At 40.7% G+C, this 288,358-nt stretch overlaps 2 protein-coding genes and 1 long non-coding RNA gene across 4 annotated transcripts; all 3 read left to right on the top strand.

Annotated features, from left to right (window-relative positions):
• Positions 1-72,059: 72,059 nt before the first annotated feature.
• Positions 72,060-194,093, top strand: RFX3 (regulatory factor X3). 2 transcript variants are annotated; one of them, XM_064176607.1, is made up of 17 exons: positions 72,060-72,524; positions 131,283-131,407; positions 143,711-143,808; positions 156,814-157,072; positions 163,841-163,915; positions 168,647-168,828; positions 169,369-169,488; positions 175,064-175,185; positions 176,423-176,535; positions 177,347-177,462; positions 178,163-178,317; positions 183,580-183,677; positions 183,961-184,110; positions 188,454-188,662; positions 189,814-189,967; positions 192,779-192,821; positions 193,746-194,093. In XM_064176607.1, the coding sequence occupies exons 2-17, from the start codon at positions 131,291-131,293 to the stop codon at positions 193,982-193,984; spliced, it is 2,250 nt and encodes a 749-aa protein (XP_064032677.1). In that variant the 5' UTR covers positions 72,060-72,524; positions 131,283-131,290; the 3' UTR covers positions 193,985-194,093. The 2 variants fall into 2 exon arrangements, with proteins under 2 accessions (XP_064032677.1, XP_064032678.1); XM_064176608.1 differs by lacking the exon at positions 163,841-163,915.
• Positions 194,094-223,987: 29,894 nt separating this feature from the next.
• On the top strand, positions 223,988-237,699 carry LOC135173200 (uncharacterized). Its single transcript, XR_010301272.1, has 3 exons — positions 223,988-224,073; positions 231,748-231,842; positions 237,145-237,699. It is a non-coding gene; the product is annotated as an uncharacterized LOC135173200 (long non-coding RNA).
• A 16,308-nt stretch (positions 237,700-254,007) lies between these two features.
• Positions 254,008-285,571, top strand: PUM3 (pumilio RNA binding family member 3). Its single transcript, XM_064140414.1, has 18 exons — positions 254,008-254,091; positions 254,522-254,628; positions 256,425-256,607; positions 258,369-258,504; positions 259,647-259,722; positions 260,489-260,582; positions 260,787-260,853; positions 261,390-261,564; positions 263,439-263,542; positions 264,019-264,097; positions 265,655-265,753; positions 266,644-266,697; positions 268,901-268,981; positions 272,366-272,508; positions 273,277-273,499; positions 273,925-274,012; positions 276,216-276,306; positions 285,319-285,571. Exons 2-18 carry the CDS (start codon positions 254,532-254,534, stop codon positions 285,446-285,448), a joined length of 1,920 nt encoding a protein of 639 aa, XP_063996484.1. The 5' UTR covers positions 254,008-254,091; positions 254,522-254,531; the 3' UTR covers positions 285,449-285,571.
• Positions 285,572-288,358: the final 2,787 nt, after the last annotated feature.

Genomic DNA, 288,358 nt, shown 5'->3' with positions numbered 1-288,358 from the left:
TCCTATTCTTCTCTGTATTCCAGCCTGTGACTAAGGGTATAGATGAAAAGATTACCTATGCCCCTGCTCCCTCAACTGCTTTCCCCAGTGTCTTAAAGTCCCTTTTGATAGCTTTTAGCCCTCTGTTATTAATCTCATCATTCCCTGCCTGTATAACTAATAAGGGATAGTAATCAGAGGGCTGCACTACAGTAGGCAGCCTCCTGGTAACATCCCTGACCCGGATTCCAGGGAGGCAGCAGAGCTCCCTGTGGAAGGGGTCTGGCCGGCATATGGGGCCCTCTCTTCCCTGCAGAAGGGAATCACCAATAACAATTACCCTCCTCTTTTTCTTCTGGGTACTTGTTCTGATGCGAGGGGGCAACTGATTTGTCTCGGTTGCCCTCCCAGACGGTGATGCTTCTGCCTGCTCCAGGATCACCTCATCCTCAACCTCTAGTGCCCTATATCTGTTATGTAAGGGCAGCTGGGGATGTGAAGATGGCTGGAAGGGTTTTCCCTTGCCCCTTCTGGCAGGCACCTGTATCCATTCTTCTTGGTTGCTCTGTTCGTCTCCCTCTGGCAAGGGGGACTGCAGAGCATGGTGCTCTCTTTTACATTCCCTTTCAGCCTTCAGTCGTTCCACCTCTCCCTTGAGTTCAGCCACCAGGTTAAGCAGACAATCAATCTGCTCACACCTAATGCAGCCATTGCCTGTGTCGAGTGCCAGGCTCCAGCACTCCTCACATCCAGACGTCTGGATGCCTGCACTCCTACAGGTGGGCTCTGTTTGGGTGCCCACAGTTTTACAAGTATTATACAGCTTGGACCTAGTTCGAACCATGTCTGCTATCCTGAAGGTCCGGTGCGAGTTGTTAGGTGTGGTGGGTTTTTTGTTTGTTTGTTTGTTTGGGGTTTTGTTTTGTTTTGTTTTGTTTTGTTTTGTTTTGTTTTTCCCCAGCGGCGCGCGCTGCGCTGCGCTCAGCAGAGACAGCAGTGAGCTCCTCGTTTGAATGTGCCGCTCGCCAGGCACCGCCCTCTGACTCACCTCCCTGCGAGCACTTAGCGCCTGCTTGCCGCTCCCTGCCTCCCTCTGGGCTCCTCAGAGCGAGAGAGCCTCAAGAAAAGAGGAGAAAAAAGTCTGCGAGAAAGCGCGTTTCAGCTGAGCAAAGAGGAATTTCGTATTCACTGGTTCTTATTCCTCTCTGATTTTTGTCTCACAGTTTTTGAAAGAGAACTGATACAGAGTATGCAGTGGCAGTTATGAACACCTTGCAGTACACTGTCAGGCTCGCTCTACATGGGAAGTAGGGAACATCTCACCCGAGTCAGGAAGGATGTCTGCCATACCTTCAGGCTTGTGCAGGACTGGGGGATAATAAAGAAGTCTATGAAAGAGTGACATAGAAATGTTAACTTTAATTCTATCAGTCTACAACTACCTGAAAGGACATTGTAGCCAGGTGGGGGTTGGGCTCTTCTCCCAGGCAACCAGCAATAGAACAAGGGGACACAGTCTCAAGTTGTGCCGGGGGAGGTCTAGGCTGGATGTTAGGAGGAAGTTCTTGCCAGAGAGAGTGATTTCCCATTGGAATGGGCTGCCCAGGGAGGTGGTGGAGGCACCGTCCCTGGGGGTCTTCAAGAAAAGCCTGGATGAGGCACTTAGTGCCATGGTCTAGTTGATTGGATAGGGCTGGGTGCTAGGTTGGCCTGGATGATCTTGCAGGTCTCTTCCAACCTGGCTGATTCTATGATTCTAATTCAGGTCCCATTTGCAGTGAAGTGAACAAGGAATGATTCTGCTAGAACCTATATAGAGATAGAATGTCATGAACATGAATACCAGATGAGACCTAATAAGTGCCACAGTGAAAGCTCAGGTTTGGGTGGAAAGAAGAGAAAAAGTGAGTAATTTATTGCTTCTCAAGGCTGCTGTCTGCTGGATTATATGTGGATCTGTGAAATGTTGGAATTAATCATACAGCCTTACCTCATCCTGAAGGAATTTAACAAAGGCAGCATTCTTGAATGCTGAGTTTCAACTAATTATCAGAAGTGAGTGAGAGAAAAAGGGGACAAAGAGCACCTGACATGATGCCTTGTTAATAATTCACCCAGACGTCTATGATAACAAAAGCTTTCTGTGCAACAGCATTTTGTGAACTCCTGAAACAGGCTTTTTATTTCTTATTCTTAGCAAAGAAGATAAAGCATTTGATGAAAACATGGCAGCTAATAATTCCGTTAGAACTGTGTCACCTGTTTGCACATAATTTAACCTGTGTAAGTCTGTAAAGTCTTGATGCTGCAGAGTTGCATTTTACATAAGGATCAGGAGGTTCTTTGCTTTGCTGAGTGTCCTTACAACCTTCAGTAATTAATTCTAGAAGTTGTACCTGGGAATTCCAAACATGCAGCTTCGCACAGTGGTAAAACATAATGGGGTACAAGAGCAGTCCAGAAATAACAGGGTGAAAAATGATGCCAGACCTCACATTTCCAAGAGGTCACATTCTTAATGGATGCATAGTATAAATGTGATGGCCCCTAAAAACGTATGTTTCAAGCTATGCCATAGCTGGAAAAAAATTTGGAAAGCAGAATCAAGCTATGGTCCAGTCCTAACTCAGATCAAAGGTGACTGTTGTTTGAAAGTCTGCAGTAAGTGAGAATATATTGGAAAGGTACGTTGCTCAGATTATCTTCTGGACTCAGTGTCTTTATCAAGGTCAACACCACCAAGCAGCTCCAAAAATTAGATCTTTTTTTTGAGAGCTATGCATGTTGCTACAAGATTAGAAGCTGAGTGAACCCCAAGGATTTGGTGAGTACTAATTACTCTTCAGTGGAATAACCTGTTGAAACAGTAAGATCTGTCTGAAATGCAGGAGTTGAGTGGAACAACATTGAGGCTTTATCACCTCCATCTGGCTGCAGCAAGAGGAGAGCACTGCAAAATCTAACACCAGGTTCTACCTAAGCTTTGAATTTGCCAAGGAGGAATTCATGCCCCATACTTACCTTGGGGTCAGGGATCACTAGAATATTCTTGGGAATGTCTGAAAAAGTCTCTTTGTGCTTTTTTTGATCTCCAGGGATACTTGGTGCCATGGTCTAGCCTTGAGCTCTGTGGTAAAGGGTTGGACTTGATGATCTGTGAGGTCTCTTCCAGCCCTGATGATGATACTGTGATACTCATAATTTTGTGAAACAACTTAGAAAGCTTTCAGGACTACAAGGAGAAAAGCCTCCCCTGATGTGATATTGGCCACTGAGTTACTTCAAAACCTTGCAGAAAACAAAAAAGTGAAATCAGCAACCAGTATGTTTCCAGCTGCAGATCAGCCAAAAGCATTTGTGTGTTCCACCATTCAAGGGTTTTATTACTTCTCATTAAAAAACAAACAAACAAACAAACAAACAAACAAAACCAACAAGTACAAATCACTGAACTGGGGGAGCAAGGCCCCTATCTGTTTCAGAGCAACAGCCCTTGTAATGCAAATGACAATTGCACCTAGAGATCTAGAAGAACAAATTCTTTCAAAAGTTTGACCTTATGCCAGACCAAATAACCTTACTGAGTTATAGAATTCCAAGAGACCATACCATCACTCATGAAACTGTTGGTAGCCTCCTCTAACTGGTATGAGATCTTTCCAAACTTGCTGACCCTTTCAGTCCTGAGTCCTCCTTGACAATGGTAATTTTGTTTGCTGGCTTCCTCTACGTTTGGTAGTCCAGGTTTTGAGGTAAGTTGCTCTAATTTTGAAGTGATGTCTCTGTTTTGTAGCATCATAGAGATGATCTAGAAATCATCTAGAGGTTATGGAGATCATCTAGTCCAGTCTCTCTGCCAACACAAGTATATCTAGCATAAGTTGCACAGGGATGCATCCAGGTGAGTTTTGAAATTCTCCAGAGAAGGAGGCTCCACAAGCTCTCTGAGCAGCCTGTTCCAGTGCTCCGTCACCCTCAAAGCAGTTTCTCCTTAAGTTCAAGTGAAGCCTGCAATGGCTGTAATGCTTGCCTCTTGTCCTATCACTGGCCACCACTGAGAAGAGCCTAGCCTCAACCTCAAGATGTCCACCTATACCTTTATTGAATTTATAAGATGCCCTCTTAGTCTTCTATTCTCCAGGCTAAAAACTGCCAGGTCTCTCAGTCTTTCCTAATAATAGAGATGGTCTAGTTCCTTAACCATCCTCATAGTCCTTCACTGGACTCACTCCAGTAGTTCCCTATCCCGGCAGTGGGCACAACACTCCAGGTGTAGTCTCACCAGGGCAGAGTAGAGGAGGGAGGAGAACCTTCCACAACCAGTTGGCCACACTCCCTTCTTAATGCACCCCAAAATACCATTTGCCTTCTTGGCCATGAGGTCCCATTGCTGGCTCATGGTGAACTTTTTCACCAGCACTCCCAGTCCTTCTATGAAAAGATGCATTCTAGCAGGTCAGCTTCTAGCCTATACCCGTGCACAGGGTTATTCCTTCCCAGGTCCACGACTCTACACTTACCGTTTTTGAACTTCATAAAGTTATTTCTCCCCAGCTCTCCCTTCTCTCCAGGTCTCACTGAGTGGCAGCACAGCCTTCTGGTGTGTCAGCCACTCCTCCCAGTTTTGTATTGTCAGCAAACCCACTATGAGGGCACTCTGTCCCTTATCTAGGTGCTGATAAATATGCTGGACAACTGGATCCAGGACTGATTCCTGGGAACACCACTCACCATATTTTTTTTCTTAAAAAATATCCTTACATAGAGATGTCTTCTTACCTTTTTTTTTTTTTTTTAAATTGTTTTATTCTTATTGTTATATCAATGGAAAACATCTCTGAAGTAAGCACCAGAAGAGAACTCAAATACTTCCTGGCTAATCATTATTCCCATTTCTGTGATTGTCTAATGCAAGGTCTAAGTAATTCCTGTGGAAGATCTAAGACAAACTACTTCCACAGGGCATCTTTTATCTGTGTCTACTATCTATTAACTGTAAGCTAAAAGGATTTGAAAATGCAGATGTCAAACTTGATGAATTCTCATTGTGCCAAACTCTCTGCAAGAGAAGTTTAGAAAGAATCGTAGATGCTGGTGGATAGTCACAGACAGCATCTTGGAAGAGAATTTAAGACAATATTTTTCAAGGGCTGTTTAGATTTAATTTCAGGCATATCCTTGTACAGTTTGACTATAAAGCTGTGCAAAATGGCTGCATGTGTTTGTAGAATGTCTGTAATTGGAAGAGAACACAAAGATGAAAGTTTCCAGTGTGACAAGTGATGGGATTTTTTTTCCCCTTGAAATTTCTGGTTGTTTTGAGTCATGGAGTAAAACTGGGTCCAGATTTCAGAATTTTTTCACTATACACTCTGACTCTTCTCCAAAACTTCAAGGATCTCCTGGATTTTATTTTATCCTATTATGTCAAAACAGTAATACCATTATTTTTCATTCTCTGTTGTTATTTCTGGAGTATTCAAATATCAACTGAGCACACTTAATTTTTTTTTTTTTTTCTAAACTAGAAAGTATATAATTCCAGTAGTAATGAAAGATTTTTACTTTGCACTGGCAAGTACCTCACAAAACTTCTGACATACTCTACTCCCATTGGTTTGTAAGCATAACTCATGCTAACTAAGCCCCAAGACTAGATCCTACCCTAAACTTGGTCTATTTTAACTGCAATGACCTTTTCCTAATCATAGCTGCTTTCTCCTCTATTTCCTACCTGTGCTAGTTTGAGCCTAGCTGGAATATTTTAGTGAGAAGAATTAGATTATAGGCTGTGAGAAGGAAACAGTGGTGATGTCTACTTCACTCATAGGCTTGTTGAGATGTATAAGAACGAGAACACAAACATAGATAACACAGTTGCTCTTTGTCTCCGTCTGCATGCACTTTTCTCCCTAATCCGTCTGTCTGCTTCCTAACTCCCCTGGCCGATTCTCCAAACTCACCTTGAACATAAGGCAAAGTCTGGGATAAGGTAGAGGGGTGGAAAGGAGGTGGAAGGGTGGAGGGAGCCTTTGCTGGGGACTCTGGTTTCTGGGAGGGCTGTTGTGTTTCTGTATTACTTTTTAACTTGTATGTTTCTGTCTATAGCTGTATATATTGTAAATATTGCTTCATTCTTTAATTTCCAGCTGCTGAGTCTAGTCTGGGTGATTTTCTGGGTGACACCGAGGCAGGACAGCTTCTTCTCACTTGCTCCCTGTGATAGGACAAGGAGCAATAGGTATAAATTGCAGCAAAAGAGGTTCTGCCTCAGCACAAGGGAAACTTCTTTACTTTAAGGGTCCCAGAGCACTGGAACAGGCTCCTCAGAGAGATTGTGGTGTCTCCTTCTCTGGAGACTTTCAAGGCCTATATGGATGTGTTCTTCTGTGTTATGTGTTAGATAGTGTTGCTCTGGCAGCGGGGTTGGACTCGATGATCTCCTCGGATCCCTTCCAACCCCTAACATCCTGCGATCCTGTAATGTAATTTTAAGTATAATAGGCACAGTTTTTCAAATGTGGTACTTCCTGCTAATGTGTTCTTCCAGCTGCTGTAAAGCACTTCAGATGGTGGCCCTGGAGAACTCTTTTAGATCAGAGTTCAGGGTACTTGCCGCCACTGAAATTCTGTGTTTGGTCCATTTGTCAACCCCAGGATACCAAGTTACCAGTAGGAGGCAGATACCACATCTCGAGGTCTGCCCTGGAAAATCTCCCACATGGAAAACCTGTGGCAGATAGGTGTTTTGCCAAAATCCATGAGTCAAGCCATATTCAAGCTGTGCCAGTATTCAGAATTATTAATTACTATCCTGAATCATAAAAAACCTACGGCGTTATTAAAATATAGAATAAAACCTTTATTGGATTTGCTAAGTGTCCTGGGCTTCAAGTCATTCTCAAAAGAATGCAATGTAGAAGCATGCAGCCAGAAACAGGCAGCAGTGACAGAAAACTGCTTCTTTTGAATGGAGGAGCAAACAGCACTGCTAGCACACCCTGATAAAGGTGACCTGTGTTTTCTGTGCAAATCCTTTGTGGTATGATGCTCTGTCCCCTTCCATGAAATAAAGATGGATGACAGTTTTCAGGGAAGCAGGCAGCTTTCCCTACATGTCTGGCTCCTAGTTGTAAGATGGTGACTAAAAAGTTTCCATCTTTAATCTCATTCTCCAGAAGCTCAAGTTTATCATCCTTTCCCCTCATTACATCAGAGGGGGAAATCCTTTACATTCTTTTTCTTTAGTTTTCTCTTCTCTTTGTTCACTGAATGGAGCATCTCTTGGAGACACATTTGTGCATCAGAGACCAATGAATCATTCTCAGGGTGTGGAAGAGGCCACTGAAAGTATTGTCTGTGAAACTAAAATCTTGCTTAGCATGTTTTTTAACGGATAAACTCACACCATCTATCACAACTGGGAAGTCTGAAAGCAATGAACAGATGTTTCAAGTAATAGTAAAAGCCCAGTGTGAAAAAAAAAACCACCCTCTAACATCCTGTGATCTTTCTGTAAAAGAATTTAAACATCCAGAATAAAAGAGTGCTTTGTTCCGAGTCACAAGGAAGTAAAAATAGAAATACAAACTTTAAACCTGGCAAAGCTGAAGGTGAAGATCAAGATCAGGAGCAATGTTAGGGGAAGTGTTGAGAGCATCTAACAATAACTGGAAGCCCACTCATTTTTAAAATGCCAGTAAAACTCATTAAAGCAGAATAAAGGACGATGAAGAGCAGGTGAGATTTTTTTTGATCCAGAACATCTTCATCCTAGCAGTATTAACAACAGAGAGCATTGAATAGCAACAATCTGTCACCATAGACGTCTGGTTTGAAGATAACATTTGAGAGCTTTTATCAAATTTCTGGAACAACTTGAAATTTTATTCCATGGTAAGAAAACCAATTAACAGTATCATGTACTGCAAGTACTTTGGAAGGAGGCACAGTGAGCTCCAGTGTAGTGCTCAGTGTCAGACTTCCACTCTCACTTCTCTACTTTTGTCATTGGAACTATTCTGAAAATGTTGCTTAGGCAATTAGCACAAACAGTGCTTGGCATAGTAACAGCAAATTAGGAAAGACATTCTGAGTATCCTGATTAATAGTTGGGGTTTTTTTTTTGTTTTGTTTTCATTTGGTTTTTAATGTAGAACCTGCCAGCTAGTTAAGTAAATAACAAAGGGTGCTGCAGTGCTGTAAACTACAGAATTCATGGGGAAAAAAAAAAAAAGAAGCAAATCTAATGGAAATGTCAGAAGATTCTAACTGAAGCACTATTTAAAGGCAAATAAATGCAACTGCTATACCTCATCAGTTAAGTCAGTCAAACATTTTGGAGGCAACAACAAGCACAAGCTGGAAGTGAACCAGCTGTACTGTCTTAAATTACAGCTTAATGAATAAACTACTGATCTTCAGTTCTAAATGCATTTCAACATGAATCACTCAAGAAGGAGAGGGGTGCCTAAATGCTTTTGAGAGCAAATGTATCTGAAAATTATTTTAAAACACATTATGAAAACCCAAGATTTGTCAGAGTATTAACAACACCTTATATTAAAAGTTATTTGGAAGGGAAGGGAAGGATATATGATGCATGTGAAAATGTGCTGTTGCATGTTTGCCAGCTGTACTGGTTTAAGGCTAATTGGAATATTTTAATGAGATAAACTAGATTTTTGGCTGTGAAAAGATGTGCTAGTTTGAAGCTTGCTAGAATGTTTTGGTGAGAAGAGCTAGAGTACAGGCTGTGGAAGGAAAACAATGGTGATGTCTACTTCCCCCATAGGCTTGCTGAGATGTAGAAGAACAAGAATCAAACCATAGATAACTCACTACTGCTGGGGAGCTCCGAGCTGCATCTCTCTCTCTAGCCTCTCTGACTAATCCACTTTGCTTCCTAACCCCCTGGCTGAACCTCCACTCTTCCTTGGGACTGGGGTAAGGTTGAGGGGGAGGAGGGGAGAGAAGGTGGAAGGGCAGTTGGGAGCCCCTCCTGAGGACTCAGATTTCTGGGAGGGCTGTTGTGATTCTGTATACCTTGTATATTTCTGCATATAACTGTATATACTGTAAATATCTGATTGTATATTGTGCTAAACTGTAAATAATAAGCTTCATTCAATTTCCAGAGCTGGCTGAGTCTAGTCTGGGTGATTTCCAAAGCAGAGGGGGGGGGCAGGGAACACCCAAACCACTACAGAAGAAAATAGTAGTGATGTCTATATCACCAATTGGATTGCTGAGATATATAAAGCCAAAACAATGACACAGTTTCTCATTCTGTGGCTTGTTGCTTAACTGTCTCTGCCTGAATCTGTGTAACCTGATCTTATCATTCCCCTTCTAACTCATTGTCAGCTTTGCCTTCTCACCCTCTGCTTTCTCTGAAAAGATTAACCAAGTAAGCTTTCTGAGATAAAGGAGGGGTGGGAGGAAGAAGGGAAGTTAGTTGGGAGTCCTCCTGGTTGGTCTCACTATGTGGGAGGGGTTTGGAATTTCAGTATTAGTTCTAACTCGTATATAATTGAAAATATCTGTATATATTTTATACATATGCTTGTAAATATGTGTTGTGCTGCAAAAATACAGCTTCATCTTAACTTCCAACTGTCTGAGCTGGTCTGGTGGTTTGTAGTGTGAGGAGGTAAACTCATGAACCACCACATCAAGTATTAGCAGAGAGCGGAAAGAGTTCCTGTACTGCATAGCACTTAATGAGGGAAATTAAATAGCACTTCAAGTAAAGGATATGTTAAAGATAGATGGCAGAATCCAGATTTGCAGCACTAAAAATCTTCTTAGCCTTCCTCTATCTTTGTAAAACTGTAGAAGAAACTTTCAAAATGAAGCTATGGGTTCTTAATGTGTACAACAAACAGAATGGACAAGTACTTCAGAAAAACTTGTAATTTTTTTTTTATACAGATAACATATGGAAAAAAAAAATCACAAAACCTAGAATGTTTTTCAATAAGAACCAGCAAAGACTGTGAACAGAATGTGGCATTATGACTCCTCACTGCATTGTACTATCATACTTTCTACTGCTATAGATTGCTTCTGACAAGTAATTTTGTTTTGTCGTCTTGTAAACTTTGAAAGGTTTGGTTCTGATATATTTGTCTTCTCCTTATATAAGCTCATCTACATGTATCTCTTTTACAGAGGTAACAGTATATGAGTTAATTACTTTTTAAAAGTAAATGTACTCTTTTGCTTAAACTGGCTTCCTGTCGTGGAGGGTCTGTAGGCCCGAAAAGAGGCTTATTTATGCCTTGCCTTGCCTGGATATGTTTTTCTGCCAGGACCTCTGGTTGTAAATAGGTTGTGTAAGCCCACACACACCCAGCTTGTGTCTCTCTGGGGCAAATCCATATTTTGGAAAGTCCAGGCAAGAGCTTCTGCCTATTATGGTAAGGTTTGGCTGACTGCCAACCTGATTGGTCATTCTAGTGGCCAAAGGAGCCATTAATTTCAGCCCACAGTCAATAAATAGGGGTGCACAGGTAAACAACATGCTCTGGCCCCTGCACAGCTCAGCTCAGATCTGACTCACCTGCACGGCTCAGACACAGCTCTGACCCTCACTTGCAGTGCTCAGCTGCTCAGACCCCCACGCTCGGACGCCATTGCATAGCTCCGATGCTCAGAGGCTCAGACCCTCATGCTTTGACTCATTAGCAGCTCACCTGCCTGCATACCTCTTTTGCAGAGCTCATTTAAGCCTGTGCATATATATATAATGAGCCTATAGCCTCCTAAGCCAGCTGTGCACATCTACATGCCATTGTGCTATCAGGACCAGATCCTGCACTGCCTTTACCTACGGATCTCAGACTCCCAGCAGCCACGCACACTTTGCATGCCTGCTGCCTACCACTGCCTGGTAACAGCCACTGCCGCTGAGATAACCAGGAAGCAGACTCTGGATTGTCTGCACACACGGCCTGAAGCCATGAACAACCCTGCCAGAGACGGCACGATATCTCCTGCTCCTCAAATCTTGCCAGCTGATAATTCTTGGACACAGCATCCAGAAGAAGCCAGCAACACCAAGGCAGAGATCACATTCCTCTCCAGGAGAACAAAGGTTAGAGAAAACCTATTTCCCCAGAAACTGGGAAGATTTATCCTCTCCCCTGAAGCCAGAAAAATTCCAGCCTCAGAGTCCACGGGCAGAGATCCCTGAAGTCTGGACACTAGGCACAGGCTGTGACACAGCCCTGGAGGGTGATTAATAATTAATAAGAGTCGTGAGTAAAAGCTTCAATACCTCTGTAATATAAGTGACCTCTGCCTTAGAGCAGAAAGAGTTTCAGCCCACTCTGCTGGGTAAATAACATAAAGATCCCAAACGGCATTAAGCCGTGGGGAAAACTCTCTCTGTTTATAGTTTGAATGTTTGCTAGTTAAATAACAAATTCCTGTACATATTTTATCCTAAATTGTTTTCATAACCGTGTACTGAACATTAATATTAATATACAGTGTTCGGGGGTGGTGAGAGTTCAGAATATTGGATTTAATAAATCTATAATTTTGTATAAAATTATCTTGCCCCAATTAATTTCTCCTCTCCACCAAATAGATGTAGGTACTGAGAAACCCCCTCTGCAACACTTTCACATATTAAAAAACCAAACCAACAAACCCACCTCCCCCCCAAAAATTCAACCCCCCAAATAAAACAACAAAAAACTAAACCAAAAAAGCCAAACAAACAAAAACCCCAGCAAACCAAAACACCCCAAATTTCAAATATTTTTCTACTCTGTTTGCATAGAATCACAGCAATTAATTTAGAGACTGGTTTTAGCCTGATGCCTTGCAACTTAGAGTTACGCTGTTTCCCACAGTCAAAAAAATGTAATGTGTGTGAAAGACAAAGATGAGCAATTTTAAGCCAGGAGTTTTGGTCACTCATTGCACTTCTGATCCTGAGAAATATTTTTCACAACTTGTAAATGTGAAAGAATTCAGTTTAGCTTTTTTAGGTGTAATGGAAGAGGCCAGAGACAGCACCACCACAGTTTGACAGATGTATCTGCTAAGTGATGGAATACAGCTTTGGTTTTCTGAAGACTGACACTACAGTAAACCCAGTGAATCTGGCTCTGCAGCCTGGCATGTGTGTATGCCTGCCCCTTGTCCATAGAATTCTTCAAGTATAAAGTGAGACACGCTAACATCTGAGCTAAGTGCAGATACCAAATAGAATCATAGAATCAGCCAGGTTGGAAGAGACCTCCAAGATCATCCAGTCCAACCTACCACTCAGTCCTATCCAATCAGCTGAGTTAACTAGCACTAACTGTCACATCCAGGCTCTTCTTGAACACCTCCAGAGATGGCAACTCCACTACCCCCCCTGGGCAGCCCATTCCAATGCCAATCACTCTCTCTGTCGAGAACTTCCTCCTAACATCCAGCCTATACCTACCCTGGCACAACTTGAGACAGTGTCCCCTTGTTCTGTTGTTAGTTGCCTGGCAGAAGAGACCAACGTCCACCTGGCTACAGCCTCCCTTCAGGTAGCTGTAGACAGCAATGAGGTCCCCCCTGAGCCTCCTCTTCTCCAGGCTAAACACCCCCAGCTCCCTCAGCCTCCCCTCATAGGGTTTGTGTTCCAGGCTCCTCACCAGCTTTTTCACCCTTCTCTGGACATTTTCCAGTTTCTCAACATCTTTCTTGAATTGAGTGGCCCAGAACTGGGCACAGGTCAAATAACTCATAGCCTTTTCTTTATTCCAAACTTGCAACTCAAAAGCTGGAAAAGAAAAAAAAAAAAAGTGAATTTTCATAGCTGAGCAGAACAAGGCCTGCTTATAAAAGATCAGACTGGAAGAGTCTTCAGATATCTAGTTGATGCCATTAGCCTTCAAGAGCAAAACTGCTTCAGAAGTGTATAAGGAGCATTGACACTGCTCAAGCTTTTTCTCTACTGTTGCCAAGTAACTATTCTGAAATCTGTGTAATAAAACCAGGTAAGACACTGCTGCCAAAACAGTTTTGGGTTGTTTTTTTTTTCCCTGAGAGCAGTTTTGAAGCATTCCAAGAGTTTTCCTTCAAGGTTAGTGTGAAAGACACTTAAGCACACAAAGGTGTCATTGTCTATCAGCAGATTCTAAAATGGTTACACCTACTCTAGAACAGTAAAGGCATTAGAAGTACATCAGTGTTTTCCTGCTTAGGAGTAGGAGACTGTATTGCTACCTTTTGTATCTATCTGAAGCATAAGAGGGGAAATCTGAGCAGATAGAGCTAATGGTGGGAGATTCTTAAGGTACTATATACATTTAGTGTATGTAATGACAGGTGATCAGTCAGAAAGACTGTGTTTTCTGAATCCTTTTATGCTTTTGTCTCTGATGACATTCTTACTTCAAGCTAAGAGAAATTAATTTAGATGCAGGCAAGCTCTATTTTTTTAATTTAAATTATCTTTCAGTATCCTTCCAACAAAGTAGATTATCTCTTAGAAACGGTATTGTAATCAATCTCTTTTGACTGATTAAAATTAGAGGCATATCAGTATCCATGCTGGTATTTCACTCTTACTCTTGGTCTAGCGTATTAAACAGATACTTTCCTTCTGAGAACTACTTAGAACACATCCATGCTCCAGTGACCCACTAACATGATACAGCATGAACCCAGTTGTCCATAGAAGTCAGAAATCTCCAAAGGAGAGAAAAATTCCCCTTAAAGAGTAATTTTTAGTGTGAGTGAATCTCTTTTAAGATACATGATAATGCTAGCATGAAACAGAAATCATGATTTACCACACATGGAACAGGATGCTTTTGGAAGTGGGGAAACTCTGAAAGTGGCTGATGTAGAGGAAAGTAATTTGTAGGGAATTTAGAGATCCTGTGAAAAGAGACTAATCCATGTGACACAACATTGTTATTTAGTCTGATAAAAGGGAGATGATCACTAAATACACCTATGATTGGAAGCAGTGACAAATTTTAGAGCAGCCAGTAGGTTACCTTAGACTTTTAAGCCATGACACAGCAGTGACAGGACATTTATTACTGTGCTGGTTTGAGGCTAATTGGAATATTGAGAGAAATTAGATCACTGGCTGTGAAAAGAAAGTAATAGTGATCTCTATACCACTCACAGGTTCTGCTGAGAGATATAAAATCAAGAAACAATAAGCAAAACCAGTTAGTTTCTGCCTGCTGCTCTCACTTCATGGACCTTTCTGCCTGAGCCTGTGTAACCTGATCTAATCTTTTCCCTTCTAACCTCTTGCTGCCCTTTTGTATCTCACCCTGCACCTAAGGGGGATTCTGAGATAAGGGAAGGGGCAGAAAGAAGGTGTGAAGTTGGTTGAAAGCCCTCCTGAACAAATCTGCTGTTCTGGAGGGGTTTTGTATTTCTGTATTATCTTTAACTTGTGTATAATTGTACATATCTGTGTATATATAAAATATATATGCTTGTAAATTGTGCCATGCTACACATATTGCTTCATTCCTTAACTTCCAGCAAGCTGAGTTAGTCTGGTATATATAAGGGGTGGGGGGCAGGAAGCTTCCACAACTACCCTCTGAACAATAGCCAGTCAGGATCTCATTCAACATGGTTATCTACTTGACATGATAATTTGCATCCTTTAGTTAAACTACCTGACTATCTCAGCACTTCTTCTGTGCAATTTTCTGTGCAATAGAGCCTTGGAGTAGGGAACTGCCATTATTCACAAACAGAAACAAGGAAGAAAAAGCACCTCAGACTCTCTGGCTGAAGCTTGCTAGTTTTTGTCTTGCCACCCAGCACTTATCTATCGTTGACTGAGTTATTTGGCTTGGATTAGAAAGGAAAACCTGAAGTGCCTGGCAAACTGAGAAGACCATTTTCAATTTGTGCCCAAAAGACTGAAGCTGATGGAGAGCATGCTTGACCTGATTATTTCAGAATCAGTAAGTTTGGTCCAGGAAAACATGCACTTCTTACAGTGTTTTAGTGATCCAGGTCTATAGACAGCACGAGTTATACTCATGTTACACTACATTGTTTGTTCTCATCTCTGAGGATTTTCCCCAGGGCTGGAAAAACAGCTACTAGAAGTGCTTCATTAGGAAAATTCCTAACTGCTTTCTCCATTGTTGCAACCTTTCTAGGATGCTATAATGGAGTCAGATCTGAAAATTCAGCTTTCTTTTCTGTCTAAAAGGTCTAGAATTTAGAAGAAAAACAGATTCGTACCTACTGCAACTTTTGCCTCTTTATTTTGTGTTTGCTTTTACAAATACCTGCAAGGAGCGAGTGAGTGGTATTGCTCCTGCACTTGCTAATGATTTAAATATCACACAAGGGAATGTAAACACACTAAGAGAAAAATAATAGTGTGTGAAAAAAAAAATCCCTCTCTGATTGAGCTGCCTGTCAAAACTCAAAACAAAACAACAAAACAAACCCACCAAAGCAAAACCCACACAGTGATTTTAAACATTCGGAATAAGTCTCCAAAGTGCATTGTACACTTGTCACAGACAGAGAAGTGGGAGCTGTAAAAGGGTACGTGAACTTTTCCAAATGCCAAATCCTGATGAAAGCTGTGAAATGTCATCATTCAGTTCATCTCAATAGACAAAGAAAATCCAGACCTTTGATGACCCCTGGTGAATAAACTAAGCACTGCATTGAAATGATAACTAAAGATGAACCTGAAAGAACAGCCCAGTCAATAATAATAATAATAATGCTAGCAGTAGAAAGTTATTCGTGTAAAAAGCAGGGGGGAAAACGGCGGGGGGGGGGGGGGGGGGGGGGGGGGGGCAAAGCTCTTTTATGGCATGCCAAAGCAAACAGCTCCTCTGCAGCTGTGCTAGCACCAGACCCGAGAAATGTACAAAACATTAGGATATCTTAAGCCAATCTAAACCTAATGAACTACGTTCCTGAACCCCGATTTTAAACCATGAGTCAACTCATCAGATAAAAATTATTTAACTGTACAAATACCCTATTTCTTTTATGACCCACAGAAGGGGGAGTTTAAATGAAATAGCAGTCACAGGGAGCTTTGTAGATCCACACTTCCTGCACTGTCAGACATTGCTTAGGGCACTGAGAAAGCTCTCACCGTCCCTCTCCATTCCAGCTCTTTCTGCATGCACTCTGTGCTAAGCCTGTGCTAAATTCTCCCTTTTGCAGTAGTGTCTTGGTGATAGGAAGTCCTTCCTTAGACTCTGTGGCTGTGAGCAAGGCTGTGCATTCCTCTGCAGATTAGTTAAGTGAAATGTAGTGCTACAGAATTATTTACCTCAGACTTTTCACTTACATAAACTAGTTCCTACAATGGCTAAAACAACACTATAGAAATTCCTCTTTGACGGGAAAGCATCATGCAGGCTGTTGTTTCACAAAACTGATCTGCTCACAAAAGCTGCACTAAACCAAGGCACACCCATTTGGAATCTTTTATGCTAGGCATGAAAAATTCAAATTAGTCTAGTGTTTTGTTTTGTTTTGTTTGTTTGTTTGTTTGTTTTTTAAAGAAAGGAACTGAAATGTGAGAATTAGTCACACGCAGCTGTAATTTTATAATGAAAATGTACGTAAGACAGAAAGTTTTTAAACTAGGCCTACTCATAAAAAGGTGTCTGTCTTGTATCTACAGAAAACAGTTTATTTTATGTAAGCAACGTTTTTTTTTCATTTCTGCCAAGGCCCAAACACAAGTATTTGATGTACAGGGGTGACCTTATTGCTATCTAGAACTACCTGAGGGGTGGTTGTGGCCAGGAGGAGGTTGCTCTCTTCTCTCAGGTGGCCAGCACCAGAACGAGAGGACACAGCCTCAGGCTGTGCCAGGGGAGATTTAGGCTGGAGGTGAGGAGAAAGTTCTTCACTGAGAGAGGCATTGGACACTGGAATGGGCTGCCTGGGGAGGTGGTGGAGTCGCCGTCCCTGGGGCAGTTCAAGGCAAGGTTGGACGTGGCACTTGGTGCCATGGTCTAGGCTTGAGCTCTGTGGTAAAGGGTTGGACTTGATGATCTGTGAGGTCTCTTCCAACCCTGATGATACTGTGATACTGTGATACAATACAGACCAGACATAAACATCTCTCAAGCATTCATAGTCTTTTGGCAACGAAACCTATCACATCTGCAGACAGCTTGTGATTAACTGCTAACTTAAAAGCTGACGTAGCACTTCTATTAACCAGTTGTACAATTTATCAACAACATTCTTAGAATCGTAGAATCACAGAATTGTTACAGTTGGAAAAGGCTTCTAAGATCATTGTTTCCAATTGTTGCTCTAATACTACCAGGGCTGTTAAAGCATGAAGTGCTGTGCTGTGCCCACACATTTTTTTAACACCTCTACCAACAGTGACTCCTTCACCTCCCTGAGTAACATAATCCAATGCCTGACCACTCTTTCTGTAAAGATTTGATTAATTTTTTTTAAATTTTTTTAAATTTTTTTTTGGCTAATACACAATCTAAACCTCCCTTGGCACAGCTTGACTCCATTTCCCCTTGTTCTGTCACTTGACAGTACGGAGAAGAGACTGATCTGCATCTCCCTACAATCTCCTTTCAGATAGTAAAGAGACTGATGGATTTCTTCATGTGTTAATAGTGCATTTGCAGGCAATTCTGACTTTTATACACAGTTTTAAGTTCTCCCTCTCTCTCTTCTCCATCACCTCAGAATCCAGTCTAACAAAGACAGAGAAACTAATCTCTGACTAGGACTCTGAGGCATTTTAAAGAAATTTAAAGTCCACACCATGGGATTAATCACTTTGTTTAGTGAGGCAGAAAAATTGAAGAATCACTTGCAGGTCCAGCAGATGCTACAAAAAGCTTGAAAGATGCTCATGTTTCCCATGCAGCAGGTCCTTTCAAGAGAAGATATATGCAGGTGGAGCTGGGAAAGAGAGCTTGAAAAGGTATGGCAAAAGCATAATCCCTTCTAGCTCTGCTGAACTGTGGAAAGGAGTGTCAGGGATCCACAGTTTTTGAGGAAGCTGGGCTTGCACTGAATCTCTCTTCCAGGTGAGCACCAATCCAAGTAGAGCAGCTCTAGGTATACAAGAAATTCTTGTTTCTGACAAAGTTTCATTGAAATATGATTTTTTTGGGGCTCTACCTTATTGACAAAAGTATTTCAGATCCAGAAAACCATTACTCTAAAAATTAACACTGAAAGACAGTGTCAAGCTTAAACCAAAGCTTTCTCCATTAGGCTAAACTGTTTAATCTGCATTAACCATTGAATGCCTTTCACCTGTGAGGGGAACTCAAAGACAACTGTGATGTTAGATATACATTGTTTGTCATTGCCTTGGGTTGTCACTTGGCAATTTAGGTTACAATTACACATGAGCCAACCGCATGAGTGAAAACACTACAAGAAATCCCTGTCAATGTTCTGAGGAACAGACCGGTAACATAATTTGAGTGATAAAAAAACCTCTCTCATATTTAAGGATTTTTTTTTCCAACTTGAGTGCATCACATTATGTGACTTAAAGCAATGGTCTACTAGTAGTGGTACTAACATAACTAAAGGGTGATATTAAGGGCCTTGAGAAAGTACATTCTCAGTTAAAACACTAGAAATGCAGGAGGGGCTGGTGAGGGAAGTGAAGATGAAGGGTTGCCTGGGCTACAATGGCCACAAAATGGTAGAGTTTAACATCCTCAAAGCACCAAGGAGGGTGCATAGCAATCTCACTACTCTGGACTTCAGAAGAGCAGCCTTCAGCCTCTTCAGGGAGGGTGGCATGGGAAAAAACCTCTGAAAGGTAAGAGAGGCCCAAGAAAGCTGGTTGTACAAGGTTAACCCTCCTGGGGCAGTGGTTTTGAACCTGACCCCAGATGGTCTTGACCCCTCACCAGAGGTGGGTCTGAACACTACCAGGTGTGGTGGTTAGCTCACTCCCCCTTCCTGTCTACCATCCATAAAAGCAGGGGGACTTCCTGTTTGTCTCTCTCTCTCCTCTGCCTTCCTGCTCACCAGCAATCACCATTCCTGTTTCCTCCTGCTCTTTGTTTTGCCACATGGCCATTACCCACGAGGCAGACAAAACCTCATTGCTGGTTGTATATTTACATGTTTTTTATCTTGTTTTCCCTTCCCCGTACCTTTGTAACTTCCCTATCTCATATACTTTTAATTTATTGTTAAACTTTTCTTCTTTTAAGTTCCAAATCGCAGTGAGATTATTTATTTGGGTGTGCTTAACTTTCCTCTCTCTACATCTAATTCATTTTTCTTTTTTTTTTGTCATTGGTTCTATCAACTATATTGGAGTCTCTGGGAAATCTAAATTAGAACCGAGACACTGGTCAATGTTCAAGGATCACCTGCTCCAGGCCCAGGAGCAAGGCATCCCAAAAAAGAGGAAGGCAGGTAAGAACACCAGGAGGCCTGCACAGATGAATAGAGAGCTCCTGGACACACTTAGATGCAAGAAGAAAGCCTATAGAGAGTGGAAGCAAGGACAGGGAACCTGGGATGAATACAGAGAAATTGTTTGTGCAACCAGGGCTCAGGTTAGGAAAGCAAAAGCACAGCTGGGATTGAATCTGGGTGGAGAGATTAAGGAACAAGAACTTCTTCAGGTTATTAGTGAGAAAATGAGGACTAGGGAGAATGTGGGACTCTTCCTGAAGGGAAATAGAGAGATGGTGACAAAGGATATAGATACAGCTGAGGTGCTCAAAGACTTCTTTGCCTCAGTGTTGAATGGCAAGTGCTCCAACCACAATGTCCAAGTCCCAGAGGGCAAAAGTAAGGACTGGAAGAAGGAAGATCTGTGCACTGTAATTGAAGATCATGTTCATGAGCACCTAAGGAATCTGAACATGCACATGTCTACAGGGCCTGACGAGATCCACCCAGGGGTCTTGAGGGAACTGGTGGATGAAGTTGCTAAACCACTGTCCATCACAGTTGAAAGGTCCTGGCAGACTGGTGAAGTTCCTGCTGACTGGAATACAAGTGCACTACTGTGAATGTTATCCACATAATTAATTTACATGGACAGACATTCAATCACCTGAGGATGACTGCAAAACCAGTGAAGATACAGATCTTTTCAGGTTTCCTAAGCTAATATGAAAAAGAACAATTTTTAAAAACAAGGGTTCCAGATGCATACATAAGAACAGGCAGGAAGATTCCAATCAGATCTCACTGGTGGCCTCGCAAAAAATATGTCACCACATTTTAATTAGATGAGCATTGCCATGAAATGCCACAAAACAAGGTCCTAAAGACTGGGTAATCACCTGCAATAAAAAGTTCTGTATTTTTTAGATCTATATATATCCACCTGTTGCAGGCCATGCTGCCTGGTATCACTGCTTGCTGCGGGCCATGGTAAACAAGCCAATAGAGCAATATGGTGTGGGCCAGCCATGAGGGTCTTCAGAATGACTCAATGTACATTATGCAGAAGCCCATTTATTAATGTATCAGCCTGAATTTATACACTCAGCCAGTAGAGCACAGGCCTACACATTAGCATAATCAGTCAGGGACAACCCACCACATCTGCATAAGTAACACCTTGTATTCTCGTTAGCAAAGGTCCATTATCTACCCCTTCTGAGATAAGGTGTCCAGCTGCATGTGACAACCAAGGTCTGTTATTGCAAGGATCTGCCTGTTGTCATTTCTCCTCACACCATTCCCATGACTCTCCTGCACCTGCACCCCATGATTCTTCTGCATTCTGCATTCCCACACCCACCCATTCCTTTCATGCACCATATAGTGACTTGGTATTTATACGCACTGCTTGATATTTATAGATATGAGCTATTTGCATTACTTCCATATGCCTTGTGTAGATCAGTTTTAGTTGTTTGGTTTTTTTTGCAGCCCATTGTGAAAAAAGAAACATACAACAGTGTACCCTTGGTTTCTCTTATAGTCTGCTCTACCTGGTGAAGAAAAGTAAAATGAAATGTTCCAAGCATATAGACAATTCCTTTTGCTGACACTTGAGGTGGACCTGAAGTGGAAAACTCAATTTTTGTGAGTAGAAATCCATTTATGTTACCAATTGCCGCCCTTTGGGGTGGCAGAATAACAAAGATGTGTAGGTGCATGAAGTGCTTTTGTTTGATCTCAGACACTGAAAGGGACACTGCCAGGCTAAAACTTATATTTCTGAAAAACCTGTGCATTTAATATTACTATATTACTGTATCCAACAGTTCAAAGCTAGCTAGAATGTTTTGGTGAGAAGGCACAGATTACAGGCTGTGGAAGGAAAACAATGGTGAGGTCTACTTCACTCATAGGCTTGCTGAGATGTATAATAAGAATCAAAACATAGATAAGGCACTCCACTTCTCCTGCTGGGGAGCTCCGAGCTGCATCTCTCTAACCTCACCCTCCATTTTTCTTTCCTAATCCACTGTGCTTCCTAATCCCCTGGCTGAACCTCCATTCTTCCTTGGGACTGAGGTAAGGTTGAGGGGGGTAGGGGGAAGGTGAAGGGGCAGTTGGGAGCCCCTCCTGGGGACTCAGGTTTCTGGGAGGGGAGTTGTGTTTCTGTATTACCTTTTACCTTGTATATTTCTGTATATACTGCAAATATCTGCTTGTATATTGTGTTAAGTTGTAAATAATAAGCTTCATTCAATTTCCAGATTCAGATGAGTCTAGTCCGGGTGATTTCCAAAGTGTGGGGGGTGGGTAACACCCAAACCATCACAAAACCTTTTTTTTTTTTTTTTTTTTCCTTATTCAATATGAGCAACAAATGCAGACCAGGCATACTCTTTTTCTCTTTTATTGGTATTCATTTTACTATGATCTCTCACAGGTCATAATATAACATTGCGGCATCTGAAATCCTCTGCAAGGTTATCTTTACTTTCAATCAATACACTCTCCTGTTACAAACAGTTATTCAAACCATCCTGGTTTGAGGCTAGTTGGGATATTTTAATGAGAGAATTTAGATCATTGGTTATAAAAATAAAATAATGATGAAGTCTATATTGTGCACTGGTTTGCTGAGAGGGATAAAAAGGCAAAATGTTAACAATTTGTCCCACTCTGGTCTGCAATGCTGCTTCTATTTGCTTCCTCTTCACTCCGCTCTAGTCTCTCCACTAACAAATAACAAGGTAAGCTTTGCTGGTTGTTTCTGTTTGCCTGTCTGAGAAAGTAGAGGAAGAAAGAGGGGTTATCTCTGAGCCTTTTTGGGGCAGTTTTCTTTGTCTGTGAGGGAGTTTGGATTTCTGTACTATTTCTTATTTGCATATAATTGCAAATACTTGTAAATATATTGTGTATATATGCTTGTAAATTTTGCTTTGCTTTAAACATAGCCTCATCCTACTTCCAAGCCATCTAAGCTAGTTTGGTAAATTTTAATAGCATGTGTGTCTAAGTTCCTAACCTACCACACAAGCATTTTAAAACTTTAAATACAAATTATAATTAATCCCCAGATGTTGATGAAGTTTTGTTGCAAGTATGACTGACTACTCTTTCATTAAATAAATGTTTCCTAATATCCAACATAAACTTTCCCTGGTGTGATTTCAAGCCATTTCTCAGGGAGAAGAGATCAACCCCCATCTCATTACAACTCCCATTCAGGTAGATGTAGAGACCAATAAGGTCTCCCCTCTAGACATTATCTAAATGCTTTCCAGAAATCAACTTCAAAATTTGAAAGGATTTTTTCCCCTAAATCAAGTTGCAGAGCACAGTTTCAGATAGATGTTGATTATTTAAGCAGATATCTGGGTTCACATTTTTGCCTGCATAAATCTTTCAGTGAGTATAATAATACTCTAAAAGGTTTGCATTGTCCCTGTCAATTACTATAATTAAGATTTGTTTTCATGTATTTTAAACCTCAAAATACATGTTAGACTGTAAACCCTATTTTGGGATTCACTATAGGCTACGGACCCTTACCCTTCCCATTCCCCTTCCCCACCTCTCCCTGTTCCGCTTCCCCACCTCTCTCTGTTCCCTTTCCCCACCTATTCCCCCTTCCCTTCCCTTCCCTTCCCTTCCCTTCCCTTCCCTTCCCTTCCCTTCCCTTCCCTTCCCTTCCCTTCCCTTCCCTTCCCTTCCCTTCCCTTCCCTTCCCTTCCCTTCCCTTCCCTTCCCTTCCCTTCCCTTCCCTTCCCTTCCCTTCCCTTCCCTTCCCTTCCCTTCCCTTCCCTTCCCTTCCCTTCCCTTCCCTTCCCTTCCCTTCCCTTCCCTTCCCTTCCCTTCCCTTCCCTTCCCTTCCCTTCCCTTCCCTTCCCTTCCCTTCCCTTCCTTCTGTCACATCTTTCTTTTCATAATTTTAAGCATTTTGATTTAAATTATCCTCATTGTTAACTGTCATCAAGCTACTGTTGTGCTGTGTGCTACTTGGAGTTCTATCAGCTTTACCATTAAATTTATATTGCAGAAGATGTGCTTTAATTTCAAGTGAGCAAAGACACAAATTACCTGACTCAATGCAAAGGCCCACGGGAAATGTTACACAGGCTGCCTTTAGCACAGCTTAGGTACTAAGCTAAAAATGCCTTGTCTCAAGTAGGATTTACACTTGGATGGTGAACTTGTGGTGTTTCTTTTTAACAAAATACACCCTTTTTCTCAGTGGAGACAGTCTTGTTCATCAAGCTGGCAGTACCGATCTTGAATATATGTTGCATATATACTTTTATAAATACAAAGTAAATATAAAGTGTATCAGTTGATAATTTACTGTTATGAGTGTTGACAGGCTTGTTGAGTAAGGGAAATTCATTAATGTGAGATGATATTGTTCAAAATTAATATTGTTTATTGATTTTGCTATTCAGAACTCTCGCCACCCCCAACCACTAATTCTAATAATATTTGGGTTCTTACATGGTCATGGAAATATTCTATGGATAGTATCTACATCTAATATAACCAGCAAAATACATAAACATTAATTGAACTGGAAGAGACAATTCCTGCAGTCAATGCTGCTTGCGGCCAATATGCTGTTTGCCCAGCAGATCGGCTCAAGCTCTTTCTGCTCTGTGGCAGAAGGCAACAGAGAATTACAAAGAGGCATTTAAGCATTTACTCACAGATTATTATTATTACCCTCACAGGGGCTAGCCACAGTCCAGACAGTGCCCAAGTGCTTTCAGGGGATTCTATCTTGTTGGATGTTGAGGCTTGAATCTTCCTGGCTTCTTGGGACAGGACACAGACAATCTCTGACTTTGTTCTCCTGGCTTCCTCTGGGCAATCTGTATATCTGTCCAGGGATTCCAGGCAGGACCTTCAGGTGCAGAAGGCAGATGTTGTGCAGTCTCAGCACGATGTCATGCTGGCCACACAGGCTGATCATGTGCAGGCATCCAGGGTCTGCTCCTGGTAACTCGCAGCAGTGGAGTTCACCAGGCAGGCAGCAAGGCAGTGTGCAATAGCAGCAGGGCTGAGCACAGCAGAGAGAGCAGGCAAAGAGCAAGGAAGCAAAGCAGGGAAGCAAAAGCAGGTTGTTCACCTGTGTATCTCCTTTTATCAATGTGTGCCAAGATTAATTGCCCTTGGACACAGAATAGCCAATCAGGATGGCAGTTAGCCAAACCATACCATGTCAGGCAAAGCCACAGGCTCTCTATTCCCTAATTTGGGAACAGTACAGGCCTTGCACTGGGCAGGCACAAGCTAAGCGTGTGTACCTTACAGCACAGGACCCTGGGCAGGCCAGACTCAGTGGCTTCAGGTCCTTTTGTGTCCATTTTCCACACTTGCCTCTCTGGTGGAGCAGAAGAACAAGCCTAGGCGAGGCAGGACATGTATAAGCCTATTTTGGACCTATCAGGTCCATAACAAGGCTGTACTCTGAAAGCTTAAGTATTTCTGTCTGCATTCTTAAACAGCTTTGCTAAGCACAGCTCTTACTGTGTGCGTCAGCCCTGACTTGGAGGTGGTGATCTTCACTGCAGGACACCTTCACTGTTATCTGCCTGGACTGCCACAGGATGCAGAACAAAACTGGGTTTTGCTTAGTGATAAGATTAGATTTAAAACAAATGTAACCCAATCTGCAAGTGTCAGGTTTAGGAGGAGCAGGTGGAATAACACATGTGTTGTGGCTGAGGTTGCAGCTCTGCCTGCTTTTTCTTAAACAGTACAGCTCAGCGAGTTTCTGTCATTCTGTAACGAAAGCCTCCAGATCACTTGGCTGGCATGAGTGCTGTGGGGCACACGGAGTAGCTGTCACAGGCCTGCAGGTTTCAGAAGGTGTAGGGGCCCTTGGCACAACTGAAGACTCCCCTCCAGTTCCTCCACCTTCCCTGACTGCCTCCTGTAGATATTCTGCTAGCTCAAGTCATGCTGTCTGTCTATGGGTGAGTGCACAGAGTAGAGAGTCCTGAACTTGTTGGGTGGCTTGCTGGGGAGAGTTCAGGACAGCAGGCACATGTGGAGGGCAGTCCATGGGGCTAGTTGGTCACTTGGAAGCCTGCACAAAGTCCCTTCAGGAGGTCCTTGCCTCTCTTCTCTCACTATTTTCTAGGGCTTTCTTTTCTACTCTGTTCGTGGTGCCAGAACAGCTCAGACACTTTGCACATTTCTTGGCAGGACATAGTATCAGGCTCCAAGGAAGCTTTGCTGGACAGTGGCTTTGCCATGATGACCAGCACAATCCAGCTGCAGCGGGAGGCTGTGGCAGATGGCCTGTGCCCCATCTGCCTGGATGACATTTGGACAACACAGCCTATGTTGATACCTGATTCCACTCCTGATTCAGCAGCATATTGCAGTGGGCTGACAAGGCATCTGTGTGCCCATTCTGCAGGCAGCCTTCTGACTGTATTCTGCACACAGAAGGCTAGACAATGACTTCCAGGAGCCCACAGCTGGCTTCTCTGCCTGCCTGCAGAATTTTTAGCACTAATAATAAATGAGAATTAAAGGCTTGATTCCACAAATTAAAATTGTATCTGTGACAGACTCTGCTTACATGACTAGTCATCTTCAGAATGCCAGCGCTGACTACGGCCAGGCAGAGAGTGTGCAACAAATCCCCATAGCAGCACTACTATCTGTACCCAAAGCACCAACAAGAAGCCTGCCATTTAGAGAAAGACACCTGTGGGGAGGTACAGAGCAGAATGAGGGCATGCAACTGTGGTGGTTTGGATGTGGTGGTTTGGATGTAGTGGTTTGGATGTACCCCGTCCCCCCACACTTTAGTAATACCTGAACTAGACTCAGACGGTTCTGGGAATATAAATGAAGCTATTTATTTACAGCTAGCACAATATACAAGCAGCTATTTACAGTATATACAGTTATATACAGAAATATACAAGGCAAAAAGTAATACAGAAACACAACTCCCCTCCCAGAAACCTGAGTCCCCAGGAGGGGCTCTCGACCACCCTGCACCTTCCCCCTACCCCTTGCAACCTTACCCCAGTCCTAAGGAAGAACAGAGGTTCGGCCAAGAGGTTAAGATGCAAAGGTGAGTGGCAGGAGAGGTTAGGGAGATGCAGCTCAGTCAGAGCCCAGCCCGAAAGTGAAGGCACAATGGTGAAAGTGTTATCTAATGTTTACATTCTTCTTCAGCAAGACTCTGAGGGAAGGAGACATCACAGCCTATCATCTAGTTTTTATCACCAAAACATTCTACCCTGCTTCAAACTAGCACAGCAACTCTAAGGACCTCTGACACCTCCAAGCAACAGGCTTCAGGAGAGCACCTGGCCATCTCATCAGTTCTGCACTTCAACATGCTGGCATTGCAAGCTGAGGTTATTGGTTTCATGAACCTTGAATAAAGATCCACAAGTTTTTGGACTGTGTTTCTTTCAAAATCAAAGCACAATGCAAGCAATGATTTCTGCATGGTCTCAACAGTGGAGGAATGTAAAACAGGAGAATATCTTGGAACATGTGTGAATTTCTTTCATGTAAATGCTTCAACAGAACACTTTTCATTCATACTCTCCCAGCCTCTACTTTCCAAGCAGCAGAGCAAGCCCCCTGGCCATCAGTAGGACCACTTGTCCTGTAAAAAAAAACAGGTGCCATGGACAGAGTCCATTGGCTCCTATCATCTTCTATTCTCCTTTTCCAGAGAACAGAAGCCTCAGGACATTTCAGCACCATAAATATTATATGCAGGGAGTCAAAAGCAGGGAACTGGACTCTCCTCAACAATGCACAATGACAAAACAGGAGGCAATAGCCTCACAGAGAATTGCACAGAATTCCATTTAAGCATAAGACAAAACATTTTTTACTATGTGGGTGGTCTTGGACTGTGAAATTGTTGAATAACATGAGTAAATGTCTATATATTTAATCATCACCTCTAGCCCTCAACATCATGAAGAAAATGGCAACCAGAAGATAATCTTCTTTCCTCTGCCGTCTCGGTGGATACATGACTGTCAACACTCAACCTGCCAAAATAAGCCAGGAACCAAGTATTTGCCCCCTTATAATTCTAACAACAACTTTGACAAAGTTATCACTGATTACAGAGTACCTAATACAAAATATGAATGAAGAATACACAAAAACACAGAATGAAGCCAAGTTAAATTTCTCAGATGGTGCACTGGCTCTAAGCCATCACTACTGAACCCAGGTAATTAACCCTATGCGAGACTCAGCATCGGTTCACATCTTCAGTCCTTGGATAAATCCAGAAATTCACCCTCACAGAACTGCCTTCCAAAGTCAGTTTAACACTGCAGGAAAACTATCTATACTACTAATCATGGAAAAGTAACAGAACTACCATTCTGTGCTAAAGACAGGTTGAAAAATACTTTTGTCTTAGATTCAGGAACCCATGCACTGATTTAAGTAAGTACTATTTTCAAGTTTAAAACAGCCAGTGACCTTCTCTGCGTGAAGACTCGAAACTAAATTCCTTCAAGTGAATTTCAAAAAGCTTGGTAAGTCCAAAAATGCCTAAAGTTTGTTTGAAGAGACATTTTTCAAAAATGGAAACCTGCCCCATGTCGTTACAAGATCAGGAGAAAGCGTGAAAGATTAAGTGGCAGGTGAGATAATAGACAAGATAATTACGGAGCATTAAAAGCCTCGGATTTATTTTTAAGACATTCAAGTTCTATGTAGTAAAGGCCTTTCCTAACTTCTGTGAATCTAAAAAAGAATCTTCCTCACATACTGAACAATAGTTTGAGTAATGATGTTAAAGATTCATCCTTCCCTCTTCTAAACCAGTCCACACAGTAACTTGCCGCAGAGAGTTTCTGCAGCACAAATAGAAGAGAAGAATACCGAAGGGACAACAGCACAGCAAAATCTCAACATGCCACAAAAAGAGATTTGTTGTGCCTCATGCACTCAGTGTGGGAAGTGGCAAGGGAGTGGTGAATTTTCTCAAGGAGCTAAGATGCAAAAGGAAGTTAGGCACGCTTATTCTTGCAAGCTGCTCACAAGCTACCATTTTGTTGCTGCAGCACAGAAAAGGCAATACTAACTCAGGGTGACAGACGAGGATATGAAAACCAGGTGGACTGTTATCTGAAACAGAGCTGCACCGGTCTGAGAGGCATAGGGAGAAAAACAAAGATAAACCTTGTCGATGGTCTCGGAGGCAAGCAAAATGTGTGCCTTAGCAAAGAAACACAGAACTGGTTTCTGTGTTGGTCTGGTTTTGAGTCTGCAGATCTGTGCTATAACTCCCCTGGTATTGTTCCACCTTTCTGAGGCAATGAATAAATAAAAACTTGCTGCCTATTGTGAAATAACAAACAACAAAGGCTACTACTATGGGCAGGTTAGAGGAAGGAGCTGAATGCTGGAATGTGAAGATATAAAACATGGGGGCTAAGATTGGAAGGGGCCACAAAAATGAAAATCAGTATTTTATGGTTGATGAAAGAGAAACAGATTTCCAGAATGTAGAAGGGCACAGGTAGGTGATTAAAACTTCAAGTTTGTGTAAGCATGTTTGCATTCACACGCTGAAGAGACTGCTAAGTGGAAACACCATTTGCTTTTCTGAGACAAATCAGCGTTGGCATAATCACAGCTGAAAACGAGGATAGTGTTGAGCCCCAAAATACATTTCTAACCTGTGTGGACGTATAAGGAAACCTTTTTGTCTCAGATATTATTCGAGAAGTATAAGCAAGAGTTAGCTGTAACAAGAATTTGGGGATCTAGGCGAAGACTGCAATGTGGTGTCACACTATAGACCCAAACAGCAAGCGGTATGATCATTTGTTCAACGGTAATTAAAATAGGTATAAAGAACATCTTCTCTTCTGAAAGGCTGCAAAAACAGGAAAAAGACATCAATTAGAATTACCATAGCAACTACAAAAAATTTTGTATAGAAAGCAAAACAAAAACAAACAAACAAAAAGCCCACAATAGAAAATCAAATGAGAATTTAAACAATTACAGCACACACTTGATAGTGTGGTTCTCTGTTGCCTCTTTCAAATATTATTTCAGTTTAAACAAATTATTTTCATGCTGTTGGTAGTTTAAAGATTCTTAAGAAACTGAAGCCTGTCAATGTAGGAGTATAAAATAAACCCACAAAATTTTAGGTCTTTTGTGAGGATGAGCAGAGGAGAGAACAGTACAAAATAGATTTTTACAAACCTATGTAGAAATAATTTCCACAAACTTAGTCATCAGTTTTGCTGTAAACAACAGACTACTGCCCTCATTTTCATTACAGTCCCCAGCAATGGGTCCTCACTTCCAGAGCAGTATCAGCTGGGGCTCAGAGGACCTTCAGTAATTTACACTATTTCACACTGATTTAGGAATAACAGAACATAAGCCAAGAGCAAAACTGAAGATCTTAAATTTGTTACTAAGACAGTAGCATTGCATGTAGAGAAAGAGAAAAAGAAAAAAAAAAATGGAAGAGAAACAACAGGAAGAAGCTGAGTAAGAAAGAAATATGAAGGGCTTCATTATATCTGATTTTCCTAACAGTCATGTGTCTCAGAAAGCATTTGCTAATATTCATATCCTTTATTCACTTAACAGAAAATGTTTAGAGATACTCAGATTTTCTGTTTCAATCAAAAACCAGTGACATGGTAAAGACCTGAAATCTCCATCATTTTCCAGCAGTCCTGGCTCACCAGGATACTGTGATACTGTGATACCAGAGAGGTCCCAGGAGACTGGAAAATGGCCAACGTGATCCCCATCCACAGGAAGGGTCAGACGGAGGAACCTGGGAACTACAGACCTGTCAGCCTGACCTCAGTGCCAGGGAAACTGATGGAGCAGGTTATCTTGGGGGCAATAACTGCACACCTGAGGGATGGCAAAGGGCTCAGGTCCAGCCAGCATGGGTTTAGGAAGGGCACATCCTGCCTCTCCAACCTGATCTCCTTCTATGATCAGGTGACCCGCTTGGTGGATGTGGGGAGGCCTGTGGATGTGGTCTATCTGGACTTCAGCAAGGCCTTTGACACTGTCCCCCACAGCAAACTGCTGGCTAAGCTGTCAGCCCACAGCTTGGATGGCAACACTCTGTGCTGGGTTAGGAACTGGCTGGAGGGCCGGACCCAGAGAGTGGTGGTGAATGGTGCCACATCCAGCTGGCAGCCAGTCACTAGTGGTGTCCCTCAGGGATCAGTGCTGGGCCCCATCCTCTTTAACATCTTCATAGATGATCTGGATGAGGGCATGGAGTCAGTCATCAGCAAGTTTGCAGATGACACTAAGCTGGGGGCAGGTGTGGCTGGGTTGGAAGGCAGAAGGGCTCTGCAGCGGGACCTTGACCGCCTGCACAGATGGGCAGAGTCCAATGGGATGGCATTCAATAGCTCCAAGTGCAGGGTGCTGCACTTTGGCCACAACAACCCCATGCAGAGATACAGGCTGGGATTGGAGTGGCTGGAGAGCAGCCAGACAGAGAGGGATCTGGGGATACTGATTGATACCCGCCTGAACATGAGCCAGCAGTGTGCCCAGGTGGCCAAGAGAGCCAGTGGCATCCTGGCCTGCATCAGGAATGGTGTGGTCAGCAGGAGCAGGGACATCATTCTGCCCCTGGACTCTGCACTGGTTAGACCACACCTTGAGTCCTGTGTTCAGTTCTGGGCCCCCAGTTTAGGAGGGACATTGAGATGCTTGAGCGTGTCCAGAGAAGGGCAACGAGGCTGGTGAGAGGCCTTGAGCACAGCCCTACGAGGAGAGGCTGAGGGAGCTGGGATTGGTTAGCCTGGAGAAGAGGAGGCTCAGGGGTGACCTTATTGCTGTCTACAACTACCTGAGGGGTGGTTGTGGCCAGGAGGAGGTTGCTCTCTTCTCTCAGGTGGCCAGCGCCAGAACAAGAGGACACAGTCTCAGGCTGTGCCAGGACAGATTTAGGCTGGAGGTGAGGAGAAAGTTCTTCACTGAGAGAGTCATTGGACACTGGAATGGGCTGCCCGGGGAGGTGGTGGAGTCGCCGTTCCTGGGGCTGTTCAAGGCAAGATTGGACGTGGCACTTGGTGCCATGGTCTAGCCTTGAGCTCTGTGGTAAAGGGTTGGACTTGATGATCTGTGAGGTCTCTTCCAACCTTGATGATACTGTGGTACTGTGATATTTTCTAGGAAAAACAGCAATGAAACATACCCAAAAAAATGTATTTTGTTAAGTGATGCTATTAGCAGACTTTACACAGATTACTCTTCTGGGAGAGGGTAAATTTTGGGTTGCATCTAGCTCCATGTTTTTATATAATTTTGCATTATGTGCCTGTCCATCATCAAGTTCTGTCTTCCTTTCTAGCATCTCCTGTTTCTTAACTTGGATCCATTCTGAAATCAATCCTGCACAACAGCCTTGCTCCTGTGAAACTGGTTTGTTTTCTTTTTTAAACAGGGAAAAAAGCCAATGCTGCCCTATCCCCCCTGAAGAAGTCTTTAACTCAAATCAATCGCATATATTTGTTGCACAGTGACAAAACTTTGTTACAGATGAGTTTCCAGATGGTTTTGTTCAATCACCTGACAAACAGCAGACAAAATTGTTTTGCCTTGGGGAGCTGCCATATGTATCTCAGCATGTTTAATCTCTGTTCTAGAAAAGAAGCCTAATCACATCTGCATAACAAATTGTAACAGGGAAGTACTAAGCATTAATTTTGTATTGTTGTAACACTTCTGACCTTGGACGATAATGATTTCCTCTTGTGTTGAGCACTCAGTAAGCTGTATTCCAGCCTGATAAACTAATGCACACAAAGCTACTTAGCAAACAAACACCAGCCTTGGTGAATGGGAGCCCTGCCTCTCTGAGGCAAAGTAGCAGGAGGTCTCTTTCAAACTTCCCTTTCAACAGCAGCATACTTGGACCATTTGCACACTAATTTGTTGTACTGGTTTGAGCTAGAACAGAACAGATTCTGTTCAGTCATTTTACTTTTCAGCTAAGCCTCTTCTAAGAAACTGCAGTTAATGGCCTGTTCTCACAGATAGCATGCTTCTAGAAATGATAATGCTTGATGCTTACAATTACTACTCAGGACTGGTATGCAGAAAGGCTCTTCTTATAATTACTCCTTTGGAAACCACGGCTGCTGGAGGTATTGCATTCAATATTGGGTTTCTATAAACACATATACATTTTAAAGATATATATTCTTTTTAGTAAAGCTGGTTTAGTTTTATTTTCCAAACCATAAATCTCCTTCTTACTCCCTTTCTCTTTCCCTTTGGGAAAGAAAAAGGTTATGAGTAAGAGTCTATCACATTTAATGGCTGGCCCAGCCCTAACCCTCGACACCTGACAAGGGTTGTGAAATCTCTATAGATAAAGAGGTGGAAGTGCTGGTACATTTGCTGCTTCAGGTTTAAAACTGGTACTTCTTCAACTACCACCAAAATGCTAAATTTAACCAAAACAAGTAGTGGCAGCGGCCTGCATCGTGAAAAAATATATACATAGGTAGTCATCCTGAAGTGCTACCCTGGAAGGGCTGGGTTCCTCTGACCCCATTACCAGAGGACAGAGCCAGAAAAAACTCCCCAGATCCTGTCTGCTCATCCAGCATCTGCCTCACTTTTCCAGCGTTACACTTCTTCTCCTCTCTCCTTCTCCCAAGACAGAAGCAGTGAAGGCATTTTCACTCCATCCTTGGGATGGCAAGACTCAGTTGTGCCGGAGGTGGTGCTAGTCTTGTGTTAGCTCTGTCAGCTGGCATTCCCTCTGCTCAACAGGTCAAGTCACCAGCAGCTTTTCCAGTGAAAATCACAGAATCAGCCAGGGTTGGAAGGGATCACAAGGATTGCCTAGTTCCAATCCCCCTGCCATGGGCAGGGACATCTCACACTAGATCAGGCTGTCTACAGCCTCATCCAGCCTGGCCTTAAACACCTCTAGGGATGGGGCTTCAACTACCTCCCTGGACAACCCATTCCAGGTTCTCACCACTCTCATGCTGAAGAACCTCTTCCTAACATTCAGGCTGATTCTACCTATTTCTAGATTTGTTCCGTTCTCCTTAGTCCTATCACTACCTGACATCCTAACAAGTCCCTCCCCAGCTTTCTTGTAGCCCCTCTAAGATACTGAAAGGTCACAGTAAGGTCTCCTAGAAGCCTTTTGCTGTCCAGACTGAACAGCCTCAACTCCCTCAGTCTCTCCTCATAGGAGAGGTGCTCCATCTCTCTGATCATCCTTGTGGCCCTTCTCTGGACACATTTCAGCACATCCACATCCCTCTTGTAATAGAGGCTCCAGAACTGGACACAGTACTCCAGATGGCATCTCACCAGTGCAGAGTAGAGGGGTAGGATCACTTCCCTCAATCTGCTGGCCACCCTTCTCTTGATGCAACCCAGGATCTAGTTTGCTTTCTGGCTGCAAGAGCAGACTGACAGCTCATATTGAGCTTCTCATCCACCAGCACCAACTCCCTCTCCTCAGTGCTACTCTCCAGCCAGTCACTGCTCAGCCTACACTGGTGTATGGAGTTGCCTTGGCCCAGATGCAGGACCTTGTATTTGGTCTTGTTGAACTTCATGACGTTGGCTTGGGCCCACCTCTCCAGCCTGTCAAGGTCCCTCTGGATGGGTACCTTCCCTCCAGCATGTCAACTGCACCACACAGCCTGGTGCTGTTGGCAAACCTGCTAAGGGTGCACTCAATGCCACTGCCCATGTTGCTGACAAAGATGTTAATCAAGACTAGTTCCAGGACTGATCCCTGAGAGACTCCACTTGTCACTGACCTCCTCTGGTACATGGAGCCATCAACAGCCACTCTGGAAAAGCCCCTTCTTCTCTCCAGTAGTTTTGTATTCAGCAGAGTCCCTGCTAGATTGCTGGTTGTCTGTAACCTGGTCTCTTAAACTTTTATTTCTGTTTGGTGAGTTACTTAACCTGTCTCCTTGGACTCAGTCACTGTTGCTCGGAATCTGCAAAGCCTTTACTAGCTCTCTGAATCACAGAATATACCCAGTTGGAAGAAATCTCAAAGATCATTCAGTCCAATCCTTGAGATCATCCAGTCCATCCCTCTCATTATTTTATTTCTCCTTCTTACTCCTCGTGTCTGACTGGCAGAACCATTTTTTCTGTCACTCTGAAAATCCTCTAACTTTCAGTTACTGCAAAGTTCAGATATCCACTGGACATGAGGACACTCTCTTGTTTATGCCTTTGCAGTTCTTCATCTTAGCAAGCAAGGCTCTAATTCTGCAAACTGTCATCAGTATGTTGCTACTAATTGCCTTTTAGCTGGACAGACACCTACTGGATATTTTATGAGGCTGCCCAGTGTAGACTTTATCACTAATGATGGATAAATTAACTTTCATCTTTGTAGGTGTGAATAAGACTCTGAAAAAAAAATAAATAAAAGGACTGAATTAATGACACAGAATGAAAAGGGAATGAAAATCAGCAAGGCAAGCTTACTTTGACCTACAGTTCAACTTTTTCAAAGTGAATGATTTAAGCCAAATTACTCAAAATTCTATGAAATCTGGAAGAACAAGCGTTACCATATATATTTTTTTTCCTTCAAGGACAAGGTATGTGTATTTGATATCACTATCACTATCCCTCTTCCCTACTGCCCCCCAGCAAAAGTGGAATACAGATTTTGTAATAGCATTTCCTATCCACTCAGACAGTGGAAATCAGGTCAACCCCACTCATAGCTACATTAGCATTCTGATCAAGCTCAGTTGACTCTCATTCCCACCCAAACATTTTATTACAGCAATCAGTCTAGGCTCTCCGTGGCACAATAGGTTTTCTCATCCTGTCCACATTTGGCCTCTTGTTAAATGGTGTGCTTTCAGTTCTTCTGACCTGCACTACAGCAGCCATTGTGAGGTTGTGGACCAAGTTTTGATCAGAAGTTAAGTCCACATTCAAATACTGATTCCAACCAAGCAGAATGTTATTTGCCCCTATGCCATTGAGCATGTATTATGTATAGAATCACAGAATCAAGAATCAACCAGGTTGGAAGAGACCTCCAAGATCATCCAGTCCAACCTACCACTCAGTCCTATCCAATCAACTAGACCATGGCACTAAGTGTCCCATCCAGTCTATTCTTGAACACCTCCAGGGATGGTGACTCCACCACCTCCCTGGGCAGCTCATTCCAAAGGCAAATCACTCTCCCTGTGAAGAATTTCCTCCTAACATCCAGCCTAGACCTCCCCTGGCACAACTTGAGACTGTGTCCTCTTGTTCTGTTGCTGGTTGCCTGACAGAGGAGACCACAGTATCACAGTATCACAGTATCACCAAGGTTGGAAGAGACCTCATAGATCATCAAGTCCAACCTGTCACCACAGAGCTCAAGGCTAGACCATGGCACCAAGTGCCATGTCCAATCCTGCCTTGAACAGCCCCAGGGACGGCGACTCCACCACCTCCCCGGGCAGCCCATTCCAGTGTCCAATGACTCTCTCTTAGTGAAGAGACCAACCCCCACCTGGCTACAGCCTCCCTTCAGGTAGTTGTATCATCAAAAACCACAAACCAAACCAAACCAAAACAACAAAACAAAACAAACAAACAAACAAAAAAAATCGTAAAGCAAAACAAAAAACTCTAATGCCATAATGTTGAATTGGAAGCAAATGTGACAAATTTTGCAGTTTCTGGGGAAATCCTTTGAAATACACAATATGCTCTAGGTTACAAAAAATAAATATTTGAGCACCTGCAACACAGAAAAAACAAATATTACTTGATCAAAAGTGAATAAATAGACAAGCTGTTTCAGGACAGAGCATGGTTAAAATCCAATCAACAGTTAATTTAAAATTTACTAAATTACTGTACTGCTTTTGGTGAATTTTCTGCTATCAGAAACCCATGTTTTAAGAAATTGTGACTATACAGCCTAGGACAGAAAATACACTTTAATGCGGACCTCTAGCTTTAAAGCTGATGAATACCTTCTCAGTGTTGCTGGGAACATCGTCTCCAGCGGGGAATGAGACTACGTGCCACTTCTGAGTCATTTCTCCACCCTTCAAAAAGCAGACAGAAACGTCAGTAGGTGGAGCTGCCTTCCCCGCAGCCCAGAGATGCCTCTCTGCAAAACGAAGTTGCGTTTGCAGGTATTCTGTCAGAGCTTCCCAATCCGTGGCAGATGGTCATCAGACAAAACATGAACATGCAAGAACGCGGCTTTTACATCATGTTACCAAAGTGCACAAGGCAAGAGAAGACAGAACGCAGAACTGGCAGCGTTTGTCAGCACAAGCTGTTTGTTTCTTTTTTTTCTTCCCCCCCCCCCAGTTGTGAGGAATGATATCATTTTAAAGTGACATGCTTAGCTCCAGAGCATCTTATATGCAATAGCAAAGCACCCTATTATTCATGCTTGGGCTGAAGGTGGTGCTAACGTAAATATGTCTATTTTCATCATCTTCAGTGCTAAGATACATGAAGTACATTCTTGCAGGTGACAATCAGGCTGACAGGTTTTTCTTTCATTATTGTTCTGGTGAAATAAATATGCAGATCATCTATTTATTACAAAGAGTTCTTCAACTTCATGTCTCAGCTTGAAACTGTACAGCACATAGAAGAGGGCTGTGATCAATCTACTGCTTTTATTTTAAAAGGGAGACTCATGAATCTGATTAACTGAAAGAATGCCTTTGTATGAACATTCCTGATAATCGCTCAAATAAAGTGAAAAATAACTGTGGCCAAGAATTTATGTCTCTCTGACTGCCATCTTCAAGTTTGACTCTGGCTGGTTGACTACAGTTAACTTCTTTCACATGGCAGACGATGTACCAAAAGTTTAATTTAAAACCGAGTAATTTTGGCTATGAATGAAGAGCTGATCCTGCCCTGGGAGTCATGTATATCACAGTAAAGTCAGCTTTTCTGAGTGTTTGCAAGGCACATAGAACATATGTCATCTTCTGATTTTATACATCTCCATATGGCCTTCATCCTCATTCCGATTTCTACTTTTTTTTCTTCAATAGGCATAAAAAAACGCAGAGAGACCACATAGATGTCCGACTGATGCACTGTACAAAGTAAGTGGTCAAAATCTTTGAAGATTTTTTTATTGTTCCATGGAAAGGGCAAAATTAAAATAAGTGTGGTTACACCAAGCAAAAACATTCATAGAATGCTACTTGATTTCGCTGTGCTGGTTCCACGTGAAGTTCTTTTGATCTCAAGTGTTCTGATACCTTTCAATCCATCATTTCTAAAGTAACCAAGAAAGACACTTTCCATGAGGGCCTGGCATACCCATTCATGCGACAACAGGTAGTGCTTGAAGGCATCTCTTAACCAGTAAAGCTTCAGTGGACTGTGGAAGTGCTAGGTTGAAGATCCACTTCATTCATCCACTTGGTTTGGGAAACACGGTAAGCCACCTTCCACTTGTTTTACTGCAATGAACATTAATGTGTAGCCCTGCATAAAGGACAGGAAATAAGATGTGCCTGTGCCAGTCACTGCAGTAAAAAAAAATAAAAAGCACAACAGGCAGCGTGAAGCCATAAGCCCAGATATGCACTGCATGGTTATAATGCTTTCAGGTAATACAATCTCCTTCATCCCATCCCCAAACTATAGCCTTGTTAAGATCAGAAGATGGGAACAACAATGAAAAACATACAGCTTTGTTATTTTTCCCCTACAGCTAGCCTCGGTGAAAGGACAACTGATGCTCCTGAGCTACATGAGTTCCATGTGCATTGTCATAGTTACTGATGACTGTTTTCAGATTGTCTTTGCTGTCTCTTAATAGTACAAGTTTTGGCTTCTCTTATGATTTCCTCAGAGCTGGGATACCTGCTTTTTTTTGGCAAAGCATCTCTAGTCAGCACTGATTTCACTAAACATCAAGAAGATCAGTAGTTATATGGCCAATTGTTCCTAACAACCCAGAACATTAAAAAAACATTGTTTTGGTAGATACATCAAGGGTTGCACATTTTTTGAGAAGTAAATCCTGTTCCACATTTACCCTCAGTCCAACTAAGAGTTACTAGAAAATATCAAGAGGCCAAGGTTAAGTTTGCTTTTTGAGACTACTGGCTTAGCACCTTCAGTTTATTTAGCTGGTTATTTAGTTTACATGGACAGCCCATAAGCAATACTTATTTTCAGTTCCAGGTGGTGTTTGGCTGTTGGTTAAATGTATCCCTGTGAACATCCTGCAGTGAAGTCCTTGCAGCTATTAACCCAAACATTGGCAGCAATTTAGGAGAAAAACACATAGAATAGTTTTTTTGCATCTCTTTCCATTTCTTCTTCTTCCAGGAAGAAGCTGGTCCTGGCACACTCAGCTCACCAGCTGAAGTCAGGATTTTTGGGTAACATGGCCCAATCACCTTTCTGTGATACGTTATCACCACTGTGATAACATAAAGACAGAGGCCATACCTAAACTTATGTCAAATGCCATCTCCATTACTCCAGACCAATCTCAAGAGAATAAAGTTTGCAGGTTGGGATCAGCACAGCGAGGGGGAAATTTCAGTTAAAGAAATTTCAACTTAATAATTCCAAAAGCATTTGTTACAAGTACCAGTATACTTCATTCCCATTCAAGTTGGTGTCACGGAGGGGTATTCTGCCACCTACGCCAATTGTGGCAGAGGGGAGAAATTCATTGGTGCGAGATGATATTCTATAAAAGTATACAATTTATTAACTTCAACGTTCTGAACTCTCACCACCCCCAACCACTGAATTTTAGTATTATTTTGGATCTACACTGTTATGACAGACACTCTAGGAATAATATCAAATAGTAACTTGTTAATAACTACTAAACATTCCAACTATAAACAGAGAGGAATTTCCCCACAGCAAATACCGCTTGGGGTCAATATGCTGTTTGCCCAGTAGATGGGCCCAAGCTCTTCCTGCTCTATGGCAGGAGGCAGTAGAAATTAGAGAGGCATTAAAGTATTTACTCACAAATTCTTATTAATTATCAATCACCCTCTGGGGCAACGTCACAGCCTGTACAAGTGTCAAATCCTCAGGGGAGTCTGCCTGTGGACAGTGAGGCTGGAATCATCCCGGCTTCAGGGGAAAGGATGCAGATACGCAGACAATCTCTGACCTTATTCTCCTGGCTTCTTCTGGTCACTCTGTCCAGGGATTCTCAGGCAAGACCTCAGGTGCAGAAGGAGTACGATGCTGTGCAGTCTCAGCATGGTGTCACGCTGGCCTCACAGGCCAATCACTTGTAGACAAGTGGAGTCTGCTCCTGGTAACTCAGCAGCAGTGGCACACACCAGGCAATAACAAGGCAGTGAGGGTGCAATAGGGTGCACGGCTGCACGGGAGACTGAGCTCCATAGATATAGGCAGGGTTAAGCATAATAATGAGAGCAAGCGAGCAAGCACCTTGTTCACCTGTGTATCTCCATTTATCAAGTGTGGGACAACATTAATGGCCCACTGGCCACCAAAATGACCAATCAGCTTGGCAGTTAGCCATGCCTTACCATAATAGGGAAAAGCCACAAGCCTGGACCTCCCACATATGGGAATAGCATGGGCCTAGCAGCCAGTGGGCCATAAGCGAGGTGCATGGGTTTATACAACCACTTACACAACCACCTTACACAACATAAAGCCTGGGCAGACCAGACTTTATGGCACCATAAAGTGCCATAGGGGTCTATTGTGCCCCTTTGTGTTTACCTCTGGTTTGGGCAGAAAAACATGTCCAGGTAGGCAAGGCACCTGTAAGCCTAATTTTGGGCCTATGGGCCCTCCAGAACAGTTTGTTATTTTTGTTTTAAGAAATGGAAAAAGCAGATGAGGAAATCTGTGGAGATTCTTACCCACTGTTGTTCGACAGCCAAAACCAAATTGTTAAGAGTGCTGCCATTGATAAACTTTAAATGTGCAAGTGAAATATTTTGCTTTTCTAGTAATAGCTATTTGAAACAAGGGTGTAATTCCTAAACGTCAGGACTGATTTGCCTTTCTTTAGTGAGAGTTTTAGGCATGACTGGAATTTAAGATCAAAATCAGCATGGCAGAAAACTCTGGAGGAAATTTATGTTGAGATCACACACTTTTGAGCAGCAAGGAAGGGTAGAAAGTAATAGTCCCATGAGGCTCCCATTTCAGTTGACTAGGTTAACTGTATTAATATACTCGTAGTGAAAAATCCTTTAGCTAGAAGTCCTAGGAAGCACTGTGTATTCCAACCTTACCTTTTAACCCCCCAATTAATTGCTTAACTTGTGTCAGCAGTGTACTTTGTTCTGATATCCTTTTACCTAAATTTTAGTGTCTCATGTGAAAGAAAGATAAAAAATGTGCATTTCCTCCACTCAGTGTGAGCATGACTTGTGAAAGGTTTGAATTATTTCAGTTAGTATGTGTAATATAGTAGCTTCCCTGAAGGCCATTTTGTGTGGTTAAGAATAGTTTGCATTAACAACAAAGCTGCTAGTTAATTTCTCAAATGGTAATTTGGTGCATATACATTCTCCAAAATACAACAGAAACTCCTTGAAGTCCTGTTATCTATAAATATATTCTAAGACAGCTTCTTCATTTACTGCACAGTACCTTTGGCAACATAATCATTAGGTAAGTGTAAAATGTTTCAACACCCTCATCACTGCTCTTCAAAGAGGTGAGACAAAAGTGTAATAAACAGAAATGACAGATTTTACCTAAATAGCTTGATTTGAAGTGGAGACAGATTCAACTATTCCTTATTCTATAGACTATACTTTAGAAATTATACCTGTCTCAGTATACTAAATGAGCAAAAGACAATCACTTCACCTTTAGGTTCTTTGCAACAAACCTCACAAGTCCTACAAGTAAACCTAACCCACATGAGTGTGGTTGTGGATGGGGCACTTGGTGCCATGGTCTAGATGACTGGATAGGACTGGGTGGTGGGTTGGACTGGATGATCTTGGAGGTCTCTTCCAACCTGGTTGATTCTATGAGGAATTTTGCATGTTGTAACACTATCTTTTTCTTTTTCCCCCCAATGTGCCTGTGTCTAATGTGTGTTCCTGTAACAGGTAAATCTTTCCCATATTTAGTCTTGTTTGGAGTTGGTTGCAAGAAGTAGCAATAACAGCTCTAATGATGTGATGTGCTGTGAATACTTTTGATAAATACTATACATTTAGAGTAGAATTGAAGATGACGAAAAATACTTCAAGGATAATTCTAGAATCATTTACAAATGTTCAGCAATGAAAGGAGTTGTACTATGCATACTTAATGACTGAGACTAAAATACAATCTAGTGTAGCTTTTTTAAAATTGGAGGGATGCATGCTGGTCTGTTACAAATAAACAAGCAGCCCCAAAAGACGGCGAAGTTGCTATCAGGTCAAACAAGAAGGTCAGTAAAGGTGAAAGGAGATATTCCGCCACTTAAACCAGTGAAGTTTCTAGTGACCAGAAAAGGGGCAAGCACCCATATGATACAATGAGAGGTAATGGTTTTAAGTGAAAAAAGGGCAGATTTAGATTAGATATATGGAAAAAATTCTGTACTGTGAGGGTACACTGGAAGACGTTACCCAGGCAAGGTGTGGCTGTCCCATCTCTGGAAATGTGAAGGACCATTCTGGATTCGGCTTTGAGCAGCCTGATCTTGTGGAAGGTATCTGCCCATGTCAGGTTGGTTGGAACTACATGGCCTTTAAGGTCTCTTTAAGACCAAAGCATTCTATGAGTCTACAACTCCACAAATATGGAAGGAAAAGTATTGATTTATTTTTTTATCAGTTCTAACTAAATATTTGTTTCACTTTCATAGAAAAATGAAGAAGACTCAACCATACAATTGAAAATATCTGCAAGCTTAGTTCTGCAGCTGTGATTTGATTTGATTTATTTATTTGACTTGAAATATTCTTAATCAATTCCCAGAAGCCAGTGGCATTTAAACTAGTTAGGAGTGAGCTGCTGTTGCTCCAAAGCAACTTGTTGGGCCTCCAGTCAGGCTTAGCTGATGAACCATTGCCTTATACACTACAGGTGGTAATGGATGATATAAATCAAGTGCTAAGGTAACCAGTTAAATCTTAGTGAGCCCTCAAGGGCTTCCTTCAATGTAAATTTATACATTATCTTACTATGTAGGAAACTCTTAGTAATTTTTTCTTGTCTTGAAACAAACAAGCAAGTAAATAGGCCCCAAACATCACAATAAGAACAATAATAATATCCCTAGGCTTAAAACAAAAGATTTGCTTGCCTTAAGCCACACTTAAATGTGCTAAATTAAATTAGGCTGAGCTGATCTTAAGATATTTACTACAGGTTTTTGTGTTTAATGTAATGAATACTGTTGTTACCACCACAAGCTGTAGTCTGATCTTTAAAAGCTACATCATTCTAGGGAGGAGGTGGTTTGGGAAGAATATTTGCAAAGGTAAACTAAATCTGCACAAGCATAGCCTCCTGAAAAATCTTTAATACTTCAAATCCAGTCTATTTTGGGGGTGCTGGCTAGTAAATTTTCACTTGGACAGGGTGGCAAAATTATTTTTTTCAAATCATCACCCACAAATGTCATTATAAGGACAATATAAAAGATCTGGAAAAAAAATTTTTTTTTCTTATTATTTTTTTCTTTAATTTCACTTTTTCTCTGCAGATTATGACATGCAGTTACTGCTGTGAAGGTAGAAATATTACTACTAAATGGAAGTTTTTCTACAGCAGACAACTTCTGCCTGGTTAACCTATGGAAAAAAAAAAAACAACCAAACAACCAAAACCAAACGTGATGATACCACCATCACGCTGCTAATTTTTTTCCCCCCCTACTTTAGTATTCCACAAGTAAAATTACATAAAATTGTTCTAGCAGCATCAGGACTACTGAAGTTCAGTTTCATGCATAGTTTTCCTGGAAGTCTCTTAAACACTCTGTCACTAGTTATTTTCATCCCATGAGGCTGGCATATATAGATATATATATCTATATACAGACACACAGACGCTTTTTCCCCCTCTCTTCAGCTCCTACAAACACTGCTATTAGGGGCAAACAGAGGGCTGGTGAGCTGTACAAACACTGACTCGCCAGGCAGCTAGTGCTCCATGGCTGCTGGCCTTACCAAATGGGAAGGGTCAGAACAGAGTTTCTCAGAGTTTCTCCCAGGAGGGGACACACTAAATTCCCACTCCATCATTTGATGATGCTGATCCTGAATACTCTGGCAGTATTATTTTTGTCCAGCCATTTAAAAGGTGTTTATTAGATTTCACCTCTGGTTCTGGCAATTTTTTGTCTGAAGTTGACACACTGGCAAAACTGCAACTATGATAACTCAAAATGCTGTGTCACACCCTTCCTGGATTTTTTGCAGTATCTGGTGTTCAGCACTATTTCCTTAATGCCTGTATAGTATGGATTCTTGCTAGTTACTTACATCTAACTATATGAAGTGCATAGTTTCCTTCATAACCTCCACAGAGAAGTTATGATACAGTTTCTTTCAGGAAGAAGGGCAAAAAAGACTTTTCAATGCTTTTGAGACAGCAGAAGCAGGGCTGCCAAAACCCATCTGTGTCCTTAAGGGCTGTTTACTCTTACTAAAGCCTCACATTCTATGGAAACTTGGTGCGGAAGGTTTGATGGTTTTATGCTTTAGTATGCTTTGGACTGACCAAAGAACCCCACTCTTCCCATGTTTGAAAATCCATACTCAGAGCTCTGAATGACTTTGAGACAATATTTGAGCACGCTGGGGAGGCTCTCTGAAAGTGCTGAGCCAGATTCCTTGTTCTCCTATCACTATTCCAACAGCTACTGATTACAAAAGTACATGTATGCCAGGTTGCAGGTATCATCTGTGGAAATTTACTCACACAAACATGTGTTACAGAAAAACAAGTTCCAGGCTACTTGCAGCATTCTGTATTCAGAATTTACTGCATTTTTTTTTCTTTTTTCAGTCACTGCCAGGTAGACTTACTGGGGCAGTGGAGGAGGATAAGAGAATGGTGCCTCCTCTAACACAGCAGTCTGCAATGCTAGCAACGTGCTACCATTCACAAGGCAGCTGCCCAACCCTGTAGTATCACACAGGTACTTTCCTCTCATGCATTTAATTGTTCCTGACAGTTCTTAAAAGCTGCTTAGCCTCTGCCTTCCTACCACTGTAGTCACTCATGCTTTAGTTGCCGTTGTCAGAATGTTTCCTAAGAAGGTATAAACACGTGCCAATAAGGATAGAAAGCAAGGGGCACTGGAGAAAGTTAATGGCCTGCCTCTGCAATAGCTGAAATGCACTCTGAGCTGGCCCCAAGCCGTTTACTTCCTCTTGCTGCATAAAAATAAGTGAACACTAAAACCTCAGGCTCTCCCTTTAATCCTTTTCTCTTTTGGAATCTCTCCTCTCAAGAAAGGATAGCAACTTCTACAGTGCTTACATACACCTGTGAAGGCTGCACAGTCTGTTTGTCCTCCTCTGTCATTTAGTTCATCCTCCATCTCTTCTACTGCTTATGAAATCCACAGGTTTCAAGCTGCATCTGTTTCTCATCTGTACACACAGGACTCTCAGGTAATGAAAAACATGCCATATTATGTAGTCACTTTTCAGATAGGGTTGCACTTTAATTATTAGTATAAACTGTAATTTCATTTGATTCACAGTAAAACAAGAATACTTTGAATTAACTGTGCTGACAAGTAAGCCAGTAACTTCATAAATTTCCAAATAATGAGGCCTAGAGACTTAATCAAAAGGGTCAACACCACAGAAATTACTTTTTACCTTTTGATTGAATATAATTGAACTTAGATAAGGAAAATACAATTTATATTGATGGAAGAATCCAACAGAATACCACTGATTTTGCATCATATGTCACAATAAATAAAATTAAATTAAAAAAAGAGAAATGTGGGGAAAAAAAATTCAGCTGAAACTGGCTCAAGAGGAACAACTTTGAGAATTCCAAACAGGTATCTCCCCTGTACCCTCCTGAAAAAGAGGAAAAACTGGGAAAAAAAAAAGTTACTACAAACAAAGGCTTCTTTTGGTAAAAACCTGTAAAAGAAAACATTCTAGTATTGAAAACATGATACCTTACAAGAAAGAACATGTGACTGGATAGGGCTGAGTGCTAGGTTGGACTGGATGATCTTGGAGGTCTCTTCCAACCTGGCTGATTCTATGATTCTATGGTTCTATGAATTAATGTGTTTTTCTACAGCATTTACATTCTAGAGCCCTGTTATTGAGTATTTTCCTAAACTTCTGAGGAAGTACATAAAAAGGTAAGCTAAATTTTTCTGAAAGCATACTTTCAGCCATTTGGGTTTGTACATACCATTGCATGTGAGCGTGCTAGAAGTCAAAGAGAGACTAGTTGTCTATGAATACAGATGACAACAGAACTATGTCTAATGCTTATTCTTCCCTATGTTGAGTTGGGCTCACTTAGGCCACGCGGGAGCGGGAAAGACACGAACTCATACCAATATGGTACATTAAGTGGTCAATCTGTTTACTGAAGCTAAGCGTGGTGCTTATATCGTGGAGTTTGGTACAGGGGTGTGTACTTCTGATAAGCTTACACAGCAGAAATGGGCTGTCCACACACATATAGGCAGACCTGACCAACTACCCCCCTTAGTCCCCCTTTGTGCAGCTAGCCACAACATTTTGCTTGTTCCCAGGGCTGACCAGCCTGCCCTCCTCGCACAACTCAGCTACAGATAGCAGCTTCTCTGCTAGCCTCCTCCCAAGGCCACTTTTCTGCAACTCTACTTCCTTATCAGAATGACCTAACATTACTCCGCCCGTTCTTTTCACTTCAGTTCTGCCCAAAGCCCGACATCCCTACGAAACAAAAAAATAACCAAACAACCAAACAAACAAAACACAACCAAAAAACAGATTGAAATAATTTGAAATTTTGCTTTACATTCCAGAAATGCCAAAAACAAACTTTGAGGTACCTCAGTAGCTCATCTACTATGCCAAAATCTTTACATACAGAGGATGGAGCTGGGCATAGAGAGACACCCCTACACTCCATCATTACAACCCTCATGAAGTCTTTGCTGGTCCCATCAACAGCAGCATGTAATGTTGTCATCCTGCAGCTATAGGTAACACACAGCAAAATAGTACCACATACCACAAGAGGAAAAATGTAGCAACACAGAATCTATAGAACACTTGTTACATGTAACAAATTTTGATACTTTATTTTCTTCTTTTACTGTCCTTGAAGTTACATCTGCTACAAAACTGTCTGCCAAGATACTCACCATTAAAAAAGAAGCATTAGACTTGCTGATTCTGAGGCAATTTGTTTTTATCATCTACTTTTAGGCTTTGCTTTTGGTCATACTATCTCTTTCCTCTTCCAGGAGTCTTCATTCTGATTTGCAGAAACCAGTATCTTCATCCTGTTTTTTATTCTGTTTCCAAGGATTTTGCTCTCAAATATCCAGTGAGCAACAGTAAGCAGAGAAAATGAGTCGAGTGCCTTATGGTTCTGAACTTTACCAGGATGAAAGGCTTAAGTGTACGCCACAGTAAACTGTGTGTGGGCAGAGAGCTGCATAGGTTTCAGCCTTCAGGAGTGGCAGTGAATACGTCTTAACGGCAACTAAATCTTCCTATGAGCTGCACAGGCAGCTGCAAAATACGTAAGCCAGGACCCTGGCTTCTGTTTTGGTAGATACCACATACTCGCTTTTGTAACATTTACATCCCTGTGTAGATCTAACCAGAAATGGCTCTTCTTCCTTCATGACTCCATTTCCATTGCCTGGACAAGAGTTGCCCATGTTTTCTTCCAAACTCCTTCCCTTATACATGTGAATGTATACAGTTTTAAAACTCGCAGGCTTTCGCACTGCTCCGTTCTTTCTGGTCCCTTTACAGCCACTGAACGTACCTTGCCTGTTGTACTCAGTGCATTGGCATAGAAGTAGTAACAGTGCCTGATTCTTGATATCACGAAGCTCAGAAAAGAATCTTGCCATGAAATTTCTCCTTTCAAGAAAAGCCTTATAAACTTGTGTAAAAATTACCCAGCTATAAGTGAAACAAAATAATCCTTCTCCAGGTACAGAATATGAAGATCCACATTTCTTTATCTCCTATTGGCTCAGTGTGTGATCTGGAAAATTCTTTAAACTTCCTTGTGCTTCTGTTCTCGTCTTCGAAAACCGTGATTTTTATTCCTTTGGATGATAACACTGTATTTGAATAGACATTGAATTTGGCAGGGAGCAACCTGCACAATCTAGATCTTACTGTTCCCCCTACATCTTGCCAAAAATAAAACATGCTACAGTTACTTGAAATAACTTCTAATTTGTGTGTATATTCACTTAATCATGGTCATCTAAAAATATGTTAATCCAAAACTGCACATGAAATTCTGTAGAAATTATGCCTAAATTCAGAAATTATACCCTTAAAAGTGATGAAATGTAAAAATGCTTTGTTATCACATATATTGTACTTAATGTCTTGTGAAATATGGTCTAAGTACTGAAGGTTTCTGTGATTCACAAAGATTAAGAAAATATCTCAGCCATCATGAGACTGTCAGTTACTTAATGCTCAAAAGCATTAACATGAAAAACATGAAATGTCTGAAACAGAAATGGGTGATGAGAGAAAATGTTGGGCTAGATCACACAGATGAAGTTCTGTAACAAGAAGATGCAGGGTCTGTAGGAAGGACAGGCTGAGAAGGTGAGAAGAAGACATAATTTTTTATGTGAGAGAGCAGTGAGGATGCACAGATCTCTGCCTTGGGATGGATGATGATATGGTTGGGTGCTGATGGGTAGGATCTGATGTTGAGATTTTTGTATTTATTAAGAGTTAGGAAAGTTGACTCAGATGAGGGATGCACAGTGAAAAAAAAGAAAGCTTTCTACAGGTACAATGGCATGAAAAGCAAGCATAGGGAAAATCTGGGCCCACTGCTGAACGGGCTAAAGATCTATGAGCAAGGCATGTGGGAAAGGCCAAAGTATACACTACCTTCCTCACCTCTATCCTTAAGAGGTAAAACAATCCCAGGTCACTAAGATCAGTGGGAAGTACCAGGGAAATGAATACTTGTCCTTGATGGGTCAGGTTAGAGAACATTTAAATAGACTGGATAATTGCACAGCCACAGGACTTGACAAGTTACTGAGGGAGCTGGCCCATGCCATTCTGAGGCCACTCCCAGGTATCTTTGAAGGGTCACAGCAATGAGGAGAAATTTTTAAAGATCATGACAAAGCAAGTGTCATCCCTAACTCCAAGATGGTCCCAGCGGAGGATAATCATCTTCACCTCAGTCCCAAAGCAGGTGACTGATTTGCCCACAGGATACCACTTACAGATATTTTGGGGAAAAGGAGGTGACTGGTAGTCAGCAAGGATTTATAAAGTGCAAACCATGTGTGGCCAACCTGATAACCTTCTACAGCAAAATGACTTGCATAGTGGGAGAGCAAAGCAATGGTTGCTGTTTATCTCAGCCATATCACCCCCAGGCCTGTTGATAAAGGGGACTGATCCATGTGCAGAACCTTGCATTTGGCCCCATGATGTTGACATGGAGCCATTTCTCAAGTTTGTCCAGGTCTCTCTGGGTAGTATCCTGCCTTCCACATGTGTCAGCTGCACAACTCAGCTAAGTGTCATCTGCAAACTCCTTGAGGGTGCACTCAATCTCATTGTCCATGTCTCTGATGAAGCTATTAAAAAGCACTGACTCCAGTATGGACCCTCAAAGGGCACCACTTGTCTACAGTCTCAGTCTAGACATTGAGCCATTGAACACTACCCTATGGATGTGACCATCCAATCAATTAATTATCCACCAAAGAGTCCTTCCTTCAAATCCATACCTCAAATTCTCAGAGAAGGATGTAGTGGGGAACTATGTCAAAAGCTTTAAAGAAGTCTTCATAGACGACATTCATAGCTCTTTGTTCTGGGGTACTCCAAAATCCTTTCTTCTCTTCCCCACTCACCCCCTCCCTGGGTTTGAATGTAGAAGAAGGTGCAAAAACTGCTTTCCCCCTGCCACCCTGTGGCTTGAGAGGGGAACAGCAGGAGGTACCTTTCCACACATGGGCTGACCCATGTGGAAGCCCATACTGGAACTGGGCTGGTGGTTGGCTGGGTTTTCACATCCAGTATAAAATGGTAAATGGACACTTTGTCTAGAAAAGTTTAATTAGAGCAAGGGAGAACAGGAAGAGGTTCCCACCTTGAGAGTTCCCTGCCCTGAAAGAGCTCCTGACAGAGTGCCCGACAGGACAGGTTCCTGCCATGACTGGACCATCTCCACTTTTGGATGGCTCCTACCTTTTTGTACAGCTTTTGGGTTTACCCCATCCCTGCTTTTTAATGGTTCTCCCTACTTGAGCACCCTTCTGTGCAAATTTGCATGCTTCGCAAGCCCTGGGGTCCTTTGAGAGAGCTGCTGGTGGCATCCAGACCATATCAGCAGCTGACTTCCCAGCTGTGCAGTTTGGGCTCTCCCCTGCCGCTGCGAAGGCAGCATTATTCCACAATCATTCTACTTGTGAAAGAAGTGCTTGAGACATTTCTGAGTTTGGTAGCTTTGCCATTTGCCTTGGAACTCTGTTGTGTGGACATACACTATTGGATATTGCCTGCAGTGTCAGAGGGCTGCGCCTGCAGAGGAATCCAGTGAAGGATCACTGTCGAACACCTATCTCACCTCCGTAAGATCTGTTGTTCCCTTAATCTTTTGCTCAGCCTGATTGATAGTGGGGTAAAGCTGTGTTTATAGCTTAGCCTTTTCCATTTCCTGACTTCCTAAATATCTGAATTTATCTATCCTTTTTAAAAGAAATTCCCAATCAAACTGAATGTGTAAATAAACCAAACTAATTTTGCATACAGTTTAGGGGCAGGGTTCCAGGAAAATAATTCTATTTTTATAATTCCTGACTCAGACATATTAATTCCCTGCCTCCATGACACTCTTCCTTTGTCCACTGATGTAGTCACACCATTACAGAAAACCACTGGTAGGTCAGGCAAGACTTGATGACTATTGCAAATTACCTCCCAGTCTTCCACATGCCTTAGCATAGCTTCTAGTAGGATCTGTTCCATGACTGTTCCAGGCATGAAAGTGAGACTGACAGGTGAGTAGTTCCCAGCATCCTCCACTTATAAAAATGGGTTCAATAGTTCTCCTTTCCCATCACCAAAGACTTCACCTGACTGCCAGGACTTTTCAAATATCCAGGAGAGTGGCTTGGCAATTATTTCAGCTAACTCCATCAGGACTCTGGGAGGCATCTTCTCAGGTCCCATCGCTTCCTCAGGTCGTCACAAACCTCATTTTGTCTCACAGTGGGAGGGACTCTGCGCCCCTAAATCCCTGTCTTGTGGTCCATTGATCAGAAGGTGTAAGGAGAGAGGTTGCTAGTGAAGACTTGAGGCAAAACCTGACCCTTTCTCCTTGTCTGTTGTTAACATCTTGCCAGTCTTGCTCATCACAGAGAGGTTTTTATCCTTTCTTTTCCCATTGGTATAGCTATAGAACCCCTTATTATCGTCTTTTGTATCTCTCACCAAGTTCAGCTCCAGACATGCTTTGGCCTTCCTAACCCTTTCCCTGTGCAACTAGGCAGCATCCCTACACCCTTTGCAGAATACCTGTCCCTGCTTCCACTGCCTTTGCATTTCCTTCTTGCCCTTTAGTTTGACCTATAGGTCCCCACTCAGCCGATGCTCCTTTGCAGGAGCTGGCAGCTTCCACGCTTGCTCTGATTATCAAGCTCTTGGAAGTATTACCTCTAGTTATCCTGCCTTCTCCCACTTTAAAAAGGCACCAGCAGATCAAGTTCCCCAGTCAACCTCCTGGGACCGATCTTTTAGGCTGCCATAGTCCACTTTTCTTAACTGCAGTTGTCAGGACAGACATGTTTACCTCCATTTCAGGGAGCTCAGCCAGCACTGTCACTCCATCTCCACAAACAAATCCAGGCCTGGCTTTCTGGGGTGCATCTCAGAGTCACTAAGAAGCAGCAAGTTCTCCTGCAGCAACTGATGTACCCAGAGCAACTGTCAGGTCAAGTAGTGTGTTGAAAATTGAGTTTTTGCATGGTTTAGACAAAAAACAGTTGTGTATTTTTGCTCTGAGTGCTATGTAAGATCAGCCTCCAGGAGAGGTGTCATAGGACAGTGAAAACGAGTTAAGGACTGTCACTGAGTTTCAGTTAGGTAGATGTAACTTAGCCTGAATGGAAGGGGCCATGCACTTTTGAGTCTTTTTACATGCTTGTCATGCAGCCTCCTAGGATGTTACAAAAAAAGAAAAAAAAAATCCAAAAATAGCAACAGATTTTTAAGCTTTAGTATGTAACAGGTTTTGAGTTTGACAGATTTGATTGTGCAAATTAGGAAAGAAATGAAAATACACATAAGACACTTGAAGAAATGTTCTCTTTAGGCTCACTGCAACAGGGAGGGGGAAGTGCAATCCAAAAACTGTACATATTTATAACAAAAGAAAGCCACAAAGCCCTTGATTTACACCATATCTCCCACACCAAATTCATATTTTCATAGCATTTTATGTGATTGGTTAACTGACTCACTATGCAAACACCTATACCACAGACAATGGACACTGTTTGCAAACTTCAGGCCTCCCAAAAGACCCACATGGTACTGGTTTTCCCCAGTCCAGCCTAGTGATTAAGTATATCCCTACCTGACTTCCACAAAGAAGCCAAATCTATGTAAACAAATAGATGACCTAGTCTATAATTGTATGTTGATTTTAAATGAAGATCTACTAGGCATATGTTCTTGAGGGTGGATAGTTCTATTAGAGAAGCTATTAGATTTGTAAAATTTATCTGCCAAATTACCCACTCCTGGTGCAGCTGACACAGTTCTCGCAAAGAGTGCTGTGTGTTGCATTCTCAAACACATTCATTTACTACTTCAACTGCCAGAAGGGTTTTTTTTTCCTACAAAGGGCAATGCTCAGCTGGTCCTGAAAGCAGTAAGGATGTCTGGCCAGAGACTAACTAAGGCAAGGACTTGCACTAACTCCAGAGGACATCAGAGTGGAGAAAGTGACAATTAATTACTTTATCCTTTGTCCCTGTCTGGAGTGGACTGATTTAATCAGATCAGTGGGATAATGAGATTGACCCACAGATTGTTCTGCCATTGTCTCTAAGCATGAGAGAAATTTTAAAGTCTCATGTGTGGCCAGACAGCTGAACACCTTCTCTAGTGTCTGTACAAAAGCCAGTGCTTAGACTTAGGTGACTGGCATTGCCACACCCACAAAGGCCATCAATTTGGCACCATTCCCTGATATTATAAAGCTGGAGTAAAATGACTTTTGTTAAAATATCTTTCTTAACTCTGATTAAACAACTATAAAGTCTGAATTCTGCAATCAAAGATATTTACTCCAGAATTAGGGCTGGAGAATTTTAGTTATTTTCCTAAAGAAAAGGGGATGCTTAGTAGCTGGTGTGATCTCAATTTCTGTATGGTAACCAAGCAATCTGTATTTTTTATTTAAGATACTATGTGGCTTAACATATGATTACTCTTTTTTTTTTTTTTAATATGCTTGTTATGTCAGATAATGAAGATTGATGAATTTCTTTTACACTGGATTTTTTTTACTCATTATAAAGGTAAAGATGACATAGGATTTTAAAAATCATTGCTGATATTTATGTGATGACACATTACAAACTCAGTGAAACCAAACTGTAAGAGACTTCAGATACTAGTTTACATGTCAAGCTTCTCTATTAACTACGGATATGCCCACTACAGCATTTTAGTTCAATCAACAGTGGATTATCAAGGCAAATGCCTTATCACCTCCATTATCATGCTTTGATGCTCTTCATGTATCTCTTTGATGCTCTTTGTGCCCTGGTCAGGCCACAGCTTGAGTACTGTGCTAAATTCTGGGCACCACAGTATAGGAAAATCACTGAGGTACTGGAGTGCGTCCAGAGAAATGCAACGAGGCTGGTGAGGTGTTTGGAAGCCATGTCATATGAGTTGCCATCCCTGGAGGTGTTCAAGAACTGTGCTGATGTGGCACTTCAGGATATGGTTTAGTGATCATGCTAGCTGGGTTGTGGTCAAACTCAATGATCCTAAAGGTCTTTTCCAGCCTCTGTGATTCTATGATTCTATGCTGCAATATTGGTGTACACAAACTTCACGTGTCTTTTCAAGGTAACCTTCCAATGCAATTGAAGTGCAAGATACATTCTACAAGTGTACAAAATACATTTTGGTTGATCATATGGATGAAGGAACCTTAATACAGTGAATGTGCTGCAACCCTTTAAGTTATCTGGTGTAAGGCAAGCACAGAGGTAACAGCAGCAAGCTGTCAGTACGGAGAGCTTATGACACATCCTGGAGTGCATTTTATGCACACAAAAGACAAGATGTCACCAATTTTACATGTGCTGTTTACAATCAGCCTTCACTGTCAGTACCTGCCATCTTATTCCTTCCTCATCCCTGCAAATAATGGTACTGTCCATGTCTTCTGTCCTGAAACTGACAACAGGATGCCACATGGGAAACTAGAGGGAATCCAGGAAAAGTACACTTCTTGTAGAACTTGTGTGGACAGCGAGCTTGCAGTACCAGGATACAAAACTGATGGTCTGCCAGTGATTGTCTCTTCAAGCATTGATGAGAGGACCAGTAGCTAGGGTAAAATGTAATTTAAGAAGATGAAGTAATTTCTGTGCAGAAAATATACAAACTTATTTTCATCAGAACCCAGGAATTCCAGAGGAGCAGAACAGTACTGTCCACTTAAAAGGGGGCTTATGAAACCACAAGGTGGGCATACTACTGAAGCTTCTGACCATCAAAGCAATGTAGCCATGCCTTTCCACTTCCAAGGTCAAACATAGTCATAGAGGAGATTTCTCTATTCCTCCTCCATTAGGGGGAGGTGAGAAATTAATTTGAGGCAGTATTAATTTTTTATAAAATTATTTATTAAAATTAATATTTACAAATCTGTACCACCCCCAACCACTATGAAATTTAGGTTCGTTTGCAAAGTTATGAACACAGCTTGGGATATATTTACAGGGGTTGATTATTAAATGGAAATATCAAATTATCAACAACTATAGACAGAGAGAAAGATTCCCTTAGGCTTAATGCCTCTTAACAACTATACTGTTTGCCCTGCAGGGGCTGAAACTGTGTTTGCTCTTAAGACAGAGGTAACTTATATTACAAATGAATTAAAGCTTGCTTAGATGTGTTGCTCTTAGGTATTAATAATTAATCACCCTCCCGGGATTGTGTCACAGCGTGTGCCCAGTATTTGGGTCTTGGTGAAGGCTGGAGTCTGTCCCAGCTTGCAAGAGAATGATCAGTGTTCCCAGTCTCTGGGGTAAACAGGATTTCTCTAACCTTCTCTCCTGGGGTGAAGTGGTCTCTGCCTTGGTGCTGCAGCTTCTGGATGCTGTGCCTGTCCAGGGATGATCAGCTGGCAGGATTTCCAGATGTAGGAGAAGGATTTGCCTGTGTAGCTTCTAACACGGTCTCACAGCTAGCAGGCTGTGTTTGTAGGTTTGCAGACTATCTGGAAAGGGGTCTGCTGGGCCTAGAATTTTCCAGGCTTACAATACAGCTGATAAGCAGTATATGCCAGGCAAGCAGGGTCTATGCCGTGCTTCAGGGAGGCTTGAGCTCCGTAGAGAAATGCAGGATAGCAAGCCAGTATGTACAGCTGCTCTAGGCTCAGGCAGGGGGCTCTCGGCTCCCCATATATGTATAGTGTGCAGGCGTGCATGCGCTCTGCTTCTCAAAGGGTTCACAAACAGCTTAACTGCGCCTTGAGATCAATGCAAGAGGTCTGAGCCTCAGTAATGTTTGCAAGTGAGGCCTGATCCTGTGTCTAGGCCATGCAAGCAGGTCAGGGTAGCAGGGTGCTGCTATGTGGATCAGAGAGCTGAGTCTGAATGCTCTGAACTTCTGAACAGTCTGAACACGTGGTGCTGCTATGCACCCCTCTTTATAGACTCTGAGACGAGATTCGTGGCTTGTGTGGACATCTAAAGTGACCAATCAGGCTGGCAGTAAGCCAAACCTTACCTTAATAGGCAGTAGCTGTTTGCCTGGACCCTCCCAATAGGGGATTACCTGGGCGGACCCCAGGGGCACACGGACTGGGTGTATGTCTTACACAACCTGTTTACTGCCATAGGTCCCTGGCAGAAAAACATGTCCAGGCATGTAGAGGCATAGAGAGGCCTCAGTTTTGGGGCTGCTGCCCCTCTACCACAAACATGCAGCATGCACTGCTTTCTGAGTCAGTAAAGCGAACAGCCTTACCAGACTAGAACACCTCTCCTATGGGAAAAGGCTGAGGGACTTGGGATTGTTCAGTCTGGAGGAATAAAATCTTTAGGAACACCTTACTACAGCCTTTCAATACTTCATAGGGGTTTTTAAGAGAGATGCAGACAGACATTTCAGAAGGGCCTGCTGTGACAGGACAAAGGGTAATGATTTTGAACCAAAAGATTCAGTCTAGCTGTAAGGAAGAAGTTTTTTACAATGAGAAAGGTGAAACACTGGGACAGGTTGTACAGAGAGGTGGTAGATGGTCCATCTCCAGAATCATTCAAGGCCATGCTGAATGATGCTCCAAGAGATCTGATCTAAATGAAGCTGTCCCTGCTCATCACAGGGGAGCTCGACTACATGTCCTTCCAAACCATGTTCTATCACACTTCAGAATGCTGAAGAAGAAAAGCTGTCACAAAAAAAAGCACACAGTGTTTACGTAAACAACAAGGTGTTAGCCAGTATCACTTAACACTATAAAACCTCAACATATCAGCAGGCACTCAGAGAATGTGCATCACACATAGCTACAGGTACGCAGATCACCACACAAGTGGTGATTTTACATCATGAAGGAGACCACTGAATGGCTTTTTATGGCAGTAAAACACCATAAGTTAAATTTGTAACTGATTTTACATATATCTAGCAAATAGCTAAGTAATAAATAGCCAATTTGCTTACACAGAATTTTACAGTAGTCTGCACATATGTAACAACATCCAAGCAAACCACAACAAATAGCCAGACAGCATAGTCTCCAGATACGCACTGAGTTGTCTACACATCTCCTTTCCTTCCTCCTCTTCATCATGAGCACTAACAAGAATGAAAAATATAGGAACCAGTGGGGCTAAATTTCACTGAAAGCAAAAGGGCATGTTTCTTCACATAAGAGTTGCCAGACAGATAGATCTTCTTGACAAAATATGCTGCAAATGCAAACTTCATGCATGAGTTCAAAAAGAGACTGGAAAAAAGTCTGGAAAAGTATTCCCTGAAGGTTGTAAAAAAGCTAAATTGGGTGAGGTTCAGAAAACCCCTAAGTGAAAACATTCATACCGTTGCAATGTTAAAAAGTGAAATGCCCAAATAAATTTCTGTGCTAGTTTGAGGCTGGTTGAAATAGTTTAGTGAGAGAAACCAGACTATAGGCTATGAAAAGGAAACAACGGTGATGTCTACTTCGCTCACAGGCCTGCTGACGTGTTGTGGTGGAGGGGCTGCAGCCCGAAAATAGAGGTCTCCCTATGCCTCTACATGCCTGGACATGCTTTTCTGCCAGGACCCATGGTAGTAAACAGGCTGTGTAACACACACACACACAGAGTCCGTGTAACCCTGGAGTCCGCCCAGGTGATCCCCGTATTTGGGAGGGTCCAGACAAACAGCTCCTGCCTATTAAGGTAAGGTTTGGCTTACTGACAACCTGATTGCTCACTTTGGATGGCCAAAAGGGCCACGAATCTCAGCCCACAGTCTATAAAGAGGGGTGCAAAGGTGCACCACGTGTTCAGAGAGTTCAGACTTAGCTGTTCAGACTCAACTCTCTGACCCTGCCTGCAGCGCAGCTCAGCTCTCTGATCCACATTGCAGCTCTGACCTGCACCCAGAGTGCTCAGTCACTCACACCCACATGCTCAGAAGCCAAAGCACTGCTCCGATGCTCACTGAGGCTCAGCCCTCTTACTTTGATCTCAAGGCACAGTTAACCTGTCTGCGTACCTTTAGAAGCAGAGCACATTCAAGCCTGCACCTGATACATATATGGGGAGCCAAAAGCCTCCTAAGCCTAGAGCCAGCCGTGCATACTGGCCTGCTACTTTGCATTTATCTACGGAGCACAGGCTCCCTGCTTTAGCCCGGAGAACCAGGACAGCAGAGCTTTGAATGGTCTGCAAACCCACAAACACAGCCTGCTAGCTGTGAAAGGACCGTGCCAGTAGCTGCACAGACAGCATTCTTCTTCTGTTCCTGGAATCCTGCCAGTTGACCATCCCTGGACATGCAGCACCCAGAAAACCAGCAGCGTTGAGGCAGAGACCACCTCACACCAGGAGAACAAAAGGTTAGAGAAAACCAGTTCACCCCAGAGACTGGGAGATTCATCTAGTTTCCCCCCTTGCAAGCCGGGAAGATTCCAGCCTCACAGAGACCCGGACACAGGGCACAGGCTGTGATACAACCCCGGGAGGGTGACTAATAATTAAGGGCAACACATCTAAGTAAAGCTTTAATTCCTTTGTAATATAAGTACCTCTGCCTTAGAGCAGATACAGCTTTCAGCCCCTGCTGGGCAAACAGCATAGTTCTTAAACAGGCATTAAGCCTGAGGGAAATCTCTCTCTGTCTATAGTTGATAATTTGACAGTTAATAATCAAATCCCTGTACATATATCATATCCTAATTGTTTTCATAGCCTTGCACGAAAGAACTACACAGTGGTTGGGGGTGGCAAGAGTTTGTAAACATTAATTTTAATAAATGTATTTTTATAAAAAATTAATACCGCCTCAAATTGATTTCTCACCTCCCCCTAATAAGGGAGGTATAGAGAAACCCCCTCCACAACACGTGTGAAAACAAGAACATAGATAATGCAGTGTGGCTCTCTGTTGCAGCTGGTGCCTATACTTTCCCCTTTCCTGCTTTCTGTGTAACTAATCCTTCTGCTTTCTAATCTCCTTGGCCGACCCTCCAAAATCACCTTGCACTTAAGGCAAAGTCTGGGATAAGGTAGAGGGATGGAAAGGAGGTGGAAGGGTGTTTGGGAGCCCCTCCTGGGGACTCTGGTTACTGGGAGGGCTGTTGTGTTTCTGTATCACTTTTAACTTGTATATTTCTATATATAGCTGTATATACTGTAAATACCTGCCTGTATATTCTGCTAAACTGTAAATATACCTTAATTTCCTTAACTTCCAGTTCAGCTGAGTCTAGTCTGGGTGATTTCATAAGAGCAGGAGGGTGGGTAATATCCAAACTGTCACATCTTTATTTTTGGTGCTTCCAAGTGGGGCTAATTATTTGATTGATTGCTAATTAAGTCTGGAAGTTAAGATGAACCTTATCTGATTAATCAGCAGTATTTTTTTGTCCATTATTTTTATGGTATATACGTTGTTACATTGTTGTAAAGCTCAGTTCCCTTTTGTTCGATTTGCTGTGGAAAAATGTACAGGGTTAACCCTCCAGGGGGAGTAACTTTGAACTTGACTCTAGGTGGTCTTGACCCCTCCCCAGGGGTAGGTCTGAACACCACCATGTGATGGTTTGCCCACTCCCCCTTCCCATCTAAAGATCCATAAAAGCAGGGGGACTTCCTGTTTTTCTTGCTCTGTGCTCCCTGCCTTCCTGATTACCAGCATCACCATCCTGTTCCTGGTTCTGTGTTTCACCACATGGCCATCACAATCAGGTTGTATTTATACATTTTGTATTTGCTTTCCCTTCCCTAGCCTTTTGTAACTTCCCTGCCTCAGATACTTTTAAAAGTTACTGTTAAACCTTTTTTTTTAACTTCCAGATCAAGTGAGATTGACTTATTTGGGTGTGCTTACCTTTTCTCTCTTTACACCTAATCCCTTTCTTTTGGGAAAGAAGGGGAAAAAAGGGAAGGGCACTCTATAAAAATTGTTATTGGTCCTATGAAATTTATTTGAGTCCCTGGAAATTTAAATTAGAACTGGGACAAAGAAGATTAAGGAAAATTTTTTTAAAGAGTATCTTCTAGGTCAAGTAGGCTTTAATATTACTGAAACTGATACCAACTTTGTTTTTAATAAGTCAGGAAATAATACAATTGCTCAAATTTATTCAACATCTCTGATGAGGCTAATTCTGCCTAAATCTGACCTTAGAGATCCCTGTGGCAAATTTTACACATGTAATACAGTGGTATATATATCATGTACGAATATAGCCCTAACAATTCTGGGTTTGGCACTAATGGTAGCATTGTTCATGAGAAATTTGAATGTGTCTCTGTCATGGGGAGTAGCAAAGGCTCTCTAAGCTTTTGCTATATTGTGTAGTTTCTAGTGCCTCACATTTAAGCCAGAAGCATCGAAAAACCAAAACAATCTTTCAGTCCCATGGGAAGATTTCTCCCTAGGGTAAGTGAGAGGTAAACACTGGCCATGTTTCCTTTTCACTTGGCCTTGCTTTCCAGACAACAGGGTATTGTTTTGGTTAAGCAGAAACAACTTTCTTAGGCCTGCCCAGCACCTGCAGGTGGGCTGGCCTGAGGAGTGGTCTTTATATTGTTTTAGGTAATGTTATCCAATTGTGTAAGTTGATTACTGTTTTTTACCAATGTACGTTAACAACGTAAAAGTGGTCTGAATTGTGGGCTAGTCTTGTTTTGGAACATTATAAAAATGGTGGACAGGCCAGGATGGGGGCTCTTGCCTTTTGCCCTTGCCCTTGCGCTTTTCCTGCTTTTTGCCTTTTGATCTGGATCTCACCCTCGCTCCTGTCCTTCCCCGGACTCAACAACAATAAACTGCTCGCCGATCTAGCCTCGCCTCGGGCGGACGCCGAGTCGCAGAGGCTAAAGCCTGCATGCCTGGACCCTGATCGGGAGAAAGGGACTCCCTACCAAGCTACAGACTGTGAGTAGCTGACGAACTATTAACTCAAACCAGAGACTCAAAAGAACTCTCTTTAAACATCATAGACTCTTTAATTTGCCATTTTCGGAAATGTTACTTTGACCTCAATCAAAAAGAATTCACAGTGGTGGTGTAGTTTCGGGAAGAGGGAATTCGCATTCTTTGCAATAAATCACTGATAAAATAGTCAACGCCTCGCGTATTTCCCCCATAAACTCTGCCGCGAAACTGCGTTCCACGACAGTCTCCTTTAAGGAAAAAGAGACAAGTTTCACCACCAACAGAGTTAGAGATAAGGACTGCAGAAAATGAAAACAATGGTCAAGGGGAGAGTGAGAGGGGGCCTGTGATGGTTTGGGTGTTCCCTGCCCCCCCACACTTTAGAAATTACCCAGACTAGACTCAGCCGGCTCTGGGAATACAAATGAAGCTATTTATTTACAGCTAGCACAATATATAAGCAGGTATTTACATTATATACAGTTACAGACAGAAATATACAAGGTAAAAGATAATACAGAAGCACAACTCCCCCCCCAGAAACCTAGGTCCCCAGGAGGGGCTCTCAACCACCCCTACACCTTCCCCCTGCCCCTCTCAACCTTACCCCAGTCCCATGGAAATATAGAGGTTCGGCCAAGAGGTTAACAAGCAAAGGTTAGTCCAAATGGAAAGCGAGGTTAGGGAGTAAGATGTTACTCAGCCAGCAGCCCAAGGCAGAGTGAGTGAAAATGGTGAGAGTGTTATCTAATGTTTTTATTTCTCCTTCCCAGACTCCCTTGCAAGACTCTGAGGGATGTAGACATCACCATTGTTTTCCTTTCACAGCCTGGAATCTAGTTCTTCTCACCAAAACATTCTACTCTGCTTCAAACTAGCACAGGCCCGCCGTGTCCACCACTGCACCTCCACTTGCAGGCTCTGGGACAACTGCCAAAGTCTCGGTTGTTGACAATAACCTGGCATGCAGCCAAAGAAGAGGTCCAGCTCTTCAAGTCTCTGCTGTCTCTTCACCTACTTCAAATCCTCAGGCAGAATCCTCTGACCCTAAACCACATTCAAACTCACAAGTTAGACCATCAGTAATCAAGACCCGCTAGAAAAGACTCCCAAGGCCTTTTTGGCTTAAACCTTCCTTGCTGAGGCTAAGATGAAACATTTGACAGGGAGTGATTCAAGAGAGGACTTGGGAGAGGGGACTCCTGGTACACAAGAGGAAGAAGAGAAACACAGCCTTAGAGACTTAGCCAATATACTCAAATCGCAATAGAGTGATGAGAGGAGCTTTGTGAGATTGGCTGCCAAGAAGGAGGGTGGCTCTGAGAAGTTTAAGAGTGCTCTTAGGAAAGTTCTGTTTCTAGGGCAGGGACAACCGGGACAACCAGAGGAAGAGAAGTATGATATCCAGGATTCCAGTGATTTCCTCAAAGAGGTAAGGGAAGTTAGAAAGGAATATGCAAGTGAATCAGGAGAGCCAATCCTAAGCTGGCTGGTGAGATGCATTACTATCGGTGCAAATGCCGTACAGGTAGGAGACAAGTCTGCAAAGCAGCTAGGGCCACTCACAAAGGACAGTGCAATGGACAAATACTTAACAAGTTCTCTTGGTATGGTTAGCTTGTGGACACACCTCCTGTTGGCTCTGGCTATACCTTCCCGAGATGATTTGTCATGGGCAGCTAAGAAGTGGAACACCATTGAGCAGGGAATAAAGCTTCTGAAGGAGTTCAGTTCTTTTGAAAAGAGTCAGGGAACTGCAGAGTGGCAGAAACAGAGGCAACAATGCCAGAAAAGCAGCTGTCACTTCTTCAGCTCCCCAGAGGAACTGCAATTATTCCAACAATTGCAATTTCTCTCAGCCTAACATCATCAATCATTGTGCACACTCCACACACCATGTTCAGAATTAGGGGTGCCCTACCTTCATCAAGGAGGACGAGAGGGATAGTGGAGAAAACTGAATCTATTGGAATGTATTCATTAGGTGTCCTGGCAGTTTAAAAGTTGGGAAATACAGGGGTTTAGTTGACATAAGTGCTCAAGAGTACTTTATTGATGTCAAATTGCAACGGTTCAGAGTCCATAGCTATTTCAGGAATCACTGGTGGATCTCAAGAGTTAACTAAGTTACAGACTGAAATAAGTTTAACTGTAAAGACTAGAAGAAATATACTACTGTAACTGGTCCTGATACATCTTGAATCTGGGAATTGACTTTTTAAGACAAGGTCACAGATGGCCTTTTGGAATAGCATCTGTAGAAACTGAGGATGGTAGATTGAAAATCTGTATTAGACCTGAACTTTCAGATGAATCTGCAGTTATGAGACATCAAAAGGCTCTTGCAGTGTATCAACGACATCTTTTTGATGCAGGTAGTGGAGGAACCAACAAGGAGAGATGCACTGCTGGGCCTTGTATTAACTAATAAAGAGGGACTGGTTGAGGACACTAAGGTTGGGCACAGCCTTGGGGACAGTGATCATGACATGGTTGAGTTTAGTGTTCTACAGGGTAGAATCAGACCAACAAGTAGCATTACAACCCTGGACAGAGCTAACTTTGTGCTCTTCAGGGATGTGCTTGCAGAAATTCCATGGACTAAAGCTCCAGAGGGTAGAGTAACCTAAAAATGTTGGTTAATTTTTAAAGACCACTTCCTCCAAGCTGAAGCTTGGTGTGTTCCCCCAAGTAAAAAAATCAGGTAGACGTGCTAGGAGACTTGCATGGTTGAATAAGGTGCTCCTGAAGGACATTTCAGGGAAAAAAGAAACTTACAATTCATGGAAGAAAGGATTAGTTACTTAGGAGAACTATAGTCAGGGCTTGTAGGAAGGCAACAAGGAAGGCCAAAGCCCTTTTGGAACTGAAGCTGGCAAAGTATGTAAAAAAAACCAAGAAAGGCTTCTTCAAATACCTCAGCAGAAAAAGGAAGAACAGGGCAGGTGTGGGTCCACTGCTGAATGAGGAGGCAGCCCTGGTAACTGAGGATGCAGAGAAGGCAGAGCTGCTGAATGCCTTCTTTGCTTCAGTCTTTACACTTAACGCTGAACTCCCCTATGTACTCCAGACCCTGGATGAAGGAGAGGAAGCCTGGAGGAGGGAATGCTCCCCACTGGTCAGTGCAGACTGGGTTAGGGATCAGTTACACAAATTAAAACATTCACAAGACCACGGACCCTGATGAGATGCACCCAAGGGTGCTGAGAGAACTGCCTGATGTTATTGCTCTGCCACTCTTCATGATCTTTGCCAAATGGTGGCAGACAGGAGAGGTGCCTGAGGACTGGAGGAGAGCCTATGTCACTTCAGTCTTCAGAAAGGGCAAGAAAGAGGTTCCAGGAAACTATAGAGCACTCAGCCTCACCTCCATCCCTGGAAAAATGATGGAGTGGCTCCTACTGGAGGGCATCTCAAGGCACTTGGAAGAGAAGAAGGTGATCAGGAGTAGTCCACATGGATTTACCAAGGGGAAGTCGTGATTAACCTGATACCATTTTATGATACCATAACTGAATGGGTAGATTCAGGGAAACCAGTGGATGTAGTCTACCTTAACAAGGCCTTTGACACTGTCTCCCATGATATTTTAGTGATCAAGCTGAGGAATTGTGGGATGGAAGAGCAGGCAGTGAGGTGGGTTAGGAACTGCTTACAAGACAGAATTCAGAGGCTGGTGATCAATGCTACTAAGTCCAGCTGGAAAGGTGTGACTAGTCATGACCCCAGAGATCAGTGCTGGGGCCAGTCCTGTTCAGCATCTTCATCAATGACATTGACGAGGGCACAGAGTGTCTGCTCAGCAAGTTTGCTGATGACACCAAGCTGGAAGGCTTGGCTGAGACAGCTGAAGGCTGTGCAGCCATCCAGAGAGACCTGGACAGACTGGAGAGCTGGGCACAGAGGAACCAGATGAAGTTCAATGAGGACAAGTGCAGAGTCCTGCATCTGGGGAGGAATAACAAACTCCACCACTGCAGGCTGGGAGGTGATCTGCTGGAAAGCAGTCCTGTGGAGAGGGACCTGGAAGTCCTGGTGGGTAACAAGTTAACCATGGCACAGCAATGTGCCCTTGTGGCCAAGAAGGCCAATGGGATTCTGCTATGTATTAAGAAGAGTGTGTCCAGCAGATGAAGGGAAGTTCTCCTTCCCCTCTACTCTCCTCATAGGGTTTGCTGATGCCTAGAACTAACTGAAGGGAGGCTGTAGCCAGGTGGGGGTTGGTCTCCTCTCTCAGGTAACCAGCAATAGAACAAGGGGACAGAGTCTCAAGTTGTGCTGGGGGAGGTATAGGCTGGATATTAGGAGGAAGTTGTTCCCAGAGAGAGTGATTTCCCATTGGAATGGGCTGCCCAGGGAGGTGGTGGAGTCGCCATCCCTGGAGGTGTTCAAGAAAAGCCTGGATGAGGCACTTAGAGCCATGGTCTAGTTGACTGGACAGGGCTGGGTGATAGGCTGGGCTGGGTGATCTTGGAGGTCTCTTCCAACCTGGGTGATTCTATGACTCTATGACACTCTGCCCTGGTGAGACCTCATTTTGAATACTGTGTTCAGTTTTGGGCTCCCCAGTTTAAGAAGGACAGGGATCTGCTGGAGAGGGTCCAGAGGAAGGCTACAAGGATGATTCGGGGACTGTAGGGCATAGCTTATGAGGAGAGGCTGAGAGACTTGGGACTTTTTAGTCTGGAAAACAGGAGACTGAGAGGGGATTTGATAAGTAAGTATCTGAAGGCTGGCCAGGGACACACAAACTCACACAAGCTCTTCTCACTTGCTCCCTGTGATAGTACAAGGAGCAATGGGTGTAAGTTGAAGCAAAAGAGGTTCCGCCTCAACACAAGGGGGAACTTCTTTACTCTAAGGGTCACAGAGCACTGGAACAGGCTTCTTAGAGAGGTTGTGGGGTCTCCTTCTGTGGAGACTTTCAAGGCCTGTCTGGATGTGTTCCTCTGTGATCTGTGTTAGATAGTATTGTCCTGCTCTGGCAGGGGGGTTGGACTCAATGATCTCCTTGGGTCCCTTCCAACCCCTAACATCCTGCGAACTTGTGATCCTGTGATGACATAAAGGATCTGAAACTGTCAACTGTTACTCCAACTGTGCATCACAGGCAGTACAGAATGAACCGTTACTCTCTGTTGCCTATTCATCAGCTGATTTGTAAACTGAAAAGTCAGGCTGTCATCAAGAAAGCTCATGCACCTTTCAACAGTGCAATCTGACCTATGCACAAGACTAATGGAGACTGGAGTCTCACAATAGACTTCTGTGCTCTCAAAGAGGTGACTCCACCCATGAGCGCAGCTGTACCAGACATGCTAGAATTCCAGAATGAGCTGGAATCAAAGGAGGCCAAATGCTATGCTGCCATAGACTGGAGAGAATTCCAGTTAAGGTGCACCATGTAGACACCCACATGACTAAGAGCAGAGCTACTTAGGAACACCAACTCAACCAGAAGGCAGATCAAACTGCTAAAATTTCTCAAGTTGATACAAACTTTGACCTTGATTGGAAACACTGAGGTGAACTGTTCTTAGCTCAGTGAGCCCATGATTTCATCTGGACATCAAGCAGAGATGCAATGTACTGACAGGCACGCAATAGGTCAATTGACTTAACCATGGATGCTATCACCCAAGTCACACATGACTGTGACACTTCTGATACTATTAAACAGGCGAAGTGAATCAAGCCCTTATGGTATGGTGAGAGATGGTCAAAGTACAAGTATGGTGAAGCCTGGCAGATTGACTACATCACTTTACCTCATTCTCCTTCTGGCAAGCAGTATGTGCTAAAGATGGTAGAGGCAAGCACTGGATGGCTGGAAACCTATCCTGTTCCACATGCTACTGCACGTAACACCATTCTTGGCTTGGAAAGACAAATCATGCGGAGTCATAGAACTCCAGAGAGAACTGAATCAGGCAATGACACTCATTTCAAGAACAAGTATTGAGTGGATCTACCAAGGCGCTACAATGGTTTGCTGAAAACCACCCTAAAAGCCATGGGGGGTGGAACTTTGAAATACTGGGAGAAACATTTAGCACAAGCAACCTGGTTGGTAAATAGTAGGGGTTCAGTAAACAGAGCAGGACCTTGCACAGTCAGATTTAGTACAAACAGTGGATGGCGATAAAGTTCCTGTTGTACGGGAAAAGAACCTGTTAGGGAAAACTGTTTGGGTATTTTCTCCTTTGGGTGAAGGGAAACCTGTCCGAGGGATGGTGTCTGCTGAAGGTCTTGGTCATACTTACTGGGTAATGCAGGAGAATGGTGAAATCCAGTGCATTCTGCAAAGAAATCTAACTTTAGCTGGGAGAGTTTAAATTCAGAGTGCATAATACAAGTTGTTAGGAGTTTTCTGTTCCAGGTATTACCTGGTGTCCAGTAAGACAGAATCTATGACAGAACCTGCAGTACAGGAGCACAAACACAACGTCACCTGAGTCCCTGTTCTTGTCTCATCTGTGAGGAGACAAACTCTTTTCTGAGCTTCTGAATCACCTACATACAAGATAGTTGGAATGAAGTGTGAACTGAACTTGTAATATTCATTATTTATTATTGTAAATATTGTTTTAGATTAGATAGATATATTCAACAAAACTCTAAGTGAAATAGACAGGGGTGTGCTAGTTTGAGGCTAGCTGAAATAGTTCAGTGAAATAAATCAGATTATAGGCTGTGAAAAAGAAAACTTCACTCACAGGCCTGCTGACATGTATAAAAATAAGAACATAAACATAGATAATGCTGTGTGGCTGTGGTGGAGAGTCCCAAAGGGCACAAAATGGGCTTGAGCATGTCCTGTCTTGTCCAGACATATTTACCTGCCTGTCTGCATTGCAGCCAGAGGTGGGAAAACAGGACAAAAGAAACCCAGACAACCTAGTCTGGTTTAATCTGATTGTCTGAGAGGGGTTTCATAAGGCCCATGCTCCTGTCGCATGCAAGGCGTATGCGCCCCCCATTTTTGGAATACAACAGCCTGAGGGATCTTCCATTTTTGGGTCTACTTGGGTGATTGCCAGAAGTGATTGAGTGATTGTGTGGCCAATGAGACCATTAGACTTGGCCATTGTCCTATACAAGGGGGTGAACAGGTGAATAAGGGGCTTGCCCACCACCTCAGTCACCTCAGGTACCTCAGCCAGCAACTGATTCTACTTTGCAGCCCAAGTGGAATTCGCCATAGGACTTCTGTTGAATATTTTCCTGCACATGTTTTGGGCCACAGACATTAGCACTAGTGAGTATTCCTAATTCTTCATTCAAGTTGCTAAAGGAATTTAATTAACCTCACAAGCAGTGAATGAAGCTGCCAGACTCTCTATTAAAGACATTTCTAAAACCTTTCAAAATTCCAATGTACAGAGACATTCTGTGAAATAGTTCTGCTAACTGCATCCAAGAACTTGTGTGGAGAGTTGTAAATAAGTTTGGGGGAATTATTTTGTGTATATTAATAAATCATTTAATAACTTCTGAATCGGCCTCATTGCATTTAACCCCAAACTCAGATTTCAACTAGCCCCTTCCTAACAGTGGCTCTCTGTTGCAGCTGGTGCCTGTACTTTTCTCCCTATCCTGCTTTTTGTGTAACCTTCTAATCCACCTGGCCGATCCTCCAAACTCACCTTGCACATAAGGCAAAGTCTGGGATAAGGTAGAGGGATGGAAAGGAGGTGGAAGGGTGTTTGGGAGCCCCTCCTGGGGACTCAGGTTTCTGGGAGGGCTGTTGTGTTTCTGTATCACTTTTAACTTGTATATTTCTGTATATAGCTCTATATATTGTAAACACATGCCTGTATGTTGTGCTAAGCTGTAAATATACCTTCATTTCCTTAACTTCCAGCTCAGATGAGTCTAGTCTGGGTGATTTCATAAGAGTAGGGGGGACAGGTAACACCCACACTTCTCCAGGCATTAACTTAACACTAACTGAACCACTAAGAACACTAAATTAGATTTATCCATGATCTGAATAATTGTGATTGCTCTTATATAGTTTACTGTGATATTCTGTATAGCATTTATAACAGTTTTGCAAATTATATAGTTAAGTGTATTCTGCACAACATGGCTGACAGGAATAACTTATGGTATGTTTCAGATATGCTACAAATGATGGAATATATCAGAAAATCATTTTGGAAACTCAAACAACCTATATATTAGACTTAGAAGAAATGAGCTATGTTGTATGAGATTACTAGACAGGTTAATTATGACCTGATAAGAAATATTCAAATTCTAAAAGATTCTACATGTTGGAAGAGTCCTGAGGGATGGCAATGGAGATCAAAACTTGAAAGCCTTACAAATCTAGTATCACAAAAAAGTAGTTAGTGGAAACAGCCTTTTTTCCATTATCACAGTATCATCAGGGTTGGAAGAGACCTCACAGATCATCAAGTCCAACCCTTTACCACAGAGCTCAAGGCTAGACCATGGCACCAAGTGCCACGTCCAATCCCGCCTTGAACAGCTCCAGGGATGGCGACTCCACCACCTCCCCAGGCAGCCCATTCCAGTGTTCAATGACTCCCTCAAAAGAACTTTCTCCTCACCTTGAGCCTAAATCTCCCCTGGTGCAGCCTGAGGCTGTGTCCTCTCGTTCTGGTGCTGGCCACCTGAGAGAAGAGAGCAACCTCCTCCTGGCCACAACCACCTCTCAGGTAGTTGTAGACAGCAATAAGGTCACCCCTGAGCCTCCTCTTCTCCAGGCTAAACAATCCCAGCTCCCTTAGCATTTCCTCGTAGGGCTGTGCTCAAGGCCTCTCACCAGCCTCATTGCCCTTCTCTGGACATGCTCAAGCATCAGAATGTCCCTCCTAAACTGGGGGGCCCAGAACTGAACACAGGACTCAAGGTGTGGTCTAACCAGTGCAGAGCACAGGGGCAGAATGACCTCCCTGCTCCTGCTGACCACACCATTCCTGATGCAGGCCAGAATGCCACTGGCTCTCTTAGCCACCTGGGCACACTGCTGGCTCATGTTCAGGCAGGTATCAATCAGCACCCCCAGATGCCTTTCTGTTTGGCTGCTCTCCAGCCACTCCGACCCCAGCCTGTATCTCTGCATGGGATTGTTGTGGCCAAAGTGCAGCACCCTGCACTTGGAGCTATTGAATGCTATCCCATTGGACTCTGTCCATCTGTCCAGGCAGTCAAGGTCCCGCCGCAGAGTGAGAAATTGCAGTAAAAGCTTCTGAATATGAAGCCAATTATTTTTCAGAGGCATTAAAGTTTTCATTCTGGGAACGAAAAGCAATAGTTTTCAAAGCACATGAACAACTGCTGTACAATCCTTGTTTTGGTCACTGGTAAAAACTTTGTTCTATTTATTCTGTATCCACATACAAAGGCATAAATTTATTTTGACATACACAGTACCTTCCACATCCAAATACATAATACAAGGCTTTTAACAATACAACCATTTTTAATCAATAGTATTTTCATGTTTCAATTTGGCATGTCATTTAACACTGTCATCAGTTACAGTAGTTTTATAAAGTGATTTTATATTTTTATTATCTTGCAATGAGTAACTGTTGACACATTCAGAAAGCGATCTTTGCTTTAAAGGTTAAAACTTGTTCTTTGATAAACATCATAATCTGAGATACAAATTTGTGAAAATAATCACATAAAATTGGAATCAAAATCAGGGTTGGAAGGGACCACAAGGACCATCTAGTTCCAATCCCTGTGCCATGGGCAGGGACACCTTACCCTACAGCAGGCTGGTCAAAGCCTCATACAGCCTGGCCTTAAACACTTCCAGGGATGGGGCCTCAACCACCTCCCTGGGCAACCCGTTCCAGGCTCTCACCACTCTCATGGTGAAGAACTTCCTCATGTCCAGTTTGAATCTACCCATCTCCATTTCATGTTTTGAGAATACAAATCAACAGTCCAGTGCTTTTATCTTTTGACTTTGTCATTTACCACAGCTTATTCCATTCATCCTAGCAGGCAAACAAACATGACACTTGGCAAGAAATAAAAACAGTAAGATCAACATGGATATGATTAATGTTGCTAAAGCTTTATCACAGAAGTGAGTCACATCGCACTGGCAACAATTTTCTGGTGAAACCACTCAATGTCCAACACCCATTTTTATTCTTTACATTGTTCACATGAGTTAAACCTCAATGAAAACTCAAATCCTCAACTCTTTTCAATTTACTACCAATTAAATAAAACTACCTGTATTTGCTGGATAGATAGATGCTTATCAAAGTATCTTTTACCTTCAAATTAACTGAGTACTTAAATGTATTCCTATGTGTTTTTATTAAAATAGATTGCTTAACCACTGTGTCTTTTAGATTGGATGTGAGGAAAAAAAATTTTGCTGAAGGAGTGGTCAGGGAGGTGCTTGGAGTCACTGTTCTTGGAAGTGTTCAAGAAACATGTTGACATGGCACTTTTTGATGGCCATGGTGGTGTTGCATTGACAGTTGGACTGTACAATCTTTCCTAGCTGATAACAGTTTTATCATTGTTATTATTTTCATGTTTCTGATTGAGAAAAATTACTGTTACATGTAAGCTATAAAAACACAGAGACATCACTGAGATTGAAGACCCCAGCAGAGTACTTACTAATTTAGCATCTCAGGAAATACTTTCTGTAAATGGCTGTTAGACCTACGCAGGTTATAATGGAAGCTCAGAAAAACAAAATTCTACCTAACATTTTGAATATCTTCTGTGAGAAGACCGATTTTGACCTGTTCTTGTAGGCATAGGCGTAGAGTATGACACAAACGCCTGCTGCTTATACCAACAGGTCTAACAGATAAATCAAGACTGTTACATTGGTACAGAACGTGTGGGGATGTAAATCTGTACATGTGAAAAGGTCATGAGGAAAAGGTGTCACTTGTAGAGATTACGAGTGGGCATTAGTGACTACAACCACTGCAGAAGTACTCTGCAGGTGTGTGGAGTCCTGCAGACAAAAGTTGCATAGTTGATAGACTAGAATCAACCAGGTTGGAAAAGACCTCAGCATCATTCAGTCCAGTTGCGGTCATTAGTTGCGTGGACATGACACATAGCCAGAAAATCGCCTCTACGCCACCTGTCCCAGAAGCAACAGGGACACAAACTACCAGGAGAACAGCAACTTAGTTTTCACACCTATTTATCAGCACCAAACCCAACGCCTCGGCGGCCCCACCGCCTGCACAGGGCTCTAAACAAGGCCGAGGGCGGACCGGCCACCGGGCGTCCCAGAGCCTTAGCTCACCCAGAGCGGCAGAGGGCCTGTGCGCCTGAGGAGTCCGGGCCAGGCTGGGTGTTCGCGGGGCGATAAGGCTGAGGGCCCAGCCGCCAACGCTCCTGCCGCCTTAAAATGGCGGCAGCTGGTCAGCACCCCCACTGCCAGAGGCTCTTCGCTGCCATCTTTCGAGGGAAGGAGGCATGAGATGCTTGTGACAGGCGGCGGTGGGAGGAGGAAGGCGGCGGCTGCAGGACCTGACTCCTGCCTGTCCCGTCCGGCAGCAGCCACCTCGCTCGCCAGCCAGCGCTACACACCCCCCAGCGGAGGGCTGCGCGCCGCGACCGAGCCCCCTCCTCCCCGTCCGCCGGAAATGGCGTCAGGCGGCCGCAGGCTCAGCCCAGGGAGCACGGGCTCGGCCACGCCCCTCGCCGCGGGCCTCGCGCCGCCAGTCCCCGGGAGCTCCGCCGGGAGTCCCCGCACGCGCGCAGCTGCCAGCGCCGCCGGCCCCTGCGCGGAGTGAGGGCCGAGGCGGTGCCCGGGATAGTCCAGGGAGCCGCCCCGGCGCTGTCCGTTAAGGCAGGCCCCGCCTTTTCCGGGCTTCTCCGGCGGGGCCGCCGCCTCCTCCTCCCTCGTTCGCTCTCCCTTTTGTGAGTTATAGCAACCGTTGCCTTGTGAATCAAGCGCCATAGTCACCGTAGTCCTGGAGACTGTTACCCATCAACAACAACCGCTCCTCTCCTGCTCCTCCTCCTGCTGCTGCTGCTCACCCCCTTCATCATCGTCACCCACAACAACAACAACAACAACAACAACAACAACAACAACAACAGCCGCCTCCAGCAACAACGACAGCGGGAACAGCACCACAGCCCGCCTCAGCCCAGGTGAATATGCTTGCCGGCCGCACGCCGGCCCTTCCTCCGCTATCTCCAGCCGCTGCGTCCCTCGTCCTCACAGCATCCGGCCCGGAGCTATTGCTTCGCGGCTGATTGCGGTACAGCGAGGGGAACGTGGGTCGTCCTCCCTTCTCCCCCGCTTTCTTCCGCCGCCTCCCCCTCTCCCTCCCTCTTCTCCATCATTCTCCCTCCGCTCCGCGGCCCCGCTGCGCCTAGGTGTAGTTTGCAGTTTGGTGGGGAGCGCGTTCTTGAGAGGGGCTGTTGGGATGGGGGTGACCGTTGGGCGGGGAGCTGAGCTGGCCGCGATGCGAAGTGAGGAGGAAGAGAGGCTTGGCTGTGATGGGGACGGAGGCAGGCTTCTCGGACCTCCAGGACAATTGCTAGAATGCGGTGGGTATGCATCTTACTTGATCAGGAGGGAATGGGAAAGTCGGGGAACGAGGTTTTGGTCGCAATCTAAGGTTGCTTACTTTAAACCCGAAAAAACCGTCGGAGTGGGAGGAAAGACGAAGCCAGAGGTGGATACTGTAACACACCAAGAGCAGGGGGTGCTTTTCTCTTTTGGCTTACTGGGGCCTTGTTCTGGTTTGATGCAACTGCTCAGTGTTGCATATCTTTGTGAACTTGCTGTATCTTTTAACGATACTCTTGTGCTAACGATCATTATAGATAATGTTTCTGTGCTTTACATGGCCGAATAATTTATTCTATTGTTTGTAATTAATGTTGCTGCTTATTTTAGTGCAAGCTGTGTTTTCTTTGTATTCTGAAGTGTTTTTTTCTTTATTCTTTACCCCCATCCATACACACGCAGGCTGTTTTTATTTCTTTCACTCATTCTGCAGATTATTAAGTGATGCTTTCTTACTGCCAGTGTAGGATGGAACAGTGCATGTGTAAATCTAGTTTATGCAGAGTGAGTTACAATCACATGGAAAGAATCCATTTCAATTTTCTTAAGCTCTTCACAATGAAGATATTAACCACAAGTTTGTATGCTAAGCAAAAAAAAAGAAAACAAGAAATAGCATTTAAAAAATTCTTTGCGATTTTATTACCATTGCTATAATTCAAGAATATGTTTGGGGAAGAGGGAATATTCATCTTTTTACCTCTGAAGGAGCTTTAGTGTGAACTGTGTTATTAATCAGGATGTTTTGCTTTTAAAAAAAATCAAGAATGCTTGTTTTCTTCATCCTTTCTGTGATTGCTTATTAAGATCTAAAGACCTATGTTGTCACTGACATAAAATTATACTTCATATACTTTATAAATTCTTTCAGATTAAGTGAATTTTTGGCATCTTGTTATGGCAATGAAATTCTCTTTTAACATCTCCATATCCAGTTGCAGTCTTCCCTCAGAGTTGTCAAATCATGTGTCATTTTGCAAGCTTTTTAATTTTGTGGTGATGACTTTTTTTATTTCCATACTGCTTTATTTAGCAAATTTGATTTTAAAAAATGGTCTTAATTTAAAATTTGAACCATGCATTTTAATTGTATATACACTTTCCCTGTTTTTCTGTCTGTAAAGCTCTGTATAAAATGCAGAGTTTCTCATTACAGTTTAAACAATGATGTAGTTGTTTGTGTTATATTGGAACTACCAATAACTGTGATGGGCGCAATTTTTCCAAGCAGCTATCAACTCCAAAATGTGCTAAGAAGTTAGTGCATTGTTAATACTAATATTTGTTGAAGTAAAACATATTGGACCCATCTTTTACTTTCTTTTATTTTTTTAAAATGTGTATTTCATAGGCCAATAAGAACTTTAAAAATGCATTATTTTTGAGTAATGACCAAAAGTAATTTATTTTATTTTGTTTTATTCAAGGTGAAACCACCAACTGCTAATCTTACAGGTCCTGCTGTCAAATAAGTCCTAAAGACATTAAGAATTTTCAGTGTTAGTTATAATACTGTATTGCTTATATGGCACATTTAAATCATAATTAGTTTTATCGAGTAGTTTGTGCAATTTATTGGTTGTGAACTCTTTCCTGGCATCTGCTGTTGTTGAAAACAGAAGATGTCAGTTCTGCTCTGTGCACTATACCTTTTTTGAGTGGCTGTGTTACATCAGGGCAGAGTACTGCTCAGGTTGAAATCCTTCTTGAGTGCTGAAATCTCCCTTTGCTGAACATGCATCCAGATCCCTGGCAGTACAGGAAAATGGCTATGACAAAAACTTTCTTTTTTAACTCTGTGAGGACATGTACACATGTTTCTTAAAAATCATATTAAAAGTACATGACTTTGTCTAAAAACAAACACCTTTTTAATATTGTTTAGTAGCCACTTTTCTACTAAGCAGTGACCGTAATTCAGAAAATTATAATGAAACTAATCATCTCTTTTAATATTCTGGACTTCACTGAAAAAAAGTACTGGCTCTATTCTGTCTGAAATACTTAACAATCAAAGATGAGATCGGCATTATGCGTGCTGATTCCCTGATGCCTATCAAAATAGTTGGTGTTTGTGGTGCTAACCAATGTTTGAAAATGAGATGGCTTGTGATTTTTTTTTTATGCATTGTGTTTTCGTTACTTAGGTTGTGTAACAATCTAATTATGTTTCGGTGTATCCTAATGAGCCTATCTGGATCGTATGCTCTGTTGTGTTGTCAGTTAGCTAACCAACATTGTGCTACTGTGCAGGAACCCTTTTGGTAATACAGTGTAAGTAAATGAAAGTGGAATCAAAGGTACAGTGCTGCTAAAGAAAGAGTTTAAAGTCAGGGTGCTTTATTTGATAATTAGGTTTGGCTTTATTAACACTATCCCATTTATTGTTCCTGCCTGCTACATTAGTTTGCTAAACACAACCTACAGTAAAAAACATTGCCGCTTCTTTTAATTTAATAAACTTTACATTGAGAGGGAAAGCTGTTACTGTTTTCCTCTCTTCTTACTTGAAACCTAAGCAGGTATTGGAAATGCAATATTATTTTGTCATTGCAGCTCCTTCTGGTGTTCTAGATAATGTTTCTGTTTTTCATGCTTTATTTTGTCCTTTTATGAAAGGTTTCCTCTCCTCTTCTCTGTATTAGTTGTATTTTTACCTGCAGTATTCAAAAGCTGACCAGCTGCAGGTATTGTCATGAGAAATATTTTGAAAATGAATAGGCTTTCAAAAATGTTTGAAATTGATTGTTAAAGTCTTTCCTAAAAATTGTTTTTGAGTTGAAGTGAGGTGTGTAAGCTTCACAGACAGAAAAAAAAAAGCTCTAAGTACTGTAGTGTCCTTGTAGTTGGAGTTTAATTTCAAAATCAAGTTCTCTCAAGTGAATATATTGGAATACTGAAAGCAGTATATTTTTAAATTATGAATGAAACTGTTTTTTTAAATAAAGAATGAGGGCTGAAAAATGAATGGTGCTTTTAAATGAATAGACTAATATTTAAGATGGTGTTTCTTTGTTAGCCACAATTTTATTATTTACATATTTCTGGTAAAGTTGGTTGTCAGTTAGTACAATATTTCTCTTTTATCACAGATGGTACGTATACCCATATTTTGGAAACTTAAGGACGAGTACAAATACTCTTTTGGCTAAACCCAATTTATTAGAGACAGATGGCTGGTTTAAACAGGTGTCACTTGCATTTCTTGTGTGTTGTGTTGAGACTTTCAGAGGTTTAGAAAAGAGCTGCCTAAAGCAGGTGGCGATCTCTGCTTTTGTGACTAGTAAAACGTACTTTTGTAGGTAATTATTTTCCCAATGACTTACATGTGTTTTAATAGTTAATATGTCATATCAATATTTGAAATGTTCCATATAGTAAAATCATTTTATTTTTAAAGCTATTTTCTTACTGGACTTTTAAAGGAGATGTGACTATTTGAGCATGACATTTAGCAGTTTTAACTGTCTGAATAGTTGTAGTGTAGTCATTTTCATTCTTGCAAAACTGAAAGCAGATATATTGCTTGATGTAATATTTTGTTTCACTCAGTTATCTTTTTCTATTGAAGAATTTTCACTTACAAATACTTTTTAATAATAACAGCCTACTATTAAGAATGCAGGTTTGGTTTCCTTTTTTTTTTCCCGGCACCCTTCCATGTGAACACACTTGCAGCATTCTTTCTTTTTTGCTTTATTCTTTAATAGTTATAATTTTGTTAGCTGTAAAAGATTTTAATAAGAAAGAATGAAATTGAAATGTGATTTCTAAAAATTCTTAGGCTTTTTTCCCCCATTTCTAAAGAGTCTTGAATTATTGTTATTTTTCTGAAAGAGTGACTGGTCTTTATTCTTTCTAGTAGATGCACCAGAGGGTGCTATGCTATTGAAATACAAAAAGGAAAGAAAATCCTAAAAATTTGGAAAAAAAACGTGGTTTTCTGTGCTTTGCAATGTAAAAAGATTACTATTTTTGTCAATATTATGCTAAAAATTGTGAAAGAACTTCATTGTTCCACATCCAAGTATGTCTTTATGTGTGTACACACACACACATGCACACACACATTTTAAAATACAATGTGATTTATTCCAAGAGAGTGAATATTTATATATAAGTTATGCCTCTGTAGCATATAGCTGAAACAGTTACTATTGAACTGATTTATGGCTCATCTGAAAAGCTGGATGAACTCATCTGAGAGATGCATGCATTTTGGAGTCACATTTATTGTATGCTGTATGTTTAATTTATAAGTCTATATTCACATTTTATGTAACTTGATCATTTATAGCTGAAATATTTTCTTCAAAAATGCATTGCTGTATATAGATTTTATTTCTTTCTTACTGAGACTCTTCCAGTGTGAAAGTCAGATTGAAGCTTACCTGTTGACTTCTGAATAGCAACAGGGACAGGAGCTTTAATAATTAGGCTAGCTATCTTTCTCCATCAATCTTTCGTTCTGAGAAACGAATAAAATCAAGAGCAACACCCCTCCTGAAAACTCCCAACTCCCCAAATAAACAAAAAGTCACTAGAAAAATAGTATCCTCTGTGTATTTATGACCACCAGTGAATTTCATTTAAATACTTCCTATATGAATATACGATCCTGAGAGATTAGAATTTCATTTTTGTAACTTCTGTAGTTTAGTAATCAGAGAAACACAGAGTGGTAGGAATTGGAAGGGACCTCCGAAGATCATCTAGTCAACGTCACCTGCTAAAGCATCTATTTGTTGTTTTGCCATACACTGCTGGATTAATAAAGGCAATGCTTTGTACTATGGGTGGATGATAATGGTGTCTAATTCAGTGTGAATTCCATTTGGAAATATGTGAAAAGATGCAGGCCAGAACTAGGTAAGCATACCTTAAACAGCTTGGTTTTGCAGACTGCTTTTATCTGCTTTCCCATTTCCACCCTGGTTAAATTATTTGTCTTTGGTGCCCTAACTTCAGATTTAGTAGCTCCAAATCAAAAGCTGGTGAATGGAGTGTATTGCAAGTTTTATTTAATAAAGGATTTTCCTGGTTTAGATTATAAATCTTAATGAGGCTTGGAAGTTTGAATTCTAGCTATTTAGACTTCCTCTGTAAATGGATAACTTACTCCTAACCGGTCTTTTAATGTAACATCTGTAACAGTGGTATGGAAATATGAAAGATCATGTATTAGTGACCAAATTTGAGTATATCTGTGACATTCATGTATTTTATTTGTTCATTAACAAGCACCAAAAATTGGTAGCTATTTTTATAACAGCAGTTTCTTCTCCCTGTGAACCTAGTACACCCAGCTCAACTTATTAGACTTTCTGTGAGTAAACAGTTTCTTTAGTATTTTCATTTTCTTTTTATTGAAGTCTCATTTCAAATAAGTTTATAAGGTTTTCAAGGCAAGAATCAGATCTTCATGTTTTGTTCAGGCTTTGGATGCTGCTGCTATAGCCAAGGACTCGAAGACCTCTTTACTCTTTATCTGCCAAGTAAATGGCTTCTCTCTTCAGTTTTATTACCTCACAATAGAATAATCTGTGTTTTTCCTTACACACTACCTCCTAAACACTTAAAATCAGTATCCTTAAATCAGGCAACATTTATAAGTGAAACAGTAACAAGTAAATTAGTTACAAGGTGCAGTATGACAGTTTTCAGGTACTGCTGATTTCAGTTTATTCTATAGTTAAGATGTTTCTTGTCTGATTGGTTTTTTTTTTCACCCTGTTGTTAGCTATTCTTCTCTTACAAAGAACTGTAATAGGACTCTGCACCAGAGTGACTTAAAGTTATAGATAGCTATTTATTATGCTTCTTTGGAGATAAGACTCAAAAAATACATGTTTAGCTTCAATGAGCTAGTTCATATCTACTGAAATTTCTGTTGATGTATTGTATATTCTTTCTGGGATATTTTGGCCTGCTTTTCTCTTCCCCTCCCAAAAAAATGTACATAAATCCAGAGAGAAGGAAGTCTTACTTACATAGGTCTCTTAATTCGACAGTGTTATTGGATGATTTCTAGGCTATCTGATGTGTTTGCTTGCTGGTGGATTGGATTACCAGGATTGTGAATTCAAGTTAATGTCTTTCAGTGTAACCTGTTGTGCGTTATGTACAAAGAATTTACAAATATTGCCATTGTTTTGCATACCTTTATTTAAACAAAATGGGATTCTAGCATCTGAGGTTTTTCTTACCTCTTATTTAGTGAAGGAAGATTATATCCTACTCAATATTCTTGTTGATGTGTGTTGTAGTTCTTCCATTAGGAAAGATGTGGGGCTATACACAAAGAACCGTTATTTTGTATTTCTGGTTAAGTTTGTACATGCTGTGCTTGTTATTGGGATACAGTTTTAGCTGCCTCGGTTCTCTTGGAGTCAGTAAAGAAAAAAATGCCGTAAAATACTCAACTTAATAAAAAAAAACTATTCTTGCTTTTCAGTTTGTTGGGGTTTTTTGAAAAGTGTTGCTTTACAATAATATTTTAAAGCTAAACTTACAATTTTGGATTAAAAAATTGTACACATTCTACAACTAACTTGTAGAAAGTTAATTTTTAACTAAATATCTTTGCTTTACAGATATTATGCCCATTTATAAGAGTAATACGTGGTTTATGAAAGCTATTTAGATAACTTTTGCAGAAAGATGTGGCTTCATTCAAGGTTTCATTAGCCTTGACTACTGAGGAGCAGTTGAACTACCTGCATAATAACTGACATATCAAATTAACTGTTAGCCATGAGGTGAAACTGACATGCTAGTTTGAGCATGTGGCAGCTTAGATCATGTCAACATGCAGGTTTAGTATTTCGTTCACTCCCATTTTATTTGGCCCAGTCTGCGTCAAACTACTATGGATGACTTACAGTTTGCAAAAGAGGTGTTCCATATCTCTTTACAGTAATTTACTGCTTTCTATCAAATAACAAATTAGATAATGGAAATGCAGAAACATAGAATCCACTATATTTTTAACACTGCAGAATAGTAATGACAGTTAGTAGTATTTTAGTAGTTAGTAATATTGTACTATATAATGTATACCTAATATTTAGTTAGTAATTGTCTTAGTAGCAACAATTCCCTGTAACTTCTAGGAAGATTGTTCTTTGACTTGTTTGGAAGGCATGAAAGCTATTCCGTAAGTTGCATCATCCTTATGATTGTTTTAGAGAGTAAAACATGCTTAGGTTTAAAAGAGATGCATGTAGAGCAGAAATATGGCTCCATTCCCCCATTTTGTGGAAATGGTTTTGTGCTCAGGTTATGAGTTTTGAAGTGAGGCAATTGTGAGTGTGCTAAGTTGAAAGCAAAACTCTCCATGGTATTGCCACTTTCCAAATGCTTTCTGACTGAGCTGCTGTGTTTCCCCAACTCTCTGAAACTCCTTTGTATCATAAGGAGCATAATTGTATCATAAGGAGCATAATCGTGACAGCATTTCAAGGAACAATAGTGAGCAGATAAATTTATAGAGGTTTTGGTGCACTAGATCTGTAGTTATGTACAGTTGGGAGAGGCTTAGGAATTTCTAAATGTCAGGTTGGCTCTTAGAGTTCAGATTTTATGACTGAAGTACACTTCACTAGAAAACTTATGTCAAACCAAGGGAAGGCCTATTCACAATAAACTGAGAAAGTTTGCTCTATAAAGCAGGTATCATGCAAGTAGTGATTCTGGTTTATGAAACAGAGGTTCTCCTAGTATTTTGAAATGTGTTTTTATGCTTATTCAGTTGCACCTGTTCAGTGTGGCTTTTCTAATGCCTTTGCTTCAAGTCATTCAGATGGTCAGTAGTCAAACAGCACAACCTTATGAACTTACGCAATCTGGGATATGCAGATTTCAGTTGGCATCTTATTTCAATAGTTGTTTGGGGAGGCAAGTCTTACTAAGATTTAAATTCAGATAGTGAAATGGCCTGCCATGACCCTGAAATGAGCCGCTGAGTCATGGGTATTGAGGACAAATGGTATCTTCACTGCTTGTCCTTACTTTCATATGTATTTCCTCTAATTGAATTCTGAAGAAATTGATTTTTCTTTAGTTACAAGAGAGTTAGATGCAGTGCAGTGACCAACTTTTGTGGCCTAACAAAGACAGATTTCTTTATGTGGCCTCAAGTCACATGGATACACAGTATATCATGAATGTGTTTTAGAAGACTTAGGCAAAGAGGAATTTTAGGATTGCTTGGCATGTTGAAGACTGCTTTTTAAGTGTCTTCACTGCTTTGTTTCAGGATGACATACTAGGTTATACTAGTTTGGAAAACTTGATGTTATAATACATCTCAGCCGGTCTTAATGGCTTGTACCCTCAGCATGGTAGTAAGTTTGGCACACTTAAAAGTTCTTGTGTCATCATAGTTGTGTTATTGGTTACATGTCACAGTCCAAGGATGATAACTCTTTAGACACTGTTGAGTTTCTTGAACGGTCAGCATCCACAGACTGACCATTAGCAACATACTGAAACAAGATTAGGCTGGACTCAGCAGTTATTTTTTCCTGTACTGAGAATAACTGATGTTTTTAATAAAGCATAAGATTTTCTTCTTCCATTTTATAATACAGGAAAAGTTGTAATGTCCAAGACACAAAAACACATGTATCTTGCAGATAGGAAATTTGAAGTTATTTTTTGGGTAAGTTTGCCATAAAGCCAAAGGAACAGAAGATGCTTAGAGTACTCAGCCCTGTTTGATGTTATATTTGTCTTTTAGTTTGTGTGTTTTTATCTTTTTGCTTGTTTGGTTTTGTGGTTGCGGTTTTTTTTGTTTGTTGTTTGTTTTGTTTCCAAAGAGTGAAGGAAATATAGCAGATGATTTTGTAGGCATAGGGATCTTCTGTCAGGGCATCACTTTGTAATCTAGTATGAACAAAAGGATTAAAAAAAAGAAGAATGAAAGAGATGTTGGTTGAATACCTGTGAAAGCTAAAGCCCAGATGCTGATTTCTGTGGCTTTTTATTTGTGTGTATTTATTAGTGTCTTAATTTACAGTTCTCAATTCTTTTGTTGCAGCAGTAGAAGAATAAAGAAAAGGAAGAAATTGAACTAACTTTTAAATTTTATTGGAAACTTTAAAATTTTAAAACAAATTATGTTTTCCTTGCTTTGTTGAGACCAATTCAGTGATATTGTTACTTGACTTGCTACCTGATGATTTGTAAGTGTTATTTAAAAAATACAACAGCTGGGAATCTGAAGAATTTTTTTATGATTACAAGGCTATCTAAAATATTTTCCTACAAAAATAGTTTCATTTGGTAAAAACTGAATTTTACTCAAAAAGGATTTTGGGACTTTTGGAAGCAAAGATTATGATGTCTGTAAAGAGATGTTTGCTGTATCATATTGTTTGAAATACAAAATTTATTACAATAATGGATATAAAGAGAAATAGTGTAAGGAAGTGTTCATAACGGTAACTGGTATTGGTGAAATTGAGTCAGAAGCAATGCTTCTGTTGATTGAAGTAGTTCCCTTTGGTTGGTTGCGGTTTTAGTTTGTTTTGGCTGTGATTTTATCATTGTGGGGCATTCAGATGAGGAAGCACAAGAGTACCCCATACTTTAGTTCAGTGCTCCTTGAGGGATAAGCAGTCATAATGAGCAAGACAGTCTGGGAGAGTTATAAGCAAATACATTACTCAGAACCTGCATTTTTATTGTATTTTAAAATTGTTAAACATTTGTCTCTCAAATTCTAGAATTTCAGTGGAAGAGGGACGTAAGATTTCTATGAAACGTTTACAGTGCATTTTTCCTGAGAAAAATCCTGTTTCAAGTTGAACTGAATAACTGAATGTACAGTGAAACTTGGTCTAACATCATTGTATATTCAGTACTTTATGCAAGTACCTCTGTCTGCTGTGCTTGTCTTCAGGAACATTCGTTTCATATAAAGTTACATGTCTGACTTTTCACAAGTCAAGGTTAAAATGAATGCCAGAAAAATTGAAGTGATGTAATTCTTGCTGAGCAAAACTAAGAGGTTCAATAGGAAAAGCATATCTCAGAAATAATGTAAATAGTATTCAGTGTTGGTGTTTTATATGTCTTAGTGTAGGTTTTTATGTTCCCATATTTTGAAGGATATCTATAATGTTATTTTACTTGGCAGTTATGAGAAAATGTGCAGTGACAAAAGTTAAATACTCATGTCTTTAAGACTTTAGGATCAGAATCTATTTCTGCTGTTCATGACACATACCTTTAATAAATACTGTCACTGAATGTTCTTTATATTTGATTTTTCTGATTCTTAGTATGTGTGGTAGGATGCAGCCTAATATAACAAATCTTACTAAATAATTATAGAAGTCAGTTAACATTACCTTTCATTAAACAATATTTTGAAAATAATGCTATTTATCTTACCTGAACGTCAAGCTTTTGTTGGGTTATATGAATTTTTTTACTAGAAATATTCTGTGACCTGAGAAGCCAAAAACCAAACAAACAGGCTTTGAATCCACTTGTGCAATTTTCTATATTCCATGCATACTATAAGCACAGTTGCTGTAAATACAAAGATTCATTAGCTGTTCGCTGTTGTACAATACTAGCTTAATTTTTTTTATAATTAATGGAGTTCATAAATTATTTCTTTTTCATTTCTATGTGCTACTGTGTTGTTCAGTGTACATTATTTCATTTGGGTTTTACACTATAATTCCTTTTTTTTTCTGTCTCAGTTGTTTTGAGGGGAGAAAAGATGTGGTAGATAATTCTAGCTAAAAAAAGCCATCTTTTTTCCTGCAGTTTCATGTTTTCACGTGCATTCTAGCATCAGTCTTAGCTAAGAGCATTAAAAAACTCTTTCTCTGGGAGCAGCGCAGTGATAAGTAAGGCATGATTAATCTTTGTTTATGAATATAGGATGCCTGTAATCTAAACACACATGTTCAAATGATTGAAATCACACATTGAAGAAAATCAGTGAATTGATATGTGTCCAGGAAATATAAATCGAGTCTTGTTCATAATCACTATCTTTTTAAGGTGCTGAGTAGTTAGGTTGGAAAACCAGAACAGAACACAGTATTTAGAACTGAGTGTCTTTTGCTACAGGGTGGATGAAAAGCAATATGGGATTTTTTTTGTGTGTTTGGCTTGTGGAGTTTTTTTATTCATTTGTATGTGTATTTGTGTGTATTTTTACATTTAAACTATTTCATGTCATAAGATACCAAAACTAAGCTTTACTTTTGAAACACTTATGCTAATGACAGTGTCTTGTGGATAAATGCATGATTGGGAAAGTTAATATCGGGAAAAGATGCAAGCAGTGCAAGCAACAACCTTAAATGTTGTTGTACAGTGTGACACTGAATTTCAGGCATATTTGGTAGGTAAAATAATGTTCTTACAATGAGAGTTCCAACTGATACATTTCTTGTGTATTTCTTGTAGAATTGCTGGTCCTAACTTGAACATGTATTTTTTAAAAAACTCAAAGCCACCAAACCAGCAAAAAGCCTTCATGATTAGCACAGCGATGCATTAGTGACATCATACAGCTATATTCAGATGGAAAAGGACATGGATACTTCTATCATGAGCTACCCTCTGACTTCAGTTTGTTTTGTTTTGTTTTGTTTTAATTTGTTTATTTTCCTTCCTTTCACCTATATTCTTTTACCAAAACAGAATGAGATTATTTTCCTTTTGAGCTAACTTTAATACAGAATTAGGAAAATGATAACTTGCTTTTACGATTACTGTACTTTAAGTATATGGATACAAAGAACAATGGTAGATTTTTTAAGAGATTCAGATGATGAAGCAGGGGAAGGGATATCATTAGGGCACAAAGCAGTATTTTAAAATATGGCAGATTTTTCTAAATGTGTACCCAGTTGTGTAATGTCTCTGTGAATACTTGGTTGAAGTTTTTCTTTGTATGCATACTTAAAGATCAATTAATAATTTCCCTTTATTTTTTTTCGTAGGCAGGAAGTTAAAGTATATACTACTCTTTAAATCTTCTTATTTTTGTTCTTCCTTTGTGGCTTATTGCTTAGTCCTTTTTTATTTTTCTGCCTTATGTTATTTTTCTGCCTTGATGAAAGTGACATCTGTTTATGTGTATTTTATAATTGCAACTATATTTTCAATGCTTTTTGTCCTTTACTTTTAGTTACTAAGCTCTACAGTTGAATATTCATTGTTTTATCCTGTTCCTTGTTTGATGCCTGGCTTGTATGTGGTTTAATATTTAACAATTTAACTAAGGAAGCAGGGTGTGACAAGGCTGCTAAGCATCACACATTGCTGACATATATCCGGCTGTGTTGTAGATAGTCTGCAGCTACTGATCTGCTTCCAGGGACTGGATGTTTCTTTGACAGCAGCTACTTTGCTCATTTGCTTCTCCCTAGCTTTCTTTCAGGATGCTGTAGCCTGCTTTGTAACAATGTACACAAAATTGACACCTAAAACATATTATGAGGAGGAACACTGATTTAGCCAATTTGTGTTACAGGGAGGATGTGTTGAAAAGTTCAAAATCTGTTTATTTTACCAGAACCCTTAGAATAGGTAAATCTCCAGACCCTGGGTAAAAAAAAAAAAAAATGTTAAGGAGTGGGCATTTAAAGCATATTTTAGAATGAGTTTTTGAGTTGCCTGAGGTAGGTTTAAACTGGGCCCCCCAGTTTAGGAGGGACATTGAGATGCTTGAGCGTGTCCAGAGAAGGGCAACGAGGCCGGTGAGAGGCCTTGGGCACAGCCCTACGAGGAGAGGCTGAGGGAGCTGGGATTGTTTAGCCTGGAGAAGAGGAGGCTCAGGGGGGACCTTATTGCTGTCTACAACTACCTGAGGGGTGGTTGTAGCCAGGAGGAGGTTGCTCTCTTCTCTCAGGTGGCCAGCACCAGAACGAGAGGACACAGCCTCAAGCTACGCCAGGGGAAATTTAGGCTGGAGGTGAGGAGAAAGTTCTTCACTGAGAGAGTCATTGGACACTGGAATGGGCTGCCCGGGGAGGTGGTGGAGTCGCCGTCCCTGGAGCTGTTCAAGGCAAGGTTGGACGTGGCACTTGGTGCCATGGTCTAGCCTTGAGCTCTGTGGTAAAGGGTTGGACTTGATGATCTATGAGGTTTCTTCCGACCTTACTGATAATGTGATAGAGTTTTGGGTTTTAGGTAGCTTTGAACTTATAAACTTAAAGCCTACTAAGATCCCATTGATACATGCCATCTTTGTGCAGTGACAAAGACCAGCGCCCACACATGGTAGGGCTGACTGAGGAACTGCTGCTGCTTGCTTAAGTTTGACAGAACCTGTTCTGTTAAATATATGTACGTTCCTCTAAGGCAGTTAGAGACTAACTTTTTGAAAAAAAACCTGTGTGATCTGCAGGTGTCATCTTTTTGCAGTCATAAGTTTCTACAATTCTTTACACATGTAGATGTTTGGCAAAAAAAGCCAATGGCATCCTGGCTTGTACAAGAAATGCTGTGCCTTACCAGGGATAGGGAGGTGATTGTCCCCTTGTACTCAGCTCTGGTGAGGCCACACCTTGAGCATTGTTTTTAGTTCTGGGCATCTCATTAGAAAAAGGATGTGGAGGTGCTGGAACGAATGCAGAGGGCAATGAAGCTGGTGAAGGGCAGGAAAATAAAGAGCCATAAAATTTTTTTTTAAAATATACTGCCATAATTTTAATTTCTTGCCAGAGTATATTAATTTGATAATGTTATTATGTTGATAATTTAGACTATTAATTTCATTTCTGTAATGACAAATTCAAGTTTTCATCAAAACTAAAACAAATTTAGCATTCTTTGTAACTGATCACTTATAGAATATATAAACTTTTTGTAAGACCATTCTTTAATGTTTGGAGATGTGAAAAGAATGCCATCTCTTTTCATGTAACTGTTTATAAAACAATGTTTAAAAACAATTGTCATTTAGCTTTTGCCAAATTTTGTAATAGCAGTTGCTGATTTGGTTGTGACAATTAATGAGGCAGAAATTACAAAATATGTAGATAATTGTGTATTTCCAGAAAGCCACACACACAACTATATACAAATTAGTTAAATTCAGGTTCTAATTTGGTGGGGGAAATCTTCACAAGGATGCTTATGGACAATTAATTCATTTAGGAGAATCAGGAAGTTGGAAAAGTTTAGTCATAAAATGGCTTTGCCTCACTTACAAATAAAAGGCAGTCTGGAGCCCTAGGGAAAGCCTGTTCTACTCACTGCAGTGGAGTAGAAATTTCAAGATAGTCCCTGGCTCCTTTGGGGCAGTATCAGAGCTGCTTGGCCATTGAGAGGCTTCTAGATCTTCCCAAGGTGCTGGGAAAGAGGCAGACGATCTCTGACCTGATCCTGGTTCCTCTTGGCACAGATATTTGCAGAGGTACAGGCAGGATCTCTTGCAGATGTGCAGAGGGCACCATGTCAGTGGCAATTCTTGCCATGTTGTGAGGCATTTAAATACCTTCTGCTGGGAAACTTGAGGCACTTCAGTTTCCAGGTAGTTCAAGCCCAAAACATCAGGGCTAAGCTGATCTGAAGGACAAGACAGAGCACAACACATTGTCCAAAGGAAGCAAGGCAGAAGCAGCACAATTGCTTGCAACTTAGCTCAACTTACTTGCCTGAGTGTAATGGCTCTTTTGGCCACAGAGATTCACCATCAAAATGACATTTGCAAAACTGACCATATTAGGTGAAAGCAGGGCTTGCTCAGCCTTATTTGGGCAAGACATCAGCAAGTACCTAAACACCTGTGGGTACCTGTTTATCACTTTGGGAGGGAACATAACAGTGCATGACTTTTGTTTTCCTCCCACCCTTGCTTCCCCCATCAGCAGAAGATTGGGGCAAGCCAGGACATCTAATAGGCCTATTAGCCTTCCAGGACAGTGTTTACAAAGTGAAAAGGATGTGCTTTCACTGTGGTCACTGTTCCTGTAGAACTTGATTTTATGTCCTCTTAAGTCTGGTATTGCTGAAAATGACATTTTTAGCCCTCATTAGTCCTAGAAAAGTGGTACCTATTGTAAATGCAAAGTAATGTGATTGACTGTGCTAGTGATAAATGAAGATACAAGGAATGTATTGCATTTTGGTAAGAATTATAAACAATTTACTGAAAGGTACCTAACTTTGTTTATTTTAAAGTGAAATACAGTCTTATTATTGTAAATTGTGTACACTTCTGACTTTTCTGTGTGGTTATTGAATTCTTTATGCTAGGAATAATGTGCTTGTAATGTGTCTTCCTTTTTTTCTCCTTCTTTGCAGCACACCAATTTTCAATTACTGTGAGGACATGTGAACACTGTCTTTAGAAGTGTTTTTGCTTCTTTTTTAAACCAGGAAAGGTGGGATTTTCCTAAAGCTGCAAACTATTTATGTGCATGAATTCCCACTATCTTCCCTGCTTTTCAGTACTCCAGATTCACTCTGAAATGTGTCAAGAACTAGCTGTAGGGCCTGGACCAGAGAATGGTGGTGAATCATGCCACTTTCAGTTGGCAGCGAGTCACTAGTGGTGTGCCTCAGAGGTCAGTGCTGGGCCCAGTCCTGTTCAGTATCTTTATTGATGATATGGATGAGGGGATTGAGTCCAGCATGCAGGTGACACCAAGCTAGGAGCAGGTGTTGATCTGTTGGAGGGTAGGAGAGCCCTGCAGAGGGACCTAGACAGGCTGGATGGGTGGGCAGAGGCCAGTGGAATGAAATCTAACAAGACTAAGTACAGGGTTCTGCACTTTGGCCATGACAACTCTAAGCAGTGCTACAGGCTGGGGACAGAGTGGCTGGAGAGCAGCCAGGAAGAAAGGAATCTGGGGATGCTGATAGATAGGCTGAACATCAGCCAGCAGTGTGCCCACGTGGCCTATATCAGGAACAGTGTGGCCGGTAGGACAAGAGAGATTATTCTTCCCCTGTACTCAGCACTGGTCAGACCACACCTCGAGTACTGTGTCCAGTTCTGGGCCCCTCAGTTCGAGAGAGATGTTGAGGTGCTGGAATGTCCAGAGAAGAGTGACAAAGCTGGTGAGGGGCCTGGAACACAAACCCTATGAGGAGAAGCTGAGGGAGCTGGGGTTGTTTGGCCTGGAGGAGAGGAGGCTCAGGGGTGACCTCATTGCTGTCTACAACTACCTGAAGGGAGGCTGTAGCCAGGTGGGGGTTGTGTTCTTCTCCCAGGCAACCAGCAATAGAACAAGGGAACACAGTCTCAAGTTGTGTCGGGGGAAGTACAGGCTGGATGTTATGAGGAAGTTGTTGCCAGAGAGAGTGATTGGCATTGGAATGGGCTGCCTAGGGAGGTGGTGGAGTTGCTGTCCCTGGAGGTGTTCAAGCAAAGCCTGGATGAGGCACTTAGTGCCATGGTCTAGTTGATTGGACAGTGCTGGGTGCTAGGTTGGACTGGATGATCTTGCAGGTCTCTTCCAACCTGGTTGATTCTATGATTTCTATTGTGTTTCAACTAATGGCTTTTCTTCTATGTACTTTGCACATCTGTTCTCCTGATGGCTCTCTTACAAGCTTGGCCTTTAATAATTACTTATCCTGCTTTAGTTCTTTGTTTCCACTCCTCATTTTTTGCTGCTTTGGTATTAGCTGTGTGAGTGTTGGGATACTGGAACAATTTCTCAGTCATTAACTCTAGGGATAAACAGCTTAATAAATTTGTAGGAGAGCAGTTTGGGAAAAACTAGCTTGAACTTATGGTTTGTTTACTGGTACGAGAGTGCGATGTTGGTAGTCTGTTATGTGAATAACAGTTATGTGAATAAATTGTGCCTTGTTAAATAGTATTTCCAGAGAAAGGCAGTACTTTAGCTTAGTCACATCTAGATGCCTGATACTGCCAGAACCTGGTAATGAATTTCATCACTCTGTCACATTGAAATTACTGATGGAATTTGTGCATTTGCTAAAACTTGATATCAAAGTAGGTGGGTGGAAAATGTTCAAAAATGAAGTTGTTAGTAACAATGTATATGCCACTTAGTTTGGATATCTGGATGTATGTGAATCAACCTTACTGTCTGCAAGCTTCATTTGCTTCAGTGGTGTTGAAGGAAATGTCATACTTAGGAAAGGTCATTTGTGACCTTTCAGCTTTGGATATCTGCTCTCTGTCAAAGTTCTTCCCATCTGCATTAAATTGTTGAGCAACAGAGAAGCATTTAACTACCACTAACAAAATATTGAGTGTAAAACTTAGTTCAAATAATTATTATCTAGATTTTACTTTAAAAAACAGTAGGTAATTTTACAGAGTAACATGCTTAGATTGTCCTCCCTGTGCCTCTGTTGATGTGTTACAAGCTGCCTGTCATCTTTGAGGTCACTACCACTATGGTAAAAACATTAGAGTGATCTTTGGTTATAAAATTATAAAAAGTAAAAGAACAATGGTGATCATATGTCTTGGTTCTAATTTAAATTTCCTGAGACTCAGATAAACTTGATAGAACCAATAACAATTTTGTAAAGTGCCCTTCCCTCTTCCCCTTCTTCCGCAAAAGAAAGGGATTAGATAGAGAGAGAGAGAAGTAAGCACACCCAAATATGTGAATCTCACTCGATTTGCAAATTAAAAAGAAAAGTTTAACAGTAACTTAAAAAGGTATCTGAGGTAGGGAAGTTACAAAGATTAGGGAAGGGAAAATAGCAAATACAAAATGGTATAAATACAACCCAATTGTGATGGCTTTGTCCGCCTCCTGGGTGATGGCCACATGGTGAAACAAAGAGAACCCCGTAACAGATGGTAATGGTGGTTTGCAGGGAGTGGAGTGATGCAGAGAGAGAGAGATGACACAGGAACTCCCCTTGCTTTTATGGGACAGGAAGGGGGAGTGGGCTAACCATCACCTGGTGGTGTTCAGATCCACCCCTGGGGAGTGGTCAAGACCACCTAGGGTCAGGTTCAGGGTTACTCCCCCTGGAGTGTTAACCCTTATACATAATACACAATAAGTCTTTGGGTATATTATTTTGGCTGTAGAAGTTGATGGAATGTGTTTGTGTTATTTGGTTGTGCACTCTGCTATAGTAGTGACTGTCAACCTTACTTGTCCAAATTTCCCATGTGTAGGAGATAATGCAATCTCTTTGTGGTTTGGGTCTTATCCTTAGATGACAATTTTTACTTTATGCAATCTTACTTGCAGCAGAGTTGTAGTTAAAAGAGTTTATTCGTGAATGCGTTCTGGGCTCCCCAGTTCAAGAGACAATTGATCTTCGTGTTTCCAATAACTTTTGAGGTAGTGTTTTCTTTCTTAGATTTATATTCTTAAGGAAGCAGATTTTTTACTTTTTTTTTGCCTCCCCCCATGATTTGGCTGTTCATCTTATTCTAAAAATGGACAGAAGTTTTTGAAAAACAGATACCACAAATAATTTGTGTAGGTGGGCGAAAAACACATACTACCACTGAAGAAAAATCAGTTACATCTCACTTTATGTTCCCAGGATCTTGTTGAGTCAGTCAGCAAACACAACCTGTGCTAGCGTGTTGTAGTATGGACCCATTTAAGGGACAGACTGGAGAAAATGTGGCATAATTCTGGTGCTGCAGAACAACGACTTCTTTGACACAGTCTGAAACAACCTCAGATTATTAGAAAATGTAGAGGATAGCCATTCTCCAGCAGACTTGCAAAGCTGTTGTGGAAAGAAATTAACCTACTGACATGTACATGGATTTATAATTTAACTTGTATAATCGCTAAAGGTGACAAAAGATACCCAATGGTAGAAGTCAGTTTGACTGTAAAGTCCAAAAAACACTTTATGGGTCTGTTGGTCATCTGTTGATGTAGAGGATATGTATTGTTTTATTCTGGCATTTTAAAGTTGAGTTTAGGGCTTTTTTTTTTAGAAAGTCTTGCTTTATGATCTAGAGTATGAAACAGTGCATTGTACTCGGGGAGCATGTTGTGTGACTTCATTATGCTAGCTGTTGAAAGTTGAAATAAAGAATTTAAAAGTTTATAGACTTCAACTTTCCTAACTTAAATGATCACTTAGAGGAAATATTGCTGCCTATTTTGTTGTGACATACAATAGACATAAGATATATTGCTTTTGTGTAGTTTTTCTGTTTCCATGTTTGTCTATATTGTTCGAATCTGTCTTTGCAGCTTCATTTTAGGGATGCCTGGAGTTGGGGGTTGTCCAAAGAGAGCGTTAATCTATTTAAATAAACTGGTTAGAGCCATAGGAGGAGGCCTGCGGTGTTTTCAATGCTTCTCAGCCTGAAAGCTCTGCATAACCCTTTTAGGTTGCATAGCAACAGGCTCCTAGCAACAATAATAGATTGAATTTCCAATAGTGACCATGCCGGATGTAGTAATAAAGCAAAAGTACAAACAGTTGTCATGGTTTTCTTTTCATAAGAAACTAGTCTGTTTTTGGGGAGATTCTGTTTCTCTAAATGGTGGACTTCTTTGCAAAATGAAGGTTCTGATACTCAAACCCTGACAAAGCTGCTTAGAATGAGTAGCTTTGAAGTCACACAGTTTGAAACATATGAAAAAAAAAAAGAAACACTGTGAGTTACCAAGAAAAGAGGGTATTTAATAACCACTTCAATTGGCTTGTGAATCTCAACTTCTTTTATAAGTTGATCTGTACTTGAGCTTCATAGAAGTCCCTATATACGTAGAAACTTATTATGAAATAAATATCGTCAGTCACGGTTGAATTAATGAAGTAAAAAAGAAACTTCCTGGAAGGAGGTTATTCTGTAACAGCCTAATATTTGGATTCACAACGTCTATCTTTGGAGCATGTGGTACAAGCTACTGTGGGAAAGTGGTTGCTAGCCATAGTCAGGCTTTTCTGAAGTTAGTATTTGCTCTGCTATCTTCTTTTGATTCAGCTATCAGATCTGTGCAGCCTTGTTGATTTTTTGGAGACAGATGTTGATATAAAAATACATAGGTCTTGTTTTGTAACATGCGGAATTAAATAGGTTCTTTAAAATTATTAGAGTTCTGACATGTTATTTAGAAAAGTTTGGGGATGTTTTGTGAAGATATTGTAAAAGGTAGTGAATAAATCTAACTGCCAAACAAATTTATGTCATATCAGTCTCTCAGTATTTCATGTTTTGAAGACTTGTTATGTGTGAAAGGCAGAAATGTATGGGCAAGCATGAAGGTGACAGACAGAAGCTGTTTCACAAAAGAATAATAGACATAATTCTAGATGATTATATTTGAGTTTAAATGTTTTGACCTGGTTAACTGAGTTGAAAATTGAAGCACTGGTTGTTGAGTAAATATGCAGATCTATACTAGACAAACACCCACCTTCTATTCCAATGCGTGCTTTTGGGAATGATGGTTGAAGTGTCACTACAGTAAAGGTCAGTTACTTTAACAGAAAGCCTGATTTTCTACAAAAAATGATAGTTGTTCTTAGAGTATAAGACTTAGATCTTTAGTTGCTGCTGAAAGGGAAACTATAAGGGGCTGCATAGCACAGAAGAAGCATTAAAAAATACAGATGACCAGGTATCAGACACTGGAGTTGGGACATTTCACTGCATTACACAGTTTTAGTACATTTAGATTTTGATCAGTAGTGGGATTTTATGTTTTTTTAATTTCTATTTTTCTTTAATCACAGGAATTTTTAAAAAAGACAATTCTGATTTTTTTTTTCAAATGGACCTCTTAGGTCCAGCTGTGTAGGTAGTATACACTAACTTAACTGCTTATCTCAGAATATTTTTCCTTCACATCATTTAACACTGGAATCATCACTACAAAGGATATTAATATGGAGACAGAGAGGTATTTGGGGTATATTCAATGAAACAGGGTTTTACATGATTGCTTTTGAAAGTCACATTGAAGTATGGCAGATATAAATCCAAATCTAAGGGGGAAATAAAGGTGCTTTGGTTCATCTGTACAAACTGCTCAGGTGGGGCAAAATTCTAGGTGTGTGAGGTTTTTTTAGTTTAGATGGCAGTTGACGGCTCATCTGAACATCATTCTGAATTATTTTAATGTTTGTAATTTAGAATGTCAACTGAAACTCTGGAATTCTAAACTCAGTATGTTTTAGTAGTGTGGTCTAATCTGAGCATGATATCTACTCATAGATGTTTGAGAATCATTTGTGGCTTGCTAATTTTGTGCATTACAGAGGTATTTATGCAGTAAAGTACCTGCTTTTGCCACATCTGGAGAGCTAGGGTAGTTTAAAAGATTCATGAAAACTAGAAGTATGTAGTTTAGAAAGATTGAAATCTGGCAATTAAATTTTATGTGCTATATAGAAAACAGAAGTTTAAAGAACAAGCTGCTTTACAGTGTTCGCGTTCATAGATGATAGCCTTTTGAAAGTGTTTTGTATTTAATAGTTGTTTTATATAGTACAGTTGCAATATTTTTTGGAGGAGCCTGAAGCACTTTAAACTTCCATAATAAGAAATAAAGTCCGGTATTTATTATGAGAAATAAGTATCCCTAAATCATGTAAGTTGCTTTCAGAATTTCTGTAAGGATATAACTTACTTTCCAGAACTGTAATCATCTTTGTTTAATTCCCTGTACTCCCTCTATAAATGGCTTCATTTCTGTATATTGTATTGGTGCCTATCTTTATTTCTAGACCAATTAATTATTGGACTTGATGATCTTAAAGGTCTTGTTCAACCAGAATGATTTTATGACTCTATGATGTTGCTTAAAATAGTTGCTTCCTAATATTTTTCATATTGGACAAATCTGAATAATTGAATTTACAGGATAATGTTTCAATTGCATGCATACCTAGAATATTGGGCTGCTTGTTCATGATCTAAAAAACCCACACAAAACCCTTTCCATTCAGAACAAGAAAATCAGAGGTTAGATAATGCACTGTGACAAATATAATAGTACTGATTCTTTCATTGCTTCCCTGGTTTTCAGTGGAGTTCAAGTGAAAATCACATCTAAAAGGATATTTTGCATTTTTTAGGACTACCATTTTTATAAAACAAAACTGAGAGATCAGAAAAATATTTCTGTACAGAGTGTTGTAGCCCGTTATAATGGAAAATGTGGGGGACAGGGGAATGAAAAGGAAGGTATGCAACAGAGAAAATAAAAGAGGCTTATTCTTAATTTTATTTATTTATTAATATATTCTTATTTAAGTTTAGGAAATGCATTTAACAGTTTGAAAATGTAGAAAAATATTCTGGAAGGAACTAAACTGCTGAAGTTTGAAGTGGAACAGAGAACAAAAATATTTATTTTGTTTGCCTGTGCATCAGTCCCTCCCACTGAATTTCCACACTATTTAATGTGTTGTGACATTGCATTATGTGTTTAATCCTTATTTTTTTAATTATTGATGTTGATATGTATATCTGTTTCCAGAATTTTCAATTTCTTGTACTCATGCTTTGTTTTCATATTGATTTAATGTAAGAACAGTTGCAATGAAGTTGAAACAACTATTTATCCTGATTTAATAAATGGTGGAAAGCATAGCTTGAAATAGTAGTCCAGACAGCAATCACAAAATTGCAGAATGGTAGAGTTTAGAAGTGACCTCTGGAGATCATCTAGTCAAACACTCATACCAGAGCAGGTTCATCAAGATCAGATTGCACAGGACAATGTCTAGGCAGGTTTTGAATGCATCCAGAGATGAAGAATTCCCCACCTCTCTGGGCAGACTGTTTCAGTGCTCTGCCACCCTCAATGTGAAGAAGTTGCTCCTCGTGTTTGCATGGAACTTCCTAGTTCAAGTTTGTGCCTATTTCCTCTTCTGCATCTTTGAAAAATGACTGGTCCTTTCCTTCTGAAACCCATGCTTTAAATATTTGTATTCATTGATAAGTCCTTCCCTCAGTCTTCTCTGGACTAAAAAATCCCAAGTCCCTCAGCCTTTCAGAGATTATGGAATACCAGGTTGGAAGAGACCTCAGAGATCATTTAGTCCAATTAGTTTAGATGAGACAGACCAGTACCTTGTCAAGCTGGACCTTGAAACTGTCTAATGTAGGGGAATCCCCCACCTCCCTTGGGAGTTTATTCCAATGTTTAACAGTTCAAAAGAGTTTGTTTTCTGGCCTCAAATCCAAATCGGCAGCTTCTACCTATTAGCCCTTGTCTTCACCATGTGACCTATGTAAAGAGGGAGTCTCTCTCCTCCTGATAGCTACCCTTTATGTACTTGTACATGATTATGAGATCTCCCTTAAGCTTTCTCTTCTCAAGGCTGAACAAACCCAGTTCTCTCAGCCTTCCTTCATGTGAGAGGTCTTCCAGTCGTCTGATCATTCTTGTGGCCTTTCTCTGGACCCTTTCCAGCCTGTCCACATCCTTCTTGTATATCAAGGCCAAAAATGTACACAGAGCTTTCTTCCTAAGATGTTCTTGTCCAGTATTCACCTTTGTAGTTCTTTGCTGTACCCTCTCAAGCAGTTCCTTGCCCTTCTTGATCTGAGGAGGTCAAAACTGGACACTACTTCAGATGAGACCTCACCAGAGCAGATTAGACCTCCTGCAGCCTGCTTACCACACTCTTCTTGATGCACTTCAGCATGCTGTTGGCTTTCTTGGCCAAAAGGGCACATTGCTGACTCATGGTCATCCTATTGCCCAGCAGGATTCCCAGGTCTTATTCCACAGAGCTGCTTTCTAGTAGATCAACCCCTAAACTACTGAAATTGCTCATCTGCTTTGTCTTTTTGATTTTCTTAGTGATGTCTTAGTTCCTTCAATACACTCGCCATGATTGAAATAATAAATACAAAAAATAATGTTTGTTTCTGTAGTGCTAGTGAAATGCTGTGTGAAATCACAGGATATGTACAAATACAGGCTAGATTTATGGGTAAAGAAAAAGTTTCAATTTGTGAATATTTTCAGTGAAGAACCTATATTGACATTAAATATACATACTTGTGTGAATAGCAATAAGATTTTATTAATTTTCTGTTACCCAACTGCTGTTTATATGCTACTAGAGCTTATATGATACTTCTCTTGAATAAATTTACTGATATACAATATTCACTGTGGGATCGTATACTGTATCTATGGCACAATTATCTGCAAGAAGAGTGAAGAACATCCGTGAGCTGTTTTTCTGCTTAATTAAGTACCTAAGACCCAACTTAATGGACCTACATCACATAAACATAGCATTTAATCAGATAAAAGTGCAGAATTCTGTTTGTGCATGGAAGCTATATTTGTGTGTCAGCATCTCTCTTCTTGATATATCCTTGAAGATTCTGAATTGACTTGCATGGAAAAGGTAAGTGTAGGAAGCTACAATACAGTACTATTGTGACTCTGCCCTGTGTTTGTCTAGACAAGGGTGTGCAAAAGCAGTCTTTTGCTGATAAGCTTTTGAAAAGGTGGATGAAATTTTCATGTTGGTATATCTGTGTCTGTTAGTTCAGAAACAGTAGGTAATGTTTCACAAAATGACAAAAGCAAAATGAGTTCCCTTGTGAACCTGTGACAAGTACAGAAAGGGTGCAGAGTTTTCAGAATGTAATTGTGCAAATTTTGGATGTTTGTGCAACTATTTTTGCAACATTTAAAAAATTTGAAAAATTATTTGTGGAATTTAGTTTTGCTTTTTAAACTTCAAAGGAGGAAACTTCTTTCTGTTGTATGGTTATATCTCTTTTGTCTTCACAAAATATGAGCATTATGTGAGCACTTAGTTTTCCCTACTGTGGGTGAAGCCAGGTGATTGATAGGTTCCAGGGTGACACTTTCTGATTAGAAAATAACTTGCAGTTAAATTCAAGAATGTGCAACACTGTTTGTGTGCCTGCTTTCCAATTGTCTGTAAAACAATCAACTTAGTGTTTCTAGCAGAAAATGTGTATTTCCACATATTTCATACACTAGTGGAGCCAAAAGGTTCTGTTTGATTATATTATTCATTTTAAAAGTATATGAAAAAATCAAGTATAATCTGTGGGCTAATTTTTACCGTCGTGTATTCGTAGTACTGACCTTTGAAGAGGATCTGGCAGTTTTGTATGTCACTTGAATTATCTGAAAGAGAAATAGTAATTACAGCAGTGGCCTGACCATGTGCCCAAGTAGAAATAAAAGTATAGCTGTAAGTGAAGATCTAGATGTACTCAAAAGTTGCAGGCTTTCCTTTGACTTTCATTTAACTTGAAGAACCTATAACGTTTGATTGTGAGTGATATTTTTTTCAAATATGTACACTCTTTTAGGAAGTGGTATTAGGTGTGTATATTGTACTAGAAGTAAAAACCTGTTAGTTCTTGACCAAGTTTCTTGTGGCCACCAAAAATTATGTTCAATGCCTGGTTGAGTATACTAACGTTACTTCCTGGTGTGTATTGCAGTTACAGGAAGAAATTATGTTTTCTGTCAGATGAATAGTCTTTGTTTGTTAATGTGAAGTGTAAGTGTAAAGTAGACAAGAGCAGCTGCATTAAAGGAGTAATTGCCATCTTAATTGAACTCTTTCCTCCAGTTTTCAGGCTGAGGGGGAATATCTGTGCTTATGTGCACATGTGCTCGTGTTTGTTCCTCCCTGATCTCTGCTCATTCATTATTCCAGTACTTTTGGCAGTGTTCTCCAAAGAGGTAGTGTATGATTTACTGCTCATAATAGATTTTTGTTGTTGGATTTTATTCTGTTAAATTTTGGTGTTTTGAAAGATATCTCTCTGGGGTGTCTGGAAAGTAATTCTTGAGCATGTGCATGTTTTACTTCTACTTCAAAGGTTTTCAGTACTGGAAAATTGTGAGGTGCCTGAGCTCTATGGATTTTCTTTGATATTTTCCTGTATTTCTAGCAATTGAGAACTGGATTTCTTGAGGCTTTAGAGAAGGATGTATCAAAGACACTTGGAAGCAAAATGGCAAAAGAATGTTGTATTAATTAGGATGATATCTAAGTAAGATTACTAAATATTTCATAGATCTTCACTTTCATAGTTTCTTGTGCTAGTAACATTTTTAGGTTGATTTTAATTTTTTTAAATAGATTTTTTTTTTTTTTACTATTAAGAAAATACCATGATAATACAACATTAAATGCAACTTTCAAGGAAAAATAATATTTGATATTACCTATTTTATATTCATTTATCAATGAGAAAGTTGTCATTAAGGAGTTCTCTTTCGAGAACTTTTACAGCATGTTAGAACAAAAAGTCCTATGTTTGGAACTTGCAGAGTTTGTAGATATTTGTTGAAGCACAAAAATTTCCATTTATGATTATTGAAGACACTACCCTATAAAACAAACTTAATTTTAATTCTGTCTTAGTCGCTCATGAAATGTAACTATAAAGCCAAAATCACAATCAGTAGTGCAAGGTTATTTATACCTTAGGAGAAGATACCGTTCAATTCTTACATGGGTATGAGAACAGCAGAGTTAGTGTGTTATAATCATCTGCATGGTTGAAACAAAAAGATCAACCCTGCAACCATTAGGTAGGTAAGACTGCAATTAAACGAAATATCAGTAGCTGTGCCTATTTTTCCTTTTCCATAGCAGAAACAGTCTTTTGAACTTGATGACACAACAAATGTGATATTAAAATCAGTGTAGTTCTGTTGAATGATAAGTTAACCATGCTAGCTCTCCTACAGAGTGGCAAATGTAGTAGATGTGGTCTACCTAGACTTCAGCAAAGCCTGGACAGGCTGAGTCAATGGGCTGGGGCCAGTGGTGTGAGATTCAGCAGGACCAAGTGCAGGGTCCTACACTTTGGCCACAACAATCCCGTGCAGTGCTACAGACTGGGTGAATGGCTGGAGAGCAGCCTGGCTTAGAAGGTCCTGGGAGTGCTGGTTGGCAGTCAGCTGAACATGAACCAGCAGTGTGCCTAGATGGCACTGAAGGCCAATGGTACCTTGGCCTGTATCAGGCATAGTGTGGCCAGCAGGACTGCCCCTGTACTCAGCACTGGTGAGGCCTCACTTCAAGTACTGTGCGCAGCTCTGAGCCACTCACTTCAAGAGTGATACTGAGATGTGGGAGTTGGTCCAGAGGAGAGTGATGAGACTGGTGAGAGGGCCAGAGGGGAAGTTGTATGAGGAGAAGGTGGAGAGAACTGGGGTTGTTGAGCCTGGAGAAGACTTAGAGGGGACCTTATCACTTTCTACAAGTACCTAAAAGAAGGTTGTAGTCAGGTGGGGGATCAGGCTCTTCTCTCAGCTAACTAGTGATAGGACAAGTGAGCATGGTCTGAAACTGTGCCAGGGGAGGCTTAGGTTGGATATTACGAAGCACTTCCTCGGGAAAGGGTAATTAGACACTGGAATGGACTGCCCAGGGAGATGATGGACTCATTGTCTCTCTAGATGTTTAAGGGAAGATTCAGTGTGACAGTGACATGCTGTAATCAATGTGGTGGTGTTAAGTCAGGGGCTGGACTTGATGTCACAGGTCTTTTCCAGCCTCAATTATTCTGTGATTCTGTGATATAGAAAGTATCTGCTTCCTAGGAAACAATACTGTTTCAAAATAATGTTATTTTATAACTTCAGTAATGCAGTGGGAAAAGTAGCAGTGCAGTTTCAGGTATGTGTGAGACCTCTTAAACAGCTGTACCACGTGTTTAGGGCTTGCAGGTTTTTTCCAACTTAACTCCAATAATATTTCATCTTTCTTTGTTTTTGCTTATTTTAATACCTGGAATGAAACCACTGTAATGTTGAAAAAATACCTTTCTCCAGGTAGTGATGCACTAAATGTTTACTGTCTGTCTCCCACATCTTACCTTTAGTCACTTCTGGTGGGGCACTACAGTTCTTTCCTGCATTTGTCCCTTTCATTCTGTTTTTCTTCTTGAATATGTGAGATGAGTGTGAGTTGTTCAGTTTTGAGCTAAATAAGCAAAATTTAATTGAAACCATAGATGTATGACTAAATTGATTGTGATGCCACAATTCTACATACCCTGCAATGAGTTTAATCTCAAGGTTGTAGCAGGTCATTGTAAGAGCTAAGTAGCTGCTTTATACATTTCCTTCAGGGACTACTTAAATATTGACATGTGTAGAAATGAAAAGAGAGAATTAAATGTCCAGACAGTAATTTAACATGAGTTCTGTAAGTGCAGCTCAGGGCAGGTCTGGTGGAAAAGGCCAAAAGTACCAAGTGCAAGTTTCACCTTGGTCTTTGCTGGTAAGACCTGCCTTCAGGAGATGCAGGTACATGAGACCGATGGGAAAGCCTGGAACAAGGAAGGCTTGCTCTCTGTGGAGGAGTATTGAGTTATGACCATTTAAATAAAGAAGACATACAGATGTCCAGTGGACCTGGTAGAAAACACACAGGAGTGCTGAATCAGCTGACCGGTATCACTGTGAGATCAACAGATCTGAAAGGTCATGGTGACAGGTGGACGGTCCTGAGGACTCAGTGAAAGCAAGTATCTCCGGACTCCAAGAGGATGATCTAGGGAAATAGAGACACAGCATCCTCCCCTCAATCACAGAAAATGTAATGGAGCAGTTTCCAAACTGTATAAAGTAAAAGGTCAGCAGGAAGTAATCATATTTGACCAACCTGATAGCCTTGTACAATGTGATTACTGACTTGGGTGATTAGGGCAAAGCAGAGGATTTTGTCTGATTTGTCTTTAGCAGGGTTGTTGACACTGTCCCACAACATAATCACAAAGAAGCTGATGAAATGTCAATTGGATAAGTAGCCACTGAGGAGAAATGGAACTGGCTGAACTGCCAGGCTTGCAAACTTGTGGTCAGTGGCACAAAGTCCAGCTTTAAAGCCAGTCACCAGTAGTGTGCCACAGTGATTGATTCTGCATCCCACTACATTTCTTTGATGATGACTATGTCATAACTGTCTTGCTGCACAATAGCTTCATGGTCCTTCCTTTTGTTGTCCATGCTGCCTGCATTGATGTAGATGCATTTGAGCTGGGCTATTGATTTTAACCACAAAACTGATATGCCACCCTTAGGCTCATCGCTAATGAGCCTCTTTTTGCCCCTTCCCCTATCAAACCTAGTTTGAAACCTTATTGATGAGCCCAGCCAACTCATGAGCAAGACTGATTGAATCTTGTATGCCTGCAATTCTAGAACCCTTGGAGACCTCTCAGAAATGTAACAGATGTGTGGATCTGCTGCTTAACTTCTATGCTTTTGTCCATAAACACTGCTGTTTAGGCAGTTCTAGAATAGATAGTGTCCTTGAATTTCCAGTGATATGTACAATCATCTGAACAAACCCCCCACTTACTTTGCAGGATTTTGTCCTTGTGATGCATTGTTTATGTCATTATTGTCTCATCAGTCTCCATTAAAGTCTCGAAGTAGTTGCATTTCAGTTAGCAAAAACATTGAGGGTGCAGTTGGTTCATTATCTGAAACGCAAGAGATTGCACAGGAGAGCATTTACAGAAGTCAAAAGTCAAAATTTACCTATCAGTTGCATGTAAATTGACACTAACTTTTGGAGATTGGTTCTTTTTTTGAATTGTAACGTAGTTCTTCTACCACTTCTGCTGACCTACAGACAGTCCTGGGTCATTGGCAAAAACATAGAGTGACAAAGCATTGATAAGTGGTTATTTTTGGTAGTCTTTTTTGCTTGGTATACACACTTCAGGTGTGTTTGTGGTAGCTTTGGTATTTGTTGTGTTGTTGCACCTAGCTCAGTATATTTTTCTCTCTTACTAAAAGGTAAAATGAGTATTTCTAGTTAATTTAATTGCCCTCTGACCAATACTTGAATAGGTCAAGGTCAATGAAAATCTATGCTTCTTGAAAGTTATTTTTAATATACTGATTTTGTTGAAGCCCAAACTTCCCCGGTGTCTGGATAGCTGAACAGCACAGTATATCCGATTACTTTACATTGGGAAGCCATGAGGCATTTGAAAAACAATATAGTATAGCCTAAAGACAGGTTGTGGGTGAAGACAAACACACAGTCATAATAAAATTATTAGTTCATCTGGGAGACTATTGAACTGGGTGCTAGCATTTCAAAATCTGTGTCAGACTTCGAATGTAATCTCTTTGATTAATTTATTCACATTGCAAAATTACCCTCATAATGTTGAAAACCAGAAGATATTTGTATAAACTAATATGATGGTTTTGAAGCGCACTCTTGTGAATCAAAGAGTCCTACATTAAGTGTGTGATTTAAGTATGTAATGTCAAAGAGCTGCAGTTGGTATAAACACCATTTTCTCTACTTCTTCATTTTGGTCAGTTCACAAACGTGCAATGTGAGGATAGGGATATGTGTTTTAACTGCATTTTTGATCCATGCCTTATTTTTTTGGTGCATATTCTCATTAAAAATAACTGTATCTGTTTCCATGTGTTTGAATCTAAGTAACTTTTTTTCCTGATTACTAGATATCTACATACTGTTCACTTCTGCCTTAAGAGCATACTTTTTTTTTTTTTTTTGGTACCATAATGTCTGTAGAGAGATACTGGTTATACTGTTTCATTTTCTTCCATACTATTATAGCATTGGATAATTGAACTATTTAGTTATCAGAGTTTCAGAAAAGAGACATTTATTCTGTCTGCAACATGATATGATTTATTTAGAATGCTTTTAAAGCTCTTTCGCTATTTGGTCCTGATTTCTGAAAGCTGCCTTATAATAGTTCGGACTCTGTTTGACTTCATAATTTAGTGAGTTAAACAATCAATTACAACCTGTTGAGATAAATCTGGTTAAATGTCAAAGTTAGAACAGAGCAGTGATAATCTAGATAAAAGCAAGTTGCATGCGACACTTCCTTACTTTTCATTTCTGCTGTTCTGATGAAAAAAGATCACTAACCTTGTCAACATACTTGAGACTTTGTCACTATGTATCTTATAAACTGATCTAGTGTTCCTCTTGATAATTTTATTTTAAATTGGAAATTTAGGTTTCACAGGTTATATAATTACTATCAGTGTCTTGTATCCATCAGAGACTATCTGAATTGAAATGACAATATATTTGGGAATGGATTTATCAGTCATAAGCACTAACCAGAGTGTATTTTGAAAGAAGAGTGTCAGGACTCAATATTTCCAGTCAATAGTTTCAGCCCTAGAAATCTGAGAATACTTTGTGCTGTATACTGCCATTTCTTTACTACTGGATCTCAGTGGATTATTCATCTTCCAACATGCCTGTAAGAGTGAAATACATCGCTCTCTCTTTCAGTGATGGGAATGCTGAAACTCAGGCAGTCAAAGTGACATACTGAAAATGATTAAAAGGAATGTGTGAAAGCAGGATACTGAATTTAGAGTTCCCAGCTCTTAGGCAAAGATCTTCACTGCATGGGCCAGATCTCTCCTGAGAGTTATTTTGGTCTTTCTAGCCTAGAGGCTACATAGAGAATGTGTTGTCTGCTGCGTATATTTAGAATTCCTTTTGACCCTTAATGGTATATATTTCATGGTATATATTTACACAAACCAGTAAATTATGTATGGAGATAGATAGTCACTGCTATAGGTATTATTAGAGTCTACAGCTGAAGGGACTCCCTTCTGCCCTTCGTTTGGAAACTAACCATCTAGTAAGATAAATATAATCTCTCTTGTATCACTTATTAGTGGGTTGAACTTCATGAAATGTGATGAGAAAAGCAAATGGGTTAGTACACCATTTGCATTCTAAATAAATTGTTTAAAATAGTCTTAATCTTTATTAATGATTTTTATATTTGTTTTTAGAATGTGTGATTGTCTAAATTGGCAAATCCACTGAAACAGCATAATAAGCCACCATGGCTTGAACCTAAAATGAAGTCAGTAAGCAGCCAAATTACAGTTTCCTGGACTTCCAGGATTAGTGGTAGCTTAGCTTCATTCTTAGTTTATTTAGGTCTGTGTAATTCACAAGTTCATAATTAAATTTCAGAAACTAACAAAATTAATGAAATCGTTGAAATTTGTCTTTGCTTATAAAGATCACATAATATAGGAAGAGCTAAATCAGTTTATTGATGTGTCTTCAGTTTTATTATTGCAGTTGATGTACTAATGTCTTTGTTAACTGAATTTTAAATTTCACATGCTTAGTCACTGTAAGGGAACATTTAGTATAGTGTTTTTTCTTGATGGCCTGATTTATCAATGTGATCTAATCTGAGAGAGATCTACTCACAATTATATGTGGGTGAGAAAGAACGTAACGGTGATTGATTTTAATTACTCTTCCATCACGTTTCATTAGTATAAAATATTTCATGCTTTAAGGAAATTTTTGTGTGCTGCCACAAGCTAAATCAATGAAACAATCCAAATCTTGATCAGAAAGAAATGACATGTAGATTTTAGAGAGACATGCATCTGGAATGAGAAGCTACTACATATGTATATTATTTCTAACAGGTGTCAGAAATAAAGATTTGTGTATCAGCCTATTCTCAAGTGAAATACTTCTCCACTGACATATTAAACTAAAACTATACAGCATTTACTGTTCTGAATACGCAAGAGAAACTGAAGGGTAGAAAGAAGTATTTTTTCTGGAAACAGCTTACAAAACTGTACTTCTAGATACTACACTCTGTAGAAATTGTATAGGAAGTACTCTCAAATTGTGTGGTTGCTATGTTACAACTACCTACCTAGTTTTCCACACTAGGACGAATGTGTAAGTAAACTACATGAATAAATTGGTACCTTACCACACTTTTATCCCTGGCCTCTTTTCTTTTTCCTTTTCTTTTTTCTCTAATCTCTCTTCTCTTCCTTTCCCCCTTCCGTGTTACTAAATGATGTGCTACTAAAGCTGTATGTTTTTCTTCAAATGTGTGTGGTGTGTGTGTGTGTGTCTTTTCTGCCACCTTGTGGGCCAATCTATTTTATTTCTAGAATGCATCTTCCTCTGTTGCCAGTAAGAGAATAGTTTGGGGTGGTTTTTTTTTTAATATGTGTTTTTCTACACTTGTTTTCTACTCACTTCTGATTTTGGAGCTAAAGTTTAACAGAACTGCTCCTAGTATTTAAAAATTGGCATTAATTGTCTGGGGAAGCTGATCAATTTCTTCTATCTTTTTTTCTTTAATTTTACAAGCAAATTAGCAAGAGAAAGAGACATAACTTGTAGTTACTATTCTTACAGTATACACTTGAAGATAGCAAAGTGCATATAGTTAATTTCACTTAAAATGGTGTTAGTTCTCATAAAGCAAACCGACCACAAATCTTTGAATAAGATATACAAGTTTGCCCAGAAAAATACATGTGCATAATATAGCAGTGAATTTTGAATTCCGATTAGGAGCATTCTGTTGTCACAATATTCTTCAGATTAAAGTTCTTTGTGGTGTTTGTTGTTGTGGTTGGTTGCTTTTTAGACAAACACAAAGACAACCAACCAAAACCAACAACAAAAACCTACAGAAAATCCTCACCCTCCAGCTAGCTTATACCATTTGCTTTTCTTTTATCTCTTAGAGAATTAAAAATGTTAGCATGTGTTCTTATTGATTCCCATGGAGATTGAGCATTCTTGCAGGAATTAATACAGTCAGTTTAAGGTATGTATGTAATTTTAGATGGTGAAAAAGCTATCTGCTCTGGAACTAATTTATTGTCCTCTGAAAGCACTGACATTTTATTTCAGTATAAATTCTGGTAAGCCTCCTGACTATTACATTTGCATTTGATGTGAGTTAACCTGTGGTCTATCTACTGATATAATTTAATCTACAATTTATTTAATAGTCATCTAGTTAATTTTAGATCCTACTCATTTTTTCCCCTCTGGGTACATCAAGATTTTAATTAAATTTCTCCATTTATAGAATTCAGAATTGTAAGAATTCTCTGTGTACTTGGTGTTTAAAATAGCTTTGAATATGAGGTCTAAATGTGTATGCCATTGTAAGGACAGTTAACTGTAATCTAAGCATGAGGTTTCTGTGCTGTGTTGCTGATGAGCTGGCAGAAAGATGCATAGGAGTAAATTATACATATTTTAGGCCAAAAGTGTTAAACTAAAGACCTTTAGTCAATATTCCCTAACTGTGGTAAGACACATTTCCAGAAGGGGTCATTTTAAAGATGGAAATGACGAATTTTGCTGTATTCTTTTATTCATGCCATGTTTGCCTACATCTGAAATAATATGAGAGTATCAATGGTTGATATTCAAAAGGATTCTGGCAGCATATTGGGTGGTGTTTTTCATCTAACTTGGTAGCAAATTGTGCCAGATTAAGAATGAAGGTTTAGAAGTGGCCAAGTGTTTGAATTTTCAGATTATCTGACAAGACAGTCTGTTCATTTGTTGTCCTGTACTTGAACAATTTTGTATTTGAATAGTTGACTGATTGTGAAAATGGTTTCAAAAAGGAAAATCTTGGTGGAAAACAAGGTTTTGTGCAGCAGAATCAATGAGTTTTTGGAAGCACACATGAGGGAGGTCAAGACCAGTTGCTCAGACTTCAAATACAGCATGAAGAATTGAGAAGGTAGATTTTAATAAGGATGAATGTGAGAAAGGATCAGAACAGTTACTGTAAGAGTAGGGAAGGAAAAGCTTGAGAATTGTTGAAGCATAGGTGGATTTTTGTGGTACACAATTCTTTGGTTTCCACACATATGTGGGGAAGAAAAAATAAGCTTTGCTGTAAGCTCTCAGTGCTGCAGTTTCTGTAGGTTTACCATTAAGAAAAAGTGAGGCTGGAAGGTATGCTTGTTGTCCTTTTCTTTTTCACCCCTTCCATTCTCCCTTTTTTAGCTTCTGTTTTTTATCATGTTCTCATTCTTTGCTGGATAAGAAATTGTAATAGAAGAAGACAGTAGAAGAGGACAGTTTAAAAAGCTCATACCTTGTCTGACTGTCCCCAAAACTTTATTACGGAGGTTCATTTTAAAAAGACTTTAGATTTCGCTGCAAAGTTTTAATTGCAATATAAATTGTAGCAGTTTCCATTTTTGCGAGATGCCCACCTTTAGTAGTCCAAAAGTTGAACAGTGCAACCCAAAGTTTAAATTTGCAGTCAAAATTCTCTGTCATTGTTAAATTTGATTTTTTTTTAATGCATAGAGATTCTTTACAACTGTCAAAATTCTAGATGTTACAATGAAAAAACAAATCTTCATCTTTTATATATTATAGGCATCTTTAAAATAATACGGGGAATTGTTTAAGAAAAAATACATCCCTCTAGTTTTTATACCCGATGTGTCTTTGTTTACTTGTGTAGATGTTGCTTGATAATAAAATCTTCCTTTATACAAAGGGAGGAAATGTGAATTTAAATGTGAAAAATACTTCAGCTTTTTCAAGGCTTACATTGACTTAAATTGGCCTTGGTCTTTGTGATTGACAGTTGTAAATAATTAGCTTTCTTTTTTCTTAACCAGGGAAGCAAATGGAGCTGCAAGACATTCGTTGCCTTTTCTGTCATCATCATCATCATCATAATTTATATATTTAATTTCTGCAGTTTTTAAAGTTATTTTAGTGCTAATCTGCCTACATTACAAGTAATGGGAGCGACAAGTAAAAGCTGCAAAGCATATTTGTGTTGCAGGAGAGGGAGAGTGACTGACAGTTGCATTCCTCTCTACATGAAAAAAAGGTGTTTCAGAGCCTAAAAAATGTCATAAATGTATAATCATTAACATTTCAGACTTCATAATTTAATTTTGAAAAATAATTACCAGTTTGTTTGCTTTTAATGTGGAAATAAAAATGATTAAAATGTTACTTAGAAAATGATCTCTTTTTAGAAACTTGTCATTACTACTAGTAATTGAAATTGGGAAAAAAAAAACAGAACCAAACTTGTACCCTGAAATTTATACTCCATTGCAGAGAAACCAAATAAAAATGTCAAAACTAATCCAAATATGTACTTTGGAAGGCAGTGGGACATAAGCTGATATATTAAAAAAAAAAATTATGTAGGACTTTTGGGTCTATTTTGTGAGAGTTGGTTATGACTTATTTTAATGTGCTCTTTCAGACTGTAAGCTTAGCCCCAGTATATTTCATATCTAATTAAAGATGAAGGAAGATGCAGAATTAAAGAGCTTAGTCTAGAAAACTGCAGTCTTGTTCCCATATTCCTGATTCTCTATGCTGACCATAACAAATGGTTTAGGTATTTATGAATCTAGCTAAACGTTATTAAGAGTTTAAGGGGTTTAATTTGTTTTGGTTTGTGAAAGCATGAGGTTTATAAAATACATCAATACACGACATAGTTTTTTATTCTGATTTTAGTGGTTTGCATATGCTGCTGAATTTAGGAGGAGATGGTTAGGATTTAAGAGGTAGGAATCTTGGCTTGGCACCTTTTCTTTCTTCAGTACTCTGTTCTGTCACCCTCAGAGAAAAATTTCCCCCTCATGTTTACATGAAACTTCCTGTGCCTCAACTTCCACCCATTGCCCCTTGTCCTGTCACTGAGAAGAGCTTCGCTGCATCCTCTTGGCACTCATCCTTTATATGTTTATAAACTTTAATGAGGTCACCCCTCAGTCTCCTCCAAGCTCAAGACCCCCAGCTCCCTCAGTCTTTCCTTGTAAGGAAGATAATGCCACTCCCTTAATCATCGTTGTGGCTCTGTGCTGGACTTGTTCAAGCAGTTCTTTGTCCTTCTTGAACTGAGGGGCCCAGACCTGGACACAGTATTCCAGATGCAGCCTCTTGTCCACAGGAATAGATTGCTGGCTCGTGGTCAACCTTCCATCCACTAGGACCCCCAGATCCTTTTCCCCTTCACTGCTTTCCAGTGGGTCAGTCTCTAGCCTATACTCATACCTGGGATTGTTCTTTCCCAGGTGCATTACTCTACACTTGCCCTTGTTGAATTTCATTAATTTTCCCTCTACAAAATCCTGTAATTGCTGTAGGACTGTTTCTGATGACATGGTGGTACCAAGTTTCAGGTGTTTTCCAAACTAACTCAATTTTGTTGGGGGCAGGAACAGAGGAGAAGCTCCTAAGTCTTAAATATTTTGACACACAAGGTTGTAGTTAATCCCAGTCCATTTTATAATTGGATTAGATACAATCCTTTCATTAATTTTCATTTTCCTTGCTTATGCTCCTTTCAATAGCAGTATTTTTCTCTTTTCTTATTGTGTTAATTTATTAGCTAGTTTTCTCATTTGCTTAAAAATCATGAGTGGAATTGCACAAATCTTTCCCAATCTTATTTCTTATTTTGAAGCGCTCTCTACATCATGTTGAAGTGAATCACAAATTCAGATAGGGCCTAAGGTTTGAGAGGAGCCTAGTCTCAGTGAGTTGCAGGTAGTGACTGAGTATCATAGGGACATAAGGATAGAATCAACTCATAAGTTACTATGTTTTATTGTTCTTTTGTTCTTGCTGTACAGCCTGGAAGAATGTGTTTAATGTTGGCTTCTTATGCTCTAGTACATGAGACACTGCAGAGGCTATGGTTGCTCCTTGCCAGTTTCAGTCTGCGTTTGTTAATTATTTACTTTCTTCCATTTTCTCAATCTGCTATTATAGAATCATAGAATCATTTAGATTAGAAGAGATATTAACTTAGCGCTGTCAAGTTAACACTAAACCATGTCCCGCACCACAAATACAGCTTTTAAATACCTCCAGGGAGGATGAATCCACCACTTCCCTGGAGAGCCTGTTCTACTGCTTCACAGCTCTTTAGGTGAAGAAACTTTTCCTAATAATCAATCTAAACTTCTCCCTGCACAACTTGAGACCATTTTGTCATCTTCTATCACTTGTTACTTGTGGGAGGAGACTGACACCCACCTCACTATAACTTTCCTTGAGGATTGTAGGGGGTGATAAGGTCTCCCCTGAGTCACTTGTTCTCCAGATTACTTCAGCTGCTCTGTCCAAGACTTGTACATTAGGCTTGTCACCAGCTTTGTTGTCCTTTGGACACACTCCAGTACCTTAGTGTCTTTCTTGTAGTGGGGAGCCCAAAACTGAACACAGTGTTGAAGATACAGCCTCATCAGTGATGACTACAAAGGGCAATCACTATTTACTCCTCCTGGTCACGCTATTTCTGATACAGACCAGGATGCTGTTGGCCTTCCTGGCCACCTGAGCACACTGCTGGCTCATGTTCAGCCAGCTGTCAACCAGCATCCCGAGATAGTTCTCTATCTGGCAGCTTCCCAGCCATTCTTCCCCAGGCCTGTAGTGTTGCATGGGGTTGTTGCAGAACCTGGTGCTTAGGCTTGTTGAACATTATAAAGCTGGCCTTGGCCCATTGATCCAGGTTGTCCAGGTCCCTCTGTAGGTCCCTTCCTACCCTTAAGCAGATCAACGCTCCTGCCTGTCTGCAACCTTACCAAGAGTACACTCAGTTCCCTAATCTGGATCATTAATAAAGATACTAAAGAGAACTGACCCCAGTACTGAGCTCTGGTAAGTACCACTTCCTGTGCCTGGCCATCCAGCTAATTTTATATCTAGCAAAGTGTGTGCCCACTGAAGCCATGAGCAGCCAGTTCCTCCAGGAGAATACTGTGGAAAACAGTGTCAAATGCTTTACTGACGTCTAAGTAGGCAACATCTGCAATCTTACCCTCATCCACTACGCAGGTTGCCTTGTCATAGAGGGAGTTCAGGTTACTCAAAGAGGAGCTGCCTTTTGTAAACCCATGCTGACTGGGACTGGTCACCTGTCTGCCCTGTATATTACATGTGATGTCACTCAAGGCGATTTGCTCCATAATCTTGCCTGGAATTGAGGTTGGATTGACAGGGCTGTAGTTCCCTGGATCTTCCTTTTGATCTTTCTTGTAGGTAGGTATCACATTTACTAACCTCCCTAATTAGCCAGGTCTGCAGGTAAATGATGGGAAGTGACTTGATGAGCACATCCTCAGCTCTCTGAGTACCATTGACGAGATCCTATCTGACCCTCATAGACTTGTGCGTGACTAAGTGGTGTAGCAGGTTATTATTTCCCTTAGGATTATGAGGGCTTCAATCTGCTCTCTGCCTCCTAGTTCCAGAGGCTGACTGTCCCAAAAGCAACTGTCATTCAGTTACAAACTGAGGCAAAGCCTCAGTATCTCAGCCTTTTCTTTTCTTTTTTCTTTTTAATCACTGTTTTCCCCTGCATCCAATACAGGATGGAGATTCTCCTTAGTCCTCCCTTTGTTTATGTATTTAAAGAAGCATTTAATTTTTTTTTTTCTTAACGGCAATAAGTTTTCTGCTTTTGTTACAGTAGTACTTCCAATAAAGTACTGCTTACAATGAACTAACACAGCAGAGGTTTATAATCATTTGATTATCACAAAGATACATCCGTCATCACACAAAATGAGACAACTCTCAGAAATGGAAATGATAAAACATTAATACATTGTGACTTCAATGTAATACATTAACTCCTGAGTGTATTTTTATCTGACATTTATTGCAGAGTGCAATAAAAGTCACCATTTAATTTACAATAGCTTGCTAAAGGAAGTGTACTTCTGTTTGCTTTAGGTCAGATTCTACTTCTGCGTTTTGTGTACCGCCTTTTAAAATCATCACTGAGTTTTTTTTCCTGTTGTCCTTGCTTCAGTATACCTATAAATGTGTTAGCATTTGTTGAGAACTTGCTAAAACAAAAAAAAAAAACCCAAGAAAGTCCTTATGACAGCTTTTTAAGTTGTGCAGTTAGTCTGCATATGCTAATCTACTAATTTAAGGGAGAGAACATTTGTGTTTAAAAAAAAAATGCAATTTAAATGCTTTTTATTTCCCCCAGTACTGAAGTCCATGGGAAATTCTTTTCAGAAGACAGACTGAAATTTGTACCAAATATTAATATGCCCTGTACAAATTGCCATCATTGCTGTCTACCTACAGGTTCACAGAGTGTCCTGGGACTAGCTGAAGCAGCCACCCCCAGTGACTTCCCCAAAGCAGAGTAGAACTGAAGTTCCCCATGGCCAACACTTCAACTCCATTTCAGGTGTCAGGAACATGGCCCCAGTCTGTTTTTCAGTGGTGCCCAGTGACAGGAAGGGGCAATGAGTCTAAACATAAGGAAGAACATCTTTAAAAGTGACAGGACACTGAAACAGGCTGCTCAGAATGGTTGTGGAGACTTTGAAAACCCACCTGGGTATGTTCTTGTGTGGTATGCTGTAGGTGAACCTGATTTAACCACTCTGTAGTACCAAGCTAATAAAGTATCTCTGTGGATGAATTAAATTGTAGTGACATGTTCTTTGTGTGTAGTAGTAGCATGCCAATAGAGAGGTCATACTGCTGCTTTTCTCTAGACGTTTACTATGGGAGGCTTGGGAAGCAGAAATCCCTTTTTAGAAGCTGCTAGGAGCCCAACTCTTTACATGAACTGCCAAGTGGCAGCTCGGCTTGCAAACCAGAATAACTATGCCAACTACCAAAAAACCTACTTCAAGATAAACAAAGTATTTGTGGCAGAGGTGGATGATCAATGTTAGCAGACTTGGTGAATATGCAGTGGGTTCCCAGATCTGCACTTAACTGCTGTTAAGTACAGCTTAAATGTGTTGTGAGACATATTACACAAGTATGTCTCTGCCAGAGATCTCAAAAACAAAATGGTTTCAAGTCCAGCTGGGGCTCTTAAAGCCATTTTTAGCAGGAGTGCACATATAAGTAATTACAGATTAATGGACAGATTTTCATATATTTTTCTTTGACAGTCTTTATACTGCTTTAACAGCTTCGCTATCTTGTGACTAGCAATGAAGCAAAGCCTTCACTGCAGAATATTTTATTAGTCTTCTTGAAACTGAGAGGCTGAGATATTTTAGTGGGCAGCACTTTTTACTGCATTGATGTATGACCAGTTTTTAGTATGGATTATAACCATAGCTTCCACAGAGCTGTCTGAGCTGGGCCTATGGAGGTGATCATTTTAAACTCTGTGAAGGTCTGGAAAATGAAAGCCAAGAACTTATTTGCAATTCAAGAATATGTGTCTTTTGCTTCAAAAAGGCAGACCATATTACAGTGTTCATAACAGAAGAGAATTGAGAAAGGTTATCATCAGATGTTCATGAGTGAAATTTTCTCAGTAGCTGGAACTGGAGGGGACATTTTACCCTGAATGATTTAAAAAAGGGAATCTTGGTGAGGACATAAGTTATGAAGCTGACAAAATCATTGCTACCAAAGTAAAACTAAGCAAGACACAGCAGCCCAAGTCCAGGATATGTAGTGACTGGAGTTCAAGTGTGGGAAAATAAGGGTGACAGTCTCATCCTTATGCTAACCAGCAATCCCAGCTGGGATTCTTGTCCCAGAATTTTTCCATGGATTAACTCTAACTTTACTAGAGACTAGGTGAGGCCCCATGGCTCTTGACAAGTAAGAAGTGAGACTGGCGAAAGTACTGCACAGAGAAAATAACTTAATGAAGGCAGCAGCTTTGAAATAGCAAGATATGATTGAGTAACACATGGCAGTATATTTTGCAGAAATCCTTATATAACAATTATAGTGTTAATAGACAGTAATAATATCTTACAGACTCAGACAACCGAGCTTCAGCCATCAGCTCTTCAGCTGTTGCCCTGAACTGTATCCTGTCATAAAGAAAATGGCATAAAATGTGTGAAAATTCACAGTATCACAGTATCATTCCTTACCTTTGTCTCTTGTAGTGCTATTCTTACATGAATAATGTCAATAAAGTATAATCCAACTGAAAGTTTGGGTGTATATTCTTCAGTTATTCCCCAAATAATGTTTGTTTTTTTTTAAATAAGGAATAGTAGCATCAAAGTTGGAAGTTTATATATCAGCTTATGCCTTTAAATGCTACAGGATGAGGCATTGGGTGTTTTAGGTAGCTTTCTTTTTTAAGATGGTGCATGTGATTCTTCTTAGTTTTCCTCACTCTCCTTTAGTTTTTCCACTACATTGCTTGTGTTAGAAGGTGAAACATTCACCACAGCCAGAGTGTTTGTAAACATGTGCAGTCTATCTGTTGTCAAGCCTAAAGGGCCTTTGGGCAAACTGTCGGGGGCAACTACACCAGCTGGCCCCAGAGTGCTCTATGCACTGTGTGGAAACTGATGATAAAATGGTGTCTTCCAGGGCCCAAAATGGGGAGGGGGGATAGATTGTAGGAGTTTGGGGAAGGAGGTGATGGTAAGAGGTGAAAAGGGCAGGTCTCCTTTTGGATGCCAAGGAGTAATGAGCACCATCCTTGTAGCTTTTGGTAGTGGTTCTGGGCATTACACATACACACCCAACCCCTCTCCCCCCACAATGAATTCACCCAGACTAGACTCAGCCATCAGAAGTTAAGGAATGAAGCTTTATATATACAGCGTAGCACAATATGCAAGGATATATTTACAATATATGACAATTATTTACAACTATATATAGTTATATACAAGTTAAAAGTAATACAGAAACACAGTACCCCTCCTAGCAGTCAGAGTGCCCAGGAGGGGCTCCCGACTACCCTTTTCTCCTTCTTTCCACCCCCTACCCTTATCCCAGAATCTGTCTTATGTGCAAGGTGAGTTGGTAGAATCAGCAAAGGGGGATTAGAAGCAGAATGATTAGCTGGGTTACATAGATCCAGGCAGAGGAGTTAATAATATGGCCAGAACCAGGGAGAGTCTATCTTACCTATATTTGTGTTCTGGTTTTTATACGTCTCAGCAAACCCATGAGTGAAATAGACATCACCATTGTTTTCTTTTCACAGCCTATAATCTATTTTTTCTCATTAAAATATTCCAATTCGCCTCAAATCAGTACACTTTTATAATACAGCTCTCCAACCCACCTGCATCCTTTCCCTTTCTTGAGCTTTCAGAACACTGCATGTGGTGGCTGTTGTGCTTGTTCTCTGGGTACCAGGTTCTGCTTTGGCACTTGGATAAAGGCTGAAGGGGAGTTTGTTGTCTTTCCTTTACTGCCCACGTGGTCAGTGTGTGCAGGAGGCAGGTTGAAGGTGTGGGGTGTTTATTGATTGAAAGGTAGTTCATTGCACGCTGCCACTCTGAGCCAAATGGGTTTCATGGGTCATTAAAAGAATTGATAAATGGCTATATTTGTAAACTTGGTTTAATTTACATACCCATTTTGTTGTGTACTTCCATTCAGAACAGAGAAATTAAAGTATCAGAGCGTATGGAGTTTGCAGAGTGTGCTGGGTCTCAGCAGGTTGCTGTGCTACGAGCATGAGGACTGGCCTGTGTTGATTCTGCTCTTTATGACTTGTTTTCAAAGGTGCAGAGTTACACTGCATAAGGTGATCTTTTTACAGTTGGCCTCACATGAGTTAGTTGGCCAGGACCATGAGCAAATGGCTTTTGAAGGTCAACACAGATGGAGATGCCACAAATGATGCCAGTGTTTTTTCACCTTTTCTTTGGAAAAAAGTGTTTCGTGATGTTTAGCAAGAACTTACTGTGTTTCAGTCACAGACTGCAGAATGGGTATCTGCTCCAGCACCTGGAGCACTTTCTCCACCTTCTTCTTCACTGACTGGTGTCTGCAGGGTTGTTTCTCTGACTTTTTCCTACTTCTTTGTCTCAGCTGCTGTTGAATAGCTTTTTCTTACCCTTTGTTTTATTGCTGCAGAGGTGCTACCACCATTGATGATTAGTCAACTTTGGCAAGCAATGAGACTGTCCTGGAGCCAACTGAAAGAGGGGAAGCTTCTGACAACATCTCACAAAACTCAACCCATGTAGCCTGTCACCAAAATCTTTCCATGGAAACCCAATATAGGAGCCCAGAATTGGAATCAGCACTCCCAAGTGTGGCCTCAACAGTGCTGAGTAGAGGACAAGGATTCATCATCTATGGTTGATGAGAAGCTCAACATGAGCTAGCAGTGTGCACTTGCAGCCCAGAGGGCCAACCATATGCTGGGCTGCATCAGGAGAAGTGTGGCCAGCAGGTTGAGGGAGATGATTCTCCCCCTCTACTCCGCTCTGCTGAGGCCCCACCTGGAGTACTGCATCCAGTTGTGAAGCCTCTATTACAAGAGGGATGTGGATGTGCTGGAGTGTGTCCAGAGAAGGGCCACAAGGATGATCAGAGGGCTGCAGCAGTTCTGCTATGAAGACAGACTGAAAGAGTTGGGGCTGTTCAGTCTGGAGAGGAGGAGGCTCCAAGGTGACTTTCTTGTGGCCTTCCAGTATCTGAAGGGGGCCTACAAAAAGGCTGGGGAGGGACTTTTTAGGTTCTCAGGGAGCGACAGGACTAGGGGGAATGGAGCAAAGCTGGAGATGGGTAGGTTCAGGCTGGACATGAGGAGGAAGTTGTTCAGCATGAGAGTGGTGAGAGCCTGGAATGGGTTGCCCAGGGAGGTGGTTGAGACCCCATCCCTGGAGGTGTTTAAGACCAGGCTGGATGGGGCTGTGGGCAGCCTGATCTAGGGTAGGGTGTCCCTGCCGATGGCAGGGAGGTTGGATCTAGATGATCCTTGTGGTTCCTTCCAACCCTGACTGATTCTATGGTTCTACTTTGACCTTTCTTCAGCACTTTTTTAATGCAGCTGAGGAATTTTGTGAACAAGATACCAGTTAGTTTCTTTCAAGAGAGTTTCCAGGGAGGATATTTTGTAAATTCAATGTGGCATCTCTAGTGCATATGCACATGTATGTCACTAGTGTGTGACATATATGAACTATTTGATGTATGTTGTGTTGTGGCATCCAACTCTGCCAATTTTAAGCTTAAATATTCAGTGTTCTGTAGATGGAGAGATTTCTGTTGGGAATATCTGGATTGTCTTAGAATTCTTAATTTAGTTGGAAGAAGTAACTTCTGAAAAAAAAAACCTTTAAAATTATTTATTTTTTAAGTTATTTGACATGTATATAGATGTTCCTATTTATTTTTTCCATCCTGTAGTTCAGGAACATGGCTTTCTATTATTATTTTCTGCATAGAATTTCCTGGGTTTATCAAATATTTTAGCCTTCTACGTAACAACTAATTACGATATTTTAAGTGGATGCAATTTGTTTACATTTTAAAGCAAATTTGTAGCCCGACAGTAAAGCCTAAGAGAAAGATTTCAACTTTGCAACATGCAGCTTCCACTGAGTACAGGAGATACCTTTTTTCATCTTAATGTGCCATATTTGTTTAGGTGGTAATTGCATAACAGTTTGTGTTTGCACCTTCCATAAATGTAGTCTGTACAAATGCTGACTGTGCCACGTTCGTATAAGATGTGGCACATTTCAGATGCATTTCAGATACCGAGAAGGAAAATACAATGGTTTGGGTTTGGTTTTTTTATCAAAGGGCAAAACTACTATATTTTTAACCATTTGATGTCAAAAGTTAAAAGAGTAAAGTGCAGGTAGTCTTCTACAGGGTACAGAGCTTCTATCCTGGAACTTGGGAATCTTGCAGAAGTGTGAGGAGAGATAGGGAAATAAAGAGAGTAATATCAGTTCTTGTAGATACCACAGAACTCAGATAAGGGTACTGCTGTGACTTCCTGTTATTCTAGAAGACATACATGAGCCAACAGTGTGCCCAGGTGGCCAAGAGAGCCAGTGGCATCCTGGCCTGCATCAGGAATGGTGTGGTCAGCAGGAGCAGGGAGGTCATTCTACCCCTGTACTCTGCACTGATTAGACCACACCTTGAGTACTGTGGTCAGTTCTGGGCCCCCCAGTTTAGGAGGGACATCGAGATGCTTGAGCGTGTCCAGAGAAGGGCAACGAGGCTGGTGAGAGGCCTTGAGCACAGCCCTACGAGGAGAGGCTGAGGGAGCTGGGATTGTTTAGCCTGGAGAAGAGGAGGCTCAGGGGTGACCTTATTGCTGTCTACAACTACTTGAGGGGTGGTTGTGGCCAGGGGAGGTTGCTTTCTTCTCTCAGGTGGCCAGCACCAGAATGAGAGGACACAGCCTCAGGCTGTGCCAGGGGAGATTTAGGCTGGAGGTGAGGAGAAAGTTCTTCACTGAGAGAGTCATTGGACACTGGAATGGGCTGCCCGGGGAGGTGGTGGAGTCGCCGTCCCTGGGTCTGTTCAAGGCAAGATTGGACGTGGCCCTTGGTGCCATGGTCTAGCCTTGAGCTCTGTGGTAAAGGGTTGGACTTGATGATCTGTGAGGTCTCTTCCAACCTTGGTGATACTGTGATACTGTGATGCCACGTCTCTCTTAGTGAACAATTTTTTTTTAAAGGGAAAAATGTTGCATTGTTATTTTATTACAGTATCTTCTGTGGTGTGTGATCAGTGTGCAGTTCATCCTGATGTTCTTAATTTCGGTAATTTGCACTTTGTAAGGAAATTTCTATTTCACTTGAAGTGCTTAAATACAGTAGTTGAAAAAGTAGCAAGTGTGACTGGTTGCTTCTTTGATTAGTAAGCAGCCCTGATGTTGCAAAGGTGCATAAACTGTGTACACTTGGCTTATTTGCAAACATATTCGTTAGGAAACCATAATGGGTACAACAGGAACCAGACCGTGGGTATGTCCATTTATAAACTCTAATTATTGACTCCGAGCTTATTGTATGATTTATGTCAGTTGAACTGCATTTCTTTCTTCTGCCTTCTGAAAGTAACTGAGTTGGTCATGTCAGCCTAATTTACCAAAAGTGGTAGGAACGTAGGAACTTACCAGACTCTGACACTATAACTTACTCTAAGTATTTTAGTTCTGGGGGGCTTTTGTTCTTCCTTGGAATAGAAAAGGGAATTATTGCAGTAGAGGGGACTGTTCATTTTTTATTTCAAAAATGTGAATGAGACAAGTATTTGATATGGGGGTAATGTTGTTAACTTCACAGTAACAGAATGCAACGCAGTAAAGCACTGTTGACTCACTGAACATAAACCTCGCAGTCGCTTGGTGCTTTGTTTTGCTTTGTAGTTGAAACTTGACTCACAATCCACAGAGTTAAAGGAAAGCTGCCCTTCCTCAGAAATAAAAAATCAACACTTTTCTAGGCTTGCTGTGGTTAGTGTGCTACCTGTCATCTGATCTCAGATATTAAAATGTAAATAGAATAGCTGCATTGGTGTATAGACACTGTGAGCAGTAACACTTCAGCGCATAGCTGATTATGAGGGGTTTGACAGGCAAGTTTTCTTTTGCAGCCGAGGAACTCTCCATGCAAGGAATGATAGTTTTTGCATCCTTTGTTAAACCTTAATAGAACTGCCTGCAGTGTTTGTCTTTCTGTGTGCTAAATGAGTGAACAATTGAGAGCAGTTTGGGCTTTCAGCACTTCCCGTTATAGTTGTTCTCCTAAAGTTACCCAAAACATTCCACATGAATGATGTGTGATGCATGATTGCTGTGGTGTGTAAAGTAAGATCTGTTTGCTATCTCTGAGAAGTGAAAAGTAGTTTCAGAGAGCAAACAGGGTTAAAGTTGGGGATGTGAAATATTACCTGTATAAGTAGAGTTAACTGGTAGCACATATGCATTAATTTATGCAGTACAAATCCAAATGCTGGTATCAGGCTGACTGCTTTCTTTTGCTGTAAAAAGACATCTGCTTCGTAGCGTAATTGTGAAAGGAAGACTTGAAAGACTGGAAGCTGGCCAATGTGATACCCATCCACAAGAAGGATCGTAAGGAGGAACTGGAAAACTACAGACCTGTCAGCCTGACCCCAGTGCCAGGCAAGGTGATGGAACAGGTCATCTTGAGTGCCATCACAAAGCACCTACAGGATGGCCAAGGGATCAGGCCCAGCCAGCATGGGTTTAGGAAGGGCAGGTCCTGCCTCACCAACCTGATCTCCTTTTATGATCAGGTTCCCTGCCTGGTGAATGTGGGGCAGGCTGTGGATGTAGTCTACCTGGACTTCAGCAAAGCCTTTGACACTGTCTGCCACAAGAAGCTCCTGGCCAAGCTGGCAGCTCATGGTTTGGACAGATTCACTCTGATATCGGTCAGGAACTGTCTGGAGGGCCAGGCCCAGAGAGTGGTGGTGAATGGTGCCACATCCAGTTGGCAGCCAGTCACTAGTGGTGTTCCCCAAGGATCAGTGCTGCAAGGATCAGGCCTCTCACCAACTTTGTCACCCTTCCTTTGACGCACTCCAGCACCTCAACATGTATCTTGAATTCAGGAGCCCAGAACTGGACACAGGACTCAAGGTTGGCCTAACCAGTGCTGAGTACATGGGAAGAATAACCTCTCTTGTCCTACTGGCCACAATGTTCTCTCTTGAATTGAGGAGCCCAGAACTGGACTGATACTATAATTTACCACTAAAAGTACTTAGTTGAGCCTTTTCTGGAGTTGTAAAGGTATGTCATGAAATGTAGGAGGCAAGCACATGTCTTTTCCTCAGGAAATTGTATATATTTTTTTTTCTGAAGGTGTAATAAATCCAGATTGGTCAAAGTTTCCTTCTACATCAAATATTCTCGGCCTTTAACTGTTATCATGACCCTCAACTAGACAAGACTAGACTGTTGAGTCCAGAATTAGAGCAGTCCAGATTCAATTTCAAGTGTAGAAGTGAGGCATTTGCCAGTTATACCCTTCACAATACAGTCAAGGCTGCTGAGGGAATTTGCTGCGAGGATACTTTTGTCTTTTAACTTACCCATTTTATCTGCAGAGTGCCAGTTGTATCTAAATACTTAGCAGTTTTTAACATGTCAACACTAGGTCCATGCTACAGTGAGGTTGTTTAGAGAGGTCAGAAAGACTTCAGTATCTGTGTTTTGGTGAGGCAAGTTAATGTCACGTGCATTTACAACCATCAGCACAAATAAAGCATATGAGAATCTTCTGTGATTTGCATTAGACTGGACAGCACGTAATAGGAACATATTATTTGTACCTCTTAAATTTCACAGAAACAAATTGATATTCCACTGTCAATCCATTAAAGGGTTCAGTCCTTACAGATTCTCTTCACAGGATAAAATAGGGCCTTCAAAGTATTTTCAGAGAAAATGTTCTGCCAAAATAAATGCTCCCAAGCCAGAGACAGATGTTCTACTGTAGCAAATGCTGTCAGGCCAGAGGCAAGTCATAAGTAGTCTTGAGACAGAAATGCTGTCCATTGATGCATAAAGTATGTCAGATTAGGGCTTTGAAATATACAAGTTTCCTAAGACATCAATTTGTGGTTGATTTCAGAGCTAAGTATTTCAAAATATGAATTAAAAAAAAAAAAAAATCTTCCATTGTCAATTCCATACTTTTGGGTTCCAAAACTTCATGGGAATTATTTCGTCATCTCTCATTTACACCAGAATTTTCTTGTTTCCTTGAAATGGTTTAAAAAATGCTTTCATTTATGGTATTTAAAGAATACATCTACTTGATACAGAGTAGTCAGAGATGAGAAAGATGGCCAGCATTTAGGACTGGCTGAGTTCCTTACTCTGCTGCCAAGGAGAAGTTCACATGCCCTGCACAAACTGTTTCAGATAATTCATGTCTGAATATGATCTGTAAAGGAGCTTTGCACTGAGGTTGATTTCAATTCACACCACTTTGGATCATTCTGTACCTCATCCAAGAGGTTTCTGGTACTTTTTATTCTCTTTAGTCAGTGATTCTGATATACTTTGGAATATTTTTTTTTTTTTTTTGGTAGATATTATTTCTTTTCACACACTTTCAGCAGAAACCTAAGCAAGTGAAAATGTAACTTAGAAGGAGCATATATGGATACGCAAAGATTATTTATCTGGACAGCTGCCAGGTATGGAGTGACAGAAAATACAGAGGACTATGATGAAGTTACATCTGGACACGACTAACAGTGTGTCTTTGTCCCCTTCCACATTCCCTGCTCCTTGACAGCTTAAGCCTGTCCTAGCTTTGTTGTGTAGTTCAGCATTAATCTTGCATTCCCAGTGCTTTCCTCGCCATTTTTACAGTGAGTTAGTGCCATACCAGGTGGATTTCGAGGTGCTTCTGTAGTATGAATTATTGCAGCTGCTATTGCTGGGTAATTGAGGACTGCTGTAAATGGGACTGGTGCAGGGTCCAGTTGGAGGCTTGTAGCTAGTGGTGTTCCCCAGAGGTCAGTGCTGGGTCCAATCTTATTTAGTGTCTTCATCAACAACTTGAATGAAGGGGTGAAGTGTACTCTTAGCAGGTTTCCTGGTGATACAAAACTGGGGAGAGTGGCTGACACAGCAGAAGGCTATGGTGCTGTTCAGCAAGACCTGAACAGGCTGGGCAGCTGGATGGAAAGAAAGCTCATGAAATTGAACAAGGGCAAGCATAGAGTTGTGCACCTGGGGAGGAATAAGCCCATGTGCCAGCTGAAAAGCAGCCCTGTGGAGAGCGACCTGGGTGTGCTGGTGGGCAAGTTCACCGTGAGACAGCAATGTGCTCTTGTGGTGACAAAGGCCAGCATGGTGAGGGAGGCTCTTCTTCCCATCTACTTCACCCTAGTGAGGCAACATGTGGAGTATTGTATCCAGTGCTGGGCTCCCGACTTCAAGAGAGGCAAGGAATTACTAGAGAGAATCCAGAGGAGGGCTGCAATTGTGGACTGAAACATCTCTTACAAAGAAAGCCTGAGAGACCTGAGGCAGTTCAACCTGGAGATGACAGGGAATTTTATCAATGCAGATATATCTAAATGGCAGGTGTCAGGAGGATGGAGTATCTCTTTTTAGTGGTGCCTAGTGATAGAACAAGGGACAATAAGCCAAAACTGGAAGATCCACCTAAATAAAGGAGGAATTTCCTTAAAGGTGATGGAACTCTGGAGCAGTGATCTTCTCTAGAAACTTTCAGAACCCACCTGGATGCACCCCTGTGTGGCATATAGGTGAACCTGCTTTAACAAGTGGCTTGTACTAGATGGTCTCTGAAGGTCCTTTCCAACTCCTATCATTCTGTGATGCTTTGAATATGCTGAGAGACACCAACCAAATCTCTGTATTTCCGGCATTCATTTTTTTATGCCAAACCATCAACCATCAGCCAATTAATCGCTCAAAAGCTTAAGAATCTTGCATTAATCAAATACATCAGTTCAGCTATTGGTTTATAGTACAATGAGTCTGATGGATATTCTTGTCTCTGATGGCCATAGTCCTCAATGATTGTTAGTCTGTGATGTCAAGATGACCAGACCTGTGAGCAATTTGGCAGAGCAGAATCCGGCTGTGCGCTTTGATATTCCTAAGAGCCTTTAAATAGGACAATTGGATGCTGTTTACCAAGCAGCTAGTGTTCTAACATGGAAATACATTAGTATCTAAAATTTATTTGCAGTGTTATTTTTCCCTCCCTTGTGAATAATATGTGTAAACTGTCTTCAGCTTTGCTGTTAACACAATTCCTTTGAATTCATAACATCTTTTTTAAAGGCAATTATTCATAAATATTTTGTTTTCACAAAAAAATGAAAGAGAATGACTATCAAAAATTCTGTTTGTTTCCTTTTATGCTCTTGTTCAGGAGCAAGGTGTTCTCACTGAAACTTCTTGTTCTTAAAGGTTTTCCTTTGTTATGAAACACATTATGTTACCACAAATTCTTAATGAGTATACTGATAACTCATCATTATAAATAGATATTAGGAGCAGCCTTTTATTCTGACCATTAAAAGCCAGCCATTAATGCATGTGATTATGAGACCTAGTTCACTTTACCTTCCATGGTGCTCTATTTAGCCTCCTAGAGGAGGAAAAAGAGATTTTGTGCTGTACTTGAAAGCAAATTACAGGCTTTCATTTTCTGCATTGCACTGAAGTCTGCTATATCATTTGATTTAGACAATAGAACATATGTAGTTGAACAAAACTTGCAAACTCTGGCATGTTAAAAAATCAGTTAAAAAATAGTCCAGAAATAATTTATCAGTCTTATTTGGTAAATAATTGATCAGATCAGACTCCTATTTTTTTCAGCCTTGACATTTAAAATGTAGGAAACAAAAGGGCTCCAACTGAGAACTTGGCTGTATTAAAAACCTTTAAGGAACTTAACAGACAATATGAAATTGTACAGAAGGTACACAAAAATGATAATTTTCAGCCTTGGAGCTTTGCCTTTGAGTTTTTCTTTGCCTGAAAGCAGTATTAATCTTGTCAAGTAGGCAATGCATTTTTCCAACTTGGAGGGGTTAATCTTTCAAAATGTGCCTTGTTTAGCTTACCTTGACACAATGCAACAAGCAGCAGCTATACAAGGCAAAACCATTAACAAGGAAATATGGTCCAACTGCTTAATTAGCCAGAATAAAAAGGATCTTTGTCAAACATTCATCTGTTGCCTGTGATACACATGACAGTTCACTGGCAAGGATGGTGCCTTTTCTGCTGTAATATGCACTTCCTTTACTTATATGCAGTATCAGTGAAAAAATGAAGAGACTGCTTTCAGACTATGAAAGTATGCATCACTGACATGGTGCTAGAAAGCTTCCAGTGAATACAAATACCGTACAAGTTGAGTGTCAAACATGCTGTATGGATTCTACAAGGAAAAATCTGTACTGTATTGTGATCTGGAGTAAATAATTCCATTTAGGATAGAGAGAACAGGATAATGGAAAGTACCTAGAAACTTTTGAATAAGTACATATTGAGTCATTAGGTTTTCTTTTGCTTTGACAAAACTAGTGGCAAAGTTTATATTCCACAGCTATGCTTTAGCAAACTTAGTTTATGCAGAATTATAGAATCACAGCATGCTTTGGACTTGGAAGGTCATCTTGTCTAATCCCCCTGCAGTGTGCAGAAACATCTCCAACCAGATCAGTTTGCTCAGGGCCCCATGAAGGTAGACCTCGAGTTTCTCCAAGGGTGGGGCATCTACTACATTTCTGGGCAACCTATTCCAGTATTTCACTACCCTCACTGTAAAGAACTTCCTCCATATGTCCAACCTAAGTCTGCTCTGCACCAGTTTCAGACCATTGTCCCTTGTTATATCACTAGAAGCCCTTCTAAACAGTCCCTCCCCAGCCTTTCTGCAGGTGTCCTTCAAATATTGAAATACAACTTTAAGGCCTTCCTGGAGCTTTCTCCAGATGAACAACCCCAACTCTCTCAGCCTGTCTTTGTAAGAGAGATGCTCCAGCCCTCTGATTATTTCTGTAGCCCTCCTCTGGACTTGTTCCAGCAGGTCCATGTGCTTCCTGCGTTGAGGACTCCAGAGCCATATGTGCAATACTGCTCTTGAGGTGTCACCAAAACAGAGCAAAGTGGCAGAATTGCCTCTCTTGGTCTGCTGAATGTGATACCTACTGATAAATCAAAGAGCAACCAGCTAACCTGTCAAATTATTAGTAAAAGTGTATTACAGTTCTGAGGTGGAGAAGCACATTAGATTATATGCTCAAATACAGGGTTCTCACCAAAATGAAAGTGTAGAGATAAAATATCACCGAAACACTTGAATATATATATGCAGTTTACTAATTACACATGTTTTGTGCCATATGGATGGAACAGTGTAGTCTGAGGTTTGGTAGGTGTCATGGATTGAGTTCAATCTGCTGCTGTTGTTCATACCATGGTGCAATCATGACAGCTTCAAAAAAGTGAAGTGCTGACTGGAGCAAAGTATTATGGGGCTTGAAGTTCAGATTGCAACATGGGAGGCTTCTTGTTGCTGTTTCTGGGTTCCAGGTTCTTGAGTTTTTGTCTTTTCCACTACGATGATGGTGGGACAAGGAGGGGTGGGGGAGTAGTTTTCTGGCTTGGGTTTTTGGCTCACTTGCTGCTGCATTTGCGTTGTGCATTTTCTGCAAATGAAGTGAGTAAATTGTGCATTTAGTACTATGTTCATCTGATTTTGCTCAGCGAACTCTATTCTTATCTCACTTTGGTTTTGTCTCAATTCAAAGTTTTTATGTGTTACTTTTCCCCCATTTCTGTGCTGGGAAAAGAGACAGGTTAGCCCACTGGTTTGGTTTGACCCATTTTCTTCCAATTCAAACCATTACAGTAGGTCAGTGTAGCAGTATCAGCTATATACTCTGGGTTGTCCTAGGCTGGATTGAGCCCAGAGGACCTCCAGTTCTCTGTGTCATTTCTCTCCCATCTAACCATGTATTCTCTCTCACATGTCCCTTTACATTTCTAGACATAGTCACTGGGGTCGGAGTGGCTGGAGAGCAGCCAGACAGAGAGGGATCTGGGGGTACTGATTGATACCCGCCTGAACATGAGCCAGCAGTGTGCCCAGGTGGCCAAGAGAGCCAGTGGCATACTGGCCTGCATCAGGAATGGTGTGGTCAGCAGGAGCAGGGAGGTCATTCTGCCCCTGTACTCTGCACTGGTCAGACCACACCTTGAGTACTGTGTTCAGTTCTGGGCCCCCCAGTTTAGGAAGGACACTGAGATGCTTGAGCGTGTCCAGAGAAGGGCGACGAGGCTGGTGAGAGGCCTCGAGCACAAGCCCTACGAGGAGAGGCTGAGGGAGCTGGGATTGTTTAGCCTGGAGAAGAGGAGGCTCAGGGGTGACCTTATTGCTGTCTACAACTACTTGAGGGGTGGTTGTGGCCAGGAGGAGGTTGCTCTCTTCTCTCAGGTGGCCAGCTCCAGAACAAGAGGACACAGCCTCAGGCTGCGCCAGGGGAGATTTAGGCTGGAGGTGAGGAGAAAGTTCTTCACTGAGAGAGTCATTGGACACTGGAATGGGCTGCCCGGGGAGGTGGTGGAGTCGTCGTCCCTGGGGCAGTTCAAGGCGAGGTTGGATGTGGCACTTGGTGCCATGGTCTAGCCTTGAGAACTGTGGTAAAGGGTTGGACTTGATGATCTGTGAGGTCTCTTCCAACCTTGGTGATACTGTGATACTGTGTGATACTTTCATGACTGGGCAGAGAATACCTAGTTCTTGTCTACCCGTTCAGCATCCCTCACCACCGAACAGCAGACTGTTGTCTGGCAGAGACATTTGTAGTCTGCCCATATAAAAACTGTTCTGCAATGACTGACAGCTGGTTTACAATGAAAATATCCTGGTTTTGTAATTAAGCTTCTTCTTTTCCCTAAAGGGCTAACAGTAGTGTCAGCCAGGCACTACTGCTGCAAAGAAGTGAACATGTTATGCCCCTCATTTAGATGAGAGTACCTGGCTCTGGTTTCTTGAGCATCTTGAATTGCAGCTGTGATGATCAAGTACTGCCAGAGATGACACAGTGATTAACAGATATGTGGCAATATGGAACAGTCTCTCACTAGTAAAAGCTGTATTTGATTGTAGTAGTGTTTCTTCTCCTGTGCAGTGATTGACATGTTTGTACACTGTAACCACAAAAAAACCCCATACAGTCAAATAAAGCTAAGGGCTGGTATAAAATAATGACTTTTAACTCTTTTCATCAGTTCACTTTTGCTTCCTATTGGAGCTGCAGTATCTTAACTGATCATTTTTTTGAACAGATGTTTTAAACGGTTCCATTTAGTTGTGCTTTGAAACTAAATGTAAGTGCTTTTATAGGAGAGAGGTGGTTTAGGAAGTTACTTGGTATTTAGCTTTTAATTTCTCATATCTGCCATCTTGCTAATGTTTTTGTCTGGTTTACATCCAAGAGTAAGTGCAGGTTTGCTCAGATAAGCTGGCTGATTTTTAACATCAATTTTGAAGGCATTTTCCAAGTCAAAGGTAATGGATTTAGAAACGAGTAGAGACGATTAATGAGTTAAGATTAATGGATATCCCTAAGTGAGTAAACAGGTCCTTCAGATGCCAACCAGAGCTCTCAGTGTGGTGTGGAATGCAGATCTTCTGAGGGTGCGCTCAATTCTGGTATGTCATTGACAAAGCATCAGTCCTAGCATGGACCTCTAAGGTACACCACTTGTAAATAATCTCCATTTGGACATTGAGTCATTGATGCCTATCCTCTGGATGACCCATCCAATCAATTCATTGTCTACCAACCAGTCTATTCCTCAAATCTGTACCTCTCCAGTTTAGAGGAAAGAATGTTCTAGGGTTACCAAGACCATGTCTTGCCTTTGGTAAAGCCATGCTGGCCTGCTTGAATCACCTCCCTGGATTTCTTGTCTCTTAGCATAGCGTCTAGGAGGATCTGTTCTGAGAAATGAAGGTGAGGCTGACAGATGAGTAGTTGCAAGAGTTCTTCCATTTTTAAAAAATGGCTTCAATGTTTCACTTTTTCCAGTCACCAGAAACTTCACCTGACAGACAGGACTTTTGAAATGCCAGGAAGAAGGGCTTGGCAAGTACATCAGCCAGTTTCCTGAAGACTCTGGGGTGCGTCCTGTCCAATACCATAGGCTTGTGTATGTTTGGGTCCACATGTGGTCAGGAACCTTGTCTTCACTTACAGTGATAGGGGTTTTGCTCCCGAGGTCCACTGACTCAGGAGGTGTGGAAAGAGATCTTGCCAGTGATGATTGAGGCAAAAAAGCTGTCAAGTACCTCACTCCCCTCCTTGTCCATTGTTACGAGTGTGCTCTTCAGGGAAAGCACACATTCTTTGACTTTCCTTCTCTGGTCGACACACCTTTAAAAGCACTACTTATTTTTCTTTGTCTACCTTGTCAAGTTCAGCTCTAGCTGCAGTATGGCCTTTTTGACTCCATTACTACACAACCAGGCAATGTCCCTGTCTTATTCCCATTATTCCTGTCCCTGCTTGAACTGCCTGTGAATTTCCTCCTCCCTCTTTGGTCAGAAAGTCTTGACTCAGCCATGCCAGTCTCTTGTCTTGTCTGGTTTCTTAGACCTGAGGATTAGGAGCTCTTGTGCTGTATAGAAAGCATCCTTTAAGATCTCCCAGGCCTGTTCTGCTCTGTTGTCCCAAGGAATCCTACTGGCTCCTTGAACAAGCCAATTTAGAAATTTGCTTTTCTAAAATTCAGGATCCTAACTTTGCTCTTCACCAGACCGATGTCTCTTATGACAGTAAACTCCATTAATGTGTGATCTCTGGAGCTGAGCCTGCCTCAAGTCTTGACATCACCAATTAGCTAACTCACACTGGTGACCATCAGGTCCACTATTGCATCCTCTCTGGTAGAGCTGTCTGTTACCTCTCTTAAGAAGTTATCCTCAATGCAATACAGGAGTCTTGAAAAGGAGGGTTGTTGTCAAGCGAGGAGAATGTTGAATTTGCTGAGAGGCTCTAAGGATGCTTTCATACAACAGTGCATTTCTTCTAATATATATTGGTATGCCCCTGAACAGATGCGTTTTTAAATTGCGGTTTTGTAGGGGTTTTCTGGGAGGGAGGTTCTTTTTTGGGAAGGAAGGAAGAAAGGGACTAGAATTTAATTTCTTCCCTGTCAGCCATGTGGGTCTGTTCAGTTAAATTATGAATCACCTAGATAGAGTATTCTAAGTATTCTTTTTTTTTTCTTTTCATAAATATCTCCTCTGTTATGCCTGCTAATGCAACTGAATTTCAATGATATTGTTCCTCAAGTTGCCAAGGAATTCTATAGCTAATACAGATTAATAGAGATTAAGGGCAGTAAAATTTTTAGATTACGTAGTATTTGGTTTGCTGACATGTAATTTGTGTTTGTGTGCTGTAGTCATTCACAGAAGCATACAATCTTATGTTTCAAAGGCACCAGTTAAAGAAGAACTTCCTTCCTCTGGTTACTGTTTTCACTGGCTTGTCATCCACTACTGAAAGGAAATTAATAAATACGTTGAAATCCTGATTTTTAACTAATTAGGGTTTGTCATCCAGTCAATTTTAGTGTAATTTCTGCTATGCAAAACCAAAGAATCTGTAGTTCTATGTTTCTTTTCGGAGGCATAAGTCATCCTCAGCTGTATTTCTGATGTTTTCTTTATAATGCATTCTCCTTGATTGCTAAACCATCCACAGGTTTTGATTGTTCCATTTAAGTGTCAGGGCCACTAGTTGAGGCAGTTTTCTACTCTGTAAGTATTCCTATATGGCTTTAATATCAAAAAGCTGCTGCTTCTCAGACTTTAACTGAAGTGGTAATTTTAATGCTTTATACTGAAGAAGGTTCTTTGAGTTGCTTTTTCATCGTGACTCATTAAATCCTTTTCAGAATCTGTTTTCCAGATTATAGCCTGTCATTCTGTGGCCTGCCAGAAGTTTGTATTTGAATTTGAAGGTGTAGAGATTTTAGTGTAATTCAGTAAGCCAAATCAAAAAGGAGTTTGAGTAATGACTAGTTATTTACATCTGAGAGAAGATCTGCTGTTGATATTTTGGAGTTACTCGTAGAGTGATGAAATTTAAAGAACTGATGTGTTTCTGCACGTGTGAAAAAAAGGGCATTTTTAATATAAGCAAGATAAAAGTAAGATAAAAACTCAGTTATCTGAATGCTTATGTCAGTAGGGGGAATAATCTTTTGGCTCATACCATGGTTGGCATTAGCTGTTTTTTAGATCTAAATAGAGATAAGCAATAAATCATAATGCTAATGTTAAGTGACAGAATTGAAAAAATAAACTAACCTTTTAATTTTACATCTCAATTTTATTCAGAAATCACAATGCAGACATCAGAGACTGGATCGGATACAGGTTCGACTGTGACTTTACAGACATCTGTGGCCGGCCAAGCAGCAGTGCCCACACAGGTAGTACAGCAAGTACCAGTTCAGCAGCAGGTAGGTGGCTGTTGGTTTTGCAGGGATTTTTAAAGAATAATAGTTCAGAAAGGGCAGTTCTTTTCAATGTAGTGGAGAACCTGATTTTGTACAAGGCTGCTAAATGAACTCTTATTCTTTCATCAGCTTTATTTCTGCTGAAAGTAAAGTACCCAGAGAAAGGCAAGCTGTTTTCAAGACCTGTTTCTCAATTAGAGCACCTAATAAGCACCACTAGTTTGCATAGATGGTTCTAACCATAGGTTGTTATGGAATTAATTTAATAGCTCATAGAAATTTACTTTGTGTTTCTGAATATTTACATTTTTTACTTCAAATAATGAATATGTCTCTGATATTGCTGGCTATATCATTTCTCCTTTCATTTGGATGTGAAAGTAAGTGCAGTATGAATGTAAGATGTGAAGCATTATCCTTTGCATCTCTGCGCTTGACTCCCTGCAGATCTTTGCACGATGTCATGAAAATGTTTGTGGCATGGCAATCCTTGATGTGCATTTTCCAGGAAAGTAAGAAGACTTTTGTGGCAGCCAGCGCTAATGTTTTTTCCTAACTCAGTATATAATGCCTCACAGCTACATGACTATAGTTTCTGCTTGTACCTTCAAGTGTCTTGTAGGATGCAGGCTTGCTTTAAAAAAAAAAAAGTCCAGAAAAAACATTGAATTTGGATTTGATAAATTGTATCTAAATGCTTAGTTTTACTCAGAATTGCTTAAAGTACTTTCTCCTGAATTCAAACTATTACATACCTTGCTCTCTCTCTTTACTTGAATGTTGATTAGGATAGAAGACATGGTACTTTTGAGTACCATGTTCGGTTTTGATTGGAGTTTCTATGATGCTTGAACTTTGCTGACCTTTGGAGGAGTTTTTGTCTGGTTAACTCTTTTGCAAGGTTTGAAGTGCAAGACTTTTATTTTTTAAATACTGTCTGTATAACTTGTCTGATTTTTACATTCTTTTGTGATGATAGGTGTTTAGTAGCTGTAGTTTAAGTGGGTTTTAATTTGTTATGCATGTATTTCAGCTTTCTATATTAAAGATGGCAATTTGGTAGTGCTACACAGTTGCTTGTTTTAACCAAATAGGATGTACATGTGATGGTTTAATATTACACACTGACTTTTATCCATGTAAGTGTTAGGAATTGAAGACCAGTAACAAGTTAATGGCCTGTAGAATACAGAATTGTGGTGGTTTGGGTGTTACCCTCCCCCCACACTTTGGAAATCACCCAGACTAGACTCAGCCAGCTCTGGAAATATGAATAAAGCTTATATTTACAGATGGCACAATATACAAGCAGATATTTACAGTATATACAGTTATATACAGAAATATACAAGGTAAAAGGCAATACAGAAACATAACAGCCCTCCCAGAAACCTGAGTCCCCAGGAGGGGCTCTCAAGCACCCCTGCACCTTCCCCCTGCCCCTCTCAACCTTACCCCAGTCCCAAGGAAGAATAGAGGTTCGGACAGGGGGTTAGGAAGCAAAGTGGATTAGTCCAAAATGGAGGGTGAGGTTAGAAAGTAAGATGCATCTCAGCCAGTTTCCCAGCAGCAGCAAGAACTCATTTATCTATGTTTTGCTTTTATTCTTATACATCTCAGCAAGCCTATGATGGAAGTAGACATCACCATTGTTTTCCTTTCACAGCCTGTAATCTAATTCTTCTCACCAAAACATTCTAATTAGCTTCAAACTAGCACAAGTATCATAGCTCAAATAATGAGACTGATTGAACTGTAAGGATAGGATCTTCCATGCATTTCTTTTTAATTTTGTCCCAGGCAATGGGAGAATGAGCAGAGTTTTGGTATTGTATTAACTTGCTTTGGCAAAGTTTTCGACCTTTTTGTTATAGAATTAAATCCTTGTTTTCTCATGTCTGCTTTAGTACTGCAGCTTCTGCGTATTCCCTTTCCTTACAAGGAGAGGCTGAGGGAGCTGGGGTTGTTTAGCCTGGAGAAGAGGAGGCTCAGGGATGACCTCATTGCTGTCTACAACTACCTGAAGGGAGGATGTAGCCAGGTGGGAGTTGGTCTCTTCTCCCAGACAACCAGCAACAGAACAAGGGGACACAGTCTCAAGCTGTCCCGGGGAAGTATAGGCTGTATGTTAGGAGGAAGTTCTTCCCAGAGAGAATGATTGGTGTTGGAATGGGCTGCCCAGGGAGGTGGTGGAGTCACTGTCCTTGGAGGTGTTCAAGAAAAGCCTGGATGAGGCACTTAGTGCCATGGTCTAGTTGACTGGCTAGGGCTGGGTGCTAGATTGGGCCATCTTGGAGGTCTCTTCCAACCTAATTGATTCTATGTTTCTATGATTTTTCCCTGTGGGGATATTAGATTGTATTTTTCCATCTGACTTTTGACGCTGACTTTGGCAATCAGCATAGTGTTTCAGAAAAGAAAGCAGAAGGATCAGTGCAGCTGAGAAAGATTTTGTTCAAAATCTTGCAGGGAATGAGGATGTAACAAGAATTTTGGGAAATTCAGCTCAGATAGTATTTCTGTGACTAAAACATGCAGTGTGTAGCAGATTTTGTAGTGAGACAGATAGATTACAGAAGTGAATGTGTGGTGAGAAGAAACAGATAGATTACAGAAGTGAATGTGTGGTGAGAAGAAAAGGAAGGCTGAAGATGTGAAAGAATCACTGTGTTAAGGAACTTAGAGGTGTGATCTGCCCTGAGGGATTATCTGCATATCGGTTGAATTTGCCTGAAGTTAGTATCAGCATTATGTAAATTTGATAGGAAAGGGCCAATTTGCTTAAAGAACATTAGGAGAAATAGTGCTAATTCCATAAAGTCATTCTCTTGGTGGCAGAGGTAGGGTTTATTATTTCTGCATGGTACCATGCAGTAACCAGTGTTCAGAGTAGGAGGGAAACTATTTGGTGCATGGTATAGAAAATAAGGTTTGGGTTTTTTCTATGGTTTATGAGATACAAACTTAATAATGTGAACTGTATCCAAAATATGTATGAATATTCACATCTAGATTATATTGTGAATGTAATTTACTGAAATATTAAGGCACTTCTTGAATTTTGTTAAATTCAAAGATACTGTAAACATAAGTGTCTGTTTATATGCATTCATTTGACATGCTGTTTATCCTGTTTGCAGTAATTCATTACTGCTTTTAGTGAATAATACCACTTGGATTAATATGGTTTTAATGAATATTAAACCATTTTCATTTTTCTTCATGAGGTCTTTGTTTCCCATGTTTCCATCCTGTGTGTACACTATACTAAAGCAATATCTCGTGCATGAGTTAATTTGGAGTTATATTTGTGGCATCCATTTTTTGTTTGTGCTCTCAAAATGTGTATCTTTTTCAAAATGAAATATTTTTTGCCCTGAAGAACAACAGCAAGAATAATAAATGGAAAAGTGGATGAAGAGCCTTTTTCCTTGAGCTTTATAGTAAGGAGCTGAAGAGTAATATTTGATATTTGCATATATTCTAATTTGCATATAGCTAAATACAGAGCTGCCAAAAGTCTGCTGTGGTGCTCCAAAAATAAAAAAAAAAAAGTGCCATTAGTGAAAATCTGGGCTTCCCCTCTGGTGAAAGTGACATGCTGGCAAATAGCTTCATGCAGCACAGCAGTTGTTGCTGTTGAGGTGGAAGAGAAGGAAATGGTAAGGGAACAAAAATGTCCACGTGTAAGGAGAAAGCCACAATAATAAGGCCAAAAAGGTGGAAGTGTAACTAAATTCAATTTTAATAGCCTGAGAAATTTTCTTAATCTTTTGTTTCCTCAGATAGTGGGATTTTTCCATAAAGCACTTCCTTTACAGCAAATTCCTTCAGAAGCTTAATTCCCTGCTCAATGGTTTTCAACTTCTTAGCTGCCCATGGCAGATCATCTCGGGAAGGATATCTCATAGCCACAGCCAACAGCAGGCATGTCCACAAGCTAACCTTACCAAGAGGACTTGCTAGGTGTTTGTCCATTCCACTTTCCTTTGTGAGTGGCCCTAGCTGCTTGGCAGACTTGTGTCCTACCTATAGGGCATTGGCACCAATAGTATGGCATCTCACTAGCCAGCTTAGAATTGGCTCTCCTGATTCCCTTGACTATTCCTTTCTAACTTCCCTGATCTCTTTGAGGGGATCATTGGAATCCTGGATATCCTCCTCCTCTTCCTCTGGTTGTCCTGGTTGTCCCTGGCCTAGAAACGGAACTTTCCTAAGAGCACTCTTAAACTCCTTGGAGCCGTCCTCTTGGCAGCCAATCCCACAAAGCTTTTCTCATCAAAGTATTGAGATATAAGTATGTTGGCTAAGTCTTTTAATGCTGTATTTCTCCTTTTCCTCCTCTTGTGTACCAGAGGCTTGAATCACTCTTTACCAGATGCGTTGTCTTAGCCTGCACTTTCACTGGGGCCAGAAAAATTTGAGCTGAAAAGTATTTGGAAGTGCCTTGTAGTGGGTCTGAATTATTGAGGGTCTGACCTGATGTCTGTAAGTTTGAATTTCGTTTAGGGTTAGGGGTTTCTGCTGCCTAAGGATTTGAACTAGATGAAGAAACAGCAGATAATTGAAGAGCTGGACCTGTTCTTTGGCTGCCTGCAATGTTATTGTCAACAACCGAGACTTTGGCAGATGTCCCAGAACCTGCAGGAAGAGGTGCAGCAGTGGACATGGCAGCCGCCTCTCGCTCTCCCCCTGAACTGACATTGTTTTCATTCTCTGTTCCATTTATCTCTGTTTCTCTGTGCAAGGACACTTGTCTCTTTTTCTGTTTTGTTAAAGGAGCCACATTTGAATTTCTATTCCACTATACCAGAATTAGGGCTAAACCCAGAATTCTTAGGGCTATATTCATACATGAGAAATACACCACTGTGTTGCATGTGTAAAATTCACTACAGGGATTTGATAACTCCGTTTTAGGGAGAATTACTCACATTACAGCTGTTGAATGAATTCCAGCAGTTGTATTATTTCCTGACTTATTAAAAACAGATTTGGTAGCAGGATAGGTAATGCTGAAGCCAACCCAGCCAAGAAGATACTCCCCAAAATCAAAGAACATTCCTTTAATCTTCTTCCAAACTAGATCAAACAAAAGGGCACCAATTTTAGCTTTCAAAAAATTGTGTAAGAACCACACCCATAGTGAGTACAAAATAGAAAATAAAATGTGAAATAACTTCAATATCTTCATCTTAATTTCCAGACTTAATTAACAATCAATCAAACTTAGTTAGCCCCACATTGGGCGCCAAAATAAGAATGTGATGGTTTGGATGTTACCTGCCTCCCCACACACTTAAGAAAATCACCCAGACTAGACTCAGTGGCTGGAAATTAGAGAATGAAGCTTTGTATTTACAGCTTAGCACAATATACAAGGAGATATTTACAATATATATACAGCTGTATGCAGAAATATAAAAGTTAAAAAGGTGATACAGAAACACAACACTCCTCCCAGAAACCCAACCACCCTTCCACCTCCTTTCCACCCCTCTACCTTACCCCAGATGTTGCCTTACATTTAAGGTGAGTTTGGAGAATTGGACAGAGGGGTTAAGAAGCAGATGGGTTAGTTAGGCAGCAAGTTAGAGAGAGAGGTGCATGCAGCCAGAGCCAAAGAAAAACTGTGTTATCTATGTTTGTGTTCTTGTTTTTATACATTTCAGCAAGCCTGTGAGTGAAGTAGACATCACCATTATTTCCTTTCCACAGCCTATAATCTAATTTCTCTCACCAAAAATATCCCAGCTAGGCTCAAACTAGCACATTCAGTAAGGTATCATTGCTTTTTCAAGAGGCAGAAAGCTCCAAAAATTTTAAAATTTATGCCATGCAATGCAGAATGATTGGAGAAATAAAGCTAAAATTAGTCATATCATCTACTTTGTGAAAGTATATCCATGTAGCAGAAGTTGAGCAAAGCATTTCTTCATATTCACCATACGTTATGGCCATCACACAGTGTTATATCATATAGTGGAGATGCAGACTTTTGCTAATAAAAATTGTTCTTAATGCAAATTCATATTTCATAGAATCATAGAATCACAGAATCAACCAGGTTGGAAGAGACCTCCAAGATCATCCAGTCCAACCTAGCACCCAGCCCTATCCAATCAACTAGACCATGGCACTAAGTGCCTCATCCAGTCTTTGCTTGAAGACCCCCAGGGACGGTGCCTCCACCACCTCCCTGGGCAGCCCATTCCAATGCCAATCACTCTCTCTGTGAAGAACTTCCTCCTAACATCCAGCCTATACCTACCCTGGCACAACTTGAGACTGTGTCCCCTTGTTCTATTGCTGGTTACCTGGGAGAAGAGGCCACCCCCCACCTGGCTACAATGCCCCTTCAGGTAGTTGTAGACAGTAATAAGATCACCCCTGAGCCTCCTCTTCTCCAGGCTAAACAGGCCCAGCTCCCTCAACCTCTCCTCATAGGATTTGTGCTCCAGGCCCCTCACCAGCTTTGTTGCCTTCTCTGGACATGTTCCAGCACCTCAACATCCTTCTTGAATTGAGGGGCCCAGAACTGGACACAGTACTCAAGGTGTGGCCTGACCAGTGCTGAGTACAGGGGAAGAATAACCTCCCTTGTCCTACTGGCCACACTGTTCCTGATTCAGGCCAGGATGCCATTGGCTCTCTTGGCCACCTGGGCACACTGCTGGCTCATCTTCAGCCTACTATCTACCAGTACCCCCAGGTCCCTTTCCTCCTGGCTGCTCTCCAGCCACTCAGTCCCCAGCCTATAGCGCTGCTTGGGGTTGTTGTGGCCAAAGTGCAGAACCCTGCACTTGGCCTTGTTCAATCTCATCCCATTGTCCACCCATCCAGCCTGTCCAGGTCCCTCTGCAGGGCTCTCCTACCTTCCAACAGATCAACACCTGCTCCTAGCTTGGTGTCATCTGCAAACTTACTGATGCTGGACTCAGTCCCCTCGTCCAGGTCATCAATAAAGATATTGAACAGGACTGGGCCCAGCACTGATCCTTGGGGAACACCACTAGTGACAGCTGCCAACTGGATGTGGCACCATTCACCACCACTCTCTGGGCTCTGCCATCCAGCCAGTTCTTGATCCAGCACAGAGTGAATCTGTCCAAGCCACAAGCTGCCAGGTTTGCCAGGAGCTTCTTGTGGCAGACAGTGTCAAAGGCTTTGCTGAAGTCCAAGTAGACTACATCCACAGCCTGCCCCACATTCACCAGGCGGGTAACCTGATCATAAAAGGAGATCAGGTTGGTGAGGCAGGACCTATTTATCATATGAAAACCATCATCACTGATATTAGCCTGTATATATATACAAATATACTTAGAATATCACAACATGTGCTGCTTGCATGTTGCTTGCTAAAAGTAATTCAGGCTAAAGAAGCTACAAAAATTATTTTTATGCCTATGAGCAGAAAACGATGCACAGCTAAGTCATTTGCATAGGTACTGTTAATAATATATATGTTTTTATTTAAAATTCCTGCTATGTTTTTCTCTATTTGCTTAGTACTGCTTTGAGCATAAGCACTTTTTATTGGAAAACAAAGTATTGTTTTACATTTTGTGTATGTGATTCAAGATTATTTCTGCCTTTCAGTATGCTTTTATGCACGTTGTTTCTGTTGACATACTCCCATAGATAGATATAACTTAGTTCTTCAACTGTTTCTTTATAGTTCAAAGTACAATATTTTTTGCCTCCCTTCATCTAGTAATTAGAATTGTACACATACATATTGAAGTAACTTTTCTTTTGCCATTTATTCTCCTGGAACATTTCAGATGCCTACTTCTTCCAGCTATTTATTTCAGGCTAGAATCAGTGAAGCAAGAGGAATTAACGACCTATCTGATTAACTCATTATTCCTTGACCATGTCAGTCAATTTTCTGCCAGACAATAGCAAAAATTGCCATGACTAGCTCCGTAATCCACCCCAGAACATTTTTGATCTTGCACACTACAAGTTTGAATAGGTATTTCAGTATTTTCTGCTTTCAGGAGAAATGATTTACTTCTTGGACTATTTTTTTAACACAAGAAGGCTATTTAGGCTTAGATCTCTGTTGAATACTCTTCCTATGATCTCCAATTTCTGCTCTGTCTCACAAACTAAAGAACGTTGCTCACACAATTCTTGTAACAGCTGAATAAAGGGTGCAAAGAAAAAGATAAATAAAACAGAAGGGTTTTTTTTTTTAGTTGCCACAAACAGGTTGATTTTTTCGGTAGTGTATTTCTTTCCTTATAACCAACTTCTTCCCAAATAATTTTGTGCTCATAAAGAGTGGCTATATAGCATTTAATTTCTTCCTATCATAAAAAATCCAGAGACACTATATGTAATTGTCATGAAGACATTTTTCCTAAAATGTAGAAAAATAGGAGATAAAACTAATATTGGAGATACTGCATAGTGAAGATTTTCAGCATGGCAGAATTTTCATCTGCAAGTCTATCCCAAAGGCCACATATTTTATTTGTCAGTGCTTGACAGGAAAAATATTTACTTCTAACTTTCTCTAGCTAAAGGTTGCTGTGTACATTGCAGTGCAGTGCAGTGACTAAAGCTTCCTTCCTTGGTGTCATGGAGGGGGACGCTGCTACCTATGCCAATTGTGGCAGAGGGGAGAAATTAATTGGGGTGAGACAATATTATATAAAAATATATATTTATTAAACTCAATATTCTGAACTCTCGCCACCCCCAACCGCTATATATTAATAAGATTCTTACACGGTTATGAAGACATTATGGGAATATATGCCTACAGAAACTTATTAATAACTAGCAAACAGTTCAAACTATATACAGAGAGAGTTTTCCCCACAGCTTAATGCCACTTGGGGTCTACATACTACTTGCTCAGCAAGGGTGAGTGGAAAGCTGTTTTCTGCTTTATGGCAGAGGTAACAGAAATTACAGAGGCATTACTCACAATTCAGATTAAAAAGAAATCACCCTCCAGAGCTACGTCACAGCCTGTTGCAGGGGTCCAATTCTTCAGGGTCTCTGCCTGTGGACTTTGAGGCTGGAATCCTCCGGTTTCAGGGGAAATGGCAGTCTCTGACCTTGTGCTGCTGCTTTCTGCTGGCTGCTCTCTTCAGGGGTACACAGGCAGGCAAGCAACCAACGTGGCGGAGTCACAAGTAATGTGGGGAAGGCTGCACGGGAGCCTGTGCACCCCCACTCATTAAATGTGGGCTGAGAGTTAATGGTCTCATTGGCCACTCGATTGACCAATCAGGTTGGCAGTCAGCCAAACCTTACCACACTAGGCAAAACCCACAGGCCTGGACTCCAAATATGGGAATCAGGTGGGCCCAGCACCAGGCAGGCACGAGCTGGGCGTGTGGGGACTTACACAATCAGGTGTCCTGGGCAACTGACTTTATGGCCCCGGTCTGTTGTGCCCCTTTGTGCTTGTTTATCCCTGGTGCAAGCAGAGAGACATGTCCAGGCAGGGCAGGCATAAATAAGCCTGCTCTCGGGTCTACATGCCCTCCACAACACTTGGACACCATAATCATCCATAGCAGGACTGAGTTTCACAGAAACAGAAGCAAACAAACTTTTTCTTACTGAATTAGGGGGGAAAAAAATAGAAGAAAGTAATTTAATGGCCCTTTTGTATTGATCTTAATTTTAAAAATTGAAAGGAAAAACTTTTGATATGCAAACACAGTTAAAATGCTGTCATAACACTGTACTGTATCCTTTCTTAAATATTGATTTTAAGAGTATTACTTTATGTAAACAGTCATGACTTTTCCAGTAACTGTGCTTGTTAGGACAATAAAGAAATTATGTAAAAATTGGTGAAAATGTGAAATTTATTGGTGAAAATGTTTTATAGTAAATTAATTTGTAGTTGCTCCAAATCAGAGAATAAACACATTTTGGAATTAATCATTTTTCTGTCCATTAGACACTGAGCTTTGATACACTGTATATGGATTTGTCCCTGCAGTATTCTCCCAGTCCTATGATAAAGGTCATGCACTGTGCTGAATCTCTTATTTTTGAAATATTAGCAGCTTATACCCAAGAAAAATGGGATAAAATAATACCTTGTATAGAATGGAGATGTGACCTGCATTCACTGATGGGAAATTCTTAATGTTGTGTTTGTACATTACCGTAGAGTTCCATTTTGTCAGAATGCGGGGGAGGGGGATTTCCTTTATTACTGGAAAAATACTGTGGGCTTTTCAATAGAGAATAAACCATATCCAGTGTGTGTGAATAGAAAAAGAAGTGCATCTTGGGAAAAGTTGGACAAGAACATGGAATTCATACTGATCAACGGCATCGTTTCCATAGTGTTTCTCCAGCTGTACCTACTGGGAGAGAAAATCAAGCATATACAATGCATAGCAGGCGACAAATTACTGGTTTGAAGAACAGTCTGCTTTCAAGATTCTTTCTCAGTGCATAGATCAGTTTGGTGCTCAGTAGAGTGTGACTCACCCAAGAGGATGAAATACTTTCAGAGTAAAACTTAAAAACTACCGTAGTATGTTGCATATATGTTTCACAGTAAAGCATATATACGATTTTGCCAGTTACTGCAGGAGTAGATGGTTTTGTCACATTGGGAAATTTGAATAATGAGAGGTAGAAAAATTACAGGCATAACTTCCTTTGAGTGGATTTGAATCAAGACAATTCCATGATAATTGTGATTTGAATCAAGTTACGAAGTCAGAGGTGGTGGGAAATAGAAGTAGTTTAATTATTAGAAAATATATTTGCTCAATACAGCTATTTATTTGTTTTGTTATTACTGAAATATGTTCTAGAGCCTAATAATGTGCATGATTTGGATCAGAGTTTTTGTGTTGACTACAGAACGGAATCTTTCTCTTCTTAACTAAGTATTATTAGGAGAAGAAAGGTACACAGTTGCACCTTTAAAAATTAGAAAACATCTTTAAAGTATATTTTTTGAAGTTGGGAAATAGTTTTTCAGACACATTTCTTAGTTTATATACTAATTCATGTGGGAATCAGGAAACGTCATATTTTAGTATATATTTTAACCCTCACGTTGTGTATTGTTGCTGTTGACGGACAGAAACATCTGGTTTCTATCAGGCTAATACAGTGTTTTGAATTCAAATTTTAATCACAATCTCAGGAGAGGGTTCTGTGGAAGCCTAGATTTTCCTTTTAAGCCTGAGTCAATAACATAAAAGACTAGGAAAAATGTGCTTATTTACAGAACTTCCTGAAATATAGCACAGTTGAAGATGCTAGAGTATTCTCAGAGACCTCTTGGGCATGATCCATTGAATGCTGAAACTCAGGTTCATTTGGGTCTTCAGTAGTTGCAGTCCTTAGGCCCAACTAGGTTAAGCTGACATTGCCTTGTGACAGGGTATCTGAGAAAAACAGGTCTCTTCAAAGTAGTTTATATTAAATCTATTTGATAAATATTTGTATTGTCACTGTCTTGATGCAGTTCCTTGGGCAAAATTGAGCTGGTGTGCGGTCTCTTAAGTCTTTCTACATCTCTTAGATTGTGGACTGCTCTTGAATCAAAATATGACTTACCTAACTGCTGGCAGGTATGAAATATGGAATTCTTAACCTTTACTGTGGCAGAAGACAAAAAAATTGACAGTAGAGAGGAAATTTGCATAACTTGATTCTTTCTTGCATGGTGTGTGAGTCAAAGGAATTGATTTGTGACCATGCATGCTTTTACGAAACAGGCTTGCCATCTCAGCAAGGTATGTGAAGGTAATCTGCCTTTTGTTGTTTAGCTTATTGATGTAAAAAATAGGTTTTGTCTGAGTTTGTTACAGCTGGTGCTATTCTGTGAAAAGAGATAGTCACACTGCAGGGGTTAATCTGTATTTGTACATTAGGTCAAAGTATTACTGGGAAAAAAGCCTTTTAGTTTAAGTCCCTCTTCATGTGAAGTTTTATATCTAAACTTCCTACAACATATTTGACTTGTGCTATTGAAGACTGAAATAGAATTAAAAAATATATACATGTGCCAAATGATTTTTTTTTCCTTAGGAAATGTTATTCTTCAGCTTGTTCCTAAGCATAGGTACACTTCATTTAATCTTTATAATGCTCTGGCTTGGCTGTATAGGCGTGTATGCTCTCTGAGTGTGCACCTTCAATGTTAGGGCACCATCTATCAGATGTATAACAGTAACTTTCTTTACTGTGGCTGTGACATACCTTTAGTAATTATGCAAATGGAGATAACCCATTCGTTTAGAAGCCGTTAGGTGCATCCCTCTTTCCAGTCTTTCAAATTTCTGGTGTTCTTGTTTTCAGGTGCAACAAGTGCAGACTGTGCAACAGGTACAGCATGTCTACCCAACCCAGGTTCAATATGTGGAGGGAAGTGACACTGTCTACACTAATGGAGCTATGTAAGTTGGCAAATTATAGCTGTTTTAATATTCATTAAAATGTGAAGTTCAATTGAAATTTTCAGCTAGATTCTACCAACTAGTGTATTTTAAGTCTGAAAGAAAAATCTATCCATCAATGCTCCTCTATTGGAAAGATAGTGTTTTATTTATGAAAAAACGAATTTACACTGTAATTGTATAAATAGAATTCTTATGATTAAGTTGAATTTAGATGAAGCTGCTTATACAGTATAGTGTTGTTTGGAAAAGTACCTTTTGATTTATAGGTAAGTTCTGTCCATAGGACATATTGTAACTCCTTACTCCTGCAGTCTCCTGACGTTCTGGCTGCAGCCCTAGTGGCAAGTGCATAGAAAAGTGCAGCAACTTTAGTTATTATTTTAAACAAGTAGTACTGTAATTTCATTCTTGTGTTTTGCAAACTTGACCTTTTCCAAAGGAATGGGGAAGGGCAAAGGAAGAAGAGTAACATTGTCTCTTTTTGCTGCTTTTTTAGCCTCTTTTCCACACATTTACCGCCTCCCTGAACATGCTTTTCCATCATCTTGTTCCTTTCTTCAAGATACAAGCTTAGAAACATAGAAAGAACAATCCAGGTTTGATGGGACATCTGGCAGTTACCTAGTCAGTCCCTGACTTGGAGCAGCACCAGCTTTTAAGTTGGCTTAAACATTGAAGCAGGATCATATTGCTTTGGAAGCAACTTCTCTAACTCTTTTTTTTCATTTACCTACTTTTTGACATTTTAGGTGTGTTACTGGCTTTGGGAAGTAACAGGGTTTAGAAAGCTTCTTATTTTGTCGGTAGCTACTTATTTGTTGACAGTAATTCAAAAGTTATTCCAGGAGCAATATCATTTGAGTCACAGAATTCTCACGTTAGCACTAGTAGCATTCTTTGATCAATTCTAATAGCATGCTTTGCTTAGTTCATTTTTCACATACTGTCTTGCCTGGTTTTAGTTGTAAATCTTAAGCAACTTATCTTGAATATTCATTAGACTTCTCAATTATCCTGACTTTGGCTGAGATAAGTGTTCATTTTCTTCATGGTACCTGGTACTGAACAATTTTGGACTTGTGCTACAGTGTTGATAGCATAAAGATGTTTTTGTTGAGCAGTGCTTACACAAGAGCCTTTTCTGATTCGCACCCCACCCCACAGTGAGTATGCTGGGGATATGCAAGAGGTTGAAGGGGAACTCAGCTAAGATAGCTGATACCAGCTGACCAAAGAGGTACTGCAGCCCATATGATGTCATATTTGCTATATAAAATTGGGGGAAGAAAAAGGAAGAGAAGGGACATTCAAAGTTAAGGCATTAGTCTTCGTATGTCACCATTATGCGTGATGGAGCCCTGCTGTGTCCGAACACCTGCCTTCTTAAGGGAAGTGAGAAACAGTTTCTTGTTTTGCTTTGCTTGCACACACAGCCTTTGCTTTACTTACTAAACTATCTTTGTCTCAGTGCATGAGTTTTTTCCACTCTTACCCTTCCACTTCTCTCTCCCATTCCAACAAAGGAGAGTGAACAAGTGTCTGTGAGGAGCTTAGTTGCTGTCTGGGACAGTCCTTTTTTGGTACCCAGCATGAGACTACGGTTGCTGAAGATGGTGTAAAGCACACTGTTTCACATCTTGTCCTGTTCAGACTAGCCCAAGCACTGGTATGAACTATCTCCTGTGGGGCTGATGTGCTAGGCCATTGAACCCATGCAATCCAGTAAATTCAGCTGTCCTTTTCCTCCAGCTAGCCAACAGCAGAACTCCTTTATTCCTGGTCAGAGTAGTCATTATTTGATTTTTTTTTTCTAACTACAAAGACAAAAAAATAGTCTTTTAACATGTACAGCAAAAAAAGAGAGCATGGCAAATGTTTCCACCTCTGGTGCTAGTTGCTTCCAGGTGTACTGGCAACTTCTGCAGCAAACTGTCGCCTGAACTTTGCTGTCAGTTGGATCTAGAAGAACACATCAGGGATACCAGTTGTAGCATACCACTTAGCTGCCTTTGAATCCAGTTAATACAGCACTTCTACCATGTCCTGTACAGCAGTTCTCAGCAACGGCATGACTTCATTGCAACAGGCTGCTATTCAAGTTCCTTTTTTTTATTTTTCATTCTTAACTTCTTATGTGAGCTGTTGGCACCTGCATTTTGGTAGTGTATGAGCAGTATGTACTACATGACTGTTTCCAGTCCTTGGAAACATCAAAACCAGATGTTACTAACTGTGTTGTATGAATCCTCATGTTCCATGATTTTATTGTGTTTCTGTATCTAAAACCCTTTGATCATTCTGCAAAATAAGTCAGTGGGACATAAAAGATTTCCTTAATATCAATGAAGTATTCTCTTTGGCAAATAAACCTGATCCAGATTGTCTTTCTCTCCTGTAGAGTAAGAATTCGTTTATGTTATTGTGAACAACACCGTGAATAGCCAATTTGTTGATCAGTACCTTTAGGAATATTAACATTTCTTAAGGTTGTGATATTATTAATGGAGAATGAAGCCAGTTTGTGTTTCTGCTCAGAATTTTTAGAGACTGCATACTGTGAAACACATTTTCCTGTCTATGTCTATGTTCCAGATTAAGAATGGAAAAATGCCATCTATCTAAATTCAATTTATTGACTATATGTATTACATGTTGTAATGCCATTTGTTTGATAGTTGAATAAGAACAGGACTTTAGGTTGCTGACATCAAGCTTCCCAGAGAGATTTCTTTTTTCTGTTTGGTGTTTTTATCACTAAGTTAATGTGGTTTAAAAAAAAAGCATTAGCTTCTCCTCTTCGTATTTTGCCGCCGGATTAGATTGTTCAGAGCTATATTGATGTCCAAGTGACTTTTTTAGAATATTCTGAAGTGAACAAAAAGCTTACTTTATTATATCTCTTAACAAAGCTGGCATAAATTGTCAAGTGATGCTGTAACAGATAGCAAACACAGAGGCAAACCTTTGTAGCACTAAAATATTTAGGCAAAGGTTGCACTTCATCTTCTTTCACTCTTCATACCAAAATCTGTGAAAGATGAGCCTTGCGGGTCCTGATAGATTGAGCAAAGCATGTTGCAGCTAGTTTGTCCAGTGACTTTCAATTGAGAAACTGTTTCACCTTCAGAAAATAGAATTAGGTTTCTAAATTATGGCGGTGGACTTGAATAATCACTAGCTTTGGGTCTTTTGGGTTGTCTTTCCATGGTTTCATGCTCGATGTTTTTTGACTGTGCTAAATCAAAGTCTTAATTCTAACTCAAAATCAGATATAGGGTGCTTCCATAATCTATGAAGAGACAGTGCTGCCCTAGACATTAACTGGGTATACAGTCATGTCTGAAATAAATGTTTACAGGGTGTCAAAAGAATTACTCTTTATTCTTCTCATGACCCAGCTGTAAATTGAGCCTACTAGGGGTCAAGCTCAGCTTGACCTGCTGCTCTCCAACAGAGAAGGTCTGGTGGGAGATGTGACAGTGGGAGGCTGCCTGGGGTGTAGTGATCACGAGATAGTGGAGTTTTCAGTATGCAGGGAGGTATGGAGGCACTACAACAAAACCTACACCTTGGACTTTCAGAGAGCAAACTTCAATTTGCTTAAGAAACTTATTTCCGAAGTCCCCTGGGCAGCAGTCCTTGAGAACAAAGGGGTCCAGGATGGTTGGACCTACTTTAAACAGGAGCTCTTGAAGGCACAGGAGCTGGCAGTTCCCATGTGCCGAAAGATGAGCCGGCGGGGAAGGCGACCAGCCTGGATGAGCAAAGAGCTCCTGAAGGAAGTGGGGGAGAAAAAGAGGGTGTATCACCTTTGGGAGGAGGGGAAGGCTTCTCCTGACATGTTTAAGGAGATAGCCAGATTATGCAGGAGAAAAATTACAGAGGCTAAGGCCCAGCTAGAACATAGGCTGCCACTTCTGTGAAAGATAACAAAAAACACTTTTATAAATTTATCAACGCTATAAGGAAGGGCAAGAAGAGCCTCCACTGCTTACTGGCCCAGGAGGGGAACACTGTAATTGATGATGAAGAAAAGGCTGAGGTCCTGAATGCCTTCTTCTCCTCAGTTTTCAACAGCAAAGAGGAGGATGGGGTCAGGGAGCGGTGTGTTCTCCTGGAAATTCATGAAGAATTAGTTCAGGACCTGCTGAGCCACCTGGACACCCACAAGTCCATGGGACCAGATGGGATCCATCCCAGGGTGCTGAGAGAGCTGGCAGCTGAGCTGGCCAAGCCGCTCTCCATCATTTTCCAGCAGTCCTGGCTCACTGGAGAGGTCCCAGGAGACTGGAAAGTGGCCAACGTGGTCCCCATCCACAAGAAGGGTCGGATGGAGGAACCTGGGAACTACAGACCTGTCAGCCTGGCCTCAGTGCCAGGGAAACTGATGGAGCAGGTTATCTTGGGGGTGATAAGAGTGCACCTGAGGGATGGCAAAGGGCTCAGGTCCAGCCAGCATGGGTTTAGGAAGGGCAGATCCTGCCTCTCCAACCTGATCTCCTTCTATGATCAGGTGACCCGCTTGGTGGATGTGGGGAGGCCTGTGGATGTGGTCTATCTGGACTTCAGCAAGGCCTTTGACACTGTCCCCCACAGCAAACTGCTGGCTAAGCTGTCAGCCCATGGCTTGGGTGGCAACACTCTGTGCTGGGTTAGGAACTGGCTGGAGGGACGGACCCAGAGAGTGGTGGTGAATGGTGCCACATGCAGCTGGCGGCCAGTCACTAGTGGTGTCCCTCAGGGATCAGTGCTGGGCCCCATCCTCTTTAACATCTTCATAGATGATCTGGATGAGGGCATGGAGTCAGTCATCAGCAAGTTTGCAGATGACACCAAGCTGGGGGCAGATGTGGCTGGGTTGGAGGGCAGAAGGGCTCTGCAGCGGGACCTTGACCGCCTGCACACATGGGCAGAGTCCAAGGGGATGGCATTCAATAGCTCCAAGTGCAGGGTGCTGCACTTTGGCCACAACAACCCCATGCAGAGATACAGGCTGGGATTGGAGTGGCTGGAGAGCAGCCAGACAGAGAGGGATCTGGGGGTGCTGATTGATACCCACCTGAACATGAGCCAGCAGTGTGCCCAGGTGGCCAAGAGAGCCAGTGTCATCCTGGCCTGCATCAGGAATGGTGTGGTCAGCAGGAGCAGGGAGGTGATTCTGCCCCTGTACTCTGCACTGGTTAGACCACACCTTGAGTACAGTTTAGGAAGGACATTGAGATGCTTGAGCGTGTCCAGAGAAGGGCAACGAGGCTGGTGAGAGGCCTTGAGCACAGCCCTACGAGGAGAGGCTGAGGGAGCTGGGATTGTTTAGCCTGGAGAAGAGGAGGCTCAGGGGAGACCTCATTGCTGTCTACAACTACCTGAGGGGTGGTTGTGGCCAGGAGGAGGTTGCTCTCTTCTCTCAGGTGGCCAGCACCAGAACAAGAGGACACAGCCTCAGGCTGTGCCAGGAGAGATTTAGGCTGGAGGTGAGGAGAAAGTTCTTCACTGAGAGTCATTGGACACTGGAATGGGCTGCCCGGGGAGGTGGTGGAGTCGCCGTCCCTGGAGCTGTTCAAGGCAGGATTGGACGTGGCCCTTGGTGCCATGGTCTAGCCTTGAGCTCTGTGGTAAAGGGTTGGACTTGATGATCTGTGAGGTCTCTTCCAACCTTGGTGATACTGTGATACTGTGATTATTGAAAATTAAGTACTTGCAAACTAGCATTGACTCCAGAAAGGATACATGTAGCAAGAAAGGATGCATGTAGAATATATCTAAAGAAAGAGTTACCTGATTCATTCAACTTTAAAGGTAAGAGGTTTATTAGGCTTCACAGACTTAGCTGCTAAGTGTAGATGTTGTGTTCTGGTAACACAGTTCTTCCCACGCATTTTATATTGGCATTTATCTATGCTTAAAAGTGACTTGGTTTCATTATTATCAGAGACATAATGACAATAAAAGGGATGTAACGCACAACTTGTCGCATATGTTGTATAATATATTTGAAGTATATTAGTACATGTGTGTCTGGTTAATAACAATTATGCTTGTCAAGCATGTCACTCCATTCTGAAACAAAGAAGCATTGTTGTTATTATGCTATATACAGGCTTATGTGGCAGTTTAGGATAGATAAGGAATGCTACAGCTGCACCTATATTACGAAGCCAGGTGAGTTTTCTGTATTAGATAGCAGCATAAATTGTAATGTATTAATCAAATGCAGCCGTTTACCTGATAGTTCAGGTGGGCCAAAAAAGGGTTTCATTGCTAAGATTGTCCTAGAATTTCTGTTGCATACAAAGCTCATTCTTCACCAGATTTGTTGTACTACACTTTGTCTGGGCAAAATATAGCTTGTATGCAGAATCAAGAATTCACAGTTACTATAATGGTGCTTACTAGATTCCATCCCTTTTGTAGTGTGCTTTTACTGCTCTGTTTCCATCTGGAAAAAAGACCTTCGACTGAATGTTTGAGGTCTCATTTCTCCTTTATTGATAATAAATGCCTGTCAATAAAATATGTACTTTTTTTTAATGTGAGAAATAATATTTTATTTATACAAGTAAAGTATACAAAGCTTTTTCTGGCTAATGTAATTCAACTTACCTGTGCAGAGCGAATGTGTATGTGTAAACCAAGTCAACTATTTGCTATTGCATAGGAAATTGCTTACCTTGAATTTTTGTTCTCTGGTTACAAGTGCGTTATGCAGGTTTTCATCTTTAGTTTTAGCAGTTTCATTTGATAAAGAAGGATTGCTGAAAGGAAAAGATGAGTTACTGTTTTATCAGTTCTTTCATCTCTGTCTTTTCACAAGTTGAGGAGGCTTTTTTGGAAGAAGTTTATTGCTTCATTGGGATTTGATCTGTTATTAAAAAGCCCTGAATCAATATTCTGGGTTACAGGGAATAGATTTCTTTGTGGGGAGATAGGAGGTTGTATAAGACAGGGTGAGACAGATGATTCAGCCCCCTCCATTGTCAGTCGAGTCCTGTGTCATGTTGTGTCAGTGTTATGGTATATGGCACTTGCCCTTCTTCCCACTGCTTGTGATATACAGCCTCCAGGGACTGCAGCAATGTACTGACTTTGATAAGGTCTACCTCCAGTGAAAGACAAAGGATTCTGTTTCCTGTAGTTTCTGTGAAGCTCACTATCAGCTTTAGGACCACAAGATTACTCTAAAATCTTAAACGAGTTTGAGGATATTGATCTGTTCTGTGGACTTTCTTGACTTTAATGCATGAAGATCTTCTACCATATTTCCATAGAATTAGCTCATCTGCATGTGAATATTGGTGTATTCTGAAATATTTACTTTCATATGTTGTTTATTGTATTTACATCACAGAAAATAATACTGTATTCAGTTAAGTTCCATAAAAAGCTAAATTTCATTACAAAGATGGCTGTGAAAAAGTGTCTGCCTGCTAAACTTATCAGTAAGATAATCCATTCCAAGACCCAGAATTATAATTCTGAGGTTGTTACTCGATGGGTGAGATGGTAATATATATGCTGTTGGTTTCTTTGAACTGGAATTGCAGAAAAGTTAAAAAAAGAATAACACTGAATGGTTTTCTTGTTTAAATTAAGATGCTGTTATTATATAGCCACTTAAAAAGGGATGCAGGTATTGGATTTTAAAGTATAAAAGGTATATATCTTTTAAAAAATAGATTTAAATGCATTTTTCTCAACACATGAATTTTTCAAGTAGGTACCTACAGAAAATAATAAGAATTCAGTAATTAATTACTTATTTTGCAGGACACAGAAGTTACTGGAATAGAAATTAAAACCTAATTTTAAACAAACACAAATTACACTTGAATCAAGTTCCCTGGGCTTCTAACCTGATTTGAGAATTGTTACTTAAAGATACTCTCCATTTCTCCATTCCTGGAAAGAGGAAATAATTTTTTTGTTTGTTTTATTTACTAAAACAGAGAGTGATGGAAAAACCTTTCAACAGGGCAGATTTCTGAGACATGAATGTACAGGGTTAACACTCCAGGGGGAGTAACCCTGAACCTGACCCTAGGTGGTCTTGACCCCTCCCCAGGGGTGGGTCTGAACACTACCAGGTGATGGTTAGCCCACTCCTCCTTCCCGTCTAAAGATCCATAAAAGCAGGGAACTTTATGTTCTCTCTCTCACTGTGCTCCCTGCCTCCCTGATTACCAGCATCACCATCCTGTTCCTGGTTCTCTTTGTTTCACCACATGGCCATCACCACCACAAACAGGTTGTATTTATACATTTTGTATTTGCTTTCCCTTCCCTAACCTTTTGTAACTTCCCTACATCAGATACTTTTAAAAGTTATTGTTAAACTTTTCTTTTTAACTTCCAAATCCTGTGAGATTCATTTATTTGGGTGTGCTTACCTTTTCTCTCTCTACAGTTAATCCCTTTCTTTTGGGAAAGAAAAGGAAAAGAGGGAAGGGCACTTCATAAAATTGTTATTGGTTCTATCAAATTTATCTGAGTCTCTGGGAATTTAAATTAGAACTGAGACAATGAACAAAACTGGCATGTCTGTAGGCGATGTTTTCTAGGCAAATATAAATAAGGGAACGGTAGGTCTGTGCCATGAACTACTTCTCAAAGAAAATCTTAAAGACATGATCAGTCTGTGTAGGTTACTGAGGGGTGATGGGCAAGAACACTGATTTATAGTAGTCAGTAATCAAATTCATAGATACAGCTAGGAATAAATTATTTCCCACGTGTGAGTGTGCATGCTGAAAACAAAGGGAGGACAACAATGAAGTTTACTCTTTCTCTGGCATGGCTTTTTTCTTCGTCTCCTTTCTTCAAAGAGTCAATGTTTCTGAAGAGATAAAAGTTAGCTCAGTAACGTATGTCTGTCACATAGCACAATATATTGCACTTAATTTGTGTGGTGCTAAACTTAGAAATTAGTTATTTTCTCTTTAATATGCCCCAAAATATGTGTTTTATGGCCAGCTCTACCACAGCTCTTATGTGTTCTATTTCTAGCACTATACTTTGCAAATAATTATAAAATGTGTGCAATAAGGCATGTTAGGTCATGCCTTGCATGGTTATAAATTGCTGTCCTAGTCCCACTCATGCTTGTCTCATTAACTTAAAGTATGTAATCTCCGTTTGCTTAATCTAAGTTGAATTCATGCAGTGACTGACTTTGGATGACTTGCTCAGAGGTAAACATAATTTAGATTGCACAGCCTTGTGGAAACTAGTATTCTGCAGCCTAACTACTTAGACTTAGTAACTCTGGTGAACTTTCTAATGCTATGTTCTAATCAACACAGTGTTTCAGTAGGAGTAACTTAGATTTTGTTGCTCATCTTATGTCTCAAGCCTCAGTGTGTTCTCATAAAAAGCCAGAAGACTCAAATTACACTGAGGTTAGTCCCTAGGTGACTTTATAGGCATCTTTATATACAGATGTTGAAGAGCTAGATGTGTTTTTACAACCTTTGCAATATGAAGGTACTGACAATATGATTTATGTCAAGATTATTTGAGAAAGTATGCATGTTTGTTCTTTGAGTGCTATAGAGATAATTTCCTTAATTCAAGTTTTCCCTTTTGTGTGTCTAAATGAAATAATATTCTATATTCTGTCTTGCTGCAGTTTTTTGTTGATAGTCATGTTATCCTATGCAATGACCTTAAAGGCTTTGAGTCACTGCTTTCCAAAACACCATCCTACCCAGCTGCGTTTTTGATGTAGGTGTTCTGGTACAGTAAGTCCTTATTTAGAGGCTGTACATGACATACAGATTTAAACAAGGTAAAATCAGCAGAGCATTGTTTTCTCTCCCTATTCCACACCAAATCTGTGTCTGTGTTTTCTTGTGAAATTTTGAGCCTTTTCTAGAGTTTGTGTTGCTTCAAGGAACTGTGTCTTCAGTTCCACTTATACAGTGACGTTTTTCTCCTCACAACTTTTGGACAGTCTTTTTGCACTAACCTTGTCTATTTTTACTGCCAACAATGACCTTGTCCTTTCATTGCCTCCCTTACTGATTCTTGATATGATGACAAGTCTTTTTTTCCTCTTTTGGGAAAAAATTCAGCGTTGATTCCCTTGACAATCATCCACATGAACTGCTTTCCCTGCGCTTTCATCACTACATTTCACGGGGATGTGGATGATAAACAACCTATGCCAGCGGTCTTACCACAATCTGGTAGGGCTTCCAGCTGTATAACAACCTCTTCCACAAGGAAGAAGAGATGAGTTGCAGTTGCTGGGGACTCACTTCTAGAGGGAGCAGAGGGCCCAGTATGCCAGGTTGATCTTCACCATAAGGAAGCCTGTATTGTTCCAGAATCCTGAATCAGGGACTATCATAGGCAACTATCCAACGTGGTGCAGTTGTCAGACTACTGCCCACTACTGTTCTTCCAGACAGGTGGGGAGGAAGCTGCATCACATAGTCTGAGTGAAGTGAAGAGAAACTACAAGGGCTTGGGATGGCTGGTGAAAAAATCTGGGGTGCAAGTTATTTTCTCTTCATTCCTTCCATTTACAGATGATGACATCTGTGAGTGGTGCTGCAGGCAGAGCTTTGAGTTTTTGATCATAGATGGTTTTATAAGACACCAAGCCTTAGTAAGTTGGAGAAGTTTGTCTTGCAGGGGGAAAAGGGCCCTAGGACAAGAATTAGCAACTGTCATTTCTAGAGCTTTATATTCAAAGGGGAATGAGTTTGCACCAGTGGGGCAGTATTAATGAAGACCAGAAGGCCTCCCACCCACCTAGGGTGGGATCAGCATGCTCAGCTTGCCCCCTGGAGGCACATGAGTGCACACAGCATGGGGAATCAACAGGAGGAGGTTGCAATCTGTGTGTGGTCGAGGGGTTATGATCTGGTGGCGATTACAGAGACAGGGTGAGACAGCTTCAGGACTGGAACATGGTCAAGGGTGGCTATATCATTTTTAAGAAGGACAGGTTGACAAAGCAAGGTGTTGGAGTTAGAATCATAAAATGACCTGGGCTGGAAGGGACCTTTAAAGGTCATCTGCAGTAAGCAGGGGCGTCCTCAACTAGATCAGGTTGCTCAGAGCCCTCTTGAGCCTCACTTTGAGGGATGAGGCCCAAACCACCTCCTTGGACAACCTGTTCCGGTGTTCCACTACCCTCATGGTAAAGTACTTGTTCCTAACATCCAACCCAAAGCTGCTCTTCTCTAGTTTGAGGCCATTGCCTCTTGTTCTGTCAACACAAGCCTTTGTAAAAAGTCTCTCTCCAGCCTTCTTGTAGGCCCCCTTCAGGTACTGGAAGGCTGCTATTAGATCTCCCAAAAGCCTCCTCTTCTCCAGGCTGAACAACCCCAGCTCCCTCAGCCTGTCTTTGTAGCAGAGGTGCTCCAAGCTCACCTCTGGACCCAATCAATGAGGTCCATGTAGTTCTTGTGCTGAGGGCTCCAGACCTGGACACAGTAATCCAGGTGAGGTCTCACTAGAACGGAGTGAAGTGGCAGAATCACCTCTCTGGATCTGCTGGCAGCACATCTTTTGGTGCAGTCCAGGATGTGACTGGCCTTGTGGGCTGCAAACTCACACTGTCTGCTCAGCTTCTCATCCATCAGCACTCCCAAGTCCTTTTCCACAGGGCTGGTTTCTATCACCTCATCCCCCAGTCTGTATTGACAGTGAGGATTGTTCTGGCCCAGGTGCTGAACCCTGCCCTTGCTCTTGTTGAATCTCATGAGGTTCACCTGGGCCCACCTCTCCAGGTTGTCCAAATCCCTCTGGATGACATTCTGTCCCTCTGGAATATCAAGAGCACTGCTCATCTTGGTGTCATCTGCAAACATGCAGATGGTGCACTTCATTCTACTGTCTGAATCATTGATAAAAACATTAAACAGCACAAGTGCCAGTATGGACCCCACTTGTCACTGCTCTCCATCTGGACTTTAAGCCATTGAGCACTACTCTCTGGAAGCAACCTTGCATCCAATTCCTTATCCACTGAGCAGGGTAATCTGGCCCTGGAAGTAACATTTACTTAACCATTTTGAGATACATTGATTTGAAGATCACGCCTGGTGCTCAGGAACAACTATACATCCAAAAACTTCGAGATTATAACCTATGATGTGTAATGATTCAAGAGAAGTGATTAATAATGTGAGATACATGACAGAATGTTTCAGTAGCTGAGTAATTTATTAGGGCGAACTGCTTAATGAGGCATAAACATTACATAGCTGAAAGTGATTTTTAAAACATTGCTGTGGCATACTTTGACCATCTTTGTAGCCTTTTTATAAGTCATAGTTCTGTTTTGGTTTTCACAGAATCATAGAATCAACCAGGTTGGAAGAGACCTTCCAAGATCATCCAGTCCAACCTATCACCCAGCCCTATCCAATCAATTAGACCATGGCGCTAAGTGCAGTTTTTTATTATAACGTTAATTCCTATACAGTTTTGAATTTACCTTGTGAAAAATAACTACACTTCCCAAAATACCAGCAAAGTCAGAATTTCAAACTTCAGAGAAGAGCTTTCATGACTTTGAAAGCAGTAGATGCCATGAGATTCTTGAACGCTGGACTCTCTTGGCTGCCATTTGAATGAACTGCTTGTAATTCTGTAATGTGCACGGTATGCAAAGTATGTATCACCTCACTAAAGTTCAGAATCTCATTGTCAGTTTAAAAAATGTTGAAATGGAGCTTTGTAAATTGCTTTGAGATATACTAATAATTGGATGAGCGCTTTCTCCCTCTCCACAGTTTTTGTTGCATTTCCCTTCTCTCCTCCTCTTCAGGTAAGACCTGATTATTTTTTTCTGTAAGTTTTGATGGATACTTCTAACACTGACACTGAATTAGTTATGTAGTGCTTGGCCTTCATTAAATGTTATTCTCTGAGGAGACTGGGACTGTTTGCAAATCTTACTTGTACTGGTTGTAGCTGTTGTACATACATTTCCCTCAGCTAAATAAACAATACAAATAATTTATTTTCCTTTTTTTTTTTTCCCCCTTGAAGCCGATCAACAACTTATCCTTACACAGAAACTCAGATGTACAGCCAAAACACTGGGGGAAATTACTTTGATACTCAAGGAAGTTCTGCACAGGTGACAACAGTGGTCTCGTCTCATAGCATGGTTGGCACCGGAGGGATTCAGATGGGTGTCACAGGAGGACAACTCATCAGCAGCTCAGGAGGGACCTATCTGATTGGCAATTCCATGGAAAATTCTGGTCATTCAGTGACTCACACAACACGGGCCTCTCCAGCAACAGTAAGTATTTCAGACTGATGCAAGATCTTTGGGACTAGCTTCTTAAGCACTCGGGTGTTTTTGCAAACTGGCACCGCTTTTGTGGCAGAGCTGATAGCAGTATTTTGTTACCAGAATAAGTACTGCAAGGGGCTTTTGTAAAACAAGTGATAAATATCTACATATAAGTAAGGTATAAGAATTCTGTGAGAACTCAAACGTGAAGGGAGACCTTTCCCTTGACAGCACGTAAGTATTTACGTTCCACCAGTTAAATGTGAGTGCTTTGGTAATGCCCACATAATAGTTTGTACAAACTGAGTATTTATTGTATTTTGTTTGTTTGTTTGTTTTTTCCTGAAAATACAAGAAAAACACAGTGTTGTTGATTATATCTAATGTTAGATGTATGTTAAATGATTACAGACGAGTATCCATAGCTGCACTCTGCATTTTTTCTGTTTGTTCAGTACCAGTGCAGGCTCTGTGTCAAATTTCAAAGTCTATCCAATGGTTTAGAATATTGAGAATACTACCTTGTTGAATTGTGTTACAATGTTATGGGAAGATGTATTCTGTTAAAACTCTTATGAGCTCTTGAACAATGAACATTAGGAGTTTACTCTTATCAGCCCTTATTTCAATTAGGGAAATGTATTGTACCTAATCTAGCTTTGCTGCAAAGCCCTGGTAAATACTTTACCTAATTCTTCTGTGTATTCTGGTCTGGATATAGAGATTTGGAAGTAATGGGAAAGAGAATTTTGACACATTAAGTAGGAAGATTTGAAAAATACAGTAGGGGAGATAGAACATCATTAATAATAGAAAATTTCAGTACTCAAAAGCGCAATAAAATTAGGGGACTATTTTTGGGAAGTAAAATAATGAGTGAAAATCTAATATTCTATTTGGAATGATGATGAATGTTTATGGTAGTATTGGATAATATAGAAGAACTGATTAAATCTCTTTATTTTGATTCTTAATGTGTTTAGTAGGGATAAATACAAGATTTCTTTGTACAATATGAAAAAAATATGTAATACCAAACTGCAGAGTATTATTTTCTGAGAACAAAATATAGTCATAATCATGAATAGTGTAAGTATCAGTAAGATAGTGGGAGCTTTCATCTAGCAGCAGAGAATTTTTTGTTTCTGTTAGAAAATAAAACCAAGTATGTATTAATGTTTGCATGTATTTTACATACATGTAATAGGGAAAACAGAGTTTCTGAAAAGCATCTTTCCTCTTTCAAATTCATTTAACTAAAATCAAGACTTTAACTTCACTGTTCTTTTTTTATCACTTAAAATAGTCTCTTATTTTACTTGGGATGGAGTTTTCCACCTTACTTTATGATTGATGAGCACAGGCAAAGGGAATAGTTTTCTATAGACATAACCAATAGGTCTTGTAGATGGAATGAAACTCAAAAAGTGGTGTTTATTTACATACTGACAGGGCAATTGCATTAGTAAGTTTTCTTAGGTTTTTTTAATTGTTCTATAGCTGAATTGCCTTTTTTAGAGGTTGTGCTAGTTTTCTCCTTAATGGAGTAAGAACAGATGTGTTTTGCCCATCATGCTATACATTTAGTTCTGACAAAAGAGTTCAGTCACTGGATGTGCTTAACAGTGTGAAGTTATGTTAGGCCTAAATGCATCCAGTAAACACAAATTAAGGATAGTAGACTTAGTTTGAAGTTACATGTCATAGAAGTATTTTAATTCTATCAGGACTCCATGCCGTGTTTTGCAAATCAAAAACTAGAAGTAAAAAAGCACCAAGTCTGTTTTAATTTTGCTAGGGGTCATAATTACATTATGCAAAAGACAGCAACGTAATATTTTATTTGGATTGTTCATTAGAAGATAGAGCTTGTGAGCCTCATTTGATCTTTACTTACATAATGGTCTTCATTTTTTTTATAGACAATTTATTTAAGTCACCAAAATAATATGTATCCAGGCTGGTTTGCTGATATAATACTTGGAAAATCAGATTTTTAATTAGTTTGGTGAATTTTCCTATGTAGACAAAGGACATAGAAATGAATAGGGTTTACTTAATAACATGTGGGCCATCACAAGCTCTCTTTGCTTTTCAACATACAGATCATAATTCTGCTTACTCTTTCCAACTGATAACTTCGTTTTGTGGTTACTGACCCTCACTGACCAATTTGTTACCTTGTATAGCTCATAAATTATTTGCATTATTAATACCATGTGACTCTGATGCATCTATCTTAAGTTAAAAGAAACAAACAAAATGGTTTCAAGTTAGAAGTCAAGTGTATAAAAGAAGTCTGTTTTATTAACTGTATCTTAGATAAACGAAACTTTAAAATCCAATTTACTTTTCACCAGATACATTTGGTTTATACAGAAGTCAATAAAAGACAGTCAGAGACATTTTAATTTAAATCTGTCTTCACTCTCTTTTCTTTATGGCTTAATATAATTCTGAGTTCTGCTTTGAGTTTAATAAAGAGCTACAATTTTGTTTGTAAGATTTCATTTGTTTTAATTTCTGTCAGACATTTTTACAAGAAATCTATCCTACTTAAGCTACTGCAGGCAACAGTGGTGTTTTTATATCCAAAATACTAAGAATTGTGCTCTATGAGAAACTGTTCCAACATAAAGCAGTTTATTTTAATATCCCTGAAGAATGTTTCTTACCATTTTCTTTACTCATTCAATCTCCATTGATTTCATTGCTTCTTCCCTTTATATCTTTTGCTGGTTTATTAAACTACTTCTCTACCTACTGTAAAGGATTTTTTCACCCAAACAGGAAGATATTCAGATTAGGAGACCTTCTGAGATATTAGGTAGATAAATAACTTTCCAAAACGGCTATTTTCATATGAATGTATTTGAAATGATCAGGAATAAATTGTGACAGCATTGATTGAGAAGTTATTTACCCTAGCTAGGTGTCTATTTGAAAATAATTTGCATGTTGAGTCTTGTGTGAAAGAGCTGTCTGTTTGGTGTATGAAAGAGCAGCCTATATGGTTTATTGGCACTTGTCCTTAGAGAAGAGTGAGCTGTATGGTTTATTGGCACCTATCATTAGAGAAGGGCACCTGTATTTAAGAGACTAGCCAGAAAATCGGATTACCATGTTAATAATCAAATCTAAATCACCTTCCAAATTTTCTCCAATGTGTAAATGTCTAAGAGCTGTTCTTGTCATAAAACAGGGTGATCTAATCCAACATATTTAATAATATCACAAAATCTAAAATTTCTCATAGTTTCTAGTATCCTGTCTTTCAGTCTTGTTTTCTGACAAGCTGTAAGATTTATCTCAAATTACAGTTGTCATTCATGAGTCATCACCACCAACCATAAGAGGTCTCTTCTCACGCTATTACAGAAATTTGTCTTATTTTGTTACAAATGTGGATACGCATGAAGCATGCATAATATTTTCCACCTCCATTTACCCAATTTCTGTTGTTGTTTTTTTTATTTACCTGGATCCACTTTAGCATAAAGAAAATGACTTTTTTTTTTTTTTATCAGATTGAAGATGCACAATTTTTTATGCTGCAAAGGATTGTTAGATCATTTTGTATGACTTCTTACCCTTATGTAATTCTGACTTCTTCAACCGAGCACAGTGACATCTTTTGAGAAATAAAGGCATCCATTTGCAGATACCAAAAAGGCAGATAATCTTTTGTTCCCTTCTTTCAAAAGCATCAGAAAAATCGTTCATCACTATTACTGCCAAAAAAACACGTTTATATGGTACGAATTACCTGGAGGAGAGGGAAGCTTAGAGGATTTATGGTTCTTGTGCTTTTATAAACCTCTACTTCCAAGACTTTTTCTCCTGCTTTGGTTTCTTCTTCACAGCTGTGGAGCATTGTGGCTTCCAGAGATTTCAGTCTAGCAATGTGGCCAAGATAACTTGTATTTCTCTGCCTCTTTGAGTGCCTTGCTGCTCTGTTGTAATGTCACAAGTTGAGATTGTGCCATTTTTATGAGACAAGAAATGTGGGGAAAAGAGGGAATGATCCTATTAAGGTCAGCCATACCTACCTTGTCTGCATTTTGGCTTCAACAGCCTATTGTTCCTTGTTTCTCTTCAATAGAATCCAGCTTCAGCTTTCAGTCGTTGGTTTTTGATGTGTTTTCTGCACGAAAGCCTTGTTGCACCTTGTAGGTTGGTTGTAGTTCCAGCAGTTGAGTATTCTGGTAGAATCATAGAATCAACAAGGCTGCAAGAGACCTCCAAGATGATCCAGTCCAACATATCACCCAGCCCTATCCAATCAATTACACCATGGCTCTAAGTGCCTTATCCAGTCTTTTCTTGAACACCTCCAGGGATGGTGACTCCACCACCTCCCCGGGCAGCCCATTCCAATGCCAATCACTCTCTCTGGGAAGAACTTCCTCCTAACATCCAGCCTGTACTTCCCCCAGCACAACTTGAGACTGTGTCCCCCCCTGGTATTTGTGTGTCAGAAATCAAGACAGTGTTCTTGGAAACTCAATTTATTGCAATGTAGCACTACAATTACTGATTTTAAAACATTTTAACAGGCGCTACAGTTTTTATCATGAGATACTAAAGTAGGTAATTTTGAATCCTTGAGAATAGTTTCTGTTAATTCTTTTTATTTGAAAGTGCTTAAACTGGATACGAGGTGGCTTGCTACTCGTGTTCTCATTAACAGTCCATTTATCAGTGGCAAGGAGGCTTTGCCTTTCTAAAGCACAGAGGTTTTTAATTCTTTCTGATGAAATACATATCTGTTCTAGCACGGACACTCTACTTCTCTCTAAAAGCTGCCTTGCCATAAATGTTTCCAAAGTTTGATTTTAACAATAACCCGAACTAGACTTTACTTTTAGTTTCTCAGTTGTCATTTTCTAGTCTAACTACAGCTGTTTCCCTATTTCTGATCATGGACAAAACAGCCACAAAGGGAAAAAAAAAATAGAATCTTTTTGAAGAGCGATAATAGAGATGAGGCATACAGGTAACTGTGTGGTGGTCCAGGGTAAATGGATCAATTAGACTGTGCTTGAGAACTTCCAGCAAGGAAAATCAGCATGGGCAGCAATGTTTCATTTGAAAATTTGGGAAGGAGAAAGCAACTTGGCCTAAATTCCCTTTTTTTCTGTGTAATGTTTCTAGCCTGTGTGTGGTCATTAGGCTTGCTTTTTCCCCCTGTGTTGATTCCATTTATCCTTTCATAATCACTAGGGAAGATAGAGTTTTCTAATTAATACAATATGTCATGACTAATGTCAGTATGCATGTCTTACACACATAGATACTACTGGAGGTGTGCCTTTGCAGTAGATATTTTGACCAGTGTATCTGTTATGTATATTAAACTTGGATGTTATATTTATGAATTAATCAGTATGGGAGCTGGAGGTGGGAGAAAAAAAAGTTAATAAGTTTTTAAAACTTACTAGGGTTCTTTTAAATCACCATATGTTATACAATGCTATTTCACAGCTTTTTGTGTTCTTCTCTTTCTGCATATTTAAAGTTCTTCAATTCCAACGACTTTTACAAGTTCTTCCCTCCCTCCTCCCTCCTTTCTTCCCTCTTTCCCTCCTACCTCCCAAAACAAGAAGTGATTTCTCACAGATATGACAACAAAATAGTTGTCAACTGCCCTATGAAAAAAGGAGAAGCTAATTTTATGTATACAGTAAATACCAAACCAACTGTAGTATTTTTCTGCTAGACAGACACTGAATTCAGCCGCTGTTGATTAAATTCTGCTACTAAAATTATGGATAGTATTGTGATATTTGAAGTAGGATAGGGAGGGCTCTTTAAAAATGTCTATATAGAGAGAATGATGTGCTTTTAAAAGTGAAAGTGGTGGTTTCCATTGCTTTATTTTTGACCATTTAATGTAGCTAATTAATTGTATGCCTTTTTCTTACTGCACATCCTGTTGTCCTTGTCACTTCTTTCGGTTGGTTTTGCTCTTTTAGATGCCTAATTAAATTACAGTTAGGTTTTTTTTTTCCCCTCTGTTATTACCAAATTGATAAAAATACCCACTGATTCTAAAAGAATAAAGGAATGGGAATAGATGTGAGAGTAAATTACTCACATTTGAAGAAATATTACTTTGTATTTCAGTAGTGCTGTTTTCTTTTCCTTCTAAAAGACATAATTACCAACATTTCCAAAGGCTGGATCCCGCAGTCTATATAAGTCCTGACTTTCCATGTCCTTTTCTATCTGGGGCTGTTCCAACAGTGCTGGCAGCAGTCAGGGTGGCAGCCTGTCCCAGCACAGCTAATGGTGGAAACCTGTTGAATTGTTTGGGTTTGGGATTTGATTCTGTGATTCCAGAGAGATGAGATTTTGTTTCTAATTCAATTCCTGTTGCAAGCTGTGCATATCTCTTTCTGGTGTAGTTGGAGGTAGAACAAATGGAGGCCTTTCTTTAAATTCTTTTAAAGCATTTACTTTGTCAATTAAATTACTTTTATTTCAGCTCACCAGTAGATATGGTCATTTGATTTTGTGAGCAGGTTGGAAGGTACAATGGATTTTGAGGCTGTGATCCCACAATATATATGCAAGCAAAATGCATTTCTGACCTCGTTGGGGAGGTTTGCGTTCACATGGACTCTTGAACAAGGCCTTTCAGTAGAATATATACCCAAGACAGGAATTAAGCAGGAGTTACTATTGATCTGTAAGCAATCTGTCAAAAATTCTCTGATCAGGCTTTTTTACTATCTTGTCTTGAGTCCTTTTTTTAATGACATCTATTATCAGATTGAAATGGCGATTGAGACACTGCAAAAGTCTGATGGTCTGTCCACTCACAGAAGCTCTCTTCTCAACAGCCATGTAAGTTGTCTCTTCTTCACATACAGTCTCTCTTGCTTGTTCTGCATGCTTAGCCTGCCTCTAAATGTTTGTTTTATTTTATTACTACTTTTTGCTCTTAACCTTCTCATCTTAGTTGCTTGTAATATTCTACCACATCTCCCATGGCTTTATTTTGTCAGATGAAATGTCTTTATGGTATATTGCAGAGTGTTACTTGTTTCCTATGCTCTACACCTCTTAAGACAAGTTAACACATTTGACTGTTCTGCAGATTATAGTGTGACTGTCAAGATAACATTCAAATAATTCTAAATCAGCTGACTTTTGACATTTTAAATATAGTTGTCTACAAAGCAAAGTCTGGGTACCCTGTGTTAATCTGTGTGCATGTGAAGAGGAAAAGAACTAGAACCTACCATGCCTAAATAATATCTTTAGATTATTTCTAGGTATTTCTTCACTTATTCTGAACATAGACTTTATTATGAAATTACTTACATAAGAACCCTAGAGATTCTTATGATGTCCTAGAAAAAAAAAGTAAAAACATTCTTCTGATTTAATGTACAGAAAAATGTCTTCTGCAGCTGCCTTTTGATTTGTTCTTATACTGCAAATCATACAGTCAAGAAGTTTCTAAACACAAAGCTGAAAGATAACTGAGTAAAAATATGATCTCTGAATATAGTGATAGAGCCATTATGTGTAACTTTAGATTAAAGGAAAAAGCCCCCAAACTAATTTAAAACTTACTATGCAAATAACAGTATTACTTTGTAAGTTGTTAGTCTTTCTTGATTTTTTTTTTTTTGTTGGCATTTGTGGTTCTGTATTTTGTATTTTTACCATGCTGATTAGTTTGTATTCATCTTACTTCTTTTTTTCCTTCTCAGCTTTACTAACTACATAAGTTCAAATTCTTTGTTGTTTCACCAAAGAAATTTAAATGTGATTTGTGGTCTTAACATAAGAATACCACGGTAGAGGCTGTCTCTCAGAAATATATATTTTTAAATGTGTGTTCTAGCAGGTTTGGAATTGGGTGTTTGGGATTTTTTATGTATGAGTCTGGTTATGTCAAAGTCAAAACTAGAAATTTTGTGGAAATGTTATGTGAAGTGGTTTGTTTTCTTTAGAAAATGTCAAATTTGAAAGAGGAAAATCGTATAAGAGAACACTACAAAATGTTACGCAGAAGAACTTCTGGATTCCACCTTGGATGTTTATAAAAGTAATCGTCTTGAGGATGAGATTATATAAAAAATATTATCTAAATAATAATAGATAGTATTAGACAGACAACATCAAAATTGTTATTTAAACATATTTCTCAAAGGGAACCATTGCTTTTTTTAGACAAAGTGTCAGAAATTAAATTCAAAGTTAAGACTTAGAACACTTGAATTGTTGGTAAATTTATGTTTAATCCTATTATGAAGTTGGCATCTTTGTGCAAACGCAAGAAGAATTGCAAGTTAAGCTGCTGCTATACCCAAGTAAACTACGTTCTGCTCCTTAACGGTGCTATGTACTCTTCACAGTGTGCTCCTGAATAATGGGATTCACAACCAACTGTGAAAATGTATCATAATTTTTCTTTTTTGGCTGTGAAGGCTTTTTCAGAATTACTCTGATTAGGGACATTTCTTTGACCCTGTGAGAAAGAAATAAAATAGTCCCCATGTGTCTTTTTGTGCAAAGCAGACTCTCCTAGCCTTGGTTATTTAGGAGGAAGTTAACCATCTTGATCAAACTCACTGGATGTTTTGTCTGTATTTACAGCAATGCTTATTGTCTTTAAACTCAAGTAAAGACACTATGGAGGAATTAATGGTTAGCATTTATTCAAATAATTTGGTTTAATAGGCTTTGAAATATCACTCTGGTGTGCATGTTTAGTTAGCTTTCACTTGGCAGACAGTATATTAATAGAGACTGGGGTTCTCATCCTGTACTTCTGAGGTTTTCTAGGAGGGGCCTAAATTAATTCACCAGTTGATGGGAGTTTGTTATTTTTCTTTCCTTTCCAAATTTGGTTTTGTTTAAAATTGACTTATTAATTGATAGTTGAATGTTACAAACATTGCAACATAAATGGAGTTGAACTCAATTAAACAGGTCCAAATACGAGTATCTATACATGTGTGTATATATCTGAAATACCTAAATATATAGGTATTTCATAACTTTACTCAACTCATCCATACAGTATGGACAGTACTGTGAGTTAAAAAGCCAGGATTCAAAACAGATAAGCTCAGTTGTAAAACTGTATTTGATCTTGGTAGAAAAATGTGGGGTTTGTAAGTTGCTCACAATAGTTTTACAGTATTTGGACATAATTTTTGTTTTTAAATCTTATGTTAACTACACTTTCTTGCAGGCTATAATCTAGAAAGTAATTACTTCAAGCCTTTGTCATTAAGTTACTCACCAAGGAACAAAAATCCTTACATTGCACTTGTCTTTTGGTTTGAGTTTTTCAGTGTTGAATAATGCAAGTTGTAACTTAATTAACATCAGTTAGAAGTTCATACAGTTAATGAAGTTCACTTAAAATGATTCATAACAGGTTAGAAGCCACCTGGAGCAAAATATCTTTATTTCTATATACAGAATTTAACTGAAAGATAATATTATTTTGTTTGTCACTCTTTTGCGATTGACTTTTTTTCCCCTTGGGGAAAAATGGATATACTTGACATTCCATATATGTTCTGATCAAATCACAGATTTAGTAATATATAGTAATATATGGCAGAAGTTATGTAAATGTGTGCTATATAAATACAGATGAGATAATGATTTCAAAGATAAAATTAAACCGGTGAAAGATACAATAGCATTTGTTCCTTAGGTCGGACAGGCTTACGTCAGGTCAGTAGTCAGATAAGTTTAATGCATTCAGACTAATATTAATGTTTGCAATGAGACTTTTCCTTCAGGTTTATTTCAAAATGACAGATGCTCAGTTTGGAAGAACGTGTGTGTGTGTGTGTGTGTGTCTGTGTTAAGGCTTTTAAAATGATGATGATTTTATAACTAATATAAAGATGACAAACTCTACTTCTTCATTTTGTCTATTTGAAATGCAAAATTTGCTACAAACTAAGCTAAATTATGTCTTGGGAGCATTTACATCTTAGTTTTGTACAGTTTTCTAGAGCTTATGTTTAAGAAACATGGGAAAAGTACAGGCTTGCTTTCAGTAAAAAGCAAATATGGAAATGGTGTTTGATCTTCAAGACATTTTATAGTAATATTTTTCTATTGTGTTGGTGGATTTTTCACTGTGAATAAAACATAGGTTTAAATTCACTATATTTGTTATCATCTGTGCTTTAGTACATAACAGTTTTGTGATAAAGAAAGGGTCAACACTGAAACATTTCATGGCTATAGCACACTGAAATATTCGTGTTCTTTGAATGGTTAAGTTCCACTGAACATTGATGGAATAGAATTTGTGCGCTACTCTAAGAGAAAATCTTTCTGAAAAGAAATAAGTAACACATAGACCATGTATATCTTTTATTGTCACTTAATAATTTGTGCTTTGGTTATACTAGCTACTGCTTTACTGATCTAAATTGAAAATTATTAGACATTGGTGTGAGTACCTAGCTCACGAGAGTACAAGTTTGTAGCAAGTCTTGAAGGCAGAAGTTTGCCATTTCACTGGGTAATGAAATTAAATCCAGAGTTCTGCTAAGGTCTCTGATGCAGCCAAGTTTGAATATTCAGACAATACTATTTTAGTATAAATAATTAGGAAAAGATTTTTTTTTTTTAAATAAATTACATGTGTGAATCATTCAGGCTATACCTACCTAAAGGAGAATTTCAGGGAACTGAAACCGTGGCAAATAGTGAGAAAAGATAAGGAAAATGTTAGCATATGAAAACGTAAACCAGTGGAATTTGAGTATATCCTCAAATTACATGGTTTTTTAACTTATTTTACATTCTCCTATAATACTAAATGTAGGAGTACTAAATTGCAGTTTTACTTTCTTTGTATAGTAGAGGTGTTTCACTGGTGTGCTCTACTTGGAAAGTCCAATGATGTTACATTATTAAGTCTTTCCTTGCATATATCTAAAATGACATACCACAATTACATTAATATATTAAGACTTTTTCAAGGCTGTCTCTTCCATTAGACTGGAAATCAAAGGCAAACAGGCTGCAACTGAAAGGGACTCTACTCCTAATGCTTTAGAGACATACCAGTTGTTTTCAGGGTTACTTAGGTTGCTCTGTGTTTAAATGCAATAGCTTTGCTGTTATAAGTACCCTAGAGTAAAAAAACATCCTATTTAGTTAAGCATCATAGTTTTTTTGACATCAAGTAAAGAAAAACAGTACAGTATCCCGGTTTTAGAAATACATTAAACAGCTATTATTTGTCCAAATAGTTTGTTTTCTGCAATTTATGTGCATTACATTCATGATTACTTTATTTCTTTGCAGTACTAACAGTTTGTGTCAAAGCCATGGATACCTTTATCAAGTATTGGTACTGAATTAAAAGTGCTTTAAGAAGTGGGTACTTATCTGAGGTCACAAGAACAATGAGATCTTAAAGCACTGTGGTATAGCTACCATTTAAGGAAACTTCAAAGAAGGAAGTAATTGTTTAATAGATGTGAGGAGAGGTTTTAAAACTGTCCTAAGTTAATTTTGCATGGCTAAGCTGTTTTAAATAAAGTAATAATGTAGGGTTTTTCTGTTTTGCGTGTGATACAGCTTCAGTGGCTTTTAGACAACTATGAAACTGCAGAAGGAGTGAGCCTTCCGAGAAGTACCCTTTACAACCATTACTTACGACATTGTCAGGAACACAAGTTGGATCCAGTCAATGCTGCCTCCTTTGGAAAACTCATACGGTCAATCTTCATGGGATTACGGACCAGAAGACTTGGAACTAGGTTTGTGTTAATGAAATCCTGAATGGTAACAGGAAATACATTTAATGAGTAAGAAACTTGCATCTGCTAGTCGAAGCAACAAATAAACCTGTTTATCAATATTAGTGGTTTTCTGACCGTTCTATCCCTTAAGCAGTTTTATGCTTTCCCAGATGTTACTGTACCATTACCTCTGATTTTGACAACTTCTCTGTTTACATTTTTGATAAGTGCATTGCATATTATTAGCAGTACAAACAAAATGTAGCTGCCTGTTTGAAAATTACTAAGGGTTTGTGTTTGTCCATTACTAGATAAGTTGTATATATTCCCACTGTATTTTTGTCACTCAACTGGATTATGAGTTAAAATGCTGGGTATTATTTGTTTAAGAGAGTGAATTGATTTCCCAAAGGTGGTAAAATGACATCCATGTAGGACAGGAGAGTCAGACCTAATTTGTGAGTACTATGTTCTGGTCAGTGTAAATTGTAAAGTAAATATAATGCAGATGCATAAAACTAGTTTTATTATTCTTTTAATTCTTGCTCTTCTGTAAAGGGGAAACTCCAAATATCATTATTATGGGATTCGTGTCAAACCAGACTCTCCTCTTAATCGACTGCAAGAGGACATGCAATATATGGCTATGAGACAACAGCCCATGCAGCAGAAGCAGAGGTAAAGTGTGAAATGACCATGAGTGCTTATTAATATTTCTAGTTCATAAAGCTTTTCCTTTTCCTTAGAAGAAAAATCTTCTGCTGTGAAAAATAGAAGTTTAATAGATACTCTGTCGGTATCTATGAAGTGAGGTATAAGTCAGCATAAAGGAATATTTACCTCAAAATTGTCATAAGTCTGCAAACACTAATAAAAATAGAGTTATGGTATGAACAGACTCTTCTTAATTGAGTTCATATCTCACAAGCTGAAAAAACTTGAATTTCAAGTTCTGCAGTATGTTTTCATTACTGTATCATTTTGCATACAAGCTGCTATAAGAGAGATTATGAATGAAGTTCAATTTGGTGTTTATTTCCTCTCACTGCTAAGAGTTAATATGACCATAATGGCTTCCCTCTAGCTTGATTAAAACATTATGTCTCAGCATCTGCCATTCCTGAAGACCCTTGGAGAGTTCAGAAGGATTTAGTAGCAGTGACACAGTGACCAGAAAGGACTGCACTAGTGGTGAAAGACTGATAAATACACATATGAAAAACTTGTCTTGTACAGAAACTTTCAGGAAAAAAATTCAACTCAGTACATTTATGTGAAACCAAATTTTATTTGACTGATGGTACTGACCTTCCATACTACTCTAAAGCGAAGTATCTTAAGGTGTTTAATTTCATGAAACTTTCACAATTTACAGACTTTTACAATTGGTCTTTGAAAAATGTATTTTGTCTCTGCTCTGAATGCCATCAAGCATATTAGCATATTGTTTAGGCTATAGGCATCTTCACAGTGAAGGTGTTTATCCCACAGAATATAGCAAATTTGCACTGAAAAATGGAAACCCAGAAATCACTATTACTATAGATTATTCATACTTGCCTGCACCAGAAAACTAAAACATTTTCTAATAGAAACAGGGTTTTTTTAAAGCCAAGTGTAATGAGTCCTGAATATTTGGAAAGTGCTGATTACAGTAGCAATTGTAGAAAAAGATTAAACAAATATATTGAATTATTCCGTAATCTAACCTACTTAATTACAGCCAGTCTAGCATGAAGCTAGAGTCATGAGCTTTGGTCCATTCTTCTTTCTTTCTAGCCTTACTTTTTCATTTAGTGTAGTCTTTGGCCATAGCATGATTTTACATTCTTGGAATAAAAATGTCTGTACGTTTTCCTTGATTAATTTTAATGAAAAGTGAGATATGCTTGTGTTTTGTAGCCCTCAGAAACTAGAGGCTTGGGGAAAGTGTAAAAATCACATTCAGTGCACAACTTACAAATGAATGTGTGTTTTTTAAGATTTCTTCCACCTTTACAGAACCTGCTTAGTATCTTATTTCAGTGTCTGATCTATGTCTGTATGTATCTTTATCATAATTATCTTTGTGTATTGAATAATTTATTAAGAAGTAACTGAAGGGCTGAATATTATAATGTGCAGGGTAACCACTCTTTCCTCATATTTATTAATATTTCTAATGTTTGTTTTGTCCTTTAAATTAGTGGTAAACTGCAGTCAATACACTTTTTTTTCCATTTAGTTAGACTAATTCTGCCACCTTTATCAAACAGAAATAATTGGATAAATACTTCTAGTCCTTTTAGGCAAAGGCTGTAGACTGAGTGTAGGCTACAGATTATTTTTCTTCCTTTCTTTTCTTAGTATCTCCATCTATTTAAGTATGTAATATATCAGTTTTGGATCAAACATGGGCAAGACAGTGAATGGACATTGGACAGAGATTGTTAGGAAGTAATAACTGATATCCAACTCAGATACTATGTACAGTTTCAGCCTGACTAGCATAAACACCACTTTAAACTTTACTATGATTTCTCTTTTCCATAAGCATTCCTTGTCAGGCCATTTAAGCAAATCATTACTGGAGATGCAATTCTTAAAGTCAAGTTCCATTTTTAACTTGTTTTTATGGAATGCTTCATAGGTGGAAGCTTGTGCCTCAGAAGCTAGATTGCTTAGTTTAGGGATACTGATAGAGGTATACTTTTCTTTAGGGAAATCATAACAAAGTATGTTTTAATTTATATTTGCACAAATGAAGTTTCAGCTTTCCAGATGATTTCAAATATATCTTTTAGTTCTTGCACACAACAGTTAATTTTTTTTCTTTCTTTTATGGGAGATGAGCACATAGGTAAGTTGTGGGGGTTTTTATAGATGTTGTTCACACTGTGTATTTATTTTATGGAGAATATAGTCTGTTTCTATTGTTGTCTTTCCTCTGTTCTCATCTTTTCTTTATACACAATTCAGTCAAAAATTACCGTTAAACAAGCTATTATTGATCCAAAGTATGAACTATTTATAGATCTTTTTAAAAGGGATTTGAATTCATGCACAGCAGAGAAAGTATGCATTTTTATATTGGCATTCTTTTTTGATGATAGCAAGGTATCATACTCCAATAAATAATGACTTTGGTGAAACTGGTCTACAAGTTTGCTGATACACAATGTCCTAAAATTATAGTGAGAGGGCTTTCTTGATGAACTACTAAACAGCTTCCTAATGGAATAGTTCAGAAAAAAAAATCATGGTGTTTCTGTTCCACAAGTGTAGATACTTTGTTTACAGTATGGTTATGATACTGAGATGATTGTGGCTTAAAAAAGGAAAATAAGAAGTTCTACCTGGGCTTCTGGATGAGGTTTATATCAACAGTGCTTATTGGACCGAGAAGAGGTGTTTCAGAAGCTCACATGTGAGATTTGCATTCCTTAAATTTCTTTAGAGTTTTACCATGTTTGGTATCAGATAGCCATGCTTTCATTGAAATACAGCCTCCACGATGTTTGCGAGGCTTTATGATGTTACTTACAACAGTGTACTAGGAAGCATTTTTGTTTGGTTCAAGTGCTAGGAGGCAATGAATACAAACTTGATCGACACACTAAAACTTTCTGGTAGCATCCAGAAGCTTCTGATTTATTTCTTTTCTGCTTGCAGGTTTCGCATCTTCAGTGATTTTTTTTTTTTTAAGTATTTGAGTTTCTTCAATTTTCTCATAATTAACAGATTTAGTATAAGTTGCTTGTGGTGTTGAAAGCTGTTTGAATCAACTTTGGCTTTCTGCTAATTTTAAAAGCTGATTTTTGTCTCCTAGGAGCATTAATGGTAGCATTTTGTTTGCATACAGCAGTAAAATGCTTTAACATACTTCACATATTGTAATGCATAAAGTCACCATTTAGTTATATAGTTGAGTACATCATCTCACTAGTGAAGTTCTAGTGATAAAACACAGTGATAGAATTAAAATTAAAATAAAATAGAAGTTAATCCTTAGAGCATAGTTCCATTTCTTTCCAGAATGTCTATAGTTTGTTTTCAGCAAGCCAAAAGCATGTAAAACTTATATTTTTAGAAAAAGAGAGAACATTTTAGATTACTGCACAAGTTGGACTTTTAAGAAAAATACTTAGAGTAAAATTCAAAAACTGGCAGCATGGCAACAGTAAACAACAAAATCTACAGAAAATGTAAGTGAAAAAGCTGCCATTTTTTGTCTGTCAATCCATTTTGGCTCATTGTTCTGGGGCTTTTCAGATTATTTCTTTTCCCTCCTGATTTCATATATGCATGTAAGACCAAGCAGGCATTGTAATATAATTTCTTTTTCTGCTTTATTTTATTAATGAATATGGATTAATTTTAGTCAGGGACTTGATAATCTGTTCTACAGTGAGAGAAGAAGTTCCTCTTAATGGAATTAAGTCACAGTCTGTGGAAGTCAGTGAGGCTATATTCTAAATTAACTGCAAAGTGAGACCACTGTGTCTTTCAGTGTAATTACTGAATTACTTCATTCCATGTTTTGATTTCAGTGACCTGGAGTTATTTTGTTTTGGTTTTGTGGTTTTCATAACTGCACAAATTGACAAAATGTTTGCTGTTAACTAAAGATTTTGCAAACTTCTAGTGTTTATACTAATCTGTATAAAATTCAGATAGGATCCTTTCTGGGTAAAGTACCATTAGAAAGGAGTAATATCCACTTAAGGTCAGTTACTATTTTCTGTTCCCAGTTTTCTAGCACCTAGTATTTTAAAGGAAAAGAGTGAAAGACAAAATAAGGTACAAGTGGGTCAAAAAGGGAAACAGAGGAAAAGTCTGGATAACCTTAAAAATACAACTCTTACAAGTTAAGGAATTGTAACTGTTTTTCCCATGCACCAAAAGTGGCATGAATTGAAAGAATTCTCAAGAGCTATTTCATAAACACTCTGTGTTTATGTTTAATCTGAAGCTCCTGAAAAAATATTTTTTTTCTTTCTTTCTTTTTTTCTTTTTTAATTAAATTTTGCAAGCTATTTTTCTAATGCTGTAGAAACTTCTGGGACGAGTGACCTGTCACAGTGCCAGAATTAAGAATTTTGTCCAGCGTATTTTACATAAAGCACAGTTGAGTAAGGAGGTGGATAATCCTGATTCCTAGCACCCTTGGATTAAATTGGCTTTTATACTTTAATTAGAAGGGTTTTTGCATAGCTGAAGATCTCTTCATGAACTGTTATTTTTATGTATTCAAAACATTTTGAAAGTAAGCTTTCTGTCTGTCTTTTGTTGTCTTATATTTAGATTCATGTCAGGTACGCCTAACATATTGAATGGATATTTTGCATGGGAACTTCAGTGAGAAATAACTTGGTAATTACACGAGACAATGGTGGTTTATGTGTACTGGAAACAAATTGAAGTGTTCCCAACTGATTAACCTGTTTCTCAAAAGCAATGCATTGTGAAAATTCTTGTCACATTCCCAAAGTTAGCATGGAGTTTTGCAGTCTGCACAACAATTCCAGTTAGAGTGATCTTTAAAACACGCTTCATTTAGCTTTGGGGCTTCTCTTATTTTCCTTTCCAGTAGCTAGAATTCTTTTCCAAAAGTGCAGAGTGTCCAAGATATTACCTTTAAAACCTGAGACAGTAGATTCTTAGTTGCATTCAAAGTGACAGCCATGACCTTCAGCTCGTCAGACTGCTGCTGACACAACACTTAACCATGCAAACCAACATGCCCATTTGCATCATTGTGATTTTTGTCCTTCATAAAAGATTCTGAGAATTAACTAGTGAAAGGTTTAAGTTTCCAAGTGGCTTTCTCAAGCCTTATGTGCTTATGAGAGAAATTTGTTTGATTTGGGAGTCTTTCATTGTCCTCAGACAGTAATGTTGCTTTTGCTTAACATAATGAAACATTTTTAAATAATGTAATTAATGTGAAGTTGAACTATTTGGAAAGGAAAGGATTTGATTCCTTTTGGTGTAAACAAGTTAGTCTTTTCATATGCTCTTTATAAGCTAAATTTCACAAGATATTGGTAGTATTACTGTAACATCACCTTTATGAATTATTTTGTAATGCTTTGTTAATGCTCTAGCTTCACTTAGAAATTGTTTCTATTGCTAATTATATATATATAAATAAACTATTTTCTTACTTTTCCTCAAATTTTTACTTTGAGAAATCAAAGTGAACATAGATTGTATCATCTCATTTATGAAGAAGTGAACAGAAAGGATAATTTGGTACTTGATATCTTTGTAGGTATAAGCCTATGCAGAAAGTGGATGGAGTTGCAGATGGCTTCACAGGAAGTGGTCAACAGACAGGCACATCTGTTGAACAAACTGTAATTGCCCAAAGTCAACATCATCAACAGTTTTTAGGTATGAGAGCAGGTTTTATACTGCTGTTTAAATAAATTAGATGAATGTCATTATCAGTGTGAACATCAAATCACACTGTTGCAATAGTTGTCTCTAAAGTTATTGTGCTGTCTTTAAAATTCTTACAAGGCGGCGCTTAAATTACATGTACCATGTTGTGAGCTTTATGTAATACATAATAGGCATCATGTAACTATAAGAGGAAACCCATGCAAATTCTGTATTTTTGCAATAAACTTACTATCCATTAAGTTTATGAAATCACAGTGCCATCGCTGTATGAAGTTTTACTAGACATTGAACTTGAAATTCGTGTGAAGAAAGTTCCCTGCTTGTGCATTACAGTCTCATTTTATATCATCCAAGGAGGAGCAGTGCTGTTGCATTGCTACTGCACTTTACCTGTCCTGCTTTGAAAGTGTGCTGCAGTGCTATAAGTAGAAATAGTGAATAGTTTCAACCAGAACCCCTAAAATGATATTTAAAAATAGCCAAGTGGTGGATTCATTGATCCACCTAAGCATGGGCTCTTAGTGTAAGAAACAAATGGTGATTTAGTTAATGGTTTATGTGGAAAGACTCTTTGGCTCCATTGTTACAGAAGATGCACAATTATGTGGTTGGAATTTTCAAGCCCCAAATCCTTTTTCTGGATTTCACTGTTAATGGGAATATGAGGGTAGCACTAAATTGTTTTGACTCTTCCTTTCCAGGTACTTTTTGCTCCATCATTTTTCTCTTATACCAGCTTGTCTCTTGGAAACATTTATATCAAATAGTGAAAAAGCACTTTGCTTGGTAATCTATGGAATTTCAAATAAACATGTATATTGAATCTGCTAAGCCACTTCATACTGGGCTGCATAGAAACTCTTCAGATGAACAAGATAAAAACTATTCAAGGATTAATCTTTCCTACACTGACGTACATATTTTCCTTCATAAGATAATACTCTGAAAGTGTGTGTTAGCTTTTTTATATAGGTGTAGTATGTGCATGACATCTTTTTAACATCTTCAAGAATAGTTTTATTGGAGGTTTTGATGGAAAAATACTGGATGAATTTGTTTCCAATTTTAACATTCAACAGGTATGAAAGACTTTTCTCTTTGAATGTTATGACCTTTTGGAATGTATTTGTTTGTATCACCCTTAAGTTTGTTTTTTTTTTTGTTATCATTATATAACTGGCACTGTTCACAACAGTCTTCTTTTATTCTGTTGTCATGGAAACAGATGCATCTCGAGTACTTCCAGAGTTTGGAGAAGTAGAAATATCTTCTCTGCCAGATGGTACTACCTTTGAGGACATCAAATCACTTCAGAGTCTTTATCGAGAGCACTGTGAGGTATTTACTATAAAACCTCTTATTTTTGAAGTTCATGACTTCTAGTCAAGTACAGGGCTACAGTACAAGGCAGCAAGGCCAAGTATACTGCAGCCGTGTTAGTGTTAACATGACTTTCCCCCAGGATACTTTGATTATATCATTGGAAATGACATTAGTAAAAACCTTTTCCTGGAGGCTCTGCTTTACATGGGGGAAAGAGTAATATATATAACACACATTGAGAATAAAATGTAGCTATGTGTATGCTTTTTTAAGGATGTTAGAGAAGTTAGAACTTCAGATGGTACATGCAGGTCTAGTTTTGTCAATAAGAGATGTAAATCAGGTTAAATTATAGCTGGGTTTTGGGGTTTTTTTCTTTTTACAGTAAAAGCCATAACTTCCCATTTTAAAGAAGCACTGAGATATTTAAGCTATGTTTGATAACGAAGAATATATAAAATATTTTTGAATGTATTTTCAAACCTCTACTGAATCATGAAAATGAATAAACGAACCTGTTTCCTTTGTGTTTGCAGTAGCATTGGGTATTTTCTTGGGGTGGATTCCTCTGATGCTTATGTAGGCCATGTCTTTTTCTGCAGGCTTCTTTGCATGTGCACTTGGCCTTACTCAAGTCTCCAAGCACACTCTTTATAGTGCATAATTTACGGATATCAAGCACATTAAACCAGATAATATTTCTAACTTGACAATGTACAGTTTGCCTTTCCTCCGTTAGGTGATGGAGGAAAAACAACAGCAGATCTAGATGGAGCTTGGGGAAGCTAGACAGGAGACTATCTGTACTTGTGTTTCATTTTCTTAGGCAATACTGGATGTGGTTGTGAATCTTCAGTTCAGCCTGATAGAAAAGTTGTGGCAAACTTTCTGGCGCTATTCTCCCTCTGCTCCACCTGATGGCACTACTATTACTGAACCAAGGTCAGCAAACATTTCTTTTTTGTTGATAAGATAATTCAAATGCCAAAGGAAAAAAAAAATCTCACATGTTTTACCTGCACAGGAATAATGTTTTTTCATGTGCTATTTTTTCAGATTAAATTTATGTTTGGTAATAGTTTTGTATAGGCTGGATTTATATCAAACTGCAGTCATGAGACTATCATGTTGCCCATTTTCTTTTCTTTGCTTGGAAAACTGCAGTAGAGATGTCTTTTCCCGGTATCATAGAATCAGCCAGGTTGGAAGAGACCTCCAAGATCATCCACTCCAACCTAGCACCCAGCCCTATCCAATCAACTAGACCATGGCACTAAGTGCCTCATCCAGTCTTTTCTTGAAGACCCCCAGGGACGGTGCCTCCACTACCTCCCTGGGCAGCCCATTCCAATGCCAATCACACTCTCTGTCAACAACTTCCTCCCAACATCCAGCCTACACTTCCCTCAGCACAACCTGAGACTGTGTTCTATTTATTTTTTTTTAAGCCTAAAGGATCGTTCATTTGTGAGCTGTAGCACAGCTGTCAAGGCATTTTTAAAATCCATGTGACGTGACACAACATGTGAAGAATTTCCTTTGATTGTGTTATCTTTACAGTAGATTTTAACACCTATTACAGGTTTTTACCTGCTGCAAATGCAATATCTATTACTGTGTTTGCTACATTTTTTCACACCAGCAATCTGAGTGAAATAGAAAGTCGCCTTCCAAAAGCAAAGCTGATTACTCTGTGCAAGAATGAGGCTATTCTGAAATGGATGTGTAACTGTGACCATGTGATGTACCAGGCTTTGGTGGAGATTCTCATTCCTGACGTCCTTAGACCTATTCCTAGTAAGTTGAATGCCTAAAACATCTTGTAAGAATTTTTATGCATGTGTTGGTGGTAGTGGTTTGGTGCCTCACTGGGCAACTTTAGGGATAACTTTGAAAGTTAATGTGTACTGTATATCTTTTATCCTTAATTTTGTTTTGTAGGGCATTGTGCTGAGAGTTGATGTGTGCTTTGTCTTTTAAAAGTAACAAGATTTTAATGCAACTGGAAGATCTATTTTTTAATATATAGTTTCATATTAAAGATACTTATTTCTTTGTGCGTTCTATTTCCACGTGAAAATGTTTTCCTTTTACCCTGGCTCTACTCTACCTGATAGACTTAGACATCTAAGTGCTGTGTCCCTGAGCCAATGTGCACTAGTGTCAGTCAGTCCTTACACTAAATTCAGTCATTTTTAATGTCAGTGTTACATATTAATCTCTTTTTAGTCTGAAAAATAAATATATTTATGATCTTTGTGTATCCATTCTTGGGTGGTTAGTCTTTTATTCCTTATCAGTGGCTACTGAAACAAATGTTCATTACTATAAATGTGATAAAAGAAATTGAGTGAGTAACTCCCAAGATTTTTTTAGTCATTTTTTTTATTGTTTACTATTATTTCTGTTATATATGCTGCGTGAAAGAGTCAGTAGCTGTCTGGCTATTCAACCATTACAAGGAGGACAGTTTTCTTTTCAAAGTTAATTTTACTAGAATCCATCAGTGCTCCAGCAATGGTTGGGTTTTTTTTTTTATAATCTTAGAATCATAGAATCAGACAGGTTGGAAGAGGCCTCCAAGATCATCCACTCCAACCTAGCACCCAGCCCTATCCAATCAACTACACCATGGCACTAAGTGCCTCATCCAGTCTTCTCTTCAACACCTCCAGGGATGGTGACTCCACCTCCTCCCTGGGCAACCCATTCCAATGCCAATCACTCTCTCTGGCAAGAACTTCCTCCTAACATCCAGCCTAGACCTCCTCTGGCACAACTTGAGACTGTGTCCCCTTGTTCTGTTGCTGGTTTCCTGGGAGAAGAGACCAACCCCCACCTGGCTACAGCCTCCCTTCAGGTAGTTGTAGACAGCAATGAGGTCAGCCCTGAGCCTCCTTTTCTCCAGGCTAAACAACCCCAGCTCCCTCAGCCTCTCCTCATAGGGTTTGTGTTCCAGGCTCTTCACCAGCCTTGTTGCCCTCCTCTGTACACGTTCCAGCACCTCAACATCTCTCTTGAATTGTGGAACCCAGAACTGGACACAGTTCTCAAGGTGTGGCCTGACCAGTGTTGAGTACAGGGGAAGAATAACCTCCCTTGTCCTGCTGGCCACACTGTTCTTAGTACAAAATGTATTTGTGTGAAGAAGGATGGAGTTCTTTACAAACATTTATTGTCTGGCTTACGCAGTTTGTAGGAAAGCTTGATCTCTGTAGAAGAAAGGGGCTTGTAAATGCTTCATCAAATGCACACTTATAATGATTTTCCTGGGTAAATGTTAAAATTTCAACAACAATTGCTGCAAGTAGGGAAAAGTATTAATGTGGAAAGCACTTGAAGTAAGCACATGATTTTTTTTAATTTTTTTTTTTCAGGTCCACATTTTCACCACTTTTCTTTTAGAAAAGTCTTACTGTGCTCCTCAGCTGTGTAATACCTACTACTACAGTACCAAAAAAAAAAAGCCAAACAAAAGCAAACACATCAACCCTGCCATGGAGAGAGAAAGAAAGGCTTTATTTTTAACCTTTATGTAAAGTTTAGCAGTCAAAATATTTTCCCATCCACACAATGAATAAGGAATTGCTGTGCATAAACCAGCAAAGTCCTTTTTCTAAGAAAAGTGAAATGCTCTCTCCATCTGATTCAGTAACAAAGACCATAATTATCTAATGTCTCTGGTAATAGAGCAGAGCTATTATGTTTTACAATGGGCTTTATACAATGGACTTCCACTAGTGACATCACGGACAGCATAAGTTTGCCTGTCAGTTAATCTCTATTAAAAGCGGAGAATTTATGTCCGTATCCTATAACACAATTCCAGACAGACAAAGATTTAAAGTACTGGAAAGACTATAAAGCCTTGTTTTTAGAAGATTTGTATGTCAGAGTTTTCAGCTGACAACTCAAGATTTTTCAAGTGCTTACCCAAACCAAACTTTCTACCAGTAACTGCTGTTACAGTATGATTTACCATGTGTCCAGTAAAAACTAGTTATCTCAGACCATAATCATCTTGTAATTCTTCATGTTTTTATTGTGGTAGCCAGATAAATGTAAAAGAGAGCGTTCAGATTGCAGGTAATTCAGGTTTGGTTAGTGGCTAGATGTGTGCTTAAGGATGAAGCATGAGAAAAATTCTGTACTTAATATCTCCAAAGCTCATTAGAAATTCATGGTTGTTCCATACAATACTGATGCCTGAATATCTACTTTAGCTATTTTATTTATTCAGAACATACAATTCTTTCCTTTCTTCTTAGTTAAAGGCCTTTCTCAAAGCCTGGGCAGCTTTTCCACATTTATTTTTCATAAAGATCAGCATTACAGTGATGCAGATAATTTTGTAATGCATAGTTGAACACAAACTATTCATAAATGAAATGAAAAAGAAGTAATATTTTACATAAATGTCTAAGTATCATTCATACAATATTTACACTGTTCCTTTGACTTTGCATTTTCTTGTTCTGTAGGTAAGTGTGAATACATAGTTAATCAGTAAGTTAACAGAAATAATTTGCAAAGTAGCACAAATGAGCCAGGTGATTAGAAGTATTGAAGAAAAGAGCTTGTTCTTCATGTGGAAGCCTCAAGGGAGAAAAAGCCCTGTTACTGGAGAGTGTTCAGCTAATACAGATAATTTATAAGATCAAATTGGTTTTAGACAAGCATCCAAATCTGGTCAGTTATATGAATTACCAATACAGATTATATTGCTTATAAGTATATTGAAGGTATGAAAAAGATGTCATGAAGAATAGATTTTATTTTCTTCTAATAAATTTAACTTGACAGTAGAAAGCTTTATTTTAAAAGGGAATAATCAATAATTTGGATGGTAAAAGAGCACATTTTGAAGCCATGTTCTATCTGCATTAATTTCTTATTCCACCGGAGTATTCAGTTTTATAAACAGAATCCAGTCTGTCTCTATTTGGACTGTTTCTTCACACATGTAGCTAAAAGATTTGAAAAAGAAATACTATTTCTTCTTAGTTTTTTTTTCCACTTCACCAATATACACTCTCCTGGTCTTTAGAAATCTGCAGATTTTTCTTAGTCTCCTTTTTGCAGCTGTTTGAATGGATGCTATTATGTCAGTGTGCAAGTGGTAGACAAGGGAAAGCAAAGTTTCTCCTGCTTTGGATGTAGTCTGCCTTAGCAGGGCCTTTGACAATGTCTCCTATGATGTCCTAGTGAGCAAGCTCAGGAAGTGTGGGATGGAAAAGCAATGAGGTGGATTAGGAACTGATTACAAGACAGAGTTCAAAGAATGGTGATCAATGGTGCCAAGTCCAGCTGGAGAGCTGTATCTAGTGGAGATCCCCAGGGATCAGTGCATGGTCCAGTCCTGTTACAACATCTTCATCAGTGCCACTGATGAGGGCACAGAGTGCCTGCTCAGCAAGTTTTTTGGTGACGCCAAACTGGGAGGCTTGGCTGATACAGCTGAAGTCTGTGCAGCCATCCAGAGAGACTTGGACAGGGAGAGCTGGGCACAGAGGAACCAAATGAGGTTAAGCAAGGACAAGTGCAGAGTCCTGCACCTGGGGAGGAATAATAAACTGCACCAGTACAGGTTAGGAAGTAATCTGCTGGAGAGCAGCCCTGTGGAGAGGGACCTGGGGATCCTGGTGGATAACAAGTCAGCCATGGCACAGCAATGTGCCCTTGTGGCCAAGAAGGCCAATGGGATCCTGGGGTGTATTAGGAAGAGTGTGTCCAGCAGATCAAGGGAGGTTCTCCTCCCCCTCTACTCTGCCCTGGTGAGACCTCATCTTGAGTACTGTGTTCAGTCTGGGGCTCCCCAGTTTAAGGACAGGGATCTGCTGGAGCGTGTCCAGCAGAGGGCTACAGGAATGATTAGAGGACTGGAACACTGCCTGATGAGGAGCGGCTGAGGGGCCTGATGCTTTTTAGTTTGGAGAAGAGAAGACTTAGAGGGGATTTAATAAATGTCTATAAATATCTGAGGGCTGGGTGTCAGGAGTGGGGCAACAGGCTCTTCTCACTTGCTCCCTGTGGTAAGACAATGTGTAAGGTGATGTAAGTTGCAGCACAAGAGATTCCACCTCAAAACAAGGGGGAACTTCTTTACTGTAAGAGTCACAGAACACTGAAACAGACTCCCCAGAGAGGATGTGAAGTCTCTGGAGACTTTCAGGGCCTGTCTGGATGTGTTCCTCTGTGACCTGAGCTAGATTGTATGACCCTGCTGTGGCAGGGGGGTTGGGCTCAGTGATCACTTTGGGGCCCTTCCAACCCCGGACATCCTGTGATCCTGCAGTCAGGACATAGGATTTTCTTTTTTCGAGGAGAAACCTCTTGGGAAAATACTTCTGTCCTCCTACTTTTAAAAAGTAAAACTTACCCTTTGGGTAGTGCAGAATGCTATATGGGCTACTTCAGTTTCCCTCTAAATCTCTGTCATCCTCTAAGCACTTTTGTGGGTACTGAAGAAACAAAAGTGCACACAGATTCCACAGCCATTTGAATGATTTCACTTTCTGTCAGTGAAATAAAGCACTCCTGTATCTTTCTTATTGATGGTAGCTTTAAGCACTGCATATTGGGTTGTGTTCTTAAAAATTGAAGTAAGTAGCACCGTGACATTGTTTAAGGATACTCTAGGCTTACTTGAGGAAACTGCACTACTCAGACAACTTGAGTGGTTTTGGTTTTGTTTTTTAAACTTTGCTCTTTAAAAGAAGTGCTTAGATGAAATGGAAAGCTGAAAGTTTGTGATGGAAATTTCCATCAAAATAACTGCTGCAGTTGCTGGTGTTCTTCTAGAGGAGTGCCCAAAATGATACCTCTGGTCACGAGCCTCTTCAGAAATTGTTAGATGAGGAAGTCGGAGCTTCGTACTAAACCAAAATGAAAATAATTATTTATAATCTGTATCTGAATGAGGCATTCTGAACCTAGACCATATTTGTCTTTTAGTAAATAAAAGCAGCAGGCCAGAACACGCAAGTACGGAGGACACAAAATGTTTCAGGAGAGGTATTTTGCTTTCTTTTCATTCTGTTTTAATTCTTTAATGTACAGGTGCCTTGACCCAAGCCATTCGCAATTTTGCAAAAAGCCTTGAAGGTTGGCTTTCAAATGCCATGAACAATATTCCACAGAGGATGATCCAAACCAAGGTAGGCAAAACTGCTGCGACACGGTTTTTGCAGTGGCGAACCAAGCGGTCAGTAGCGTTTTAACTGTAATGCAAAATACCACCTTTAGGCGTCAAGCATCCATTAACACTAAGACATATCTTAACTTTGTCACAGGATTATGAGGAAGACATCATATAATTAGTTTTATGGGCGTAATTCACATAGGGACACTCATACTGAATACTGGTGTAAAGGTAAAGGCTTAACCTGTAGAATGAATCTGCAGACAGCAGTATTTGAGCACGAATGTGTTTCTCCATAGGTTGCCGCTGTAAGTGCCTTTGCCCAGACTCTGCGAAGATATACATCTCTTAATCACCTGGCTCAAGCAGCTCGAGCTGTGCTTCAAAACACTTCTCAAATCAACCAGATGCTCAATGATCTTAACCGTGTAGATTTTGCCAATGTTCAGGTAAAACGCAGCTTTAAACGTCAGTGATTTTTGTTTTTTAAAACAATGGCATTTCCCCTGTGATTTTGACCTTCATTTTTAGCTGTCCTCCTGTCAAGAACGTGGTGAGAATGTGTTGCTCATTCATATCTGCAGTAATTGGCTCCTGTCATGGATTGAGTTGAATCTGCTGCTGATACTCAATCCCTTGCTGCTGTGACGCCAGCTTCACAGTGAAAGTGCTGGCTGGAACAAAATACCATGGGGCTTGAAGTTCATATTGTAACACGAGAGGCTTCCTGTTCCAGTTGCTGCTTTCAGTTTTCTAGATTTGGAGTGTTGGGGTTTTCTGCTGCGCTGGCTGCAGATCGTGTAGCGAGTCACTGGCTTCTGCTGCTGCTTCTGCTTTTTGCTGCACTTTTCTCTAAATAAGCAAAGTAATTGTGCATTGTATTATTTCCAGTAAAACTCTTTATCTCAACTCTTTATGTCAACCCAGGCAGACTTTTTGTGTCACTTTCCATCACTTCTGTGTTGGGAGAGGAGGCTGTGAGAGCAGGATGTGCTAACCTAGGACAGTCCATATTTAGCACCCAGGATGGGGCCAAAAACAGTTGGCTCTGGACAGGAGATGAAAGGGTTGAGATAAAGAGAAGCAAAACAAGAGGATTCAATTAAGGCTTGAAACTTGTTAAAAGAGGTTTATACAGCTTTTTTTTTTTTCCCCCACATGGTGTGTCTGCTGTGATGGTCTATTTGTTTTCTGGGGACGGCTGGGGCCAGTGTGCTGGAGGCAGTATGTGCTCGCTGTGGTGATGAGAGTCACCTTAGGGCAATGGCTTAGAGCTGTGCTGTTGCTGTGCTGGTTACTGGCATGTCAGGTTTGGTTCAGAACAATACAGAAATCTCCCCAGAATACTACTGAGAGATCTGCCCCAAGACTGGATAATTACAAGTGACCAAGTGTGTGGTTGAGTATGAGCAAATGCCCACAACAGTGGTCACCTCTGGTGGTTTGTAATTTCACCTCTTATCAATTACAAAATCCTGACAAACTGGTTCATGTTTGGAAAAAGTCTGTTGTCAGCCCAAAATTTCACTAGAGTCAGAAACTGCTGCAGTGTTGGGGGCTTAGTGTGACAGTCAAAACAGTGAATTTGTGATGGTTTCTCAAGTGTGATCTCAAAATGCAAAATCTCAGGGGCCCACACCAAGGGAGTTTACTTCAGTGACAATGATGAGACAGATAATGCGCTTCAGACCTCTCCTTACACTTGGCTCATGCCTATCAAAGCTTTCTCATTGGTGTTCAGAGCACTCATGGGCAAGAGAAGGTCTCTTTGGGCCTACAGAAAGACCACCAAGGCATGGCAGCTTAACCAGAGACCAGCCTGTGCCAGTATCAGCTGCCCCTGTACAGCAAAAAAAAAAAACAAAGCAATTTTTCTGGCTGGCAAAGGATGAGGATGAATCAGGGTCATCATAGGAACAAGAGGAAGAGCCAGGGATGCTTGCTTGGTCTTTATTTCTGGCTTTGGAAGATGGCCAACGACAAGTGGTGGATGAAATGATTAGCAGGTCCCAGCAATGCAAGGCAAATCTCTTCTTCTGTGCAAGCCTGTGTTTCCACTGTGAAAGAACTGTTCCAGAAGATTGAACAAATCAAAGAGAACCTGTCCTGTTTCCCACCTGTACAGCCCTGTGTTTCAGCCATAAGGAGCAGGTGCTTCCTTGTCCTAGTGAGAGAATCTGGGAGTTACACATCATGGTATACCCCGTGGTTTCATTTGCATGATCACAGGGAAGACTTGAAGAAGCAGGATGGAAAACCCACTTCAGTCCTAGCTGCACAAGTCTGCAAATTAAAAGGAAATGCTGCCTGGAAGAATGTGCCTTACTCCCCAGTGGAAAATCACACAAAAAGAGCAGATAAGCTGATACTGCTTCTGATCCTCCTGAGGGGACTCTCAGAGCATCTTCCCAAGATGCAAGAGATTCCAGTCAGAATTGGAGGGGCCTTGTCTCCAACCAGAGGGAGGAGAGGGACAACTGGGTTTATTGAGGTGCATGGATCTGATGGTTTAGCAAGTTGAACCCAAGAAGAATATAAAGCTTTAGTACATACAGGCACCCATTGTAATCTGATGCCATCAAACTATGAGGAGTGGAACCCATCTGTGTATCTGTCTGTGTGGTGGGACAGGAGGGTGCCTACACCTAGATGTGTTGGAAGCAGAGCACTGGGATGGAAGCCGAAGTTTGCTTTCTCTTAGATGGGTGGAAGGAATCAATGGAATTGACTGCCCCAGGGGTGGAAATACAGCCCCACCATTTGGACTGATCGTGGACTGATCCAGACTGTATTGGAACTGAGCGAAGCTCCAGAGTATCTGCAGTGAGAAGTATTCTGTATACTGCAAAGTGACCTCATTTTCAATGACACCAGACAGCAAATGATGTATGTTGTTTGATGTTGATTGCTGCTGGGCACAACCTAGATGGTATAGCATAATGTGTGAAGAATGTCATGAGTTGAATCTGCCACTGTTAATCAAATGCTGCTGTCATGACAGCTTCAAAATGAAAGTGCTGGCTGGAGCAAAGTATCTTGGGGCTTGAAGTTCAGGTTGTAATATGAGAGGCTTCCTGCTCTAGTTGCTGCTTTTGTTTTCCAGGTTTAGGGTGTTGCTGTTTTCCACTGGGCTGGTTGTGGGTCGGGAGGTGGGAGGGCAGGTCACAGGCTTCTGCTGCTGCTTCTGCATTTTGCTGCGTTTTTCTGCAGATAGGCTGGGGTAATTGTGCATTGTATTATGTCATTTCTGGTTAAACTCTTTATCTCAACTCTTTATGTTCAAATTGGAGGGGGTTTTTTATATTATTTTCCCTCAATTCTGCATTGCGGGAGAGTGGCTGTGAGAGCAGCTAACCCAGCACAGCTCCAAATATGTTAGGAAAGTAAGAGCTCAGAACCGTTGTCTGTTTCTACTTACTGTCCTGAAGTGCCTATATTCTTCTGGCTTCTATGAAAATACAGAGCAAGTACATTCTTGGAACTATGTGTTACTGATAGCATAAATGGTATCTTAGAATTAGATCATGCTTAGTAGCATAGCTTTGGAATGCTTTTGAAAGCTATTGAATGAACAACATTGTTTTTTATAGAGACTGTCATTATTTCAAAGGCAGCACTTTGTGTCTATACTTAAATCTTGAGTAATTGGTTAGATTAGAACTAGTTTCCAGTTTGCTATAGAATGCTTTTCATTCAGCTTATTTCTCCACATATTTCTGCTCCTCTGAAGAAAAGTACTTTCTCCTTCTTCCCAGCAAAATAAAATTTTCCAGATTAGGTAGTTGTACATTTGTCTCTTTTCCCCTTGTAGGACTGTTTTGACATACTTCTATGATCTCAAATTCTCTGCAGCAAATTCATGGTGTATGCAATGCCTTGTGTTTATCTTCTCTTAACCGTGCAAACAACCCACAAACCATGAAGTTTGCCTCATAGCCTTGCTCCACTCTGCTATGCTGCCTTCTGCCCTAGCTTCCTAGGACAGAGATGCCTTGAAGAAGTGCAGAAATGTGCACCCACATGGTTGATTCTATGATACTTGTACTTGAACAAAGATACAGTGTAATGAGTACAGGTCAACATGACTACAGAGTGGTGAATGAGGTGTTAACTCGGCACATGACAGATAGAGTTTAAGGACACGGCTTGCAGTTGTTGAGCCTTCATTTTTGTGTCCTAATTTCAGCTAGCCTTATTTAGACTTGATAGCATTGACCAAATCACTTATCGTTGTGTGAAAAGTGTGTTTCTTCATTTGTGTGGAGCTCATGTTGTACTTTAAGTAATGTGTAATCTATTGCTGCCTATAGTCAGCAAACAGAATTATACTTGTTTACATATAAAGCTTTCATAAGATGATGTAACAAATACTGTCTTCAATCTTAACTTTTTCAGACCTTGCCCTTGATTTCTTGCTACTTATTTTATTAAGCTAACCCCTCCATTTTAACTGTTATTCCTGGCAAATCCCAAGATTTAAGTAGAAAAATGATGAGTGAGATGAGGGTAGAAGCCTGCTTTGAAAATTAATATTAAAAACTAGAATATGCTTTTGTTGTTTACATTGTTCTTGTTTCTTTACTTGATGTCTGCTCTTAAGATATTATGCTTTTTCCACCTATGTGTTTTCAACAAAATCTGATAGATATATAAAAACAAAACCTGCATTTTAGTTTGTCTAATAAGTGGGTTTTGTCTTTTTCACCCGTTGATTTGCTTAATTTTTGAGAAAGAATTACAGTCTGTGCTTTGGCTTGTGAATTATTTCAAGCATTGCCCATGTGCTGTGCAGGAGCAGGCTTCCTGGGTGTGCCAGTGTGATGACAACATGGTTCAGAGACTAGAAACAGATTTCAAGATGACTCTTCAACAGCAGAGCACTCTGGAGCAGTGGGCTGCCTGGCTTGATAATGTAATGATGCAAGCACTGAAACCATATGAAGGAAGACCCAGCTTTCCTAAAGCAGCACGGCAATTCCTGTTAAAATGGTCTTTCTACAGGTAGTATTTAATAGACTTCCAAAACATTCTAGCTAGTCTATTATTTACTGATTTTTTTGATTGTAGTAAAGTTGTAGCAGAAAAATACTCAGTTTTTTTAACATAAAATTATTGTTGTTAACCTAGAATCCAATATTGCTTTTGAATCAGCAGGGACTTAAACTACCCTTATTGTTTTAGAGGCCACTTGCAAATGCATGCAGTTGGAAAGTTTTCCCAAATAAGAACAATAATACAGATGTTTTGGTTAAATAACTACAAAATGAAGGTATTGTTTTTAATATTGTTTATTAAAACACCACAGTATCTATCAGATAAGGAAGGCAAACTGTTTTCAATATGTAAAAAGAACATTAAGATATGCTTTCTGTGTTAGCTGCTTATTGAAACAGTTATGAGAGTAAACCTTGCTCCTCAGAAATTACTGTAGCAGCTACTTGCTGAAGATAGCAGAATTGTCTATGTAATATGTACACACAACCCTATTACTTTGTACTTTTGAATTCCCAGATTTTAAGATTGTGGCTCTTAAAACATTTGTACCAGGAAGATGGACACAACAGATAATTTAAGCATTAGTTTGTTTAAAATCAAATAGTTTTCTTACTATTTTAGTTGCTTGTGTTTTCAAGAAAGTTTTCTTTCAAGTTAGGTTTTAAGCACATTCACGTGCTGTTAGTTATGCATATATAAAAACAAAGAATCAGAGAATCAACTAGGTTGGAAGAGACCTCCAAGATCATCCAGTCCAACCTATCCCCCAGCCCTAGACAGTCAACTAAACCATGGCACTAAGTGCCTCATCCAGTCTTTTCTTGAACACCTCTGGGGATGGTGACTCCACCACCTCCCTGGGCAGCCCATTCCAATGGCAATTCACTCTCTCTGGGAAGAACTTCCTCCTAACATCCAGCCTAAAACAAAAGAATCTGGTTGTTTCTTATACAATGTGGTGTCCAACAGTACTGGAAAGAATCAAATGATGAACTTTCTTGGAGATGTCTTTCTGAAGACACCATAAATCAGACGTTTGTTGATAATGTTGCTTTTGAGAATATTTGGTTTGAAGTGAAATGTCTACATGGATAAGTGTTAAAATGTCTGTGAGATATAATACATAAATACACATCTATTTTTCTGTTTTTGAATAGCTCAATGGTGATTCGAGATTTAACCTTGCGCAGTGCTGCTAGCTTTGGCTCTTTTCATCTGATCCGCTTGCTTTACGATGAGTACATGTTTTACTTAGTAGAACATCGTGTTGCTCAGGCAACAGGAGAGACACCTATTGCAGTTATGGGAGAGGTAAGATAATACATGGAGACCAGAGTGATAGATTTGGTGATGAAATTGGGTATGTGTCTGTGTAAACTTTTAAAACATCTGTGTGGAGCTTTAGGCTGTTCTCCAATATAACAGTAGATTGGTGTACAAATAGATACACACAGCAGTTTCAAACTTGTAGCATTGGTGGATTGTCAGAGCACTAAAATGACACAGAAATCCAGCAAACTGTAATTTTGAAAAGAGCTTTTTTTCTCTATAAGTCTGCATACAGATTCATTTGGATAGTTTCAGAAACGTTGATCACCATGCAGCCTTTTTCCAGTTTTTGAGAACTAGGCATTTTATGTGAAAATTTAAAAAAAACAAACCAAGAAAACATGTACTTATATATATTTTTAATGTATATTTGCATGTTTTGAATTCCCACATAGATGTTAACACAAGTGAGCTGACTACTTCCACTGACTTGAGAAGAATAGCTTACATACAGAATTTTGGCTTGTACAGAACCAGTCACGTACACAGAATAAAACCAATAGAGACATGTCAAGAGGTCTTGATCAACACACCCCAATTTCCTCACACATGTGTTTCAAAGACCATTGGTTTAAGAAACCTAACTAGAGTGTCAATTCATAACCACTTTTTTTATAGTTGTCTCTGCGTTTACCATCTGCATGGTAAAGTTAATCTTATTGATTTGTTCCCAGTAGTTAACTCTGATCTTTGGTTTTTACTGAGACAGTGAGTAATGCATGAATTATCATTGAGGATTTGTACCTCAGAAGTGCTGGGAAATGGACATATTTGAAAACACACTAGATATTAATGGGCCATATTTTTACACTTGGGTGTCACTGTATCATATTCTCTGTTACTGAGAAACTGCACATCATTTTGTGAGTTGATCAGATGCCATTCTTCCCTCAAGATACATTAATGGGTTAATTAAATACTATAAACAGCTACTACTCTTTGAAGAGGAATTTGAAATGTATGAGCTTTATTTAGAGTTGTAGAATCGTAGAATCATTTTGGTTAAAGAAGACCTCTAAGGTCATTGAGTCCAACTTGCCAGCCTAATACCACCATGGCCATTAAACCCCATTCTGAAGTGCTATGCCTATGCATGTTTAACAGCTCCAAGGATAGTGACTCCACCACTTTTCCAGGGCAGTCTGTTCCAGTGCCTGATAACTCTTTCACTAAATGTTTGTGATGGTTTGGGGGTTACCCCGCCCCCCCACACTTTGTATTTGCCCCAGCTAACTCAGACGGACCCTGGGAATATAGATGAAGCAATTTATTTACAGCTAGCAGAATTTACAAGCAGCTATTTACAATATATACAGCTATATACAATTATATACAGAAATATACAAAGGATAAACAATACAAAAGCACAACTCCCCTCCCAGAAACCTGAGTCCCCAGGAGGGGCTCTCAAACCACCCCAACACCTCCCCCCGGCCCTCTCAACCTTACCCCAGTTCTCAGGAAGAAAAGAGGTGCAGCCAAGAGGTTAGGGAGCAAGGTTAGTAGGAGCAGGGTTAATGAGATGTGACCAGGTCTAAGGCAAAAGCAAGAGTGAGAAACAAAATGGAGAAAAAGTCTTTCTTCTTCCCAAAGTTCTCAGCGTGACTGTGAGAGAAGTTGACACAATTGTTTTTCATTTCACTGCCTGTTATCTAGTTCTTTTACCAAAACATTCCAGCTTGCTTCAAACTAGCACAATGTTTCAGAAAAACTAAGTATCAATGTTTCTGTTGGTTACCCGCCAATAGTAAAGTTGCTTAATCTCTGCCTTCTATTTGCAGTAAAGTACTATAGAAGTATACAGTTAACTACTTTCTTGTCTTCTTACAAACATTGTTTTAGACATAAATATAATGTAGTCTTCTTAAAAGTTTGTGTAGACTTGTAGGAAACTATTCTAAGAAAATAATTCAAAGCTTTTGGAGGTGAGAGGAGCAGAATAGTAGTAAATTCTCATTAAATGCATGTGTTTTTATGTTCCCATGTATTCAGCAACTAACTGAAACAGAATACGTCTAAAACTATGGTCTAACGAGCACTGTGAGGCAGTATAAACTTTATTGCAGCTGAGAAAAGCATTCTCGTTCTTCTCTCTTCCTGTTCTCCCAGGTTTGGACATGTGTATTGGCAAAACTATTCTAAAAACAAACAGACAAACCAAATAGCACAATCACTCATATTTAGAACCATATTTATCTAAGGAATGTACTCCATTTGTTTGAGACTGATTGATGGCGTTTTGCTGTTATTCAAGAGAAGTCAGGGAAGGAACTTGGGAGAAGTCAGGGAAGGAAAGGGAGGAAAGATGTACATCCAGCTTGTGAGCAACGTGTTTTTAAAAAGGTCTTTCTTTGATACAAGTAAATCAGTTACCAGGTTGCAAACCTGTTCTCAGCAATACCTTTCATCTACCTTACAGATAGATTTGCAACACCGTGACCCATTTTTTTTTCCCCACTACAATTGAAGTTGTCTCTGGGAGATCTTCTATTTAAAAGGCTTTTTGTTAAAATACTGCAGTTCAGAATTGTATAGCTCATTTCAAGCAACAAAAGCTCTGAAGAAGTAATCTTTTAGACGTCTATACTCACCTAGTTATGTTTTTGAGGGTTTACTTAGTGATAATGGTCTTAATAAGCACAAGACTAGGATGGAATGAAACATGACTTACTCCACTATGGATGTGGCTGGAGCCAAAATGATGCTCAAATGCTTGACGTCTGCTCTATAGCAGATACTCTTAAATTCACGTTTGTTTACGACTATGTCCATTTTTTATTGCTTATTTTGCAGTTTGGTGATTTAAATGCTGTGTCACCTGGAAATATGGATAAAGGTAAGCACTTTAATCTCTCCAGTGTATAATTCTGAATAGAGCTAATGTGGTGTTTTTTTTTAAGTAAGTTCATATGTTTTAAAAATACAGTGTAACAGATTTTAGAGCTGTGTCATGCTTCAAAGTACGTGCATATGTTATACATTAATATATTCTATAGATACAACAAGCTGTCTATGTAGTACACAGCACATAATAATGACTGTAATATTGCAAGTTTGTCTTACAATAAAAATATATTTAAAATCTGCTTAGTAGTGGCACAAGAAATATTCTGATTTTTATTCAGGATATAGTTGTGTGTGATAGGAGAGAGTAGGGTAAAAGCTGTGGGAACAAAGATGGAAGTTTATGTGTAGTAAATGTTTTGCTAAGTGAAGAAGACAGAACTGCAAGCAAGTCACTGTCAGATAATTTGTTAGTGAAGAGGACAGAGAGAAACAAACTCTTTATAACCTCTTCGTGCTGTGTTCTGATGTACATCCTTGTACTGACAAGTTGAGCAATTTGAACTCGCATCGCTCAACTAGTCAGTATCAGAATGTATGTCAAAATCTGGGATCAGGTCTCCTCAGATCTCTTCACCTGTTTCCTTATCTGTAACTAAGAGTAACAAGTCTTGTTCATCATGTCTTCAGCAATGAGAGGCATTTGGAAAGATGAAGTTAACATTGTTTGTTAGATATTGGCTCTGAGATTGCAATTGTTTTTTCCACGTATTGTATCTACAGTGACCAGAGCTGAGTCTGTTTATTTATTTGAGATAATAATTGATTTTTTTCCATAAACATTTTTAATTTGTGTTTTATCAAATTGTTAGTCTTCCCTGTGTTTCTTTTAATTTCAAAAATTACTTGCAAAATAAAGATCCTTCTGTTAGAATTTTTTTCCTCACGCTAGTTTCCTGGTGATCTGTTTGTGCAGATGAGGGCAGTGAAGTTGAAAGTGAAATAGATGAAGAGCTGGATGAAAGTGGAGAGCCACCAGCCAAGAGAGAGAAAACGGAGATAAACCAGGTGTTCCAGGTGGGCTGCATGCAGCCAGTGCTTGAGAGTGGAGTACAGCAGAATCTCCTGAACCCAATTCATAATGAGCACATTGTTGCAACGGCTCAGACTATAAGACAATGCAGCGCTACTGGAAATACATATACTGCAGTCTAATGGGAAACCTCCTCTCCGCTGACAGCCCCTCCCCATAACATCAGTCCTTTAAGTTTAATACAAAAGAAAGAAATAAAAATAATAAGTTTGAAGGCTGACTGTTGTCAAATTTTAGCTGTGCTGAACGTTATTTTGTTGGAATTGCTAAATGGAATGGTTGTATGTATTTTGCCAGATCTGTTAAAAAAAAAAAGAAAAAAGAAAAAAGAAAAAAAAAGAAGTTTTTTTTTTTTTGTAAACAGAATCATTTTACCTTGGCTGCTTAATATGAGGAGTTTTCTTAGTATCAAATGCAAGGAAGATTTTTGCAAAGCTTAATGTCGATGTTTTTGTCCTCTTATAATAATTTAAAAATTTTCATAGTTTTTAAAAATATTTTAATGTTAATTATTAGTTATTATGATGATTTCATATAGATAGGTTTTTAATTAGATGCACTTCTGTGAAATATCAAAAGAACTATTTTCTTTGATTTACACTGGAGGCATACTTATTTGACAGCAGATGTATCAAATTTGTTATAAAAGGTGCTTTTCTTTGGACAACAAGAAGACACTATTTTGATAAAATCATGAGCATTAAGGGGGATTTTTTTCTAATAATGCTGGAGGATCAGGAAGATCTCCTAGCTTCTTTCTGTGAGCAAGACAGCAAGTTTAAATGACAGAATTGTAACAGAATGTGGTATTGTGTATGTCATAAACGTACCAGATTAGCTGACCATCATGTAAACAATGCAAACTCTCTTTAAAATCAACAGTTCCAGATATTGCTTGCATACTGGTTTCTCTGTTTTGAAGACTACTGATTCTGTTTGTGGGGCCACTGAACAGGTGTTTTTCGCTGTTGAGTGGCACTGTAGTTATTAGAAACTTAAGCTAAAAAAGAAGTGACTTGATTATTAAGTGTGCGTGCTACTTATGCTGAACTGGACATACAGGAAAACATTCCATTTGGATGACTTTCTTCTATTCCAGGTCTTTTCCTACTAGTGGTTCAATCTGCTGCTCTTAGAAGAGATGATTTATAGAATGCAAGGAATGTAGCAACCTGCATAATTTTCCTTTCAGAAACATTTCCTTGTTGTTAAAGTGGATTTAAATTTTTACAAAAATTAGATAAGGCAGTGTAACTGGCACACTTCACTTGTACTTATTCCCAATTGTGTAGAATTTGAATAGGTGGCTAGATGGACCATTGCCATTTAAGAATGTACATCAGGGATCATTGTACCTCGGCTATTACATGGTGCCTTAAACAGAACTGAAGCTAAGACTTAGTACTTTTTGTTATTCTTAACTCTTAAATTAATACAACAAGGTGTGCCTGTCATTTTCAAATTCCCTAAGAAGTAAGGACAGGTTACAGAGCCTTCAAAAGAATAAAAGGATTTTTTATTGTTAAACGATTTTAATATCCCTCTTAGAATGACAGTAAGCCTATTTTTTCCTGATTTCTAGCTGGATTTCACTTTATTACAAATAAAATTTGCTTGGGCATCTGGAAAGCAAAACTAGCTTTAATACCAACTTCAAATGTCAAAATAGATTGACCACAGTCCCAAGTATGATTATATATTTTATAAAGCCTTGCCTACTTTTAATTTTAGAAACTAAAAAGAAATAAATGAGCAGGTACATAATGCAGTGCATATTTTCAGTTTCTATATTTTGTGGGGTATCAGCCAGATATTACATTTTAATGGTTAAATAATGGCCGTTTATAGAGACCATATTAATTGACATTGAACAACTCAATTTTTAATTCTTTAACATTTCATTATGCAGACACATGAATTTGCTACACTAAAATAGTGGAATTAAATAAGCAAAAAAAGCCAAAAAAGTGAATGAGAGCACAAAAAGATCAACTTTACAGAAAAGACTGTGTAAAGAAAAAAAAAATTCAGTGATTCTTTTATTTTGGTTTATCTAGTGTGTCTGAGAATGATTTTGAAGTCTTATAAACCAAATGGGAGAAGAGCATGTAAAGTGAACAGCGTACGTATAACAAACAGTTTTGTTGCTAGAGTTTACTTACACTCCAAATACAGCTGCACATCAAGCAAAATATCCTAATATTATTGGTGTACAGAATGTAAGTTTTAATTCCTTTCCAAAACAGTGAGGTGAGCGCAGCCAGCTTTCTTTGTAGGTGTAATTCCTACTAATGTCAGTAGATGGCTTTTGCCTCAGTAAAAAGTTAAAGGTGACGTTTAATATTAATTATTTCTAATCCCATAAATGCACTGAACCTCTTAGATTTTGTTTTCACATGTATCACTCAGTGTGCCCTGATTTTTAACTCGAAAATCAGCACATCTGTGCCCTTCACCAAAAATAATAGAACTAAGCTGTGATAAATATTTACTCCCCTTCATTGTGCATTATAAGATGTTTACAGGTAAAATAATTCTCTTTTTTTTTCATTTTGAGCTTTTTTTAAAATACTGTAGTACTTGTTTCAATTTTTGTATTGATGGACTTACAGTTTTTCCTTATTATTGTCATTTCTTGTTTTAATGTTGGATTTGTTGTTGAGAAGAGTACAATTGTAACAGGTAAATCTAGATTGGTAAAAAAAGTTAGAATCTGAGTATCTTTCATTATTTAGCTCCCCTCAGTTGTTCACTGTTCACAAAGTGCAAAACTAAACTGAACAAAATTCTGAATACAAAATTGGAATGTATTTCGTAGCTTCTAAAAACCATGAGTTTATTTTAAAAAAGGAACTATTGCAGGTTCAGAAAACCAAATGCAGTTTCTATTGCTATGCTTAAAATAAGAAGATTTTGCCAGATTTCTTTTTCTTTTTAGAAGAACAGTGCTACTGTAAGATGCTTGAAGCAACTACAGGTTTAGGAGTCTTCTGTTTTTTGGTTTTACATTTATTGGAATTTTAGTCAAACACTTAGATAAAACGTTTTGCACACACTTTGTACTTAATAGTTGGGATTTAGTAGTCATTACACTACAGAGATATGAATACCTCAGTCCATATTCTATAATGTGTAGCATGTGGTTGCATTGCCACACCTGCTCTGAGGTCTGTTAGCACTCCAGAGAGGTGTAGCATGCATCCACAAGGTAGACATTATGAGAGTTGACATGGTTTGTGTGTTTTATCTTATCTCGACATAGGAATCCAAACTAATTATTTTAGAGACATTTTCCCCACTAGCACAAATAGCACAGTGAACAGTGTGGGGGAATGGGTATCGCTGAACTACCTTTTCCAAACACAGGGCCCAATTTTCACAAGTTTTATATTTATTAAAACTTGTTGGTATATTTTAATCTTTCTCATGGTAAATCAGAAGTCTGTTTGTTTGATTCTTTCTCCTTTTTGTTTACAGTTACTGTTTCTGTGATTTGTACTGTAGCATGCTCTAAGCACCTTTCTTAAAAAAAAAAAAGTTCCATAAAAAAATTGGAAAACACATTTTAAATTATTTATATATAAAATTATTTACAGCATTGCTGCCTTTAGTTTAAAAAACAAACAAACAAACAAACAAACAACCACAACAGATAATGTTCTATCATTCAGGAATGTATAGGGATATACACCAATTGAATTTCAAGCGAGGTATTTTTAAGTATCTAAACCACTTCTTTTGTTCACCTTGTTTTCTCTAGGAGAAATTATCTGATATCTTTGTCATTCTCACCAATTGGCATCTGTGCTGTTCAGGAAAGAAAAGAAAAAAATAGAGATGCACTGCCATCCATTTTAATTTGGAAAGTTTTTGCAAAATTAAAACAACCATTGACAGCCATAAACATGCTGACAAACAACGACAAGAATAGATTAGTAATCTAAGCGTACAACAATAATTTCAGAGTTTGAAACATTCATTTGAGAGCACAGTATGAATTTCTGAAAATTGGGCCCTTGTCTCTCTAACAGAGAGAGGTGGTTTAAAACAAATCCATATATGGAATTCTAGTATCTCTGCTAATTTGTGTGGTGATTTAAGACAAACAGTAAAAACTGGAATAGAAGCAGAAACACACAATGCTTAGTTCTAGTAACAGAAAATTAATTTTATATAATGCCTTGCATTAACCCTTTGAGCATTGTAAGTAACACGATGGGAACAAACCTTTTTAGGTAATTTAATTAGTCCACTGAGCATATACTTTGAAATAGCTGATAGTGTTGTAGAATTATTTTAGTTATGTCTAAAGTAAATACTTGCATACTATATGGGAATGGTTATATTATAGGAGGCTCAATAGATGTAGACAAAATATTCACTGCCTTTGATGTGTACTGTCTAATAGAAAACTACTTCAGCTCTCTCTTTTTTTTTTTCGTAATTGCATAAATATATAAAGAAAATCAAACATATGTTTCTACGGATATGAAGTTGTCTACTTTAAGATGCCTTTAGAAGGTAAAGGTTTAGAAAATAAATTCAGACTATTTTGAGAATCTGATGTAGGTTAGTATTGGAGTACTCTGGTACTGTAAAAGAGAATCTTTAGCTTAATAATAAGGCTGAGTGGAGAAGAATAAATTTTGCCGAAGACTTGGTATGTGTGCATTGAAATTGTTGGCAGTGTTTTTGATAAACAAGAACAAAAAGTGCAGAATTATATTGTTACTCCTTTTAAAGCTCAGTTACTGCAATAATGACTAGCTAAAAGATGAAGGTATTTTAATAATCTTCATCGACAGGGGATATTTATACAGTTCAGATGGCCCTTATGAATGTGAGAATTTTAGAAGCAACCTAGATATTGCACAAACCTTTTGCCATTTGAAAACCCCCCCTCTGTTCCTGCAGATACTGCATACAAAAACAAGGGGGTAAGTGCAGTAGCAGTAGAGATTCTTTGAACTTACAGATAGAAATACCACCTTACTGAGAGTAAAATACATTTTCTACTAGTTTCTTGCAGTATCAATCAGTCAGCAAACACTAAGTGCAGCTGTACTTAAGTTTAGCTGAGGGGGAATAAAAAAGGATCTCATTTTAAGTTATTTAATGGAATTATGTTAGTAGTACAGTGCAAATAAGTTATGAACATTTTTAGTCAGTTAATGCAAATTCATGCAGATTTAATTAACATAAATGCAATACTCAAAGGGTTTTAATTTAACTTCTTTTATTCATAATTTACTGTAAATGCTTCTGAGTTTGCATGCCTTGATCATTGCTGCTAGTGATTTTATGTGCCAGTAGACCTGAGTTTAATTTACAAGTTTAACTAAGAAATAGTAAAAGCCACTTACAAAGTGACTGCCTAGTGTTTGTTTGAAGTAAAATATGCCTTAGTTTGAAAATTATCATTTAAACTCATTTTATTCTGGTTATTTTTAATTCCTTTTCCTGTTGAAAAATTAAATTAGCATTTTGTGATTGGAAGCCCTGAGTAGCTAAGTATTTGGTAAGAATTGTTCTTGTAGATTGCTCATTAAGGCTGAAATTCACTGGTGGGGGAAAAAAAAATAAAAGGCCAAGGACAAGCCTGTGTGCATCAAATGAGCCTCACTTAAATCTAAATCAGGAAAATGTTATTTTTACGTTCCTAAGCACTTCGTTGATTATGGTGCAAACACATCACAGGAGTTTTCGTTTCTGGATTAATTTTACTCTAAAAATAATAAACGTATTTCTAAGAGGATTTTGGAGGAACAACCTCACATAGATTGGTAGTACCAGGAACTCTGTTCAATTATTTTTGGCTCACTGATACCAGCAAGTGCTTTTTTCACGAAGAATACTTCAAGGGTTCCCCAAGTAAAAGTTTCCTTCAATACAATTATTAAAGTGATTGCCTTGCACTTAAACATTACATACCCATGCTAAAGTAACCCAAGTAAGCAAATTAAAATATGCTAGGAAAATACCACTTTGTACCAAAGCAAGCTGCCCATCTCCACTCATCTTCACTGAAAATTTGGATTTACAGTTAATGATAACCAATGAGGCTGTTAAAGTAACTTTGAGTGCCTTTCAAAAACCTGGAAAATTGTGCCTGAGGTGGTAAACTTTAATGAGGATAATTCTAGAGCTACCAATCAGTAATTCTATCATCACTCAGGGCTTTCTTACCTTATAGGAAACTTCTTTTTGTTTTGTTTATTTTATACTGTATTTTTTTTAAGTGCCATCATTTAAATTTCACTTAGTAAGTGGCAGATTGCGTTATTCAGTCCCACAGCACAGGAACACCATAACACTAGGACATATTCAAACTTTTATTTTACAGTTGACTGAATATATTATGTAAATGAGGTAAGCAACTTTTTGTAGATTGTACGTGTGAGATAATGTAATGTTCTTTTCCAGTTTTTGGACTACAGTTGAATATACTTTTTAATTATTTAAAGAAGACATCTTTACAGAATAACGTGATGGTTTTTTTGTATAATGTATTTGATTTTGTAAATACGTATTTCCTGATGTGATTTTTGTGAGAAATGCTAAATCTTTTAGTATATCATGTCCTCTCAAAACTGGCAGGAGCTAAATAATAGTTTGTGGGCAATTTGTATCGTGTACTGTACAATAACTGGGGAACTTTTATAATTATAAAAATATATATTAACTTTTAGTGTGTTGTTTAAAGAAAATGACTGGAACATACTAAAGACAGTAGGATTTTTCTGAATATTTCAGACTTGAACTCAGGCTAGCTTTCTTGTGTTTTTCAAAACGAAATTGTGTCTTGTCTTTTAAAATCAATAAATTTGTTTTCTTGTTACAAACATATCTGAATTGCTTCAGTTTTTATATCATGGTTGTTACACTATTGATTTTAAGAGAAAAAATACCTCAACTTAAGCCTTTTAAATAAGACCACAGTTTGTATCATCAGAATTAAATAGTGAGTGCACCTCAGACTGCAGAAGAAACTAGTGTTTTTGAAGTGCCGATTCAATTAAGCAGGTGTCAGAGTCCCTGTAAATACAGATAGTAATATACTTACTGATTTCAATACTAACAATCATTTCCCATTACAGATTTAGCTAATTAACAGCTGTCTGTGAGGCATCATGGAGACTTGGGCTTCCAGGAATTACTGATGTCAGTTCATTAACAGCAGAAACTACCTTGCTCTAAATATTCCACAGTATGCTAAGGCATTGTATGTTTTGGCAAGCAAAGTCCTAATCTTACTGGGTCATAGATCTTACAGGTCTCTATTAGGTGTTGCAGACACAGAAATACTGGGTACTTGTGGTGGAGGGGTTTCTCTTATTCCTCCTCTGTTAGGGGGAGGTGAGAAATTAATTTGAGGTGGTATTAATTTTTTATAAAATTATTTATTAAAATTAATATTTACAAATCTGTACCACCCCCAACCACTACGAAATCAGGTTCGTTGTGCAAGATTATGAAAACAGCTTGGGATATATTTACAGGGATTGATTATTAAATGGAAATATCAAATTATCAACAACTATAGACAAAGATTCCCTTAGGCTTAATGCCTCCTAACAACTATACTGTCTGCCCAGTAGGGGCAGAAACTGTGTCTGCTCTTAAGAGAGAGGTAACTTATATTACAAAGAAATTAAAGCTTGCTTAAATGTGTTGCTCTTAAGTATTAATCATTAATCACCCTCCTGGGATTGTGTCACAGTGTGTGCCCAGTATTCGGGTCTTGGTGAAGCTGGAATCTGTCCCGGCTTGCAGGAGAATGATGTGTTCCCAGTCTCTGGTGTAAACAGGATTTCTCTGGCCTTCTCTCCTGGGGTGAAGTGGTCTCTGCCTCGGTGCTGCTTCTTCTGGATGCCGTGTCCAGGGACGATCAGCTGGCAGGATTTCCAGGTGCAGGAGAAAGGATTTGTCATCTGTACAGCTAGCAGGCTGTGTTTGTAGGTTAGCAGACTATCTGGAAAGGGTCTGCTGAGCCTAGAATTTTCCAGACTTACAGGACAGCTGATAAGCAGTATACGCCGGGCAAGCAGGGTCTGCCAGGCTGCAGGGAGGCTTGAGCTCCATAGATAAATGCAGGATAGCAAGCCAGTATGTACAGCTGCTCTAGGCTCAGGCAGGGGGCTCTCGGCTCCCCATATATGTATGGTGTGCAGGCGTGCATGCGCTCTGCTTCTCAAAGGGTTCGCAGACAGCTTAACTGTGCCTTGCGATCAATGCAAGAGGTCTGAGCCTCAGTAATGCTTGCAAGAGAGTGAGGGCCTGCCTCTGTGTCTAGGCCATGCAAGCAAGTCAGGGCAGCAGGGTGCTGCTATATGGATCAGAGAGCTGGGTCCCAATCTCTAAGGCTGAACTTCTGAACTCTCTGAACACGTGGTGCACCTTTGCACCTCTCTTTATAGACTCTGAGATGAGATTCGTGGCTCATTTGGACATCTAAAGTGACCAATCAGGTTGGCAGTAAGCCAAACCTTACCTTAATAGGCAGTAGCTGTTTGTCTGGACCCTCCCAATAGGGGTCACCTGGGCAGACCCCAGGGGTACACGAACTGGGTGTATGTCTTACACAACCTGTTTACTGCCATAGGTCCTGGCAGAAAAACATGTCCAGGCATGTAGAGGCATAGAGAGGCCTCAGTTTTGGGGCTGCTGCCCCTCCACCACAGTACTATAAAAAAGTTGCCGTGAAGGGGTTTTGTTTGGGGTTTAGGGGATCAAATATGAAGCCGAATTTAAAAGGGTTTAAAATAATTTAATATTATATACAAAGAGAATCCCCCCCACCCAAACTTCTATACAGTGAACCTACACAAGTCCTTCATATGCGGTTGTGAAGTTATTTTAACGAATGTCTATTTACAGCAGGAATCAGGAATGTAGTAGAGGTTTGAAAAGGTTTGGATAGAGAGTCTTGTGGCATAAAAGTGCTACAGGTAAAGTCACTGGAATTTCCAAGCTGTTCAAGTCGAGATTGTTCAGTAACTGTAGTTGCTTTTTACTTTAAAATCAAAGAGGTTCTGCAGATACAGCAGTCCAACCAGAAAGGACTGAAATTCACAATTAGATCTGCATTACCGCACTTGTCACATACCAAGGTAGTTCTTATCATCAGCAGTTTCTGTAGCTGGCAAATGGACAGGGTACGCCTGCAGGATGAATGTTGTTTGATCTGCTTGATCTTCCGTGTAAAGGGTATGAGTAACTGTGATTAATAAAATACAGTTACACAACTAGACTTACATCTGGTTCAGAGTTCTGAGAATGAAACAGTTGCTTTAGCAAAAGATACTGAAAAGGCAATGTTTATACAATCAGTGAAGAATTAGTTGGTAGCATTCATTTCATATCGACCAATACTGTTGCCTTTGTTGATAACCAATGAAAAACAAAACTATATTAAAAATTGTTTTTCTGTTACTTGCACAGATCAAATTTGAAAATAAACTGGTGCATTCTACACACAAAAGCATTCAAAATGAGACAGCAATTTCAGGTGAGCAGCATCTTGAATGGCGTTTCTGGTCAACTTTTGGTGGAATTCACCATATGAAGGATGTTGTAATACACAGTTTGAGCAATAACCCTTGACATTATTTCATCAGATTCTAGAATAATACTGTAGTTTAAAGACTCTGGTGGAAACCTGGACAGGAAAATTATAAGAAAGTACAGAAGCAGAATATTAACAGATAGCCAGCTGAAAGCTTCTTTTTCCATTGCCAATTCACTTAGTTGAGATGTGCATTAAAGGCTGAAAGGAATAGTCACTCAAACTTCTATGAATACAAGCGGGGTTTTCTTCAGGTATGTTGTTCTCATTGGTTTCAAAAAAATAGATTTGCCTGTGTATGTTCGGCAAAGGAGTGTGCAGCAGAAAGTACCTCAGGCACCCATGGCCAAAGGGGAAAAAAAAGCACATATATTTAGTTCGGGAAGCATCCTTGAGATGTCACACTCACTGCTGCAGTCACAGTCAGCAAGTTTGCTGATGACACAGAACTCAGCTGACAGCTGTGCTGCCATTCAGCAGGACCTAGATGGGCTGAGAGTTCAGCAGGGAGGAACTGAATGAAATGCCCAAGAACATGTGTAGAGTGTTGCACCTGGGAAAGAACATGGATCAGTGTAGGTTGGGGACTGACCTGTTGGAAAGCAGTACAGAGGAGAGGGACCTGAGGGGTCCTGGTGGAGAGAGGATGACCACAATCAGCAAGGTGCCCTAGCAGGCAAGAAGGCAAATGGTATCCTGGAGTATATTAGAAAGGGTGTGGCTAGTAGGTTCAGAGAGGTTCTCCTCCCACTCTACTCTGTCCCAGTGAGGCCACATCTGGAATACTGTGTCCAGTTCTGGGCCACTCAGTTCAAGAAGGACAGGAAACTACTTGAAAGAGTCCAGTAGAGAGCCACAAAGATGATTAAGACAGTGGAACATCTCACTTATCAGGAAAGGCTGAGGGAGCTAGGTCTCTTTAGCTTGGAAGAGACTGAGAAGTGACCTTGTTGTACAGGGTCAACCCACCTGGGGTGACTGGTTTTGAACCTGACCTTAGGTGGTTGTAAGCCCTCCCTAGGGGTAGGTCTGAACACCACCAGGTGATTCATGATTATCCCACTCCCCCTTCCTGTCTAAAGATCTATAAAAAGCAGGGGACTTCCTGTTCTCTCTCTCTCTCTGCCCTCCCTGCCCACCAGCATCACCATCCTGTTCCTGGTTCTCTTTGTTGTACCACGTGGCCATCACACACGAGGTGGGCAAAGCCATTGCCATCAAAAATCTGGTTGTATTTACATATTTTGTATCTTGCTTTCCCTTCCCTATACCTTTGTAACTCCTCTATCTCAGATACCTTTTTTATTCAGTGTTAAACTTTTCTTCTCTTCCAAATTGGAGTGAGATTATTTATTTGGGTGTGCCTACCTTTCCTCTCTCTACATTTAATTCCTTTCTTTGGGAAAGAAGGGGGAAGAGGGAAAGGCACTATAAATTGGTTCTATCAAATATATTTGAGTCTCTGGGAATTTAAATTAGAACCGAGACACTCGTTAATGTTTATCAGTATGTGAAGGGTGAGTGTTAGGAGGACAGAGCCAGGCTCTTCTCAGTGTTGTCCAGTGATATGCAAATGGGCAAAGGGTGCAAAATGGAGAATAGGGATTTCTGCCTATGAAGGTGGCAGAACACTGTGACAGGCTGCCCAGAAAGCTTGTGAAATCTCCTTCTGTGGACACATCTGAAACCCATCTGGATGCATTCCTGTGTGAGCTACTCTGAGTGATCTTATTCTAGCAGGGGAGCTGGACTAGGTAATCTTTCAAGAGCACTTCCAACCCCTAACGTTCTGTAATGCTGTGGTTGCTACAGCCATGTAGCTCTTCACTGTTTCAGTTGTGGTGCCTGAAGCTAAAGCGAAAGCAAGGCTGCAAGTTGTTACCAAGGTGGTATAAGAGGAGCAGTAACAAATATCTAAGGTAGACAAGCCTCTTCTGTAGGGTACTGCTTACCCATGATGAGAAGTAGTAACGCTACTTGAGGACTAGCTAGTCACAGGATCACAGGATGTCACGGGTTGGAAGGGACCCAAAGTGATCATCAAGTCCAACCCCCCCCCGCTAGAGTAGGACAATACAATCTAATTCAGGTCAGAAGAAGACATCCAGACAGGCCTTGAAAGTCTCCAGAGAAGGAGATTCCACGGCCTCTCTGGGGATCCTGTTCTAGTGTTCTGTGACCCTTACAGTAAAGAAGTCCTGTGTGCTGAGATGGAATCTCTTGTGCTGCAACTTACATCTACTGCTCCTCGTCCTATCAGAGGGAGCAAGTAAGAAGAGCCTGTCCCACCCACCCCCCTGCTCCTGACAGCAAGTCCTCATATATTTATAAACATTCATCAAATCCCCTGTAAGTCTTCTCTTCTTCAGACTAAACAGCCCCAGGTCCCTCAGCCTCCCCTCATAAGCCATGCCTTTCAGTCCCCTAATCATCCTTGTAGCCCTCCGCTGGACCCTCTCCAGCAGATCTTTGTCACTCTTAAACTGGGGAGCCCCAAACTGAACACAGTACTCAAGATGAGGTCTCACCAGGGTAAAGTAGAGGGGGAGGAGAACCTCCCTTGATCTGCTGGACACACTCTTCTTAATACACTCAGGATCCCATTGGCCTTCTTGGCCACAAGGGCACATGAGGTAGTCATCCAGTAAGGATACTGACATTAGAAAAAGTAACGTTTCTGTATCCTTGCATATGTGAAAAAAACCCTACCCTTCCAAATGCAACACCAAAATCCCCATTCTTTGGCCTAGAGGTTAGTTAAGTGGGGCTGTCTTTGAGTATACGCCATCCAGCTGCATGCCAAACACCTACTGTGTGCAGTAAGCTATGCAGAAGCACCAAGGGCATATGCAAACTGCCTTGTTCCTCCATCATACAGGGGTAAACAAGACAAAGTTCCTGTAAAGAAGAATTGAGGCATGGTACCTCATTTTCATTGCAGGAGGAGCAATGAAATCCAAGCAGAGCACTGTGGCATTGCAGTGACACAATCGTGTTGTCCTTATAGACAAACCATCTTGGTCATTACTCAGGTTCATCAACGCATGTGGCTTAAATCGTGCAGCGGAAGAAATCTTTGTGTAGATTGGAGGTCACTTTTTTGGTATGGCAAAACAGTACTTCTTACACAATAGGGGTGGATACATTCACTTCCCTTTCCAGCAGCTAGACAGGGCACCCAAATCACCATTTAGGTCCAGGAAACATTAATGATATCTACATTACAGTATCTGGAAACTCAGTGAGCTGAGATACTTTTAAAGTTTATATAGTATTTTCAAACTCAGAACATTTCTGGAGTACTCATTCATTAACTTTCAGAGTGTCTCTTTGAGGATGGACATAGACAAAAGCAACCAGTGGTTGGTTGGTTGTTTTTTTTTTTCCCCGACTATCAGGACATGGTGGGCAAAAAATCCCTCCAACCCAAACAGAAGCCAAACAAGCTAAAGAAAACAAAATCACAGCCAAAACTTCCATAGCAAAAGAGCGACACAGCTGCTAATATTAGTTACACCCTTGTGCTCTTAGAGAAAACGAAGCTGACGGGGAAACACCGCGGGGGGACAAGCCCAGGTATAAAGGGTTCAGTGAATCGTTTTAAATCACCCCTACACAGCTCTACTTCCCAAGCTAAGCCGCCAGCCGCCCGGACGCACGGGTACAGCCTTTCTCGTCTTCCGACTCCCGGACCCGGGCCCGGCCACCACTCGCCGTGCGCGGTCAGCATGTGTCACTGCCAGCCGGTGCCCCGCCGCTGGTGCCCCGCCGCTGGTGCCCCGCCGCCCTGCCAGCGCGCAGTACCCGGGACACCGGACCGCACGCGGTACCAGACGCACAGTGGAGCTGCACCGCCACGGCCGGGAGGTGTCGCTGCCCGTCAGCGCTGCCCTTTCTGCTTCACGGGCTCGGCGCGGTTACGTAACTGAGGGGGCTCTTTGGGGGTGGGTGAGGCTATAGTGCAGATATCCCGGGACGCGTCTAAGCCATAAAAGCAGTCTGTCGCCGAAGCGACCTCAGGGGGTCTGCCTCCAGCGCAGCCGTTTCCCACTAAGCTAGCGGGAGGAGGTGGGAACGGCAGCAGGGCCGCTGAAGGCCCACTCGTTGGGCAGAGGGATGATGGCAGCTGCGTCTCCTTACATGCAGCAGCTGATGCAGTAGAGAGTGAAGCCCTCCTCGCTAGCGAGGAGCTGCCGGCAGGGCTGCAGTTTGCCAGTCTCAGCCAGAAGGCCGTGCAGCTGGAAGTACAGCCGGGACACAAGACGCGTACGTGACCGTGATACTATCGAGCCCCGCCACTGCTGGCTGCCCCCTCCCCCCCACCTTCCTTCTTGCCGGGGGGAAGTAGTGGTGATGGACATTAACATCGCCGCCCTGGTGGTCATCAGGTTTTCCCCGTTCGCCTGTCAGCTGTGGCCCCCGAAAGAAGCAGGCGCTGCTTCTTGCTGGCTGCGGAGGGAAAAGAAGCCCTGCCGCCTGTCATCTCCTAAAGTAATCCTGCCGGCGGACTGCTGCTACATGCGCTCCCAGCCGCCCGTGCCCTCGCCTCCAGGTGCCGACAGCAGTCGGCGGGGCTGTGTATCTGCCACCGTGGGGCGGCAGCCCCAACCTTGTTGGGGACATTTCAGGTAGCGGAGCAGTTGGCTGCCCTAGGTGCATTCCATGGGCTTGCCGGGCTCTGGAGTGGACGTGCAAATGAAACGGCAATCAAGTGAGGGTGAGACGCCAGCTTGCCTGGCCCGGCGAGTGTGGCACCTGCAGCAAGCGGAGGCGCCTCGCTTGCGGGGCCTGCCTAGCGCTGCGCGGAGTGCCGCTCTCCCTGCCGCCCTCACAAGCTCCTCTGCCGCAGACTGCCCCTCGGCACCGAGCTGCCTGGCCGGAGAAAGGTGTAGGCTGGTGTCGCGCATGGGGTATTCAGCGACCTACGCCGATTAGGCGGAGGGGAGAAATTAATTAATGCGAGAGGATATTTATAAAAAATATATATATTTATTAACTTCCAATATTTCAACTCTCGCCACCCCCAACCACTGACCTGTAATATTCAATTGTTCTTTACACGGTTATGAAGACATTATGGGAATATATATCTACAGAAACTTATTAATAACTAGCAAACATTGAAAATATTAACAGAGAGAGTTTCCCCGCGGCTTAATGCCGCCTGGGGCGTTATACTATTTGCCCGGCAAAGCTGAGCTGAAAGCTGCTGTCTGCTTTATGGCAGAGGTAATAGAAATTACAGGGGCATTCAAGTATTTACTCACGATTCAGATTAATAAGAAATCACCCTCCGGGTTACGTCACAGCCTATTGCAAGTGCCCAATTCTTCAGGGTCTCTGCCTGTGGACTTTGAGGCTGGAATCCTCCAGTTTCAGGGGAAATGGCAGTCTCTGACCTTGCTGCTGGCTTCTGCTGGCAGCTCTCTCCAGGACTACGCAAGCAGGATCTCCAGGTACAGAGGCAGGATTCCGTGCAGTCTGAGCATGGGTCTGATGCTGACTAAAGGCAGGCATAAAGCTGCAAGGATGTACGCAGGCAGGCAAGCAAGCAATGTGGCAGAGTCACAAGTAATGTGGGGAAGGCTGTACGGGAGCCTGTGCACCCCTATTTATTAAATGTGGGCCAAGAGTTAATGGTCTCATTGGCCACTCAAATGACCAATCAGGTTGGCAGTCAGCCAAACCTTACCATACGTGGTAAAACCCACAGGCCTGGACTCCAAATATGGGAATCAGATGGGCCCAGCACCAGGCAGGCACGAGCTGGACGTGTGGGGACTTGCACAATCAGGTGTCCTGGGCAACTGACTTTATGGCCCCGGTCTGTTGTGCCCTTTGTGCTCATTTACCCCGGGTGCAGGCAGAGAGACATGTCCAGGCAGGGCAGGCATAAATAAGCCTGCTTTCGGGCCTACAGGCCCTCCACAACAGCTGGCATGCACTGGTCGCTCTCCCTCTCTGTGGTTGAGCATTGTTGAGTCTAATTTTAGACAAGGCTGGTTAGCAGAGGTCCTTGTTACCTGAAGAATGAGGTGTTGATTTCTTCCTAAAGGAAGAGCTGGAAAGGGAAGGAGGTAAGTCGTATGAACATAAATACTTGTTTGGTTGGTTGGTTTTTTTCACTCATGCAGCTGCCAGTTGGACAGCTGTACTGAGTGGTCAGCAGAGCACAGCAGTGTCTCGGGATGTGTTGTGCTGCATTGCTGGTACAATCCAAACCAGCCTAGATGGACACGGATTAGGCCTGGAGTCATTCTTTCCAACTCTGCTGCTTGTGAGTAGGCTGTCTTAAGATGCACAGGTGCTATCTGCATGCACATACTTCTCTAGCCTTACTCAAACCAAATCATTCTTTTGGATTGGTGTGTACTAGCAGGGCTGGCATTCTGATATAAAACAGACTTTCTGAATTTAGGTGACAGGAAGACTGTGGGGAAATTAAGTTGCTGTATGTATAGAAAATAGAAATGCTCTCAGTGAGCTGAGTAAATACGAGACCAGACTTGAGCAGGTCCAGGCATACAGTGCCTGTTATGACTTTGATTTTTCAAAAAGTGATCTCAGTAACCTCTGAAAAGATTGCTGGAACAGATGGATTACAACATGCTTGTTCATTGTTCAATAGTGTACATTAATTGGCTTATATATCAGGTGATACTGGATGTTTAGTTATGCTATCAATCAATTAACATTGCATTTAAGAAAGCCTGAAGTTCAAAAGTCTGACCACTAATCCCCACTGAGATGTGCTTCTGATGGACTGTATTAAATTTGAAGACCGGTCTGTAGTTGCTGTTATGTAATCACAGAATGCTGGGGGCTGGCAGGAACCTCCAAAGATCATCTAATCCAGCCCCCTTGCCAGAGCAGGATCACCTGTACCAGATCACACAGGAATGCACCCAGGTAAGTCTTGAGTATCTCCAGAGAGCAAGACTCCACAATCCCCATGGGCAGTCTCTTACAGTGTTCTGTCACCCTTGCAGTCAAAAAACCTTTACTTGTTTCCATGGAACTTTCTGTGCCTCAACATCGACCCTTTGCCCCTTGCCTCACTCACCCTTTGTGTATTTACAAACATTAATGAGGTCACACTGTCCTAGGTTCCTCTCCTGCTGTGACTTCGGGGGAGAGGGAAAGCCGCCTGGTTCCCCCAGCCCCCTCGCCTGCCCTTCAGCCGTGAAGGGGGTGAGCAAAGGGGTCCTGCCCGCACAAGGAGTGCCCCGTGCAGTGCCCGCACTGGAATCAGGCTGGGATTGGCTGTGCGCTTTCACGCTTAAGGTGTGGTAATTCTGCCCTTTGTCTAGTGAGGGTATAAATATTGGGGGGGCTTCCCACCTTTGGGGTCCCGCCTTGGAGTGGCACTATAAAGCAGCAGCTTTAGAAATCAGTACAGGCAGGACTGTTACTGAGGACGGTGAAGGCAGTGCACAAGTGGGTGAACTGCGGGCCCTCATGTTAGCTGTAGAAAATGGTGCCAAAGCCATCTACACAGACTCCTATGCCACCTTTAAGGGAGCTACGGAGTGGATTTGCCAATGGGAGGCAAATCAATGGGAGATTGGCAGCACCAAGGTCTGGAGAGCTGGAGATTGGCAGAGACTGCTGGAGATAGGCCGGTCGAGACCCATCAAGGTGGGGTGGGTCAAAGGGCACTCTAAGAAGGAAACCCCTGCTGCAAAATGGAACAGCAGGCTGACTACGTGGCACGTATCCATGTAGTGAGCAGTGGGGAAAAGGATTGGGAGAGATTAGCTGAATGGTTGCACCTTAAAAGGGGACATTCAGGCAAAGCTGATCTCTACTATGAGTGCAGGTCTCGGGGATGGCCAGTCTCACTCTCAACATGTGAGACCATTATTTCAGCCTGCCCACAGTGCCAGATAAGGCTGAAGGCCAACCATCCAAACCTTGCACCAGCCCAACATATCCACCAGGACAAAAGTCTCTGGAACACCTGGCAGGTGGATTATGTGGGACCCCTCAAGCCATCACATGGAAAAAAATACATACTGGTTGGCGTAGAAGTGGTCTCTGGTCTAACCATGGCCTCAGGAGCTCAAACTGTTGTGACTCTCAAACACTGGTTTGGCATCTTGCCAATGCCTGAGTGCATCCAGAGCGACAATGGATCGCACTTCACTGCAACCTCAGTGCAAGACTGGGCACGTAGTGAAGGGGTGAAATGGGTGTTTCATACCCCGTATTACCCCCAGGCAAATGGCATTGTCGAGAGGGCAAATGGCCTGATAAAAAGACATGCAAATGTGTCTAAAGGTGGCTAGGACTCACGTTTGGCCCAAGCAGTCTTCACAGTCAATAATCGTTGGGGAAGCTATGGAAGCCGCAAGATTAAGGCCTTCTGCCCAGCTGAGCCAGTAGTGGACAGTGACCTTGTGCCAGGGGGAGTTAAGGATAAATCCTTGTCCCAGATGCAAGTGGGCCAACCTGTGCTCGTCAGATTACCCTCTATAGGGGTGGTGCCAATGACACTGGGTAAACCCAGAGGCTTATATGCCTGGGAAGCCCTAGAAACAAATGGAAAAGGCCACCGGATCAGTGTACGGTGGATTGTCCCCAATTATTAATTGTTAAGCCTGGCCTTTATAGGCCAAGGCAGGTTTTGTCTCCTTACAGGTTAAGGTCGAAGCAGAGGACCAGTTCCTGACCAGCACCTGGGAAAGGGAGAACCAGCTACACCAGAGATGGAGGCATATCTGAAAGCACATAGGTGAATGTTGTTCTTCTAGCCTGCTACATCAACAGATGGGTGATGTGCTTTCTCCAGGATCTCTCCTTTCTCCAAATAATTGCTCCATAAGTTATCTTTTAAAATGCCACTAGCAGCTCCTGGAATTCCTGCTATCTCAGAGATGACGTTTTATAGAAAATATTCATCACAGTACAGGCTGGAGTCGGAGTGGCTGGAGAGAAGCCAAACAGAGAGGGATCTGGGGGTGCTGATTGATACCCGCCTGAACATGAGCCAGCAGTGTGCCCAGGTGGCCAAGAGAGCCAATGGCATCCTGGCCTGCATCAGGAATGGTGTGGTCAGCAGGAGCAGGGAGGTCATTCTGCCCCTGTACTCTGCACTGGTTAGACCACACCTTGAGTACTGTGTTCAGTTCTGGGCCCCCCAGTTTAGGAAGGACACTGAGATGCTTGAGCGTGTCCAGAGAAGGGCGACGAGGCTGGTGAGAGGCCTTGAGCACAGCCCTACAAGGAGAGGCTGAGGGAGCTGGGATTGTTTAGCCTGGAGAAGAGGAGGCTCAGGGGTGACCTTATTGCTGTCTACAACTACCTGAGGGGTGGTTGTGGCCAGGAGGAGGTTGCTCTCTTCTCTCAGGTGGCCAGCACCAGAACGAGAGGACACAGCCTCAGGCTGTGCCAGGGAAGATTTAGGCTGGAGGTGAGGAGAAAGTTCTTCACTGAGAGAGTCATTGGACACTGGAATGGGCTGCCCGGGGAGGTGGTGTAGTCGCCGTCCCTGGGGCTGTTCAAGGCAAGATTGGACGTGGCACTTGGTGCCATGGTCTAGCCTTGAGCTCTATGCTGAAGGGTTGGACTTGATGATCTGTGAGGTCTCTTCCAACCCTGATAATACTGTGATACTGTGATATCACCGGGGTGGCCAGTGGATCATGGCATCAGGACCCACAGACTGTGACCTCCAGCCATGGACTCAGAGCATCTAAGGCTCTACCATGAACTTTGTTGCTCTACCAGGAACAGAGCAATTTTCAAACTGAATGTGTAGCTTTATTTAATACTGTTTGGGCTATTGTTAAGCCTTGTTAAGTATTGTTAAATATTGTTGGGGCGATTAATGTGTTATATATTGTTGATGTTGGAAAAGGCTAAGCTATATATATATTAATAGGCTACTAAATTGCAAGGTGGTCACCTGCCACTCTCCATTTTCTAGACAAAGATGCTCATTACCACCAGGGTGGGATTGTCCTGGAGTCCTGTATACCCCTAGGTTCCCCTCCTGCCGTGACTTCGGGGGAGAGGAAAAACCGCCTGGTTCCCCCCTCCCCGCCTCGCCTGCCCTGCAGCCGTGAAGGGGGTGAGCAAAGGGGTCCTGCTCGCACGAGGAGTGCCCCATGCAGTGCCCGTGCTGGAATCAGGCTGGGATTGGCTGTGCGCTTTCGCACTTAAGGTGTGGTAATTCTGCCCTTTGTCTAGCGAGGGTATAAATATTGGGGGGGCTTCCCGCCTTTGGGGTCCCCGCCTTGGAGTTGGTTCCCTCCTTGGAGTTCGTCCCTGCTTGGAGTTGGTTCCTGCCTTGGAGTTGGTTCCTGCCTTGGAGTTCGTCCCTGCCTGGACGTTCGTGCCTGCCTGAGACTTCCCCCCTCTCGCTTGGTGCTCTGCTCCAAAAGGATTGCTTCACCCATTGACACCTTTTGTAAGAGCTGAATACCTCTTAACGACTCTTCGGCAGCTTCTGCAGGAGAACAAGAGGGACAGGCCGCGACGAAGTCAGCCTGATCGTGAGTTATTTTGGCTCAGCTCCGCTTTATTAGTAAGAAAACCGCTATAATTTAATAGCTAAATCCTTTTCCAGCTTCTGACTTCCAAAATAGACAGATTATCGATGGTATCCTTGTAGATATTCTCAAGCAACTGAATCTGTTAATTAAACTAAATCAATCTTCGTATATATAGTTTTGGGGGTGGGTTTTTGGGAAAATAAAATAACTATTTTTGTATAAAAATTCCCAACTCGGCCACAGTAATTCCTGCCTCCACAACACACACCTCAGTCTCTCCTTGCAAGGAAGATGTTCCACTCTCTTAATAATTTTTGTGGCTCTGAGCTGGACTCTTTTGAGCAGTCCAGTCCTTGAACTGAGAGGCCCAACACTGCACTGGACACAATATTCCAGCTGTGGCCTTACCAGGGCAGAGTAGAGGAGGAGGAGAACCTCTCTCAACCCACTAAACACAGTCCTTCAAATACACCTCAGAATGGCACTGGCCTTCTTGACCACATGATCAACCTTCCATCAACTCTGTCTCTCATTTCATAGATGTTCATTGTTGTATGCATGTGAATGAAAGACCAGCTGGATGGAGCATGAAATTCATAGTTACCAGTTTGGGGTGATTTTTTAATTGAAAGTGATCACATGGTACAAAACTGAAAACTCTGAAGATAGAGAGCAGTTACACTTTTATTTATACCAAACAACACTGGAGTGTAGTTTACTGAGTGCTTCTTTGATAAATCTTGGAGGAGTGGACATCAGTGAGCATCAGTGTATTGTTGTTGCTAAGAGAAGGGAACTTTGTAAACCTATTTTGTGGTGCAAGCTGGTTTTTGTTTTTTTTTAATCTCTTTCCTTTTATCCATTTCCTTTCTTTTTATCTGTGCCCTAGCCAGACCCAATATGTAACACAAATCTTTTTAATGCTATCTGGGAGTTCAGTAACTTGATGCTTAAATAACCATCTGTATCAGGTGAGAGAGGACATCTGTAAATAGCTGGATGGTGTACTTTCTTATTAGCATTATGTCCTGGAGGGCCCCTTGGCCCAAAAATAGGCTTACACGTGCTTTGCCTTGCCTGGACATGTTTTTCTGCCCATACCAGAGGTAAACACAAAAGAAAACACAACAGACCTGGTACAATAAAGTCTGACTTGCCCAGAGTCCAGACTGTGTAACATGGTTGTGTAAGACACACACACTTGGCTTGTGCCTGCCTAGTGCAAGGCCTGTGTGATTTACATATTTGGAAGGTCCAGGCTTGTGGATTCTGCCTATTATGGTATGCTTTGGTTAACTGCCAAGCTGATTGGTCATTCTAGTGGCCTAAAGGCTGTTAATCTCAGCCCTCATTTGATAAATGGAGGTACACAGGTAAACAACTTGCTTTCACTTACGCTTTCACTTTTTGCTTATGCTTGCCTACCTGCCTGCATACCTGCTTGCTTTGCTGCTATTTGCCTGTGCTATCTACTTTTCTCTACAGAGACAGAGTCTCCCATGGGCTCCCATCCAGCCATGCACACCTGCACACCACTGCAGTGAGTTACCAGGACTTGATACTGTATTGCCTGCCTTTATCCATGGAGCTCAGTCTTCTGTGCAGCTGTGCACCCTATTGCACACGCACTGCCTTATCATTGCCTGGTAGGCTCCACTGCTACAAGTTACCAGGAGCAGACCCTAAATTGTCTGCATGCGACAGACATGGTCTGTGTGGCCAGCATGATACTGTGCTGAGACTGCATGACATCTGCCTTCTGCACCTGAAGGCCCTGCCTAAGAATCCCTGGACATACACACAGATCGTCCAGAAGAAGCCAGGAGAATAAGGTTAGAGACTGTCCTTTCCCCCTGAAGCCAGCAGAATTCCATCCTCGGCATCCAAAGGCAGAGTTCCTGAAGACTGGACACTTGTACAGGCTGTGACGTAGCTCCGGAGGGTGATTGACAATTAATAAGAATTTGTGAGTAAATGCTTTAATGCCTCTGTAATTCTCTACTGCCTTCTGCCATGGAGCAGAAAGAGCTTGAGCCCATCTACTGGGCAAACAGCATATTGACCCCAAGCGGCATTTGGCCACAGGGAAATTCCTCTCTCTGTTTATAGTTCAAATGTTTGCTAGTTATTAACAAGTTACTGTTTGATGTTGTTCCTAGAATGTCTTCCATAACCATGTAAGAACAAACATTAATATTAAAATTGAATGCTTGGGGGTGGTGAGAGTTCAGAATATTAAAATTAATAAATAATATATTTTTATAGAATATCATCTTGCACCAATTAATTTCCACCCCACTGCAACACATTAATACCTGCTCATTAGAATAATCTTACTATTATTTATGGTTCCTCACCTAGGATGGTGTTGGGGAGGAGAAATTAATTGATGTGAGATGATATTTTCAAAAATTAATATTGTTTATTAATTTTGCTATTCAGAACTCTTGCCACTTCTGACCACTAATTTTATTAATATTTCCGTTCTTACACGGTTATGGAAACATTCTATGGATAGTATCTGCATCTAATATAGCCAGCAAAATATGTAAACACTAATTGAACTGGAAGAGATGATTCCCACTGTCAAATTATGCTTGCCCACTAGATGGGCTCAAGCTCTTTCTGCTCTATGGCAGAAGGCAGCAGAGAATTACAAAGAGGCATTGAGCATTTACTCACAGATTATTATTATTACCCTCAAAGGGGCTAGCCACAGTCCAGACAGTGCCCAGGTGCTTTCAGGGGACTGATGTTGGATGCTGAGGCTTGAATCTTCCTGGCTTCTGGGGACAGGATGCAGACAATCTCTGACCTTGTTCTCCTGGCTTCCTCTGGATGATCTGTGTATATGTCCAGGGATTCTAGGCAGGACCTTCAGGTGCAGAAGGCAGATGTTGTGCAGTCTCAGCACGATGTCATGCTGGCCACACAGGCTGATTGTGTGCAGGCATCCAGAGTCTGCTCCTGGTAACTCGCAGCAGTGGAGGTCACCAGGCAGGCAGTAAGGCAGTGTGCAATAGCAGCAGGGCTGGGCACAGCAGAGAGAGCAGGCAAAGAGCAAGGAAGCAAAGCAGGGAAGCAAAAGCAGGTTGTTCACCTGCATATCTCCTTTTATCAATGTGTGCCAAGATTAATTGCCCTTTGGACACAAGAATAGCCAATCAGGATGGCAGTTAGCCAAACCATACCATATCAGGCAAAGCCATAAGCTCGCTTTTCTCAAATTTGGGAAAAGCACAGGCCTTGCACTAGGCAGGCACAAGCTAAGTCTGTGTACCTTGTTTACCACAGGTCCCTGGGCAGGCCAGACTCAGTGGCTCCAGGATCTTTTGTGTTCTTTTCCTGTGCTTGCCTCTTTTGTGGAGCAGAAAATCATGCCTAGGCAAGGCAGGATATGTATTAGTCTATTTTGGGCCTATCAGGCCTACCACAACAGATGGGCAATCTTGCTGTGAAAAGAAAAACTATTTTCTTACAAATCTTTAATAGAAATGATGGTACTGTTTTGTTGTTAGTGGTAAGATACAAGTTATTTAGTCAATAAAAGAAAAAAAATAAAAGAGGTCTACTTTGTAGCATTGACTTTCTTTTTTTTTCTCCATACTTCACATTGAGGTTACGAAAATTACTTTGTTTTCAAAGTTTCTGCCTGAATGATCTTCCCAAAGCTATGTTTTGGGTTATGTTCAGAAAAATCATATTGAAAGAGAGTTGTTGCTTCTTTTCCAGTTTTCTTAAATACCAACCAAACAAAAAGCCAACAAAACAAGCAAAACAAATTCATTCTAATTTAGGAAACCATCCTACTTTCTTCTTAAAGGAATGTTTGTCAGGATATATTTTTGTGGAGAGCAAAACATACACTCTTGTTGTGTGTTTTAGAGTGATAATATATCCCTGGTGATATTGTCTGGTTAAACATTGTTCCAATTGCAGATCTGTGATTAGACTGACAGGACTGCATTAATTTTTTTTTATTTTTTTTTTAAGTTCAGAAGATGTTCAGCAAACTTCTGAAACCTATTAATGTTTTGTTTATAACAAGGCTTTATCAAGGGTCTCTAAGTGTGTAATGTTATGAAAAGGTTGGATGATTTAACAGGTTTAAAAAAACCTAACACTCTAAATGAACCCTCCAGAGGGACCCAGGTGACCTGATTACTGTGGATATGGAGAGGGATGAAAATACTCAATGACTTTTTAGCCCATTCTTCACTGGCAACGAATTGAGCCACACCACCCAAGACACACAGGGCAAGGCCTCAGTCTTTGTTAGTCAAACCAACCATCCTCATGGTATTCAGCTCCCTGAGCTGAAAGATGAGGTGTAAGATCAAAGTAATCCCCTTATAATCGAGGAAATAGAAGTGAAGGACTTGCTAAGGGAATTGGCCACCCATAAGTCTATGGTGCCAGATGGGATCCACCCAAGAGTGCTGAGGGAGCTGTCAGAGGAACTGGCCAGACTGCTCTCCATCATCTGTCAGCAGTCCTGGTTAATGGGAGAGATCCCAGATGACTGGAAACTTGCTAATGTGACACCCATCTACTAGAGGGCAGGAAGGAGCACCCAGGGAACTATGGGCCTGTCAGCCTGACCTTGGTGCCAGGGAAGATTATGGAACAGTTCGTCCTGGGGGTGATCACATGACAAGTGCAGGATAACAGGGGGATCAGGCCTAGCCAACATGAGTTCATAAAGGGCATGTCCTGTTTAGCCTACCTGATCTCCTATGATCAGGTGACCTGCCTAGTGGATGAGGGAAAAGTGGTGGATGTTGTCTACCTGGACTTCAGTAAGGCATTTGACACTGTTTTCCACAGCATTCTGCTGGAGAAGCTGGCAGCTCATGGCTTAGACAGGTGGACTCTTTGCTGGTGTGCTAGTTTGAAGCAAGCTAGAATGTTTTGGTGAGAAAAACTAGACGATAGGCTGTGATGTCTCCTTCCCTCAGAGTCTCGCTGAAGAAGAATGTAAACATTAGATATCACTTTCGCCATTTTGTCTTCACTCTCGTGCTGGGCTCGGACTGAGCTGCATCTCCCTAACCTCTCCTGCCACTAACCTTGCTTCTTAACCTCTTGGCTGAACCTCTTTTCTTCCTTAGGACTGGGGTAAGGTTGAGAGGGGCAGGGGGAAGGTGCAGGGGTGGTTAAGAGCCCCTCCTGGGGACTCAGGTTTCTGGGAGGGGAGTTGTGCTTCTGTATTGCTTTTACCTTGTATATTTCTGTATATAATTGTATATATATATTGTAAATAGCTGCTTGTATATTGTGCTAGCTGTAAATAAATAGCTTCATTTATATTCCCAGAGCTGGCTGAGTCTAGCTGGGTATTTCTAAAAAGTGGGGGGGGGCGGGGAACATCCAAACCACCACAGCTGGGTTAAAAACTGGCTGCATGGCCGAGCCCAGAGAGTTTGGTCAATGGGGTTAAATCCAGTTGGTGACCAGTCACAAGTGGAGTTTTGAGGCAGTCTTGTTTAATCTCTCCATCAGTGACCTGGATGAGGGTATCAAATGCACCCTCAGCAAGTTTGCAGATGACACCAAATTAAGCAGAGGTGTCAATCTGCTGGAGGGTAGGAAGGCCCTGCAGAGAGATTTGGACAGGCTGGAGCTATAGGCTGAGGTTTAATAAGGCCATGTGCCTGGTCATGCATTTTGGCCACAGACCCCTAGCAGCCCTACAGGCTGGGGGAGGAGTGGCTGGAAAGTTGCCTGGCAGAAAAGGACCTGGGGGTGTTGGTGGACAGCCAGCTGAACATGAGCTAGCAGTGTGCCCAGATGGCCCAGAAGGCCAGCAGCATCCTGGCCTGTATCAGAAATGGTGTGACCAGCAGGAGTAGGGAGGTGATCATGCCCCTGTACTCAGCACTCGTGAGACCACACCTTGAGTACTGTGTCCAGTTTTGGTCCCCACAGAGTAGGAGGGACTTTGAGGTGCTGGAGTGGGTGCAGAGAAGGGCAATGAGGCTGGTGAGAGGTCTGGAAAACATGACCTATGAGGAGTGGCTGAGGGAACAGGGATTGTTTACTCTGAAGAAGAGGAGGCTGAGAGGGGACCTTATTGCCCTCTACAACTACCTGAAAGGAGGTTGTAGTGAGGCCAGAGCTGGTCTTTTCTCCAGAATTACTAATGATAGGACAAGAGGAAATAGTTGAGTCAGGGGAGGTTTAGGTTGGATGTTCAGAGGAAGTTCTTTACTGAGCGGGTGGTCGGGCACTGGAACAGGCTGCCCAGGGAGGTGGTGGAGTTTCCATCCCTGGAGGTGTTTAAAAGGAGAGCATATGTAGCACTAGAGGCTATGGTCTAGCAATTAAGGATGCTGGGATGAAGGTGGGACTGGATGATCCTAGTGGTCCTTTCCAACCATAGCGACTCATAGTGATTAGATATTGTGCTGAGGGATTTGGTTTAGTCAAGGACTTGTCAGTGTGAAAATAATTATTGGACTCAATCAGCTTGAGGGTCTTTTCCAATCTAAGAAATTCTGTGATTCTGTGAAGAGCTGAATAGGAAAAAAAGAAAAAAACATTTTCATCTTGCTCTCTATGGGCTTCTTCCATATTCTGTATCCCAAATGTAAAATGTATTCTGAGGATGACTATACAAATGTTTCTGTTTGAAAGCTTTATTCTAGGTGGAGAGTTGTCTGCCATGACTCAAAGTTTTCTGTGCAATTTTCTGAATTACAGGCTTTGAGATTAACCTGACGCATGAAATGAGGCAGGCATTTATCCTCACAGGATCACAGGATGTTAGGGGTTGGAAGGGACCCAAGGAGATCATCCAGTCCAACCCCCCTGCCAGAGCAGGACAATACTATCTAACGCAGATCACAGAGGAACACATCCAGACAGACCTTGAAAGTGTCCAGAGAAGGAGACCCCACAACCTCTCTGGGAAGCCTGTTCCAGTGCTCTGTGACCCTTACAGTAAAGAAGTTCCCCCTTGTGTTGAGGTGGAACCTTTTTTGCTGCAATTTGCACTCATTGCTCCTCGTCCCATTAGAGGGAGCAAGTGAGAAGAGCCTGTCCCCCCCCTCCTGACATCAAGTCCTTATATAGTTATAAACATTTGTCAAATTTCCTCTAAGTCTTCTCTTCTTCAGACTAAACAGCCCCAGGTCACTCAGCCTCTCCTCATAAGCCATGCCTTCAAGTCCCCTAATCATCCTCCTAGCCCTCTGCTGGACCCTCTCCAGCAGACCCTTGTTGCTCTTAAGCTGGGGAGCCCCAAACTGAACACAGTACTCAAGATGAGGTCTCACCAGGGCAAAGTAGTGGGGGAGGGAACCTCCCTTGATCTGCTGGACACACTCTTCCTAATACACCCCAGGATCTCATTGGTCTTCTTGGCCACAAGGGCACATTGCTGTGCCATCGATAACTTGTTGTCCACCAGGACTCCCAGATCCTTCTCCACAGGGCTGCTTTCCAGCAGATCACCTCCCAGCCTGTACTGGTGCAGTTCCTCCCCAGGTGCAGGACTCTGCACTTGTCCTTATTGAACTTCATCTGGTTCCTCTGTGCCCAGCTCTCCAGTCTCATTCTTCATGTCAAGTATTTTAAAACAATGCCCATGTGTGTGTGGATATATATACACATGTATTTAATATATATAATTCAAAAATTATGTTTATATATGTATAAAGCTTTGTGCTGCCTGCATTAGCCCCATGACCTGTTCCTACCAAGGGCAGTACTGTTCTTTACATGACCAAATAGATCTCCATGCAACTATGCTCTACCAATGTGCTTATGCCAGAATTCAAAACAAGTTTGTGTCTGTTTAGTGTGCTTCTGCTTTACGGGCTAATAGGCCCCTCTCCTTTAGCACACCACTTTGTTTCATTCTGTTAGCGGCCATTTGATCGTAAAGACCTCCAGATAGGTGTTGTCTTGCCAAAGTCATCTCCAGACTGAATTAACATTTGAGGCATCCAGTATGAAAAAATCCAAACCAACAAACAAAAAAGTGTTGAAAAAATCATACAATCAGAGCATAGTATGGAGTGGAAGTGACCTCCAAGATCATCTGGTTCCAAGTCCCTGCTATGGGCAAGGACACCTTCCACTTGATCAGCTTGCTCACAACCTGACCCTGAACATTTCCAGGGAGAGGAGGGCATCAACAACTGTGAGGCACCCTGTCCTAGTGCCTCACCACCCCCACAGCAAAGAATTTATTCCTAATAAGCAATCTAAATTTGCTAGTTTTGAGTTTAAACCATTTTATCTTGTCCTGTCACTACAGACCCTGATAAGAAGTCCCTCCCCATCATTCCTGTGGGTCTGCTTGTACACCTCCTTCAAGTACTGGAAGGTTGCAGTAAGATCTCCCTGGAGCTCTGGGCTGAACAACCCCAACTCTCCCAAGCCTGTCCTCATAGGGGAGGGGCTCTAGCCCCTGCCCATCTTTCTGTCCCTCCTCTGGGCCTGCTTGAGCAAGTCCATGTCATATGCTGGGGGCCTCAGAGCTGAACTCTGTAGTCCAGATTATGTCTCACCGGAATGGAGGGGCAGAATTCCCTCCCTTGACCCGCTGGCCACACTTCTTTTGATGAAGCCCAGAATACAGCTGGCTTTGAACTGAGCTCACATTCCTGTCTCATGCATTTTTTTCCTCTGTCAGAACTCCCAAGTCTCTCCCAGGGCTGCTCTCAATCCACTCATCATCCATAGGTGATGATAGGTATACGTATAGGTACGTATAAATGTACGATGACACAAGTAGAAATGCAATTCCATGTGTGTGTTAGAAGACTGAGCTAGCTGTACATTGATAATATTTTGCTTTTACATCTACCTTGAGTTTTTAATTAGTACTGATCGTTCTGAAGAGCTGGTGCAGTATTTTTATGTCGTTCACCTAGAAGACGGCATTGATAGTTAAGAGTGGAAGAAAGGCTTTTGCTGGGGGGGAATGTAAAAAGACACATGCTTCACTTGGGACTTCTGGAGCACCAGAAGTCCATGTGCTGACTGGTTTGCATATCTAATTGCTTTGGCAAGCTGTAGTAAACCCGGCTAGTTAGGGAACTGCAGCACATGGTGTACAAAAAGGATACACCAGAGGAGTTGGCTCCATTCAGGGAATAGAAGGCTGAATGTGCCTTCCCTTAAAGAGATAAACCATTCGCTTTTTCTGGCTCTGGTTTCCTTTATTTTGTTCTGTCCTTTATCTCCTGAAGGATAAAATGTGCATGGAGCATAATAAACACTTGTCAGCAAAGTGCACTAAAATGAAGGAAAGAACGAACAACATATGTTAAGTCCTTGAGCTTTGCTGCTTGAGTGACAAAGTCATATGCTTCATCTACAGCAGTCCATGTCCATAGCTGGCATTTGCATGAAGTTCCCTTTCATATCTCCTTCAGGTTTCTGCAAGAGGTAATGTACATCTTGCTTGATGTGCTCACCCAGTTGCCTTGTGACAGCTGTGAGCCTGATAATGAGGCAGTGTGTAATGATGTACTGCACCATTTAAGCTTCTGACATTGCATGTCTCTGAGGAGCACAGTACACAGGCTTGGCCTCTGCTCCTGTTGTTTCTACCTTTGCAGTGCTCAGGTGTTCTTCACTGTCTGAAAAAAAATGCATTATTTTTCTCTCACGTGGTAGTTCTAGTGATAGTTGTCACACATGGTGTTGCATGTAGTGTAGCATCTCTAGGGGTTATCGAGACATAAGCATACAGGATTACAGAAGCAAAAGCAGAAAAAAATGTTAATTTAAGATCTTGTTAGGAGCCAGGTGAAAATGAATTTCATCAGATCTGTTTTTTCCTTTTGAGGATAAGGCAAGTTCAAGAAACTATAGGTGACAAGTGGAATAGAAACTGTAGGCTGATGGAAAATTGGCTGAAGAAGCAACACATTAGGGAAAGTGTATTTTCATCAAGTTGTGTACTGCAGAGACAAGCTTGTGTATACTGTCAGTCAAAAGACACATCGAGTTCTTTATATGGTTTAGGTTTTAAATGCTTAAAGATTTCTAAAGTATTTTTTCCCTTCAGCTGATGGAGTCTGTATGTTTAAATGCTTGATTAACAGAGACACTGAATACCGTCATGTGGGGAAACAGTCTGTGTTAATTACATTGGGATACAGCAGTGCCTTGCTGCAGTTCAAGTCACAAGCTGGTAAGTACATCTTGCATTTTTAGTATCTTTTCCTTCCTATCATGCTACCATATTGGTAAGGTTTGCTTTAAAATGTTGCCTTCTACTTCTGTGTGATTTTGGCTATTTAAACATTACGTTTTGTCATGATAGTTTGCGCAATTTAATTTGCCTCTAACCCACTTCATCTGCCTTCTGTGGGGTATGGACCATTCATACAGTGGACATAACACTTTTTCCAAAACAACTGCAGATTAGATTTCTGAAGAAAGAAAATGCAGATAACACAACTTCATAAACTCTAATAACTGGTAATTAATTGTGTGGGCAGTCTGCCACTTGTTGATCCCCATGCAGAAATTGCCTTGCAGATCTGTTTGCCTGTATAGTTAATTGAGGCAGTTTAATATACAGCTGCAGTTCTTCAGATAGATACTTAGTGTGTAGTGATGATGCAAACAACAGCCACTCTATTGTGGAAATATGACTGTAGTGGAATGTTGAGATCCATATTTTTATACTTCCAGATGACTTGTGATTTTGTAAATGCAACAGCTGAGATTTTTTAGTATGTGCCTTCCTCATGCCTGATACTGGCCTTTGTAAAAGCATTCATGGTTTATATGCAAGGAAATTCAGGAGTGTGCTGAGTGGACACAAATCACACTGAAATTGTGTAACTATAGGTAACATACAGCTTCCTGTTTAGAAATAACCAGGAATTCTTACATAGCAGCCTACATCACTAGGCCTGGTGATTTCCAGAGTGCCTTTAGAGTTGATTCCATTTTACATTGTGCAGAAACTGAGGCACAGAGCAATTAGTTTTGATTTTTGTCATCTGAGAATTTGGATGTAGATGGGTTCGCTTGTCCAGTAAGTTAATATTCTTGTGCCATGTAGGTGCAATACACAAATTCTTTAGCTCTGCTCTCCAAGACTACTCACATTTTCAACCATTTATCTTGCTAAAACTATTGTCATGTAACCTAACAAGTGATGGGAAATGGCCTCAAGTTGCAACAGGGGAGGTTTAAGTTGGATGTGAAGAAAAAAGCTTCTTCTCTGAAAGGACATGGAAACAGGCTATTCAGGGAGGTGGTTGAATCACCATCTCTGGGGGTATTTAACATATGTGGTGCTGAGGCCCATGGCTGTGCACAAGGCCTAGTAGAGTTAGATAGTGGTTGGACACAGTTCAGTGATCCTAAATCTGATCCAGACTGAGTGTCTGGATATTTTTTAATCTGTCTGTCTGAGTGTTACAGTTCAGTACTATGCTTCCATGCTTCCACATCTTTTCAGACTACAATATAGTACTGTGTCTTAGAGAGACACACATCACAACTGATTCAAGAATTAAGATTAGGCTGTTCAGCAATTCATTAGCTTGCCACTGAGAGATTTAGTAACTAATAATTAAGGAATCGGTCAGGAGTTTGCTCTGCAATCTCTTGGATGCCTTGCCTACCTAAGTGTGCTAGTTTGAAGCAAGCTGGAATGTTTTGGTAGAAGAACTAGATAACGGGCAGTGAAATGAAAACAATTGATGTCAGCTTCTCTCACAGTCTCGCTGAGAGCTCTGGGAAGAAGAAAGACTTTTTCTCCATTTTGTTTCTCACTCTTGCTTTTGCCTTAGACCTGGTCACATCTCATTAACCCTGCTCCTACTAACCTTGCTCCCTAACCTCTTGGCTGCACCTCTCTTCTTCCTGAGAACTGGGGTAAGGTTGAGAGGGACCGGGGGGAGGTGTTGGGGTGGTTTGAGAGCCCCTCCTGGGGACTCAGGTTTCTGGGAGGGAAGTTGTGCTTCTGTATTGTTTATCCTTTGTATATTTCTGTATATAATTGTATATAACTGTATATATTGTAAATAGCTGCTTGTAAATTCTGCTAGCTGTAAATAAATTGCTTCATCTATATTCCCAGGGTCCGTCTGAGTTAGCTGGGGCAAATTCAAAAGTGTGGGAGGGGTGGCGTAACCCCCAAACCATCACATTTTTTAATTGGCGCCCAACGTGGGGCACCGTTGAGCAGGGAATTAAGCTTCTAAAGGAGTTTGCTGTGAAGGAAGTGCTTTATGGAGATCATGGCACTCATGAGCCTGATGATATTCCTTTGGGAACAGGTCTCATGAAGAAGCTGATTAAGCTTGCTCCTTCATCCTATGCTAACATCTTGGCCAGTAAGTTTCTAGCAAGGAGTGATAATGGAAGATCTTTCACTGTTGGTGAATTCACTGACCAGCTCAGGCAGATTGAGGACAGCTTGTCACATTCTGGTATAATCTGTGCCATAAAGACTATGACTACAGAGCTTAAAGATGGTATTAGAGATGGCATTAAAGAGAGCATGAAAGAACTGAAGGAGGATCTCAAAAATCTGGTAAAGGATACCATTCCTGCATCATCTGAATGGGTGCATGTTTCTGCAGTCAGGAACAGACGCCCACCTCCTGCAAGGCAATTCCAGCCCAGGAGGAGACAAATTCCACCCAGACAGCAGCAATCACGTGCGTCACTGTGGATACTTCTGCGTGACACATACGGTGAGAACATGAACAAATGGGATGGTAAACCTACTTCAGCTCTTTCAAAGAGGGTCAGGGATCTGCAGAGTGGCAGAAACAGAGGCAGCAATGCCAGGAAAGTAGCTGCCACTTCTTCAGCTCCCGAGAGCAACTGCAATTGTTCCAACAGTTGCAATTCCTCTCACAATAACACCAATCACTGTGTACACCCCACATGCCATGTTCAGCATTAGGGGTGCCCTGCCTCCAGCCAGGAGGAGGAAAGGGATAGTGGAGAGAACCGAATCTATTGGAATGTATTCATTAGGTGGCCTGGCAGTTCAAGAGTTCAGAAATACAGGGCTTTAGTTGACACAGGTGCTCAGTGTACTTTATTGCCATCAAATTGTAAAGGGACAGAGTCCATTTCTATCTTTGGAATCACTGGTGGATCTCAAGAGTTAACTAAGGTACAGGCTGAGATCAGTTTAACTGGTAAAGAGTGGAAGACACATACTATTGTAACTGGTCCTGATGCGCCTTGCATTTTGGGAATTGACTTTTTGAGACAAGGTTGTTTCAAAGATCCTAAGGGTCATAAATGGGCTTTTGGAATAGCATCTGTAGAGATTGAGGATGATAAATTGAAATTGTCTATTAGACCTGAACTTTCTGATGAATCTGCAGTTGTGGGACATCATGACATAGAGGACCTGGAAGTGCCAATTGCAACTCAAACTGTTCATCATAGGCAGTACAGAACTAACCGTGACTCTTTGTTGCCCATTCATCAGCTGATTCGTCAACTGGAGAGTCAGGCTGTCATCGAGAAAGCTCATTCACCTTTCAACAGTCCCATCTGGCCTGTGTGCAAACCTACGGGCGACTGGAGACTGACAGTTGACTTTCGTGCCCTCAACGAGGTGACGCCACCCATGAGTGCAGCTGTGCCGGACATGCTGGAACTCCAGTACGAGCTGGAATCGAAGGAGGCTAAATGGTATGCAACCATAGACATTGCTAATGCTTTCTTCTCTATTCCCATAGCAAAGGAGTGCAGGCCTCAGTTTGCATTCACCTGGAGAGGAATCCAGTACCAGTTCAATCGTTTGCCTCAGGGGTGGAAACACAGCTCAACCATCTGTCACTCAGTCATCCACAATGCACTGGAGAAAGGTAAAGCTCCAGAGCACATCCAGTACATCGACGACATCATTGTGTGGGGCCAAACTGCTGAGGAAGTCTTCGAGAAAGGTAACAAAATCATTGACATTCTGTTGCAAGCAGGTTTTGCCATTAAGAGAGACAAGGTCAAAGGACCTGCCAAAGAAATTCAGTTTCTGGGAGTGCGGTGGCAGGATGGTCGCCGTTACATTCCTCAGGATGTGATCAACAAAGTCTCTACCATGGCAGTTCCCACCAGTAAGAAGGACACACTTTCTTTCCTTGGTGTGGTGGGATTTTGGAGACTACGCATTCCTGGTTTCAGTCAGATTGTCAAACCTCTGCATGATGTGACTCGTAAGAGAAACAATTTCGAGTGGGGACCTGAACAACAAGCAGCCTTTGATCAGATCAAGTGAGAAGTAGTCCATGCAGTGGGCTTGGGACCTGTGAGATCTGGTCCAGACATTAAAAACATTCTGTACACGGCTGCCAGTGACAATGGTCCAACTTGGAGTCTTTGGCAGAGAGCTCCAAATGAGACACGTGGTCGTCCACTTGGTTTCTGGGGACGTTGTTACAGAGGTTCAGAGACAAATTACACTGCAACTGAGAAAGAGATTCTAGCAGCCTATGAGGGAGTGAAAGCAGCTTCTGAAGTGATTGGAACTGAGTCACAATTGCTTTTAGCTGCTAGACTGCCAGTTCTTAACTGGATGTTCAAAGGCAAAGGTTCATCACCACATCATGCCACAGATGCAACCTGGTCTAAATGGATGGCTTTGATAACCCAACGAGCACGAATGGGTAATCTTGACCGACCTGGTCTGGTGGAGGTGATCACCAACTGGCCGGAAGGCACAGACTGTTCCAAACCTCCAGAGGAGAAAATAACTCGTGCTGAGGAAGCTCCTCCCTATGGTGATCTCTCTGATCAGGAAAAGAACTATGCTTTGTTCACAGATGGTTCCTGTCGTCTTGTTGGGAACAAGAGAAGATGGAAGTCAGCAGTTTGGAGTCCAACCAGGAGAGTTACCGAAACGAAAGATGGCGAAGGAGAATCCAGTCAGTTCGCTGAGGTAAAAGCTGTTCAACTTGCTCTTGATGTGGCTGAACGTGAAAATTGGCCTATCCTTTACCTCTACACCGACTCGTGGATGGTAGCCAATGCTCTATGGGGTTGGCTAAAGGACTGGAAGAAGCATGGTTGGCAGAGGAAAGGAAAGCCTATTTGGTGTGCTGATCTATGGCAGGATATTGATGCACGGCTGGAGAAAATTCCAGTGAAGGTGCGGCACGTAGATGCACACATGCCTCAGAGTAGAGCCACTGAGGAACATCAACATAACCAGAAGGCAGACCAAGCTGCTAAGATTGCTCAAGTTGATACCAACTCTGATCTTGACATTGACCTTGACTGGAAACACCGAGGTGAGCTGTTCTTAGCTCGGTGGGCCCATGACTCATCTGGACATCAAGGCAGAGATGGAACATACCAATGGGCTCGCGATAGGTCAATTGACTTGTCCATGGACGCTATCACCCAAGTCATCTATGACTGTGACATTTGTGCTGCTATTAAGCAGGCTAAGCGAATCAAGCCCTTATGGTATGGTGAGAGATGGTCAAAGTACAAGTATGGTGAAGCCTGGCAGATTGACTACATCACTTTACCTAGATCTCGTTCTGGCAAGCAGTATGTGCTAACGATGGTAGAAGCCAGCACTGGATGGTTGGAAACCTATCCAGTTCCACATGCTACTGCACGTAACACCATTGTTGGTTTGGAGAGACAGATCTTGTGGAGACATGGAACTCCAGAGAGAATTGAGTCAGACAATGGTACTCACTTCAAGAACAATCTTGTGAAAAATTGGACCAAAGAGCATGGTATTGAATGGATCTATCACATACCCTACTATGCACCAGCTTCAGGGAAGATTGAGCGCTACAATGGTTTGCTGAAAACCACCCTAAAGGCCATGGGGGGTGGAACTCTGAAAAACTGGGACAAACATTTAGCAGAAGCTACCTGGTTGGTAAATAGTAGAGGTTCAGTAAACAGAGCAGGACCTGCACAATCAGATTTGGTCCAAACAGTAGACGGTGATAAAGTTCCTGTTGTACGTGAAAAGAATCTGTTAGGGAAAACTGTTTGGGTATTTTCTCCTTCGGGCGAAGGGAAACCTGTCCGAGGGGTGGTTTCTGCTGAAGGTCCTGGTCATGCATACTGGGTAATGCAGGAGAATGGTGAAATCCAGTGTATTCCACAGAGAAATCTAACCTTAGCTGAGAGAGTTTAAATTCAAACTGTTAGGAGTTTTCTGTTCTAGGTAACATCAGCGCCCAACACTGAGAGAATCTATGATAGAATCTACAGTATGTGAGCATGAACCCAACATCACCTGGGAGTCCCTGTTCTGAGCTTTTGAATCACCTACATCTGATTGAAGTGTGAACTGAACTTATATATATTGTTTTAGCGTAAATATTGGTTTAGATTAGATTGGATAATTCTAAGCGATACTCTGAGCGAAGTAGACAAGGGGTGGATTGTGCTAGTTTGAAGCAAGCTGGAATGTTTTGGTAACAGAACTAGATAACGGGCAGTGAAATGAAAACAATTGATGTCAACTTCTCTCACAGTCTCGCTGAGAGCTCTGGGAAGAAGAAAGACTTTTTCTCCATTTTGTTTCTCACTCTTGCTTTTGCCTTAGACCTGGTCACATCTCATTAACCCTGCTCCCACTAACCTTGCTCCCTAACCTCTTGGCTGCACCTCTCTTCTTCCTGAGAACTGGGGTAAGGTTGAGAGGGACCGGGGGGGAGGTGTTGGGGTGGTTTGAGAGCCCCTCCTGGGGACTCAGGTTTCTGGGAGGGGAGTTGTGCTTCTGTATTGTTTATCCTTTGTATATTTCTGTATATAATTGTATATAACTGTATATATTGTAAATAGCTGCTTGTAAATTCTGCTAGCTGTAAATAAATTGCTTCATCTATATTCCCAGGGTCTGTCTGAGTTAGCTGGGGCAAATTCAAAAGTGTGGGGGGGTGGGGTAACCCCCAAACCATCACACTAAGAAGGTTCATATTCCAAAAGGCACTGATAGTTTCAAATCACAAGGCCAAAGAAGTTTCTCTTAGAGCTCTTCTTCATATTTACAAGCAAGTATTTCAAATCAAATCCAGCTAATTTCTGCAGAGTTTGGGATTTTTCCTGAGAGAAGTGCCTTGAAGATTAAGTGGTAAATTCAGTCCTCTCTTTGGCTATATCCTTGATGGTTTGTGTTTTGTTTACTTACATAGATATGGTGAAATAGTAAGAACAGCATAGATGTTTCTTTATTCATTGCTTCTGGTCACTTGTTAACATGGCAAAACTGAATGTTTTTTGTCTATTTTTTTCTTCTTTAAAACTCAGGGGGAAATATCTTGACGTGGTCTACTACTCCATGCAACAACTATTGGCAAAATGACAATAAATATAATGAATTGGTCAAAATAAAGTCTGATTACATATTGGCAGGCTTATTGATATCAAATCAAATGTGTTGGGTGCTGCACTAAGATGGAAGTTACTCGGAATCATAGAATCATAATAGTGTTGGAAAAGACCTTCAAGATCATTGAGTCTGACCATTTGGTCTCTTCTTCCGGACAACCAGCAACAGAACAAGGGGACACAGTCTCAAGTTGTGCCAGGGAAGTATAGGCTGGATGTTAGGAGGAAATTCTTCACAGAAAGAGTGATTGGCATTGGAATGGGCTGCCCAGGGAGGTGGTGGAGTCACCATCCCTGGAGGTGTTCAAGAAAAGCCTGGATGAGGCACTTAGTGCCATGGTCTAGTTGACTGGCTAGGACTGGGTGCTAGGCTGGACTGGATGACCTTGGAGGTCTCTTCCAACCTGGTTGATTCTATGAGTCTATGACTACCATGGGCATTCTGCCATGTCCCAGAGTGCCACATTATCATGTTTTTGGAATAACTCCACTGGTAGGATGTTCTTTCCCCCTGCTACAGGAAGAACTTCCTCCATATGTCGACTATACTGAATAGCATCTCATCTTCTCAAAGTTGCATGTTTCTACAAAGAAGTCAAGGCTGTGGAACAGAAGGTAACTTTTTGCTGTGTACAAGTGCAGGTGTTGCTCTCAGTTTTACGTATTTGCCAATGTAACACTAAAAGTGTTAGTTACAAAAATTCACTGTGGAAGTCTCAGGATTTTTTAAGTCTTTAGCCTTTTGGGAAGTTGGAGGGAGATGAAGATCGAGGGAAATTCATGCCCTGATTATGCCCACACAGAGGATTGCTGTTCTGGTTCCAGCATTTACATAGTCATATATTGTAGACTATATATTTAATTTCCTTCTGAACATATGTTAAACAGCTGAGTAGGATCAAGCAGGCAATAAAAATGAAAATGACAGGCTTTTCTTTCAAAAACAAAGATAATTTATCTATAACAACCAACCAACCAGTCTGTTAGTCATCTGTGGCAGACTTGGTATGTAGCATTCTACCCCTTGGTGGAAATGGTCTGCTTAATTTAGCATGGATTTAGCTCAGGATCATAAAATAAATTGTTCTTTTGAGGTGCGATAGAATACAGGTTCCTTTATTGGTTTTCAGTCCTAATTACTCTGCTCTCCTGTCACCTTCACAGAGCATCCTGGTATTGGATATGCCAATAATTGATGTATGTAGTAGATACTGTTTCACTAGCACAGCTCACCTTGAAAGTTGCCTGCTAGCTTTAATAGCTGTGCCCTGTACATGGAAGCGCTATACATGGGGGGGGGGGGGGGGGGGGGGGGAGGGGGGAAGAGAAAAAAAAAAAAAAAGAAAAATTATTGTTTTCAGTTATTTATAGCAAACAGTACTGTGATTCTCCACATACAGAACTGATCTAGAGACATGAGTGGGTGTGTATGCAGATATATATGTATATGAAATACGTTAAAGGCATATATTGAATTTTATACATGTAAATGTACATGACATTACTGCACTATAATTTGAGCAAAGGAGTACAGGGCATGTCCCATAGTGATTTTTTTCTAGCCCAAATTATTATTTCATATGATGTCTCATGAATCTAATGAGCTGCAATTCCATTAGCAAGTCACGCAGTCCAGAAGGAACAAGTCTACAGAACAGAACAATCGGTGTGGGTGCCCTAGTATGCAGACTACTTTAATTTGTGCAGGAGGCAAGAACAGAGAATGTGTTTACTTTCAACTAGATTTAGTCTGGTCATGTAGACTAAATGACCACTGCCTGTCAAAGCTTATTCTTGAAGTGTATAATTTGATTTAATTGCATCCAGAAAAAAATAAGTTAGTGAGTATTGGAACCACTCAGTAATGTAAACTAAAGCACTGTGAGTACAACAACTAATTGATTATGCCTCTAGGTCTGCAATTTTGGTAATTTAGGAAAGTCAGAAAATGGGAAAGTTAAAGCCACAAGATAGCTTTACTCCACTTATAAATCAGAGGCAGAGCAGAGAGAACTAGGGAAAGGCTGATAAAACACAGGATCTACTTACAAGGGTGGAGTAGGAATCTGGACACAGTCTCTGGACCTCCTTTGCAGCAGCCTTTGGAAACTGCAAGTTGTAATCTGGGTGTGGAACCACACAGAGTAAGTCCAACGCAAATGTAACCCACCAAAGTCAAAGTGTCTGCAGACACTGCTTCCACGAGGCAGTTCTTGTGGAGTGGCACTGCCTCAGCAGCACAGAGAAAAGCTGCACTGCTGGCATGCTCCTGCCAACAGTGGCAGTTTACAGCAGAGGCAGGGTTGTTCCAGCTTGGGGGTAGTGTCTTGGTTCTAGTTTAAACTTCCCAGCGATTCAAATATAGCTAACAGAAGCAATACAATAATAGGATGCCCTCCCCTCTCACCTCACTTTTGAAAAAGGAAGGAATTAGATGTAGAGAGGAAAATGTAAAACACACCCAAATAATAGTCTTACTTCGATTCTGGAAGTTAAAAAGAAAACTTTAACAATAAATAAAAGGTATTTGAGGTAGGGGAGTTGCAAAGAGGTATAGGGAAGGAAAAAAACAAGATACAAAAAATATATACACAACTGGATTGATGGCAATAGATGGAGGTAGAATCAGGACTTGTCCACCACGTGGAAGGATGGCCACATGGTAAAACAAGAGCAGCAGGAACAATTGTGGTGCTCGAAGGCAGGGAGTTGAAAGAGGGAAAGAAACAGAAGTTCCTCTGTTTTTATAGGGGGCTAGACAGGAAGTGGGAGTGGACTAACCACTATACCTGGGCTCAGGTTCAGATCCACGGCCCCAGGGAGGAGTTGGGAGATCCTGGAGTCAGGTTCAATACCACCCCCCAAGGAGGGTTAACCCTTTACAGGTAGTAAGCAGGATATGAGGAGAAGATGGTTAAGTCTTCTATGAATTTTTTTTTGAAGTCATGACTGCATACTCCTCATCTGGTAGCTCACCTCTTACAGCTGCCTCATGTCCAGCTGGCTCCCAGGTCCCTCTCTACCAGGCTGCACTCTAGCCATTCACCCCCAGTCTCTATCACTGCATGGGGTTATTGCAGCCAAAATGTAAGATTCTGCACTTGGCATTACTGAACCTCATACCACTGGCCTCAGCCCATTGACCCAGCCTGACCAGGTCTCTCTAAATTGTCTTCCTTCCATCAGACTGGTGCTCCTCCCCCAACTTGGTGTCATCTGCCAATTTATTAACAGTAGACTTGGTCCCTTCATCCAAGTCATCAATAAAAAATACTGAATAGAACTAGGCTCAGTACTGACCCCTGGGGGACACCACTGCTTGGTGGACACCGCTGGTCACCGTACACCAACTGGATGCTGCACTGTTCACAACCACCCCCTGTGCCTGATCATCCAGTGAAGGGTGCACCTGTCCAAGCCATGGGCTCCCAGCTTTTCCATCAGGATGCTGTGGGAGACTGTCTCATTTCAGAAGTTGCAAAGGAGATAAGGTTCTTCTGTATGTCCCCATGAGTGAGATTAAGCCACAAATGAGGTCTTAAATCAAGATAAGACTATTTATTAAAGGGAGAGAGAATGGAGGAAACAAAACAGAGAAAGAAAGAAAAGTGAGAGAGAGAGAATAGAGAAAGAGAGAGCAGGAGAGAAAGAGACACCCAATTGTCCTTTGGTGTTGGTAGGGGGAGGACAGATGTCCTAGACTGCTGCCTCCAGCCTCAGATGTCCCAGGTGGTTTCCCTCAGTAATCTGGCATAGCCCAGGACTTTTATTATGGTTCATACATCATAGCTCCTCCTATGGAAGCTATGATGTCACATTCCCCCTTATCACATTCCAGGGGGTATTCCTGTGTGTCTGCAGGGGTCAGCACCAAACAACCTCTGATGCTCTTTGTCATCCACTTCTACAACACCCCCTGGGCAGTTGCTGTCTTTGTGGGTAGAGATGACACATCAGGTGAGTCCTTCAGGATGATCTTACGGAGAGCAGCCAGACAGAGAGCGATCTGGGGGTGCTGATTGATACCCACCTGAACATGAGCCAGCAGTGTGCCCAGGTGGCCAAGAGGGCCAATGGCATCCTGGCCTGCATCAGGAATGGTGTGGTCAGCAGGAGCAAGGAGGTCGGTCATTCTGCCCCTGTACTCTGCACTGGTTAGACCACACCTTGAGTACTGTGTTCAGTTCTGGGCCCCCAAGTTTAGGAGGGACATTGAGATGCTTGAGCGTGTCCAGAGAAGGGCGACGAGGCTGGTGAGAGGCCTCGAGCAGAAGCCCTATGAGGAGAGGCTGAGGGAGCTGGGATTGCTTAGCCTGGAGAAGAGGAGGCTCAGGGGTGACCTTATTGCTGTCTACAACTACCTGAAGGGTGGTTGTGGCCAGGAGGAGGTTGCTCTCTTCTCTCAGGTGGCCAGCACCAGAACGAGAGGACACAGCCTCAGGCTGCGCCAGGGGAGATTTAGGCTTGAGGTGAGGAGAAAGTTCTTCACTGAGAGAATCATTGGACACTGGAATGGGCTGCCCGGGGAGGTGGTGGAGTCACCGTCCCTGGGGCTGTTCAAGGCAAGGTTGGACATGGCACTTGGTGCCATGGTCTAGCCTTGAGCTCCGTGGTAAAGGGTTGGACCTGATGATCTATGAGATCTCTTCCAACCCTGATGATACTGTGATACTGTGATACTTCTCAGTTCTTAAGGTAATCATCACGATCACCAAGCGATTCACATTCAGGAGAGGATTTCCTTAAGTTCTCAGTGGCTAATACTTTTCTTCTGAGAGCTAGCAATTTAATTCTGAGATTAACTTTGATCCGAAGAAGCATTTATTATGTGATACACTAGAATATGAACTGCACTCTTTTTGCTTTCCTGGTAGCTATACATATGAATGTGTTTATAACATGAAGTACAATAAACGTGAGGAAGCATACCCTTACTGGAGAGAGGCTTAGCTGTTGCAAAGTAAGACCTTGCAAATAGGCAGTTACTGAAGAGTGCTTAATGAATTCAAATAGTTTCCAGGTTCTGTTGTTTTGGGCTTTGTTGGTTTTTTTTTTTGTTTGTTTGTTTGTTTATTGTTTTTTTATTGGTTTGGTTTGGTTTGGCTTTTTTTTGGTTGGTTGGTTTGGTGTTTTTTTACCTTTAAAGCAAAGACAATTTAACTTGCTATTTCTTTTTTCTACATTGTCACCATGGAACACAAGGTTCAATTTCCTCTGAAATCTTAAGGTGGACTTCCAAATGTCTTAAAAATGTAGGTGTTTAAAACCTACAGGTTTCACCAGGTAAAATGCACAGATTTAAGTGCTGTGTTGTAATTCCTGCAGTAACCAGAGGTCATTTAGATGTATACAGAACTTGGGCAAGTTTTGCCGCCTGTTCTGCTGGAATAGGCTGCCTATTCCACGTAGGCTGTCCACCTAAGCTAATGAAAGTAGACGAATCTGCATACTTGTAGTGGTCTTCATTTCAGTAGTTTCTCATATTTTCAGAACAATGTCCAGATGAGGATCCTTTAAAGAGAAATGTCTGTGGTTTCTCAGGGGGGAGTTTTGAGTTGGGTGGAGGTTTCAGAAACTTACAGAAGGTATAGATGAAAAGACAACCTCCTTGCTTCTATTCTCAGCAACATCAGATAATTTGTGTTGGATTAGTTATTTGGAGATGTTACAATGCATGGGGAAGAGCAAATGTGCTGTTAAGAGCTGAATTTTAAATCCTTAATTCATTAATTTGCTGTTGGAACACACCTATAATACTTCTAAAGTTTTGAGTGGGTTTTTTTTTCAGTCTGTGGAAAACTTTAGATTGATTTTAGTGATTGGGGTGGTTGGGGTGCAAGGATTTGTTATTTCTCTGAAGACAGCTAAAATCTTTCAAGAGTCACAGCTATCTTCACCATTTGCATTTTTTTTTTAGAGAATAAAGTGAAATAAAGAGTTTCAAGGGTGAAAGAAGATGACTGTGCCTGGTATAAAGAAGCACTTCATCAAGAAGCACTTTTAACTTTCCTCCCCCTAATTTTTGATTTTACAGAAAATTTTGTAAGCAAGCAGGAGCTTTTTCTTTATAGATGAACAAACAGACAAAAAGCCTGCATGATTTGTTCAAGATAATAGGAAGAATCTCTCAAGAGTGGATAGAAGACTTTTGAAGGGGTGACATTTGAAACACTGCACTGAGATTACTAGGCAACACCCTTCAGTATAAAAGCATTATACTTGAGTTTGCTTTTGATAAGATGATAGAAGATATGAAGAGCCAACCTGATTGTTCCCTGAGACTGGAAAATCAGTTCCTTACAGCATCAAGTGAAAAAACATAAAGAACCTTGATAAAGAGTATAAGTCTGAGGATTAACAAAAAAAAAAAAAAAAAAATTTTTTTTGGTTGTTCTTGAAAAATAGTTTACTGACTTTCAGTTCTGCATGGTTGAATCCTGGTTGCAAAATAAAAGAGTTTCAAAATACATGACCTGCTGCTGTTCCAGCCAGTCAGTGAGCCAAGCTGTTTCTGGTGTAGATCTTTTTATGGCCCCCTTACTGCAAATAAAGAAGAAGATGTATTTTTTTATAAAAGCCAAGATTAGTTCTGGATATATTTCTACATGTGGCAGATTAAATTCCCAGATTCTTAGGAAGATCAAAATTCAATTTAATTTAATTTAAATAACCTTGATCAATGCACAGATAAGGCCATATTTTATATCAGAAGCAGGATGAGTTATTGACTAAGAGTAAGTGCCTTTACAGAAAAATTAGGAAGCTACAGCTTAGTGTATCTGCATGTAGATGCAAATAGAAAGAATAAAGGCCCTTGTAAATTTTTACTGGATGTAGATAATAGACTTGATGGATATATAAAACAAGTTTGAGATAAATGGTTTTATTTCCTCTAGGATGGTCTACAAAAAAACAGAGGAAATATGGTGTTCCTTATCCATACTAAAGAAAGACAAACCTGTTTCACTTCTCTATAGTAAGGTATCCTTATATGGAAAAAAATCTCTAAAGCTTCAGCATATCTTACTTTCAAATTTATTTCTTCTGCCTGTGCCACGTGCTGAGTGTTCACAATAATTCCATTTTTTGGTATTAGATACTAATGATTCATTATTTGGCACTTTCTTCTGTCACAAAAACGAGTATGTATTGGAACTCTCAGACAATATTTGAAACTGGTAGCAACTGTTATGAATAACATCCAGGCAATTTACATTCCCTAAGACATTTCCCTTTATAATCCTTTGACTAGCTGAATTTAAAAAGTCTCCAAAATACCAAATTCACATCTGCAACTATAATTCCTTCCTTGCAATCTGATCTTTAGTTTGCAGCTATTTAGCTATGATTTCCTTCAAACAGTAACTTGAAGCAATTAAAAGATTTTTAGTGCTCATTTTACTTAAAAAGGTTGAAATCGAAGTAATATCCACTGAACAGGAAAAGAGAAGAGGGAAAATACATGACGCAAGGTGACCTTTTGCAGTATATTTATTGACTCAGTGGAGGATCACACAGGACTACAGGGATTTCTGAAAGGTGGAGTCATTAAGTTTTCATGGATAAGTTGTAAACCAGTGCTCTTGGTTGCTGTTTTTCTTATTTCACTAGAGTGTATTTTTCACTTCCATTCCAACATCAGTTAAACCTGTATTTCTATTTGTAATGCTTAGATATCTTTTCTTAGCATTGGCCACTGATGAATGTGGAGAATATGGGGTTGGGATTTGAAATCTGGTAGCAGTGAGATGTGTTAAATCTAATGCTGCTTCTGCATTTATTGCTGAATCTCTACTGCCATCTAATAGAAAAAACTTGAATCCTGTATTTTTCTTCAGGCGGATGAATGAAACGAGATGTTCATCTTCTGTGCTGCCTGACAGAGCCTCTTGTGATCTTTCAGGTACTCTATTAAGAAAACTTTAAAGGCATCTGAGGTGATTACAGAAAATTGTGGAGGAACTTTGTCAACCTCTTGTTCTGTTTTGATGTACCCTTCAACTCAGTTTTCTAATTTGCCAGTGCTCTGCAGCAAATGTCTTATTTGCACATAGGAAGTATTTTTTTTCAAAACTCAAAGAATAATTCAATTAGAAGAGAGCTCATGTGGTTGTCTAGCCAAGCCTCCTTTGCCAGTCAGTTGCAAAGGGGAAATTAATTAATGTGAGACTGTAGTTTTTTTCCAAAATTAATACTGTTTATTAATTTTGAGTGTTCATAACTCTCGCCACCCCTGACCACTAATTTTAGTAATAGTATTCAGGTTCTTACACAGTCATGGAAACATTCTACGGATAATATCTAGATCTAGTAATAACCAGCAAAATACATAAACATTAATTGAACTGGAAGAGTTGACACTTGCAGTCAATATGCTGCTTGTCTACTAGAAGGACTCAAGGAGCTCTTTCTGCTTATGGCAGAAGGCAACAGAGAATTACAAAGAGGCATTTAAGCATTTACTCACAGATTATTATTATTACCTGACTCGTGGGAGCTAGCCACAGTCCAGACAGTGCCCAAATGCTTTCAGGGAATTCTGTCTTGTCAGACATTGAGATTTAATTCTTCCCAGGCTTCTGGGGAAAGGAGGTAGACAATCTCTGACCTTGTCTCCTAGCTCCTCTGGATGACCTGTGCATGTCCAGGACTTCTAAGCAGGACTTTCAGGTGTAGAGGCAGGATGTCCTGTGACATACAGTCTCAGCACAATGTCACACTGACCACACAGGCCCCTCGCATGCAGGCATCCAGGGCAACTCTCAATGGTGGAGTTTAACAGCAAACAATAAGGCAGTAGGCAACTGCAGTATGGAATGGCAGAGCACAGCTGAGCACAGCAGAGAACACATTGCTTATCTGCCTATCTCCTTTTACCAATGTGGGCCAAGATTAATTGCCCTTTGGACACAGAATAGCCAATCAGGATGGCAGTTAGCCAAACCATACCATGTCAAGCAAAGCCACAGCTCGCTTTTTTTAAATTTGGGAAAAGCACAGGCCTTGCACTAGGCAGGCACAAGCTAAGTCTGTGTACCTTGTTTACCACAGGACCCTGGGCAGGCCAGACTCAGTGGCTCCAGGTTCTTTTGTCTCATTTTCCTGTGCTTGCCTCTCTTGTGGAACAGAATCATAGAATCATAGAATTAACCAGGTTGGAAGAGACCTCCAAGATCATCCAGTCCAACCTAGCACCCAGCCCTAGCCAGTCAACTAGACCATGGCACTAAGTGCCTCATCCAGTCTTTTCTTGAACACCTCCAGGGATGGTGCCTCCACCACCTCCCTGGGCAGCCCATTCCAATGGCAAATCACTCTCTCTGTGAAGAACTTCTTCCTAATATCCAGCCTATACCTACCCTGGCACAACTTGAGACTGTGTCCCCTTGTTCTATTGCTGGTTACCTGGGAGAAGAGGCCACCCCCCCACCTGGCTACAATGCCCCTTCAGGTAGTTGTAGACAGTAATAAGATCACCCCTGAGCCTCCTCTTCTCCAGGCTAAACAGGCCCAGCTCCCTCAACCTGCCTAGGCAAGGCAGGATATGTATTAGCCTATTTTGGGCCTATCAGGCCTACCATGACAATCAGGTTTAGCCCCAGGCTGCTTAGAACTTTCTTCAGTTGTGGTTTGAAAACTTCCAAGGATAAAAACTTCCATAACATAGCCTCTTGAGGCAAGGTTTCCCAGTATTTCTTACAGTTTTATGGCTTTGAAATCCATTATCATTTCCTGATTCCAGAGACACCAAAGGTGTTCCTTTGGGCTACCAAATCTCCTCTACAGGGTTATAAAAATAATGTCTGAAGAGTGACTAGAAAAGAAAGGAGCCAAGCATGTTACTGAATCTGCAGCATTGTCTCTTACCTTCATGGTAAAGAAAAGAAAAAGAGGGGGGAAAAAATCTCTGCTGTCCAGTGTCAGTCTTCTTCCTGGTGTTAGGGTCTTCAGGCAGAGAAAAAACAAAGGGATTGATATGTTTGTGGTGATTTCTGCATCTTCCAGCAGAAAACTGTTATTGTCTGTAATTCAGTCCACTTTTCATTGTCATGATCCTGTCACTGTTTTGTTCTGACAGTCATCTCTGTGGGAATGAAAAGTGCACGTTGATGGCATTTGTACATTTTCATGGTAATTTACAGTTACTTCTGGAACAATTTAATGATTTTGATACCTTCATATGACCCCCAAATTTGGATGATGAATGTGACATCTTCTTCCCACTGTAACTGACAGGCCAGAAGTAACAAAGTGGGACTTTCTCGCACCTGGAAACCACATTGGACTACTGCACAGAAGGGCAACAGATCAGCTCTCGAACAGATTTCCTCAGCAAGTGAAGTCCTTTTGAATAAGCTTGTGAGTTGTGTTTCACAATTTCTGCCACCCTTACAGTCTTCTATTAGAGCAAGGTTAAACAGACCTGCTAATTCACAAAAAACTTGTGCTGTGGTGCTTCTTAAAGCCATTGTTCCAGTTTTTCAGCAGTCTTTCATTCACTGCATACACTAAAATGCTCATAATTTCAACTGAGAGAAAAGGCTTGAATTCTCGACTCACACCAGTGAACTTTTGTTATGTGGAATAGCCCAGAGGTTCAAAGGACTGTACCCTCCATTGGTTCAGACTTCTCTGAGAATTGTGGCTGTCACATTTTCAGTATGAAATTTTTACAATTAAACAGTGCGAGACTGGCCCAAACACAGAACTTTTTTCATCACGTTTCCCAGTATTAGTGATTTCTATCTGCATAAAGACTGGAAAATGTGGGTAACAATAACAGCAATTTTTTGATGTTTTTTCTGATTTCTGTCTTTCTTACAAGCTTTTCCCAATAATTCAGTTTTCTGCTGAGCATCTCTTTCTCAAGACCCTACTCAAAAATACTTTTTTTGACCATTAAAGATGAATTTGCAGCAATCATGCTTATGCTTGGTAGTGTAAACATGAATTTTTGTTTTCATTCCCAAACAACTTGTCACTGAGCTTGCCCTGATTTCCAAAAACTAAAGGGAAAGTCACTTGCTATCTTTTAAGTCTCTTCTTTTTTAGTTATGCCAGCTTTCTGCAGTGGATCGGCACAATCAAAACTCTAATTTGAGGATTTCACAGTTTCCTGAGATGATGAGGGAATTTCTTCTTGGTTATTGTATTGAGACATTTAGTAATGATTTGTTTTTTGCAATCTGCAGATCTTTTGTTTCACGGCCATTTGTGCTAATTAGAAGCAAGCTGGAATGTTTTGGTAAAAGAACTTGATAACAGGCAGTGGAATGAAAACAATTGATGTCAACTTCTCTCACAGTCACGCTGAGAACTCTGGGAAGAAGAAATAAACTTTCTCCATTTTGTTTTTCTTCTTCTGCCTTTGCCTTTAGACCTAGTCACATCTCATTAACCTTGCTCCTACTAACCCTGCTCCCTAACCTCTTGGCCGCACCTCTCTTCTTCCTGAGAACTGGGGTAAGGTTGAGAGGGCCGGGGGAGGTGTTGGGGTGGTTTGAGAGCCCCTCCTGGGGACTCAGGTTTCTGGGAGGGGAGTTGTGCTTTTGTATTGTTTATCCTTTGTATATTTCTGTATATAATTGTATATAACTGTATATATATTGTAAATAGCTGCTTGTAAATTCTGCTAGCTGTAAATAAATTGCTTCATCTATATTCCCAGAGGCCGTCTGAGTTAGCTGGGGCAAATACAAAGTGTGGGGGGGTGGGTAAGAGCCCAAACCATCACACCATTCAAAGTATTGAATTATATCCAAATGATTAGAGCACTTAACATGTACTTTCCAGTTCACAGTGACAAGCTTCATGAAATCTTTGTTTTCATTTCAGAATCCATAGACTGTTATAGGAGTTTCCTGTGTCTCTGGTTTAGCAAATTATTAGTGGCGCGTGGTCTGATTCTGTTATTTCTCATCTTTGTATGAAAGGAAGATGCAAGACTTCCATCCCCAATGTTATTTTTGTCTGTTCTTCCACACTGACAATTTTCTTTACAATGCTTTTTGTGGATACTTTCACCAGTTACTGGCATGTGCCTTTCTTTTGGACATCTTTTGGAGCTTTATTTGATCTTAAAAGTTGAAGACAAAAGCCTTTGTGTCAACTAGCTATTTGTAGCTATTTGTTTTTCACATGTTTTTTTTCTGTTACCCACCTAATGTCAAAAGTCATCTTGTCCACAGAAGCCAAACAGCTATAATTGAGATTTTTAGCAATCTTCTAAAAGAAGGTCCTCCGCATGGCTAATTAAATTTGAGTGTTTCGTATACCTCCTCACTCATATCCATGTATTTCACAGTAATCTTAAGTGGTTTTCTGTGTGGAGCTTAGTGCAGGTTAACTAGAAACAGTACGCTGTGGTTCATAATCAGACGCTCCTATATTAGAGTTCACCATGAAAGACATTCACAGGCGGTAGATAACCTGAATGGAGAATCTTTAACATATCCATGCACCCAGATGCTTCTTAAAATTCTTCAGTGATGTCCAGATCTTTGCATCAGCTGTTCTCTGTTTACTGAATTTTGAAACTGTTTATTTTCTATTTATGAACACCATAAACCAAATGAAGCATTCCTTGTAGGTGTGTCAGTGTGTTCTTATCTTACTATGGGACTTCTACTTTGCTTTCCTTATGGGTTTTGATACATTTGTGACTTTTCCAGAATACAACACATTTTCAAATGTACTGAAGAGATGCCACAGCCAAAAGGGGAAATATGTGTCCAGTCAGCAAACAGGTGAAGCATTTGCTTCTCAGTATTTTCAGATAATGAAACTTCAATGCCAGTTTGTGAAATCCACTTTACTGTTGTTTGCTTGACCTTAATCACCAGGTCAATTAGAAAAATAGCCTTGGTTTATTCAAAGAGTGGTCAGGACTTTTAACAATTTAAGTGTCAAGCACTTTAAGGTAAAATTGATAGAAAATGAGCTTCATCTTCTTCCTGGTTTTCCTCTCTTCTTTTCGTTTTATGTCTGGCTGTCTCAACAACAGAATATGATGCAGGAGTTTTGGAGAACTGCCAGTTACCACAGAGCTATCCTAAAGAACCACACAGATTTTCATAGAATCATAGAATCAGCCAGGTTGCAAGAGACCTCCAAGATCATCCAGGCCAACCCATCCCTATCCAGTTGTCATGGAAGGTAGCAGAACACTTTAGCAGGCTTCATTTCTGCTAGAGTCGCGGCTCACATTATCACAAAAACCAAAACAATATTTCCAGCAGTTACAGGGCCCCTGAGAAGATTCCTCCCTAGGAAGGGTAAAAGATAAACATTGGCCATGTTTTTGAGCAAAAGGCCTTGATTCCCATAGCTCGCTGGACACCTGTTGGGGGCCGACCTCTGGGTGGTCTTATAGGTTGTTTATGGTCAGAATTGTCCAATTGTATAGATTGATTATAATTTTGTACCAATCTGTAGAAATAACGTAAAATTACCTGAACTGATTGAGCACACCCCTCTGAAACATTATAAAATGGTGTGTCTGCCTTAATCGGGGACTCTTTCCATACTCTTGCACCTCGAAGCTCTCTCGCTCTCAACCCTGCTGAGCGACACACTGCCTGCACAGCCTGCGCGGCACGAAACCAGCAACCGACCGATCCTCAGAGGCCAGGGCCTGCCTCGGCCCAAACCTGCAGAAGGCTTGGACAACGCCCTGAACTCAGTAATACTTTAAGGCCTGTAGAACTGCTTTGGACAGTGAGTAACCAACAGACTCTTATCTAGAAACTGAATAACTTCTCGAGACTCAAAAGAACTCTCTTAGAATCACAGACGCTTTTTATTTTAGTCATTTTTGCATTTTAATCTGCGACCGCGGACCGGAGAACTTAGGTGGGATAGTTATAGATCAGTCTGGGGAAGGGGATATTTTCGTATTCTAGCAATAAATCAATTAATCTTTACAAATCGGCCTCGCATGCTTTTCCCCATGAATTTCCCTGAACTACGTTCCGTAACACCAGTCAACTAGACTATGGCACTAAATGCCGCATCAGGTCTTCTCTTGAGCACCTCCAGGGATAGTGACTTCACCACACCCCTGGGCAGCCCATTCCAAAGGCAAATCACTCTCTCTGGGAAGAACTTCCTAACATCCAGCCTAGACTTCCCCCAGCACAACTTGAGAATGTGTCCCCTTGTTCTGTTGCTGGTTGTCTGAGAGAAGAGACCAACCCCAACCTGGCTACCTTCCCTCAGGTAGTTGTAGACAGGAATGAGATCCCCCCTGAGCCTCCTCTTCTCCAGGCTTAACAACCCCAGCTCCCTCAGCCTCTCCTCATAGGGTTTGTGTTCCAGGCACAAGACAAGACAAGCTCTATTAGCCATCTTAATGCACAGTATGCTTCTTAGGCTCTAAATTTCAGCTTGCCCTGTAGAGCAACATGGATCAGACAGGAGCCTTCACTCACCTAAGGCTTTGCGCATGAATATCTAATTAATGTATGCTTTATGTTGCTTTGTATTACTAATGTTACTGTCAAGCACATGAGGTGATGTTAGTGGCACATCCTCAGGGTGAATGGCACCAAACATGGATCCAAATATGAGCTAAAAATTCCCCTGTTATCTTCTTGATGTTTTGGGCTGTTGTCACTTGGATTTGGCATCATGAAGCTCATATATGATATTATCTTAATTGCTTAAACACAGTGTTATCTTAGCTGTTGCTATTGTGCCATATAGTCTCTTCCAAACAACTGCAAAGGTCTCCTGGTTTATGTTTGTTTCACAGAGAATGTTTTTTCACCACACAGACATTATAAACCAAGCACATACATGACTGCTGTGACTTATTTGTATGAGGCAAAGATCTGGGAACAATGCAGAAGCTTACAACTTCACATGACAAACTGATGTGTAAAATATGTATATAGATCAAAATACGTATATATGTAATGAATACAATGATGATTATTATTTCTTTATCTAGTTCTCTGCCTCTCACTTGTCCAAACCAGATCAAAATACACTGAAAGAGAAAAGAAAACTTGGCCTGTGGAGATAAAAGATAGTCTGCCTCCCAGCCACAGATGAAGTAACTTTCAAGTTTCTTTTTTTTATGCTCCTTGAAATTCAAAGCATAGGACTAGTACATTTTACTATTTTTTAAAGTATTTTTTCCTATTGCAGTTGGTGACACTAACTAGAGACTTTCTGATTCTGTCCAGGTCCAAACCCCATGCACATTCTTCTCTGATTCTACCTTTAGTACAGCCACAAATTATGTAATATAATCACACATTACGTGGAAAAGTATCTCCTTTAGTAAGGTTTTTACCATCTGTCATTTTATGTTCTGAAGCAAAGGAGGATTAAAGTTCTTATTTTCTTTATAGCATTCCTCCACTGTATCCCTTTTTGTTGTATCTTCTTATGTAGTCTTGCTTCTGTGGTCAGTGTTCTCAGTCCTCTCTGTCTTTCTCTCTCTGAAGAAACTGCACATGTCTCATTATCACTCCTGCACTCTTTCTCAGTGTCACCATAAATTCTGCAGCACCTGCTCTGGGTCGACTGGCAGGAGTTATGCAGAGTAGTGTAGGCAATGCCAAACGATTTATATCACAAAATTCTTCCTCATTATTCTTTACTGTACTTTTCATAAACCTTATTTTTTTTTTTTTCCTGGGACTGCATCTGTTCTTTGAGCAATGATCTTCACCAAACAATTCATAATGGTGCCTAGTCTCTTTGTTGATGATGACAGTGATTCACATCCACAGATGGTATGTGAACAGGACTGAGTTTTCTTTATCTGTGCTAGCTCTCTCTGCTCTTTAATCCCTGGATGCTGTGCTATCTGCATATCTTGTCATGCTACTGCTCACCTCTCAATAAAACCCAGAAAGACAAATATTAGGCTACATGTTACCTTCCATAAGCAAACAGGCAGTTTGTAAGCATCAGTCTAGCAGGATTGTTTCGTCAGCCTCAAAACATCAGCTCTGTTTATTGTGAGACTGCAAACAAAAATGATGGAGAAAACAAAGCTGACAAGAAATTGTATTATGATTTGTTGTCTTCTTTTCCCTACCTTTCTCTATACCCTCTCTTTTAAAGGGAGCATCTGACTTAATTCACAGCAGCACAAGTGGCTTTACATTACAGCAAAACAGTCTTTAATGACATAAAAGCAAATACTAAACAAAACATTCTCCTTTAAATATGTAGTGTGGTTATGACCAAAATGAAGAGAGTTGTGTGAAATGTATCTGAACTTTTTTTTTTTAATCACTAGTTTTTAACTATTTACTAAATTTAGTAGTAAATTCAAGTGCAGCTTGTAATTTTTTGTTGCCATGAAACTTAGGGAAACCATGCTTCTTTAAAACTACACTTAACTATTTACATTCATCAGAATGAAACAGGCCTTTATGGAAATAAAACAAGTCAGTCTCTGTCATTTCCTTCAGGCCTGAGTCAATCCTCCTTTCCTATTTAATTCAATAAGGTTAGTAAACTAGTGCTGTGCACAGGGCTGGTCTAGTTTGTTCTAGGCATCAGAATCAAATCCCAGAGCATGTAGTATTGAATGATCTGTGGAGCTAGTGTATCATTAATGGATTAACTTTTGTACAGGATGTGATGGTTTGGGCTCTTACCCGCCCCCCTACACTTTTAGAATTGCCCCAGCTAACTCAGACGGCCTCTGGGAATATAAATGAAGCTATTTATTTTACAGCAGCAGATAGACAAGCAGCTATTTACAGTATATACAGTTATATACAGAAATATACAAAGGATAAACAATACAGAAGCACAACTCCCCTCCCAGAAACCTGAGTCCCCAGGAGGGGCTCTCAAACCACCCCAACACTTCCCCCCGGCCCTCTCAACCTTACCCCAGTTCTCAGGAAGAAGAGAGGTGCAGCCAAGAGGTTAGGGAGCAAGGTTAGTGGGAGCAAGGTTAATGAGATGTGACCAGGTCTGAAGGCAAAGGCAGAATGAAAGACAAAATGGAGAATGTTTACTTCTTCTTCCCAGAGTTCTCAGCGTGACTGTGAGCAAAGAGACACAATTGTTTACTTTTTCACTGCCCATTATCTAGTTATTTTACCAAAACATTCTAGCTTGCTTCAAACTAGCACACAGGAATATGTAATTTGCATAGTGAAAGAAACAGTAGGGAGTGAGCTTTGTTTGCCATTGGCTTTTTGTCAGATAGGATGTTCCCATGTTACAATGCAAAAGACAGGTTGGCCTTTGTAGGTATCACAGAATCACCAAGGTTGGAAGAGACCTCATAGATCATCAAGTCCAACGCTTTACCACAGAGCTCAAGGCTAGACCATGGCACCAAGTGCCACATCCAATCCTGCCTTGAACAGCTCCAGGGATAGCGACTCCACCACCTCCCCAGGTAGCCCATTCCAGTGTCCAATGACTCTCTCAGTGAAGAACTTTCTCCTCACCTCGAGCCTAAATTTCCCCTGGCGCAGCCTGAGGCTGTGTCCTCTTGCTCTGGTGCTGGCCACCTGAGAGAAGAGAGCAACCTCCTCCTGGCCACAACCACCCTTCAGGTAGTTATAGACAGCAATAAGATCTCTCCTACGCCCTTCCTATTTTTGTTCCTGTAGCAAAATGGAGACATTTGTCTGTTGTGGTAAGTGAAAAGTTAGATAAACTTGTTCAGGCAGCCAATACACAGATTTTAGCTGTGTTTAGTTTTCAGATGTGTTTTGCTGACTTCCCAACTAAATTGATCTAGTTTTAGATTAGGTGATTTTTTTTAACATAAATTGAAAAAAATGCACTTCTATTTATTTGTGTTGATAAATACCTTTTATTAGTCTTTGAAATAAGGATTTTCATTAATTCAGAACAGTATATCCATTAAAAGGAAATGGACATATGTGCATTTGTATTTAACAGCTGATAGTGGTATTTTCAATCTGAAATAAATGAACCAGAAGCTCCATATCAGTTGAACAGCAGAGAAAACTGCAGACATTTAGGGACTGACTGAAATTTTCCACTGAGAAGGCCTCCACTTTAGAGAGGGCGATTGCTTAATCAGCATCTCTTTCATGTTTCCACAACTCTGAAAAGCTGTCCTAGCACTTGAAATCTCAATGGACAGGGCTCACATGTTACCTGGGTTATCCCTTCAGAGCATTATTGAAATACCTCTTGGTGAGTGAAAAAATAGTCATAGGACATTTCCGGGGAGAGTTGCTTAAGAGTGAGAGTACCATTGTGAAGAATCACATTGCCATATTCAGGGCAAATTTAATCTCCTGCAATTTGTTGAAACTGTCTGAGTGGTTGAGAGACACTCCCAGTCTACTCTATCCTAGCACTGTGGAAGAAAACAGAAGTCTGAGGAGATCCTTTTTCAAATCTCCATAGTTGGCCCAGGCACATAGATTTGGTTGTGACAGTCACAGTACAGACAAAGAAAGAAAATGAGGCATAACATATTATTTTCCAACATAAGGTAGGAGGCAGAATCACTTTCCCCATCTCTTTGAAGTTTATTATAGTGAATTGAGGCCTCACATACATAAAAAAGTCTTATCAGCTTTAAATTGTATCTTACAAGAGAAGACAGCAGAGATAGTCTAGACAGATTTTCTTACTTGTTTCAGGGTGACTGTTTGGTTTTCCCCTGCACTGACAGCACCTCTGAGTCCCTGGTATGGAATACATTGTCTTTTTCAGATGCCTCTCTTTGATAAAGAGGGGGAAACTCCCTCAGGAATATTCTTGTTTACTGCCAGTAAGTGGTTAAGCGTAAAAGCTTCCCAAGCAGACTTTGTAGTGGGGCTGTATTTGTTAAAGATACTGAAAAGATACCCATATAAATTTTGAGTGCCATTGTACCCACATTTGTTATTTCTGGTAGTAACATTTTACATGGTGTCACTGGCACAGTTACTTAGGCAGTGCTGACTGTGTGGTGAGTCTGCTCACCAAAAGTGCTCCATGTGCCACTCTAGTTATGTGTGATGTTCCTTTTCATGTGCCTTTACCTTAACGACCTCTCACATCCTGCTTTCCCTCACAGTGCTACTCATAGCTTTTGTCTGCCCTCTGCTCCCCTGTCTCACATACAGCAATTTTCTCAGGTCATATCCAGTAATTTTCCACACCTTGTTCTGTGCATCTTTGTCAGCAGCCTGGCTGGTTGCCTGAAATATCAACATCCTTTCCCTCTCAAAAAGTCCAGTGCAGAGATAAGGAGAAGCAGGATTTTATCTCAAATCCACTACATTTTTAATTATGTGAAAAAAAAAATAAATCTGAATGGACATGCTCTACTATTTAAGGATAATGTTTTTCAGGTGCTATTCATTCTTCCACTGAGGCTAATGAAGATAGCTGCTTTTGGAAGGACTTAATTTCTTCATCAGACTTTTCTCCTGTTCCTGCTGTCAGTCAAATGTTTGGTGACTCTAGTCCTGTGCTTTACTTCAAAAACAGTTGTCAAGAGAGTGAGTTTGGTTATGTGTATTTGTAGTTTAAATAGAAAACAAAGTCTCCTTAGTGAAAAAAAAGGTGATTTTTTAAGTTTCTTTTGTGAGGGAGGAAAATATAATGACCATGTAGGTGATTCCAGTGACATCAGAGCTGTCAGTAACACATCTGAGACTCTTTAATCACAGCAGCAGAAAGTACGTGGCTTGAGACTTGTCAGACTCTCAACCTTCTGCTTGAAATAAAACAGGTCTTAATAGTTTCTTTCAATATAAAATGTATTCTTATTTTAATATATGAAAGAAACACTATTTGCAACAAAGTGATCACACAGCTACTCCTGTCAGGACACCTGAGCTGCTAACCTTGCCAGACTGAGATGAGAATCACTTAAACCACCGAGCAATGAGCTGACAAGACCTGCCACAAAGCTATTTTGAGATCAGCATGCCACCTATGTAACTGCAGCTGCTGACACATGCAGAAGGACTGGCTTCAGCATTCTGGAATGCTCTCAGTTGCTCAGCTGGTCCCCTTTTTTGTGTAAACTCAGTTTCTTGTAAAACGTCCTGTGATTAAATCCTTTCTGGTGAAATCCAGGAGTATGGCAAAAATCTGCCCTAATGCTGTCTGGCTAGTTGGATCCTTTTTATCATTAAATAATACTCTGATTGTACATGCTAATGTTGACATTTATTGTATTTCTGTTAGTGAAAGTTAAAAAAAGGCCTTTCATTATTGAATACTATCAGAGCAAAATTTATGATGTCTCTCAGAAGCAATTTTTTTTAATTGCTTAAACATCTTGTAAATCTTACTTCTTTATCAGTGATTAAATAACCACGCCCTTGCACTTACACCAAATTCAACAAAGTCAGTTACATGGAATTCAGCAACGAAATAGTCCAGAAGCGATTTTCACCCTCAACCAAAACCTGAACCTAGGTCACCAAAAGGGCCTTGAAATCCCAAGCCCCACTTCAACCTAGTACCACCGGAGTCACCTCATGTATGGGCAACCAACCAATAACCACTTTCCAAAATGCCTTTGTTCCTTACCAGAAGATTTGCTTTAAGTTCTTTGATCAAGATATTTTAAGTCCTCCCTAAGAACTCTTTGGCAGTAGCTGGAGGTCCCTTGATCCCAGAATTCTTTGAGGTTCAAAACCAAGTGTTTGATATGGGTTGCTGATATTATGCTGTAAAATTTGGCCATATAAGGAAATCCACTAAGACTCCAGTTTTAAGTTTTAGAAAACAGGCATTTTTTATTAAAATTTGCAGAAGTTTGGGTGTGTGGAGACTCCTGTCTCAGATCATGCACACCAACAAGATAAAGTAGCAGCTTTTTATTTCTTAAACACATGCATATACATTAGATTTCCTGGAACAGTTATGCATAGTGATGTTATTTCCTGGGGTCTTACATCACGTTCTTTAGTTGAAGTTTAGTGCTGACTTTATGCAGTTTGCTCGAAGTCCACAACCTGTTTCCATCTTCCACAGTATCTGAAGATGTCCTGTTTTAGGCTGGTTCACTTCTTTATCTGTTGTCCACGGTTGTAACATAATTTTGTTGTCCTTGGAAATCAGAAACATAAACTCACAGAATGGTTTAGGTTGGAAGGGACCTCAAAGATTATTCAGTTCCAAACCCCTGCCATAGGCAGGGACACCTCCCACTAGAACAAGTTGCTCAAGGCCTCATCCAGCCTGGCCTTTAACACTTCCATGGAGAGAGCATCCACAACCTCCCTGGGCAACCTGTGCCACTGTCTCACCACCCTCACTGCAAAGAACCCTTTCCTAACATCTGGTTTCAATCTCCCCTCTTTAAACTCATTACGCCTGATCCTGTCATTAAAAGACCTTGTAAATAGTCCATTCCCAGGCTTCCTGTAGCCCCCATCAGATAATGGAAAGCCACTTATAAGGTCTCCTCAAAGCCTTCTCTTCTCCAGGCTGCAGAGCCCCAACTCTTGTAACCTGTCCTCATAGCAGAGGCGCTCCAGCCCTCTGATCATCTTTGTGGCCCACCTCTGGACTTGCTCTAAGTTCGGTGTCTTTCTTGTGTTGGGGGCTCCAGAACTGCACACTGTACTCCAGGTGGGGTCTGACAAGAGCAGACTGAAAGGGGAGAATCCCCTGCCTTACGCTGCTGGCTACTGTGACAAACAGGTGCATGATGAGTGCCAGGCGGAAACGAAAGGCGGAAAAGTGCCTCCCCGGGATGCAGGACTAGCGCGGGACTGGCGGGTTTCTTACTGCGCTTGCGGCAGAAAAGGGGGGGCAGAATCGGAAGGACACACGGAGAAGACCACCGGAGGTGACCAAACGACGCAGGCGCAGAAGAGATCTCTGGCGCAGCGAGGATGTCAGGGGTTTGTTTGCTTATCTGATACATATGCTTGGTGTGAGTGTAGAAATGGGGGCAGGATGTCGTGTGCCCTTCTCACACCGGTGGTAGAGCAGAGACTCACCTCTTGTCCGGCGCCGCCTGCTTCTGTGTTAACAAATGAATTTTATACTGTCTTTGGCACCGATAGGTTTGTGCCTGCGATCATTGACAGCAGGCACGCTTCTCTTGATGCAGCGCAGGACACAGCTGCTGTCTGGGCTGCATGTGCACGCTGCCGCCTCATGTTGAGCTTTTCATCAACCCAGACCCTCAGGTCCTTTTCCTCAGGGCTGCTCTCCAGCCATTCGCCACCCAAATCCCATTTTACAGTTGATGTTTGTCAGCAAACCTTCATTCTAAGAGGACTGTTACTGTATCAAGTGAGTGGTAATACAGAAGTATTTACTATGCTCTGACTGCCTGTCATAGCTGCTGTAATTACAAGCGCAGTAATTGCCCTGTTTATGAATATGGTTTCCCTCCCGATTCGGAAGCAATTGACTACACAGCACCCGAGCAAGAAGAAACTCCACTGGGTTTAGGGGACTAGTCTCTTCTGTATCCTCCTGCAGTAACAGCTCCACCTGCCGTTTTCCAGCGCTTTTGCTTCTTAACCTGTACGTTAAACGTTCTTCAGCCAGGATTTCGTTTGTGCTGGGCGCTCGGCACGCCGCACTTGAGAAGGTGCAGGTAAGCCTGCTGGCTCAGCTACAGAGCCGGCAGCAGGAACACGGGGAGGGGACCTCTCCTCACAGCAGCCCGTTCTTTCTGGGCTCCGAGGTCAACAGCTACAGAGAACCTCGCAGTGGGCGGAAGCAACTCCGCCGGCTCACAGCAGGCGCCTCCGGGACCCGGCAAACAGACGCCGGCAGAGCAGAGCGGCAGCCGCCCGCGCCGCGCTTTACGGCACGGTGCTGCGCAGTGTCGCGCGGCAGCAGCCGGGCGGGCCAATGGGTGGCCGCGGCCGCCGGAGCGGGTCGCAAAGCGCGGCGGGGCGGCACGTGTGCGTGGGGAGGCAGCGGTGGGCCCGAGGTGAGTGTCGCGGGGGGCGGCAGGCGGGGTCCCGGCAGGCGGGGTCCCGGCAGGCGGGGTCCCGGCAGGCGGGGTCCCGGCAGGCGGGGTCCCGGCAGGCGGGGTCCCGGGGAGCAGCCTTAGCTGGCGGTCCCCCGCTGCTGCCGGCGGGCTGGATTCTTCCGGGCACTGTCGCTGGGCCTGTTCTGGGCATCCCGCAAGAGCGGAGCCGTGGCTGCCCGCGCGTGGTCAGCCGCAGTCTTGTCTCCCCGAGCGTCCGTGCTGACCGGCCTGTGGCCGAGCTCCGCCCGCTTACGGGCGGGCAGCTCTCACTGAGACAGGTTTAACTCCGTCAAGTGTGTTAGCCGGTGTTCGGGGACGCACAACGACTTACATCGTTAGCAAGTGAGCCGCAGCGGCCCAGTAATGCTGTCTCTTGCTCCGTTTGCAGTGTTGCCACAATGGAAACCAAGGGTAAAAAGAGCTTTGCGGGGAGAAGTGGGAAAGCGCCGCGTGGAAAAGTGCCACACGGGAAACGGAAATTCAAAAAAGATAATGGTAAGAAGGTAAAATCTTCCTGATAGGGGCTACGACTGAGTGATTATTGCTTTGCACAGACGTATTTAAACTTCATTTTTGTGTGTTGGTAATCTTAGGGTGTGAAACAGTTAGCTTGCCAGGTGAGTGAAGACAAGGGGGTGTCGTCTATGTGGCCTTCAGGAAAGCCTGTGGGAGTGCCTCTCGTAAGACTTTCACAGAGATGGTGATGAATTATGGGCTGGACAAGGAGGTGATGAGGTAGATTGAAAACCGTTTGAATGCCTGGACATAGACCGTGGTAATTAGTGGTATAAAATCTAGGTAGAAGCTAGTAACTACCGCTGAACACCAGGAGTCAATACTGGGGCCAGTCTCATTTGATAGCTTCATTGTTGTTCTGGGTGATGGGGCAGTGTACCATCAGCAGTTTTCCCAGTGACATGGAGCTGGAGGGAGTGGCCGAAGCAACAGGAAGTCATGCTGTCCTCCAGATGGACCCTGACTGGCGATGGAAATGGGCTAACAGTTGAACTGGGAGTGGAGAGCGGAGTCCTGCCCCTAGTGCACCGGTGCATGCTGGGGGAAAGCAGCTCTGCAAAAGATGGACTGGGGCTCCTGGTGATCACAGAGTTGAACATAAGCCAGCAATGTGCCCTTACTGCAAATAAGCAGGGTGACTGCTGCCAGCATGCAGAGGGAGCTGATGGTTAACCCTCTTCTCAGCAATGGTGGGGCCCCACCTGGAGTGCTCTGGCTCACTCTGGACTCCCCATTACAAGAGAGCCATAGACATACTGGAGTGAGCCCAAAAAAGGGCCATGAACTTAAGGGACTGGAGCATCTCTGCTGAAGGAATATTGAGAGAACTGGGACAGTTTACTCTTGGAGAGGAGAAAGCTAAGGGAACTTGACAATGTGTATAAATGTCTGAATGGTTCAAAAACAGAGCTGGGCTCTTTCTAGTGGGCATCCAGTGACAGGAGCAGAGGAAATGGGCACAAACTGAAACACAGGAGGTGAGAGATGATCATCAGGAAAGACTTCTTTACTGTGAAGTTACCAGAGCCCTGGCACAGGTTGCCCAGGGACATGAAGTCTGCCAAGGTGGACATAGAAGTTGTCCAGGTATGGGCCTGGGTAAGAAAGTTTGCATGGTTCTGTGACCAGAAGGATTGGACCAGATGACATCCAGAGGTCCATTCCACCCTTTGTTATTCTATGATTATATCTTGCATATGAAAATATACTGACTGATTGGATAACCTGATAAAAATAAAGCTGAAATGCTTTAGATTGCACTGCAAGCCCTTTGGCATATTTGTTTGACGTGAAATACTTTTCTATGAAAAATTTGTTAACTTTTTTTATTCCAGGCTTTACTTTTGTGCATTAAGAGAAAGTTTATTTGAGAATTGAAGCTAGGGTGTGTGAAGTGCTCTGAGTTAGCATTGAGAAGATAGCTTTCGGTATTTTGTCTGCTTAGAACAGATGATGTTGAAAGAGCTCTGATACTGTACACTGTGAAGGGATGGTTTGGGGATTGATTGCTTTGACATCAGAGGTTATGGAATTTTTAATGTAGGGCAATTCTTCTTATACCTGGGTTGTTACACTGCTGCCTGGGAAATAATGGCTGGGCAAAGCTTCCCTAGAGAAAAATTGTACACCTGGGGACTGTAATAAAAGCACTGCCTCTGAGAAGTGTGTAAGGATGAATGCAATTATTACTGCAAAATACTTATTTGTGTTGTTTGGGTTTTTTTTGATTGAAGCAGCATTAGCTCTGGGATAATTTCTGTTTCGTTGGTTAATAGATTTGGGTCTGCCAAAGAAATTTATGAAGAAGGGAGATGAGGAAGGAAAGCCTAAATCCACTACCAGAAGATTTGTGAAAGGACAGTTAAAATCTGGAAAAGGTAGTGTCCCACAGTTCAGGACTAAACAGCAATCAGAAAAGCCTGCAAAGAAAAGGAAGCTCCAGGATGACGAAGAGAAAGGTGAGCAGAGAGATTTTTAAGCCTGGGTATTAGTGGAAATTAATTTTCTAGGTTTATCTGTTGGTATCAGCTTTCAAAACAGACTGAATGACTCCAAATTTACTTCATGTTTAATCTTTGCTGTAGAAAAATTTACTTCATCTTCCTAAGCTTGAGGACAAAATCATAAGAACCAACAGTTACTGATTTTATTGGAAGGCAAAAGTAATGATGCAGTAGCAAATTTAACTAAGTGGTGTACTATTATAAAAACTGTGCTTATTTTGATGACTGTATTAAGTGGCTACCTTAAAATCGCCTGTTTCACACAAATGTGGAAAACAGTTTTTCATAGAAGACCATATTAGAAGTTTAATCCTCCATTTGAAAGGTACTGGCTGTAAAATCTGGAACACAGAAGTTCATTAAACAAAATTGATTATTCATATTTTTTTTTCCTGTGATCCAAACAATCTAGTAATATATTTTTTTAGTTAAAAAGTACATTATTGGTGCTACTATTGCTTTTTTCCACTTTAGAGGTTTTTTGTGTTTTTACAGAGAGGCTCAATAAATGCCTGGTTTTATCACTGTTTAAATTTCTTAACTGTACATGAAAACTTCATCTGCATGAAGCTGTGAAGTGAAACTCCACTGGAATAGTTAAACAACACTGTGAAAAGAGAAGTGGAATCTTACCTAAGGGATTCTGAAGTTTTTGCAGGAAAATGTTAGCTGTTTGCAGAACAGTGAGAAGTGTTGAGTATTTTATTGTTGCTGTTGTGGTATGCTTTTCGGAGCGCACTTGATGTCTGGAAGTTTAGTAGCAGCAGTATGTTCACAATAAAGTACTTTAAAAAACTCAGAACAGTACACAACCACAAACCAACCTCTAAGTGTTGTCTGTGAGAATAGCTGAAAGCTGCTGTCTGTGGCTCAGTCGCGCTGCTCTCACATCAAAGTGTTACTGGATTTGTCAATGCGAGTGTAGGAGAGTGATAGAAAAAGTGGCTAATATGCTTTGTAAAAAAGGGAGCTTTGGGTTTGGATGATTAAGACAGTTCAGTGCATGCTGCTAAATACCTAAAAGTGCATTAAGGTCTAAAAATTTCAAGCTGGACCTTTAGTGTTCTGTATAGAAGTGGTAGTTAGCATGAGTTGTTGTGAAACCATGGAATATAAGATGTAAAATCAAATACTTGAAAGTTTTTCTGTAACTCATTTGTAATGCTTTATAGAAAGTTAGCTTCATAGTTTATTGTGTGGCAGTGTATAGGTGTTGTGCAGTGAAATCCTAAAGGAATTTAACCGAAAAAAAAATACGAAGTGCTTTAAAAGGCCTTACTTTTTTTTGCTTTCTCGAGATTTCAGGTATATATCTTTGAGTTAGGGCTCTTCTGAGAGAGGGAAAGTGTAGGAGTACAGGATGCACTAAAAAGGGAGAATTATCTAAGGCAGTCATAGGTTGATTACCTGAGGCAGTCATAGGCTTGTAGGTGCATCTTGAGTCAATTTTCAAGCTTTTAAGAGGTTTGTGATGTGTCCGTTGATGGAGATTTGAGGAAAAATTGTTGTTTGCCTTGGTCTTCCAGTATTCCACAAATGGAATTTGCTCATTTAGCATACTTATTAAGCATTTATGCTTTTTTGTTAGTTAGCTGGGTAACTGCAGGCAAAGCTCCTGTGTTGTGAGCGGTTCAGGTTACAGAGCTGCCACAGTTTATACTGATGGATTGCTGCTCTTTTACTGGCTGTGGAAAATACATTTGTATTTGTTTTCAGGGTCAGATTCTAAGAAGCCAAAATGGAGTGACTTCAAAAAGAAAAGGAAGGAGTTAAAGCAAACCAGGCAACTTCATGATAAAAGTAATTATGATCTAATTGCAAAATCAAAGCAAATATGGGAAAGTGTGAGAAGGTAATAGTGATTTTTATTTTTCTTTTCAATCAGTAGAATATAGTTGTAAATTAATTCCATGAAAACTGTTTTTTTTCTCTTGTAATTTTATGAAACTGTTCTTCCTGGGCCTGGAGCACAAATCCTATGAGGAGAGGTTGAGGGAGCTGGACCTGTTTAGCATGGAGAAGAGGAGGCTCAGGGGTGACCTTATTACTGTCTACAACTACCTGAAGGGGCATTGTAGCCAGGTGGGGGGTGGCCTCTTCTCCCAGGTAACCAGCAATAGAACAAGGGGACACAGTCTCAAGTTGTGCCAGGGTAGGTATAGGCTGGATATTAGGAAGAAGTTCTTCACAGAGAGAGTGATTTCCCATTGGAATGGGCTGCCCAGGGAGGTGGTGGAGGCACCATCCCTGGAGGTGTTCAAGAAAAGACTGGATGAGGCACTTAGTGCCATGGTCTAGTTGACTGGCTAGGGCTGGGTGCTAGGTTGGAGTGGATGATCTTGGAAGTCTCTTCCAACCTGGTTGATTCTATTCCACTTTGAAGCTGCATGTGTCAATGATGATGTTACATGCAGTTCTATTGATGGCTCAGTCATAAAGTGGTGACCCAGGGTGCTAGAAATGTATGGATTGAGCTCACTTTGGGCTAAAATTTGTGATTAAGTGCTTAAAGAGTTGTCTTATTTTTTGAATCCCAAAAGTCAGAGCATGTACTGATTCATTCTGATCTTGTGGTGGGATGATTTTTTTGGGGAGGCTTGTATAACTTCTTAAAGAAGGTGTAATTCTAAAACTGGTGCCCCACATCAAAAGGAGCAGTTAATTTTACTTGCTCTTAAGTGCCTGTGCTTTGCAGATTTGGCTGTAAGATGCTTGCAATTAACTGGATCTGTAAGCAGCCCTGACTGCATATATGAGGTTCTGTTCTTTATGTTGTTACTCAGAAAAGAATAATTTTAAAGTGTGGAAATATGGTTTACCTTCTAGGAACTGAAGCTACTTCATTACATTTGTTACAGGTTTAATACATAAATTTGGATTAGCAGGAGCGAACTTTAGTTTTTACTGTCTTGCTTCTTAACTTGTAGGTGAAAGTGAATCATAGTACAAAAAAGCTGCTTCCTCAATTAAGTGGTTTACTTCTTTTGCTTATAGGAAGAAATGTGATAAGGAGAAGCGAGAAAAGCTAATGAGTGAGCTACAGAAGCTTCTTCATGGGAAAATTAAAAGTGTAAGAAACCCCAATACAATAGTACACAAATTCACTAAAGCTTCCTTAAAGAATGGTGAAATTCTAACAAAGTTTTTATGATACAATGCCAACCATTTCTTTCAAAAGCTACAGGGAACTTTTTTCAAACTCTGAGTCAAAATACCAAAAGCAAAATTGAAGAGCTGCATTTGGCAGTGGGATTTCAGGACAGTAGTCCTGGAAAGCTGTGTCTGTTAGCTGGCTACTATAAAGCTGTCTATTTTGCCAAGCAGCTTTAGTTCAGTGGAAGTCTGTGTTAACTGAAGTTCAAAATTCAGTTCAAAACTGAGTTTTGATTGATTACAATCGTTGCTTTGCAATTTTCTTTTGGGAAGTTAACATTTTGATACTTAACTATACTAATTGTCGTAGTTCTTGAAATGTATAAATTTGCAATGAAACGTTGAACTTTAAAATGATTCATGGTATTCCTTGCTGAAGTGGAACTATGTCGTCATACCCACTCTGAAAGAGTGAGAAAACAAATCATGGTTCTCCTTCAGTGGAAAACCTTGATGTGTGTCCATAATTGTCAACATCTCCAAGTACTGTCTGTATTTTGTTCGACAGAGTACTTAAAAAGCAGTAAAAAGCCTTGAAACTTAGTTTGTTACAAGCAAGTAGCTACTTTTGTAATTACCATTACTTGCTACAATGTGGCATAAAACTTTGAGAAAACAAGTCTATTATTAGTGCACAACAGCAATTGAACGGCCTAGGGTAATGAAATGTCTTTGTTCTGTAGCTGGCATTTGCCCATGATTCAACTCGAGTGATCCAGTGCTTCATTCAGTATGGTAATGACAAGCAAAGGGAAGAGACATTCCAGGAGCTAAAAGGTACTTTTTTTGCCATTTGCATTTTACATATATGCTTCTGTATTGTTGTTAGGCCACATTGTTGTCTTTGAAGTTTTTTAACTTTCTGATGAGCTAGTATGTCATTATTAGTGAGCTCTTGAAACTTATTTAAGGTAACAACTTGTTTTGCAGTGTAAATGCAGTAAAAAGTCAAAACTACTGAATGTTTTTCCCTTCTTCTAGATAGTCTAATAGAGCTGAGCAAGTCGAAATATTCCAGAAATATTGTGAAGAAGTTTCTCATGTATGGGTGAGTATGAAGTGAATTTGCATAGCTGTGTTGCATTCTTTGCTTTCTGGTGTGTATGCCATTCTTAATCTGTAGTGCATCAGTCATAAATTAATATGTCTCTAGAAACATCTTTATAATAGTGATGAGACAGGAGAGTGTCTGGTACTGCTAGCAGCAGTTTTCCTTTTGCAAAAAGCAAAGCTAAAGCTGTACATGTTGAGGAAAACCTAGGCCAATAAAAGCTCAGATACATGTCAAGAGCTGATTTCTGCCTTACACAAATACCTGACCTTTAAAATTTTTCACTGGTTATTGTCTCAGGGGAGTGTTCTTTGTTTCATAGCTTTTAGCCACTGGTTTCTTTTCTTTACCTCAAAGTTTCTTTATGATTTCTGTCTTTCTGGACATATTTTGGAAAATGCTGTAAGGCTGATCTAGGTGCATATATTTCCTGGTTTCTATGCTAAAACTTGCCACCTAAATCTCCTTCAAAAATAAAACACTTTTGTCCCTATCATTTTAATTCTTGCTATCTGTCTTTCTTTGTGAAACAGGACAAAAGCTCAAGTTGCAGAAATAATAAAAAGTTTTAAAGGCCATGTGAAAAAAATGCTCCGTCATGCTGAAGCCTCTGCTGTGGTGGAATATGCCTATAATGACAAAGCTATTCTAGAGCAGAGGAATATGCTGACAGAAGAACTGTATGGGAACACTTTCCAGGTTTACAAGGTGATGTTTCAATACTTTCTACTCTAAAGTGTTGTAGCATGTAAGGTACTGTGTTAGTGATACCTTGCCTATCCTACTTTTTCTTTTAATTAATTTTTTTTTTGTCATCTGTGATGGTTTGGGTGTTCCCCCTCCCCCCCCCCCCAACTTGAGAAAATCACCCAGACTAGACTCAGTCTGGAAACTGAATGAAGCTTTATATTTATAGCTTAGCACAATATACAAGCAGATATTTACAATATATACAGAAATACACAAGTTAAAAAAAGTAATATAGAAACACAACGGCCCTCACAGAAACCATAGTCCCCAGGAGGGGCTCTCAACCATCCTTCTACCTTCTACTCACCCCTGTAACTTACCCTAGACTTTGCCTTATGCTCAAGGTGAGTTTGGCAGGTCGGCCAGGGGGTTGGAGAACAGATGGATTAGTTACACGCACAGCAAGTTAGGTTAGAGAGAAGTGCAGCCCCAAAGACAGAGAGCAAACAACTGCTTTATCTATGTTTATGTTGTTCTTGTTATACATCTCAGCAAGGCTATGAGTGAAGTAGACATCACCATTGTTTTCTTTTCACAGCATATAATCTAGTTCTTCTCACCAGAATATCCCAGCTAGGCTCAAACTAGCACATCAGCTGTACAAATGTAGTCTGGTTCAGCATGTTTAAATGTTATGTTTATGTGCACATTTTGTTTCTAAATTGCTGTGTCTTTTTCAGTTCAAAGTATGTCAAATGTATTAATAAATGAGCTTGCTCTGCTCATGAGAGGCGGTCTAATACCATAGACTTGTGGGTATTGTAGTGTTATAGTGTCCAGCCTGAAGTGGTTATATTTCCTGGCATAAGATTTAAGCTTCGTTCCCTGTTAGTGGTGTATGAGGCTTTTGTGTCAGAACTGGGTTATGTCTCATGAGAAAAGAGCATGAGCAGAATGTGCCTCTGTCTAGATAGAGTGTGCCATTTTGGCTTAGATTTTTGTTTTCTTTTCTTTTTCCATGAATACTTTAGACTTGAGGCCAAACTACCTTGAAATCATTTAGATGCAGATCCACACAAGGCAGTGAGGTTATTTTTAAATGTAAACTTCATTTATTTTGACTTCTGAAATAAATTGTAAACTCTCTGAAATAAAGTGCACTGTTAGCTTCCATCATTCTAGCATTTTTGGCATGGATGCTTCAAGTAGTCTTACATTGCACTGCAGACCTGAGATTCAGTGGTGTGTAGGTTTATGTGAAATTGTAATGTAATCCTTAATGATATGTGGAATTCTGTGGAGTTTTTGAAATATGTGATTCACTTTGTCCCCTTCAGTCTCCAACCCACCACCCTCCCCTTGACCCCTACCCAAGCAAGTACTGTTAAAAATGCATTTCTCGTAATTTTATGTCTAGTCAGATTCTTTTCCAAGTGTTACCAATATCATGGTGTAGGTGAGGTACCAAGAAATACTTAGGTATTTAAGGTTTATGACGTATGTATGTATGTATATTCCTCCTTTCTGCTGTTCTTGAACTAGAATTTTATAGGTCTTGATTAACTTCCAGTTGATCACTTGTTGCTCTGTTGCCCTCTGATATATGTATATTCTCATGCAGGGTTTGTGCTTCGCTCAAAAACCCTTTAATTTTGTGTGCTTTACCTTGTGTCTGATAGCATTATGAAGAGCTGTCTATAATTGGCAAGAAGTGGTTCAGACCATAGAAGCAGGTCTTTTTTATTGCTAATGATGACTATTCAGTGACTGTTTCCAATAAAAAACACTTATCTGCTTCGTATAAAATGTAAAAAAACCTAAAGATTGCAATTTTCAGTGCACTTTGATGCTTACTGGAAACATTTAAACCTCTGATTGTGTGTTCATTTCAGACACCAGTTGTTCCAACACTGGATAAAGTGATAGAAGCTCAGCCTGAAAAGAGAGAGGCCATCCTGGATGAAATGAAACAGATTCTAGCACCAATGGCACAAAAGTAAGGACAAAATTTCACTTAAGGTGTGACAGTGTAGCGTTTATCAGTTCATTTATGGCATACAAGCAGATGGTGATATTGATACTCTTTCCTGCTCTTAACTTTGAGCAACTGGTTTTATCTAAAGTATCATAATGAATATCTTGCCTTAATTTTAAACTCCCTTTCTCTGAACTGAAGTTTCCCCTGCCTAGTCAAACAGTCAGTAGAAATCCCATGGTGTGGTGTGCTTCCATAAGGCACTCTTGGATAAGCTTCTCCAGTGGTATTCCTGAGAAAATAACTTTGCTAGGTTTCAGAATGTCTTTGTTTTTGTAGAATCTTCCACATACTGTAAATGCTAAGCATCTAACCCAGCATGTCCACCTGTCTTCTGCACGGTGTACTACCGAGTTTTTTTAAATGCTAATCAAGTATTGGTATCCTTTGTTAATACCATTAATTGGTTTTGCTTGTTTTCCTCTTCCCAAACACAGAGAGGCTGTGATAAAGCATTCTCTGGTACATAAAGGATTTTTGGACTTTTTCACTTACGCTCTTCCAAAACAAAGATCTGTAAGTATGTTTTGTTTAGGTTTTTTTGTCTGCTTAAGTCTTTCAGTGGAATGTTTTAAGTCGTGTTGTGAAGGTGTTATAAGGTAACTAGACCAATATGAACATATTTATAAAGCTTTATATGTCTGATGATTCTAGACAGGTGACTGGGGAGTAGTGTTGTATGGAGATTCTCAGTCAACAGTGAACTTTCACACTAACAGTGTTTGTGATAGGTTTTTTTTTTTAAATTCAACTATCTCATGGAATGACTATGATGTTTTCTTTCTCTATGCTGAATGGTCCTTTTCAGTAGCTGGGGAATAATTAAAGCCAGGGCCATTGCTTCTTAATGTTTAGCTTTCTGGTGTGTGACCATTTCTCTAGCGATTGTTCAAAACTAAATTCAAACTTGGGCCACCCTGTCAGCAGTCAAAACATCATCTTCTGTCTCCTCTTGAACTCGGTGTATGGCTTGAGGGATTGTTTATATTCAGTTCCAGCTTTAAGCTTACTTTAGCCATTTTTGCAAAAACTAGACCTGAGTCTGTCTGTATGATGTGACATTGTATTAGCTGGTAATCCTACCTGATGACTTCACCAGTCCTCAAGCTATGCCTTGCCCCCATTCTGCAGTTCAGGAATCTGTCTTTCCAAACCAGATGGATCCTTCTAAGCTTGCTGTTTCTTAGCTGCTTCTGATGGACTGGCCACCAGAACTCTTCTTTGATATTGTCAACAAAATGAAGGTTAAGGATAATAAGGTGGCCTGTTCATGGCCTGTTCTGAGTTCAGGTCTTAACCTAACTAAATACTTCTGTCCACAGTTTCATGTTGTACTTTGTCAGAGAATTATTTTGAGTTCAGTCTTTTTTGAAGCATGGGAGTTACAGCATATCACTTCCTCCTTGACAGGCTTTTTGAGCAGATTTGATGGTATATGGATATTTTCTTCAGGGTTTGGAGACTCCTTTTGCAGGTCTTTAGCTGCATGCACATATAGCTAGCATCTCCACGTTGTGAGTGAGCAGTTTCTAAATGAATGGTAAAATGCTTGGAGTCCTTGCCTTGAGAATGAGAAAAAGCTAGGGATAGAAAAGGAGTTAGGTAGGAGCTTCAGTCAAAGAAATCAGTCAGGTAACAGAAGTAGTGTCTAGTAACAGAGAAGAGTTTGGGGCTTTTTTCTTTGGTTTGTTTTTTTTTTCCCTTTTTTTGCTGATAATGTTATTTGACAGATGGTTTCAGAACCTTGTTCCTATGGTATGAAGACTAACTTTCATCTGAACCTTGTCATATCTGATTTTTAACATTACCTGGGTTTAACTGACCTTTTCTTGCTTTCTGGATAATACCCTACATGTATGAATAAATTTTATTAGCTTCAAGTATTTTCTTCCTAAATGAAAAATTGTATCCCCGTTTTCTTTAATTCCTGTCTCAGTTTTGAGCACCCTTCCTTGAATTTGGTGTGATAGGATAACTGACAAGCTTCAACACAGTTCTGGTTTCCTAGGATGAATATCATAAGCAGTGTAGGCCTTTTCCTTCACTCTTGATGTATCGCCTCTTCTTCCCCAGGAAATGATAGAAGCTATCAGAGAGTCTGTCATCTACCTGGCACACACTCATGATGGAGCCCGAGTAGCAATGCATTGCCTGTGGCATGGTACTCCAAAGGTATGGTTTGACTTCTGTCTACGTAGTTCTCTCTGGTAATAGTCTGGCCTCAGACCCTGAGTACGATTGCTCACATGAGTCCTTCTGCTTGTGCTTGGCCCCAGTTTTCCTTCTGTAGTTCCTCATGAGTCAGATGCTTTCATTAGAAATTCTGTAGTAAAAGCATCTCCTTTTATTTTTGGCAGAGTTCTTGGAGATGGCACATAAATCTTTTCCATTTTAAGATAATTGGCTGTTCATTTATCCTGTAGATTTTTTAATGAATGTGAAATTGGCAGTATCAAGAAGACATTAAAGAAGTCATAATGCAGTATGATGTTTGGCATTGAAATGTGGAAATACAGAAAGTGTTACAGGAACTGTAGCTTGGTTTTTCCTGCTAATATAGTACCTTGAAATACTTTATCTGCTACCTATGCTGTCATCTCTTGGAAACATCATTATGTGTCCTGTCTTTTTTGTATTAAAAAATTGAGTCAACATATGAAAACAGTCTGAAGTGTATTCTTTTGTAAGCAAGGAACAAAATATATGTGGAAATAAGAGGTGGATTTTTAGTGTTTAGTTGGTGTTGTTTTTTTGCTGTTGGGTTTTTGTTTGGTTGGTTTGTTGTTTTTTATTATTGACCTTTCTGATGTTCCACATTGATGGGCTGGACTTGTAAGCATGTCAGAACCTCTCTGGAACTGAGTCTTTCATGGTTCAGGCTTTAACTCTTCACAATGTTTGTAGGTGTTGACTAACAGCACAAATGTGAGACTTTGGTGAATAGCCTTTGCTGTAGTAAGCAAATGGAAAGCTGTTTTTATTGAAGGTGTAAATAACAATTTGGCTATTCAGAATTGCTGGAATTATTGACTCATTTGACGTTCTTGGTTTCTTCTTGATAGGACAGAAAAGTCATTGTGAAAACTATGAAGACATACATTGAAAAAATAGCAACGGTGAGTTTTGCTAACCATTTATTGTCTCCGAAAATAATTAGGTGATAGAGGCTTGTTTGAATGTGCTTTGGTAGTTGAAATATATTAAACTTTATGGAATATTTGGAGACATACTAAGAAGCTTCATCATGCACTCAACCCTAACCCTAGTACTATCCTTTGTTTAAAAAAGATAAGTTATGTCCAATTTTTTTTTTTTACCTTTTTTTACCCCAAATTTTAGGGTGCGTTTTCATGTGGCTTGTTGGTTAATTCTCCTTGGTTGGAAGTGAAATAGTATGTAAAGGGAAGAGGAACAAAAATTAAGATATGTTTGGGATGTCAGTGGAAAGGCCATTTGAATGTGCTCTTTTTAAGATACTCAGTATTTTTTTCTAAATTACAAACGTTCAAAATTAATCAGTGATGAAGTGGCATACAATGGAGAGAAATCTGCTAATTCCTTTTTTTTTTTCTTTAACAAGGTAGAACCATAAATAAATTTAGATTGGGAAAGACTTTTAAGTTCATGGAGTCCAACTCTTAACATGTACTCAAGCACCACACGTGCGCATCATTTACATGTTTCCAGAGATGGTGACACAATCATCCTGTTTCTGAGCAGCCTGTTCCAATGTTTGACAGCTCTTTGTCAAAGAAATTTTTCATACCAAGCAGTCTGAGCCTCTTCTGGTACAATTTGAGCCTGCTTCCTCATATCACTTGTTACCTGGGAGAAGAGACCAACACCCAGCTCAGCAGCCCTAATACTGTGATCATTGCAGTGCGATTTTGTAGTGGTGGGCAAAACTACAGCTGTGAAGACAAGCTGTTTAACCTTCTTCCCTTCCTGTTTGCTCTATTCTGTTTACTAATAGTTACTGTGATCTCAGTCAGTGGCTTTCAGACTTTTTTGATCACACAATCCTGAGCATGCCTACTGAAGATACGTATATTTATGTATAAATTAGGTACTACTGCACTAGTATGTGTTACAAAATACACACAGAAATAGAAATGTAAGAAGAGTGACATAAATAGTGGTTATTTCTGTGCTGTTATTGATGACACCAAAATTTCTTTCTGCACTACAATGAATTGTCTTTGGAGGCCACTAGCCTAAGTATTGTTGGTCTTCATTATTTTCTAGTATCAGAATAAATGAGTTGTTACATTTCATAGAATGCATATTCTGTAGAAATAGCTAAAACAACATTGGAGCACTGAAGGCTTGGCTTTACTTTGACACAGAATCTCAAGTGAACTGAACAGGCTTGTGTGCTTTTGGGTGTGTTAGAGGCTTACTCCCTAACGATGCACTGGAGACTGGCTCCTTCCATGATCTCTAAAAATGTGAAATGTGATTAATCTCAGTTTTAAGCAAATCTGTTTGTAATGTTCCTGCAAGGCAAATCCTGTGATTTCAAATGATGGTTATAAGTTAATAACTTAGATATAATAAAGCAGTGTATCAATTTACAATGGCAGATCAACTTAATCTACTTCAGTTTTAACAACATGCTTTGTGCCATACCTTGAGTACTGTGTCCATTTCTGAGCCCCTGGATTTAAGAAAGATGTTAAGGTGCTTGAACATGTCCAAGAAGGATAACAAGACTGAGGAAGGGGCTGGAGCACAAGCCCTGTGAGGAGCGGCTGAGGGAGCTGGGGTTGTTCGGCCTGGAGAAGGGGAGGCTCAGGGGAGACCTTATTGCTCTCTACAACTACCTGAAGGGAGGCTGTAGCCAGGCATGAGTTGGTTTCTTCTGCCAGGCACCCAGTAACAGAACAAGAGGACACAGTCTCAAGCTGTGCCAGGGCAGATTTATGCTGGATGTTAGGAAGAAATTCTTTATGGAAAGAGTGATTTGCCTTTGGAATGGGCTGTCTGGGAAAGTGGTGGAGTTGCCGTCCCTGGAGGTGCTTAGAAGGAGGCTCAATGAGGCACTTAGTGCCATGTTTTAGTTAATTAGAAGGTGGTAGGTTGGACTCAACGATGCTAGAAGTCTTTTCCAACCTGGTTAATTCTGTGATTCTCTTAACAGCCTTGTTTTGAGAGAAAGATCATAAATGTTAGCCTTCTCTCATTCTGTTACTGTAGACAGAATGTGGTTGTGGTTCATGTTGTGGCATGTTTGAGCCAAACTGTCTGAAATGTTGATTCTCAGTCACTTCAAATATTCACAGAAGTTGACTACATCTTTCTGATGTCTGATCTTTGCAGGGTGAATTTTCTCATCTGGTGTTGCTGGCAGCATTTGATTGCATCGATGACACTAAACTTGTGAAACAGTTGATTATATCAGTAAGTAAATGATTTTTTCCTGAAATAGTCTATTAAATAGTATGTGTGGAGTTTTTTGAATTGCATAGGAGAATGAGAGTAGCAATCCATCTGCTTTTTCAAACTATTAATTCCTCCTCACCTTTTCTGTTTTGTTGCGTTTGTGAATTGTGATTATTTTCCCCTTTTCATAGAAGACCTCAGCACTCTCATGTGTTCTCTTCAGTTACTTATTGGAATTAATTCCTAAACTAGATTCAGTGCTTGTTAAAACTTACCTGTTTGTTGGTTTGGTGTTTTTTTGTCATGTTCATTCTGGCTAATGGATGACTCTTGACATTCAGTGTCTTTGTCATAGAAGTTTGAGGTCTGCTGGTATTTCAAGCAGTTAAATTGGTGGAACACTTTAGAATGAAGAATTCATCCATTTTACTGTCAAACCTAAAATGTCAAGAATATCCATGTGTAGGATATCCTTATTGAACAAAATTACTATTGTAAAAATGGGCATTTAGCATGCTGAGCTCTTCTTTTGCAGAAGTAGCATGTCAGAAGATGATACTTCAAGGCAAACTAAAATAAGATACAGTACACAATGACTTCTATTGAAAAAAAAAGTACTTGCAGACTTTTGGTAGGATGCCAAAACCACTAACTCACAGTAAATCTCAAAACTTGACATTTTTATTTAAGATATTCTTAATTAAATGACAAGTAACAATCTGGATAAAAGCCATGCAGTATTTTTATCTTGCTTCAAAAATGCGTAAAGATAGACATCTGAAATACAAGTGCACTCTAGCTCTTGCTTCACCTACATGGAATTGGGAGAATGAACAGTAACTTCTTGCAAGTCCAACCATATAAGGCCTGGCAGATAAAGTTGTCTTGTTAGGAGATCACTGAGGCATTTGTGTACTACTTTACAAACATATAGCTTCCTGTAGGCTTTATTAGCACATATACTGTGTTGGACTTTAGCTGAACTCCCAAGATATCATTTAATTCCTGAATTATGTCTGTTTCCACCATCTGAGATAAAAAATAATGGGAAGCGTTTACTGTTTGGTCATCCTACTGCATCCATCTGGGAAGAAGGATAAAGGAATTACGAAGGAGTGCCCTTCACATGTATGTGGAGTTGGTGGGTCTGGGATTATATAAGCACAGGAAGAGAGATATAATGTCCAGGAAAAGGAAGAAAATAACAGATAATATCAAAAATAGCACCTCAGATGTTGAATGAAACCAAGTAACAGAAATAAGGGGGAATCATCTAGAAATCAAGGATTGAAGTATACTCTGTAGAGGATGCAACTCTTAAAATGATACTGAAGACCAGTTAGACTTCTAAAACACCTTCTACTGATTATTATTCTAACCTTATTAAATTTAGCTTCAGAAGTGCAATGAAATAAGTTTGAGGGAGAGAAGGGAGAAAAAAAGCAGTTTGTGGATTGGTTGTTTGGGGTTTTTTTGGTTGGTTGTTTTTTTTTTTTGGTAGGCTTTTTTCTTGTTTTTTGTTGTTGTTGTTTTGTTTGATTTGGGGCTTTTGTGGTTTTATTTTATGTGGTTTGGGTTTTTAAAATTTTGTTTGTTAAAAAACTGATTAGTTATGTGAATTGGCAGAATGGCTGGAAGTGTTCTAAGCTCTTTAAATCCTTTGAGGAAAGCCCCCATCATCTCTGCTCCACAGAGTTTTAATGTGTGGTGCTTTCAGTCATCATATGTGATTGGAACTGTGCATTGGGAGCTTGGCATGGGGTAGGGTTTAGGCAGATTTTGGTGGGAAATAGCTCTCTTTCATGAGGACTCCCAGCAGGCATTGCTTGGGAGATGGTGCCAACAAGAGACAGCATGCCTGTGTTGTTTTGAGTTTCTCGTGGCACTTTCTCACAGTTCTGGCACTGAAAGTGACTTAAATGCTCTATTTCATTGGAATCACAGATCAGTGGGGGAAATACATTTTCATAGGACTTAAAAGGTGTCTGTTACCTTTTGTGCAGAAGGGCTGCATCATACATTGATGTCAAAATGCAAATGGTGTATTCAGTTCATTTGTACTTAGCTAAGTATTTTCTCTGCCTGTTTTAAGTTCTGAAATACTTCAGCACCTCCATCATTCATTTGAGTGAAAAATGAACTTTCTTCTTAAGCTGAATGTACATTACTTGCAATATTAAGTTTTTATTCATAGTTACAGTGCTGCTTCAAACCAGTGGTCATCTTGGGTAGTCAAAGCTCATCTGCACCTAGCTTTAAGCAAGATTTTTAAAATAAGAATGTTCTCTTACCAGTTCCCATCATTTCTAACCACCTGTCTTAATTTTTCTTCTTGTCAAAGACAACCAGCAAGGCCCCTATTTTCTTCTTCTAGCTAATGCTGAGAGAACTTTCGTGGTGAAAAAAGTAATTTTAAAGGCTGTGGCCTGCAAAATATGCTGAAATTATCCAGAGCTCTGTAACAACCTTTGTTTGCTTTGATGATAATAAATTTTATATGTGTATTAGAAGTTGCCAGGAATGGATTATCATAGTGCTCAACAATATCTGGATGGTATTCAGGATTCTCCAGTGGTCCTTGGAGCTTGCATAAAATGCGTGTTGCTCTGTGAAAGGGCGTTTGTTAAGCAGCTGACAAGAAGTTTAGTACAAACAGATGGAGTGATGAAAGCAGCTATATCTGACTATAGCAGCATGCTTCTACAAGCAAGAAAAGTCTCCTGCTTACTAGTGCATTTCCTTCTCAGCTGAGTTAGTGCACAAGTGTATGAGATGCCCACTCTGTATAGAGTTTTCAAAATGGTTGCTTCTAGCCAATGTCTGGATTCTGGGGAGTGTCCAGTGTTTTCTGTTAGTGCTCAAACAAATACTCACAAGCAGAATCCAGCTTTACTCTGTTGGTGGATGTTCTGTGATCAGTTTAAGGGGGGCTTTTCCTGCATGTAGACTCATGGCTATCTGGACATTTAATGTGCACTCCTTTGTAAGTCAGCATTGTATGAGTGCTCTTAAGTGATCTGGTGGGTGATTCCTTGTATGCTCTGTGGAGGTTATGACTTGTACAGAGATTATATTTGTACAGCATTTGGTGTGCCAGAGTGTGTGTTGACCTTTGTACTTGTGTCAGTGGAAGCAAATCCTGTCTGTTTGTAGTATTTTCTGATCAGTGACACATGCATCAGATGAGCACATTTTAAAACTTAATTATTTTTTACAATTTCTCTGTCTACAAACTTTTGTTCTGATTAGGTATTTTAACTGTAATTACACAAGCAGATATGAATTTTATTCACAGTATATAGTTTCCCTTTCCTAAGGTTTGCACTTGAAGGGTAACCAGTAATTACTGATGGCTCAGAACTATTTTCTTGATACCTTGTTGCTGTTTGTTTACTTTTACAGGAATTAAATGCTTCTTTGCCCAACATAATAAACAACAAATATGGAAAGAAAGTCTTGTTGTACTTGCTAAGTCATAGAGATTCTGCACATTTTGTTCCAGAAATCATCGCACTTCTGCAACAGGGAGATGGAAATGCCCATAGGTAACTCAGATATGAAAGTTAGACTATTTTCTCTGGAAGTCCAGAAGACTTTCTGCAACTTCCTGTTATGATTAATTTCAACTTTTTTTTTTTTTTTTCGTGATATATCTAAGCAGTGTAAATATTTATAAATAATACATCCTTATTATTAATTAGGTTGATCTGTACCCCTTAATTATGCAGTTTTGGTTTAAAGATCATACATGATAGTGACCAGCAATGTATTGGTCACCAGTAATTTCCCCTCATTGTAAATGGCAAAAGCTGTGGTGTGATCTTTCTTTAAACTTGCATATCAAATGTGGCTTAGCAGAAGGCATTTAATAATACTGGTGTTTAGAGTCACGTAAAACTGTGTCTCCAAATCTAGTAGTAAAAATGAAAATCGTTACCTTGAGTTAGTTCTCTGTTATTGACAGTGGTACTTACCAGCTTTTGAAGAAGGATCAATTTTGGATTTAGTGAGCTGCTTAAGAAGTACATCTCAGAATGACTGAATGGAATGAATAGAAAGTAAACACAGGTTAAGTTATTGTTGTTTACTGGCAGTCAGCTGTAAGCACAATATGTTTTCTCACTCCATGTATTCTTCAAATGTGTGTGCAGTGTGTGTTGAACTGTATGTGAAACAAAGGGAAGAATAATGCTTTATTCTGATCTTCCTGTGATTTATAACAGTCTCTAATAGTGAATATGTTCTGAATTCTTTGTTGCTTGATATGCATACAGAGTAAGTTTTCTACAGTAGTGTTTTATCTCTTTCATCAGTAAGAAAAATACTGAACTCCGCCGACGTGAACTCCTGGAAGCTGTTTCCCCTCCTTTGCTACAGTATTTGCAGGAACATACTCAGGAAGTAGTGACAGACAAAGCTGCTTTTGTCTTGGTTGCTGACATCTTAAGAACAGCTGTTGGTGACATCCAGCCTGCGCTAGATGCAGTTGCTAATTTAGCAGCAGAAGAGCTGGTTCCAGGTGGTTGTGATGGGCAGGTAAAGTGACAGAGGAAAAGGTGCTGAGGTCTTGAAGAATGTTCCCTTATTTTGTGTTACTAGAATGAAGTCTGCTCACTTTCCTTTACATAAGATATCCATGTACTGATAGCACTCTTCTATTAGCTGTGATCTTTCTGTTCATAGTTATTATTGCATCTGGAGTGATGAAGGCTTGACCCAGCATTTCATATGAGTTGTAGAAAAAGATACTTCACAATCTCAAGTCTTCAGAACTGCTCTAAACACTTAGCGGGAAGATAGCTGGCATAGTCTCTCTTCTAATGCAATCAAATGGATCAGTGTGATACAGTGTCTGAGGACAGAGTGAGTGAATAAAGTGAGAAGGGATATTTATGGATACACACATTTTTAAACATCATCATTAAATAATTTTCATTTGGTTTGGTATTTTCCCCTTTCAGCTTCACATTGCAGAGCATCCAGCAGGCCATCTGGTTTTGAAATGGTTAATAGAACAAGATGAAAAAATGAGAGAGAGTGGAAAAGAGGGTATGTTGGAAAATCATCTTTATTTGGCCAATCTGTGTCTTCAGAATAATCGATTATCTAGCTTAAAATAAGATTGATGCGTTTATTTCTTTGACTAAACAATATATGAGAAAATTAACATATACTGTAAGGTTGTTGCATCTGTTTTTTGCTGTTAGGAGCTGTTCTGTGAACAGTCTGCCAAGGATAAATTTGCCTTTTCTGGAAAGCAAGTACTGGTCTGCCTTTTTTTTGCCAGAGGTTTACTGTGTATTTGGGACAGGGCTCATTTCTGTGCTTAAAATTCTGCTGAATTACACAGCAATCTAAAGGATAATAGTAAAAGTAAAGTCTAACATGCAGACTTACTTCTTTAGTGCTTTTGAACCCAACTGTAATCTTTACTGTGTTCATCAGTGCTGCTGGGTTAATGCTTTATAACTTAGTACAATAATTCATGCACAAAAATAGGACATCTTTGCTATTTTATATCCCAGAAGGCAGAGATTGAGCACAGATGTTCCCATCTTAATTTAGCTTTTAAAACTTCTGCATTGCATAACTGTATAATCTTACTGTGAATCACCTTGTTCCAATAGAAATTAGTTTTTCTCATACAAAAGCTTCAAAAAACAAAAGTAGGTGGGGATGGCATAGTATAATCCAGAGGAACTTCTTTGTGTTTGTTTTTTTTTCCCTTGTTATTGCCTTATTATTATCAAACCTTGTTAAACTACTCTTATTTTAACCATTTCTGCCTCTATTTGGTTGTCCACCATTTCCTTTAAAGTTCAGAGTTTTATTAAATGTTCCTGAAAGAAGGCTTTTTTGCTGCTTTTCAAGAGGTTGATTAAAAACATTCAAAGGGGGGAGCTTTATGTAAGTGTCTTTTGGGGACTAGCTTGAGATGGTGATAGTTACCTGGGTTCACTACTGCTAACATTGTACAACTCCCATTTTAAATACAAGCTGTTTCATTGGGTTTCTTTGTTTTGCTCTGATTGTTGTGCCAGTGTTGTTGCTTGGAGTTTATGGATTTAGCTTTACAAAAAGCAAAGAAATTGTTATGTAGGGAACAAGTTGAATAAAAGCTGCCTTGTTCTTCAGATGGAATTCCGATTTTTAATTACAGTAAAAATTAGCCTCAGTGTTTGTATGGAGTTTGAAGTCGTTTGGGGTTGGGTGAGTTTTGTGAGTGGCTTAGTGATAAGTTTGCTCAGCAAACAAGTTGTAAAGCAGTTTTTTGGAAGTTCAGTTCTCCAGATTCAGCTGGGAGTGTGAGGTCAAGCCTAGTTTCTTTTGCATACATCATTAACATCATGAATCTGCAAATCAGCTTGGGCTTTCAGAACTACTAACCCTCTGTAGCATCAGTACAGCTAAAAATAAACTGAGATTCCTAGTGGTTCTCTTGCATCAATAAAGGATTAGCTTTGAGGTTTTAGGTAATTTCATCTTGATTCGTTGCGTTCCTTCAATTGTAGAGTTAATTGCAGTTAGTCAGTAGCATTTTTCAGTAGAGATATGTATATATATTAGTACATCACATTAGGACTATCTCTTTGTGGTGGTGTCATTCTTATAACTACCTGAAGGGAGGCTGTAGCCAGGTGGGGGTTGGTCTCTTCTCCCAGACAACCAGCAACAGAACAAGCAGACACAGTCTCAAGTTGTGCGGGGGGAGGTCTAGGCTGGATGTTAGGAGGAAGTTCTTCCCAGAGAGAGTGATTTGCCCTTGGAATGGGCTGCCCAGGGAGGTGGTGGAGTCACCATCCCTGGAGGTATTCAAGAGAAGACAGGATGAGGCACTTAGTGCCATGGTCTAGTTGACTGGATAGAGTTGGGTGCTAGGTTGGACTGGATGATCTTGGAGGTCTCTTCCAACCTGGTTGATCCTGTGATTCTTTCCGTGAAGTGGATGCCTTCTTTCAGGCAGGGGCAGCAACTCTGGCATGTTTTTCAAAAAGAATCACTTTACCCCAGTAAACTGTCATGCAGTGCTACTGTTGTCATACAGATTTAAAACCATACTAGGAATTAGTCAAAGACCAGTGAAGGTATGTATTGCACTGAATAGTCAATTTCTCTGAAAAAGCAGCATTTTGTGAGTACTTGGTGACTAAAAACTATCTGGTTGAATCACGACTGCACAGAAGTTTAACAGGTTTCTCAGGATAAACATAATATCTAACTTTTTTTCTTCTTCCTATCCCACCTTTTACAGTTTGCTTTGGAAGAACATTGGTGGAACGTGTTGGTATTGAGAATATGAAGACCTGGGCAGAAGTAAATCGAGGTGCCATTATTCTTTGTTGGTATGTAAGGCACATGGCCATTTCTGATGTGTCCAGCTAAGTAGACACCACTTGAAATTTCTACCAGGAAAATAACATTTTTTTGCTCAGTGCATGCTGTCTTTCATGCCATTGAAAGTCTGTGACGAAACAGGGCTCTGGAAAAGTTCAGATCAGAGTTTCCATAACTGGTCCTTGAATTTAGGCTTTTGCAGTACTTGGTGGCAGCTCAGTGTTTGAAAATCTTAAGAGTAAAAATCAAATTTATTCTTAAAATTGTATTAACCATGTCTTGTTTCACAAGCACAGTTCACAAATGGCTACATTACATTAATTACCTCTGAAATACCTGTGACTGAAAGCAGCACACAAGAATCCGGATGTATTTGTGAGGATTTTGATTACTTACTGCTTTGTGTTGACATCTTAAATATGCAGTAGTAGAAAAGTTTTTGGAAAAGACCATAAAAAAGAAAAAGACTTTCGAGGAGTTAACTGGCTTGCAACTTGGAAGCAGTGACCCACGCATCTAGTGAGATGTCATAGAATCGTAGAATCAACCAGGTTGGAAGAGACCTCCAAGATCATCCAGTCCAACCTAGCACCCAGCCCTGTACAATCAACTAGACCATGGCACTAAGTGCCTCATCCAGGCTTTGCTTGAACACCTCCAGGGATGGTGACTCCACCACCTCCCTGGGCAGCCCATTCCAATGGTAAATCACTCTCTCTGGGAAGAACTTCCTCCTAACATCCAGCCTATACTTCCCCTGGCACAACTTGAGACTGTGTCTGCTTGTTCTGTTGCTGGTTGCCTGGCAGAAGAGTCCAGCCCCCTACTGGCCACAGCCTCCCTTCAGGTAGTTGTAGAGAGCAATGAGGTCCCCCCTGAGCCTCCTCTTCTCCAGGCTAAACAACCCCAGCTCCCTCAGCCTCTCCTCATAGGGTTTGTGTTCCAGGCCCCTCACCAGCTTTGTCGCCCTTCTCTGGACACCTTCCAGTATCTCAACATCTCTCTTGAATTGAGAATTAAGGAGCCCAGAACTGGACACAGCACTCAAGGTGTGGCCTGCCCAGTGCTGAGTATAGGCGAAGAATAACCTCCCTCGTGCTACTGGCCACACTGTTCCTGATACAGGCCAGGATGCCATTGGCTCTCTTGACCACTTGGGCACACTGCTGGCTCATCTTCAGCTACTATCTATCAGTACCCCCAGGTCCCTTTCTTCCTGGCTGCTCTCCAGCCACTCAGTCCCCAGCCTGTAGCGCTGCTTGGGGTTGTTGTGGCCAAAGTGCAGAACCCTGCACTTGGCCTTGTTCAATCTCATCCCATTGGCCTCTGCCCTCCCATCCAGCCTGTCCAGGTCCCTCGTCAGGGCTCTCCTACCCTCCAACAGATCAACAGCTGCTCCTGTGCCTTCAGGAGTTCTTTCTTGAAGTAGGTCCAACCTTCCTGGACCCCTTCTTTTTTAAGGGCTATTTCCCAAGGAACTTTCTGAGTTAGTTCCTTAAATAGGCTGAAGTCTGCCCTTCGGAAGTCCAGTGTGGAGGTTCTGTTGATGCCCCTCCTGGTTTCTCCATGAATTGAAAACTCTATAATTTCATGGTCACTGGACCCCACGCAGCCTCCAACCACCACATCCCCTACCAACCCCTCTCTATTTGTGAGCAGCAGGTCAAGCAGGGCTGAACCCCTGGGAGGCTCTTGTAACAGCTGGGATAAGAAGTTGTCCTCCATACACTCTAGGAACTTTCTAGACTGCCTCTTCTCTGTAGTGTTAAAGTCCCAGCAGATATCTGGCAGGTTGAAGTCACCCAGAAGAACAAGGGCAGGTGATCTTGAGGCAGCCTCCAGTTGCTTAAAGAGTAATAAATCAACCTCTTGTTCCTGGTTGAGTGGTCTATAACAGACTCCTACCAGGATGTCAGCCCTTTTGGCCTTCTCCTTAATTCTTACCCATAGGGACTCAACTTGACCATCCTTAATCTCTACCTCCATGACATCCAGAGCATCTCTAACATACAGGGCCACTCCTCTACCCCTTCTCCCTTGCCTGTCTCTCCTGAAGAGTCTGTAGCCATTGATTACAGCACTCCAGTTGTGTGAGTCATCCCACCACGTTTCTGTGATGGCAGCAACATCGTAGTTTTCCTCCTGCACCAAAGCTTCCAGCTCCTATCATTTGTTACCCATACTGTGTGCACCAGTATACATACACGTCAGCTGGGCTGCTGCTTTTACCCCTGTCTCTGGCCTACCACGCTCAGTTTCCTTCAGTTTGTCTCTAGTACTGTCGTGTTTAACCCCCTTCCAGTCTAGTTTAAAGCCCTCTCAACAAGCCCAGCCAGGTCATGTGTCAGGGTCTTTCTCCCGCTCTGAGTCAGTTGTACTCCATCTGTTGCTAGCAGACCTGGGACCATATAAAGTTCCCCAAGATTAAAGAATCCAAAATGTTGTTGTTGGTGTGATGGTTTGGGTGTTACCCCCCCCCCGCCACTTTATAAATCACCCAGACTGGACTCAGCCGGCTCTGGAAATGTGAATGAAGCTTATATTTACAGCTGGCACAATATACAGGCAGATATTTACAGTATATACAGTGATATACAGAAATATAATTAAAAAAAAGGTAATACAGAAACACAACTCCCCTTCCAGAAACCTGAGTCCCCAGGAGGGGCTCTCAACCACCCCTTCACCCTCCCCCTACCCCTCTCAACCTTACCCCAGTTCCAAGGAAGAGTGGAGGTTGAGCCAGGGGGGTTAGGAAGCAAAAGTGGATTAGTCCAAAATGGAGGGTGAGGTAAGAGAGTAAGATGCAGCTCAGCCATTTCCCCAGCAGACGTGAGAGAGACTCTTTATGTTTTGCCTTTATTCTTATACATCTCAGCAAGCAGTTGTTTTCCTTTCACAGCCTGTAATCTATTTCTTCTCACCAAAACATTCTAGCCTGTTTCAAACTAGCACAGGTGGCACCAGCCTCTGAGCCACTTGTTAATCAGGTATGGTTTCTTATTCCTCTCTGCATTCCAACCTGTGACTAAGGGTATAGATGAAAATACTACCTGTGCCCCTGCTCTCTCAACTGCTTTTCCCAGTGCCTTGAAGTCTCTTTTGATCGCTTTTAGCCCTCTGTTATCAACCTCATCATTCCCTGCCTGCATAACTAACAAGGGACAGTAATCAGAGGGCTGCACTACAGTAGGCAGCCTCCTGGTAACATCCCTGACCCAGGCCCCAGGGAGGCAGCAGACCTCCCTGTGGAAGGGGTCTGGCCGGCATATGGAGCCCTCTGTTCCCTGCAGAAGGGAGTCACCAATAACAATTGCCCTTCTCTTTTTCTTTTGGGTACTCGCTCTGATGTGAGGGGACAACTGATTTACTTTAGTCAACCCCCTGGACAGTGAAGCTTCTGCCTCCTCCAAAACCACCTCACCCTCAACCTCTAGTGCCCTATATCTGTTGTGCAAGGGCAACTGAGGAGGTAAGGGGTGTTGGAAGGGTTTTCCCTTGCCACTTCTGGCAGGCACCTGCCTCCCTTCTCCCTTGTTTCTTGGTTCACTTCACTCTGGTAAGGGAGTCTGCAGAGCATTGGTGCCATAGGTCCGACTCCCTTTCACATTCCTTTTCAGCTCTAAGCCTTTCCACTTCGTCCTTTAGTTCAGCCACTAGGTTAAGCAGACTATTAATCTGCTCACACCTAATGCAGCCTTTGCCTCTGCCACCCTCACCTTCGAGTGCCAAAGGTCAAAAAGACCCTGCAGGAATTGGACTACTGTTAACATTTTGTCTTATCAAATGCATACAGCTGTGTTACAGTTTTCAGCTACCTCTCAATGTCAGGTCATAGAAACCCAAGGTTTTGCATTTACCCCAAAGTGTATGGTGTGTGTTCTGGAACAGCATTGCACTGCTGGCTCCTTAAAAAGACTTGTGCTGAGACAAGGTCAGCAAACAATTGAAACAGACAAAATTACACTACAAAATAAACCCCTATTCTTTCTTTTTTCTACTCTTTCCTAAAGTTACTTGAGAGTCTTTCCTTTTTATGTCTGCACTTTGTGTCTTTAGAAATGAGCCTTCTCTGACATTCTTACTCTTTTGAACGGTGAATCAAAAGCTTTTTTCACTACTAAGACTAGTCTGATTTTAATTCTAACTTTATTCAGGCATTATCATTGACAGCATTAGTGAGAAGAATTGACAGAAGTGCAAAACCAGTTTACACAACATTATAATAGTTGTATGGATCTGGCTGTGCAGATTATTCAGCTGCTAAAATGCTAACATTACCTATTTGCCTCTAATAAAAGGCCTGTAGAATTTAATGAATGCATCTAATGCCTCTAAGTTATCTGATCCTGCTTTAGATATTCTTTTAATGTGGTGTTGCTGGTTTATGTACTAAGCCATTTTGATTTTTCAAGTTGCAAAATAAGGTAGTGGGATTTTTTCCATATGGAACACTGCAGTAACTATTTGGCTGGCACTGTGACAGCTGTCTCTTAATAGGTTTTGAAAACATAGAGAGAAAAAATCCCAGCAAAGTAGTAAAATCTTGTTAGGAAAAGAAAGCAGAGGTGTGATGTAATTTATGGAAGAGCCTGTAAGGAATGTCAGTCTTACCCTCTGTCTGCTGTTAACTGTGGCAGTGTAAGGTGGTGTGCTTTGTTACTAAGGCAGGGAGGTCATCTCCCAGTCTGGCAGTCAAACATTTTTCACCAGTGCTGAAACTTGCCTATCCAAGGCTACAACTACCTGAAGGGAGGCTGTAGCCAGGTGGGAGTTGGACTCTTCTGCCAGGCAACCAGCAATACAACAAGGGAACACAGTCTCAAGTTGTGCCGGGGGAGGTATAGGCTGGATGTTAGGAGGAAGTTCTTGCCAGAGAGAGTGATTGGCATTGGAATGGGCTGCCCAGGGAGGTGGTGGAGCTGCCATTCCTGGTGATATTCAAGAGAAGCCTGGATGAGGCACTTAGTGCCATGGTCTAGTTGACTGGATAAGGCTGGGTGCTAGGTTGGACTGGATGATCCTGGAGGTCTCTTCCAACCTGATTGATTCTGTGACTCAGAAAAAGCATGAAGGAGGAGTGTTTGTTACCTGTGATTTTGCTTTTAGGTTTGTATTTATTTTAGCTAAAGCTGAATGCTTTGTAGTTGAACTTCTTTTGATGACTCTCTAGGCATGAAACCCATTTCACAGTATCACAGTATTATCAGGGTTGGAAGAGACCTCATAGGTCATCAAGTCCAACCCTTTACCACAGAGCTCAAGGCTAGACCATGGCACCAAGTGCCACGTCCAATCTTGCCTTGAACAGCCCCAGGGACGGCGACTCCACCACCTCCCCAGGCAGCCCATTCCAGTGTCCAATGACTCTCTCAGTGAAGAACTTTCTCCTCACCTCCAGCCTAAATTTCCCCTGGTGCAGCCTGAGGCTGTGTCCTCTTGTTCTGGTGCTGGCCACCTGAAAGAAGAGAGCAACCTCCTCCTGGCCACAACCACCCCTCAGGTAGTTGTAGACAGCAATAAGGTCACCCCTGAGCCTCCTCTTCTCCAGGCTAACCAATCCCAGCTCCCTCAGCCTCTCCTCATAGGGCTGTGCTCAAGGCCTCTCACCAGCCTCGTCGCCCTTCTCTGGACACATTTGTCTAGGTACCTGAGAATGCATGAACATGAACATCTACTTTTGTTCCATTTCATACTAATTAATTTAACTGTGCCCAGTTGAGTGGGTTACCTTAATCTCACATCAGTGATAGATTTAATCTAGTCTGCTATAGAGAATAACTGAAATATTTTTTAAAATAAAATTACACTTGAGTTTTTAAAAATCTTCTCATTTAAGAGAAAAAAAATCATATAATTCTTTTGTCATAAGGGAGCTCAGATTCCTCAAGATGGAGGTAGCTTTTAGATGCTGCCAGTTCTCCCTGTAACTGTGATTAACTTTTTGTTGTTGATGGGTTTTGAAACACATAGAATCATAGAATTGTCAGGGCTGGAAGAGACCTCAACGATCAACTAGCTCAAATCTCCCTGCCTGCCATGGGCAGGGAACACCTTACACTAGATCAGGTTTCTCAGAACACCATCCAGACTGGCCTTAAAGATCTCCAGGGATGGGGCTTCTACCACCTCCCTGGGCAACCTGCTCCAGTGTCTCTCCACGCTCATGGTGAAGAACTTCTTCCTAACATCCAGTCTGAATCTACCTACTTCTAGTTTTACTCCATTACCCCTAGTTCTATTACCAGCTGACATCCTAACAAGTCCCTCAGCAGCTTTCCTATAGGTCCCCTTCTGGAAGGGGGAAGGCCACAATAGGGTCTCTTCAGAGCCTTCTCACCTCCAGACTGAACAGCCTCAACTCTCTCAGTCTGTCCTCATAAGAGAGGTGCTCCAGCCTTCTGGTCATCTTCATGGCCCTTCTCTGGACATGTTCCAGCATGTCTAGATCTTTCTTGTAATAGGATATCCAAAATTGGACACAGTACACCAGGTAGGGTCTCACCAGAGTGGAATAGAGGGGGAGAATCACCTCCCTAGAGGCTGGGTGGTGTTCTGAGCAACCTGATCTAGTGTGAGGTGTTCCTTGCCCATTGCAGGCAGGGAATTATGAGCTAGTTGATCGTTGAGGTCCCTTCCAGCCCTGACAATTCTTGTGTTTCAAAACCCATCAACAACAAAAAGTTAATCACAGCTACAGGGAGAACTGGCAGCATCTGAATCCATGCTTGACCAAATGACTGATTTCCATGTTTCTTTTTTGTGACAAGAAAGAAATCCACAAAATACATAGGTGCCTGCTTACCAAATCTTAGAAGAACTTTCAGAATGATAAATTCTGAAGCTACATTGGTCTTTTGGCTGTATTATCAGACATGTAGAAGTTCTGCATTAAAAATATGACAATGCTTTGAAGCATCAGTGGACACCAAGAGTTTGAAAGTAGCCTTACTTGCATAGCTGTAAGCAGATGGAATCCAGTTTTAAAAATATGTAAAATGCAGTCCAGAGTGGCTTGCTGCTTCATATGATCTTTAACCCTGGTGGTGACCTATGTGACTCAATTTGTGCAGCACATCCTTTGTCAGAGCTCTTGATTTTCTTGCTTTTATCAGGGGTGTGTAACTCATAGGAAAGCTGCAAAAGTGTCACCTTCACCTATGTTGAATTCCATATTAAATAAAGGCTCTTGATTAAATTGTACTGCCATAACTAAATGTGTTGCAGAAGTTGCTGCTAGAAGTTGTTAGTCATAGTCAGAGAAGTGTAAGAATACAGTAGCTGAAAGTAGTGACATTGTCAGACTGGTGCTGGTTCTGCTTTGACAAGGGATGGCTCTGGGAGCACTCAACAGCGTACTCAGGACCGATGCAGGGAGATGAAGGAGAACTGGATTCTTCAGAGCAGTCTAGGGCCAGAGGGAGAGAGGCAGTGGGCACAAGCTGAAACATGAGTGTCTCATTCTGGATGCAAGGAGAAGCCTTTTCTACAGTGGAGGCAGCCCAGTGGTTGAACTGGGGACCAGGAATGTTGGGCTGTCTCCAACATAGGAGAGTTTGAAGCCAGGAATGTTGGACTGTCCTCAACATAGGAGAGTTTGAAGCCAGGAATGTTGGCTAAGCTGTCAACCCATGGCTTGGATGGCAACATTCTGTGCTGGGTTAGGAACTGGCTAGAGGGACGAGCCCAGAGAGTGGTGGTGAATGGTGCCACATCCAGCTGGCAGCCAGTCACTAGTGGTGTCCCTCAGGGATCAGTGCTGGGCCCCATCCTCTTTAACATCTTCATAGATGATCTGGATGAGGGCATGGAGTCAGTCATCAGCAAGTCTGCAGATGACACTAAGCTGGGGGCAGATGTGGCTGGGTTGGAGGGCAGAAGGGCTCTGCCGCGGGACCTTGACCGCCTGGACAGATGGGCAGAGTCCAATGGGATGGGGTTCAATACCTCCAAGTGCAGGGTGCTGCACTTTGGCCACAACAACCCCATGCAGAGATACAGGCTGGGGTCGGAGTGGCTGGAGAGCAGCCAGACAGAAAGGGATCTGGGGGTGCTGATTGATACCCACCTGAACTTGAGCCAGCAGTGTGCCCAGGTGGCCAAGAGAGCCAGTGGCATCCTGGCCTGCATCAGGAATGGTGTGGCCAGCAGGAGCAGGGAGGTCGTTCTGCCCCTGTACTCTGCACTGGTTAGACCTCACCTTGAGTCCTGTGTTCAGTTCTGGGCCCCCCAGTTTAGGAAGGACATTGAGATGCTTGAGCGTGTCCAGAGATGGGTGACGAAGCTGGTGAGAGGCCTTGAGCACAGCCCTACGAGGAGAGGCTGAGGGAGCTGGGATTGTTTAGCCTGGAGAAGAGGAGGCTCAGAAGTGACCTCATTGCTGTCTACAACTACCTGAGGGGTGGTTGTGGCCAGGAGGAGGTTGCTCTCTTCTCTCAGGTGGCCAGCACCAGAACGAGAGGACACAGCCTCAGGCTGTGCCAGGGGAGATTTAGGCTGGAGGTGAGGAGAAAGTTCTTCACTGAGAGAGTCATTGGACACTGGAATGGGCTGCCCGGGGAGGTGGTGGAGTCGCCGTCCCTGGGGCTGTTCAAGGCAAGATTGGATGTGGCACTTGATGCCATGGTCTAGCCTTGAGAATTGTGGTAAAGGGTTGGACTTGATGATCTATGAGGTCTTTTCCAACCTTGTTGACACTGTGATACTGTAATACTGTGGCTGTCTCCAACATAGGAGAGTTTGAAGCCTGGACTGACAAAATGTTTGAACATGGCTTACGCAGGATTCTGCAGTTCCTTCCAATCTAAGTCATCTTCTGTTGGTTGTGTTCTCACTTAGTCTTTCCTGCTTTCTGAAAGCTTTACATCTTTTTCTGATAGGAGGCAATAGAATGTGCACTGAACTATATTCTTCCTAAATAATTGCTTCCTTACATGGACAGCTTTTTTCCCCTGTAGCCTACATTCTGAACTTTGACTTATTTTTGTTGTTGTTTTTTTTTTCTTCCCTGTTTCTTGTAGCCTTCTCCGGAGCACTGATCAGAAAGTGGCAAATACAGTCAAAAAAGGACTAAAAAAGATTGTCCCAAAGTTGAAGCTGAATAAAACCGGAAAAGGAGTAGAAGCATTACTGGAGAAATTGACTTCTTAATGTAAATGAAGCTTAAAACACAGTTTAAATCAATGCAAGCAACTGAGAGTTCTTAAGGTTTTTGCACCTTGGTTTTTGTAAGAAGCAGTGTGTGCATTTATAAATAAAAATTTTCTGAAGCAACTTGTCTGTTCTGCTCGTTCTGTTGTGAGCAGTTAGTGGTCATTCTCAGAGACTGAAGTCTCAAGAGCTGCTCCATCAGCAGCATCTTTCCTATATTGAGGGCCCTAGACCTGGATGCAGTACTCCAGGTGAGGTGTCACCAGAGAAAAGTGGCAGAATCACCTCTCTGGATCTGCTGGCAGCACATCATTTGATGCATCCCGGCATGTGATTTGCCTTCTGGGCTGCAAACTTGCACTGTCTGCTCATGTCCAGCTTCTCATCCATCAGCACCTCCAAGTCTTTTCCCATGGAGCTGCTTTCTATCACCTCATCCTCCAGTCTGTATTGGTAGTGAGTATTGTTCCAGCCCAGGTGCAGAACCTTGCACATATTCTTGTCAAACCTCATGAGATTTACCTGGGCTCATGTATCCAGCTTGTCCAGGTCCCTCTGGATGACATCCTGTCCGTCTGTCATATCAACAGCACCACTCAACTGTTTCTTGGGCTTTTTTTAATGTGTGTGTGTGGTCTTTGTAAAATGGAATGGATATATTTACCTCTGCATAATACCAAATAAGTGGCCTATTGATTCTTACTGTACCCTGGGATCCAGAATCAGGTCAATTCTTGGAGTAAGCAAAGAAAAACAAACCCCCAGATTTTCCTGGCAATGCACTCATGAAACAGCCAGCTGATGTTTATTGCTATGCTTCTAGACTGATCCGAAGAGGACCAAGTTAATGAAGTCTCCAACTCAGGGAGGCACTCAGTGTTGTTCAGCCTGCTAGGATGTGGCCTCATTTCATTTGCAGGCAGTAAGCTGTTATTCCTCCTGAGCTACATCTTCCTCAGCATAAACTACAATGCAACTGGGTGGAAGTTGCCAGCAGTTAAGTAAACTGGTTAAAGCTTACATGTTTTACACACTTCAAATCTGTCTACTGAGTTTATTGTCAGAGGTCATGATTATCCACATGTACCAGTGAAGTCCATCGGGAAGTGCAGTGCTCAGCACTCATGAGAGTCGGATTACCCAGTCTGAGACTCAGAATTGCATACTTAGGATGAATGAAAATACTCTTGTACTCTAGGGAGCACCTGTATGTGTACAGGTACTGGAATTGTTAGGTACAGTGTGTAGGTGTGTATGTTTAAATATATGTACTTTATCCAAAGCAATGAAATGCATAGTTTCATCTTAGTAAGTAATCTCTTGCTTCTCACTGGCCATATCTAGGGGAATGTTGGGTTTTTTTTTAGTATTACAAAAAGTACAAGATAAATGAGTGTATTCTTTAAAAACCATCATATAATTGGTAGTTTGCTTGAATTAATAAATAAACACTATAGTTAGGAGGAGTGTGTTTGACATTCATAGTTTCTGTTTGCATCTGCTGGTTTACTGATACTTTGCTGACTCTGCTTCCCTTTAATTCCACCTCGGCTTATGAGTAGTTGTAAATACCTAAAGGTTAATCCCAATTAGACCTGATTGGCTTTGGCATTAAGTATATATGCTTGTGAACACATCCTCTCAATTACTAAAGGTGGGGCTCATTAGTTTCTGTAACAGGATTTTCTTTTGTAACAATGAACCAGATAATTTCAATTAGCAACAGATAATGAATAAACTGTAGTGAACTGTTCTAAAGAAGTCTTGGTTACTGACAGAAAAAAAGCTAGGCTGTATGAATCAGGAGACAGATTTGTGACCAAATAATAAGTAATAGAGTGAAATAGTGTGGAGGGAAATTAAATCTGATATGGCCCTTCTCAGTGCTCAGGTATTTGAAGGGAATAAACTGTTTAGAATCTAGCATAGTTGTATTTCCAATAGAGTGTAAAAGGAAGCAGTGAAAGTAAGTCATAGCTGAAGGTAGATGTTAACAAACTGAAGAACAAAAAGCTGTGTAAGGCATTTGGCTTACATAAGTCTGATTTGACAGCAGTTCCAATTGTTTTAACTGAACATCTACCTGCAGTTTGTTTGCATTTTTGAGACTGTGTAGATGTTTTCTTTTAAATTACATGTAGTGTTTTGGAATGACTGACTACTGATTTTTCCTACTTCCATATGAGCATTACCACTCTTGATTAAGTAGACCTCATTTAAGGTTGTGCTAAAGATACCACTATTTTCATATGAGAAACAGAACATAAATTTTACTTTAAGGTACGTCTTTAATTCTGAAATAGCTTAATGGAAGGAGAAGAAAAGCTATTGTGGGAGTTCTAATGACTCAGTGACTTAAGGAACTAGAGCAGCTGGGGTTGTTTAGCCTGGAGAAGAGAAGGCTCAGGGGGGACCTCATTGCTGTCTACAGCTACTTGAAAGGAAGCTGTTGCCAGGTGGGGGTTGATCTCTTCTGCCAGGCAACCAGCAATAGAACAAGGGGACACAGTCTCAAGTTGTGACATGGGAAGTATAGGCTGGATGTTAGGAGGAAGTTCTTCTCAGAGAGAGTGATTTGCCATTGGAATGGGCTACCCAGGGAGATGGTGGAGTCACCGTCCCTGGAGGTGTTCAAGCAAAGCCTGGATGAGGCACTTAGTGCCATGGTCTAGTTGACTGGATAGGGCTGGGTGCTAGGTCAGACTGGATGATCTTGGAGGTCTCTTTCAGCCTGGTTGATTCTATGATTCACACGGTGGATTCATGTTTTTTTTCACTGAAGAAGCTGATTGGATGCAGTGCCATTTCCATCCGAGTCTGCTGTGGGCCTCTGTTGTTGTGAAGGCTGAGACATCAAAGTATGTGAAACACTGAAGCAAAAGTACTTTTTTTCATTGTGTCTTTTATGCA

Source organism: Pogoniulus pusillus, chromosome Z (assembly GCF_015220805.1).
Source record: "Pogoniulus pusillus isolate bPogPus1 chromosome Z, bPogPus1.pri, whole genome shotgun sequence".
Classification (NCBI taxonomy): Eukaryota; Metazoa; Chordata; class Aves; order Piciformes; family Lybiidae; genus Pogoniulus; species Pogoniulus pusillus.
This window is presented reverse-complemented; position numbering and strand designations above follow the sequence as displayed.

What these genes read in the sequence shown, in the direction of transcription:
- PUM3 (XM_064140414.1), top strand. Translation starts at nt 254,532, where the DNA reads ATGGAAACCAAGGGTAAAAAGAGCTTTGCGGGGAGAAGTGGGAAAGCG. An exon ending in AAGAAGTTTCTCATGTATGG is followed by an intron (nt 260,854 to 261,389) that starts GTGAGTATGAAG and finishes TTTGTGAAACAG; the next exon opens with GACAAAAGCTCAAGTTGCAG. An exon ending in GGAGATGGAAATGCCCATAG is followed by an intron (nt 272,509 to 273,276) that starts GTAACTCAGATA and finishes CTCTTTCATCAG; the next exon opens with TAAGAAAAATACTGAACTCC.
- RFX3 (XM_064176607.1), top strand. Translation starts at nt 131,291, where the DNA reads ATGCAGACATCAGAGACTGGATCGGATACAGGTTCGACTGTGACTTTA. An exon ending in ACATCATCAACAGTTTTTAG is followed by an intron (nt 175,186 to 176,422) that starts GTATGAGAGCAG and finishes TCATGGAAACAG; the next exon opens with ATGCATCTCGAGTACTTCCA. An exon ending in TTTATCGAGAGCACTGTGAG is followed by an intron (nt 176,536 to 177,346) that starts GTATTTACTATA and finishes TCATTTTCTTAG; the next exon opens with GCAATACTGGATGTGGTTGT.